The sequence below is a fragment of the Pelophylax lessonae genome (genome assembly GCF_965119305.1).
Source record: "Pelophylax lessonae genome assembly, chromosome: 10".
Classification (NCBI taxonomy): domain Eukaryota; kingdom Metazoa; phylum Chordata; class Amphibia; order Anura; family Ranidae; genus Pelophylax; species Pelophylax lessonae.
Window position 1 is genome coordinate 167,389,789 of NC_138777.1, and position 288,358 is coordinate 167,678,146.

Sequence of the window (288,358 nt, forward strand, 5' to 3'; positions counted from 1 at the left end):
AAATAGCAGAATGTGAAAAATGCTGTTTTTTTTTTTCAGAATCATCGCTCTTTTTTTGTTTATAGCGCAAAAAATAAAAGTTGCAGAGGGGATCAAATACCACCAAAAGAAAGCTCTATTTGTGGGAAAAAAGAACATCAGGTTTATTTGGGTACAGCGTCGCACGATGTAGCAATTGTCTGTTAAAGTAACGCAGTGCCGAATCACAAAAAATGGCCTGGTCATTAAGGGGGCAAATCCTTCCGGTCCAGAAGTGGTTAAATAGCCCTAAAGACAAATAGCCAGTCTGAGTAAATTTATAGTTTTTGTTACATTTTTGACACAGACAAAGTTTCACCGGTCAGAACACCTAGAAGATAAACATTAGCACACACGCTTGCAATTAGTAATGGAAGTATTACACAGTATAGCTGACATGGACAGGATATGGAGGTCTCTGTAATGTAATGCTGATACTATAGATCTGTCAGAGCCCCCTATGCTTGTCAGACAATCTGTTCCTCGTATTAACAGCGACAATAGCCTGTGACTACATGTCAGGCCCTCCCTCCCCCTCACTTTGTCACACTTTGCACTCTCTGCTCTGTGTCTGCCTGTCTCTTCAATGGGGAAGTGACTCGCGCTTCCTGAGGGAGGGACAGTCACTAACCTGACTGTCTCTTCTGTCTAGGAGGGAGGAACAGACAGTGCTGGAGAGACACACAGCAACTGCAGGAGGGGCACGAGAAAGAGAAAGAAGGAGGGAGTTGGAGGGAATGTTTGGGGGAGTTCTGTACAGCCAGTACTGAGAACTCTTCCTGTCCTCTTCTCCGAGTTATCCCAGGAGGCTGACACTTCACTGCAACCCCTGTCACAGCAGGTACAGCTGGAATGGAGGAGGACCATCCTGCAGGTGAGTGGAGAGATATGTCCATAGTCTGCAGAGGATAATGACTTTATACTGACCATATCTACAGAGGATGATGACTTTATACTGACCATAGTCTACAGAGGATGATGACTTTATACTGACCATATATACAGAGGATGATGACTTTATACTGACCATATATACAGAGGATGATGACTTTATACTGACCATATATACAGAGGATGATGACTTTATACTGACCATATATACAGAGGATGATGACTTTATACTGACCATATATACAGAGGATGATGACTTTATACTGACCATATATACAGAGGATGATGACTTTATACTGACCATATATACAGAGGATGATGACTTTATACTGACCATAGTCTACAGAGGATGATAACTTTATACTGACCATATATACAGAGGATGATGACTTTATACTGACCATAGTCTACAGAGGATGATAACTTTATACTGACCATATATACAGAGGATGATGACTTCATACTGACCATGTCTACAGAGGATGATGACTGACCATACTGACTATCTCTACAGAGGATAATAACTTTATACTGCCCATAGTCTACAGAGGATGATGACTTTATGTTGACCATAGGTTACAGAGGATGATGACTTTATACTGCTCATATCTACAGAGGATGACGACTTTATACTGACCATAGTCTACAGAGCATGATGACTTTATACTGACCACATCTACAGAGGATGATGACTTTATACTGACCATATATACAGAGGATGATGACTTTATACTGACCATAGTCTACAGAGGATGATGACTTTATACTGACCATATATACAGAGGATGATGACTTTATACTGACCATATCTACAGAGGATGATGACTTTATACTGACCATATATACAGAGGATGATGACTTTATACTGACCATATATACAGAGGATGATGACTTTATACTGACCATATATACAGAGGATGATGACTTTATACTGACCATATATACAGAGGATGATGACTTTATACTGACCATATCTACAGAGATTGATGACTTTATACTGACCATATATACAGAGGATGATGACTTTATACTGACCATAGTCTACAGAGGATGATAACTTTATACTGACCATATATACAGAGGATGATGACTTTATACTGACCATAGTCTACAGAGGATGATAACTTTATACTGACCATATATACAGAGGATGATGACTTTATACTGACCATAGGCTACAGAGGATGATGACTTCATACTGACCATGTCTACAGAGGATGATGACTGACCATACTGACTATCTCTACAGAGGATAATAACTTTATACTGCCCATAGTCTACAGAGGATGATGACTTTATGTTGACCATAGGTTACAGAGGATGATGACTTTATACTGCTCATATCTACAGAGGATGACGACTTTATACTGACCATAGTCTACAGAGCATGATGACTTTATACTGACCACATCTACAGAGGATGATGACTTTATACTGACCATGTCTACAGAGGATAATAACTTTATACTGCCCATAGTCTACAGAGGATGATGATTTTATGCTGACTATTGTTTACAGAGGAGGATGTCTTTATACTGCCCATAGTCTACATGGAATCATGACTTTCTACTGACCATAGTCTACAAAGGATGATGACTTTATACTGACCATAGTCTACAGAGGATGATGGCTTTATACTGACCATAGTCTACAGAGGATGATGACTTTATACTGACCATAGTCCACAGAGAATGATGACTGACCATACTGACCATGTCTACAGAGGATGATGACTTTATACTGACCATAGTCCACAGAGGATGATGACTTTATACTGACAATAGTCTACAGAGGATGATGACTGACCATACTGACCATGTCTACATAGGATGATGACTGACCATACTGACCATGTCTACAGAGGATGATGACTGACCATACTGACCATGTCTACAGAGGATGATGACTTTATACTGCCTATGTCTACATAGGAAAGCATGACACAGGACTGTTGGTAGCGCTCACCTTTTCTTTCTCGGACAAGGTTTTTCCCGGATGCCCCAAACAATCGCAAAGGGGATTCATCAGAAAAAATTACTTTACCCCAGTCCTTAGCAGTCAAATCCCTGTATCTTTTGCAGAATATCAGTCTTTCCCTGATGTTTTTCCTGGAGAGAAGCGGCTTCTTTGCTGCCCTTCTTGACACCAGGCCATCCTCCAAAAGTCTTCGCCTCACTCTGTGTGCTGCCATTCCTGAACAAGCTCTGCACTGGTGATGCCCCAATCCCGCAGCTGAATCAACTGTAGGAGACGGTCCTGGCACTTGCTGGACTTTCTTTGGCACCCTCATGCCTTCTTCACAAATACAGTGGAAATGTTTTTTATGGGATTAAGTTCATTTTCATGGCAAAGAGGGACTTTGCAATTAATTGAAATTCATCTGATCACTCTTCGTAACATTCTGGAGTATATGCAAATTGCCATCATAAAAATTGATGCAGCAGACTTTGTAAAAACGAATATTTGTGTCATTCTCAAAACTTTTGGCCATGGCTGAACAGAAGATGATGACTTTATGTATAGGCTACAGAGGATGATAATTGTATACTGCTCATAGTCTACACAGATTGATGACTTTATACTGCCCATAGGTTACAGAGGACGATGACTTTATACTGACCATAGTCTACTGAAGATGATGACTTTATACTGACCATAGTCTACTGAAGATGATGACTTTATGCTGACCATAGTCTACTGAAGATGATGACTTTATGCTGACTTTAGGCTACAGAGGATATGTAGACTTAAGCCTCGTACACACGCTACGAATTTACGCCGACCGGTCGTCCGTATTTTGTCCAGAGTGGTGTCCGTTGGTTGGAATGTGCTCTAGACTGCACACAAATTTTCCCGTACGACAGAATTCTACTTGAGAAGTGATGTCATGTGTTGGATTGCTTTGTATGTGTTCTTTCTCTCTGAGCATGCCTAGTCGTGCCCATAAGATTTTTCCCTGTCGAAATCTGTACTAATGAGACGAAAATCGGACGTGTGTTGACGGAGGACAAAAACTTTATAGCCTGCACATCAGGATTTTGGCAGCCGAAAAGTCTGAGTCGGCTGTCAAAAGCACCATACTAACAATCCGAAAATCGGCAGATCGGTCGTCGGACGAATTTTCCCTTCCGAATTTCTTATTGTGTGTACGGGGCTTTATACTGACCATAGTCTACAGAGGATGATGACTTTATGGTGTCCACATTCCACGGAAGATGATAACTTTATGCTGCCCATAAGCTTTAGAACATGATCACTTTTTACAGTCTATAAACTACAGAGGAAGATTACTTTTTTTACCGACCATTAAATACAGAGAATGATGAGTTTTTACTTTCTGTGTGATGACCTACTTATCACAGTGTACTATTTATTTTCTTTGAAGCTGGCACACACTGTTAGAAACTGCTTCAGATTTGATCTGTTGGAAGATTAAACATAAGTATGTAATGGTGGGCCCAGCTAAACCATTAATATCACATGATCCCTAATCATTGGAAAATTTACAGCTGGTAAGTTTGCAGATCTCAAAAATCAAATCTGAAACAAATTCTCCCTATGTATGAACAGCTAAGGACCCAGTCACACATCTCTATAACTGCACCTAAATGCACATGGAATTCTGTCTTTGCACATGTACAGTTTTTTTTCAGTGGTAAAGCAGTGAATAGAAATGGACATTCGCTGCATGAAAAAAATACTTTAAAAAGCATGCTTGCAAAATCTGTACATTTTTTATGTCAGAGTGTAACTTTGGAACTGGGGGTCTTAATTGCAAATTATATTATACATAATAGTAAAAACAGTGTACAGTGCCTTGCAAAAGTATTCGGCCCCCTTGAACTTTGCGACCTTTTGCCACATTTCAGGCTTCAAACATAAAGATGTAAAACTGTAATTTTTTGTGAAGAATCAACAACAAGTGGGACACAATCATGAAGTGGAACAAAATTGATTGGATATTTCAAACTTTGTAACAAATAAAAAACTGAAAAATTGGGCGTGCAAAATTATTCAGCCCCTTTACTCTCAGTGCAGCAAACTCTCTTCAGAAGTTCAGTGAGGATCTCTGAATGATCCAATGTTGACCTAAATGACTAATGATGATAAATAGAATCCACCTGTGTGTAATCAAGTCTCCGTATAAATGCACCTGCACTGTGATAGTCTCAGAGGTCCGTTTAAAGCGCAGAGAGCATCATGAAGAACAAGGAACACACCAGGCAGGTCCGAGATACTGTTGTGGAGAAGTTTAAAGCCGGATTTGGATACAAAAAGATTTCCCAAGCTTTAAATATCCCAATGAGCACTGTGCAAGCGATAATATTGAAATGGAAGGAGTATCAGACCACTGCAAATCTATGAAGACCTGAGGGAAGACAGCGCAGCGCCTTCTAATTGCTGCAAGACATTCATTGAAGTATGTGCAGCAGTATTACACTCACATTTAGTCGGTGAATAAGATGCAGTTAGTCAAGTAATGTTGATCATCAGGAGCATCACTGGAGCGGATCCTGGTGGTGGAGGCAGTGGATCCCGGTGAGAGCGGCAGGGGGGGTTCCTCCGTGTGTTCAGGGACATAGGATGATGACTTTATACTGACGTCTGCAGAGATTGATAACTTTATACTGACCATAGTCTACAGAGGATGATAACTTTATACTGACCATAGTCTACAGAGGATGATAACTTTATACTGACCACATCTACAGAGGATGATGACTTTATACTCACCATATCTACAGAGGATGATGACTGACCATACTGTTTATAGTCTACAGAGTTTGATAACTTTATACTGACCATATTCTACAAAGGATGATGACTTTGTAATGACCATAGTCTACAGAGCATGATAACTTTATACTGACCATACTCTGCAGAGGGCAATGGCTTCATACTGACCATATCTACAGAGGATGACGACTTTATACTGACCATATCTACAGAGGATGCTGACTGAACATACTGTTTTTAGTCTACAGAGTTTGATAACTTTATACCAACCATAGTCTACAGAGGATGATGACTTTGTTTTGACCATGTCTACAGTGATTGATATCTTTATACTGACCATATTCTGCAAAGGATGATGACTTTATACTGACCATAGTCTGCAGAGATTTATAACTTTATACTGACCATATCTACAGAGGATGATGACTTTATACTGACCATGTCTACAGAGGATGATGACTTTATACTGACTATGTTTGTACAAAAAATATATACGAATTGTATATATTAGCGCGCCAGGGAGATAATTAACAGGACCTGGTTTACTAATTGTATGATAATAAGTGGATTAAATAAAGTGATTAATGATTAAAATCAATAAATAAATAATTTAAATTAATTTAATTAATATGTTGCAGCTGCTATGTAAAGTGCGGGTGCTGGTGATGAAAAAAAGTGATCACAGTAGTGATAACTATAGCGCTTGCAGTGTCCCCTAATGGGAGAATTTTAAATATTTCACAATAGTGCTTAATATGGATAAATAGTGATATTATCAAATAAATAATTAATTAAATACACTGATAAATAAACAATTAATAAATAAGTGGATAAATAAATAAACCACTGGTGATTATAATCCTTCACAGTGTGCAGTGAAAAAAACTTTCAAATTGGTAAAAAAATAAATATATCATGTAGTTCTAAACACAATTCATATAATAATAAAGTGCTGGTGCTCCTTGCTGGATTCCTTAGTGCTTCCTTCACCGTGAGTAAATGAATGAAATGCCCACTCACCGAAAGCTGTGGGTTTTATATGTCATATGACACTAAAACCGTCTGTGCTTGTTAAGAGATCCTGCCCGGATCGAATGGATCTCCCTGGGTCTTTACAGCCACTACGGGTTTTTCTTCTACCTCGGGTAGTCTCCTTCAGCCACGATCCCAGCCTTGGAATGTGCCCTTCCTGCAAAGTCCCCTCCAATCACAACCGTGATGAGGAAATAAAAAAACGGATAGTGTGGTATTGTTTCCAATATATTTATTCACACACCCCATGCATAGCAAAGGTAAAATCTATAAAATTTCCAGCAGGTGATAAAGGTGCTCATCCAAAGTTCAAAAAATTGTAACAGCAAATGTGAGGTAACCGTGTTCAAAACCAAACAGACAGGCAAACAAATAGGACCGTCATATGTTCGGCACAAAGAGTGGAGAGCGGTAGTTCCGGTATGCGTTCCACTCGAGTGCGTATGACGTCACCACGTGCGTTCCACCTAACGCGTTTCGTCATTGGCTAGACGTCTTCAGAGGTGGAGTCACACGTCTAGCGTGGGTCTTATATACCAGAGATGCCGCTCAGCACTCCGCCCAACTCCGCTCTGAGAAAAACTCTATCCGGAAACCGGAAATGCCTCCATGTCCCCGTATGGTAAATAACATTTATGGCGTGCAATCCATATTTCGGAGCTCAATATTATATAACCATATTCCTTTATCATTTACCCAGTACCATTCTAATATCATGTGTAAACATATGATTAAGTTAGTTTGTGCTACATTATAGAAAACATTCCATACAAAAGGGCACACATATAAATAAATCATATTAATAAAAATATTACATTTTAATTCAAAAATTATTAAAAACACATTAAATCTATATTATTGTGATGGGGGTTAATATCATAAAAATACTGTATTTATGTAATTAATATTAAAATTATCAGAGGTCTAAAATGTATAAATATTATAGTTAAGTGGATTACAAAATTGCTAATATGATATTATATATATAATTTTATTTATAAAATTTTATTATCACGATCTAAAATTATTTATTAAATTAATTAATTAAAAATTAATTATTTATGGCTGAACAAAGATATTAATATTTTATAGGATTTGTAAATTATCATATTTTATCAAAACTCTATAAAAACTAAGGATTTGAAATAAAACAATTAATGTCCATGTCAATATTCATACCCTTGGGTTGTAGGGTAGAGAGCTCATAAATCCAACGGGACTCATTTTGGGAGACGGCAATTCGCATATTATTGCCCCTCCAATTCTGTTCAATCTTGTCAATGCCCAAGATGGTAAGAAAGGTGGGGTCCCTATTGTGCACCATTCTAAAATGTAGGGAAACACTATGATTCCTGAAACCTTTCTTGATATTAGCAATGTGCTCCCCTATACGTACCCTGAGCTCTCTTGTAGTACGACCCACATATTGTAACCCACAAGGGCAAGTGAGAAGGTATGTGACATGGGTACTCCTGCATGTAATTAGTTTCTTAATGTTATATTTCTTTTTTGTTACGTTTGATTGGAACTCAAGAACTTGTCTTTTCCTCGTTTTCACAGTTTTACATGGTTTGCACCTTCCGCATGAATAAAAACCTTTATAATCTAAAAAAGTTAAAAGTTTCTTGGGGGGATCTGGTACATTCTTTACCAATTTGTCTCTGAGGTTAGGACCTCTGCGGTAGACAAATTTCGGCCGGTTTGGAATAACCTCCTTCAATTTTTCATCCCTCAAAAGAAGGTGCCAGTGCTTTTTGATAATATCTTCCACTTCCCTGTATCTTGTGTTGTACTGTGTAATAAAATTCAAAGAGTAATCGTTATCTTCTTTTTCTTTATCTCTTAGAAGTAATCCTCTGTCCATATTTTTGACATCATCTCTGGTTTTTTCCAGTGTATTTCTTTTGTATCCTTTTTCTTGGAACCTGTCTAAAATCATATTTGATTGGTTCATAAAATCCTGTTCATTACTACAATTTCTCTTCAGGCGCATGAGTTGTCATGAACCTAAAGATATATAAAGGTTTTTATTCATGCGGAAGGTGCAAACCATGTAAAACTGTGAAAACGAGGAAAAGACAAGTTCTTGAGTTCCAATCAAACGTAACAAAAAAGAAATATAACATTAAGAAACTAATTACATGCAGGAGTACCCATGTCACATACCTTCTCACTTGCCCTTGTGGGTTACAATATGTGGGTCGTACTACAAGAGAGCTCAGGGTACGTATAGGGGAGCACATTGCTAATATCAAGAAAGGTTTCAGGAATCATAGTGTTTCCCTACATTTTAGAATGGTGCACAATAGGGACCCCACCTTTCTTACCATCTTGGGCATTGACAAGATTGAACAGAATTGGAGGGGCAATAATATGCGAATTGCCGTCTCCCAAAATGAGTCCCGTTGGATTTATGAGCTCTCTACCCTACAACCCAAGGGTATGAATATTGACATGGACATTAATTGTTTTATTTCAAATCCTTAGTTTTTATAGAGTTTTGATAAAATATGATAATTTACAAATCCTATAAAATATTAATATCTTTGTTCAGCCATAAATAATTAATTTTTAATTAATTAATTTAATAAATAATTTTAGATCGTGATAATAAAATTTTATAAATAAAATTATATATATAATATCATATTAGCAATTTTGTAATCCACTTAACTATAATATTTATACATTTTAGACCTCTGATAATTTTAATATTAATTACATAAATACAGTATTTTTATGATATTAACCCCCATCACAATAATATAGATTTAATATGTTTTTAATAATTTTTGAATTAAAATGTAATATTTTTATTAATATGATTTATTTATATGTGTGCCCTTTTGTATGGAATGTTTTCTATAATGTAGCACAAACTAACTTAATCATATGTTTACACATGATATTAGAATGGTACTGGGTAAATGATAAAGGAATATGGTTATATAATATTGAGCTCCGAAATATGGATTGCACGCCATAAATGTTATTTACCATACGGGGACATGGAGGCATTTCCGGTTTCCGGATAGAGTTTTTCTCAGAGCGGAGTTGGGCGGAGTGCTGAGCGGCATCTCTGGTATATAAGACCCACGCTAGACGTGTGACTCCACCTCTGAAGACGTCTAGCCAATGACGAAACGCGTTAGGTGGAACGCACGTGGTGACGTCATACGCACTCGAGTGGAACGCATACCGGAACTACCGCTCTCCACTCTTTGTGCCGAACATATGACGGTCCTATTTGTTTGCCTGTCTGTTTGGTTTTGAACACGGTTACCTCACATTTGCTGTTACAATTTTTTGAACTTTGGATGAGCACCTTTATCACCTGCTGGAAATTTTATAGATTTTACCTTTGCTATGCATGGGGTGTGTGAATAAATATATTGGAAACAATACCACACTATCCGTTTTTTTATTTCCTCATCACGGTTGTGATTGGAGGGGACTTTGCAGGAAGGGCACATTCCAAGGCTGGGATCGTGGCTGAAGGAGACTACCCGAGGTAGAAGAAAAACCCGTAGTGGCTGTAAAGACCCAGGGAGATCCATTCGATCCGGGCAGGATCTCTTAACAAGCACAGACGGTTTTAGTGTCATATGACATATAAAACCCACAGCTTTCGGTGAGTGGGCATTTCATTCATTTACTCACGGTGAAGGAAGCACTAAGGAATCCAGCAAGGAGCACCAGCACTTTATTATTATATGAATTGTGTTTAGAACTACATGATATATTTATTTTTTTACCAATTTGAAAGTTTTTTTCACTGCACACTGTGAAGGATTATAATCACCAGTGGTTTATTTATTTATCCACTTATTTATTAATTGTTTATTTATCAGTGTATTTAATTAATTATTTATTTGATAATATCACTATTTATCCATATTAAGCACTATTGTGAAATATTTAAAATTCTCCCATTAGGGGACACTGCAAGCGCTATAGTTATCACTACTGTGATCACTTTTTTTCATTTATACTGACTATGTCTACAGAGATTGATAACTTTATACTCACCATATTCTACAAAGGATGATGACCTTAAACTGACCATAGGCTACAGAGGATGATGACTGACCATACCGACCATGTCTTCAGAGGCTGATTGCTTTATACCAGCCGTCACTAAATGGCGGCCCGCGGTCCAGGAGCGGCCCGCACGATGCTTCCGCCCGGACCCGTCAGGCCGCCACTGTAAGTAGTTATTAGTTTGCTGGGACCGCGGGTGTCCCAGCAACCAGTGACATTACGGGTGTGCGCCCCGCCCCCTGCTTCTTTCTTCGGCTCCCTCCCAGCCAGCCGCGAGTTGGGGCGAGACGTCACGAGCGGGCCCCGCCCCCTGCTTCTTTCTTCGGCTCCCTCCCAGCCAGCCGCGAGTTGGGGCGAGACGTCACGAGCGGGCCCCGCCCCCTGCTTCTTTCTTCGGCTCCCTCCCAGCCAGCCGCGAGTTGGGGCGTGACGTCACGAGCGGGCCCCGCCCCCCTGCTCCTAACTGCGGCTCCTGACTCTCACACTCAGCCTAGCCGCGAGCACGCCCTGCCCCTCTGATGTTCGCTGCTCCTGGCTCCCGCATTTTCTGCTCCCAAAGGTATGTGGGGCACATTTTTATAAAATGCAGACTGATGGGCATATTTTGTTAAGGGGCACACATTTGTGTCCATTAGAGTGCCCCATAAAATATGCCTATTAGAGTCCCCCCTAGCATAAAATGTGCCCATCAGCGTGCGCCTTATTTTATGTTAAGGGTCACGCTGATGGGCAAATTTTATGTTAAGGGGCACTCTAATAGGCATATTTTATGTTAAGGGGAACTCTAATGGGCATATTTTATGTTAAGGGGAACTCTAATGGGCATATTTTATGTTAAGGGGAACTCTAATGGGCATATTTTATGTTAAGAGCAACGCTGATGGACACGTTTTGTTTTGCCCATCAGCGTGCCCCTTAACATAAAATGTTCCCATTAGAGTGCCCCTTAACATAAAATGTTCCCATTAGAGTGCCCCTTAACATATGGGGCACTCTAATGGGAACATTTTATGTTAAGGGGCACGCTGATGGGCAAAACAAAACGTGTCCATCAGCGTTGCTCTTAACATAAAATATGCCCATTAGAGTTCCCCTTAACATAAAATATGCCCATTAGAGTTCCCCTTAACATAAAATATGCCCATTAGAATTCCCCTTAACATAAAATATGCCCATCAGAATGCCGCCTAACATAAAATGTGCCCATCAAAGTGCCCCTAACATAAAATGTGCCCATCAGAATGCCCCCTAACATAAAATGTGCCCATCAAAGTGCCCCCTAACATAAAATGTGCCCATCAGCGTTCCCCTTATTTTATGTTAGGGTCACACTGATGGGCATATTTTATGTTAAGGGGCATGCTGATGGGCAAATTTTATGCTAAGGGTCACGCCGATGGGCACATTTTATGCTAGGAGGCACGCTGATGAGCAAATTTTATGCTAAGGGTCACGCCGATGGGCAAATTTTATGCTAGGGGGCACGCTGATGGGCAAATTTTATGCTAAGGGTCACGCTGATGGGCACATTTTATGTTAGGGGGCACTCTGATGGGCACATTTTATGTTAAGAGCAACACTGATGGACACGTTTTGTTTTGCCCATCAGTGTGCCCCCTAACAAAATGTGCCCATCAGAGTGCCCCCTAACATAAAATGTGCCCATCAGCGTGCCCCCTAACATAAAATGTGCCCATCAGAGTGCCCCCTAACATAAAATGTGCCCATCAGCGTGCTCCTTATTTTATGTTAAGGGGCACGCTGATGGACACATTTTATGTTAGGGGGCACTCAAATGGGCATATTTTATGTTAAGAGCAACGCTGATGGACACGTTTTTGTTTTGCCCATCTTTCTGAGTCATAGCTCAGACTTCAGATTCGGACCTCGGCCCAAAGAAAATTTTAGCAACCGGACCTCCTTGAATTTTAATTCATTACCCCTGCTTTATACTGACCATAGTCTACAAAGGATGATGACTGACCATACTGACCATAGTCTACAGAGAATGATGACTGACCATACTGACCATAGTCTACAAAGGATGATGACTGACCATACTGACCATGTCTTCAGAGAATGATGACTGACCACACTGACTATGTCTACAGAGGATGATGACTTTATACTGACCATATCTACAGAGAATAATAACTTTATACTGCCCATAGTCTACAGAGGATGATGTCTTTATACTGCCCATAGTCTACAGAGAATGACGACTTTATACTGACCATCGTCTACAGAGGATGATGAGTTTATACTTACCATAGTCTAAAGAGCATGATGACTGACCACGTCTTCAGAGGATGACTTTATACTGCCCATGTCTACAGAGGATAATAACTTTACACTGCCCATAGTCTACAGAGGATGATGATTTTATGCTGACTATTGTTTACAGAGGATGATATCTTTATTCTGCTCATAATCTATAGAGATTGATGTCTTTATACTGCCCATAGTCTACAGAGAATGATGACTTTATATTGACCATAGTCTACAAAGGCTGATGACTTTATACTGATCATAGTTCACAGAGAATGATGACTGACCATACTGACCATGTCTACTCTTCAGAGGATGATGAATTTATACTGACCATAGTCTACAAAGGATGATGACTTTATACTGACCATAGTCTACAGAGAATGATGACTGACCATACTGACCATGTCTACAGAGGATGATGACTGACCATACTGACCATGTCTACAGAGGATGATGACTGACCATACTGACCATGTCTACAGAGGATGATGACTTTATACTGCCTATGTCTACAGAGGAAAGCATGACACAGGACTGATGGTAGCGCTCACCTTTTTGTTCTCCGGACAAGGTTTTTCCCGGATGCCCCAAACAATCGCAAAGGGGATTCATCAGAAAAAATTACTTTACCCCAGTCCTTAGCAGTCAAATCCCTGTATCTTTTGCAGAATATCAGTCTTTCCCTGATGTTTTTCCTGGAGAGAAGCGGCTTCTTTGCTGCCCTTCTTGACACCAGGCCATCCTCCAAAAGTCTTCGCCTCACTCTGTGTGCAGATGCCCTCACACCTGCCTGCTGCCATTCCTGAAAAGAGGGACTTTGCAATTAATTGAAATTCATCTGATCACTCTTCATAACATTCTGGAATATATGCAAATTGCCATCATAAAAATTGAGGCAGCAGACTTTGTAAAAACGAATATTTGTGTCATTCTCAAAACTTTTGGCCACGGCTGAACAGAAGATGATGACTTTATGTTACCCATAGGCTACAGAGGATGATAACTTTATACTTCTCATAGTCTACACAGATTGATGACTTTATACAGCCCATAGGTTACAGAGGACGATGACTTTATAGTGACCATAGTCTACTGAAGATGATGACTTTATGCTGACTTTAGGCTACAGAGGATATGTAGACTTAAGCCTCGTACACACGCTACGAATTTACGCCGACCGGTCGTCCGTATTTTGTCCTGAGTAGTGTCCGTTGGTTGGAATGTGCTCTAGACTGCACACAAATTTTCCCGTACGACAGAATTCTACTTGAGAAGTGATGTCATGTGTTGGATTGATTTGTATGTGTTCTTTCATCTCTGAGCATGCTTAGTCTTGCTCATAAGATTTTTCCCCCGTCTAAATCTGTACTAATGAGACGAAAATCGGACGTATGTTGACGGAGGACAAAAATTTTGTAGCTTGCACACCAGTATTTTGTCAGCCGAAAAGTCTGAGTCGGCTGTCGAAAGCACCATACTAACAATCCGAAAATCGGCAGATCGGTCGTCGGACGAATTTTCCCTTCCGAATTTCTTATTGCGTGTACGGGGCTTTATACTGACCATAGTCTACAGAGGATGATGACTTTATGGTGTCCACATTCCACGGAAGATGATGACTTTATGCTGCCCATAAGCTTTAGAACAGGGGTAATGAATTAAAATTCAAGGAGGTCCGGTTGCTAAAATTTTCTTTGGGCCGAGGTCCGAATCTGAAGTCTGAGCTATGACTCAGAAAGATGGGCAAAACAAAAACGTGTCCATCAGCGTTGCTCTTAACATAAAATATGCCCATTTGAGTGCCCCCTAACATAAAATGTGTCCATCAGCGTGCCCCTTAACATAAAATAAGGAGCACGCTGATGGGCACATTTTATGTTAGGGGGCACTCTGATGGGCACATTTTATGTTAGGGGGCACGCTGATGGGCACATTTTATGTTAGGGGGCACTCTGATGGGCACATTTTGTTAGGGGGCACACTGATGGGCAAAACAAAACGTGTCCATCAGTGTTGCTCTTAACATAAAATGTGCCCATCAGAGTGCCCCCTAACATAAAATGTGCCCATCAGCGTGACCCTTAGCATAAAATTTGCCCATCAGCGTGCCCCCTAGCATAAAATTTGCCCATCGGCGTGACCCTTAGCATAAAATTTGCTCATCAGCGTGCCTCCTAGCATAAAATGTGCCCATCGGCGTGACCCTTAGCATAAAATTTGCCCATCAGCATGCCCCTTAACATAAAATATGCCCATCAGTGTGACCCTAACATAAAATAAGGGGAACGCTGATGGGCACATTTTATGTTAGGGGGCACTTTGATGGGCACATTTTATGTTAGGGGGCATTCTGATGGGCACATTTTATGTTAGGGGCACTTTGATGGGCACATTTTATGTTAGGCGGCATTCTGATGGGCATATTTTATGTTAAGGGGAATTCTAATGGGCATATTTTATGTTAAGGGGAACTCTAATGGGCATATTTTATGTTAAGGGGAACTCTAATGGGCATATTTTATGTTAAGAGCAACGCTGATGGACACGTTTTGTTTTGCCCATCAGCGTGCCCCTTAACATAAAATGTTCCCATTAGAGTGCCCCATATGTTAAGGGGCACTCTAATGGGAACATTTTATGTTAAGGGGCACTCTAATGGGAACATTTTATGTTAAGGGGCACGCTGATGGGCAAAACAAAACGTGTCCATCAGCGTTGCTCTTAACATAAAATATGCCCATTAGAGTTCCCCTTAACATAAAATATGCCCATTAGAGTTCCCCTTAACATAAAATATGCCCATTAGAGTTCCCCTTAACATAAAATATGCCTATTAGAGTGCCCCTTAACATAAAATTTGCCCATCAGCGTGACCCTTAACATAAAATAAGGCGCACGCTGATGGGCACATTTTATGCTAGGGGGGACTCTAATAGGCATATTTTATGGGGCACTCTAATGGACACAAATGTGTGCCCCTTAACAAAATATGCCCATCAGTCTGCATTTTATAAAAATGTGCCCCACATACCTTTGGGAGCAGAAAATGCGGGAGCCAGGAGCAGCGAACATCAGAGGGGCAGGGCGTGCTCGCGGCTAGGCTGAGTGTGAGAGTCAGGAGCCGCAGTTAGGAGCAGGGGGGCGGGGCCCGCTCGTGACGTCACGCCCCAACTCGCGGCTGGCTGGGAGGGAGCCGAAGAAAGAAGCAGGGGGCGGGGCCCGCTCGTGACGTCTCGCCCCAACTCGCGGCTGGCTGGGAGGGAGCCGAAGAAAGAAGCAGGGGGCGGGGCCCGCTCGTGACGTCTCGCCCCAACTCGCGGCTGGCTGGGAGGGAGCCGAAGAAAGAAGCAGGGGGCGGGGCGCACACCCGTAATGTCACTGGTTGCTGGGACACCCGCGGTCCCAGCAAACTAATAACTACTTACAGTGGCGGCCTGACGGGTCCGGGCGGAAGCATCGTGCGGGCCGCTCCTGGACCGCGGGCCGCCATTTAGTGACGGCTGCTTTAGAACATGATCACTTTTTACAGTCTATAAACTACAGAGGAAGATTACTTTTTTTACCGACCATTAAATACAGAGAATGATGAGTTTTTACTTACTGTGTGATGACCTACTTATCACAGTGTACTATTTATTTTCTTTGAAGCTGGCACACACTGTTAGAAACTGCTTCAGATTTGATCTGTTGGAAGATTAAACATAAGTATGTAATGGTGGGCCCAGCTAAACCATTAATATCACATGATCCCTAATCATTGGAAAATTTACAGCTGGTAAGTTTGCAGATCTCAAAAATCAAATCTGAAACAAATTCTCCCTATGTATGAACAGCTAAGGACCCAGTCACACATCTCTATAACTGCACCTAAATGCACATGGAATTCTGTCTTTGCACATGTACAGTTTTTTTTTTCAGTGGTAAAGCAGTGAATAGAAATGGACATTAACCAAAAATACTTTAACCACTTAAACCCCGGAAGATTTTACCCCCTTCCTGACCAGGGCCTATTTTGCGATTCGGCACTGCGTGACTTTAACGGACAATTGCGCGGTCGTGCGACACTATACCTAAACGAATTTGGCGTCCTTTTTTTCCCACAAACAGAGCTTTCTTTTGGTGGTATTTGATCACCTGTGCAATTTTTTGATCATGCGCTATAAACAAACAAACAGCTTTAATTTTGCAAAAATAACAATATTTTTCACATTTTTTTATATGAAATTCCCCCAAAAAAGTTTAAAAATCAAAAATGTTTAACATTTTAGGCCAATTTTTTTTTTTACCATATGTTTGGTAAAAAAAATTGCAAAAAGCGTATTTTGATTGGTTTGCGCAAAAGTTATTGCGTTTACTAACAAAGGGAAAGATTTTTGTCATTTTTGTTGTTTTTTTTTTTAACGCGTAATGGCGGCGATCTGCGTTTTTTTTTTTTTTGCGGGACTGCGACATTGGGGCGGACAGATTGGACCCTTGACTGACATTTTTTACACTTTTGGGGTTACCAGTGACATTACTACAGTAATCAGTGCTATACATATGCACTGTTACTGTAAAAATGACACTGGCAGTGAAGGAGTTAACTGTATTGGAGAGGGAGGGGTTAAGTGTGTCCTAGGGGCATGCTTCTTACTGTGATTGGCTGTGGCTTAATGTGTAAGAACAGTGATCAACGGTCCTACATAGTAGAACCGTTTGATCACCATTCTTACACAGGGAGAACTGACAGGCGGCTTTGTTTACACTAGCCGTCTGCCTTTCTCCCGCTGTCACGGACGATCCCGAGTGACCGGCGGACATCGGGTCCGCCGGGCACACGCGTGGGGGGGTCCGTGACCTAGCTGGAGCGGGAACGCACATCCGGCGGCGCGTGCTCGCTCCCAAAACTCTTACAGGCTAGCGACGTAGCCCTACGTCGCTCTGCCTGTGAGGGGCTGACTGCCGACGTAAATAGTCGTGCGGCTGTCGGCAAGTGGTTAAAAAGCATGCTTGCAAAATCTGTACATTTTTTTACGTCAGAGTGTAACTTTGGAACTGGGGGTCTTAATTGCAAATTATATTATACAGAATAGTAAAAACAGTGTATACTGTATATATACAGAATATATATATATATATATATATATATATATATATAGTATCTCACAAAAGTGAGTACACCCCTCACATTTTTGTAAATATTTTATTATCTTTTCATGTGACAACACTTAAGAAACGACACTTTGCTACAATGTAAAGTAGTGAGTGTACAGCTTGTATAACAGTGTAAATTTGCTGTCCCCTCAAAATAACTCAACACACAGCCGTTAATGTCTAAACCACTGGCAACAAAAGTGAGTACACCCCTAAGTGAAAATGTCCAAATTGGGCCCAAGTAGCCATTTTCCCTCCCCGGTGTCATGTGACTCTTTAGTGTTACAAGGTCTCAGGTGTGAAAAAAAAGATTTGGTGTTATCGCTCTCACTCTCTCATACTGGTCACTTGAAGTTACATATGGCACCTCATGGCAAAGAACTCTCTAAGGATCTGAAAAAAAGAATTGTTGCTCTTCATAAAGATGGCCAAGGCTAGAATAAGATTGCCAAGACCCTGAAAATGAGCTGCAGAACAATGGCCAAGACCATACAGCAGTTTAACGGGACAGGTTCCACTCAGAACAGACCTCGACATTGTCAACCAAAGAAATTGAGTGCACATGCTCAGCATCATATCCAGAGGTTGTCTTTAGGAAATAGACGCATGAGTGCTGCCAGCATTACTGCAGAGGTTGAAGGGGTGGGGGGTCAGCCTGTCAGTGCTCAGACCATACGCCGCACACTGCATCAAATTGGCCTGCATGGCTGTTGTCCCAGAAGAAAGCCTCTTCTAAAGATGATTCACAAGAAAGCCCGCAAACAGTTTGCTGAAGACAAACAGACTAAGGACATGGATTACAGGAACCATGTCCTGTGGACTAATGAGACCAAGATAAACGTATTTGGTTCAGATGGTGTCAAGCGTGTGGCAGCAACCAGGAGAGGAGTACAAAGACAAGTGTGTCTTGCCTACAGTCAAGCATGGTAGAGGGAGTGTCATGGTCTGGGGCTGCATGTGTGCTGCCGGCACTGGGGAGCTACAGTTCATTGAGGAAACCATGAATGCCAACATGTACTGTGACATACTGAAGCAGAGCATGATCCCCTCCCATCGGAGACTGGGCCGCAGAGAAGTATTCCAACATGATAACTATCCCAAACACACCTCCAAGACGACCACTGCCTTGCTAAAGAAGCTGAGAGTAAAGGTGATGGACTGGCCAAGCATGTCTCCAGACCTATTGAGCATCTGTGGGGCATCCTCAAACGGAAGGTGGAGGAGCACAAGGTCTCTAACATCCATCAGCTCTGTGATGTCATCATGGTGGAGTGGAAGAGGACTGTGAAGCTCTGGTGAACTCCATGCCCAAGAGGGTTAGGGCAATTCTGGAAAATAATGGTGGCTACACAAAATATTGACACTTTGGGCCCAGTTCGGACATTTCCACTTGTACTCACTTATATTGCCGGCGGTTAAAACATTATTAATGGCTATGTGTTGAGTTATTTTGAGGGGACAGCAAATTTACACTGTTATACAAGCTGTACCCTCACTACTTTACATTGTAGCAAAGTGTCATTTCTTCAGTGTTGTCACATGAAAAAATATAATAAAATATTTACAAAAATGTGAGGGTTGTACTCACTTTTGTGAGATACTGTATGTATACAGTGTCTTGAAAAAGTATTCATACCCCTTGAAATTTTCCACATTTTGTCATGGCACATAATTGTAAAGTGGAAGGAAAGTGATAAATGGTTTTCAAAATTTTTACAAATAAATATCTGAAAAGTGTGGTGTGCATTTGTATTCAGCCCCCCTGAGTCAATACTTTGTAGAACTACCTTTCCCAATTACAGCTGCAAGTTTTTTTGGGTATGTCTCCACCAGCTTTGCACATCAAGAGAGTGAAATGTTTACCCATTCTTCCCTGCAAATATAGCTCAAGCTCTGTCAGATTTGATGGAAAGTGTCTGTGAACAGCAATATTCAAATCTTGCTACAGATTCTCAATTCGATTTTGGTCTGGACTTTGACTGGACCATTCTAACATATGAATATGCTTTGATCTAAACCATTCCATTATAGCCCTGACTGTATGTTTAGGGTCAACGTTTTATCACTTATATACCTTAACTATAGTATATATTTTATATGCGGCCCAGGAACATTTCTCTACACTCAATATGGCCCAGAGAAGCCAAAAGGTTGGACACCCGTGATCTAAACCATTCCAATGTAGCTCTGGCATATGTTTAGGGTCATTGTCCTGCTGGAAGGTGAATCTCTGACCCAGTTTCAAGTCTTTTGCAGACTCTAACAGGTTTTCTTCTAAGATTGCCCTGTATTTGGCTCCATCCATCTTCCCATCAACTCTGACCAGCTTTGTTTTCCCTGCTGAAGAAAAGCATTCCCATAACATGATTGTGCCACCACCATGTTTCACAATGGGGATGGTGTGGTCAGGGTGATGTGTAGTGTTAGTTTTCCTCCACACATTGCTTCTTGCTAACTTCAAATGGGACTTCTTATGGCTTTCTTTCAACAATGGCTTTCTTCTTGCCGCTCTTCCATAAAGGCCAGATTTGTGGAGTGCATGACTAATAGTTGTCCTGTGGACAGATTCTCCCATCTAAGCTGTGGATCTCTGCAGCTCCTCCAGAGTTACCATGGGCCTCTTGACTGCTCCTCTGATTAATGCCTGGCCTGTCAGTTCAGGTGGACAGCCATGTCTTGGTAGGTTTGCAGTTTTCGAATGATGGATTGAGTAGTCCTCTCTGAGATGTTCAAAGCTTGGGAAATTTTTTTATACCCTAACCCTGCTTTAAACTTCTCCACAACGTTATCCCTGACCTGTTTCGTATATTCCTTTGCCTTCATTATGCTTTTTGTTCACTAAGGTTCTCTAACAAACCTCTGAAGGCATCACAGAACAGCTGTATTTATGCTGAGATTAAATGACATACAGGTGGACTCTACAGTGCCTTGAAAAACTATTCATACCCCTTGAAATTTTTGCACATGTTGTCATGTTACAAACAAAAACTTAAATGTATTTTATTGGGATTTTATGTGATAGACCAACACAAAGTGGCACATAATTGTGAAGTGGAAGGAAAATGATAAATGGTTTTCATATTTTTTTACAAATATATATGTGAAAAGTGTGGCGTACATTTGTATTCACACTATATTCCTGCCCCTAAGTTTCTTAGGGGTTCGGTTGGTGGCTGCAACCTTATATATATTTACTGCCTGTCAGTTCTTATCCATAGCGCTGGTTCTCACAACCCCCCTTTAATACATTTGTATTCAGCCCCCTTTACTCTGACAACTAAAATCTAGTGGAACCAATTGCCTTCAGAAGTCACCTCAGTAGTAAATAGAGTATACCTGTGTGTAATTTAATCTCAGTATAAATACAGCTGTTCTTTGAAGCCCTCAGAGATTTGTTAGAGATCCTTAAAGAACAAACAGCATCATGAAGGCCAAGGAACACACCAGACAGGTCAGGGATAAAGTTGTGGAGAAGTTTAAAGCAGGGTTGGGTTATAAAAAAATATCCCAAGCTTTGAATATCTCATGGATCACTGTTCAATCCATCATCTGAAAATGCTAAGAGTATGGCACAACTGCAAACCTACCAAGACATGGCCGTCCACCTAACCTGACAGGCTGACCAAGGAGAGCATTAATCAGAGAAGCAGCCAAGAGGCTTATGGTAACTCTGGAGGAGCTGCAGAGATCCACAGCTCAGGTGGGATAATCTGTCCACATGACAACTATTAGTCTTGCACTCCAAAAATCTGGTCCTTATGGAATAGTGGCAAGAAGAAAGCCATTGGACTTTTTGGCCTAAAAGCAAAATACTATGTGTGGAGGAAAACTAACACTGTACATCCCCCTGTACACACCATCCCCATCATGAAACATGGTGGTGGCAGCATCATGTTGTGGGGATGCTTTTCTTCAGCAGGGAAAAGGGAAGCTGGTCAGAGTTGATGGGAAGATGGATGAAGCCAAATACAGTTCAATCTTAGAAGAAAACCCGTTAGAGTTTCCAAAAGACTTGAGACTGGGACAAAGGTTCACCTTCCAGCAGGACAATGACCCTAAACATAGGCCAGAGCTACAATGGAATGGTTTAGGTCATGGGTGTCCAAAATTTTGGCTGCTCTGGGCCATATTGAGTGTAGAGAAATGTTCCGGGGCCGCATATAAAATATATACTATAGTTAAGGTATATAAGTAATAAAACGTTGCTGCACCCTTCCCGCGCCGCCGCACCCCCCACACTAATTTAACACAACTAGAGGATGATTAAATGAAATGGAATCAGTATACAGAGGTTTACTTCTTCTGAGAGATATTAAAGGAACACTCTAACCACCATGACCACCTCAGTGATTTGAAGTGGACATGGTGGTAGGAGTCAGAAACACTGCACATGCTGGGATATTTACAGGTATGTGCTGGGTTGTAGTTGCACCCCTAGCACATATGACTTAGGCAGCCAGAAAATGTCATGTCCTTATTCATACATGTATGAACAAGGACATGACATATTATGACAAAACACAACTATTTATTAAAAAACATATTGCAACAATTTACACATGCTAATGCACATACCTTTTCTACTTATTTTGCAGATTGCTGGCAGTTACTCCTGGCGGGTACTGCTGGTGCGGGTCCTTCTGGTGGTTACTGCTGGCGGCTACTGCTGGTGGGTAATGCTGGTGGGTGGGTAGTGCTGGGGGTTTCCGCTGGCAGGTAGTTCTGGTGGGTACTGCTCGTGGGTAATGCTGGCGATTACTGCTGGTTGGTAATGCTGGTGAGTAATGCTGGAGGGGAGTGTTGGTGGGTACTGCTGGCGGGTAGTATTGGTGGGTAAGGCTGGCAGTTACTGCTGACGGTTACTGCTAGCAGGTACTTCTGGCGGTTACTGCTGGTGGGTAATGCTGGTGGTTACTGCTGGCAGGTAATGCTGATGGGTAATGCTGGTGGTTACTGCTGGCAGGTATTGCTGTTGGTTACTGCTGGCTGGTAAAGCTGGTGGTTACTGCTAGCTGGTAATGCTGGTGGGTAATGCTGGTGGTTTCTGCTGGATTGCTGGCGGGTAATGCTGGTCATGTGGGTACTGCTGGTCATGACTTCGGGTACTGCTGGAGGAAGCAGCGACTGCAGTAGAGAGCAGAGCCGCTGCTTTCTGTATGGTTCCTATCACAGGCGGTGTGCATTTCATATCACTCCGCCTGTGACAGATCCAGAACTATACAGGAAGCAGCGGCTCTGTCACTGACTGCAGACATCCTAAGTCTCCCGCGGCAGCCGGGAGATCGCACGGCACTTGCGGGTGTCCGTGAGCCGCCGGCGGTGGGCCGTATTGTCTGTGGTTCCGGGCCGCATGCCTGGACATGCCTGGTTTAGATCAAAGCATATTCATGTGTTAGAATGGCCCAGTCAAAGTCCAGACCTAAATCCAATTGGGAATCTGTGGCAAGACTTGAAAATTGCTATTCACATACGCTCTCCATCCAATCGGACAGCGCTTGAGCTATTTTGCAAAGAAGAATGGGCAAAAATGTCACTTTCTAGATGTGCAAAGCTGATTGAGACATACTCAAAAAGACTTGCAGCTGTAATTGCAGCAAAAGATGATGAGTATTGACTCGGGGGCTGAATACAAATTCACGCCACACTTTTCACATATTTATTTGTAAAAAGTTTTGAAAACCATTCATTGTTTTCCTTCCATTGCACAATTCGGTGCCACTTTGTGTTGGTCTATCACATAAAATCTCAGTAAAATACATTTATGGTTGTAATAACATGACAAAATGTGGAAAAATTCAAGGGGTATGAATACTTTTTTCAAGGCACTGTATTTACTAATTAGGTGACTTCTGAAGGCAATTGGTTCCACCAGATTTTAGTTAGGGGTATCAGAGTAAAGGAGGCTGAATACAAATGCACGCCACACTTTTCACATATTTATTTGTAAAAAAAAATCCCAATAAAGTACATTTACGTTTTTGGTTGTAACATGACAAAATGTGGAAAATGTCAAGTACTATGAATACTTTTTCAAGGAATATATATATATATATATATATTCACACACTCAAAATATGTACAATGGTTAGGTTAACATTTCTAATTGGTTGCTGCGGGTTACCACTGCTTGTTGGGGAGTTATTTTGACCTTATTAAATGGAGGTTCTGTGTCCTTGATTTCATAACTTTAGATCTTTTTTTCTATTAGAGCTTCTTTTCTATGTTTAGTCAATTTATTATACATAAGCTACATCTTCACATTGCACAGTGTATAGGTTTATGCCAATTTCTAAAAAGACGCATAAGGTGTTCATATGCACAAAAAAATGTGTTTCTTATTTTATAGAAATAATACACTTGACATATTAGTCATGATTGTACTGAGATAAATAAATAAAAGGGCCTTGTTGGGACCTGTATTGGGTTGCATACCCACAAAATACCTGAACCACTTGTTCTTTACGAGTACCTGTGGTTTTAGTCAGGATGCAAGTAACTAGTTAGATATAAAAACTGTAATTTCAAGTTATAGCTGCACAGTTATTTCTTTTTCTATAAAAACCTTTGTGTGGGATGGCATTGTTTGAAGCCGTGTTTCCACATTAAGTCAATTACGCAGGTTCCCACAGTGAGTTTGCATCCAGCTTTGGATACTTAAATAAGATCCATACTGGACTCTGCCTTCACTCTCACTGGAATGATAAAAGGTAACCTAGGTGAGAAGGTTATGAATGCATACTATCTGGTCGTAGAAAAGGTGATCGGAATGCAGCATTTGAAGGAATGGTACTTGTAGGGTGTGTGTAAGTGTTCACACATAGCGGAGAAGGGTGTGTAAGTTTAGATTACAAAGTCAAAGTGAAGCATGCAAGTGTGAAACAATCCTACAATTAGAGGTGGGTGTAAGCTTTTACTGAAACAAAATGAAGCAATAAAATCTGATCAGCTGTTGTGCTTACACTTTCAATTTTCTTTACTCCTGTTTTTATATATCAGTCCAAAATGCAGAAATGTAGATCTTTTCAGATGGCGATTCTATGGGCTGGCTCTCCGGGAACCATGTCTGATATGCCTGAAAACCTTTGTTCCATGGGATTTTCTTGGTGAAATTTTTAAAATGTAGTTTTCCAGATCTTTCCTCAACCCTCAACATTTGCTTGGCTTGGGACTGGCATGCTAAATCTTATATCAAATATGCAAAGCCAAATTGTGAACACATACTAGGTAGGGCCAATTTAAATAGGAGTCAATTAACCCATCAGCATGCCTTTGGAGTGTTGGAGGAAACCCACTCAAACACAGGAGGACATGCGAACTCCAGTATTCTGGCCAAGATTCAGTAAAATGAACAACAAACCATTCACATCAGGTCCTGCCCAGATGCAGGAGCTGGCAAACTAATGCCACGTTTAAACACATATGCACACACATTAAGGCCAATGAGTCTGAAAGTCTATTGTAGTCTTTTTTTCTTTTCTATTTTTTTTTTTGGAAATAAATTGTATTGGTTTACCCTTTCTCCCCCCCCCACCCCCTTACCTTCCCCCCTTCCTTCCATGTACCTTCTTTCCCCCCTTCTCCCCACTATCACCCCACCTGTCCGTCTCCTCTCTCCCCTTCTGTGCTCTCTCTTCTTCGTGTTTCCTCTTTCAATTCTCTTTCGCCCTTGTCTTGTTTCTTCTTGTCCTTATAATAAGAAGGGCAACACGCTGGTGAGGGTTACTTCTTTATTGTTTTACTTACAAAGGGTATTGCCTTGCTTTGATATCTCTCCTTAGTAGAAAACCTTAGTGCCGGTTCTAAGTGCCGGTTCACACTAGGTCGCTCCGACTTAGGGGGCGACCTGTGAAGTCGCGTGCAGCGCGACTTAGGCGCGACTTGCACGGACTTCATAAAATGAATGTCAATGCAAGTCGCCTCCAGGTCGCCCCGAAGTAGTACAGGACCCTTTTTCTAAGTCGGAGCGACTTGTGTCGCTCCTATTAGAACCGGTCCTGTACTACTCAATGACCTGACCAAGTCGCCTGACAAGTCGTATTAGTGTGAACTGGCACTTATTGATGTCCTAACATAGTTGGCCGTTGATGCACTGATGTTTTTTGACTGCTGTTGTTATGTTTCATTATTCTTCATTGCACCCCTCATATGGGACTTTTTGGTGTACCTATATCCAGCTGTTCTCAATAAAAGTTATATTTGGAAAAAAAATTGTATTGGTTTATAACAAATTATATAGAGACAGTCCAAATGGCAAACATCATTGACCAATACATAAATAGGGTTATAAACCAGTTCAATATACAGGCTTCTGAAAGGCATCCAGATTTAGTATTTGAATACTTATGTATTTGGTCAGCAGTGGGGCTCTAAACCTCTTAGAAAAAAATGACCATTTAGGACCAGGTAAATACCTAGCTCCCCCTCCCCTTTGGGACATAATTTGCTGTTGCTCCTAGTAAGGCCTTGAGAGAGAAAAGGCCCGTACACACAAGTAGAAATTCGGCCGGGAAATTTCGTCCGACGACCGATCTGCCGATTTTCGGATTGTTAGTATGGTGCTTCCGACAACCGACTCCGACTTTTCGGCTGAAAAAATCCTGGTGTGCAGGCTATATAATTTTTGTCGACCGTCAAAACACGTCCGATTTTCGTCTCATTAGTACAGATTTCAATGGGGAAAAATCTTATGAGCAAGACTAGGCATGCTCAGAGAAGAAAGAACACAAAGAAAGCAATCCAACACATGACATCACTTCTGAAGTAGAATTCTGTCGTGCGGGAAAATTTGTGTGCAGTCTAGAGCACATTCCAACCAACAGACACCACTCTGGACAAAAGACGGACGACCGGTCGGTGGAAATTTGTTGCATGTGTACGAGGCTTTAGTCTGACAGCTCCAAGGGACAGTGCCAGAGTGCACATAGTGCATCAGCCCAATTGGAGGAGGTAAGGGTAGGGCATGGTGGATGCTGTGGTCTGGAAGGATGTGCCATGGTAACTTACCCCAGCCCCCAGCAGGATTTCACCACTGCTTCCCATGGTGGAAGTACAGAGTCTGCTGGGTGCTGCTGACATCAGGAAAAAGAGTCCCAAATGCAATAATCTTGGGATGATTTACCACCAAAATAAAAAACTTCAAACAAGGAACCACAATTATAGTGTTCAAAGGGAACCAAAAAGTGTGTAGCAGGGTCTCTTCAAGGTACCCATATGCATTGGATTGTAAAAAGAAACAACTATTGATTATAGTGAGAGCTGATCCCATGTCCCAAGACAAGAAGGCAAACCACTTTCCCACCATGCTGTCCAATTAGAATGTTTCTTCTTCTTCTAAGATACAGCATAACTGTGGTGTACAAAGAATAATGCCGATTTGGCATAACACAGTAAAATCGTGATGTTAGCTGGGTCTTAGTAGGATGGGCAATGGACTAACTGAATGTGTTCCTTTACAGATGTGTGCCCAACAACTGAGTGGGAGTTGCGTTTACAAGCGCAGGAGGAGGAAGTCATGCTGCTGAAATCAGTACTGCGTGATGTTCTACAACGACTTCAGAACTTGGAAATTAACTCGAATCCTGGACATTCATGTAAGTCAACTTCACATGGCCTTTTGGCTTTGATCTTTCATAACGGAGTGATTGATTCCAAACAGGTATTTGTAGGTTATATCTCAGTGTCATCTCACATAAAGTAATAATTTGGTGCACAAAATTCTGTCCGTGTAAAGGATAGATTTACAGTAGTGAGAATATCGAACCCATGGGAAATAAATTATTCCCAAAATGCGATCTGACTGTAATTATAAGAAAGAGTTCCAGGCGTATTAAAGATGTGTCTGTTGTCAGATAATATGTAATGTCAGCAGGATTTGGTTCACACAGTCTATAGAAACAGCATGAATATTGTTCTGTAGTCAGATGTTAGCCTAAGGCCTCATTGGTTTGTTTTAGGCGTGGTGCATTGTTCTATGTATTTTGGGTGTTTTTCATCATTAAACTCATATTATTTTGGAACCTGGAAAAAATATGGAGCAAGCAGGTCTTTTTAGAATGCACTACATTGGCAACATACAGTATATAAAAGATGTCAATTGGGTCTAAGTTTTAACAGTCTGGTTGAAGTGGATTAATAAAGAGTAATAGTGACTTTGTTTGGGAAAAAGTGTTGCTAAAAGTTTATTTGATCTTTCTGTTCTGATCATGTGGCCAAAGGACTAGGCAATTGACTAGATCTTCTTTAGGAAAAGTGAGAATTGTAGCCTTCTATCAGTCTATATTTATCTACCCCATACTTAAGACCAGTGTTAATGGGCTTTTGTTCACTTAGGCACTGCTTCTCTCCCCTTACAAGTCCATGGGGATGCAAAAAATTCTGAAGCAGATCAGAAGCAGGTAAACGGCAAGTCAACTGCACCTACAGTGGAATCTGAATGATCATGGAAGTATCTCAAATTGATGTAAAAAACAACCTGCATATACTTATCAATGACATTGATATAGGCACTATGTCATCATAACATTTGAGTTTACATCTGCTGTGTGTTTGTGGTTCTGTTTTTCCCTATGGGTTGTTCCCACCATAGTTGTAAGACCTAAAACAGAAGAATTTCTATATGCAGTAATTTGCCTTTAGCCCCATGCAGATAAATGAAAGTGATTCCTATGGCCTTTGTTGGGCTTGAGCCTACATTTGAGATCAGTTTGAGACACTCCTCAGATCATTCAGAGCTCATTGATAGGAGACTTTGACCTAGAGTTGGCTCTTTCTGACTTGCACCTTACCTCCTTCTAAGGTGCTTCAAGGTAATTTTGCAAACCCATTGACTTGTATATGGAGAGAAGCAGTTCAACTTCTGACACAAACAAAATCCCACCAACACAATCCACCTAGATTAATGCTCCTCTTTGCCTCAGGAAAGGTCACATTTGCCCTTCACTAGTGTGTAAAGAACTAAGAGTGACAGGCTTTGGCAGAACCTTAGTCTCTGTTCACACTATGTCGGATCCGACTTCGGGGCGACCTGTGAAGTCGCGTGCAGCGCGACTTCGGCGCGACTTGCACGGACTTCATAAAATTAATGTCTATGCAAGTCGCTCCAGGTAGCCCCGAAGTAGTACAGGACGCTCCTATTAGAACCGGTCCTGTACTACACTATGGGACGCAAGGGTGCGTGACTTGTGAATGGAGACTTAAAGTGGTTATAAAGCTTCATGTTTTTTCTTTATAAAAATAACAAACATGCCTATACTTACCTGCTCTGTAAAATGGTTTTGCACAGAGCAGACCCGATCCTCTTCTTCTGGGAACCCCCTGCTGCTCCTCTTCATTGGGTACCGACAGAGAAAGCTGCTTTCCCTGGGGGCACCTGTGCGTGCTTGCTCCCGAGTTCCCCTCCTGCGTCCATTGACACAGACAGCAGGACTCGGCCCCGCCCCCCACTCCCGTGTCACTGGATTTGATTGACAGCAGCAAGAGCCAATCAATCCCGCTGCTATTATTCTGTCCAATGAGGAGAGACAACAACGGGATCCGCTGCGCTCATGCACATTGCTGGATTGGATCAGGCTCAGGTTAAGAAAAGGGGGGTCTAGGGGGGAGCTGCAGCACAGAAGGTTTTTCACCTTAATGCATTAAGGTGAAAAAACTTAAGGCTTTAGCATCACTTTAAAGTATAACTAAAGGCAAAACTTTTTTTTTAGTTTTGGATAGGGTGCAGGAGGATTAAAACGCTTTTCAGTTTTTATTGCTATCTGTGTCCCCCATAGGAAGATGCGCCCTCTCTATTTGTCCTGTTTCCCATTACCATTGAAAGTGAAAGTACAGGAAAATCCCACATTTTGGGTTGTCCCCAGAAACGTAATAGAGGGAAAATCTTCCAATGGGGATACTAGTTCTGGTGACCTAGGGGTCCCCAGGGAATTCCTTTAATTTGCAGGGATTTATTCTCTCTTCCTGTTTGGCTATGGGAAAGGAAGTGAAGGGAAATCTCGGCAATGGGTCACAGATGGCAAAAAAAAAAATCTGACGGGGGTTATAACCCTCACTTACTCTATCCAAAACGTAAAAAAAAACAGATTATTGAATATTCATTGTATCAAATTATTGTTTGCATTGCCAGAACAACTAGATTAGGCTTTATTTAATCTCACAAGGGGCAAAGTTCAGGTATCAAAAGTCATAAGAAACTTAAATGACTACACTAATCTGTAGTTTTTAGGTCTATGTACCTTTTTACTTTTTGATATGAAGGGTTCGGAGTAGGGTAGGGATCATATGGTGCAATCTATTATAAACCGACAGTTATTCTTCAATGCTTTTAAAGTAGAACTATAGGCAAAACTTTTTTCATAATCTATCAGCAAAAGCACCAGTTTGAAATTAGCATTTTGGAATAGATTAAATTAGTTATCAATGTTCAGGCTGATTAGCAGACAAGCTGGCCTACTAAAGACTTGATTTAACTACCTCAATACTGGGCACTTAAACCCCCTTCCTTCTCAGACCAATTTTCAGCTTTTAGCGCTGTTGCAATTTGAATGACAATTGCGCGGTCATGCAACACTGTACCTAAACCAAATTTGTGTCATTTTTTCCCCACAAATAGAGCTTTCTTTTGGTGGTATTTGATCACTGTCAGGTTTTTTTCTTTTTTGGTGCACAAATAAAAAAAAGACTGAAAAGTTTGAAAAAAAAAAAAAGTTTTTTTGTTTAGGTTATAAAATTTTGTAAATAGATATGTTTTTTCCTGCACTGATGAGCACTGATGATGCCGCACTGACAGGCACTGATTAGGAGACACTGATGGGGTGGCACTGATGGGGTGGCACTGATGGGGTGGCACTGATATGCAGCACTGATGGGCACTGATAGGTAGCACTGATATGCAGCACTGATGGGCACTGATATGTGGCACTGATAGATAGCACTGATATGCAGCATTGGTGGGCACTGATAGGCAGCGCTGATGGGCACTGATAGGCAGCACTGATGGGCACTGATTGGCTGCACTGATGGGCACTGATAGGTGGCACTGTTGGGCGGCAATGATCGGCACTGATCGGCACTGATGGGGGGCACTGATCGGCACTGATGGGCACTGATAGGTGGCACTGGTGGGCAGTAATGGGCACTGGTGGGCGGCACTGATAGATGGCAATAACGGCACTGGTGGGCAGCACTGATAGATGGCATTGGTGGGCAACACTGATAGGGAGGGCACTGGGGGGCTCTCTGAGCCCTGCTTGCCATCCCTGGTGGCCATGGTGGGCATCCCTGGTGGTCATGGGTGGGCATCCCTGGTGGCTTAGTGGCACCCCTCCCCCCCCAAGGCTGTACTGGTAATCAATCATCTGATTACCAGCACAGACCCCCCCTGTGATCAGTGAGTAATTAGAAATACTCACTGATCACCCCAGCAGCAGCACCGATCCTCTTCTCTTCTCCTCACTGACAGGATCTGTCAGGAGGAGAAGAGATCGAAGCCGTTACAACGGCTCTATTTACATTACATGACGGCTGTGATTGGACACAGCCGTCATGTGATCAAGAGGGCCAATCACAGGGCCCTCCTGCCGAATGATGTTGCTCTGTGTCCGAGGGACACAGGCACATGGAGATCGCGTCGCTGCGCGTGCCCGCGGCGGCGCGATCTCTCTCCTTCTGAAGGACGTTCCGGAACGTCCATTCAGAAGGACGAGACTCCCACCCGGCCGTATATGTACAATGGCCCGGATGGGAGGTGGTTAAAGTATATGCAAATCCAAGTACTAAAATAACATTTTAACATATTTATGTAATTTCAAAAAATCATTTTCAATATTTTGAAATCTGCAGCTTGGTTAGATTTTGTCAGATTGGTATAATGCCTCGTACACACGTTCAGATAATCGTACGAAAAAAATCGCTTTCAACTTGATCTCACGATAATCTGATCGTTAGTACACAGCTTTCGTCGTTTCGACAGCCAAACACGACAGTTTGTCCAACAAAATCCGAAGGGACAAACACGAAAGACTTCTGTACTATACAGTATGCGTCCGTTAAAAATCGATAGATAAAGACCACACATGATCAGAAACACGAAAATAACCCGGAAAAAGCCTGGCTGCCAATGTTTATGTTTTGCACTATCTGATACAAAGCTATGCAACCAGGAAGCTTTTCCAGAATCATACGAAAAAATCATATGCTAAGTACGCTTTGTTGAATTTGATATTAGTATCATGCAACAAAATGCGAACGATAAAGGCCCGTACACACGTACCGATCGTCGGCATACAAACGTCGGTGGACGAAGGATCTGCCGATTGTACGCGTGTTAGTATGGTGCCTCCGACAGATGTCTGCGCACAATCCGCGGACAAAAGTCTTTCGTGCAAACATGAAAATATTTGTATGCCGACACCAGAACGGACGATTGTTCGCCTGTCAGTACACAATTCGGCCGACAGACCGCAGATTTGCAAGACTGGGCATGCTCAGAAAATAGAAAACACAGGGAAAGTTAACCATTACATGACATCACTTCTGCAGTCGGCGGACAAAATTCTTGTGCTGTCCTTGTGCTGTCTTTGCACTTTTCAGCAGACACCGACATCCCGGGGAGAAAAGAGGAACATTTGTAAGCCGACCATCGGTACGTGTGTACGGGGCTTTAGTCTTATGATTATCTGAACGTGTATACAAGGCATTACTATTTGTGTTCTTTCTGGGGAGATTCACCCTGTCTACTTGTCCTAATGACTGACCATTGTCTGTGAAAATGAAAAAGAAAGAAAATCCCAAATTATGAGTAGTCACCGGAACAACAATAGAGGGGAAATGAGGACATTTGTTCAGATGCGTGTATTTTTTACATTGCACTTCCTGTTGTGTCCACAGGTCATTAAGGAAAGAGAAATCTCTCCAATGGGACACAGATATGACAAAAAAAAAAAAAACTTGACAGGGGTTTTAACTTTTACCACTTTGTTGTAAACTTAAAAATATGTTTTAGCTTAACCACTTAAGCCCCGGAAGATTTTACCCCCTTCCTGACCAGGGCCTATTTTGCGATTCGGCACTGTGTGACTTTAACGGACAATTGCACGGTCGTGCGACGCTGTACCTAAACGATTTGACATCCTTTTCTTCCCACAAACAGAGCTTTCTTTTGGTGGTATTTGATCACCTGTGCGATTTTTTGATCATGCGTTATAAACAAAAAAATAGCATCAATTTTGCAAAAATAACAATATTTTTCACATTTTTTTATATGAAATTCCCCCCCAAAAAAAATTAAAAATCTAAATTTTTTTACATTTTTGGCCAGTTTAGTTTCTGCTACATATGTTTGGTAAAAAAAAAATCGCAAAAAGCGTATTTTGATTGGTTTGCACAAAAGTTATCGCGTTTACTAACAAAGGGAAAGATTTTTGTCATTTTTGTTGTTTTTTTTTTTTAACGAGTAATGGCGGCGATCTGCAATTTTTCTTTTTTGCGGTACTGCGACATTGCGGCGGACAGATCGGACCCTTGACTGACATTTATGACACTTTTGGGGTTACCAGTGACATTACTGCAGTAATCAGTGCTATACATATGCACTGTTACTGTAAAAATGACACTGGCAGTGAAGGAGTTAACTGTATTGGAGAGGGAGGGGTTAAGTGTGTCCTAGGGGCGTGCTTCTAACTGTGATTGGACATGGCTGCTGGTGTAAGAACAGAGATCAACGGTCCTACATAGTAGAACCGTCTGATCTCCATTCTTACACAGGGAAGAATGACAGGCGGCTTTGTTTACATCAGCCGCCTGCCTTTCTACCGGTGTAACGGATGATCGCGAGTGCCCGGCGGACATCGGGTCCGCCGGGCACACGCGCGGGGGGGTCCGTGACCGCGCGGGAGCGCGCCCCCGGCGGCGCGCACTCGCTCCCTAGAAGCCTCACAGGCTAGCGACGTAGTACTACGTCGCTTTGCCTGTGAGGGGCTGACCGCCGCAGTCAATAGTCGTGCGGCGGTCGGCAAGTGCGCTTTAAAATATTCCCTAGTGACCCTGCTCTGAACATTCTTGTGCAGGCACTGTTATAAAGTGACAATGCTCTGTCCCTGTGTCCCAATTGTTTTTCTGTGTTGTCACCTTGTCACATGGGCTTTTAATGGAGACTACAAGTGTGTGTAATGACACTTATTACAAAGGCATGGTTCACAGTTGTTACTGGTTCTGAGAAATGCCATACAGTCAGCGCAGAAGTGTATGTAGATTGAAAGTAGTTATAATGAAACTGCAGGAGATCCACAGTGCTGATATGTAACAAAGAATAAAAAATCAGAACATGTATTTTAGTTTTTTGCCAGCAGTTTATGATATATAATTTATCTACAGCAAATTACTTGTCTTTCAGTTAGGATTTAAAGACAAGCGTAGAAAGGCAGAGATCTCCCTGTGACGGTTGGGCGGGGAGTTATCTCCTTGTCCTTTCATGCATGCATTTACTGAGCATCAGAACCCACAACCTTCCTTACCCAAATCTGACAGCAGTGGATATGCAAATCTTTCAGCCTTCACTTTTCTCAATTGAAGAGCGAAGAACACCTCCCATTCACAGGGATGTTTTTGCTTGAAATCTTAGCCATACACAAGTGTAATGAAATCTTTGAAGATAAAGTTATCACGTCATGTACCTCAATGATAGGATCATTAGAGAACTAATGGTGGCCGTACACCTGCCGAGAAATCATTCGAAAATCTGTCATTTGGTCCGATCGTCCGTTTTTTGTCCAGTTAATGGGCACAAATAGAAAATCGTTTTCAACTTTTCAGAGCCGAAAAATCGAAGGAACAGTTTTGAAAATCTGCCGGCCGAACGATAAACTAATGATAAATTGAAAGGTTAATGTGTTTCTCGGCCGACCTGTATGCACTAGGTATATGTGACAAACTGAATTCATTTATGTCCATTGATTTATCGTTCGAAATTCGGTCATTACATGATGGCACGATCGTCTGCTCTCACGGCCGATTTTTCATTTTTCGAAAATGAGTTTGCCGATATTTCGGCTAGTGTATGGCCAGCGTTAGACCCAGGCCAGGTTGGGAGGCATAATCCTTTTTATATGGCAAGTATTTAGTGATATTGAATATATTTTACTGGCATTGGTAATATTGAATATTTCATCAGATGTATACACTGAGTGGGGAATGGGATCATATAGTGCAGTGATGGCGAACCTTGGCACTCCAGATGTTTTGGAACTACATTTCCCATAATGCTCATGCACTCTGCAGTGTAGTTGATGGGAAATGTAGTTCCAAAACATCTGGGGTGCCAAGGTTCGCCATCATTGATATAGTGTATAACCGTATATGGTTAAAAAATGTAAATGTTTTCATGATTTGCTATAACTGATTGTAAATTTAACTGTAAAACAGGTAATTCCAACTCCTCTGTGGTGCAGCCTGTGAAAGATACCATCACACCATCAAAAACCTGCAGGTAACAACATATGTATGCTTTTTATTTGCTATAACAATTAGAGCCGGTTCACACAGGCGCAACCTCGGAGCGGCCGGCACGGACTTCATATCATTGAAGTCAATGCAGGTCGCTCCCGGTCGCCCCATAGAAGCTCAGGATCCTTTTTCTAAGTCGGAGCGACTTATGTCGCTCCTATTAGAACGGGTCCTGTGCTACTCTATGGCAGGCGAACCACGGCGACTTGTCAGGCGACCAGGTCGCTTGACAAGTCACCCCAGTGTGAACGGGGTCTTAAGGATTGGAGAAGTTACAAATGTAAATAAGCCCAGGGCAACCACCCCTTGTCCCGGCCCTGATTGCATCACATAAGTTCTGTACATGGGGTTGTCATAGTGAAAAATTATCCTTAAATCCCATTGATCTCTGTTTAATGAATGTGTTACATGTATTTAACCCTCTCTTCAACTACTACCAAAAAGGTATATGTGCCAGATCTTGCAGGATTCATTTTTCTGTAGTACTAGTCAGAGTAATTTAGGCATCCGTGACCGTCACTTGCATGTATTGCTTCTCCTTCAATATAGCAAAAAACATAAATCTGAAATTGAATATATCATCTCTGTGAACCCTCTCAGACCCTTTTTATTTCAATAGCATTGACATTATCAGCTTTAGAACATCTGATGCTGCGGGCAGTGATGTATCTTGGCCTAGGCCGACAAGGCCCAGGCCTAGGGCGGCACTTTGCAGGGGGGCAGCAAAAAGCTGCATACCGCATGAAAAAAAAACAGCCTCCTCCTGGCTCCCACATGAAAAGGGTCCCCGGCGGCTTGTGCTACACTTTTAGTTTAGTGACAGTATTATGGGGCAAATTGGGCCAGAGGGCAGGGTCTAGGAGGCAAATCAGTCTGGCACCCCCATAAAGCAGTCACATTGCTACCTGCCAGTATGATAAGCTGCACTAATGGGCACTTATAGGCTACACTGGTGGCCACAGATGGCCACTGATGAGGCCACACTGATATGCTGCACTGATGAGGCTGCAATGATGGGCAGTAATGAGGCGGCACTGATGAGGCTGAACTTATGGGAACTGATAAGAAGGTAATGCTGATGGACACAGACTGTGGTTGTGGTCTGTGGTGTGTACAGATGACAGGATGGGTCATACACAGGAAAGGGTGTGGCCTTTGCAGGAAGGGGTGGGTCATATTTAAATTAGGGGGTGCACAAACTTAGTCAGGCCTAGGGCAGCACAAAACCTACATACACCACTGGCTGCGGGGCAGAAGAGGTGACAATAGGCAGATGTGGTCAGGGACAGATTCTAATGCCTGGTACAGAGTATGAGTTTTTTTTCCTTTAGGACAGCCTGCTGTACATATGGGCCAGATGTCGGCCATTTTCTATTAAACTAGCCAATACAGCCTGAGATTTGGCCTGTGTTTACCAGGCTTAAGCCAAGAGAACAATACAAATAGATGCTTGATGTATGAATTTGCCATGCATCTTCATTTGGCATCATTTTGTTAACTACTTAACTCCCAGGTGCCAATTTAAAAATAAGCTGGGGTAGCAACTTTTTTTTCCGATGTCAATTTTAAATGGCACCTGGGCTCAAAGATTCTCACTGCTTCCAGCAACAATCAAGTGTTTGATCTGCCATCTGTTAGACAAGGCCCAGCACTAAGCCTAGCAGTTGAATAAACTATCCCCTGTGCTTGCGATCCTGCTTCAGAGAGCTTTCTAATAATGGACCATAATAGTGCATTGAAAAAAGCAATGCTTCGACATTCCATGTTTACAAAGAAAGTTAAATGACAGCACACTTGACATCAAAGCACTTTTTATAATCTCCGTGGTGAAGTCAGAGCTCGTTAAACTATTGCCCTCCATCTGCTGATGGGGCAGAGCCACACCAAATTCAGGAAGGATCCTGACAAAACTGTCAGGATCCACCTGGCTGCATGATTGATGGCTTGCACGGCCTTTCAGGGTGCGGCTGAAAGCCAGGGCCAGCCGGAATTGCCCCCTTCCCAGTCTGGTGCTCCAGTGAACATCAGAGGAGTAGAGCGAGGTGCATTGACTGACTGACAGTCACTGTTGTCTTTTGCGAGCAGACTGAAAGCTGATTGATCAGCGGTCAGGTGATCGTTCAGCTCTTGGTCTTAGAGCTGGCACAGGACAGCTGCAGTGTCATATGGATGGTGAGCATGTATGTTTGTTTTTTCATTCACCCCAAACTTCTCCTTCAAATGTTAACCAAACAGTTTAATCTTTATCTAAAGTGACCCTGTCGACCAGACTCAAAACTAAAAAAACATACTGCCTAGAATAGAAATAATTTACTAACCCATGCGACTGCCTGTGCAGCTGTTCTTCTCTGTATTCACAAAATATAGCCAATGATAGACAAGCAAGCACCACCCAGCTTGACAAAAGTTGATCTAAAAATGGACCGATGTTGGTGGAAAATTATCAGCAGAACAATGTCTGCGCTCTATCTGATGCAGTTATATTTTTGGCCGAATTGTCTTCTTCAGGAGTGTCATATGCCTGTTCCCCCTCTGCACACTATGATTCCTCCCGCTGTCACCACAGGACGTGAGGCTGGTGAAAGAAGTCATAGAGTGCAGCAAGGGACCACGCATTCACCCCACTGGGAAGCAAGCTGGATAATTTTATATCTCGTGAATACAGAGATAGAAAAGAGACTTTAATACATGGAGCAGGTAGGTATTAAATGGCTTCTTTTCCAGGCATCATTTTTTTACATTTTTGTGTCCACAGGGCAGGGTCGCTTTAACCACTTAAGCCCCAGAAGATTTTACCCCCTTCCTGACCAGGGGGTATTTTGCGATTCGGCACTGCGTGACTTTAACGGACAATTGCGCGGTCGTGCGACGCTGTACCTAAACGAATTTGACGTCCTTTTTTTCTCACAAACAGAGCTTTCTTTTGGTGGTATTTGATCACCTGTGCGATTTTTTGATCATGCACTATTAACAAAAAAAGAGCGTCAATTTTGCAAAAATAACAATATTTTTCACATTTTTTTATATGAAATTCCCCCCCAAAAAAAAGTAAAAATCAAAATTTTTTAACATTTTCGGCCAATTTGTTTTATGCTACCTATGTTTGGTAAAAAAAATCGCAAAAAGCGTATTTTGATTGGTTTGCGCAAAAGTTATCGCGTTTACTAACAAAGGGAAAGATTTTTGTCATTTTTGTTGTTTTTTTTTAACGCGTAATGGCAGCGATCTGCGATTTTTTTGCGGTACTGCGACATTGCGGCAGACAGATCGGACCCTTGACTGACATTTTTGACACTTTTGGGGTTACCAGTGACATTTCTACAGTAATCAGTGCTATATATATGCACTGTTACTGTAAAAATACACTGGCAGTGAAGGGGTTAACTTTATTTGAGAGGGAGGGGCTGTGTGTGTCCCTAGGGGCGTGATTCTAACTGTGATTGGCTGTCTGTTGAGCTGTAGTTACACTGATCAACGGTCCTACATAGTAGAACCGTATGATCGGTGTTTCTACACAGGGGAGAATGACAGGCAGCTTGTTTACACAAGCTGCCTGCCTTTCTCCCTCTCCCCCGCCGATCGCAGAGTGACCGGCGGACATCGGGTCCGCCGGTCACATGCGCGGGGGGGGTCCGTGACCACGCGGGAGCGCGCCACCGGCGGCACGCGCTCGCTCCCCAGAGCCTCACAGGCTAGTGACGTATATTTACGTTACTTTGCCTGTGAGGGGCTGACCGCCGCAGTTAATCTACTTGCGGCGGTCGGCAAGTGGTTAAATGGCTTCTTTTCCAGGCATCATTTTTTTTTATTTTTGTGTCCACATGGCCGAGTCGCTTTAATCTCTCTGTGACTACAATACAACTTTTTAAGTCTAAATATATGTAGCACCGCCCCCTGGGGAGCTGCTGAGTGTGGATTCCCCTGGGTTACCCATAGCAAAAGTCTGTGAAATCTTAGCACTTTTACACTTGGCTCAGTCAATGAACAGTCCAAGGGATTTGTTTTTTTTTTGTATTTTATTTGAAATTGGGATGGGGGAAGGGATTAGTGGGATGCTCCAACTTAGTAACTATGCACAAATCTTGAGGACATCTAACTGCATTGTGTGCGGCAAGGCCGCTGCTTCACTTTGCCACTGAGGTGGAGATTAAAAGGTGAACTATACTTTAGGTTTCTCTTCTGGGTCTAACTTGGCACCCCCTTTCTTACTTGCTGTGTGTGCTGGCTCCTGTCCACTGACTCTCCCTGGAGTGGTCCCCTTCCTGGGCAGACCCCTGGCAAGCTCCCTGGTACTCACGGACACTGTTTTTCCTCAGGTCGCTCTGCCACTTCCTCCACAGTCAGTATCCTCTGGACCTTCTGGCTCAGCACCACACTTCTGGTCCACTAGGCCGACTGCCTGTGACCACTTTCCACTCTGACAGGAGGAGAGACAGCCGTCACCCTCCTCCTGGGATCTGGCTTCCCGCCCAAAGACCTCCTGTCACTTGTGCCCCTGGCTTTTATGACCAATCCCAGGATGCACCACTGTTGTGCCCTCCCACTGGGACAGCCACAAAAGCCTGTGTGTCCCTGGCTGGGTTTCCTCCACTGTCCAACAGGCTCCCCTATTGGATACAGTGGGAACACTCCCTCAGACCTAGTGAATCAAACATGGACACATGTAACAGGCTTAACTACTGATCGGGCTCCTGTAATAAGCAGATGGAGCAAACAATGATTTTACCTAGCACCTACCTAGGAGGGTGCTACATATATAATAATCCTGACCATGAGTACATTTAGGACCCTTTCACACTTGGAGTCTGTCAGGCAGACTCCATTTTTCTCAGCAGGGGATCGGTCCACCGATCCCCCGCTGAGCAGGCGGATGACAGCTGTGTCTCCGTGCTGTGTGCGGAGACACAGCTGTCAGGTCCCCATGCATTTCTATGGGGGAATCGGATTGGGAACGGACCTTCTGTCCGTTCTCATTTGATCCGATCCGCTGGACGGATGGAAAATAGAGTATCCATCCGTCCAGATTTGACAGATCGGATCGGATGTCAGCGGACATGTCTCTGCTGACATCCGATGCCCCATAGGGATGCATGGGGGGACCGTTCAGATCCGCCAATTAAACTGACAGGCGGATCTGAACGGTCCGCCTGTGTGAAAGGGGCCTAAGTTTGATTTTATAATTGCATTTCTTTGCCCATATTAACTGCAAATAGTTATTTCATACAGCATGTTTGCTTATTAACATCAACAACCTGTTGACATTGCCAGGTCATCCTATAGCACTGTGACCACGCCAAGCATGGAGGCAGCTGGCATGGTCAATTTGCATCTCTCAGGTCCTAACCAGAGCTACAGGATGCTGCATAGATGCACAGTGTGCCTGTTGTCTGTAGTCTGGTTGACGGTCCTGCTAGTTTTCATTGACAGGAACTCCGAAAACCGTGCTTTGCAAAGCAACTGAGCGAGGCAATCATGCTGCTTCTTTTAGCAGTGAATGTTGCAAACCCCCCCCCAGTTTGGATATAGTTTGAAAGAACAGCTTGTGCGGTCACATGACCACAGATTAAAGGTACAAATTACTGGAAAGGCAGACAGTATTTTTAGAACTTAAAATTTTTGTGACATAAAACAATATGTCTGAAATAGCTTGGTGTGGTTTGAAATGGTCTCGGTCTCTAAGCTTCAGAAAACTCTGGTATTGAAAGGTCTAATTAAGCCCAAACCATTATATAAAATTTTGCTAGTAAAAAAAAAGACAGGTGAGAAATAGGATGTCATTCATTTTGATAATCATGTAATTTGGCATTCTTCTAAACTATAATATGTAACCCCTTAACCAAACTCTGACCCCCTCCATAAAGAAATAGTGTCCTCTCTTTACCATTGTAAAAAAAAAAAAAAAAAAAAAGAAAAAGAGAGGAAAAAATCTATCTCATTTAAATTATTTTGGTTATCTTGCTTCAATTGTCTGTTGTCCCCCTCTGTATGTATCAGAAAAACATGTCCCCTTTTGCTCAAACAATATGAAAATCCTTGTGTTGAAGACCCTTTATGTCCCTGTCCCTCGCCCACCCCACCTTCCCCTCCGAAATACCCTGGGAATAATTTGAGATCACACCAAGACAAAGTTGGGCAATAAAAGAGAAAAACTTTGAATCTGATTTAAAAAAAAAAAAAAACAACAAGCTCGGATAATCTCATAGCCCTTTAGACCGCATTCACACTGCCGCGGCACGACTTCGGGGGCGACCGCACAAGTCCCGTGCACCGCGACTTCGGCGCGACTTGCACGGACGTCATAAAATTAATGTCTATGCAAGTCGCTCCGAGGTCGCCCCGAAGTAGTACAGGACCCTTTTTCTAAGTCGGAGCGACTTGTGTCGCTCCTATTAGAACGGGTCCTGTAGCACTGCATGGACCGCGAGGGACCGCGACTTGTCAGGCTGACAAGTGGCCTGACAAGTCGCGGTAGTGTGAATGGAGCCTTATTCCCTCAAAGTGAACAACCAAAGACAATAGTATCCAAGCAGACACATGGTAGCAACATCAGGCAAAACTTACATCCATTAACCACTTCTGGAGCGGAAGATTTTCCCTCTTAATGACCAGGTCATTTTTGCGATTTGTTACCAGCCCTGTATATATATATATATATATACAGGGCTTTTTTTCCAGCAGGAACGTGGGGGAACGCAGTTCCGGCACCTCCAGCACTGAATGTATGTAATAGCAAGGGGTGTGCTGGAGCTTCTATTGATGCTGGCTGCTGGGGGATCTATTGTCACTGATGAGGATTTGTATTTGTGTGAAGGTCTATTGTTGCTGGTGGGGGGTCTGTTGTTGCTGGGGAGTCTTATGTTGCTGGTAGGAATCTACTGTTGAGGGAGAGGTCTATTGCTGCTGGCTGCTGGAGGGTCTATTGATGGTGGCTGCTGTAGGGTCTATTGATGGTGGCTGCTAGGAGGGTCTATTGTTGTGTGGGGGAACTATTGTGCTGGCTGGGGTCTTTTGTTGCTGGGTGAGGTCTGTTGTTGCTGGGGGGGGGTGTCTATTGTTGCTGGGGTGAGGTCCATTGTTGCTGGGGTGAGGTCCATTGTTGCTGGGGGAGTCTATTGTTGCTGGCTCCAGGGGATCTATTTTACTGCTTTTCTTGTTATTAGACAAGAACACATCCCATACAAATTATTTAGCACCACAATATGATACTTGGGGAAGTACTGGGAGGTGGGACCAAGGGAGGGTGCTCAGAGGAGGGTGGGGGAGGGGTTCAAGACAAGGGGGGACGCAGAAGGGGGAGTTCCTTCACCTATTCTCTGAGAAAAAAAGCCCTGTATATATATATATATATATATATATATATATATATATATACAGGGGAGGACTGGGCCAGGGGGGCAATTGCCCCCCAGGCCGCTCTGATGCCCTGTAAAAAGGCTGCACCGCTTCTGCCACAGACATGCCTAAAGGATTCCTGGTGAAGAGAAGTAAAAAGTCCCCACCGCTGACCTACTGAGTGTGGGATGAAGACAAGGACAGAGCGCAGGCCTCCTCCCTAGCATGAAAGGAGGCCGGTTCTATGCCCCACTAAAAAACTCTCCTCCCCTGGCAACCCCCCCCCCCCCGACCAAGCTTTCCCAGCTCCCCCCAACCCCCCCTGGTAGCCAGGTTGGGAACCCATATTTGGCCAGTAAGTAGAAAGTACCTAGAGTAGAGCTTCAGCCTGGAATGGAGGTCAGGAGGAGGCCGGGAAGAGGGAGAGTGGGAGGGGGGCCAGGTCGCTACGCCATGGGCCTCTGGTTTTTACTTGCCCCCTGGGCCAAAAGTTGCCAGTCAACCCCTGTATATATATATATACACTGTGTGTGTGTATATATATATATATACATATACATATACAGTGGGGATCGAAAGTTTGGGCACCCCAGGTAAAAATTTGTTTTGTGCATAAAGAAGCCAAGGAAAGATGGAAAAATCTCCAAAAGGCATCAAATTACAGATTAGACATTATTTTAATATGTCAACAAAAGTTAGATTTTATTTCCATCATTGACACTTTCAAAATTACAGAAAACAAAAAAATGGTGTCTGCAAATGTTTGGGCACCCTGCAGAATTTATAGCATGCACTGCCCCCTTTGCAAGGCTGAGACCTGCCAGTGTCATGGATTGTTCTCAATCATCGTCTGGGAAGACCAGGTAATGTCAATCTCAAAGGTTTTAAATGCCAAGACTCATCTGACCTTGCCCCAACAATCAGCACCATGGGATCTTCTAAGCAGTTGCCTAGAAAACTGAAACTGAAAATAGTTGACACTCACAAAGCTGGAGAAGGCTATAAGAAGATAGCAAAGCATTTTCAGATGTCAATATCCTCTGTTCGGAATGTAATTAAGAAATGGCAGTCATCAGGAACAGTGGAAGTTAAAGGAAGATCTGGAAGACCAAGAAAAATATCAGACAGAAGAGCTCGCAGGATTGTGAGAAAAACCATTCAAAACCCATGTTTGACTGCACGATCCCTCCAGAAAGATCTGGCAGACACTGGAGTTGTGGTACACTATTCCACTATAAAGAGATACTTGTACAAATATGGTCTTCATGGATGAGTCATCAGAAGAAAACCTCTTCTACGTCCTCACCACAAAAATCAGCGTTTGAACTTTGCAAATGAACATATAGACAAGCCTGATGCATTTTGGAAACAAGTTCTGTGGACCGATGAGGTTAAAATGTAACTTTTTGGCCGGAATGAGCAAAGGTACGTTTGGAGAAGAAGGGGCACAGAATTTAATGAAAAGAACCTCTGTCCAACTGCTAAGCATGGGGTGGATCAATCATGCTTTGGGGTTGTATTGCAGCCAGTGGCAGAGGGAACATCTCACGAGTAGAAGGAAAAATGGATTCAATAAAACTTCAGCAAATTTTGGATGGTAACTTGATGCCATCTGTGAAAAAGCTGAAGTTAAAGAGAGGCTGGCTTCTACAAATGGATAATGATCCTAAACACACCTTGAAATCCACGGGGGATTACATCAAGAGGCGTAAACTGAAGGTTTTGCCATGGCCTTCACAATCTCCTGACCTCAACATAATAGAAAATCTATGGATAGACCTTAAAAGAGCAGTGCGTGACAGCACGCCCAGACATCTCAAAGAACTGGAAGACTTTTGTAAGGAAGAGGAAGGGCAAAGATACCTCAAACAAGAATTGAAAGACTCTTGGCTGGCTACAAAAAGCGTTTACAAGCTGTGATACTTGCCAAAGGGGGCAGTACAAGATATTAACTCTGCAGGGTGCCCAAACTTTTGCAGACGCCATTTTTTTGTTTTCTGTTATTTTGAAAGTGTAAATGATGGAAATAAAATCTAACTTTTGTTGACATATAAGAATGTCTAATCTGTAATTTGATGCCTTATGGAGATTTTTCCATCTTTCCTTGGCTTCTTTATGCACATTAATACAAATATTAACCTGGGGTGCCCAAACGTTCAATCCCCACTGTGTATATATATATATATATATACACATTTTTAATAAATCTTATATGTTGCTCAATGATGTCTGCATCCTCTTTTCTGTGGTGATTAACCGGGGGGTATATGAGAGGATTTTCTCAACAGAAAGCTGACTTAGAGAGTTCCAGCACAGTTGGCCGTTTTCCCCAGCAAGGTATATTTGAACACCTTATTTACTTAGAGTGTCCATATAGAGAGGTAGGTGGCCATTATAAAGAGAGTGACTTGATCAAGTGGAAGTCACAGAAGATTGGATCTGAATTCTTTCACTTGAAACTTTTTTGCACTTTGAATGTTTGGTGGACTGCATCCCAAATGGGAACTATTGCATCATTTTTTTAAGTTGCACCAATGTTTTCTCACATTGATTGGAACCATTGTACTTTATTTCAAGATAGTGTTATGTATTATGTTAAGTGTGGAGAATTTTTTTTTGCTTTTGCGCATTTGATATTGATACTTTGGTACTTATATCCATTTTATAAAGATTTTAGATAAGAGGGGGACATTGCATATATGATTAAAGGGGTTGTAAAGTCAGAAGGTTTTAAATCTTAATGCATTCTATGCATTAAGATAAAAAAAACCTTCTGTGTGCAGCAGGCTCCATAATACTTACCTGAGACCTCTCTTTATCCAGCGATGTCCATGAATGCCTCAGCCATCCAGGACTCTCACTCCTGTTAAGCTGAGACACAGTAGTGGCGCCATTGGCTCTTGCTGCTGTCAGTCAAACTCAGTTAGCCAATCAGGAGATTTTATATTACTAATGATATTTACCTATATGTGCTTTATAAGATTTAGCATAAGGGGGTAATTTTATACTGTATATGATTATATAATGTCACTGTATTTTATGCACTTACATATACACTGCCCAGCCAAAAAAAAAAAATCGCCACCAAATAAAAAGGTCACACACTCGAATATTTTGTTGGACCGCCTTTAGATTTGATTATGGAACACATTCGCTGTGGCATTGTTTCGATAAGCTTCTGCAATGTCCAAGATTTATTTCTGTCCAGTGTTGCATTCATTTTTCACCAAATGATGGGAGAGTCGGACCACTACCCTAAGCCTTCTCCATCACATCCCAAAGATTCTCAATGGGGTTAAGTTCTGGACTCTGTGGTGGCCAATCCATGTGTGAAAATGTTGTCCCATGCTCCCTGGGCCACTCTTTCACAATTTGAGCCAGACGAATCCTGGCATTGTCATCTTGGAATATGTCTGTGCCATCAGGGAAGAAAAACACCATTGATGGAATAACCTGGTCATTCAGCATATTCAGGTAGTCAGCTGACCTCATTCTTTGGGCACATGTAGTTACTATCCAATAGGATAGTTACTGTATGCTTAGTTTTGTTAGTTGCCTAGTTAATTCCAGATGGCAACTTTTTTTTTTAGCCGGGCAGTGTATATTTATGTATAGGTTTTATATATAAATTTTGCACAAGGGGGTTATTGCAAATATACTATTCAAGCCAAGCCCTACCACGACTTTTCCAAGTAGATTGGACCACATAATTGCGGACAAGTAACATAGGATGTCCTCCAACACTGTCCTCAAAGGACCCAGGAAGCTGATTTGAATAAATTTGCTTGAAAGTGGAGAAAAAGAGCATCAGCAACACCAGATAATACAGCAATGACAAGACAGGCAAGGAAAATGAATATATACTATTAATAGCATAAACAATGCTAATACTGTCTGTCCAGTAAAAAAAGACATTTGTTGTTCAAATTCCACCCCCAGAGTACAGTAGCCACAACAATGTGGAACAGTTCTTGGAGAGTTAAGTATTATTTAGTATTTTTTTTTTCACCCAATACCAGGCCAGGCTTCAGCACACAAAGAGAACATGAGAATGGCCTCAAAATATTTTGAGCCTGCAGCCTAAGGGCCCTTTCACACGGGCTTTCCGTATGTCCGCAAATCATCCTATTTTTTTGCGGATGATTTGCGGACATAATGTAAGTCTATGGCATTGCGGATGTCAGCGGAATACCATCCGCTGACATCCGATTTTCTTCCTGTCAGTTCTGTTCCGTTTTTTGGAACTGAACAAAACCCTATTTTTGTTCCGTCCAAAAAACGGAAAGGAAGGAAAATCGGATGTCAGCGGTGTCATCCGCTGACATCCGCAAACCCCCATAGACTTACATTATGTCCGCATATCATCCGCAAACGGATGGGATGATATGCGGGCATACGGAGCGGATGACAGAAATGTCATCCACTCCGTGGCTCCGTGGAAAAAAAAAAAAAAAGGACCGCAGCGGAGCTCTCACACGGAGCCCTATAACTATGTGAGCATCGGATCTGGAGAATTTGGAGGCCAACTCAACATCTCAAACTTGTTGTTGAAGCATGGCATGGCGCATTATCCTGCTGCCATCAGGGCAGCAGCAGGGCAATACTGTTTCTATGGAGGGGTGTACCTGGTCCCCAACAATGTTTAGGGTAGTGGTACGGGTCAAGGGACATTTATTTATTTATTACAGGTTGGTTCTTATAGTATCTCACAAAAGTGACTACACCCCTCACATTTTTGTAAATATTTTATTATATTTTTTCATGTGACAACACTGAAGAAATTACACTTTGCTACAATGCAAACTAGTGAGTGTACAGCTTGTATAACAGTGTAAATCTGCTGTCCCCTCAAAATAGCTCAACACACAGCCTAAACCACTGGCAACAAAAGTCAGTACACCCCTAAGTGACAATGTCCAAATTGGGCCAAATTAGTAATTTCCACTCGCTGGTGTTGTGTGACTCGTTAGTTTTACAAGGTCTCAGGTTTAAATGGGGAGCAGGTGTGTTAAATTTGGTATTATTGCTCTAACTCTCTATTATACTGGTCACTGGAAGGTCAACATGGCACCTCATGGCAAAGAACTCTCTGAGGATCTGAAAAAAGAATTGTTGCTCTACATAAAGATGGCCTAGGCTATAAGAAGATTGCCAAGACCCTGAAACTGAGCTGCAGCATGGTAGCCAAGACCACACAGTGGTTTAACAGGACAGGTTCCACTCAGAACAGGCCTCACTATGGTCAACCAAAGAAGTTGAGTGCATGTGCTCAGCGTCATATCTAGAGGTTGTCTTTGGGAAATAGACATATGAGTGCTGCCAGCATTGCTGCAGAGGTTGAAGGGGTGGGGGGTTAGCCTGTCAGTGCTCAGACCATACGCCGCACACTGCATCAAATTGGTCTGCATGGCTGTCGTCCCAAAAGGAAGCCTCTTCTAAAGATAATGCACAAGAAAGCCCGCAAACAGTTTGCTGAAGACAAGCAGACTAAGAACATGGATTACTGGAACCATGTCCTGTGGTCTGTTGCGACCAAGATAAACTTATTTGGTACAGATGTTGTCAAGCATGTTTGGCTGCAACCAGTTGAGAAGTACAAAGACAAGTGTGTCTTGCCTACAGTCAAGCATGTTGGTGGGAGTGTCATGGTCTTGGGCTGCATGAGTGCTGCCGGCACTGGGGAGCTACAGTTCATTGAGGGAACCATTAATGCCAACATGTACTGTGACATACTGAAGCAGAGCATGATCACCTCCCTTCAGAGACTGGGCCGCAGGGCAGTATTCCAACATGATAACGACCTCAAACACACTTCCAAGATGACCACTGCCTTGCTATAGAATTAACCTTCAAACGGAAGGTGGAGGAGCGCAAGGTCTCTAACATCCACCAGCTCCATGATGTCATCATGGAGGAGTGGAAGAGGACTCCAGTGGCAACCTGTGAAGCTCTGGTGAACTCCATGCTCAAGAGCAGTGATCCTCAAACTACGGTCCTCCAGCTGTTGTGGAACTACACGTCCCATGAGGCATTGAGAAACTCTGACATTCACAGTCATGACAAGGCATGATGGGAATTGTAGTTCCTGAACAACTGGAGGGCCATAGTTTGAGGACCCCTGCTCAAGAGGGTTAAGGCTTTGCTGGAAAAAAATGGTGGTCACACAAAATATTGACACTTTGGGCCCAATTTGGGCATTGTCATTTGGGGGTGTACTCACTTTTGTTGCCCACTGTTTAGACATTAATGGCTGTGTGTTGAGTTATTTTGAGCAACTAGTCCTTTCCTCAGTGTTGTCATATGAAAAGATAAAATAAAATATTTACAAAAATGTGAGGGGTGTACTTTATATAGCGCCATCAATTTACGCAGCACTTTACACATATTTTTTTTTTTTACACATATATTATACATTCACATCAGTCCCTGCCCTTTATCCACATGAATGACAGGACCAAAGGTTTCCCAGCAGAACATTGCCCAAAGAATCACACTACCTTTGCTGGCTTGCCTTCTTCCTATTGTGCATTCTGCATCCTATAGTGCATCTTGGTGCCATTTCTTCCCCAGGTAAGTGGTAGGCCTAATATATTTTCAGATGCCACCCATTTTCAGATGCCACTGAAACGAGATATTCAATGTTACTCACTTAACCTGTGGTCATCTTGGACCAGTGGTCATCTTGGAGGTGTGTTTGGGGTCGTTATCATGTTGGAATACTGCCCTGCGGCCCAGTATCCGAAGGGATTGGATCATGCTCTCGTTCAGTATGTCACAGTACATGTTGGCATTCGAGCTGAGCTCCTCCATGCCTCTCATCAGTTTGGTACATTTCTTAAGTGTAACTCCAGCCAACAAAAATATTTTTACATTTTGGATAGCATAGGGAAAGGCAAACTGGCCATGCAGTGATGTGGGATTGCTGACCTTTTGCTGGACAATAGGTGGTAGCATGCGGTGAGCAGCAAGATGGCTGCTCAGCGGTTTCCAGTACCAGCGTGACATCACACTGCCTTGGTTCTTAAGTACGAGTCGTATGTAAGTCGGATGTTTGCAATTCAGGGACTGCCTATAAGGATTTTGTAATGAATTAACCACTGATTTAAGAAAGCTTATTTCCAGACTAACCATTCCTGATTATTTATACACAGTATAAAAATGGAAGAAGAGGAAATGAATGCAGTTAGCATGGTTGCCAATGAATAACAAGTTTAAGAAAATGTATCGTCAAAAAATCTGAACAAGAATGAACATGCCTGCCAACAGTCTAGATTTCTGTAATGGAGGGAGTAGAGCCCAGCAATGCAATTGGTATATCGAAATCCAACATTTTAGTTTTGGATGGAGTAGGGTAGGGTTAAAACCCCTGTGGAGTTTGTAATTTTTGCCATATGTGTTCCACTAAGGGGATTTCCATTCAACTCCTGTCCTGTAAAGTAAAGAGAGAGATCTTTGTCACTGTAACAGGAGTCCTAATTGAAAAATGTATCCTTTAGGACCCATTAACACCAGAACGTGGTGCGGGAAAAGGTGGGTTCCACCAAACTGCATTGTACCAAACTACCATGTGGCTTGGTGCAGCACAATCAGAAAAAGTAGTACTTTTTCCACTTTCCAATACGTTTTGCAGCCCATTGAAATGAATGGGCTGTCAAAACCAGAACATACGGAACCGCACTGAAATGTACGTGTTCCAGTGTGATTCCTGTTCTGGTGAAAACTGTAAAATAACGGAATTTTTGTAAATCTTACCGTAAAATTCCTTTCTCGGAGTCCTCCGACAGTCGCCGCCACCTCTAAGTCATCACTATTGGTTATTGACTTCCGCTCCGCAGGAGTAGCTAGGCATAAGACTTAGTCAAAAGAAAAAAGCATTTAGCATAGACACACCCATGGGGGCTGTCCCACTGGTCAATACCCCCCTGCATTGATCCCTCCCAACTCAGTTTGTTTCTGCCTAGCGTCAGGAGTAGTTAGGCTTTCCCTGTGCTGGGGCTACAGTCTCAGCCTTTCTAAATCTTTTTTCTTCGATTTTCTTTAAAAATTTCAGTTTTTTTCTGTACACTTTCATTCCCGAAGACAATGGTCACCATAACAAATAGAAAGTGTAAATCTTCCCAGTGGGGACACAGATATTAATAACAATCTGAAGAATTTTAACAATTCCCTACTTTATCAAACACTATAAAAGAAACGTTTTTGCTTTAGATACACTGCAAATGTTTGTGGCTGATGTAGAAAATTCTCCTGGTGCTGCTAAAGGCTCTGAGTAATGGTTCACTTTGTCCTGGAGTTGAATTTGCATTGTGATTAAATACATAAACATATTTTTTTATCTTCTGAAATAAGGTGCATAGGTTAATTGTAAATGACCATCCCAAATGTTAAATCATAGATTGTCCACAAGCGTTAGGAATGTATCAATGGGAATGTTTGACCATTCTTCCAGAAGTGCATTTGTGAGGTCAGGCACTGATGTTAGACGAGAAGGCTTGGCTTGCAGTCTCTGCTCCAAAGGTGTTCTATCAGGTTGAGGTCAGGACAGTCAAGTTCCTCCACCCCAAACTTGCTCATCCATGTCTTTATGGACCTTGCTTTGTGCACTTTTGTGCAGTCATGTTGGAACAGGAAGGGGCCATCCCCAAACTGTTCCCACGAAGTTGGGAGTATGAATTGTCCAACATGTCTTGGTATGCTTACCCCTTAAGAGTTCCCCTCAGTAGAACTAAGGGGCCAAGCCCATTCCCTTAAAAACAACCCCACACCATATTTCCCCCTCCACCAAATGATTTGCACCAGTACACAAAGCAAGGACCAAAAAGACATAAAGTCCTGACCTCGACTGAATAGAACGCCTTTGGGTTGAATTAGAGCAGAGAGCCAGGCCTTCTCGTCCAAAATCAGTGCCTGACCTCACAAACGCGCTTCTGGAAGAATGGTCAAACTTTCACATACACACTCCTAAACCTTGTGGACAGCCTTCCCAGAAGAGTTGAAGCTGTTATAGCTGCAAAGGATGGGCAACTCAATATTGAACCCAACAGACTATCGATCCACTACCTTATCCACACTAAACAGCATGGAAAGAGGAATCCCTACTGCCCGGAGCGGACTGGGCCGGGGGCAGTTGCCCCCCCCCTCCCCAGGCACCTCAGATGCCCCGTGAAAAGGCTGCACCGCTTCCACCCAGGCCAGTAGGGGGCCCCGTGACTGTGTTGCTCTGCTGTCACCCAGCATATACTGGCCTAACCTGCAGGTTTCCTGGGCAGCTCCACACTACTGGCTCCCACTCTCCTTTGGGCATAACAACAGTTAGAAGAGCTGTGTGTAAATTTAGTTCTCACACCGATCCAGCCTGCCACTGTCTGTTCTAGCCATGCCACCTCAGCACAGATGCCTCTGCGACCCTTCCCACGCTCTTTCCCCTCCTCTGCCTGTGCTTGATGGAGTTGAAGTAATTTCCAGTCAGCTACTGTATCTCCTAGTCTTGCAGCCCCAGCAGGGTGCCTCTCCTCTCTCTCTCTCTCCTCCTGGTCCTTCTCTGATAACGGAGATTACACGCTGTCACTGCATCCGCTTCTTCTCAGCATTCCAGCCAGCATACCTCCTATCCATGCATTCTACATGCCTTGTGCTGTGAGTCTTCCTGAGCTCCCTCAAACACCACAATAGGAAAGTGGACACATAACATTTACAATCGCCTTGTAAAATAACCCATTCAGTTTAAAATAGAAATGAAAGGCAAAACATTTTGTATACATATAAAAAAACATTTTAAATACATTTTTTCCCTTTCATATAAGTGATGACATTCCCTCAGTTCTCAGCTGCATAAGGGATGGGGGAGGAAAAGCAACAGTACACTGAGCTTCCCAGTGAATGGCTGTGCAGCGGGGGGGGGGGGGGGTGTCAGGACAAGTCTAATCATTGGAGGAGAGTACACTGAGTTCCCAGCAAAGCTAGAAAACTGACCACACTGTGCTTTCCTGCTTAGTGTGTTATTTTCCAATAGGAAAGCAGAGGGAGTGGCAGGAACACCAGGGATTTCATATAAAGGAAGTAATACAAAGAGAACAGGATAGTACATCCCGCTCCCTTGGAAAAAAACTCCTTGTTACTTCCTGGCCTGGGCTGGCTGCCCATGATTCGTGAACAGGTGGAGGTAAAACACTTTAGAAAATCCTTATGAGTGACTCTGAACTGTGCAAGCTCAGTCTGGAGCCAGACGATTAAAGAACTGCGGGGCTCGGCCCCAGATTGGGCAGTAGGATAGGGCTTAAATCTACACGCCCCTCCGCACAAGTAGAGGCTGAGCTCAGCAGTTCACTAATCGGCTGGCTCCAGACTGCTTACACATGGTTCAGAGCCACTGACAAGGATTTTCTTTTTTAAATGTTTTACCGCCAGCTGCCCACGAGTTGCAGCCAGGCCAGAAGGTATTTGAAAGGGGGCACTCTAGATATGAGGGAGCCCTAAGTGGTAGGGAAAACGTAAGGGGGCACTCTAGAGTTACCTAGTACCTCCAGAGGGCCCCCTTAGTGCCCCTTTACATCCTCCAGAATGACCCCTTAATACAGTATTACTAAGGAGATACTTGAGGATTTGAGGGGGGGCCACTAATGGGGGCACTCTGGAGGATATAAGGAGGCACTTTGGTGGCACTCTGGAGGATATAAGGAGGCACTTTGGTGGCACTAAGGGGGAACTCTGGGGGTAATAACTTAGTACCTCCAGAGTGCCCCATTACATCCTCCAAGGTGCCCCCTTGTTTCTTTAGGAACATGATCCACTGAGCTGCTTTGCAGGCTTCTGTGGGTAAAAATAATAAATGCACATTTTATTTCCTACAAAAATCCTTAATGGTGAATTTACCCTTTACATATTTATTGACTTTGTTTATAATAGGAGTTTCTGCCATGTTTCAGCTTGTTAGTAAATGCTCCATCAGTAATTTTTTCAGATCCTGTCAGTAAAAAAAGTAATCGGGTGTTGGCAACATGCCCCGTGAGCAGGGCCATCGTTTAGCAGTTTCCCCTCCCCAATAGAAAGAATAGCATGTGGATAGAACAGGTGATCAGTGCAGCGTGTGGGGAAATAACTGAAACAGATCTTTTGTGGCTCTCCCTGCAGCAGCTAAAAAGCCGACATCTCCTGTTCCAGCTGCTGCAGTGAGAGCCACAAAAGATTGGTTCCAGGTGTTTCCCCCCACCTGCTGCACTGATCTGGATTCCTCTCTTATCTCGCTGCCTTGAACCCCCCCCCCCCCCACCATGTGCCCCCCCCCCCCCCCCACAGCGCTCTCGGCTTCCTTCCTTTCCTGCCAGCAGCAGCTGCAGGCAAACAGGGGATCTTCAGGATGGAGAGTGGGGAAGGGTCAATAAATATATAATTTACTGGCTCTTTACTTTTCTAAGTGAACACAGAGGCTTGTATCAGGCATGACATCCAAAGTTATTGCTTTGTAGCTGCTGTGTTGATCTTATCCCCCAGCATGGTGTCTGAGCTGACAGGTTGGATGATTTTCTCCTCGGAACACTGCAGGTGTAGAAATGCAGGACACCCAGAGAAATCTCCACAGCAGACGTTGGCTAAGCCAGCTTCAAGCCCGATGAATGGTGCAAATCCCATTAATTGGAATGGCTGCAGGGGACTAGCAAAGATCACCGGGTGTCTCAGGTGACCAACTGGGCAGAGGAGTCTTAGCACTAAATGCTGTCAGAACCCAATTCTGAGCCAAGTCTTATAGCATGGTACAAGCCTAAAACACCCCCCTCCTTAGTCTTTCTGACTCTGCAAATGATGTAACTTCCTTCACCTGAAGTGAAGGAAGTTACATCATTGTAAAGGAAGTTACATCATTGTAAAGGAAGTTACATCATTTGCAGAGTCTAAAAGCCTACAAAGGGGTGTGTTTTAGGCTGTAGCTGCTGCAGGAAGCAGCTGTGGAAGTGACTGAGTTTATCAGCAGGATATACAGAGTGTCACATGATACAAAGCCACAACTAAACCCAGAATATCAGGGGATCTGCAGACAACAAAGCAACATGGTACTGAGGAAAGATCTATGCTGGGATCGATCATTCCATTCAGTTCTAGTGAAAAGAAAGTTGGAGTTTAGCTTTAAAGCCACAAGTGCTTTTTTTCTTACCACTGCTATTTCTTTGTATACAAGTTTTTTCAATTTTCTGGTGCCCGTGTGTGTCATTCTACTGCCACCTCAAACATCGTGGCTTGTATCATTGCCATAGAACTTGGCTCACAATTGGTTCCTCACAGCGGTGAGTGTTAGGACTCCTCTGTCCTGCTGGACACCTGAGACACGCGGTGCTCTTTTCTAGTTCCCATCATTGGGGTTTGCCCCATCCATCGGGCTGGAGGTCAGCTTAGCCAGTGACTGCTGTGAAGACTTCCCTGGGTGTCCTGGCCTGCATTTCTACACCTGCAGTGTTCTGAGGAGAAATTCATCTGAGCCGTCAATTCAGACACCATGCTGGGGGATGAGACTAACATAGCAGCTACAAAGTAACCATTTTGAATGTCATTAAATTGTGTAAATGAGTGCGCTAACCTAAAAAAGAGATGGGGGAGGCAGCACCTAAACTCTAGAAACAAAAGAGTACAAACATGGAAGAAAATATAATATTATAATCCAGCTATACATTTGTCGTTAGTTTACACATGTATATACATTTTTTTAGGGAAGCGCACTTATATTTTCTTCCAATTTTGAATGTCATGCCTGATACAAGCCTACGTTTGTGGGTGCAACTTTTTACTTTGCTTTTGTTTGGTTAATAAAGGTAACTGAACTATGAGCCTGTGCGCTCTCACTCTTGCTTTTGTTTTATAAATGAAGCATAGTAACCTGTGTTTACCATGCTTCTTTTTTTGAATGGACAGGAGCCTCTGTCCCCTGTTCATTCATCTACAGTGCAGATGAGGCTACGGAGAAAGGGACTGGGGAATGTATCTCTCAAAAGTGAGACTTCTGGGGTCTGTTTGGACCCCTGATATTTCACCAAAGCCCTCCCCAACAGCATTGTAAAAAAAATGTAAAACATTATTAAATTAAAATTAATTGAAAATTAAAAATGGTAAAAAAAATGAAAAATGTGTAAAGAAGAAAAAATAAAAAAAGGAAAATCAGACAATTACTAATAAGACTAAAAAGCCACACCCAATATGTGGCATAATTTAGCCACACCCACTGTGTGCTTCTCCTCCCCCAGCCAGCCCTGATCGAGCCACCCCGTCTCCCCCCTGCAGCGCCCAGCCACCCCCTGCGGGCCAGTTTGTGCAGCAGGAGTTGTCCAGCCCGACCCACCTGGTTAGCAAAAAGTATGTGGAGCAGAGCTTCAGCCTGGGATGGGGTCAGGAGGAGGCAGAGCAAGAGGGGGGCCAAGTCGCTGCACCATGGGCTTCTGGGTAGTACTTGCCCCCTGGGCCAAAAGTTGCCAGCCAGCCCCTTTCTACTACTATTGCATTTAGCAGCCGCAGCACCCTAAGGTGCCTGAACATAACAGTGCTGCTGAAAAGTGACCATGTCTAATAATATGCAGTCACGGTTTGGCTGATAATTTTGTTGAGTCGGGGGGCTTACAGGGCCACCCACAGTTTGCATTTCAGCTGATTTAGCAGGAATCAGCCAAAATTCATGCTACCTATGGCCAGCCTTAACCATTGTTGTTGAAGTCAAATGCATATGTTTGATGTTTAAACATTCTACTTTTTTCTACAGCGAACCTAAGAAAGATGCACAAGAGATGACCCCTTTGCGTATCACTGTTGGGACACAGACAGAGTGGCCTCTGATAGAGCGGGGATCCAAGGAGAGCTTAGACACATTGGATGGAAATTTATTATGTGAAATTGACTCACTGAATGGTGAAACAGCAGATGTGATCACTGACTCTGAGGAGGCACAAGTGGTGGATAAGGTCTTCCAAAGCCCAGCACCAGAAGAGGTTGGAGCCTCGACAAGAAGCATTTCAGCTCTAAGACAAAACAAGAAGGAGTTGTAAGTAAAACTCTTTTTGTTACCCGTAAGCTATATTTTGAGATTTATGGTATCTCAGATATGATTTGGCTTAAACGAGAGTTTTTTGACCATGAGTGAAAGCTTTAACACATCAACAGAAATGCATTTTTAAATAGCAAGGAGGCCTAAATTAATAGACAGAAATCTATCTATAGTGCAACAAATCGGAAAATAATCATAGGTTAACTGAACAAATATAGAGTATGATACTCACTCAAAACATGAATATACAAACCGCCAGACAGACACATTTAGATATAAGTGCAAGAGGTAGATTCCATAGTTACCATGCTCACGAGAGCTTCCTTCTAGTCTGCTAATTCAGAGAGTTTTTTTCTCCTTCCAGCCTTACCTAATATATGCCTAAAGCCTCGTACACACGCGTCGAAAATCGGCAGGGAATTTTCGTCCGACGACCGATCTGCCGATTTTCGGCTTGTTAGTATGATGCTTACGACAACCGACTCCGACTTTTCAGCCGAAAAAAATCTGGCGTGCAGGCTATAAAATTTTTGTCTGCCGTCAAAACACGGCCGTTTTTCCTGCAGTCAGTACAGATTTCGACAGGGAAAAATCTAATGAGCAAGTCTGGGCATGCTCAGAGAAGAAAGAACACAAAGAAAGCAAACCAACACATGACATCACTTCTGAAGTAGAATTTTGTCGGGCGAGAAAATTTGTGTGCAGTCTAGAGAACATTCCAACCAACAAAACACAACTCTGGACAAAAGACGGACAATCGGTCGGCCGATAATCGTTGCGTGTGTACTACTAGGCTTAAGGCCCCTTTCACACAGGTGGACCGTTCAGATCCGCCTGATCGTTTTTTTGGCGGATCTGAACGGTCCCCCCATGCATTCCTATGGGGTATCGGATGTCAGCGGAGACATGTCCGCTGACATCCGACCCGATCCGATCCGTCAAATCTGGACGGATGGAAACCCTATTTTCCATCCGTCCAGCGGATGGGATGGGATCGGATGAGAATGGACCATATTTTATCCAAAACTGGCAGCAATGTGCCACTTCCAGAGCAAGGTTGGGGATATTACAAACAATGTTAAAAAAAATGTTTTAGTAGGTAAGATGTGTAGAGCAGTGTTCTCAACATTTTCTCAGTCAAGGCACCCTTAAAAAGTATGTACAATCTCGAAGCACCCCATTCTAAAATGTAACTAATAGTTTTAAGTACCACAGAAACATTCACACATGTAGGACACCCAACCTGACTTATTATTTTGAAGCATATACACCTTTGCACACTGGTACTGACTAGTAATCTCCCTCACTTGGCAAATATGACCCCGGTGCTGACAGAGAAGGACTGGGAAAGGGCAAGCAAGGATGCCATGCAGACACCCAACTTTCTTCTTATCAGCTGACAACTTCATTAGTTGTTAGGACACTGACGGCTGGAAGGTTGTAATGGTGCACTATGAAAACCTGTGACTTTGTGTAACTGAAAGGAAGGCTTGGTCCACCTGTTGGCTTGTGTAACATTTTTGGACAATTTTTAGTCATTTTGCCAAGGCACCCCTGAGGAAACCTGAAGGCACCTAAGGGTGCCTGGGCACCCTGATTAAAAAAGGCTGGTGTACAGAGTATGATAGATAAGTAGTATAGAGATTATAACATGCAGTATGTACAGAAGAGAAGTGTAGAGGCTATGACAGCAGGTATAATGTGTAGAAAAGAATTGTGGAGGGTATAACAGCAGGCAGTACATGCATATATGAAGTGTGGATGGTATGACCGTGGACAGCATGTAAAGGACAGGAGTGCAGGGGGTATGACAGCAGGCAGCATATGCAAAAGAGAAGTGTGAAGGGCCTAATAGCAGATAAGTATGTGCATAAGAGAGGTGTGGAGGGTATGACAGCAGGCAATATGTGCAGGAGAGGAGTTCAGAGGGTATTAGAGCAGGCACTATGTGTAGGAGAGGGGTGTGTAGGGTATGACAACAGGCACTATGTGTAGGAGAGGGGTGTGTATGGTATGACAGCAGGCACTATGTGTAGGAGAGGGGTGTGTATGGTATGACAGCAGGCACTATGTGTAGGAGAGGGGTGTGTAGGGTATGACAGCAGGCACTATGTGTAGGAGAGGGGTGTGTAGGGTATGACAGCAGGCACTGTGTGTAGGAGAGGGGTGTGTAGGATATGACAACAGGCACTATGTGTAGGAGAGGGGTGTGTAGGGTATGACAGCAGGAACTATGTGTAGGAGAGGGGTGTGTAGGGTATGACAGCAGGCACTATGTGTAGGAGAGGGGTGTGTAGGGTATGACAGCAGGCACTATGTGTAGGAGAGGGGTATGTATGGTATGACAGCAGATTCATAATTTATCCAAACTAAATAAAAATGTTTGAGGTTTGAGGTTTAGTTATACTTAAAGTATTATTTACTTGAGGAACAGTGTGCTGTTCAGCAACTGCAGAGATGCAACACTGATGTGCAACAACTTTGTTTTTCAAATACATAAAAGAGTGACAGTGACCCACTCTGTGATTATTAGCATGACTAATATTAATGGTAAGAACTGTCAGACACCAGAGCTGTCAGAACGGCGGGAGCCAACATAGTCGGAGGAGCGTTTTTTTTATCTTCAGTGGATCGGCAGCAGAGGAAGAAGACATCGGCGGAGGAAGCAGAGAGAAAAAATATAAGCGTAGGAAGCGGAGAAAGAAGATATCATGATTGACATTGGAGCAACAACAGGGGACATTCTTCATTTTTAATAAAATACTTCTCAAAAGCAGTCTCTTGTTTTTTTTGTAACACTACACTGCTTTTTATTTTGGTGAATCGGTAGGGGTACAATGTACCCCATACTCATTCACTTAGGGGGGCTGGGATCAGGGGGCTTCCAGATTCCGATAAGACCCCTGCTCGCAGACCCCCACAACCACTGGCCAGGGTTGTGGGGTAGAGGCCCTTGTCTCCATCAACATGAGGACATGGTGGCCCTCACCCCAAAACTACCCTCGATGTTGAGGGCATGCGCCTAGTATAGTTTACATGATCGGAGACCCAATCAAAGCCAAATCTGTCTTCGTTCAGGACTCCAGCCAGCCAGCGGATGTGCCAGCTGGTTGCTTGGGTCTCCTGGTGGGAAGGAAGACCTGGACAGAGCTGCGGGGGGGCATCCCCTCCTGCTCGCTGGGATAACGGCTGAGCGGCTGCTGAGCCACATGAGTTTTTATCTCCAGAAAGCCAACCGTCCGCTCTAAAAAACAGTACTGGGGCGATGCCTGCAGTTGCAGGCATCATCCTGGTACAACCATTTCTTCAAGCCGACGTACAGGTATGTCGGTTTGCAGGAAGTGGTTAGGAAACCACTAGTTAATTCCTTTACAGTCACAAATATCCAAAATAACCGTTCTTGAAATTTGTTTTTACATACATGATACAAGGACCTAATAGAACATTAGCCAGGCAGATTAAAATATATAACTTGCTGTCCTCGAATGACCACAGAAGCCCACCAACTCCATTATTTCTAGGAGACAGTCACAAGGATTTCTGACAAAGCCAAACAGCAAGACTCTATAGTAAAAGACCAAATAAGTATGTTAACTAATTCAATCTTATTAAAGTTAAAGAATATGTAAACCCAACATTTCATATTCCTTATATGTGCCTGCTGTACCATGTACTTGTATGAAAAAGTATCTTGTTCTCTTTGTATTGCTTCCTTTGTGTGAAATACCCGGTGTGCCTGACAGTCCCTCTGCTTTCCTAGTAAACATTGACCACACTAAGCAGAACACACCATGGTCAGTTCTCTATGCTGTGAACTCAGCCAGTCCTCCTCCGATGATCAGACTTGTCCTGACACCCCCCCCCCCCGCACAGCCTTTTCACTGTGAAGCTCAGTGTACTGCTGTTTTCAACCCCACCCGCAGTTCTTTTGCAGCCTGAACAGAGGTCATGGATCATTTATAAAAAAGGGGAAAACATTTAATTATAAAGTTTTTTTTTTAATTATTTCTAAACACAAATGTTTTGACTTTCATTTATTTTTTAAACTGAATGAGTTGTTTTACAGTGTAAGGGTTTACTGTCACTTTATAGAGAAACAGCAGTCTGCTAACATAATTAGCAATAAAAATATATTTGGCATTCTGAAGCTTCCCTCCAAATACTTTGCTTATTATTTTATATATACTGTGATTCTGTACTTGCCAAATATGCTGCAGAAATCTCCCTTCACTAAGTTTGGCTGAAGTAATTTTAACTCTGGGCAGCTGAAACTGCTGCCTGTTCACTTCCTGGATTTACACAGACAGGCAGAGGCACACAGACACACACATACACATATATATATACAGACAGACAGACAGACAGACACACTCACACCACTGCTTGACTGCACATTTCTCCTCTGTTGATGAATACTCATGGATCTCTGAAGTCTCCTATTTACTCCACCCTCATTCAACCCCCTCCAGCTCTGCAGCTCTCCTTGGCTCTCCTATGACCCACCCCCGAGAGTGAAAGAGAGATTGCTGTGCATGATGTCATTAGCCTAGGCTTGTTACCAGACAAGTAAGAGGAAGTGGGCTGTATAACGTATTTACTGTCAGAAAAAAAATGTTTTACTATCCAAAGTTAAAACAGCAAGGGCAGAAGATTTATTAGATCAAAAGATGAAAACAAATGACTAAAGGTCCACTTTAGGAGCAAGCTGTCTTACTAATAGCCTATTCCCAATTATAAATAAAAAAGGTACACTTGATAATAGTTGCCCAAGTGCTTATCAAAACCGTCAGTATCTCCAAAGCCAACCAGTTGGACTCTATAGTAAAGTAATATACTACCAAACCCGATATTTGTAAAGATTAGAAATTACTGTCTTAAAAGTCGGCCTATTTTCAACTGGGAACAAAGATTGCACATGCATGTAATTACCAGTATTTGTCCATCTGATCTCTGCACAGAGACCAGCCAAAAAGTACATTTCACTTTCTAGCTATTTTCTTCTTCCTAATAAGACCTACTGATACTCTATTCCCTTCAATGGTTAGAAATAGGACAGCATGAGTACAATCTGTCCTCCTGCTCTCTTTTACAAATATTCCGTTTATACTGTAGATTTACTTAAAATTTTTTTGATAGATGAAAGCTTTAACAGAAGCCCTAAAAAGGTTTAATAGTTTATAGTATGTTGTGTGTGTGGTCATAGAAGTTTTAAAATCAACCTCACCCATGGTTTTTCCAGCTGTTAATGTGTAAGCAATCCAGAGTGTGGAGGAGGGTAAATTGCAGAAGGAAACCACCTGCTGCACTTATATGTCAGCTTAAGGCCCCTTTCACACATGCCAACCGTTCCTTTCATTAGTTCAGTCACGTCAAAATGGATGAAGTATTCATCCGTGGTCATCAATTTTTCATCAGTGCTCATCGGTTTTTCATCAGTTATTCATCAGTTTTTTTTACATCCACTACCAATGCAAAAATGGATGAAAAACTGACCATTTACATACGTTTTTTGTCCGATCCATTTTTTTAATGGAAGAAAAAATAGAGCTTTGATCAGTTAAAAAAATCTGATATTGAGGGATGCGGGTGTAAACTGATGTAAATGGATGATTATCTTTCCATAGAGATGCATTGATGTCTGCTTTTCATTTTCAATGGTTTTTATTGAAAACTTTTAAAGCATCAACATAAGAAACAATAACAGAAAACATCATTCAGTGGTAAAGCCATCACCGCAGTAAGCTACAATAGCCCCCGGGGCTAGTAAAGGAAATACAGCAATTACCCATACAGCATTTGAACAGAAACAAGGAAAAAAAAAAACAATACATGCGTGGTCCCCTGAGTTACCAGTAAAATTACAACTCCGTAGCCATGATCTACAGTATGCTACAGCTCTAGAAGCGAGCATACGAGGCCAGCCCGAGTAAGCCTCCCCTCAGCCCGCTATGTTCAGGCCACGTTGGAGCCAAAACAAATGTGTGTGAAGCAATGTGCCACCACTAAGTAAACCTAATAAAAAGGCCTACACAAGATGGCAAGGAGGAAAGGTAGAGAGAAAAGGAAATGTGAAGAAAGAAAGGAAAAGGAGCGATAGAAAGAAAGAAAGAAAGAAAGAAAGAAAGAAAGAAAGAAAGAAAGAGTGGACCCAACTCCGTGCCCCGCACCCCGCCCCCGGCCCCATGCACAGCCCTCAAGCTGTCCCGGTTAGATAGTTGAGCCACGGTTCCCACAGTCTATCGAGTTTGTGCATTTTGTCGTCTAGTTGAGCCGACAGCCGTTCATTCACCATGATCCAGGACAATGCCTCAGCTGCTCAAACTGCAGGACAGGAGATCTCCAAGATCTAGCAATTGTAATTTTCGCTGCGGTAAAAATAAAGGTTATAAGCCGTCTCTGTGCCTTCGTGGCCGCATCCACCTTCCGGCCCAAAAGGGCCTGCTGTGGAGACTTGGTCAGGTTAACTTGCGTTAAGGTGTAAATGAAGTTATACACCTAATCCAAAAATGTCGCACCTTGGGGCATTGCCACCAAATGTGGAACATAGTACCCTCCTGACCGCAACCCCGAAAACACAGAGGAGATGCTCCTGGCACAAAAGATGCTATCCTAGCCGGCACCATATACCAGCGTAGCAGTACCTTATAATTAGCTTCTATAATTGAGGTGTTGATGCCTCCCCCAGTTCGGTGTGCGATGGTGATCTGGAGGCCTCCTGAGCCATAGCATGCCAATCTGCCAAAGCCAAAGTGTCCTGGATATCAGTTTCCCAACGGTCCATATAAGGAAGTTTCACAGGCGAGTCAGATAACACATTATAAATCATGGAAATATAACCTTGCAACTTATCATATTTGCGGCACAGATATTCCATAGAAGTCATGGTTGTCAGGTCCGAGAGACGAGACAGTGAGCGCAAATAGTGTTCAATTTCAGTGTACCTGAAATATTCAGACTTAGGCAAGGCATGTTTATTGATGTCTGCTTTTCATCTGTCAACAGATAGATGAAAAACAGACAAAAGGACAGCATGTGTGAAAGGGGCATAAGGCACAAGTCACACTTGTATGACTCCAAAGTTGTGCTGACTTTGGAGTGCAACTTTGGATGGGTGCAACTTGGATACAACTTTGTCTTTGACCAGTGATAATGGTCAACTGTCGTATTGTATTACATTCAGGTACGACTTTCATGCAACTTTTGAGGGTTACCACACGTACACCAACACAGGTTGAACTGGGTGGACTATTGTCTTTATTCCACCTTACCTTTTATGTAACTATGTAACCTTTCATATCTGTGAGACTTAAAGTAGAACTATGGGCAAAACCTTTTCTCGTTTTGGATAGAGTAAGGGAGGGTGCACAGACTGGGAAATGTCTTATTGCCTGTGATTAGCAGTGTGAAGTGTTTGCTTCATGGCGGGTTTGGGCAGGTGGGTTGGGACTAGGATCCTGAACACAACTGAGTCCATCTCTAGATAACATTGAAGTCTATGGCCCTCAAGTTGCATGAAAGTTGGACCAAAGTAGTGCATGAACTACTGTGAAGTTGCTGCAACTTTAAAATATAACTAAAGGCTAAACTTAATTTTTTAGTTTTGGATGGAGTGGAGAGGGATTAGAACCTCTGTCAGGTTTTCATTGCTGTCTGTGCACCCGTTAAGGAGATTCACCCTCTCTATTTGTCCTGTTTACCATTACTATTGAAAGCAAAAGTAAAAGAAAATCCAAAATTTTGGGTTGTCCCCAAAAAAATAAAAACGAGGAAATCTTTAAATGGGGACACTTGTTCTGGTGACCTGGAGGTCCCTAAGAAATTCCTTTAATTTTTGGGGATTTCCTCTCACATCCAGTTTGGCTATGGGACAGGAAGTGAATGTAAATCTTCGCAATGGGACACAGATGGCAAAACAAAATCTAACAGGGGTTATACCCCTCCCTTTCTCTTTCCAAAATGAAAAAAAAAAAATGTGCCCATAGTTCCACTTTAAGTCTCACATATATGAATGTTACAAAATTAGTAAGGTTAAATAAAGTCAATAGTCCATCCAGTTCAACCTGTGTTGGTGTATGTGTGTCAGTGTTGATAATTATTTCCAAAATCCCTGTATGTCCTTAAAGATGCATGTCCTAGAATCTTTTAAAAATATCAATATCAATATTCCTGTCGGTATGCTGTCCTCAAAGATTAGGAATAATGGTCTCTCTATACCTGACTGAGTTCTTTGAGGACTCTTGGGTGTAAGCCATCTGATCGAGGTGATTTTTTTGTGTTAAGCTTATCTAGTCTTTCCTTGACTCCGGCCTCTGTTAGCCACAAGGGTACATCCTAATGTGTTATTAACAATCCTGTCATGGTCAGTATACCCCTCTTTTTCCTGTGTAAAAACTGAAGAGAAGAAAGCATTTAGTAGAGTTGCCTTCTCTGTGTCATCTGTAACCATCCTCCCATATCACCTTTTATGTGGGCAGTGTGCTCTGATCTCACTTTTTTTACTGTTAATATATCTAAAAAATTCCTTGGGATTTTTTTTACTCTCCTCTGCTATGTGTCTCTCGTAGTCTTTTTTAGCCGTCCTGATTTTGTTCTTACACTTCTTATTGCATTGCTTGTAGTGTTGGAATGCTGATAATTCCCCCTCCGCTTTATATTTTTTAAAGCCCTTTTTTTCTCTTTAATAAGACTTTTTACATTACGGTTTAGTCACTCAGGTTTAACCTTTGCTCTTCTATATTTATTGCCCATTGGAATGCACTTTGTGATACCTTTGTTTAATGTGCTCCTAAAGCACTCATGTTCTTCTTCTGTGTTCAATGTTTCTAGGATTTGGTCCCAACTGATGTCTTGTAGTATTGAGCACAGTTCAGAAAAGTTTGCTCTTTTGAAATTTAGAGTTCTTGTGCTACCTTCATGCCTCCTTTTCCTATGATTTACGCTAAATGTGATCATCCTGTGATTGCTATGTCCCAAGTTGTTCAGTATTGCCACATCTGAGATCATACTTGGATCGTTCGTAATTAATAAATCTAGCAATGCATGCTTTCTAGTCAGGGAATCCACCAAATGAGACATGAAGTTTCCTGTAAGATATTCATGAAATGACTGGCCTTTAAAGAGTGAGCTGTCCCCTCTGCCCAGTCAATATCTGGATCATTGAAGTCCCCATTATGATGATATTTCTCTGCCTCACTGCCATTTCTAACTGATAGGGGGTCCAGCTCCTCCTGCTCCTTCAGGTTGAGGGGCCAGTAATTTACCCCCACTATTAATTTCCCACTTACTTCTCTATGGAGTTCTACCCACACTGATTCCACCTCCCTCTTTGTCCCATTCACAGTGCCTCTCTTCTCTACCACCCTTACATCATCGATATAATTGGAAAACATGAGGAACAACTTGTCATGTGACTTTAATGTCTGCAGTTGCATAAGTCGACAAGTCGCACAAGTGTGAATGAAGCCTTAGAGTTGAAGTTTAACCCCCTAGGTTACCAAGGTATTTTTCTAAATGTCCTGGTATTCAAGGGGTTAAAACAAGCCATGAGCTTGGTATTGTTATTTTCAGCCAATTTCATGTAAAAGTGAGCCACCCAATCACGTATACACAGTACTATGAATTGCCACCCAGCCACACGCCCATACCCTGGCTCCCAGGATCTCTTAGTTCTCTGGGTAGCCTGAAACTACTGTAAACTGAGTCAGGATGCTGATCTCCTCTGATATTAATGGACCCGGAAGTGCTCAGTGCTGAGCATTTCCAGGTTCTGAGCTGTCAAAATTCCAGCTTTAATGGTGGGTAAATCAGCGCTATGCTTAATCGACTGGAATGAATGGCACAGAATACATTAGGGGGTCTAAGCATCACTTATGGACATTTTTGGGACCATACTTTTTTTTCTCTTTTTCTCAAGTGTGTGCAATTTTAAAGTATATGTAAACCCGACCTTGTAAAATAACCTATTCAGTTTAAAATAGAAATGAAAGGCAAAACATTTGTGTATAGGTATAAAAAACTTTATAAATACCTTTTTTTATTATTATAAGTGATCACATTTCCATCACATGCCTAAAGAAGGGGTCCTGCTTGACTCTGAAACATTATACCATACTGTTCTGTGATGTGATCTTTCTTTAACCACTTCAGCTCCGGGGAGGTTTTACCCCCTTAATGACCAGGCCATTTTTTGCGATACGGCACTGCGTTGCTTTAACTGACAATTGTGCGGTTATGCGACACTGTACCCAAAATGTTTTACTTTCTGCTATAAAACATACCCAATAAAATTTTTTTAAAAAATCTAATTTTTTTATTAATTTAGGCCAATATGTATTCTGCTACATATTTTTGGTATATGTATTGGTTTTGGTTTGCGCAAAAGTTATAGTGTCTACAAACTATGGGATAGATTTATGGACTTTTTATTTTTTTACTTGTTTTTACAAGTAATGGCAGAGATCAGTGATTTTTAGCGGGACTGCGACATTGCGGTGGACAAATCCGACACGGGACACTTTTTGGGGACCAGTGACCAATACAATAATCAGTGCTAAACAAAATGCACTGTTACTGTATAAATGACACTGGCAGGGAAGGGGTTCACACCAGGGGTGATCAAGGGGTTAAGTGTGCTCCTAGGGAGTGCTTTCTAACTGTAGGGGGAGGGAATGCACTAGAGGAAAAGAGAGATCTGTGTTTCAGCTTAGCTAAAACTCAAGATCTCTCTCTTCCTCTGTGACAGAACGGCGATCTGCCTTGTTTACATAGGCAGACTGCCGTTCTGTAATTTCGCTGAACCCGCTGATTGGCTCCGAGCATCTCCTGCACAAAATTACATACATGTACATGGTTTTCATGAAGGGGGATGGTGGGACTTTAGATAATGCACATGAAAACATGCACCTCTGTCCCTAAATCTGAGAATAAGAAAGGGACTTTAAATGAGTCATATGACCCACAGCTTGGAAAATTATATCGACATAATTGTTGCTATGGAGATAAGGCATGACATATTGCAATTTGTACATACAAAGATGTTGTTTATTTCATATATATACATACAAAGATAACACAAAGTCAATACATGTACAGTATATACACCTAGATCATACTGAGTACATTGTTGTAGCCGTTAATGTAAGCCGATAATATTATATGGTCAAGTATAGCAAAACAGTCAGTAGAAAAAATTGTAGAAATAATAAACTATGTTAAAAGCAGGGCTGCATCCAATAAGCTTGACACGTTTCGTGGGTAAGTTCCAGTTCCTCGGAAGTGGACGCAGACCATATTTGTAAAGAACAACAATGAATACCTAATAATTGCCAAAATGGTAGAAAATAGTAAAGGCGGGAGGAAAAAAAAAACATCCACACTAAAGTACTTACATAGTGGATACAGATAAAAAGATGCGGTACTACAAACACAGGGCTGCTAGGAGCGTCTGTCCCGGGAGCTGAGGTGATGGAAACCCATGGAGAGGCCGGGTGCACACACCCCCAGGGGAAAGGAGGTTTCCAAATTGAAACCAATAACGTCTGCTCCTGAGAAAGTGGAACTCATCCACGAAACCCGTTGAGCTTATTGGATGCAAACATGCTTTTAACTAATAATAATCTATTATTTCTACTATTTTTTCTAATGACTGTTTTGTTGTACTTGATCATACAGTATTATCGGCTTACATTGACGGCTACAATAATGTACTCAGTATGATCTAGGTGTATATACACAAATTGCTTTATGTTATCTTTGTATGTATATATATGAAATAAACAACATCTTTGTATGTACAATGTCATGCCTTATATCCATATCAACAATTATGTCTATATAATTTCCAAGCTGTGGATCATATGTCTCATTTAAAGTCCTAAACTCCCCCCTTTCTTATGTACGTGGTTTTGCGCAGCCGGGCCGCCCTGCTGCAGTTTCCCCAGAGACAGAAGTGGTTAAATAAAAATCATTTGTAAGAAACTGAAGATCCTTGGTGTGCTGGCAAATATCTACATTTTGGTGCATGTTCCAGTATCCAGCTGGTGGTCACTACAGCATCTGGTACTTTTAGAGCTCATTCCAGGAACGTGTGTGATGGGAATATCAACTGCACAAGGACACCTAGAGCAGCGGCTACTCCCGCTCTCTCCTCGTTTTGTTTTTACTGGCTGTGATTGACAGCAGTGGGAGTCAATGGGCTCAGCCAATGAGAAGGGAGGGTCAGGACAGCCGAGGCTAACGTGAACGTCGCTGGATTGGAGGGAGTTCAGGTAAAGATGGGGGGGGGGGGCTGGAGGGGACCGCTGCACACAGAACGTTTTTTACCTTCATGCATAAAATGCATGAAGGGAAAAAACCTTCAGCGTTTAGAACCACTTTCAGATTATATAAGATTAGCATGCATAGAATCTGTGTTCTACGCAAACCAATCAGGTTTCTTTGTAGCACTACACGACACTTTTATACATCTTTTGGCCTTGAAACAATAAAAGTTACAGTATATTTTAAATATACACATAGGTAATGGTTCATGAGCAAGTCTTCAGTGTACTACTTGTCATAGCTGGATTAAAACTTTGAAGGCCAGGAGATCTTTATCATAGTTGGCCTTTGTCAGAAATTATGCCATCTGTTCTGCAAGTGCACTGTGTACAAAGTGTAAGGAGGTTCCCGTGCTCACCACTGACTGTGAAATGAATCCGCTACTGCAGAGAGTGATGTGCTATACAGAACCTATATAATGTTGCAGAGACAAAACCCCAACTGTTTACCCAAGGTGATCTGTTGCTCATTTTTGAAGGGTTTAATTCCAGTTCCTTCTCTGTAACGTTTCAATTATGCATATCAGTTCGCTGATTCCTTGTCAAATTTGTTTATTGTTTTGAATAAAATAAAGGCGAAAAATCTGAATTTTACATGGATTGTGGTACATATTCAAAGGGTAACAAACAAATTACTTCAATTGCAAAGAGACAAATAAAAATTCAAATGCAATATCGCACCATATAAGCATCAAATAGACCGTCAAAGTCAAATGTCACAAATGTCAATTATTCGAAAAGAAAGAGAAAGGTAGATTGTTGACTGTCGGTCTAGTTTAAAAACAAAGTGATTAATAAATCAGTAAAGCAAAATTACATTTCAAGGGGTCTGGAGAACAACCCTGCGAGTACCACATAAGAATTGATAAAAGTAAAAGGGTCTTAAAAAAGGAGTAAGAGAATAGAAGAAGTAAAGAAAAGGGAAAAAATGCAGTAGGAGTAAAGGGTAGTAGCTGATTCATTACACTGTCAGTGGTGAGCACAAGAATCCCTATATAAATCCTGTATTATAATAATAATTATAATCCCCATAAACTTTGTACACAGTGCCCAGATCCCCTCCATATTTCCTCTTCTGGTCAAATAGCAACACATAACTAACAAAAAAGGGGGCTTTAGAGGTGCACAAACACAAACCCAAGCATAACGTTAGTATAAAATTCCAAAAACTTTTTTAGTTCATAGATAAAAAACATATAAAATATAAAGATGTCCTGCCCATCCCTAAAGGAAAATGCTGGTTCCTACTGAACACTATTTAGGCAATGTCTTTCTGATTATATAATCATTACACAACAAAATGGTCTATGCAGGAACACTGTTGTTGGTATCTGACAGGTTTCGCAGATGCTTCTTCAGGAGTCCTAATGTAGCAGAGTAAGGAGCACAATTAAAATAATATTTCCATAAGTTCATAAGCAATCAGACAATAAAAATACATAAGGGTTGCATACTCGTATACAACAATGTGATTCGGTATGCGTGTGGCATCACATTCAGGGAGGAACAGATTTATTCAAACCGAAAATCTTTTAATTGCCCTAGAAAAATCTATTGGACATGGAGGATACTGGATAAATGGAACCTCTATTAGTGGGACCAAGACCAAATAGATAAAAATTAAAAATATATTTGAAAAAAAAATGCCACTTACTATGATTGACTTACATAAGCTTAAAGCGGAGCTCCACCCAAAAGGGGAAGCTCTGCTTGCTTACATTTGGCACTTTTGGGGGGGGGGGGGGCAGGTACCTGTTATTGACAGGTAGCAGCTCCCACTCCCTGGTAATCTCCATAATTTCCGGCCCCTCCTCTTCCCACAACTGCCTTCTGGGACCCGTGTGTGCCCCAGAAGACGAGGGGACCATTCAGAGGGCTTCACTGCCGGTTTCCCTTACTTGCAATTCCGGCACCTGCACCCAAAGCCGATGGATGACATGGCATGGGGTGCCAACATCGCAGGATCCCAGAACAGGTAAGTGTCCTTATATTAAAAGTCAGCAGCTACAGTATTTGTAGCTGCTGACTTTTTACATTTTTTTTTTTTTTTACAGGCTGAAACTTGGAATAAGCATTAAGTACTTGGAACAAACCACCAACTATAGGGAAAGGGACCTCCACTTGGGAAACAGCTAGAAAAGAGAAAATAATATGGCCCATTTTAACTATTAGGTATATAGTATACATAAATAAATCCCCATATATGTAAAAAAAAAAAAAGGGGGGGGGAGAAGAAAAATGGGGAGAGGAGAAAAAAAACCCTGTTTTTAGCCTATAGCGTTAGGTTCGTTTTTCTATTGTTCAAATGTTCTTTAACTTTTTCTCTTAACATCGATTGTTAGAGAATGTTTCATTCTCCTTGTGTAAGGAAACAATTAGAAACTGACATTTCACACATATTACAAATGTTACAGGTTGTATTTGTGACCTGTGTGCAAATGCTGGGACATTTGATTTTATTATATATGGATTTCTAAGTCTCTGCTCTGTAAGGTTATTAGAAGCCTGATCAAAATGAAGAGACCCCATCCCAGTTTGGAAATAGATGTAAGAAGATACTTTCACAGCTAAAATTTCATTTAGGGCTTTAGGTTGCCCTGGGGAATATTTATGTTGTACCATTGCACAGTTAGCATTGTTTCTAGTTTCATTTTGAGAACATTCCTTAATTATCTAATCATAATGAGGTAAAATTAATGCTTGTTTTCAACTGTGGTTATGAGAAAATTTGAAATTTGAAAGATAAAAAAAATTTGCTCAAACACATTTCTTACAGTAAATGTGATTTTTGTTTAGGAAAGTCCATTTACTCAAAAATCGATTGTTATAAGCAAGTTTTTATAAAGTACTTTTGACAATCTTCATGTCACTTTTCTTTTTGGTTTTTAAGGATCATACTGACCTAGGTGGATGCAGCATCGGTCTCATGCTGCATTTGTCCCCTGGCACCTCTACCACTGAGAACAGAGCAATCAAACACTGCAAATCGCTCGGTTCTCACACCTCCCCGATTGTCAGTCAGCAGATTTCTGCTCTGCGAGCTTTGGCTGTACTTCTCCTTTAATTTTAATCCTAATATTGATGTATACTTAATACATATGTGTAAAAACCAATATTGTCTCCTTTAGGACAGCTAGTACTTCTGAACCCTATGGTAATAGATTTTCAAAATGAAACAAGAGCGTCATACTAACCACATCTATTTAATCAGATATACACAGAATGAAGGATGAGAAATTACAGGTTCACAGTGTCTTAAAGAATATGTATAATCAGATGTGAAAAATCTTTTATTGAACCCCCCCCCGTGGGTCTGGTGCACATAGCAGTTGGTCCTGTTCAGATCTGTGTAGTAGTTTAGAAAAAATGTATATTTTTCTGTTTTAGCTGTGCTGTAAATTCACCCTGGGCTGAAGACCAAATTATGGGTGTTTCTTCGGAGGAGGCGCTAAAGTCACCTCCTCCTCTTTATTGTATTACACTATATTGTCAAAAGTGTTGGGATGCCTGCCTTTACATGCACATAAACTTTAACCACTGTCGGACCGCGGCAGGGCAGCCCAGCTGCACAAAATCACGTACATGTACGTGATTTTGTGCACAGATTTTCGGAATCCAATAAAATACCAATAAAAGCTCTATTTGTGGGGAAAAAAATACATAATTTTTTTTGGGTACAGCGTCGCACAAGCACACAATTGTCAGTTAAAGCAACGCAGTGCAGTATCGCAAAAAATGGCATGGTCTTTAGGGGGTAAAACCTTTCCGGAGCTGAAGTGGTTAATGACATCCCAGTCTTAGTCCGTAGGGTTCAATATTGAGTTGGCCCACCCTTTGCAGCTATAACAGCTGCAACCCTTCTAGGAAGGCTGTCCACAATGTTTAGGAGTATGTCTATGGGAATGTTTGACCATTCATCTAGAAGTGCATTTGTGAGGTCAGGCACTGATATGGACAAGAAGGCCTGGGTCGCACTCTCCACTCTGATTTATCCCAAAGGTGTGCTATCAGGTTGAGATCAGGACTTAGGCCAGTGAAGTCCCCCCCCCCCCCCAAACTTGCTCATCCATGTCTTTATGGACCTTGCTTTGTTCACTGATCCAAATTATTTGGTGGGGGGGGGGGGGTTATGGCGTGGGGTTGTTTTTCAGGGGCTGGACTTAGTTCCAGTAAATGGACCTCTTAAGGCATCAGCATACCAAGACATTTTGGACAATTTCATGCTTCCAACTTTGTGGGAACAGTTTGGGGATGGCCCCTTCCTGTTCCAACATGACTGCGCACCAGTGCACAATACAGGGTTTTAAAAAACACTTGTTTTTCTTTCTTCTTTTTATAACATTTTGAAAATAAATAATCTTTCTTCATATATTTAGGCAAAAGTGTATTCTGCTACATTTCTTTGGTAAAAATACCCCAATTTAGTGTATATTATTTAGTCTGTGTAAAAGATAGAGTCTACAAACTATGGTAAATGTATTTAAAAATGGATCGATCCTGATGTAATGACTGCCAATCTCATTTTTTAAGGCTCTAAAATGCCAGGACAGTGCAAATACCCCCCAAATAACCCCCTTTTTTTTAAATAGGCATCCTAAGGAATTTAGTAAGAGGCATGGCAAATATTTTGAAGTTATAATTTTTTGTTAAAATTATTTGGAAAATTAAGAAATTAACTAAAATAATTTTTTTTTTTTCCACACAATTAACCCTTTGAAGACTAAGCCTTGTTTACAAGTTAAAATCAATATGTTTTGCTAGAAAATTACTTAGAAGCCCCAAACATTATATATAAATATATATATATATATATTAGCAGAGACCCTAGAGAATAAAATGGTGGTGGTTTCACTATTTTATGTCACACTGTATTTGCACAGCGGTCTTTGAAACGCAATATTTTTGGAAAAAATACACTTTCATGAATTAAAAAAGACAAAACAGTAAAGTTAGCCCAATTTTTTGTATAATGTGAAAGGTGATGTTATGCCGAGTAAATAGAAACCTAACATGTCATGGTTTAAAATTGTGCACACTCATGGAATGGCGACAAACTACGGTATTTACAAATCTCAATTGGATGATGCTTTGAAAAATTGTAACGGTTACCAGTTTAGAGTTACAGAGGAGTTGGAATTATTGCTCTCACTCTAACGATTGTGGCAATACCTCACATCTGTGGTTTGAACACTGTTTACATTTGCTGGCGTGACTTACATATGTGTTCGCTTCTGCGCGCTAGCATGGAGTGATGGGGCGCTTTAAATGATTTATTTATTTTTTATTTTTCTTTATTTAATTTTATTTATTTTTACACTGTCCCTTCAATTTTTTTTTATCACTTTTATTGCTGTCACAAGGAATATAAACATCCCTTGTGACAGCAATAGTCACATGTCAGGTATTTGTTTGAAGGAATCTGGGGTCTATAAGACCCCAAATCCCTCCTTTGCACTTAAAATCATTCACAACACCAAGTTTGGCTGTTTTTCAATACTGACATTTTTTTAAAAATCTGGTGCCTTTAGGGCTCCAGTAAACTGGAAGTGATGTCATGTCATCGCTTCCGGGTTACTAAATCCTTGACACAACAAAGACAATTCCAGCCTTGTTCGGGTCTCCGGCCAGCTTGTGGTAGTGTCGGCTGATCAATCAAGGCTCCCGGTGGGACGGGCGAGCCTCAGAAGGCGGCTGGAGGGGGGACATTCCCTCCCGGTGCTAGTGATAACAGACAAGTGGCTGATTAACCGCATTGGTTTGTTATTACAAGAAAGCTGACCGTTGGCTCTAAAAAACTGTACCGTGGTGATGCCTGCAGCTGCAGGCATCACTCCGGTATAACCCCTTGAAGCAGAAGGACTCATATTTGCATTACATCAACGTGAACGAGTTAATAAGTCATTTCTCACACACAGCATAGGCATATATTTAATTACACCCAGAAAAACATTCTACTATGCCTCCCACGTATTGGGATGCCACATGTGTGAGACTTTTTCACAGCCTAGATCAGTGTTTCTCAACCTTTTTTCAGTCAAGGCACTCACACTTTAAAATTATGAACAATCTCAAGGCCATCCTCCAAAATTATGAACGGTCTTGAATGTAAAAACTATGTAAAAACTGTAAAAACTATTCTGATTTTACACAATGCAGCAACATCCATACACGTAGGACACCCAATGTTAAAGGTGATATATTCTTCCAAAGCAAATACACTTTTGCAAACTGGTACTGACTAGTATTCCAATGTTTCACTTCTCTCTCAGTCTTTCTTCATCACTAATGAGACCCCAAAGCTGATGTAGAGAGGCAAGGATGAGAGACAAGAATGATGTGCAGAAAACTGGCATCCTTATCAACTGGTGATGTCTTTGGTCATTAGGAGGTTGACATCTAAAAGGTTGTAATGGTGTAGAATGAAAACCTGTGGCTTTGTGTAACTAAAAGGCAGTTTTCATCCACTCACCAGCTTGTATACATTTTGGGGCAAATTTTAGGCATTTTGCCAAGGCACCCCTGAAGAAACCTCAAGTAACCCCAGTTGAAGAAGGCTGGCCTAGATGCATAGAGGGGCCTAAAATCCAAGGAGCACCTTTGGGTTTTTAAGGAACATAAATTATAAATAAAATACACATATCATTTTCTGACTGCATGTCAAGGTATTTTCAGGACCAGTATGTCCTCCCAGATTGACACTTGTCCTGCCCAGCCATTTATATACAGTGGCTGGACAGGAAGGAGGTCAAGCACCCCTGCCGGTATTTAATAGTTTATCTCATCCCTGTAACTGCAAGAGCTTGTTCTGTTGAAAAATAACAGTCTTACTGGCTGTATCAGCCGATGAAAATAGAAGAAAGAGTACCTAAAAAATGTAGCTAATACAGTCATCACATGTATAAAATGGTAAGCGGCTATATAATAAATGCTCGCTTTTGGGTTTGATACTGCTTTATTCTCACACTGCAGACATATAGTTATTAGGCAGTAAGCAGAGGAGTGCCCAGGTGCCCTCACATACCCGGTACTGCACTGCTGTTATTCAGAAGGAATTCCAGACAAAGGGAACACTTTTTAGGGTACTGTTTAGACATGATTAGCATTTCCAAATGTTTACTATAATAATACAGTATATCTGAGCTCACTTCCCCTTTATTGTGTAATGGATACTGCTGGTTTCGTGTAATGGATATTGCTGGGTTCTGTCTGATAACATTTAAAGCATATCTACTTTAACCACTTTACCACTAGAGCATTTTGCTGTCTTACGTCTGGGCCACTTTTTGCGATTCGGCGCTGTGCGACTTTAACTGACAATTGCGTGGTTGTGCGACGCCATACCCAAACGAAATGTACGTCCTTTTTTCCCCACAAACAGAGCTTTCTTTTGGTGGTGTTTGATCACCTGTGCGATTTTTACTTTTTGCGCTATAAACAAAAAAAGAGCGTTTATTTTGAAAAAATAACAATATTTTTAACATTTTTTTATATGAAATTCCCCCCAAAAAAGATGTAAAAACCAATTTTTTTAAAAATTTTTGGCCAATTTGTTTTCTGCTACCCATGTTTGGTAAAAAAAATCGCAATAAGCGTATTTTGATTGGTTTGCGCAAAAGTTATTGCGTTTACTAACTAAGGGAAAGATTTCTGTCATTTTTGGTGTTTTTTTTTTTAACGAGTAATGGCGGCGATCTGCGATTTTTTTTTGCGGGACTGCGACATTGCGGCGGACAGATCGGACCCTTGACTGACATTTTTGACACTTTTGGGGGTACCAGTGACATTACTGCAGTAATCAGTGCTATATATATGCACTGTTACTGTAAAAATGACATTGGCAGGGAAGGGGTTAATTTTATTGGAGAGGGAGGGGTTAATGTATGCCTGGTGCTTACTGACGTGTGGGGGGGGGGGGGGGTGACTGAGTGAGCCAGGGACAGATCGGATGTTCAGCTATGCTGAACACTCCGATCTGTCACTCCCTGTCACTTAGGAGATCCGCCCGCTCTGTTTACACAGGCGGGCGGATCTCCAAACTGGATTCCCCGACGATCGGGGCAGAGCAGCGGCGATCGCCGCCGCTCCTCCCCTGGCCCGACTCCCGCTGTGAATGAAAACAGCGGGAGCGCGCCTCCGGCGGCGCGCGTGCGCCGCCTACAGGGGAGGAGTCTAGCGACGTAGGTCTACGTCGCTAGACGATAACGAGCCACTGTGCCGCAGTAGCAGCACAGTGGCCAGAGGTAAAGAGGTTAAAAAGGTAAACATTTCATATATTACAGCTTTCCAATACTTGATGATGGTGGCTGCATTTGTTTTAATTTTTTTAGGTCTTTTTACTTTATTTTCACATGGCCATCTGGGCAAGTAAATCCATTGTTTATGTAAAACCTTTATGCCAAAAGGGGGGAAAAAAGCTACTTAAAAAGTGTTACATAGAGTTAGGCTTTAATCACTTCCGGACCGCCTGCCACATATATACTGCAGCAGGGCAGCTCGGCTGCGCAAAATCACTTACATGTATGTGATTTTGTGCAGGGGCGCATGCGCGCCGCCGGTGCATCGCTCCCGCTGTGATTGGACACAGTAGAAGTCAATCAATGGGTCCAGCGACCGCATTGGCCACTGGGACCCGTCGATTGTTCGGCGGATGACAGAACAGAGGTCTGCTTATGTAAACAAGGCAGACCGCCATTCTGTCACAGAGAAAGAGGGAGATCTTGTGTTTCAGCTAAGCTGAAACACAGATCTCTCTTTTCCTCTAGTGCATCCATAGAAACATAGAAACATGGAATGTGTCGGCAGATAAGAACTATTTGGCCCATCTAGTCTGCCCAATATATCTGAATCCTATGAATAGTCCCTGGCCCTATCTTATATGAAGGATAGCCTTATGCCTATCCCATGCATGCTTAAACTTCTTCACTGTATTTGCAGCTACCACTTCTGCAGGAAGGTTATTCCATGCATCCACTACTCTCTCAGTAAAGTAATACTTCCTCATATTACTTTTAAACCTTTGCCCCTCTAATTTAAAACTGTGTCCTCTTGTTTTTCTACAGTTTTGAAAGCACTCCCTAGGAGCACACTTAACCCCTTGATCACCCCTGGTGTTAACCTCTTCCCTGCCAGTGTCATTTATACAGTAACAGTGCATTTTTTTCAGCACTGATCACTGTATTAGTGTCACTGGTCCCCAAAATTTGTCACTTAGTGTCAGATTTGTCCATTACAATGTCGCTGTCGCGCTAAAAATCGCTGATCCCGCCATTACTAGTAAAAACAATAAAATAAAAAGTCCATAAATGTATCCCATAGTTTGTAGACGCTATAACTTTTGCGAAACCAATCAATATACACATATTTACCAAAAATATGTAGTAGAATACATATTGTTAAACAGAAAAAGGGGGAACAGCGCTCAAATATTAATAACCAATAATCAAAATTCTGTGAATATAAGGATATCAAATAAGTATCAAATTCAAATAAAGTGACAGTGCACAGTGCAAATTGCAATGCAAACAAAGTGACAATGCATAAATTCTATGTATATCACATTCAAATAAAGTGACAGTGCACAGTGCAAAAACGCAATGCAAACAAGTGACAATGCATAAATTCTGTATAAAATAAAGTAACTTGTAGACAAAAATAACAGTCCTTATGTGCAAAAAATGCAAGTGCAAATATGCAACAAAAACACTTTGGTGCCTTTAAAGTGCTCAGTGTCCTAAAAAGGAGTGCTTCCTTATGCCGAGATGGAAAAGGAGGAAAGGGAAATCCACCACCAAATGTTCTACACACTTACCAGATGGCCCCTTGGGGTCTAGCATTGGTAAGTGGTGCGCTGTGTACAGGATCCCAGTATGGATGGAATACCAGCCCCAGCTTGTGTATGGATCTATCCGCTTGAAAAGATCTGTAAAACTTCCTCCAATGCCTCCCATTAGACCACACTCAGACCAATCATATAAAGAAAAAGGACTTCATGGTGTAGTATGTAATTACAGTTTAATTTAAAAAAATGGAGCCACTTACATCAGTTTGTACAAGGAATAACATTCAAAGCATCGCACGCCGGTTTGCGTTCCGGCTGCGTTCCAAGGAACCGGTAGTGACGTGGGCGTAATGCGTGGACCCGACCGGTTTTCGCCAGCCAACGTGTGACGTCATCAGGGATCACTGATGACGTCACACATTGGCTGACGAAACCGTCAAATAAATAATTATTTGCACTTTGCACTCACCCTTTTTACCAGAATACATATTGGCCTAAATTGATGAAAAAATTTGATTTTTAAAATTTTTTATTGGGTATGTTTAATGGCAGAAAGTATAAAATATTGTTTGTTTGTTTTTTTTTTCAAAATTGTGGTTGTTTTTTTGTTTATAGCACAAAAAATAAAAACTGCAGAGGTTATCAAATACCACCAAAAAAAAAGCTCTATCTGTGGATAAAAAGGACATCAAGTTTATTTGGGTACATCGTTGCACAACCACGCAATTGTCAGTTAAAGCAACGTAGTATCACAAAAAATGGCCTGGTTATTAAGGGGGTAAAACCTTTCCGGAGCTGAAGTGGTTAATTTGTTAGTCACTTACATAAAGATTATCTAAATCTACTAACCCATCTACAACTACCCTCTCCAGACAAGGCAGCTGTCGAAGGGTATCTCTGTTGTTCTCCATGGATAGCAGCAGAACACAATAGCGCTGTGGGAAGGATTCCCCTATCAACATTGACTGTGTTGATGGGGGAATCAAGAAGTTTTCTTTCCTTCCACCTACTTAAAGGCTACTTAAGGGCTACTTAAACCAGGGCTCCAGCCCCTCCACCAAAAAATGAAGTCAGCAGCTACACATACTGCAGCTGCTGACTTTTAATATTAGGACACTTACTGTCCAGGGATCCCACAAAGTCGGCACCGGCAGCCGATTTTTCAATGCTTCTGCCACCATTTCTTGTAAGGGAAACTAGCAGTGAAGTTTTGCGGCTTTACATCCAGTTCCCTACTTTGCATGCACGAAGCACACTGTGCTTTGTGAATGGACCGGTGGCAGGAGAAGGAGGAGGGGAGATGAACTTCCGGGGACTTTGCCGTGGCAAGGTCACCTGGAGGTGGGGATGGTTACCTGTCAAAAACAGGTACCCGCTCCCCCCTGCCCCTCAAAAGGTGCCAAATGTGGCAGGGGAGGGGGGAAGTAAGCAAACATATGGAGCTTCCCCTTTTGAGTGGAGCTCCGCTTTAAGACAACAAGTGTATTACCGACAAGATAATCTGGTAAAAAAGAAGAAAAAAAAGCCTAAAACATAATACCAATGCAGCCACCATTGCACTGATAAGCTGCCATATATTACATTATTGTTTTTGGGTTTGGATACCCTTTAATAGTAAATCCTAGAATAAAATATCAGATTTCTCTTAAAGTGACACCAAACTCTGATTTAATCAAATATATTCAAATGTATTTAATAATATTTCTGCTGCTGTCATCTGACTTTCTGGTACAGGTGGCTAAGTTTGTTTTCCATAGTCCCACTGCTTGTAGGAACATAGCAAGCCCTCTCTTGATTTCTCCCAGGATGGACTAGGGACTATGGCAGGGGTGTAACTACAGAGGTTGCAAATGCAACCGGACCCCATGCTCCAGGGGGCCTGTGCGGCTCTCCTGTACACCTGGATACGAGGGGCGGTGGGGGCAGCATGTAGACAAATTACTGTCCTCATTTTTCCTCCTGTAGCTTCAGGAGGAAAATGGAGGAGATTGGTTCCTCTGTATGCTGCCCCCGCCACTCCTCCTATCCAGTTCACTTGTGTTCTGCTGTCTCTGGGCCCCTGTGTGCTCCCCGGTTATCACCCCCCCCCCACTCTGCCTCCTCCCCTCTCCTGTCGGCTGCTGCAGGGAATTTGTCACAATAGACAACCAGGAAGGGGTCGGTAAATATGTAATTTACCAGCTCCTTCATTTTCTGAATGGACAGAGTCATAGTCAGTGACATTGTAAAAAAAAAAAAGTAAAATTATATAAAATAATACAATTAAAAAAAAAAACAAAAATAAAAACTACTGACACCAGTGGGTAAACTTCCAGGATTGCAAAGGTCACACTTTCAACCGGGCCCTGGCATTCCACCACCGTGGGGAAACCCCAAGATGGCAGGAAGGGGGCCCACTGCAGAACTTGTGAAAGGGTCCCACTGCGGGACCATAATAAAGGGCCCCGCAGCGAGAGTAAAGGTCCCCAGGATCAGTGGGAAGAGCCCCAGGCTTGAAGGAAAGGGCCCCGGCCAGGGGTCCAGTATGGCCTTTATAGTTTCTTGCACCAGGGCCCTGAAGGTTCTAATTACGCCTCTGGACTATGGGATTTGTAGTGTGCATACAGCAGTGCACATGACCACATTTACGGCGTTGATTTACTAAAGGAATATAGACTGTACACTTAAGAAAAGTGCAATTGCACTCTGCAAGAGCACTTGCTTCGGAGCTTAGTAAATGAGCAGAGGCTTTGTTGATTTCCATCATCCAATCACATGCAAGCAAAAATGCATGTTATTGAGTATTCTTTGCAAAGTAACGCTTTACCTCATTTACTAAGCTCTGGAGCAAATGCACTTGCAGATTGCAACTGCACAGTCTATTTGCCTTCAGTAAATCAACCCCTCTGTGTATGAATTTTTTGGAAATAAAGGATATAATTGAGTGTCACTTTCATTCGAAACATCCTCAAGACAAAAGGTGGTCAGTCCATGGTCCTGATAAACTAGAGCTGGGGTCTTCAAACTATGGCCCTCCAGTTGTTCAGAAACTACAATTCCCATCATGCCTAGTCATGTCTGTGAATGTCAGAGTTTTAAAATGCCTCATGGGATGTGTAGTTCCACAACAGCTAGAGGGTCGTAGTTTGAGAATCCCTGAACTACAGCCACAAATCATAGGTGGCTCTATCTTGGTGACATTTGTAGATTCATCACATCTGAAATCTACATGAGATTTATTTTGTTGTAAGCGATACAAAGGCAGGATCGGTTTACATTTTGCTTCTGTGCACTGTTTTTGTAATTACACCTCTGCATGTGATATTCTTTATTAAATCCAGATATATAGTTGTTGGGTAAAACATTGTATGCATTTTTTATAATTTAATGTTTAATTTGTATATATATTGCTACTTCCTGTAACTGATGTTTGTGTATGGGATAATTTACTAAGGCAGAATAGCTCCCATCACGTGAATGTCCTGGTTTACTTTTTATAATTATGGGAGCCCTAGGCATCTATATATGCTAGACCAATGTAGACCAGCAACATAGTCTGAATGCCTTTTCCCTAGAATATAATAACACAACTGTCCTCTCTCTGACTGGACTATATTACTGGACATTCAAACAATGAACGCCTTTAGTATCAGAGAAATAGTCTGAATACTTCCTAATGTTCAGCTCTGTTCTGCTGAACCACACACAAATCACACAATCTATTTGTTCTTTGGTTTTAGTAGATGCTTGGACGGTGTCTTGTCCTATGTTCTGTGTTGTGAGTCAGATAAAAATGAGTTTCCACAGTTTACTGAGTATGGTGAGTTCATTAAACTTTCAGTAAACACTAGATATTCATGTTGATTGCAAAAATATCTTCATAATTTCCAAATACTTCCAAGAAAACAATCTGCTGTTTTTTCTAATTATCCTCCCAGACAGCACTGCCCTGCTCCTCCTTCTTCCTTGCAGACAGTATCACGCTACATCTTCTCTATTTTATTTTTTTATCTCCAACCAGTTAGTGATGTGTAGACATTTCCTGCTGATATACCCATGATAGGATCAATTATCAGTCATGAGCATGAGCTTACACGAGACTCTAGATCTTGCTGCTCTGTTTCTTCTCCTAATTTGACTAAGTTCTTGGTCCACTGTCTGGTCATAGTGGTGAGATGTGTGCCTTTTATGAGACATTATAAAGGTCTTTTTCTGCAATCCCAATGGTGGATGAAGTCCTTAAGATGTTCTAGGGCAAACGTGGATATTGGTAGCAGTGGTTGTTGCAGCTAAGTGCATATGATGCTCTTCTGGCTGATGCATGGTGTATCCTATAGTCCTGGTGCTGAGGATTCCAGATAATGTATATGCATAGTAGGCATGCATGCTAGATGGGCAAGGAGTCCTAAAGCAGCTGGGACCTAATGGGCACCAAAGGCTGCATTTAGGCAGGCTCAGAGTCAAAAATTATATTTTGTTAGTGCCATAGAACCTGATTTGTCTTGGTAATTGACATTTGAGCTACTAGTACATTGGCAGGGCCTTGCATCACTGCCTCTGCTGTAGGCTGTGTGACAGGAAGTCAGGTAAATATGTGAGTGTTGTCACTGACGGGAGATACATTTCTGCCTTGTTTAGACAATTCACCAATTACTATCAGGTGTCGGCTGCAGAGATAGCCAGAAAGGTTTAGGACGTTGGAAAGCTTCAGCTATTCAGAATGAGGCAATTAAGGCCTCTATAAGTTATCCAGTGGATGACTACTGATTGCTGCATCCTGAGGCTTTTTGCGTTAAGGAGAGCAGTGAGCTGAGAAAGACTTCTGAAGGTGAGGTGGTGTTGACTTTTTCTGTGTGAAAAGAAAAACAAATAGACTATTGGTTTTCTGCTGTATGACCAGCAGTGTCTGCCCAGCAGTAGGTTGGGACAGACACCATAGGTTGGTTCCTGTGTTGTGAAGGTAGACGCCCCAAATGGCCAGGGTTTATTTTATGTTTTGTTTGATTTATGCTGTTTGGATGCTTGCACTTGTTTCCAGCAAATTGGAAGAATAAACCATAGACCGTTGTTTTCAACCACTCCTCGGCTGTCTCTCTGTGTAGCGAACCCACCCAGGGGGTCACCCACACCCGCTACCGAGCCAACCCCTTACAGCTGTAATGACCTTTATTTATTATATCATTCCTTACTTTTCTTAGTTGTTACAATATGGGGGGGGGGTGTCTAGTGGCCACTGTTACTTTTATCCTGGTTTAGTTGTTTTTTTTGGTGTAGAGATCCTTGTGTACCCCATTCTACCTCAAAAATGTTTCCTTTTCTACCCTCTGTGATCAGTGGTGCTCTGAGTTAGTCTGTGCTTCTTTTATATTTTAGTTAGTTTTTTTGTTGGTATGTTCTCTAAAATTTTTACAGGCCAACCAGGAAGTGCCCTGAAAAGCATGCGGTTGCTATGTGGTGGTATGTGTTTTTAGGGGGGGGGGCAGCGGTAAGGAGATGACATAATGCCTCTTCACTGCCTGTCAAATGCCCAACTGAAAAACATTGTAAATCACCCTTCAGAGGATGAAGCTACTGTATAAAAAAAACCTTACTTTGTGGTCCTACTGGTAGGCACTGGTGCACTTTAATGAGTTGCAGCCCACTAAGGTCATCACTCTATTACTTTCCCTCTTGCTTGCTTTCTCTCATCTCTGGAAAAAATCCAGTGTTATATATGCAATGCACCAGGACTTGTTCGCCCCAGTCCATTTGTACATGGGAAAAGGTCCTGTATGATGAAATATGGATGGGTTTCCTTAAGCATTCCTGGTAAGGGAGCTTTTAAAAATGGAACACAGGGCAAGTGAAAACAAATGCAGTGTGTTGCTATTGAGGCCTACAACATAGTGAAGTTCAACTTGGGTATAAATAACCATAATGCAGAAATATATTGAAAGCATCTGATATTGTATGTATGGCTATGCTAAATACAGCCATTTTTTGAGCTTGATATATATTTTAAAGCATTGCAGAATTACTGAACCATTTTTGCTGCCTTCAGACTGTAATAATATGTCCTTTATTTTGTTCTCTCAGGTTACGAAGAAACAGTTCCTCTGATAAACTGGTCAGAGAAGCACGCGATAAAAACAAAAAGCTGGAACGAAAATCAGCCTCATCTGCAAATCTTTTAAGTGGTGAGAATTGTGGAAGGTGGGAATGAAGAAGAAAAAATGCTCAGATGAGTCCCTCTTCTTTTGCCACATGTTTGGCCACCAATTTATGATCTATTATTCACAAGTTATTTTGTCTAGCAGAGTATCACCATGCATAACTTAGAGACTCAACCACCAGTATGTACCCCGGGTGTGTTTCTGACACACTGGGGATATCTGTTAGGGTGACAGTTGTCTAAGAGGAGACTTCTCGTCACTTTGAAGAGATTTCCCCTGACATCCTGTTGTGCCCATTGCAAGAAAGGAAAGAAAAATCTCTAAAATAGGGCAGGCACAACCAGCAAAAAAAACTAATATTGGTTTATATGCATTCCTACTCTATTAAAGTGATACTAAACACACAGTGTTTAATTTACCTTGTCCCTTCTGTTTCTGTATGTGAATGATAGCACTGTAAATATTTTAATTAAAAACATCTAAGTACCTTAGATTTTCAGCTGTCACATAACCCAGCTCTTTCCCAGCCTGTCTGCAGGAAAACATAAGCAGGAGGAGCTTTTAGTCCTCTTCTGCTGGTCACATGTTCAAAATAAAAAAAAGCCGCCTTTGGTTACAGAGTAAAAGTAAATAAATAATACCAATAAACTTTTCTAAATTGGCATACAAATATATATTTGAAATCAAATCTTCATTATTTTCTGGAAATAACAAGTTGTGGTCAGATTTCTGCCAGTCCTAGGCTGTGTCACACTCCTCCAGCCTGTGCCTTAGAATAAGAGGGAGGTAAAGCCTCCATTAATCTACATGTAATATCCCGCACCTATTGTGTTTAGCTGGTTAGTGGGCATGGAGGAGGAGGGAGGGAGTGGGCTGTCATTTACCACTGTGTATACCCCACATGTGTGACTCTATAGCCACATTGGCTGCTCAGATGGGATAGTAAGGAAATGCTCAGCATAGAAACTCACTGAAAAGCAGAGTTGCCACTACAGCTGCAAAATCCCTAGCTGAATTTTAGACATGAACAGAAGGTGGAGATAGAGAGCAGCAGGGTCAGTCAGTTTTTTTTTTGCAGAATGCAGAAAATTAATCTCATAGTGACTGAGTGAGTATGAACAGCATACAATACACCATTTATCGATAGTTTTTTATGATGTGGGTTTAGTGACACTTTAATAACAAAAAACAAACTGATTTTATAAAGTTTCATAGTTATCTTGAAAAAAGACACAAGTCCATCTAGTTCAATCAGTTAAAAAAAAAACAATCCAGCCCCCCCCCCCCCCCCCCCCGGAATTATCGAGCACCAGCCACCACTGGCAAAACATGATCCATGTATCTATGGATACTGTTTAACAAAGTAGGGCATCACTGGTATAGAAGCTAAGGGTAGAAGCTAAACTTAATCTAAAACCTTTCTAGTTTTAAACAGAATGGGTAGATGTTGGATCCTCTATCAGGTTTTTTATTGTTGACTTGGTCCCACCTTACTCACAGTGGGGGAGATTTACTAGAACTGGTGCCCACTAAATCTGGGGCAGCTGTGCATAGAAACCTTCGGCTTCTGGGTTTTATTATCAAAGCTTAACTGAACATGCTAAAGTTAGAAGCTGATTGGTTACTATGCAAAGCTCCACACAGTGATCTCCCTCCACCAAGAAGCACACATATGCCCTCACCTCATAATCTGACCACTGTTTTACCAGAGGCCAGAAAGCGCAATGAAATCCACATCAGTCAGCCAGCTTCAGGTACACAGGCATGCACCTCTTAGTAATTAAGGACCAGGTAGAATTTATAAGCCAAATGCTCCAGGTGATGGCATAAACAGAAATTCCATGGAGTACATATAAAAGAGAAACAGAACCACTAAGTGCAGACTGTAATTCTCAAAACCTTTATTACGTAGAATTACACTTACATTTCAGAAGTAAAAAACAGGCACATCTATAAGACACATCAGCGTTGTGGGCTCTGCTTCCCAGCAGCCAGCCACACACGCTCGAGGAAGCAGCAGCGGGTGACGTCAGAAGGATGCGACTCCACCTCCCGTACGCGGCGTTACATCCTACGGGACTTCGTCAGCGGGCTTTCCCAGCAGCCAGCCACACACACTCGAGGAAGCAGCAGCGGGTGACGTCAGAAGGATGCGACTCCACCTCCCGTACGCGGCGTTACGTCCTACGGGACTTCGTCAGCGGGCTCCGTACACGGCGTTACGTCCTACGGGACTTCGTCAGCGGGCTCCGTACGCGGCATTACGTCCTACGGGACTTCGTCAGCGGGGCGCGGAGTCGCATCCTTCTGACGTCACCCGCTGCTGCTTCCTCTAGCATGTGTGGCTGGCTGCTGGGAAGCAGAGCCCACAACGCTGATGTGTCTTATCGATGTGCCTGTTTTTTACTTCTGAAATGTAAGTGTAATTCTACGTATTAAAGGTTTTTGGAATTACAGTCTGCACTTAGTGGTCCCATTTCTCTTTTATATGTACTCCATGGAATTTCTGTTTATGGTCCTTGTTGCTGCAAGTTTGTTCAGCACTGTGAATGTGACAGTAGGTAGATGTCTGATTTGACATTCTTGAAGAGAATTTCGCAATCCATAATTGGCTTTGGTGAATTGCTACTCCCCAAATTAGTCATCTCCTCCCCCTCACTGTGCCTACAATTACAACTAAGATAATGATGATTTTTTTTCTAGCCTTTCACCACATGGGAGAGGAATTTTAAACTCCTGACCACATTTGGCAATGGGGTGCTGTGGTGTGTTCAGACTCCTGCATGTAGCAATTTGAGTGCATTTCACGCATTTGCCTTACTGCAGTAAATATTATGTGAGAGATGGCACACAAACCACATTTTCAGCAACAGATAAAAACTCTCATCAGCATTTTTGTCTGGAGGAAATTAGCTTCTGGTGACTTCAGCTAATTAGAAACCATGTATATCCCCATCACCACACAGCTTTAAATGCTGCATTAATGCTTAGGACCCATAAGTTCAGCATTAAAAAAATTCTGAACTGCAAATGTGCTGTTCAGCCTCTCTGCTACCTGCATAATGTAAACAGCATGTACAACGAAGAGTGAATTGAGTTTGACAAGTGGTGTCTTGGCTTGACAGCAGATCTCCAGTTGTCCTATTGACAGTAGAATCTCTCCTGTCTGGAATCAGTGCTGAATCACAGCCAGAAGCCAGGTGATTGTCCTATAACTAAAGCTCACATGCTAGCATGGTTCCTCTCTTTTATGCCCATCCACATCACCTGTGCTCCACTCTCAAGAGCCTCTCATGGATAGTCCCTGCTTGGGACATCCTCACTAATGTATGCAAGCTTTCCCAGACCTGTTTGTCATGTAGGCACATAAATAACATCTGCTACCCCTTTAAATAATTGTCCCTCTAAACCGGTCTAAGGCAAAACCAGACAACTATAATCACAATGCCAAAGCAATTCAATTAATGGAACCAACTAGTATAAATAGCAGCGTATAACCAAGTCCACAATGCTTTTACACAATTGTCATAAGGCGAAGATCATCTTGGGGGGTCCACTATACAAAGTTGTCTTAGAAGCTGGGAAAATAAATTACATAGTTGGGTAGACACTGGTTGTAATTTTAAGGGACCATTGACTACTTTTTTTTAGTTGTTATGCTCATAGGCAAAAAATTCTCATTGTTGTAATGTTCTTTAATATTCAGTGAATTTCATGATTTTCTTGTAGCTACTTCTGGGTCTAGAAGAGGAAATTATAATTTGGGTAAGTATTCATTACTTCGGTATTCGTTAAATCAGGGTCTTTAATAATGTATTATCCAAGAATTTAACTGTTAGCTGCTCAAAATGCAAAATGTTTTCCTCAACTATTTTTGAATTTTTGCTACTGTGATAACTGAATGAAGAATGTAATTCAAATTAATAGTTGGCTAGTTTTATTATTCGCTCCAGTGCCAGCAGCTTGGAAGCATTGTAGCACTATAAGTTGGTGAACTCGGGGTATTAATCTCTCTTTCCTGACGCCAGCAAGGCAGCATACATATGATATAGCTCCGTCCCAATATCCACCCAAAGTACCTGTTTAAATCTATAAAAGTCTGACTGAGAGCAACCTCCCCCATTTTTTCATCTTTAAATTCGGGCAGTTGCCTGTGGAGACGTCTGCCAAGCAGCAGGCTGGTTGGCGCAGTGCACCTGCCTCAGGCGCTATAGTGAAGATCCAGGGGCTTGTACATCAATGGACTTCAATGGAATGACGGTCCAGGCTTCCATGTCCATTGTAATAAGGTTTAAAATAAACATGAATCAGGCGCATCAGCTGCACAATCTATAAAAGTTCATAATGTTCTATAAAATGGTATGGAGAGTCCAACATGTAGGGCTGCCATCAAGTGAAACATAAGCCAAAGGTTCCAACAAAGCTAGGGATAAACAGAGAAGAGGCGCCTCTAAGTGTAGACTTTGTAGCATTTAATGAGATATAATATAACACTCACATCAGTTCAAGATTACAAGTAGTGGGTAAAAAACAATCCTGGGTGCTCCAAGAAAGGTGTGTTCATCATCCTATGCTAACGCTGCCATCGGAGTCAGTCTCCGCTCTTCACCGTTATGCCAGCAGTAACGGTGGATGGAACTGGAACGAGAACGAGGCTAGGAGAGCAAACAAGTGAAATGGCATGCCATGAAGAAGGAGCGCGGCTGCCTATCCATCGGCAGCAGGCACGCTCAGAAACTTGCTTTCTGACGTCATCCAATAATGACGCCAGAGCTTCACGCTTCCCAAACCTCAATTTCGCTTGTTTGCTCTCCTAGCCTTGTTCCCGTTCCAATTCCATCCACTGTTACTGCTGGCATAACGGTGAAGAGGGGAGACTGACTCCGATGACTGCGTCCACATAGGATGACAAACACACCTTTCTTGGAGCACCCAGGATTGTTTTCTACCCACTACTTGTAATCTTGAACTGATGTGAGTGTTTTATTATATCTCATTAAATGCTACAAAGTCTACACTTAGAGGTGCCTCTTCTCTGTTTATTGTAATAAGGTTTGATTATACATTTTAGCCCTCCCTGTTTAGCTTGTTATTTATCATATATATGCTGCCTTGTTGGCATCAGGAAAAGGGAAAATTGTATCAAATCTTTACCGTAATTTTCTTTTCCTGACGCCAATCTATGGCAGCATACAAGCCCTCACTTTTTTGATCTTGCTATTTTTACAGGGAATGAGGGAACTTGCTCTCAGTCAGACTTTTATAGATTTAAACAGGTCCTGTGGGTAGATATAAGGGCGGAGCTATATCACATGTATGCTGCTATGGATTGGCGTCAGGAAAGGAAATTTACGGTAAGTGTTTGATACATTTTTCCGTTTTGTCTCTTGGCCCTTTCTCTGATAACAACCCAATATCTTATAGACCTATAGATCTTAAAAGAAGGTTCACTTTACCACCTAAACTTTAACCTGTATAGAAACTTCATTTTTTGGCTTATATTTAGAAGAGTTTAAAACAATCCTTGACTGTGCTCCTGATAAATGTATTAAATACGCAGTCTTCTCTTTCTATAAGTAATCTTTCTGCTGTATTTTCCAATAGAGCATTGGTCATTCATTTAAACATATATTGTGCTTTTTCTCAGAGGGGGTCAGTGTTAAAGTTTTTCTCCGTGGTCGACCAATCACAATGTACATCCCATCCAATATACAGAACCATGATGACCAGAAACCGGAACTTCCAAGTGAAAAGTTACAGTTGGAATGGGTGTATCCTAATTTGTTGTGTGGTTTCTACATCTGCCTAACTAGTTGCAGATTTTGCCTAATTAATTTTTACCATACTAGGCCAATACTATATTTTGACTGCCTCGATTTTCCTTGACGTCATTATCTTTAGCTATGGCTGTCGTGGCCGAGACTCCCGATGCACGCTCCGAATGCTGCAGTCTGGAGAGGTGATCTTCTTTACTGCCTGCGTCATTGTCATGTGTGATGTGAACCGTGGAACCCAGCGGCATTTTTTGAGGCATACAGACTGTGTACGCTGGTAGGTCAGAAAACACCTAACACTAAAAATGTTACATAACATAATAATTTTATGACATGTTTAAGAAACCAGGTTATATGTATGTAGTTTGGCAAATATAACAAAGCATAGAATTTTATCAGATAGCAGCTTCTGAACACTTTTAGAAGTAATGCAATGCAAAGGTTCAAGCATCTGGCCGGATCCCGCCAATTTTGTCAGGATCCTTCCTGAGCCTGAACCGACTCTGTGATGTTTGGGTCACAGGAGTAGTGAACTAAGTCATTAAAATGGCATCTGAAAGTGGGCAAGATATATTAGGCAGAAAGAGAACATGTTGCCCTTGAAGGTGATTTGGGCAAGCATAAGGATTTGAGCGACTTTGACAAGGGCTAAATTGTAATGGCTAGATGACTGGATCAGAGCAACCGCAATGAACTGGTGACAGGGTCATGGGAAGCCAATAGATAGAAAGGTGTCAGAACAGACAGTGCATCACACTTTATTGCGTATGGGGCTGTGTAGCTTCAGACCAGTCATGGTGCCCATGGTGACCCATGTCCACAGCCAAAAGCTCCTACAATGGGTATGAGTGCACCAGAACTGGACTACGGAGCGATGGAATAAAGTGGCCTGGTTTGATGAATTCAAGAATAGTTTGAGGAACAGAACTAGTTTGAGGTGGCGACTTCGCCTCCAAATTCTCCAATGCTCAATCCAATTGAGCATCTCTGGAATGTGCTGGAAAAACAAGTCCAATCAATGGAGACTCCACCTCGCAACCTACATTAAAGGATCCACCAGTGATAGCTTAGCGCCAGATACCACAGGATACCTTCAGTGGTCTAGTGGAGTCCATACACTGAATATGGTGGTTGGTTATAATGTTATAGCTGATCGGTGTATGTCCCCATGTTTTGTCTCTGAAATTCAGAAATTCAGAAATCTGTTGAACTCCTTCGTCTAACTTGAACTGAAAACCTAATCAGTGTTTTCAGCCCTGCCCAGTTCTCCAATATTTTTTGTACTTGCAGCCTAAAAGGATAAAGCACTGTGAGATGTGCTTGTATATCAGAGATGTCCTAGATATATTTTTTAAATTTTTTTTATTTGCCTAGACATATACTTTTAAATGAAAATATACATTTTTAGACTTCATCTCTGCCTATTCCTCACACAGTTTAGCTGTTCATCCTGATGGGGTCAAAGTGGCCTCTGGACAAACAGCCGGTGTAGACAAGGATGGTAAGGTGAGTAAGGAGAAGGATACATTATCTGATACCGTAATCTGTATCTGTGTCTACTCATTTACATAGAAAAATCAGTCTTGAATTAAGTAAATAAGGATTAAAATATCTATCAGGTTTTAATAGCTGTTGGTATTTCCACTGGGAAGATTTATTCCTACTCTTTCTCTCTTTGTCATTGGAACAGGAAGTGAGTGAAAATCTCTCTACAGTCTCATGCAGTGCTTATGGGCATACAACGTAGTTTGTGGGCTTATTTCTGTGCCTAGGATACACAGCTTTGGGGTACAACTGCCCATAGTTTACCCTGCTACCTGTGTAAATGCGCACATGCATATGGGCAAAGTGTTACAACCACTCATTACTATGGGAGGCTGTACGCAGCAGCTGTGTATTCCAGGCGTGGGATTACACTCACAATTTACATTGTGTACCAAAAAGTGTGCGTGACACAAGCCGCAAAAAAAATTATCTGTTAAGCTGAGACGAGAAAGGTTAGAATCTTTTTTAAGGTTTTTGCTGTGTGTGTTCTCATTAGGGAGATTGACTCTCTTTTCCTGTCTTAGTACCAATGTACCAATGTGTGTCTCAAAAAAGGAAATAAAGTGAAATCTTCTTGACTTTGACACTGACAGCAATAACTATGTCCAAAACTGGAAAAAAGTATTGACCAAAGTTGGGCTTTACAGGCAGAATCACATGTACGCATTGTGGTAATTCAATGCATTATTGAAACACGCAGCAATAAGCATTACACGTCTTGGTGCAATGCAATGCCATTCATTTTGACTAGCACCTAGTTGTACCTTGCAAATCCCATGTCAATATTAGCCATAACCCTGGTATTTTCTTTTTCTCAGCCGACGATTGGTTTTATCATGAAAGTGGTCCAAGTGACTAATTAGCCGCTGGATCGCTTTCAGAAGAAGCAAGAAGGGTCGCCCCCCTCTCGCTGGCATTTCTCAGGCTTACTTTTTTACCGACGCACCCGAGAAAAGGCCTGATGGTTCCCACGGCTGGCCATAGAGGTTACCAGAGACAAGATCATCTCTGATTGCCTTTTTGATCTTGGAGGAGCGGAGCGATGTCACTTCTGATCTAGGCTGAACGTATTTTTTTAAAGAAAAACTTTTTTTTTGATCTTTCCTCGTAAAGGTAAAGGAGAGATGTGGGGTCTTATTGACCCCTAATCCCACCATAAAGAGAACATGTCATCCCTTATTTCTATTACAAGGGATGTTTACATTCCTTGTATTAGAAATAAAAGTAATAAAAAAGAAGGAACAGTGTAAAAATATAAATAATAATTAAAAAAAGAGCCCCACCCATCCGTGCTTGCGCACAGAAGCAAATGCATACGTAAGTCGCACTGGCATATGTAAACCATGTTTGCACCACACATGTGAGGTATCACCATGAAAGTTAGAGCGAGAGCAATAATTCTAGTGCTATAACTCCACTGCAATTCCAAAAATGTTTAAAACATTGTCTATGAAGATTTTTAAGTTTCGTAGTTTGTCGCCATTCCACCAGCGTGCACAATTTTAAAGCGTGACATGTTAGCTATCCATTTATTCATGGAACATCATCTTTTATAACTTACCAAAATTTGGGTTATATATTGTGTTTTTTTCGCATTAAAATTTAATAAAGTGTAATTTTCCCCCAAAAAATTGCGTTTGAAAAATCGCTGCGCAAATACAGTGTGACCTAAAAAATTGCATGATCGGCATTTTATTCTCTAGGGTCTCTGCTAAAAAAAAAAAAAAATATATATATATATATATATATATATATATATATATATATATATATATATAATGTTTAGGAGTTCTAACTAAATTTCTAGCAAAAAATACTGGTTTAAACTTGTAAACAAAAAGTGTCAGAAAAGGCTTGGTTGACGAGTGGTTAATTGGCCAGAATAATAATTTATTCCGGGCCATTGAAATGAATTAACACTTAAGTGCTGAATGCAACTAGTGTTAACACACATTTACGTGCGTCAAGTGTTTTTCTGCCAAAACACTGCTGCTCCTGGACATGCTGGCAGTGTTTTTTTTTTTTTTTCTGCCTCTCAACTCCTCTAAATCGCTACAGTGCCTTGATTAGGTATTCATACCCCATGAAATTTTCCACATTTTGTCACGTTACAGCCAAAAATGTAAATGCATTTTAGTCCCCGTTCACACTAAGGCGACCTGTGAGGCGACCTGGTCGCCTCACAGGTCGCCGTAGGTCGCCTTCCATACTGAAGCCGCGGACCCGTTCTAATAGGAGCGACACAAGTCGCTCCGACTTAGAAAAAGGGTCCGGAGCTTCTTTGGGGCGACCCGGAGGCGACCGCCATAGACTTCAATGTTATGAAGTCCGTGGCGGCCGCTCCGAGGTCGTGGCGCGCTGCTCGCACCACGACCTCGGAGGTCGCCCCCCCGAGTTGGATCGCCCCTATGTGAACGGGGCCTCATTGGGATTTTATGTGATATTTATTTGTAAATAATTTTGAAAAACATTTATTCTTTTCCTTCTACTTCACCCCATTGGATTATTACAGTAGAGCTCGGGGAGGGTGGGGGGCGGCGAGAAATCAGATGGCTCCACACTCTCAGAATGTGCTGGCTGGTGCAGCAGCAGCACCCACAGCGGAAGTGAAGCTATGCAGCAGGAGGCAGAGGACAGATTACTCTGACTGCTCCTTCGGCGGCTGTCCCCCGGTGACCCTGATAGTCAGCTGCTCCTTTTGCCCTGTGTTAAAGATGGCCCTGGTTCCACTTTGTGTTGATCTATCACATAAAATCCCAATAAAGTCAATGTACATTTTTGATTGTAACATGACAAAATGTGGAAATTTCAAAGGGTATGAATACTTTTTTATTGCACTGTATCTGTGCATGAACACATTGGCTAACACGCAGGTGCTTTTAGAGGCAGAAAAAAACACCAGACGTCCCTAGGAGCAGTGTTAACCACTTTAAGACCGACCACAGTATATATAGGTCATTACTGAGCATAAAATACTGATTTAAACTTGAAAGCAGAAAGTTCCAGAAAAGGCCTGGTCTTAGTGGTTAAAAGATCCAGTGTGCAGAAGATCTAAAGCATAACCGCACAAAGGGCAAATTGAGGGAGGATAAATGCACTCTATTCATATTCCATGGGCCGGGGGGCGGCAGACGAACCACACCATACCCCCCCCCCAACCACACCAGCTCAGCTCCAGCCCACGCTGCCCCCCCTCCCCCCGGTTGCCGGTCCCCCACCAGCTCCAGCCTGCACTGCACCCCCCCCCGCTCACTTACCCTGGCCAGGCAGCGGCAGCTTCCCCCTCAATCTCCTCCCTCCTCCTCCACTCCTTGGGCCAATAGCATGGCTTTTCCTTTCGGCCAATCAGGAAACGGGTCTCAGGACCTGCTTCCTGATTGGCCAGGAGGAGAATAAGTGTGGCAATGGCGAATATTCATTCCCTATTGTCATACATCTGGGTGGGCTCAGGGCACAGTGCTCTGCTCCCCGAGCCCACCCTTTTTTGAAGCCTATTAGAGCCTCTGGCTCTAATCACGTGCTTAAAAAAAAAAAAAAAACCTCATTGGAATCCATGCGTCCAGCACCCTGCATGTAGATTAGGGGCCGGACACATGGACAAGGGGGCGGCGCCCCTGTGCCCCCAATGCACCAGCTGCTACTGCTCACCTTCATGCCCTTTCTGAGTCATTGCTAATTCTCCATTGTGGATAAATACCTGAAAACTAGAGATCTAAAAGTAGGATGCAACTGGTGGAGGCTGGGACAAGAAACAGAGTGCAGAATAGACACAGAGCTGTTAACTGGGTAAAGATGACAGGTCTACTGTAACTAAAAAAGGTCCTTGATCTCCTCATCTCTTCAGACTTCGCCTAGTTGACCTATAATTGCACTACAATATATAATATATGCTGTTTTTAATTACATGTAACAGGATTTTATTTTATAGACGGTCATAGTTTTGTGTTCAAGTCACAGATTGGATTGGGCTAGGGTGCAAGTGGCTTCTGTAATATTATTCTGGTTTCTAACTTGGAACTGTATGTACAGAGTCCACAGTGCTGGAGATATTTTTGGAATTCTTTTAAACTGTGAGTAGGAGACGGTAAATACAACATCACTCCACTGAAGCTCATGTTCCTTGTAAAAGATCCAACTTTGCAGACTGTAAGAGTTTGTTAAATGTCTGTGTATTGCAATGCATCCACTCAAAGGCTACAGCTTAATTACATGGCTGGCAGGAAGCCCTAGGCCAAAAAGCTTAAGGATTTCATGCTGCTCTTGCTGCAGAGCAGATTGCTTGATGGGGGTCTGTGAATCCTGATAGAGTATAAATTTGACACAGTGAACGTTATGCAGAATTTTAGCTAATGCTAATTTAGCAATACTGTGGAACATTTTTCTTTCATTTGCAGTTACAATTGTACCTAGCAATATAGAAGTTAAGAAAATGTATTCGAATGTCATGAATATCATATTCTTCATAGGCTGCATAGCTATACTATGGTGAGATGCACATTTTGGAAGATGCAACATGTAATAGTTTTAATTATAGTTTGGTCACATTAAATAATCAAACAGTATGGGAACTATTAGGAAATAGGAAGGGATTCTGCAGCTATCATGTTTTTCCTATAGCAATGTACTTTTTAATAGATCCAACCCCTTGTTTTAAATGAATTTTGTAGAAATCTAGCATTGCAGTCACTATAGCAGTAATAACTTTGGGTCATATATAAAATCTTTTTGCAGCCTATGGTGTTTATATGGGATTCTTCAACACTCCAGATACTGCATCAGATTGGTCTTGGATTCTTTGAAAGGGGTGTTGGCTGTCTTGCCTTTTCCATCCAGGTAGGTTTCAGTAATCACAAAACATCCTGTTCCTGACAGTTAACTGGTTGTCATTTAAACAAATAAAAAAAAATAAAAGTGGTAGTGCTGCCCCTAAAGCGGTATTAAACCCAAAACCAAAAATTTAATATTGCAGCTTACCAATCATTAGATGTGGTGGCTGCATTCGTTTTCTTTTTTAGGCTTTTTTCCCTCGGGTTTCACCTGTTGATCTGGCCTGTAACACAACTCCTGTATTAGAGTGCCCACACTCTGGATAAAGGAGTACAGGGGCATATTTAGACAGCAGCATTGTCAGTCTGGGGGAAGGGGGGGGGGAGGGTAGTGTTTAATGTGCTAGCAGATTTAAATACACTAAAAAATGAAAGCTAAGCTCTATCTCATTGGTGATCATTGTAGGCACCCCTGTCAGTGGCAAATGGGTTGTCTCATTCTTTTTAAACTGGTACATCTGTAAGAGAGCTTGTACTTTTGAAAAACAGACTTCCTGGCTGGATCATCAGATGAAAATAAAGAAAAGAAAGCCTAAAAAGAAAACCAATGCCGCAATCACATCTAAGAATTAGTAAGCTGCAATATAAAAAATGTTTGCTTTTGTGTTTAATACTGCTTTAACTAACAGATTCCAGATTTGATTTTTTTGATGTAAAGAGAGCCAATAATTTTGGAAGTATCTGAGTTTTTTTTTGTCAAGTATCGATTCATAAAAATGACCCAGTGTTTTTGGTTGCGTTTCACAGATAACAAAAACGAATGCAAGGGTACACAGCTTGTATTCTCATGTACAGCATTTTGATTTAAAGAAGGAAGGCCAGCACTAGGAGCTATTCAGAAAGCCAGGGGCCACCATGCTCTACAGTACTATAATTAATAGCTAAAATATCATTTTGATTAGACAGGCCCTGTAAGTAGAATGATTCCATAACTATATATGGACCTGTAAAGATTTCAGTTGGCAGGCCTCGCTCTGCATTGTAGCAGACATCTTCAGGCTCTTTCCTTTCCTATTACCAGAACATACATTTTTGGCAAAGCGATTGCTTGAAGTAGGCTCGGTCCACACTGCCGCAACCTCTAAGTCACCTCATAAGGGGCGACTTCTAGCGCGACTTTGCACGACTTCAGCACGACTTGTGATTTTTTTTACGCGACTTATATGATAGACGACTTTGTATGACTTTGTATTTGGCCAATCAGAATATGATGTGTTGTGACCTAATTTCCCTTTCCTGTTTTTTTTTTTGCTGGCATTTATCGGGCATTTTTTGGGCGTCTTTGAAGGCAGGCATGTCTTTAGTGTCTGGAGGGTCTAAAAAGTGTACCTGTGAAGTTTCATCTCTGTAGCATGCCCAGAACCAGAAAAAAATATATAATTTTTCTTATAATTATTAATACAGCAGTGTGGCGGCTTCTCTACACCTTGCATTTTTTTTGCTGGCATTTATCGGGCATTTTTTTGGGCGTCTTTGGAGGCAGGCATGTCTTTTTTGGATTTAGTGTCTGGGAGGTCTAAAAAGTGTACCTTTGCATGTCCAGAACCAGAAAAAATAGAGCATTTTTCTTATAATTTTTATGAGTACATGAATATGGCTTCTCTCCACCTGGCCGTTTTTCTTGCAGGCATTTATCGGGCATTTTTGGAGGCAGGCATGACTTTTTTTGGATTTAGTGTCCGGGGGGTCTAAAAAGTGTACCTGTGAAGTTTCAGCTCTGTAGCATGTCCAGAACCCGGAAAAAAAATATAATTTTTCTTATAATTATTAATACAGCAGTGTGGCGGCTTCTCTACACCTTGCATTTTTTTTTTGCTGGCATTTTTTGGGCGTCTTTGGAGTCATGCCTGCCTCCAAAGACGCCCAAAAAATGCCCAGAAGACGAAAACACCAAATGCATTATCTGCAGAATATGAATTATTTTGTTCACAAAATGCATTATTAGCAGATCATACATTTTTTTTCTTGTTCAAATGTTTTCTTAAATGAACATTGAAAATAACAAAAAAGGTAGTTCCTCGAGCAAACCTATACATAGATGTCAGTTCAGTGTAACCGAGTAGTGTTATGCATTAAAACAAATAAAGAGAGCCAACCATCTAGGTCACATTCAAGGACAACTTAAAAGCATCAACATCAGGGCCCCGTTGGCCTATTCTTCACATCAGTTGTGAGTATACTTAAAGGAAACACAGCTTTTAACCAAAATTGGAATGGAGATCTCAATACAGTAAACATTGTAAACTGCTGTATCAATCAAAACAGGGAAAGGCTAGCATATTAATCAAATGTCTTAGGCGACGATGGGTGAAAGGAAGCTCAGCCATGGAGGGACTGCCTGTCAATGGCAGGAGCAGTCATTAAATGAGATGGGAAGGTCAGCGCTGAGCAAGAGGTAGAGAGGCATAAGACAATAGAGTAGAAGTGAAAAGAGGAGGGAGAAAAGGGGAAAGATTCCCTGAGGGTGACCTGACCCCTAGCAAGACATTGGATGGGATATAAATGTATCTTGCAACTACCATGGCATAAGGCTTGTCGAAGTTTGGTGGTAGACAATGTTTGATTCACGGTTGTCAGATTTTGTCAATTTAGCAATCTGGTCTTTTTCAATGGCTTCCATTTTTGTGTGTATCAATGTGCAATTCACTCTGTTTCGTCTCAGCCACAACTAAAGATGGGTATTTGCATGCCTTAGCTATTGTTTGCTTTGCGGCTGTGGGAAGCTGAATCACGAGTTTGAATTGCTTATGCGTCAAGGTATTTGGCCTCAGGTTGAGGAGAGCAGTTAACCGTTCTGAACTTCTGAGATTCAAAAATCTCAGAGGCAAGTGCAAAAAAAGAGTTCCAAAAAGCTTGGACCACTGGGCAGGTCCACCATATATGCATATATGAGCCTGGTTCTGAACAGCCGTGAAAGCGAAGAGTTAAATAGCTGGGGACAAATTTGGCTAGTTTAGTTGGGACTAGGTACCAGCGGATCAGTATGGTGTAAATGGCCTCCAGAGCAAGTACATTGGGCGAAGAAGCCTTAGTCGCTGACCAAATCTCAGACCATTTAGCTATGTCGAAAGCGCGCCCTAGGTTTTCCTCCCATTTATGAACATAATAGGGTCTGTCCTCGTCCAGTTTTACTAACAATTAGTGGTAGAGAGTCATAATTAGCCCTCTAACATGCGGGTCTCGTTTGCAAGTACACAATATTGTCAAAATTATTGGGACGCCTGCCTTTACACGCACATGAACTTTAATGGCATCCCAGTCTTAGTCCGTAGGGTTCAATATTGAGTTTGCCCACCCTTTGCAGCTATAACAGCTTCAACTCTTCTGGGAAGGCTGTCCACAAGGTTTAGGAGTGTGTCTATGGGAATGTTTGACCATTCTTCCAGAAGCGCATTTGTGGGGTCAGGCACTGATGTTGGAAAAGAAGGCTTGGCTTGCAGTCCCTGCTCTATTTCATCCCAAAGGTGTTCTGTCAGGTTGAGGTCAGGACTCTGTGCAGACCAGTCAAGTTCCTCCACCCCAAACTTGCTCATTCATGTCTTTATGGACCTTGCTTTGTGCACTGGTTTGCAGTCATGTTGGAATAGGAAGGGGCCATCCACAAACTTTTCCCACAAAGTTGGGAACATGAAATTGTCCAAATTGTCTTGGTATGCTGATGCCTTAAGAGTTTCCTTCATTGGAACTAAGGGGCCAAGCCCAACCCCTAAAACACGACCCCACACCAAAATCCCCCATCCACCAAATGATTTGGACCAGTGCACAAAGCAGGGTCCATAAAGACATGGGGGGAGGAACTTGACTGGCCTGCACAGAGTCCTGACCCCAACCCGATAGAACACTTTTGGGATGAATTAGAGCAGAAACTGCGAGCCAGGCCTTCTCGTCCACATCAGTGCCTGACCTCACAAATGCGCTTCAGGAAGAATGGTCAAAGATAAAGTTACATAGTTACATAGTTAGTGAGGTTGAAAAAAGACATTCGTCCATCCAGTTCAACCTATGATGTGTGTGTGTTTGCTGTTAACCATACATTGTATACCCCTGTATGTTGTGGTCTTTAAGGTGCCCATCTAATAGTTTTTTGAAACTATCAATGCTCCCTGCTGATACGACTGCTTGTGGAAGAGAATTCCACATCCTTACTGCTCTTACAGTGAAGAAACCCCCTACGTACTTTAAGGTTAAACCGCTTTTCCTCTAGTTTTAGTGAGTGGCCACGTGTCTTATTGTATTCCCTTACTCTGAATAGTTTGTTCCTTATGCTAGGGTTGCCAGTACAGTATTTGTACATTGATATCAATGAAGTTTGAAGTTCATGTGCATGTAAAGGCAGGAGTCCCAATACTTTTGACAATAGAGTATACTGTATATTGGTTCAATAGAGTACCTGTGTTTATTTTAGGTGTGTAAAAATTTTTTAATTTGTAGATATCGAAACACCTCTGACTGGGGTAGTCCAAAAGTCTCACATAGGGCTGTGAAAGAGAGAAATGTTGTTGTGACCAATTTATGTCCAGGCCCGGAATGCGTTAGAAGAATCCCAGGCTGGGGAAAAGGCTGGGTTCTTCAGAAACGAAAGGAGGGGGTTATGAGAAGATTATAAACCATTTGTTGTTTTAAGCTCAGAATGTTTTTTCATACCATTACATCTCTGACCTTTCCACATTCAGTATCACACCCCTCACACCAATCATAGGACTTTATATCAGCGAAATCCTGCTCCATATTTTTTATTGTATTCCACGCCATCCTGTTAGCTATTTTAATTTTCTTCTTTTTTTCTGTTTCCAGGATTCAGGCTCATACCTCTGTGTTGTAGATGACTGTAATGAACATGTTTTGTCTGTCTGGGACACAGCCAAAGGGAATAAGATTGCAGAAACAAAGGTGTGTATGCGTAATAGGGGAACTCCAATGAGGATAATATCTGAATACTAGGATATCCTAGAACACAGGGCTGGATCTGCCAGGGAAAACGTTAGTCAGGCCAAAATTCAGCATTTAAACATACCTTATACTGGGCTGTGTGCACTGCTTATTGTGATCATGGGCTGTAGCACCACTTGTGATGAATGTTGGTAACTCCCGAGGAGCAGCTGAATGCAACTTCCTTTATTCAAAAACTGTATGATAATTAAATTTGGGGCCCGTTCACACATAATGCAGTGACTGGTATTTTCTACTTGCCCTGGTTGCACTGCCATGCAGCCCAGACGGAGGTGTGGTGCAGTGAACTGCGGTAAAATACTGACATGTAGCTAGTGGCGGCCCGTCCATTAGGGGCGCAGAGGCGGCGCCCCCTATCCATGCTTCCACCCCCCCCCCAGTCTACATGCAGAGAGTTCAGAGGAGAGGGATGTTGGGTGCTTGTGCCAGAAGAGTGGACACCAATATAAACAGCCAGATGGTCAGAGGCTGTAGTGCAGTGTTCCCCAACCCTTGGGCCGCGGGCCGGTACCTGTCTGTGGATCAACCAGTACCGGGCCGCCTGAAGAACTTTAAACTATTTTACTGTGGCGGCCGGGGCGCAGAGCACTCTGCGCCCGAGCCTCCCCATTGTGTGACAATAGCGAATGAAAATTCGCTATTGTCACACCGATCCTCCTCCTGGCCAATCAGGGAGCGGGTCCTCCCACTTCCTGATTGGCCGAAAGGCAAAACTCATGCCATTGGCCGAGGAGGAGGCGGGAGGACTGAGGACTCGAGGACACCCGGGGACTGAAAAGAAGCTGCCGTGAGGTAAGTGCACTGGTCTCGCGGGGGGAACACTGGCATCTCTGCATTGATTGGGGGCATGCTGTGGGCACTGTGCATTGATAGGGGGCATGCTGTGGGCACTGTGCATTGATTGGGGGCATTCTGTGGGCACTGTGCATTGATTGGGGGGCACGCTGTGGGCACTCTGCATTGACGTCGCCCCCCCCTCAGTGGGCCACAGAAAAATGATCAAACGTTGACCAGTCCGCGGCGATAAAAAAGGTTGAGGAGCACTGCTGTAGCGGACCAGACTTCACTGATGATGCTGTAGTTCAGGGCAGCTCTGGCAGGCAAAAGAACGGAGAAATCCCGCTGGCAAAAAAAGAAGAAAAGCAGGCGCCGCTGAGTGTAGCAACAAATTTATTACTGACAATAAAAATAGTAACTCACATCATAGTATTCTTATATCCATGTTCCATTGTGTATGCGCTTCCTGTGTTTGATCTTCCGTGTCCCGACCGGCCCGCAGCCGGGAGATGAAATAAAATAGAAATAAACTAATAAAATAGAAATGAACATAAAAAATTTTTATGTTCATTTCTATTTTATTTTTATTTTTATCTTTATTTTTATTTTTCCTTTTTTGCTATTTTCATAATCTATGAATTCGGTATTAGGGACACCCTGTACAAAGTCATTTTTAGGTATGTGTTGTTTTTAAATATTTTGCTTTTAAGAAATCATTCACAATTCAAGGTATATTTTAATATTATATGTGTAATCTTTATTTTAATTAAGGCCACTAGAGTTTATAGCATTATGACAGTGTTTGCCTTTGTCTTATTGCCTATTGACATTCACCATAGCTATTTCCGGTGCATGTCCCTATATAATTGCCTCTGTAGAGAGCTTCTGTTTACGTCTAAGGAAGGAGCCTAGAGGAAGGAGCCTAGTACGCATGCTCCAAAACGCGTTACGTCATTTCCGGTTAGCTTGCGGTCCACCGCGGCTTCCGCTTTAACCAGCTCCTCTGTGAAGCTTCCTGAAACATCATCTCCCGGCTGCGGGCTGGTTGGGACACGGAAGATCAAACACAGGAAGTGCATACACAATGGAACATGGATATAAGAATACTATGATGTGAGTTACTATTTTTATTGTCAGTAATAAATTTGTTGCTACACTCAGCGGCGCCTGCTTTTCTTCTTTAGTCTACATGCAGGGCGCCAGATGCACAGATTCCAATGAGGGATTTTCTTTTTTTTTTAAGCACGTGATTAGAATCAGAGGCTCTAATAGGCTTCAAAAAAGGGTGGGCTCGGGGCACAGAGCAAAATATGCATTTATTCAGCAATAACTTCATTTATTACTTTATCATTACTTGTGATACCATGGTTATAACTATAACAAGGTTTTATTTTGGTAGTATTGCCTTCCAAGAAATATATCTGTTTCTATATATGTATTTTAAAGTCAAAGTAAAAAAAAAATTGAAAAAAATAAACCTGTCCTATTTGACCAGTAATAGTTAAATCGTAGTCTGCAGTCCCTCCCATTGGTTTTGACACTAAAATCGTCCCTTTATCAACTTGCAATAGCTTTAAAGTGATATTAAAGGTTACATTTTTTTTTTTTTAAATAAACATCTTATTTTTACCTGCTCTGTGCAGAGGTTTTCCACAGAGCAGACTGATCCTCTTCTTCTCAGGATCCCCGCCGGCGCTCCTGGTTCCTCTTCTTCTCTGAGTGCCCCCATAGCAAGTCGCTTGTGCTCGCTCCCGAACCTCTGTTCCATAAAACATACTCACCCTCACTCCCCGCTCTTGGCTGACTGGCCGCTCCTGTGTCTCAGCTAATGAGAAGGCAGAGACCCAGGAGAACAGCTGCTCTCGTGCACATCACTGAATCGGGATCAGGAGCAGGTAAGTATTAGGGCGCTGCGGGGGAAGCTGCATACTGAAGGTTTTTTTCCTTTCCTGCATAGAATTCATGAAGGTAAAAAACCTTCAACCTTCATCACCCCTTGCAGGCACCTTAAAGTGCACTTAAGGCATGTTAAGGATAACTAAACCCAAGAACAAAAATGTAATATATTGCAGCTTACAGTGCTTAGATTTGGTGGCTGTATTAGTTTCCTTTTTTTCCTCCTCGTTGGGCGCCAAGCAAGTTTCAAATAAGAGGCCTAACCCAGGGTGGGTTCTTCTGGGCTATGATGCATGGCCCTTTGGCTAGGTTCACTGTACTACCCACAGGGTACCTTCACTTGAACCGACTACACTCTCTCTCGATGTAATATACATCACCACGGTTACTTGTGCATTTAGGAGGAACACGTTAAACCCTTGCCTTCTCCACCTGTCCAGTGTATCACCGCTACCTTACCCCAGTAACGATAAGGGGTCCTGTGGTGCACCTAGTGCAGACTTCACCAGTTAACTGGCTTCTCAGACTCCAGCAGTACAGCAGCACAAAAAACCCCCAGGCATTTCCCAGGTTTTTCTCCCCCCTTGGGCTCGAACCCCCCTCCTTTTATAACACACAGAATCAGTGGGTTGGACCCAGTGAAGTCTGTTAAAAGAAAATGGTGAACACCCCAATAACTCTCATCTTTCTGCCTGGGGCAACGTTAACTATTACCTTTCAAATCTGTAAAGAAAAGCGCACGCAACCTCGGGCAATAACGCTTTAATAAAGGACAACAACACAGTACATTGGAATTGCACTCACACTTTTCCTTTAAGACAATCGCTTTACAGCATTCCAACAGGAGCTACTCGCTCCTCCCGTCCCTCCAGATGGTGACTCTGCGGTCTCCTCATTCGCGGCTGCCGCTGCTATATCCCCGCTCTCCTTCACTTCCTGTGTTGGGGACCTGAGGAAGGAGGCTCCGCCTCCGAAACGCGTTGTCCGTAGTAACAGCAGAGGCAGTGCACCCGTGTCTTGAATCTCCCACCTCGCAGCTCCGTACAACTTGTGGCTCTGGCTTTGGCTGAGGCTCTCCTGAGGCGCCGTAGATTACGTTGGTATAGTGCGCAGGCGCACTAGAACCGGCATCCGGTGACCAGGCAACACAGGAAGTGAAGGAGAGCGGGGATATAGCGGCGGCAGCCGCGAATGAGGAGACCGCAGAGTCACCATCTGGAGGGACGGGAGGAGCGAGTAGCTCCTGTTGGAATGCTGTAAAGCGATTGTCTTAAAGGAAAAGTGTGAGTGCAGTTCCAATGTACTGTGTTGTTGTCCTTTATTAAAGCGTTATTGCCCGAGGTTGCGTGCGCTTTTCTTTACAGATTTGAATTGTTTTGATCCGCCCCCCCCCCCAGTGGAGTGAGAGAGGAGCAGCAGCAACCAGGACATTTCAGCTAAAATACATACAAACAAAGGAGGTGAACACATGGACAGCGCCATGGGCTGGTGAAGTACTCCTCTTTGTACTTGTTGTATATCAGCATGTGCAGGATCTGTCCTTTTTGATTGTTAACTATTACCTGCCTACGCATGGGTTTTCAAACGAGAAAACACAGTGTTAGGTCCTTTCAAACTGTCCCTCTCCAGCAGAAAATCTGTGCAGAATTATACAGAGTAAGACCAGAGAGTGGAGGCCGGGAGTGAGTCACCTCTTAATCTGTAATCTGAACTTCAGCCATTGAGGTCTGTAAACAATATGCCTGTTGAAGCAAAGTTAACATAATATACATGGAAATAGTTGCATTTGCTGGATGGAAATTAAAAATATGGAATACTACAGTGTACTATTTCATATTTACTTAGTTACACAATAAAAAAAAAAGTAGTTGTAGACATTTATATTTTTTAACCCTAAAAATTAAAATATATAAAAACACAATAGAGGGTCCACAAGGGATTCAATTACAAAACATTTGGAAGGTAAAAGAGTACCTATATTCATGTTTTATTCATGTACTAGAGCTGCCCTATAAATAAATGCCTTTTATATCTGTAGTGTACAAATGAACCAGTTCTATGTGTGGCCTTCAATCCAGTGGACAGCAATTATATTGTCACCGTGGGCAAGTCTCATATACACTTCTGGACCTGGAGTGGGACATCGCTTACAAAGAAACAGGGGATTTTTGGGGTATGTGTTCTGGTTTGTTCCATTTCCAATGTGTCCTATTAATAGGGCATTTTGCTTTCTTTCTTACTTTTATTTAATTATATCTACTTATGATTGTCTTGCTGTCGATGTTGATTCTTTGCCCCATTTAGAAGTATAAGAAGCCTCGTTTTGTACAATGTTTACTGTTTGATCGAACTGGGGATGTCCTCACCGGAGATTCAGAGGGACAGATACTGACCTGGGGAAGAAGTGCAGCAGATACAAGGACTTTAGGAAAAGGTGCAAAAGGTGAGATCTGATCCAGATACAGTATATACTATATACTGCTTTACTTTGGAACAGATATTAATACCCATCTTTGGGGATTCCCATCATTGCGTTTAAACCTTTTACTACCAGGAGGTTAAAATATAGCTTACAGGAACCTTTTTTGCAATGAATTGAGGTTTAGGAAATCATAAATACTGATTATTGTAGGTTATCTCTTTTTAGAATGCAAACGGCGTTTAGTGAATTTTGAAATCTGTACTGTGAGTTTTTTTGATGTGTTTAAGGTTATGGCAATGAAAGGGTTATTACATGTGGCATAATATGGTCAATATTGGATTTCCCAGGATGTAAAATATACTTACTTGCGATAATACAAAACAGAGTCTCTCCATTCCACATGGCCCCTATATTGTACAGGATCTGCAGAGTAAAATCTAGTGCTGGAGCTCCTCCAGCTGGAAATAGCAATGAGTGTATTGTTGTCTGCAAGAGAAGGCATTTTTATAATTACTAATCGTCGGTGGGAGTCAGAAGCAGTGAATGTATTTTACTAAACATTAATAATCTACCTGGAACAAGTATGTGGCAAATGAAGTCAGAAAGTCAGGACTGCAGATCTGGTATAACTGTCCTGGATCTGTGAGTCATAAGTTATTATAGATAAGGGAAAAGCATGATCGCCAAACAAACAGCATTTTCCAAGTAGGCCAGCGATGGACATATCATTGTTTATTTGCATTGTAAGCATAGTTTTAGTACTAGTATGGTTAGTGTCCAGTTTTAAGTATTAACCACTTTACCACCGGAGGAATTTGCTGTCTTATGTCCAGGCCACTTTTTGCGATTCGGCACTGTGCGACTTTAACTGACAATTGCGCAGTCGTGCGACGACGTACCCAAACGAAATGTATGACCTTTTTTTCCCCACAATCAGAGCTTTCTTTTGGTGGCATTTGATCACCTGTGCAATTTTTACTTTTTGCGCTATAAACAAAAAAAAGCGTACATTCTGAAAACAATAACAATATTTTTCAAATTTTTTTATATGAAATTCCCCCCCCAAAAAATGTAAAAATCAAATTTTTTTTAAATTTTTGGCCAATTTGTTTTCTGCTACCTATGTTTGGTAAAAAAAAAAATCACAATAAGCGTATTTTAATTGGTTTGCGCAAAAGTTATTGCGTTTACTAACTAAGGGAAAGATGTCTGTCATTTTTGGAGTTTTTTTTTTTAACAAGTAATGGCGGCGATCTGCGATTTTTTTTTTTTGCGGGACTGCGACATTGCGGCGGACAGATCAGACCCTTGACTGACATTTTTGACACTTTTGGGGGTACCAGTGACATTACTAGAGTAATCAGTGCTATAAATATGCACTGTCACTGTAAAAATTACACTGGCAGGGAAGGGGTTAATTTTATTGGAGAGGGAGGGGTTAATGTATGCCTGGTGCTTACTAACGTGTGTGGGGGGAGGTGACTGAGTGACACAGGGACAGATCGCAGGTTCAGCTATGCTGAACCCTGCAATCTGTCACTGTCTGTCACTTAAGAGCTCCGCCCGCTTTGTTTACACAAGCGACGTATCTCCAAACTCGATTCCCCGATGATCGGGGAAGAGCAGCGGCGATCGCCGCTGCTACTCCCCTGGCCCGACTCCCGCTGTGACTGAATACAGCGGGAGTGAGCCTCCAGTGGCGCGCGCGCGCCGCCCACAAGAGGAGGAGTCCAGCGACGTAGGTCTACGTCGCTGGACGGGAACTAACCACTTTGCCGCAGTAGAGCTCGAGTGAGCGGTCGGCCATTGGTTAAGTTAATATAATCTTAAGGATATGGAGAGAATTTGGCTAAAGTATAACTAAAGGCAAAAAATTTTTGTTGGTAGTTTTGAATAGAGTGAAGAGGGATTAGAACATGTGTCAGGTTTTTATTACTATCTGTGCCCCCGTTAGGGAGATTTATGCTCTCTATTTGTAATGTTTACCATTATAATTGAAAGTGAAGATAAAATCCCAAATGTTGGGTTGTCCCCAGAAAAGTAATATAGGAGAAATCTTCTAATGGGGAAACTAGTTCTGGTGACATGGGGGTCCCCAACAAATTCTCTTAATTTACAGGGATTTCCTCTCGCATTCTGTTTGGCTGTGGGACTGGAAGTGAGAGTAAATCTCCCCAATGGGACACAGAAGGCAAAAAATATGCTGGCAGAGGTTATAACCCTCCCTTACTCTATCCAAAATGAAAAGAAAAAGTTTTGCCTATAATTTCACTTTAAAGTACAACTAAAGGCAAAATCTTTTTTTTTTTTTTTAAGATGGAGATTTTTAAGATTTTTTTTTTGGATGGAGTGGAGAGGAATTAGAACACCTGTCAGGTTTTACTGCTGTCTGTGTACCTGGTAGGGGTATTAATCTCCTCTGTTTGTCTGGTTTACCATTATTATTGAAAAAAGAAAGTAAAAGAAAATGCCAAATTATGTGTTGTCCCCAAAACCGTATTAGAGGTAAAATCTTCCAGTGGGAACTGGTGACCTGTGTGATCCTAAGACATTCCCTTATTTGCAGGGATTCCCTCTCACTTCCTTCTTTGACTATGGGACGAGAAGTGAAGGAAAATCTCTTCAATGGGACACAGTTGGCAAGAAAAAACTGACAGGGGCTTTAACCCTATAAAGCTTTACCCAAAGTTCTACTTTAAGCATTGGTTAAACTTTAAAGATAAAAGGATACTTAACCCCCAAAAAATGTAACTTGACGGTCCTTAGATGAGGTTGCAACATTAGTTTTCATCTTCCAGGCTAAAGATATTTTCTGCAGGTACAGAAAATACCTCTTGATCTTGGTGCTGGAAGATGCCAGAAATACAATGTCCTTGTCATTTCCTGTGAGCTGAACTGAAAGCAATGTTACCTTTCTTATGTAAACTACAAATCTCCAACCCCCCTATGTAATGGAGATGAAAAGACGGAGGCGTGCTTGAAGTCCAGCCTGGATGACAATCATGACTTCCTTCTTAGATAGAGTGTGAGTGAGCGTAGCCAACCACGTACTGGAAGTGTGTTATTTGCAGGATTACCAGATGACAATAAAGTTAAAAAAAGCTAGAAAAAGGAAAAGCAATGTAGGTTTTAGGGTTGGGTCAAAGATACTGCTAGAGGTTAGAATAAAAGATTGATTTAGGTACAAGGGTCTGGTTAAAATTTCAGTCTTGCCAAAAACATTTTTTCTAGTTTTACAGTGTTCTCCTTCTTGACTGTCTGATAGAATGTGGTCACAGGACAGGAGGTGAGGATAGATCTTTGTAACTGGGTAGCACTAAAACCCTACAGTGTTGACCAAATGTACACTTTAAGTCTCAATTTTAGGGTTAGTTTAGGGCACATGTGTCAAACACAAGGCCCGCGGGCTGAATCTGGCCCGCCAGGCCATTTCTTATCGCTCTCGCACTGAAGGCTTTCTTTTTCAGCCAGAACCCCGCACACTGCGCATAGCTGACTGCTATGCACCTGAATGCAGTGCACTCCTAAACTCTGCACTCTGTATGTAGCGCACCCCTAAACCCTGCACTCTGTACATAGTGCACCCTTGTACCCTGCACTCTGTACATGGTGCACTCCTGTACCCTGCACTTTGTACATAGTGCATCCCTGAACCCTGCACACTGTACATAGTGCACCCCAGAATCCTGCACTCTGTCCTGGTATTTAATGCCCCTTTGAGATCCTTTAAGATCCACTGGTAGTGCAATTTGGCCACACCCACCAGTTTGAAGGGGGCTGGGGTTGAATTCCTGCACCTACTGTATTCTAAGAAACAAAAAAAAGCCTGGGATAAATTTATATAGTCTTATAAATACAACCGGCCCTTTGAGGGCAACCATAAGTAAGTTTGACACCCCTGGCTTAGGAGTTCCAGTGCATTTAGGGACCAAAGTCGTTTTTTCATTTTGATTAGGGTAGAGGATCCATAAACCAGGCCAGCACCCTCGTAGGCAGCTGGACAGTTGTAAGTGTAACAGGGATCCGGATCCCAATAGGAAGTTTTTCCTTCACATGTAAATCTGTTGAGAACTGAAACATTTTGGATTTCCCATCACTATCTATCTGTTACGATGGCAACTAAGAATGGGAACCAGGCAGCAATAAAGACCTGACAGAAGCTAAATTTCTCATTCTCTCTGAAATGCAAAAAAGTTTGGCTTCAACTTTAATTGTTAACTTAAAAAGTTTAATCTTGAGGTCCGGCTAAGTGGTATGGTGAAGGTCAGTGTAACGTTGTTAAAGTGAATCTAAACCCAAGAAGAGAAATGTAATATGTTACAGCTTACCAGCCCCTAAATGTTGTGCCTCTATCAGTTTTCTTTTTTATAATCTATTTTCTTTACTTTATTCTGGGATCCTGGCAGTAACCCAATTCCTGTTCTAAGGTGACAACAATTACTGTGCTGTATCTTTGGAGTTGCGTTGTCACTGTAGGACAGTAAATATGTTAGGACTGTAGGACAGCTACTTCTCTCTTCTCTGTAACAAAGCATTCAGAGAATGCTTTGCATTTTTTGATTGAATGCAAAGTGTTCTTTGATTGGAGGAGGAAGTGAGGTCACTTTACATTCATTTAGAAAATGCAAAGCATTCTTTGAAAGGTGCCCGTGATAAGCGTCTAACCTCCTGTATTCAGAATGCATCAGGCCGGCTTCTCAGTATGGGATCCAGAAGCAAGTGGAGATCATTGGAGTAGTGGTGTCTACTTCAGTGATTTTCAGCTTCCAGCAGCATCGGCCAGGTATGTTAAAGCAAAACTCCACCCAAAATGGAAAATGCCGCTGGTTTGCCTCCTCCCCCCTTCCGCTGCCAAATTTGGCACCTTTTGGGGGGAGTAGGGAGCGGGTATCTGGTTTTGACAGGTTCCCACTCTCACTTCCAGCTCATTTCCCCTGGCGAACTGAGCTGGAAGTTTGCCCCCCCCCCCCCAGGCTTTTCCTGTTTTTCCCACTGGAAACAGATAGAATTTTTATTTTATTCTGTTGGATTTTATGAAAAAAAGGAGGATAATCCAAAATCCCAAAATAATTAAGCTAATATTGCAACCCATGAGTATAGAAAACATAGTTTATGCACAGCTTAAAATATAATATATAAATATATAATATTATAATTAAAGGAAGCATTTAATCACAGTAGTATTCTTTGGAAATATAGCTTTACAGCCAAATTGTGACGCACACTTCCTTCCCCTCTCTGTGCTTCAGGCTGCTCACTGCCAATCCCACAAATATTAGTGTATTAGCCCTCGTTCACACAGAACACGGCTTTAAAATCATGCAACTTCGCCTGAACTCGAATGATTTCAAAGCTGCATTTCAATATGACTTCAGGGGCGACTTGAAAGACATCTGTGGGACTCCCATTGCTGGCAATAGGCTGCAATTTGACATGTGATTTAACCTGCCAAATAGCGCCAATGTGAATGGAGGCTTAGAATAATAAAATAGCTACAAAACAAAAATAAATACTTTCATGCAGCTCTACAACCTTGGAATTAAGAAATAGACAGAGGGTGCACTGGTCTAGTGCATTGTCCTTCATAAAAACGGCTTTATTTAGTAAAAATTCTAATTCATACTTACAAACATAAGTTTGACAAAGGCACATCAACTCCAATGTTATAGCTCAAGAATATCACATAGCATGTATAACGTCCTCAATACCACTGACGTGTTTCGAGGCCTTGCCTCATCCTCAGAGCCAACTAAACTGTATCTCAACCTTTATATTTATAGAACCAGACATGATAAAAAGGAGGTTAATTCAAGGACTAGCCCCTCCTAAATGGGTGTACAATCCTATGGTGTCAACCCACGCAGTGTTGCTATGCAATCTCCAAGGCATATTAAGTAAATAAGAACATAGTTAAAACATCTTACGGACATTTTAAAAAGCACAATAACACATTGGTTTGTGCTTATGTTTGTGAGTATGAATTTGAATTTTTACTAAATAAAGCCGTTTTTATTGAGGATAATGGACTAGGCCAGTGCACCCTATATCTATTTCTTAATTCGGGTGTATCCAGACATCCCCAGTCTTGAGAGGGCAGAAAGGTGCCAGTTATCCTGGTTAGACAAGATTAAGAGTTTAACAGCCTAGAGCAGGCATGTCCAACCTGCGGCCCAGGGGCCACATGCGGCCCAGAACCCCAGGAATGCGGCCCACTGCCCCCTGCCAATTTTTTTTTGCTGGGGAGGAAGGAAGTCAGGTCGGGGGCATGGCCACAGCGGCTTCCAACTAACGGTAGGCAGAGGCTGCCTTGAAGGGGAGGGGGGGGGGCGGTTTCTGACTCTTACCACCATGACCACTTCAAATCACTGAAGTGGTCATGATGGTTAGAGGGTTTCTTTAATATCTCTCAGAAGAAGTAAACCTCTGTATACTGATTCCATTTCATTTGATCATCCTCTAGTTGTGTTAAATTAGTGCGGGGGGTGCGGCAGCGTGGGAAGGGCACGGTGGCATTTTATTACTTATATACCTTAACTATAATATATATTTTATATGCGGCCCGAGAAAATTTCTCTACACTCAATGTGGCTCAGAGAAGCCAAAAGGTTGGACACCCATGGCCTAGAGCAATACCTTCATGAGGCCCACATCTAAACACAGGAGAGTGGTGTGTTGTACTTGTTGGAGAGTTCCACAGCCTTGATGTACAGTATAAATCAAATTTTCATTGGAAAATTCTTTAAAAGATAATTGCAAAGGCTGGATTCACATCTGTGCCTTGTGGTAACTCACAGTAAAATACATGTTTATTGATCACTACTGCTACACACAAATAAATTGGTTGTAAACCTCTGAAATTTAAAATAAACAAAGCACATCCTTCTATAGTGTCTACTTGTCTTAATCCAAAGTACCTAGTGTGGTTCCTCCCTGAATTCTCCTCTCTCTGCTATCTACATGAATCACTTCTGACAGTCTAAGGCCCCTTTCACACAGGCGGACCGGTCAAATCCGCCTGTCCGTTGTTTTGGCGGATCTGAACAGATGCCTCATGTATCTCTATGGGGCATCGGATGTCAGCCGAGACATGTCCACTGACATCTGATCTGATCCGATCCGTCAAATCACTATTGGGTATTGACTTCCGCTCCGCAGGATTAGCTAGGCATAAGACTTAGTCAAAAGAACAAAGACATCTGCATATACACACCCATGGGGGCTGTCCCACTGGTCAATACCCCCCTGCAGTGAACACTCCCAACTCAGTTTGTTTCTGCCTAGCGTCAGGAGTAGTTAGGCTTTCCCTGTGCTGGGGCTCCGGTCTCAGACTTCTGATCCTATTTATTTGATTTTCTTTCAAAAATGTCAGTTTTTTCTTTTGTATACTAGCTGTTTCTTTTGTCAGCTTTAGTTTTTAGTCGACTCTTCGAATGAAGATGGATTCATGCGGAGCTGGGAATCAGACTGGCCGCCCTGGTTCCCCAGGGCAGAGGGTCAGAGGGACCCTCAGCCCGCCATCGAGCGTTCAGCCATGGTTCATCCTGGCATAATGAACGACCCATCCCTGCTCGCAGCAGGGATGCAGCTGTAAGGTGGCTACCTCACTGGACGCATCTGCGATATGCAGTGTAATGTCCTTGGCAAAACGGCATTCCCTGTCAGATGAGGACAGAGGCTTTCCGTTCTGAGAGGCACCCCACGCCATCTGGTACAGGTAAGTACTTCTGTGTGGGGCCTCTGTCTGGTGTGGCAGTCCTGTGTTGCTGTGTGTCCCCCATGTCTGTGCCGGTGTGGGGCTCCCTATTGCGATCCCTGTGGGGGTCTTTTCTATACATGCGCTGCGGTGCGGTGTATATATTTGGGGGCCCCTTCCCCTGTGTCACTTCGGTGTGTGTTTGGGGGTGCAGACATTGTGTGTGTGGCGGTCGCAGCGGGGAAAAAACGCGTATATGCAGATGTCTTTGTTCTTTTGACTAAGTCTTATGCCTAGCTACTCCTGCGGAGCGGAAGTCAATACCCAATAGTGATGACTTAGAGGTGGCGGCGACTGTCGGAGGACTCAGAGAAAGGAATTTTACAGGTAAGATGTTACAAAAATTCAGTTTTTTCGTCTGTCCAGTGGATCGGGTGGGATGGGATCGGATGAGAACGGACAGACGGTCCATTCCCATCCAATTCCCCCATAGAGAACAGCGGGACCTGACAGCTCTGTCTCTGCACACAGCGTGGAGACACAGCTGCCATTCGCCTGCTCAGCGGGGGATCGGCGGATCGATCCCCCGCTGAGAAAAACGGAGTCCACAGTGTAAAAGGGGCCTAACTCAACCCCTGGTGATGGCCGTGCCCCCCTAATCCCCCCCCCCCGCTACCATCACCACCACCACCATCAGCACACAGAAGGTGACTGAGAGCCTCAGACGTGCATGTTTTCCTATGAGAGTGTGTAGAGGGGGTGTCAATTCCCTCCACTCAAGTATCAGTTTACACAGAGCTCTCCACACTGTTCTATTCAGTGTGTGACATCAGATCCCCCCCCCCCCCCCCGACTCCTAGAGCAAACAAAAAAAGCCTTTGAGCTGTGTGTTTTATGAAGATGTAGCGGAGAGATGGCTGCAGGTAAAAAAGTACAACCACATTAAGGATGGATTCAGCCTGGTCCATGTGTATTGTAACATACGTGGTATTAAGAATAGGCCCATTTAGTTGCCTTTTCACACAAAGTTGCAGTGCAAAGATGTGAACCAGCTCTATAAAATGTGATTTTTACTTATAATGTGTCTTAATGCAGAAAAATGCAGTTTTTCTACATGAAACATGACGTAGATAAGTGTGCATAGGCCTAACTGCATTTAGAATGTCACTCTATAACTTGTCAGTGTACCACAACACACAAATATGAATCATCTGTGCATTATGGTACACTACATTGAAAAAAATGCTGCAGATCTGAAAATCTGCATTGCTTTAAATTGGCAGCTTCGCAAAATGAATGGGCTGTCTTACTACAACGCACTTAAAGAGCACCATAAGAATCTGAACCAATCAAAAGGCCCCTTTCACACTATCCGTCCGTCGGACGGATTCCATTTTTCTCAGCAGGGGGATCGAGCCGCCGATCCCCCACTGAGCAGGAGGATGACAGCTGTGTCTCCACGCTGTGTGAGGAGACACAGCTGTCAGGTCCCCATGCATCTCTATGGGGGAAATCGGATGGGAACGGACCGTCAGTCCGTTCTCATCCGAACCGATCTGCTGGACGGATGGAAAATAGGGTTTCCATCCGTCCAGATTTGACGGATCAGATCGGATCGGATGTCAGCGGACATGTCTCCGCTGATATCCGATCCCCCATAGAGATGCATGGGGGGACCGTTCAGATCTGCCAAAAAAAACGGACAGGCGGATCTGAACGGTCCGCCTGTGTGAAAGGGGCCTAGCTGGAATTCACTTTCTTTTCCTGGTTGTCAGAACCTGATATAAAAATAGTCAGTTGTTATTTTAAGCAAAACCATATGTAGAACCCTCCTAGGTAGGTGCTAGGTAAAAGCATCTAATGTTCCTTCTGCTTATCAGGGGAGCCTGATCTATTAGGTTGCCTGTTACATGTTTCCAGGTGTGATTCACTGGGTCTGAGGAAGTTTCCCCATTGCACCAAATAAGGGAGCTTGTTGGACAGTGGAGGAAAACCAGCCAGTGACACATTGGCTTTTGTGGGAGTCCCAGTGGGAGGGCATTCTTGCAGTGCATCCTGGGATTGCTCATAAAAGCTGTGGGGACATGTGACAGGGCATCTTTGGTGGGAAGCAGAGTCCCAGGAGGAGGCTGATGGCTGTCTCTCCTCCTGTTGCAAGAGGAAGGTGGTCATAGGCAGTCGGCCTAGTGAGCCAGGTGTGGAGCTGAGCGGCAGAGGATCCAGTGAAGCTGACAGTGGAGCTACTGGCAGAGTCTTCCAGGAAAAACAGTTTCCGTTAGTACCAGGCGACTTGCCAAAGGGTCTGCCCAGGAAGGGGACCACTCCAGTGAAGTCAGAGGATCAAGGGGTCAGCTCACACAGAGTGTTACAGAAAAGGGGGTGCCATGTAGAACCCTGAAGTATAGGGACAAAGGGGGTGCCAAGTAAGAGTGATTTACAGTACAGTACAGTCCGTCTAGTTCTTCTTCACTGCAGTGTCAAGGTGAAGCAGTGGCCTTGCCGCATTCAACTATATTCAGCAGTCCCAGCAATTGTGCATAGTTTATTCAGTTGGAGTTTCCCACTCATCCCTTCTCCTATCCAAGTTCTCAGATCTATCCGTTACTGTAGCTAAAACTGGCACAGAAATGTTTTTGGCCTGCAGGGAATAGGATAATAAAATCTGTTTGGAGTACAACCATATCTAACTAATTGTGCAGTTGTCTTGTAAATCCTATTTATTTCTCTTTGTTGGAGCCAATACTGAGAGTTTTCTTACCAATTTTTCCGTATTATCTTTCTCCGCAGACACGTACCAAATATTACGCCACACACGTGCCCATGATGGTAGTGTGTCTTCACTTACTGCTCTCAGAGGGGGATCTGTGCTCAGTTCAGGAGGGAAGGACAAACGATTGGTGCTATGGAGTGACACGCTGACCCAACTTAAAGAATGTGAGGTGAGAAGAAAGAAAAAGGCATGGATAATATTACCCTATGGAGCACTCACCAGTCCAGGAGTCCAGTGCTGTCCTAACCTGGACAAGTTCTTTGTCGGTCTTTGGGCCACTAGAGCCGCCATCTTGGCTGTTTTAAGCCTGCTGTGACTTCCTGATGTTTCACACCTGACTCCCCACTGTGCATGTGCGAAATGCGCTGCGCTTGCAGCCTACAGAGATATGTGAAGTGACCCAGGAGTTTTGGGGTGGGGGGGTATGAACTTCTGTTGTTCTTGCCTAGGCGAGAAAAGCGGACTTAAAAGCAGGTACCTGTCAAAAATAGGTACCCACCCCCAAAAAAAAAAAAACTTTCAATGATGGCAGAGGAGGGGGCAAGGAGGAGGATGTGAGAAATTTCCTATTTTATGTGAAGTTTCGCCTTAAAGGGTAACTCTACCTTAATGGGGAAAAAAAAATCAGCAAATAAAGAAAAAACAATATAGCGTATACAATTGAGACACAAATCATATTGTAATTAAATGTTATTAAAAATTATCTTTCCTTTTTACCTACTTGCCGACCGCCCGCTGCATATATACTACAGCAGGCTGGCTTGGCTGCACCGTACAGGTATGGCGATCCGCGGTAACGCTCCTTGGGGCAAGCGCGTGCCGCCATCGGCACGCTCTCACCCCCACTAGGCAGCGGGGATGCCAATCCACGGGAGTTGGGGGCCGGTGCAGTGCATCGTGGGACCAAAGAAGACGGAAGAGGACACAGAAGAGGATCGCGCTGGCTTCAAGCTGCCCACACCTGAGATGGCAGCGCTGGACAATACATTTTCAAGGTAAGTATTTCTTCTAAAAGGTAAGTGCAACCCGGGACAGATCAGAGGCTATCCATTGTGGAATGCACTAGCCCTGACTGTCCCGGGGGTATTTTTATTTAAAAAAACTTTCCCAGGGTGGAACTCCGCTTTAAGTAAAATTTGTCACAGCAAATGTTTGTTGTTTCAGAACATAAAACTCAGTCTATCAAGAGCATGAAATGTAAGCAAGCATAAGACCATGCTAAACCACCATATAAAAGTTTCTGTTTCTTTACTTACTTAAGAACAACCTCGGAACCTCAAGACAGTGCCAGCCATCACATAACTTTATTGTTTACACAGATTTCTGAGCAGTTTGGAGCCGTTCGTTCCATTGCTGAAGGCGCAAATGGTGAATTATTGGTCGGTACAACAAAGAATGCTCTTCTTAAAGGGTCATTGGAGCATGGATTTACTCCTGTTATACAGGTTTGTACACTTTGTTTCCACGTATTTCTTAGTGTCTGTTGAAAAATATTTTTCTATGCAGGTCAAAGAGAACTGAGACACTTTACTTTTATTAGAAAAATAACATGATCAACAAATAATTTATTATAAAAATAATTCCATTTACAGGCTCACTTTTTCGGGCAGAATTTCACTTTTCATAATAAATAAAAACCCCTTCCCTGCTATTGTTATTAGTACAGCGACAGTGCATATTTTTAGCACTGATCACTGTAATAATGTAATAATGTCACTGGTCAACAAAAAAGTGTCAGTTAGGTGCCCGATTTGTCTGCCGCGATATCGCAGTCCCGCTATAAATCGCTGATCGCTGCCATTACAAGTAAAAAAATAAATAAAAATATCCCATAGTCTGTAGATGCTATAACTTTATAACCAATCAATACATGCTTATTGGGATTTTTTTTTACCAAAAACATATAGCAGAATATATATTGGCCTAAATTGATGAAGAAATTAGATCTTTGTCTCTAGCGCAAAAAATAAAAAATGCAAAAATGATCAAATACCACCAAAAGAAAGCTCTATTAATGGGAAAAAAATTGACATTAATTCTAATTGGGTACAGTGTCGCATGACTGCGCAATTGTCAGTTAAAGTATTGGAGTGCCGAATCGCAAAAAATGGCCTGGTCAGGAAGGGGGGAAATCTTGCAGAGGTGAAGTGATTTATGATATATTGGCACATAGGGGAGCTGGAATTTAGGAAAAAAAAAGTTGAACTTATCCTCTAATCAGACTGTGTTAAGAGCATTGATGGCTAAAGTGCAGTAAAATTGACCCAAAACCATTACAGTTTTCCTTCATAAGAATTTTACATAAACTTCTGTACTTTCATAGATATATCATTTTCATCTCTCATTTTAAAGCAGAGTTCCACTGGCTCTTTTGTTTATTAAAAGTCAGCAGCTACAAAAAGTGTAGCTGCTGACTTTTAATAAATGCATACTCACCTGTCCCACGGTCCAGCAATGCGGATGGGGGGAGCCTCGGATCTCTCCTTCTTCTCCCCGTGGCGCCGGCATCTCTAGTGTGGGCACCCGGCTGTGACGGCTTGCGGCTGTGACAGCTTGCGGCTGCGAGTCCCGAATGGACTGGCAATCTTCTGGGACCTGTGACTTGTTGAAGAAGATTGCAGGAAGGGAGGGGGGAGAACTTCTGCCCGAGCCACCTAGGCGGCCCGAGCGGAAGTGGGAGTGGGTACCTGTCAAAAAGTAGGTACCCGCTCCCCCCCCAAAAAAAAATGACATGCCAAATGTCAGGGGGTGGCATGTCAGGGGGTCAGGACCACTTAAAGCGGAAGTTCCACTTTTGAGTGGAACTCCGATATAACACTGGAACTTGGGACTTGAGTTGGTCATTAAGTATGATAGGAGTTCATGTGGCATCATTACTGTCCTGATCACCTTGAGGTCCCATTTAGCTTAATCCTGCAAAAATACAAACTGATTCAGAAAATAGGGGTAGTGGCAGATTAGAGTGGAATCCACACCTTTTTATTTTAGGGTTCATCCAAATTGGCAACTGCTGGTAAAAATCTGTGGTTCTTGCTGGTGGAGATACTATCCCCCATGCACACTTGTGCAAACAGCCATGACCTGCAGCAGTGCAGCCAGATTTGTACTTATTATAAACCAATGGCCGCCTCTGTTCACATGATTAGGACCTCTGACTGGCCCTGTACACGGGCAGGTTTCATTTAGGGCTGACGCTTCTGGCTGCACACAAACCTGACACATCTATTCGTCTGGTTTGTATGCAGCTATAGCACAGAGTACTGCTGCATCCGTGCAAGTGAGACCAAATTTTGGTTCAGTTAGGCAAAAAAAAATACGCCTGACACTTGTTAAAGTGTGTACCATGTTAAGTCGCATCAAGCATTTGGACATCAATTCATTTCATTGGCCAGAATTCTGGCCATTGAAATAAGCTGACGCTTAATCGCTTAACTCGCCTAGCATGAAAGTGCGTTTACATATGTTTACAAGTTTTAAGTGTTGCACTAGCAGTTTGTTTTTTATTTCTTGCTTCTGAACTCTCCTGCTGCTAAACGCTGCTAAAAGCTTATGTGTGCATGGACACATAGGCTAACATGGAAGGGCGTTTAGAGGCAGGAAAAAAAAAATGCCAGACGCCCCTAGGAGCAGCTAAAAAACATCCAGTATGCATAAGACCTTAATGTCCAAGAAATAATAAGTACTTGGCTTTGTGTATGAAATTGTTTCCTGATGATGACAACAGTGCAGCTTACCAGTGCAAAGTGTGTCAGCACAGCTCCTTGTAGTATCTATTAGGAGTGTGTGACAGGTTTACAATGCAGGAGCACAATGGGGAGACACAGCATTGTCAAACTAAGACAGGAAGTAGATGAAAAAGGACCTTCTCGGCAGGATCACCAGTAGCTTTCAATAAAACGGCAGATTTAAAAACATAGAATATTATTGTAACTTGTTAAAGTACTGTACATAATTAAAACCAAGTGATTAAAAACAAAACAAAACTGAGCAGGCTGGTTGTAACAGCACTGCCTATGATACATGCCTTTTTTATCCTGAAGTTTAAAACCCAATTCAAACTTGGACAAAAAATATAGAAAGAGTTAAAAATGACAGTACCCAGCATCTTTTAGAAAATAAAAAAGCATCCCTGGCTGCTATATCTACCTTATCTCTCCAGCTCTGTCCCCATACACTCACTATTCAGCAATCCAACACTGCTCATCATTTTACCACTGTGTCAGGGTTATCTGATCCGAGGCCGAGATGCTGAGAGGGCTCCCCTTGCGGCTCAGTGCGGCACACCCCTGGAGGTGGTACAGAGGGTGTGGCGCCCAAATTGGCACGGGTTACCAGTTGCAGGCAGGTAGGTAGATCCTGGGGAAATCCAAGAGCCTACTGGAACAGACTGGAACCACAGCAGAGTAGAAGTCTTCAAGGGCTCTGGAGTAGCCGGGCTACCTGATGCCGAGGAATAGTCTCTAGTAGAGGAGACAGGAACTGGCTGAGATCTGGGACTGGAGCAGGCAGCGGGAACCGTGGAAGAAGCCGAGGTAATGCACAGGAGACAGCAGGAATAGCCAAAGCCTTGGAGCAAGCCGGGGTCATACATGGTAGGTAACAGAAGCAAGGTCAATATAGGATCCCAAGGGTGAAACCAGGAAGAGGAGATCAAACGGAGTCAGGAAAAAGCCGAGGTCACAACAGGAGATCAAAGCAGAACATAGGAAGCACAGGAACGCAAGGAAACTGAGAGATAATCCAGCAATGAGTCTGATCCTATGGCCACCTTTTATAGGCCAGCAGAGGGCTACATCTGTCGCAAATTGCGTTCGCACCAATTTGTCTTCGCGCATGCGCGTTCGCCATTCTCACGCCAAGGCGGCCAGGGATGCGCCAGGAACATCCATTGATATTACTGGCAATGTTGCCAGTTCTCCTACGGAGACACACTGATCCTCTTCCAAGTTAGAAGATGCTCAGGGTCCTTTAACACAGTTCATGTGAGCCCAGAGTGTCAAGTGCTTACCCTCCGCTCTGGACTCACAGAAGAAAGCTATAGGTAGGGGTGCCATATCACTATGAGGCACAGCTCTCTGCAGCATTTAGGATTCACCCTATGCCAAAGAAGGAAGACGATGAAGGCAACTTATGCTGTTGTGCGATCTGACCAATGACACCTGAAAGAAAAGGTAAATATACTGTGCATTTATTCTTATGGGTCAGTTGAGAAGCTACAATGAGAGAAGGGGCAAACGAGGGGGGGGGGGGGTCCCAAGTCTGGAGTAAGCATTAAAAGCTCCATACACATAATTATTAGGTGCCAGTTCACTTTAAGGCTGTTGCTGAAAATGTAAACCCCTATGCTAAGGACTGCGTACATATATAGGATTATTTTACCTGATCCTACCAGTTGCTGCCAATTTGGTGAAACAATCATAAATCTTTACCCACTTCACACCTTCCCATGGCTAAAAAAGAGACTGAACAGGATACATTTTCCCAGCTGATATAACCCAGCTCCAAGGGTAGTTTTCTGCTTTCCCCTCTCCTTTTTTTCTATACTGTAGGCAAAAAACATGCATTCTGAGCCAGTCTGAGTTTGTACATTTATGGGAAAGTTCCTTCCTAAAAAATACCTTTTGCTTGTTGGATTGTGCCAGCATGCACATTGTCAGGTGATGTTTGCGGGAATCAAAGTCTGTGGGAAGCTATCGCTTTATGAGAAAGCACAGACATGCATCAGACCATTTTTCTGCATTCTAGCCAGTTACATTATATTACGAATATGTATTTATGTTGCATTTTATTTATTTTTTTGCAGGGGCACACAGATGAGCTGTGGGGACTGGCCACACACCCTACCCAAAATATTTTTATGACTTGTGGACATGACAAACAGTTGTGCATCTGGAATGGTAGTGGTCACACACTAAGTTGGGCATGCATTCTGGAGGTGAGTTATGGATTGACAAAGTGACTTATCCTTAATATGCACATGGACATTAGATAGTGGTTGACCATGCAGGCATTATCTAACCATCCCTAAAGGCAAACGATCATCAGAATGCTGCAATCTATTCTTTTGTAAGATTTTGTTCAGCCACCCATGCAAATGGTGTGGATGGATGAATCCCCCCCTGCCAGTCTATTGTATTCTAACAGCTCTTAGCACCTGTTGTCAGGATATACCTGAACAGTGCCTGCAGCTGATTGGCTGCAGGTGCTGTTTGGCTGACAATTTTCAGCTGTAAGAAACAAAACAAAAGTAAAGTGCTACAACCCTGTGAATTGAAGAAATACCTTGAGCAGACGGGATGCACGATCCACAGCTGCACAGCTGTAACATTATAACACCAATAGAAGCTCCTCAACACAGTAAACACAGCCATGATACAGAGAAGTTGACGCGTTTCAGCTTTAATCAACCTTAGTCATTTAGGCTGATTAGCTGAAATGCTGATGAAAGGAAAGTCAGAATGGCTGCAAACCAAACTGAGATTCAAATACCTTTATTTGCATAAAACCACGAAGAACATGAAGAGCACTACATGTACAAGCAAGGGAGGACCGGCTGAAATGCAATAACTTTGCTGTATTAAAGTTATGTTTACTGTCGAGTAGTCAATAAAGGAAGATTTTAAATGCATCACATGAAGTTGCAGAACTTCTGTTTGATTTTTGCAGCTGTATGCTCAGCTTTTGCATCTATGGAGAGGGGAGGGAGATAGAGAGGGGGAAAGAAGGACAAAAATGTCTTATAAGCAGAGAACAATATAGCAATCAAGTCAGGTTTTCTAACCTGCCCAATCAACTCCCCAGCCCAAAAATGTCTTATAAGCAGAGAACAATATAGCAATCAAGTCAGGTTTTCTAACCTGCCCAATCAACTCCCCAGCCCTGAAAGTGGCTGACTTTGGCTAACCCGCAGACATGAGACTGCTATGCAATGCACCTAAAACAGCTGGATTGGGAGACCATCATCTAAATTAATATGGCAACCCTAATGGCCACTAATTTTACAGAAAACATTCCAATGCCTGGTCTAATATGGTTGGGACCAGAGCTTGGACAAATCAGCAGACCCGAGAGTTCTTTTCTCAGCTTTGGGTAATCAGAGCAGCTACTTGCGGCTATGATGGAAGAAGGGGATTAAGACAACGAACTTTCATAAATAAGGCTTGGTGCTGAAATTTTCAGTCATACTTTTACAGCAAAGCAAAGCATGATCACAAGAAGCAAATCGTTAATTATCACAATGAAGAGGCAATATTTTAATGATCATTCCTGTATTATTACAATTATTGTATAGAAACATCTGATAGAGCATCCTAGTATAAGTAAAGGACAATAATAAGCAATGGAGAGGTGACTGCTTGTGTACCAGCTGACAGCCGCGTGTCCCATGAAGTAATATCATGGTCACATGATACCGTTTCATACTGTTGCTGTAGCTCTAAAACACATGATTATGGGTAGAAATGCAGAAATAATTCGATTAATTATCCTTAAGAATAACAGTGCCTGTTCTGAAGTCTGTGAAATGATTATTATATGCCACTGATATCAAATAAACAACTTTAGAAGACTAACTAACCATTTTTTCCAGGTCAAGGACATTTTGTGTTGGGATGTATTGTAAGGGAAATGAGCTACCCTTAATAATTGATGCTTCCCTTTTTTATATTTTATGACTGTTGATGTTTTACCATACTAAACTGGCGTAACTGTGAGTTTATGACAATATAGCTGTGTACATTATATCTGTCTGAGCTTCCTCAACCAGCATCTTTTGCTTCACAACCATTCTGGGTACCCCCTTCATGTTTTTAAGGTGCAGGTTGAGTAGTTCTTAAATATACTAAAACATGAGGTGCAGTGTCTTTTTTTAAGAACAAAGGATGTACATAAAAGTATATTAACAAATGAACTTATACAGACATCATTTACTTTATTTATTGTAGGATCCTGGTTTGTGTGCAGATTTCCACCCTAATGGAAGAGAAGCCTGTGTGGGTCTGAGCACAGGAAAGTAAGACTGTCATTACATTTCCAATTTCTCTTACAAATCTACTGTGTATCTTTCTTAGATGTCCTGTTCATATTATCTACTCCTCTTGGAGGTATCAAAACACAGCTATAGAAATTCCAGCAATTTGATAGTCACCACATCAAAGTATATCACCCTTACATCTGGCCCATGGCTGTACAGTAGGTGGCAGGGGCAACTCTGAGCTCAATTCAATGGTGTTTTTCTCTTTGCTTTCATAACATCAAAAGCAACATAATGGTATTTTTTTTCACAGTTTACAAGTGTATAATTTATTTGATAGATCTTGTTAACCAGACAAATTGGATATAAGATAAAATACCCAAACTATGCAAAACAGTTAAATAATGTAGGTCTGCTCCCATCTTGTTGTTTCTGGGCTCTTCTGGCTCTTCTGTGAGCACGAGACCTCTAAAGTAGAAATCAGAGTGGCGAGATAGAGAAAACTGATGATCTACAGTTCACTGATCTCCTCTAGGCTGAAAATACCCAGAAGCACTTCTAGGTTCAGAGCTAAACTTGACAGAGGTCTCTTTTTTCAGCACCTTTTTCAAAATGAAAAACAAAAAAGGTTTGTCTAGTGTTTCACTTCATCCCATAATCTGTAGGCCTATAAGACTTTTTTTTAAATGTTTAAACATTTTGAGAAAAATGAAGAAAAAATAAATCGAAGCCTGTCCTAATAGGCTTTCCACACTTATTACTCATAACTGTAGGTTACCAGTCTTGATAAATTGATCTTTATAAATGTGCTTTCTTGGTAAATTATATATTATACCATTTTAGGTTTATAATACATACAACTAAAGTTTATTGTACTGACTTCTTACTCTCTGCTGTTAAAAGTACATTGATTATCTTACACTTTAAGCAGGGCCAGATTTAAAGTGCCCCAGGTAAACTTTCTTGTGCTGCCCCTTCCTATGGTATCATTAGTATGACACCAGCAAGATTGAACATCCTAGCCACAAAGGGCACACATTTCAAGGGGGGGGGGGTTTAGAAAGGTAGATTGCTCAGTCTACATCACCGAGTACCGAAGATTAGGGTAGTTAAGTTGTTTAGGGTGGGTGAGGGTTTGATGTAATGTCTCTAACCTGTTGCACACAGTCTCACTATATTTCCGTTGTACTTTTTGTCATACAATTGGTTCTATGATTGTTCACATAACATTGTATGCTGTATGTCTCTCTGGATTGTTCTGAAATACTAAGGTGTATAACTGCCTGTAATTTCTTTTTGCAACATAAAATTAAGAATTATAAAAAACAAAATATATAATTAGGGAAAACTGTTAAGGCATTCCGCTAACAGTTTTATTTAGGTTGTAGAAACTAAGAGTGGGTGAACTGCAACTGCACATTACACTATTGCAACAATAAAAGCAAACCAACTGTGCCAGGACAGCAGAACGAGGACCCACCAGAAGCAGGCAGTGTATACGTCTAGAATCTTTTATGATACAAGGGAATTCATTCATTGGCAACTTGTGTGCTCTCCCTAGAACAGTGATGGCAAACCCTGGCACCCCAGATGTTTTGGAACTACATTTCCCATGATGCTCATGCACTCTGCAGTGTAGATGAGCATCATGGGAAAAGTAGTTCCAAAACATCTGGGGTGCCAAGGTTCACCATCACTGCCCTAGAAGCATTGCTATCCTAGGCATGGTCATGTTGGCTATTAAAGTAGAACTAAATATATAATTTTTTTTATCTTTGGATAGCGTAAGGGAAGGTTATGACCCCTGTCAACCCAAAATTAAGGATTTTCTTATACTTTTACTTTCAATGATAATGGTAAACATGACAAAAAGAGAGGGTGAATCTCCCGCACAGACAGCAATAACCTGACAGGTGTTTTAATCCCTGTTCCATCTATTCAAAACTAAAAAAAAGTTTATACTTTTGGCCCTTCTTCATAGTGATATCATTGTTGTACATGTCTTTACAGGTGGTTGGTGGTGGACATGCATTCTCACAGTATTCTGTCTGCGCACTCTGATGGAAATGAACAGCTCTCTGTGGTCAGGTACTCACCAGGTAAGAAGAACTAAGATAACAGTATTCATAGGCAAGCTTAGGCAGCCCATACACGATCATACAAGCTCAGCAGGTTGAACGGAAAAAAAAATGACCCAATTCCCCCATCCACATTGAGTCCTTCCCACTGTCAGAAGACATTGATCAGAGCTGCAGGCTATAGCAGGTGCACTGATCGTTCAGGAAAAACCCAACAGGCTTGTTGTACAGGACTTGATTGATAGACAGCATGCTCATACATGGAGTAACATTCAACCAGTTCACCAGGGAATTTTGATCCATGTATGTGTAGCTTTAGATTTTTCTAAAAAATGTCATATCTACTCCTGATTTTGGTTATCTCCTTGTTCACATTGTCAGTCTGATTTTTCTCTTTTTCTTCTGCTTTTTTTACTCCAAAGATGGGAATTACCTGGCTATTGGATCCCATGACAACGTCATCTACATATACAGCACAGGAAACAAAGATCGCAAGGGTGACTATTCAAGAGACAGCTCATTAGAAGAGAAAGATTCTCAAGAGGAGGGAGAAAGTCCTAAAAGCGAAGGGGATAATAATGTGTCTGACAGAGTACAGCGGTACATACGACATGGAAAATGCATGGTGAGGGATAACTCGCTTTTAACTCAATAGTGTATACATCTTACCAAATGCTTTAGGCTGCATTTACCCTTATGCATTTTGGCATGCTTTGTTACTGAAAAAGTTTGCACCACCTTTGGTTTCCACCACTACACAGCTTCTATAGGGATGAATATTACCATATGTAAAATGCACTTAAAATGCATTGCACCTAGCAGAGGCACTAATGTAGTCTTAGTAGCACCTGTGTCATAGTTCCACCTGCATGAATATTTTTTTTATCTCAAAAAAAGCTTTATTGAGAATATAAACAAAACAAAATAAATTCCAATGTCATGGATTTACTAAAGGTCAAAGCCTCCATGGCTACACTGTTCGCTCCCGTCACATGAAGGAGAATGCGCGTGGATGGGTTAGTTGGAGCATCTCCCCGAACCATAGCTCTAGCTATATGTTGTAACTGGGCAGCGAGGTAATATAACCAGGGGTTCGGTAAAGCCAGGCCTCCCCCCTCCTTTGGTCTCTACATTTGTTCCAGCGTTATTCTAGGAGGTCTAGAATGCCAAAAAAAATAAATTCTAAACATAGAGTTGATAATTCAAAACATTTTTAGGGGGGGGTAACCACCGGAGTATTGTGTAAAACATGAAGAAGTTGTGGCATAAAAATAATTTTGATTAGATACATTTTCCCTACCACCGAGAGTTTAAGTCTGGACCAAAGTTTTGCCTTCTTTTTAATGCGGTTAAGTAAGAGGGATAATTTCAGTTGTACATAGTCAAACTGGCTGGGGGTAACAACTATTCCCAAGTACTTGAAACTAGAGGTTATGGGAATGTCATGAAGAACAGTCCCTGTACTATTGTAGGTGTCATCTAACAGCATAATGGAGGACTTGGACCAATTTATGGTGATTCCCGAGTACTCACCAAACTAGGTGATGACTGCCATGGCCTCCCGAAGCGAGGCGTCCGTATCACGTAGGAGGAGCATGGTGTCATCCGCATAGAGCATCACCTTATCTTGAATGTCCCCATATTGAAACCCCCTGATAGATAAATTAGCACGGATAAGAGCCACCAATGGCTCAATGGCTATGGCGAAGAGTAAGGGGGATAATGGGCACCCTTGACGAGTGCCCCTACCTAGAGAAAAAGTGGGTGAGATACATCCTGCCTCTCTAATGGCCATTTGGGGAGAACTACACAATAGTTTTACCCAGAGAGGAAGATCTTCCTAAAGCCAAATTTTTCTATAGTGGCCCATAGGTTTTGCCATACTACGCTGTAGAAGGCCTTATGGGAATCCAACGACAGTAGAGCCCTATCTCCCCTATTATCAGCCTGGGACTGAAGAATGACATATGGCCTACGTAAATTGATGGAGGTGGATTTTTGAGGTATAAATCCAGATTGATCTGAGTGTATGATAGTAGCAATAACCTTATTTAAACGCAAAGCCAATACTTTAGCCAGGATTTTCACATCACTCTGTAAAAGAGAAATAGGTCTGTATGAGCCAGAATCTAGCAGATCTTTCCCCGGTTTTAGCAACAAAATAATATTAGCTATGGACACTGAGTCAGGTAGATTCTAATGTCTTCTAGCTTCCTTAAAAACCTTAGGAAGGTGAGGAAGAATAAACCCCCAATACTGTTTGTACACCTCTATTGGGAGGCCATCGTCTCTCGGGGCCTTGGAGTTTGGGAATTTTTTGTGAGGGTCCGACAGGCGAGGTAATTCCACGATCCGCAGATACTCATGTAAAGAATCTAGGGAGTGTTTGTTTGGAGCAGTATAGGTCCGAATAGAATCCCAGTAGTTCAGACATAATCGCATCTGGTGCATTTACAACTATCCCACTTTGGGTACGCAGAGCACCAATGGACAGTGATTTCTGGTGAGACAACTATCCTAGCCAAGAGGCAACCGGTCTGCTCCCCCTCCTCATAGAAAGCCCCTCTGTTAAAAAAGTGTTTCTTATCTGCAGCTGAGGTATCCACCCTATTCAGAGCCTCTTGTGCAGAGATCCACGCTTCTCTATTACCATCTGAAGGGTTGGCTATAAACTCTGCTTCCAGAAGGTCTACCAGCTGTGCAGTTTGATCTCTGAGGGATGTAGAGGCTTTCTTAAGGGCAGTCATTTCTGATATTAATATACCCCGCAGATACTGTATGCTTTAAAGGCCTCCCAGGTTGTACAGCTATTGGGACTACCAGAGTAATGTTGCCAAAATGTTGATATTTGAGTAACTATGAAGGTGTGAGAAGAGAAAAGATGTAACCAGAATGCATTAAGCTTCCAGGGTGCCCTTGGCAGGTTCGAAAGGGCTTTAGCATCTAGATAGACTAGCACTGGGGAGTAGTCAGAGATACCCCTTTGGACATATTGTATATATTATGTATTAAGTGGAGAGCCGGCGAAGTACACAAGCAGTAATCGATCCTAGACAGGGAATTGTATGTTTTTGAGAAGCATGAGCATTGTTTCTGTTTTGGGTGCCGGAAACCGCCAAGGGTCTATCCATCCCACTTCTTCCATGAATTTTAAAAGCGCTGTACGGTGATTGCTATTCCCGTCTAGGATCAGAGGGTGCCTGTCCAAATCCCAGTCTAGAATACAGTTCAAATCACCCTTTATAAATAAGGGGACCCCCGGATGGTACAGCTGGTATATCAGTAACCTTCTAAGTACTTTGTACCTCAGAGTTGAATGGAGGTAGGACATAGATAAATGCTAATATACATTTAAGCAGATAAATACGGCATAGCAAAAATACATATCTCCCTTCAGGATCTATGAGCTTATCAAAGACTTGGAAGTCTATAGTTCGGTGTACCAATACATTCATCCACCCTGAATAAGAGGTATGAGTGGAGTGGAACGCCCATCCCACCCATAAAAAGTTTACGCAAGACACTGTGTCCAGAGTAAGGTAGGTTTCTTGAATGACACAAATAGCTGGAAAGTGCTTTACAAGAATGGTGGATAGCATGGTACGTCTAAGAGGGTTCTGGAGCCCCCTAATGTTCCTGGGAAAAATCAGGATCGCAGTCATCTTGAGGTGTTGGATAGATGAGCAATCTGAGGAGGCTGCCATACATGGGACAAGTAGCAGGTAGTTCAGCATTAATAGTAGGAAGCTCCCCCCAGGCTGCAAGGGCCCCATAGTGAGGACATTATACTGTATAACTTCAATGGGAAGGGGTTGGGATTCAAAGAGCAACCACACTGGATCATGGGAAGAATAGTAACGGTCTCTGGCTTTGCATAAAAAGAAAAGTAGAACAAAACCGTGCAACTACACAGTCAAAACATGATTTTGCATCAACTTTGGTGTTGACATATCCCATCAGGGCATATGGATGTGCCCAATCTAGGCACTCATAGGTTAGCGTGATGTGGAAGGAAAACAAAAAAAGATAAGAGCAAAAAGCTAAGGTATTGGGCAGTCATGAAGAACAACAGGTCACTCCTTTCATGCGTCCTGTGAGCAACAGCCACCCGGACTTGAAATTTGCAAGGGGGAAAAGCTTTTCAAAGTGTAGCTAAACTTGATGCTCACCACTTGATGCAAAAAGTGTAATATTTCTCCCAGCTAGAGGTGTAGAACCATGTAGAGTGCTCTCACTTATGCAGAGAGGGAAGATCATCAGTCGTCCTCTGCAGCTTCTCTCCGCTCCTGTTGCAGGGGTTGCTCGTTAGCCAGTCTGAGGCGTCAACTGGTGACTCAAAAAGTGCGGATGCCCTTTCACAGTGATCCTTAATTTAGCAGGGAATAACATGGCATAGGTAACTTGAAGGCGCTGAAGCCTTTTCTTTACATCTGCATAACGGGCTCGGCTATGCTGTACTTCAGCTGAAAAATATGGGTAGAATGAAATCCTGGTCCCATTAAACTGTATATTTCTCTTTTCCCTGATCCGCCGAAGGAAAATCTCCTTATCCTTGTAATTCAGAAAATCTGGCTAGGAGGGTATGTGGCAGGCGGCCAGGAGGAAGCGGCCTAGGAGGCACATGGTGCGCCCGCTCCACCGAGTACAAAGGGGTGAAGGCTTCTTTGACGAATAGCTCCAGGAGCCAACGATCCACAAATTCTGTGGGGTCCCTTCCCTCCACCTCTTCAGGGAGTCCCTCAATGTGAATGTTATCGCGTCTGAGGCGGTTCTCAATATCCTCAGCCCGCATCTCTGTAGCCTTTGCCATCCTTGCAGTGAATTGCACTTCTCTGATGACTGGGGTGAGCCTATTTTCCACCTCACTGACTCTTCTTTCAACTGCAGTCGTGTGCTCTGTGATCTTCTGCAGGTCCTTTCTCATGAAGCCCATCTCCTCCCTTAGGCCTCCAAAATCTACTTTAAGCGTGTTCACAGAGACTGTGCATTTATTCACCGCTCTAAGCAGATCTGCTAGTGTTGGCTGTTCACCCTCCTCTTCTCCCTCCTCAGTGTCTGAAGGAGTTTATTCAGATCCGGCAGAGGGGCCTTGTGTGGGCTGCTTATCCCTAGTCTCAGTTTGGAAGATAGCAGCTGGCATGGCCTCTAAGTCCTCCTCAGGTGCCTGCCCTGGTGTGGTAGACAGTTTCTGGGCATAGTATAGAATGTCTTTGGGAGGATCTTCCCTGACACCTTTGGGGTCTTGGGCAGAGTACTCACTGTATCCCTTATCTGTGCCTCATGGGCCTCGCTGATGCAGGGCCGCAGGAGCGCAATTTTTGGAGTTTGAGTGTGCCCCGTTCTCCTTGCTCTTGCGGGTCACCATACCAGCCGATCGAAGGTTTTGGATGCTCTGTCGGGACAGCATAAGGCGCTGGTAGGTCTGTGCCAGTGTTAATTTCGTCGACTAAAACCGACTAAAACGTTTTCGTCGACTAACATAATTCAGATGACTAAAATACGACTAAAACTAAAATGGCATTTTAGTCTTAAGACTAAAATACGACTAAAACTAAAATGGCATTTTAGTCAAAAGACTATAACTAAAACTAAATGAAAATTTAGATTTTGAATATTAGATTTTTCACTCCAGGACCAGCAGTACTATATAATAATTTTGGAAATTGTAGAGAAATGCTTAAATAATGCATTACAAATTACAATTGAACTACACCCATTCGATTATAGATGACTAAAATGAGCTTTAGTCGACTAAAATGTAAGACATTTAGTCGACTAAAATATATTGGAGTTTTAGTCGACTAAATACGACTAAAACTAAAACACTTGCAGAAGACTAATATGGGACTAAAACTAAAATGCCATTTTAGTCCTAAGACTAAGACTAAAACTAAATTGAAATTTGCTGCCAAAATTAACACTGGTCTGTGCACAAAAAGCAGGGTGTCTTGCTAGCTGGGAGCAAAATCAATGCAGGATCAGTACCGGGAGCTCTGTGAGATGCGACCGCTCACATGCCGCTTTTGGTCACACCCACACCTACATGAATATTTTAAGTGTAAAATACTTTTTTTAATTCAGGTGTTACAATTCCGGTTACTTACAGACACTTTCAAATATGGATGCTAAAAGAAAGCTAAATGGTTAAAATCACTGACCTTATTTTTTTTTTACACTGAAAAACATTTGACCAAGCACTGATAGTGTATTACCTCTTTCAAAAAATAGCTTTAGTTTCATAGCTTTTGTTGAAATGACAGGCCTGTTTCTCTTTTGCATGGGTAATCTACATACTAGAAAACCATATTTACAAGAAAAAGTCTAAGCTGAATGTACTCAATTAAGGAGAGGCAATTAACAGGCTGTATCTGAGCAATCTATCTGCCAAACAATCTTTTGTTGTTTTCTTTTTATTCTTGCTTTATGTCAGGATTCAGAACACTGTTTTTTACCATAATAGTCTGCTTTTAATACTTCTTTATTCTATGTAATATTGTGATCTGCGTTATTCATCCAGTTTACTGTTCTTTATTCCCATAGTGCACCCCTAATACTCTTCCTTTCTTAATTAAAGGGTCATTCTAGCTTCATAACACATTTGGACTGGTCAAAGGATGGGAAATATATCATGTCAAACTCTGGTGACTATGAGATTCTCTACTGTAAGTATTATTCATGGTGTGTTTCATACTATGTATCATCATATATCACATATTAACTGAAGAATTTGTGGATGAAAGTGCAACTGGAAACTACCCAAAATTCGATACAAAGACTGTCATGACACCATAGTGGCAGCTACACTGGAGCCAAAAGCTTGGTTTCAGGTTTCTTGCCAGCCTTTGTTTTTTGCAACTCATCCCTATTGTTTGTGGCCAGACATTTGAACTGTTTGGTGCACATTCAACTTTCTCTTTGGCTGGCCATACAATTATTTATTTATTTCAGGTACTTATATAGCGCTGTCAATTTACGCAACGCTTTACATTGCACATTCACATCAGTCCATATCCTCAAGGAGCTTACAATCTAAGTTCCCTAACTCACATTCATAGCAGGGCCAATTTTCTTTTTTTTTTATACAGAATCCAATTAACCTACCAGCATGTCTTTGGAGTGTGGGAGGAAACCGGAGCACCCGGAGGAAACCCACGCAGGCACAGGGAGAACATGCAAACTCCAAGCAGGTAGTGTCGTGGTTGGGATTCGAACCAGCGACCCTCTTGCTGCTAGGTGAAAGTGCTAACCACTACACCACTGTGCTGCAATAGTAGATTTTTCGACTGCATACTAAAATTCATATGAACATTTGTATGAAAATTCTCAGTACATTTGATGACTTGACAATGTCATTCAAAAGCACTTCAAAATCGGAAAGGACTTTTTCAAATGAAAACCATGTACACTGTCAGAATATGTTTGTAGCACCCTCCTAGTCAGGTGCTAGATAAAAGCATTTGTTTTGCTCCATCTGCTTATCAGGGGAGCCTGATCGTTAGTTAGGGTTGCTCATTGTGCTCAGTGTGTATTCATCTGGTCTGAGGGAATGTACCCACTGTATCCAATAGGGAGGCCTGTTGGAAGGTGAATGAAACCTGGCCAATGATACACAGGATTTTTGTAACCATCCCAGTGGGTTGGCACCTGGAGAGGTGCATCATGTGATTGGAAATAAAACCCAAGAGCACATGAGGTAGGAGGTCTTTGGGCGGGAAGCCAGGTCCCGGGAGGAGGGCGACGTCTGTCTCTCCTCCTGTCAGGTTGGAAAGTGGTCACAGGCAGTCGGCCTTGTGGTCCAGAAGTGTGGGCATGAGCTGTGTGGTCCGGTGGAACTGACAGTGGAGCAGTGGCAGAGATTCCTGTGAAAAACAGTGTCTGTGAGTACCAGGGAGCTTGCCAAGGGTCTGCCCAGGAAGGGGACCGCTCCAGGGAAAGTCAGTGGACAAGAGCCAGCGCACACAGTGAGTAAGGAAAGGGGTGCCAAGTTAGACCCTGAAGAGAACCTCAACATACAGTTCACCTTTGAAATCTTCACCTCAGTGGCAAAGTGAAGCAGTGGCCTTGCCACACACACCTCAGATAGTGTCCTCAAGTTTGTGCATAGTTGCTAGTTGGACTATCCCACTCATCCCTTCTCCCATACCAGTTCCAAAATAAAATACAAAAAAAAAAAATCCCCTGGACTGTTTATTGACTGAGCCGAGGACTTAAAGCTAAAAGTTCAATTGTCCATTGCTATGGGTAACCCAGGGGAATCCGATTTAAGCAGGTCCTATGGGGGCAGTGCTACATGTTAGTTTGAGAAAAAATTTCCATCCTGCTCCTTCTAATTTTCTTGTCACTGTGGTCAAAAATGAATGTTGATTTGACCCCACTAAAAATAAGAAAATCAAAGAAAAATTCTTAAAACAAAAAACTACTAACAAAATTCTACTAGTGTATGGCTTTGCCGAGGAAGCAAACTTATGCACCCACACCTAACTAGCTGCACCTACTTACCAATGCAATGTCCGAAGGTATGGACACTGGGAACCAATCTAGGAATAGAAATGTTGTATCCCTGTATTTCCTTTTGGTGTTACTACCAGCAGGAGGCAGCTGGGGACACATTCATACCTTTACTTGTCATAGTAATGATCCTAGACAAAACCAAACCTGTCAGTATTAACGGTTGCTTTCTACACAAATACATAACAATGGCATCATTTACAGGCTGGCCTATAGGTCTGGGAAGAAGGTGATAGTTGCATGTTAGTAGGTGCAGTTAGCTAATTCACCACTAGGTGGCTCTGTTCCAAAATAGTGTGGTAATAGCAAATTATGTAAGTGGGTGTTAGATCCCCTTTTTGTCAAAGTTAAAAAATTGGGGGGATTCCCCTAGTTGGGACTTTTTAGGCAAAAGAATTGTAACAATATTGAATGTTCAAGTTGAATTTATTTAGTACAAAAAATAGGTGATTAAATGGGGATTAAAAATCAGCAAGCAGCAGTTAATAACAAGATATACAACCATGCATGTTTTTTTAGAACCTGAAGCCCAACATGTTTCGAAGATACAATTTTCTTCTTCTTCAGGGGCGGTTCTTAACAATGCTAGGGTTAAATCTTGTATAGAATTTTTGATGCTTGCAATGCTTGTTAAAAACAACAGGTTGACCGCGATGGAACTGGCAGTATTATTTCCCTTGTGAGAATCAACTGAGATATCTCCCTTCATATGCTAGATAACAGATCAGACCAGCACTTTGCTGGTTGGAAGCCGTGGAAAAGTCAGTTACGTGCAATATGCTACAAATATAAGTACCTGTGAGTCTCAGCGCTAGTCCTGGCGTCCTTGCTTTTTGGACTTCAGTTGCCTGCTTTGAGGGACACCCATGAGGCTTGATCTGTTATCTAGCATATGAAGGGAGATATCTCAGTTGATTCTCACAAGGGAAATAATACTGCCAGTTCCATCGCGGTCAACCTGTTGTTTTTAACAAGCATTGCAAGCATCAAAAATTCTATACAAGATTTAACCCTAGCAATGTTAAGAACCGCCCCTGAAGAAGAAGAAAATTGTATCTTCGAAACATGTTGGGCTTCAGGTTCTAAAAAACATGCATGGTTGTATATCTTGTTATTAACTGCTGCTTGCTGATTTTAAATCACTATTTAATCACCTATTTTTTGTACTAAATAAATTCAACTTGAACATTCAATATTGTTACAATTCTTGTGCCTAAAAAGTCCCAACTAGGGGAATCCCCCCAATTTTTTGCATGTCAAAGGGATGTGGCACTCTAGAACACTGGTCTGAAGCAAATCCCCAATTTTTGTCAAAGTTTTCCTATTGTGATGTCATGGGTGGAGTTAGTGACCATATAAATGCCAGAATGAGAGGAGCCTTGTGAGGCAGGGTGTTGGAATCAAACGCCCCACAGCCACGTGGATGTAGTCGGTTACTGCAAGGGCCCTTCACATGGCTGAAGCTCCAGATGAGGACATTTAACAGCTAGAAGAAACTTAAAGTCGCCCTGACTCTAGTTATGGTATGATATGGACTGTGGGTGGGTTGCAAAGGGCCCTTTAGGCCAGGCTAAGTGTTCTCTGACATGAGTATTAGTACACTTTGAGTGAAGTAACATTTGGGAGGGTGCAGGGCTAAGCAGAGCTATGGAGCGAGAGAGAGAGAGAGAGAGACTTAAATACTACAGAAAAGCACCTGGTTAATCTCAGTTTGTCAAAAGCAAAATGCAGTGGTTCTACCATTCTAGTATACAGTGAGGTGGGTCCCAACCCTGTGGAGTAAATGGAAGATCACTTAATAATTACGTGCTAACATTCTGTGTCTGAGTGACTGCTACAGAAGGTTTGCTCTTGTGTATGGGAATGTGTGATGAAGAGTTCTTGTGTGGACATTCCTTGCTTCTTGGAAATAAAGGCCTATGGTTGGGGATGTTGTGGGCGGGTCTATGGCCAAGAGTTGGGCACAATATGGCAAAAGCTTCTATCTACTAGCAGTGAGTCACTGTCCTATCTCAGAAGAAGTGGGGCAGGGGTTCTAGCGAATTGGGGCCACCATATAGATAATCATAGCCCCTCTTACATGCAGTTGGCGTTTGCTGTTATAGGATAGGAAGAGATAGCAGGGAACTGTGAGAGGGAACATGAGCCAAACTAGAGGCTTGTTGTGCAGAAATAAACAAGGCTTTTTATTGCACATTTTTTAGTCCTATTTTCACTTTAAGAGGAATAAAAAAAGTGTATATCAGAATTTATAGCCTCTTTATACTGCAGTTGTTATTAATTTCCCTTTTTTTGGTCTTATTCATATGATAGGGGATATTGCTGGTGGCTGTAAGCTTCTCCGGAACAGATTTGAGAGCAGAGACCGTGAGTGGGCAACTTACACTTGTGTGCTGGGTTACCATGTCTTTGGTAAGTGATTTCTACTTTGACAATGTATATCTGGTTTCTTATTGGTGCTGTTCTTGCACATCAGCACATACAATGAGACTGCACTGTATAATCGATGTGTGTGGGGTGTGTTTTCCTGGCTACTAAAATGTGAACAGATGACTGTTGGAGACTGCCAATTTATTGCTTGTAATAAAAAAATGAGAAGATTGTTGTAGATTCACATACAGTTTGTAAAAGAGGATTTGAGTGCTTTTTGGAGGTAGAGCTTATTTTCTGATTCACTCAGTTAAATTTACATTTAGGATAGTGCTGGTGATAATTAGACTAATATGGGGAAAATGGGAGTGTGGGAAGTGTATCATGCACTGTCCTCTTGTCCATTATAACTAGTCTTCAGGGAAACTCAGAATTCGTGTTCAAACCTGGCCTGTGAAAAATATGCTAACCCTGCTTCAGCTGCAACTTGCAGTAATTTGATGAGTTCAGTTGGAACAAGGGACATTACTTATAGTCAGTAGGATGTGTCCCTTGTGCTGTTGTCTACTCTATTGGCTTAAAGCGGAACTAAACCCTCCTATCCTTTTCAGCCAAGGAAGCTGCCATCTTAGCCTTTGTTTGATCTGCAGTTGCCACGATGCTATCACTTGTGACCAGTTATGACACCAGCCCTTTGGTGGTTTGACAGTTTGGTTGAAAGAACAAGCAAATCAGACAGTTAGCATTCCAGGAATGTAACTGTTTTCTGAAACCGATAAATTGTTGGATTTAGTTCCACTTTAAAATCCTCCTCCATCAACCCTCTATCCCTTCCCCCTCCATCCTTCTGTGCAGTGGTGGTTAATAGAGCTTACAGAGGTGTGACAGTCACTCATCAATAATATCTGACTATGCTCTCCCTTTTCGTACAGCTCCTCCATTTGTACTACAGCTTCTATGAATGAAACACGATCTATGAATGGAGGATGGGTGAATGATTGAAAGTTTATGTCCTCCATTTGTGGATGGGGTGCAATTTGTGCGGTGGCAATAATTCACACAAAGGGGTACAACGTAAAACTTGTGTTGAAGTAATTTAGCAACAGTTCACAATCAACTCGTGGGAAGGCTACCCAGTTTTCAACAACTTGAAGATGCAGATTCCAGCCAGACTGACAGCATCTGTTGAGAGGGGACAGAATGCAGCCTGGCTGTCCCAACCCTACGCTTTCTCTACTTGCCAGGAACTTCCCTAGAGCTAGTACTGTCCCTCACAGGCAGGGTACCTGTCCCTACTCTACCAACTTGACAAATTCATGTCAAGCCTGGGAGCCAGGGCCTTAAAAAGGCTCTAAAAGAAATTTATGTTGCTACTGCTTGGCACCATACTCCTGCTCCCAGAAATAGGGCTCCCAGACTACTCCTGTCACGGGACTCATACTTGGCATCCCCAATGTCAAAACCTTGCTGCCCTCTACGACCGCGGTGGTCAACATAGCACTGCAAACAAAAACACAAAGAAAGGGCGCACCAGCCTAGCGCATTATCCTCAATAAGGCTTTTATTAATAACAAAATAAAAGATGTCTACTCAAAAACAGGTCATGTAAACAAGCATATCAGATTCAAACAGCGAAGTCCATGATTACAGAGTCCACAGTTTCAGTTTTTGATGTTGGCTTAAAAAGGCTCTGCCTGGCCCAAGATGGTCTCCAAAGTCATATGGGGCAGCAGCATCCAATTGGATCACTTCTCCAATGACTGAGGAAACCATAGAGGAACCATGTTCCTCCTGATTTCCTCTTCAACTGCAGTGCCGTTGCAGATGGAGAAAGTAGACTGCACCTGCCTACGCATTCATAGATCCTGTTTTATATATATGTTTTATATATATATATATATATATATATATATATATATATATATATATATAAAAGTTATAGTACAGATTGTATGAATGGAGGAGGAGCGGAAAGGTTGGACATAGTTGGGCACTATTAATGAGTGCCTGTCACAGCTCTGTTGGCTCTATTGACCTCCGCCGCACTTGAAGATTAAAATGGTGGGGGAAAGGGGAATGGATGGAGAAGGATTCCAGCTGACAGAGCATACAGCAGCACACGGGATACATCATGCTGACTGTAAGTAATGTCTTTTGTGCTGATTTTTATTATTATTATTGTTTTTTTTTATTTCTGAGTAAACTTAGACTTTTACCTGAAAACCAAAACTGTCTTCTGAGAGCTCCAACGGACAGTATCAACCACTGATTTATTAAATTAATACATTTCCTATATTACAACATATTGTATTTCATGCAAATTTCAACACAATAAATATTTTAAACATACCTAAACCATGTATTAGATCCTATAGCAAATAGAAAACAACAGTCCCTATTTATAAATGCATACTTTCTGAAGTATCAGACACAAGTCTGTGCAAAGTTTGTAAAAAACAAAAAAAACAAAAATAGAACATAGAGTGGTAGCATACACCTAAATATCCTAATGTGCTGATAGAAAAGCGGATGCCATGTGCGCAAATATATGATGTAAGATGTAATTTTTAATAATACAGGTTTTGCTCTGACACTTTAAAGGTGGCAGTGCTGATACACATCCGACATAACACTTTGTGTAACATCTGCTAATTTGTGTATATCTGAATAGAACATAATGTACAAATCAAATAATTTGTATATAAAAAGACCAACATTTTCTTCTTTCTAGGTGTATGGCCAGAGGGGTCCGATGGGACAGATATCAATGCACTTGCTCGCTCTCGTGATATGACCATGATCTCTGTTGCTGATGATTTCTGTAAAGTTCACCTTTTCCGATACCCCTGCAATAAACCAAAGGTAAAGTTCTAGAGACATCAAGCTATAGAAATGATAGCGCTAATAGTCCTACATGTGACAACATCTTGGATTGACATCATATGAGTAAATTGCACAAACAACAACAAAAATCAGTACATACCCTACCAGTTAGCAAAGAGGTCTTAGTAGTATAGATCTGTGTATGTGGAAGTTGCACGTTGTCATGCCTGTCACACCTGTCCTTTACTGGAATCCTCTCTTAAGCTACCTGTTTAGGAAACTCAGGCATCCTCTCATTGCCAAAACTATTTATCAGCCTGTTGTGTATTGCATTTTCACACTGCTTTGTCACAATACTGTGTGTGGGTGTGTATCTATACACTTTATTACCAAAAGTATTGGGATGTCTGCCTTTACACGCACATGAACTTTAATGGCATCCCATTCTTAGCCCATAGGGTTCAATATTGAGTTGGCCCACCCTTTGCAGCTATAACAGCTTCAACTTTTCTGGGAAGGCTGTCCACAAGGTTTAGGAGTGTGTCTATGGGAATGTTTGACCATTCTTCCAGAAGCGCATTCGTAAGGTCAGGCACTAATGTTGGACAAGAAGGCCTGGCTCGCAGTCTCCGCTCTGATTCATACCAAAGGTGTTCTATCGGGTTGAGGTCAGGACTCTGTGCAGGCCAGTCAAGTTCGTCCACCCTAAACTTGCTCATCTGTGTCTCTATGGGCCTTGCTTTGGGCACTGGTGCGCAGTTATGTTAGAACAGGAAGGAGCCATCCCCAAACTGTTCCCAAAAAGTTGATGGAATTGTTCAAAATGTCTTGGTATGCTGACACCTTAAAAGTTCCCTTCACTGGAACTAAGGGGCCAAGTCCAACCCCTGAAAAACAACCCCACCATAATCCCCCCTCCACCAAATTTTTTGGACCAGTGCACAAAGCAAGGTCCATAAAGACAGGGATGAGTTAATTTGGGGAGGAGGAACTTGAGTGCCCTGCACAGAGTCCTGACCTCAACCTGATAGAACACCTTTAGGATAAATAAGAGCTGAGACTGCGAGCAAGGCCTTCTCGTCCAACATCAGTACCTGATCTCACAAATGTGCTTCCAGAAGAACGGTTACTCAACAGTAACTGTTCTATCGGATTGAGGTCAGAACTCTGTGCAGGCCACTCAAGTTCCTCCATTCCAAACTTGTCTTTATGGACTCTGCTTAAAGCAAGGTCCATAAGCCATGGATGAATGAGTTTGGGTTGGAGGAACTTGACTGACCTCAACCAGATAGAACACCTTTGGGATGAATAAAAGCGGAGACTTCGAGCCAGGCCTTCTCTCCAACATCAGTGCCTGACCTCACAAATGCGTTTCTGGAAGAATGGTCAAACATTCCCATAGACACACTCCTAAACCTTGTGGACAGCCTTCCCAGAAGAGTTGAAGCTGTTATAGCTGCAAAGGGTGGGACAACTCAATATTGAGCACATGTGCAACAAAATCTCATATCAAGTCTATATTTGAAAACTGTTAAATTATATTATTTGTGCAAAATTGTCCATGTGGCTCTACACATCAAAAAAATCTAATATGATCCAAAATATAAAAATAATCAATATTTTAGATTGTAAGCTCCTTGAGGGCAGGGACTGATGTGAATGTGCAATGTATATGTAAAGCGCTGCGTAAATTGACAGCGCTATATAAGTACATGAAATAATAATAATAATAATATTTAACAGCCCATAAATAATACTCTTCTACCTCCTTGCTTGACACAGTGATTGAAATAAAACAAATGTACATAAAGTGCCCGTGCAATCCTTCACCAGTGCTCACTGGCACACTATGACCCCAAGATGGATTCTCTCTATATATTTACTTATTTTATATATATATATACATTTTCAGACCCCTTTTTGGCCCCAGCATGCCTCCACTATAACTCCCTGGAGTACAACCCTTGGAGTTTTTAAAGTTGTATTCCATTGTCCTCTCCTCTCTGCTGCCCCGGTGTGCTGGGTGTGCTGGATGTTATCCATGCCTCGGCCCCGGGTCAGGCGTTCCCTGGTTCGGCTTCGGTCTCCCTCTCCAATACTGGATTGCTCTTGGATTTATGACACTGCTTAAGGTAGTGTTCTGTCCATCATACCCCTTATTATATATTTTTTTAAGTTACAAAAGTATATCATTACAACCATATCTTTATTTTTAGACATATTACTTAAATTTAAGCTCCTGATGAATGGACGGAGGTCCATGAAACTCGTCGAGCCTACAAATTAACTCAGATGTATTATTAAACTGTGACATATTCAAGGACTGTGAGCACACAGATATTATGATGTCTTAGGCCCCATTCACATTGCAGCGACCCGACTTTGCTGGGCGACCTCATAGGTCGCGGCGCGCTGCTCGCCCCGCGACCTCGGAACGGCCGGCACGGACTTCATAACATTGAAGTCTATGCAGGTCGCTCCGGGTCGCCCCAAAGAAGCTCCGGACCCTTTTTCTAAGTCGGAGCGACTTGTGTCGCTCCTATTAGAACGGGTCCGCAGCTTCTCTATGGAAGGCGACCTGTCAGGCGACCAGGTCCCCTGACAGGTCGCCTCAGTGTGAACGGGGGCTTATTGTATTTATTTTATTCTTGAGACTAGAAATATTATAATTATTATTTTTGGATTCAATATGTACTATTTAGTCTACTGAATGCTATATCTCTGTATGTGTCCATGTAACAATATTTTATATGTTTATGTATTTATTCAATAAACTTCCATGTCTAGTTAACCTCATTTAAAGTCCCACATTTCTGTCCTTGTTTTTATATATATATATATATACTTAAGGATGGAGGTAACTAAACATTCCATGTGGCAAATCGTAGATAATCTCTTTCTTTGGTATACACTATGACCCCTGTTTTACAAGTGAATCATAGCAAGCTGTTCCCTATACGGGATGTAATCAGATCTGTATTCCATTGTCTTTCCTAACCCCACCCTTCACAGGTGTAGGTATGGGATAACGATCTATGCAAATAGAATATAAAACATCTATTATTCTATTTGCATACATCGTTATTCCGTACCTGCACCTATGAAGGGTGGGGTTAAGCAAAAGACAATGGAATACAGATCTGATTACATCCCGTATAGGGAACAGCTTGCTATGATTCCCTTGTAAAACAGGGGTCTCAGAGATTACATGGGCACTTTATGTACATTTGTTTTATTTCAATCATTAGGTCAAGCACAGCGGTGGAAGAGTATTATTTATGGGCTGTTAAATGTTGATTTTTTTATTTTTTGGATCACATTTGATCTTTTTGATGTGTTGAACCACATGGACAATTTTGCACGAATAACGGAAAATTTATATCAAATACTTACCGTAATTTTCCTTTCCTGATGGACTCCATGGCAGCATACGTTTGGGTAGCCCCGCCTCCACTCCTACCCTATAGGACCCCACTCCCATAAATCCTTGCTCCCTTTCAGCATCCGTGTTCTGTAACTAGCCTACTCAGGAACTGGGAGGGGACTCCTGCTGCCATGGAGTCCATCAGGAAAGGAAAATTACGGTAAGTATTTGATATAAATTTTCCGTTTTCCTGACAGACTCCATGGCAGCATACGTTTGGGAAATAACTCGCCAAAACACAATTGGGTGGGCAGATGCTGATAAATTTTAATTAACACCTGCAACAGATAATACTTGAGCACCAAAACCAACAGAAGAAAGAGCCGCCGGCTCAACACAATAATGTGACATAAATGTATGAATGGACGACCAAGACGCTGCTCTGCAGACCACATCCGGAGCGACATGTCTTGAAGCTGCCCATGAAGTAGCGACCCCACGCGTAGAATGTGCAGTCACCGCTTTAGGAGGAACCAGACCCTTCTCTCTATAAGCCCACTGAATTGCCTCTACTATCCAGGAGGCAATTGATCTTGAAGAGGCACGCATACCTTTGTTCTTCCCAGACAATAGGACGAAGAGATAATCTGTCTTCCGGAAAGAGGCTGTAGCTTCCAAGTACTGTCTGAGCGTGTTGCCCACATCCAGAGGATGGACTACCGGAGGTTCGGCCGATGAATTGAAAGTAGGGAGAACAATTTCTTGGTTCTCATGAAAGACCGACGTGACTTTAGGCCTTGCTCCCAGCATTGGAATAAGGACAACCCTATCCGGGAAAAAGGTCAGAAAAGGTTCCTTACTTCCCAGACTTTGGATCTCTGACACCCTCTTTGCAGATGTGATAGCCACCAGAAAGACTGTCTTGAGGGTGAGATGCTTCACAGATATAGGATCTTCAAGACTTGAGCCAACCGATGATAAGAAATCAAGGACCAAAGGCATGTCCCACTTGGGGAATCTCAGCTTCTTTTGTGGCCTTAGCCTTACCGCCCCTTTGAAGAATTGCCTGATCAAAGGATGTGCAGCCCAGGAAATGCCTGTGAAAGCGGATATGGCTGAGACTTGGACTCGCAAGGCGCTCACTGAAAGAGGCAACTCCAATCCCGATTGAAGAAAAGAAAGAATATCTTGCACGGAAGGAGATGACCAGGACTTTCCTTTGGACTCTAGGAAAGAAGTAAACCTAGCCCAAATCCTTTCATAGGTTTTATTCGTGCTTTGTCTTCTAGCACTCAAAAGAGTTGGTATGGCTACTTCCGGACATCCTAACGCTTCCAGCCTTCCCCTTTCAAAAACCAGACCCGAAGGTGCAGACGGGCTGGGCATGGGTGAAGGATGGAGCCCTGGGACAGCAGATCCGCCCTGAGAGGAAGAGGGACTGGGTCGCGGTAGCTCAGCTGGAATAGTAGGGGAAACCACGGTCTGTTGGGCCAGAACGGGATTACTGCAACCACTTTGACTGACTCCATCTTGACTCTCCGCAGGAATTGAAAGATGACTGGTACTGGGGGAAAGGCATAAGCCTTGTGAAACCTCCAGCAATCTGTCAGGGCATCCACCCCGAATGCTCTGGGATCTCTGTTCCTTGAGTAAAACTTCTGCAACTTCCTGTTGTTGAAGGAGGCAAATAGATCCACCTCTGGGATGAATTCCAAGGACAGGATCCAGTTGAACACATCCTCGTGGAGAGACCACTCGTTGTTGTTGAGTTGTGTTCTCGAGAGGAAATCTGCTTGTGTGTTCTGCGCCCCTGGTATGTAAACCGCCGACAGATTGACCAGGTTTCTCTGAGCCCAGGTCATTATTGGCTCTACTTCCCGAAGCAGGGATGCACTGCGAGTTCCGCCTTGTCTCCTCACATAGGTTACTGCAGTCGTGTTGTCTAACCTCAGCATGACTGAGGTGCCCCGAATGAGGTGGCCGAAGGCTAGTAACACTTGAAAGGCCGCTCGTAGTTCCAAGATGTTGGACACAGTCTGGCGAGAACAAAAGTCCCATTTCCCTTGTGCCATCTCTGTTCCGCAATGGCCGCCCCAGCCGGTGTTGCTGGCGTCTGATGTCACTGTCACCCAAGATATGGGAGCTATGGAGTGACAATTGCGCAAATTCTTCAGCTGTAGCCACCAAGGAAGCCAGCTCTTCATGGTTGCGGTTATCACTATTCGCTGAGAATTGCTGACTCCGTTCCATTGCTGAAGAAAACCCCTCTGAAAAGGCCTCATCTTCCAGAGAGCCCACCTCACCATAGGGGCTGTTGACACCATGGTGCCAATTACTCTTAGGCATTGTTTTGCTGTGAGACGGGATGCCGACAAAGCCAGAGACACTCTGTCCCTGATTACCGGAATCTTTTCTTCTGGCAGAGAGATGGTACTGTTCTTGGTGTTGAACAGCGCGCCCAAAAAGACCAGGGACTGAGTGGGAATCAGATGGCTCTTTTCTCTGTTCAGGATCCAGCCGAACCTCTCCAGAGACGAGATGACCAGAGCTAGATGTTCCAGGATGACGGATTTGTCTTGGGCCAGAAGAAGGAGGTCGTCCAGATAATGATAAAGACGAACCTCTCTCAGTCTTATCAAGGCTACCACCGCTAACAAGACCTTCGAAAAGGTACGAGGCGACGTGGAAAGCCCGAAGGGGAGACATACAAATTGAAGATGACGTTGGCCGACCGAGAATCTTAGATATTGCTGAAACTCTGTTGCCACTGGTACGTGGAAGTATGCATCCTTCAGGTCTACTGAGACCATCCAATCTCCCGGTTGAACGGCTTGCTGAATGGAGAATAGAGTCTCCATCTTGAATTTCTCTCCTTTGATGAAGCGATTCAAGAGCGTCAGATCTATCACTGGTCTCCAGGCGCCGCTCTTCTTGCGCACCATAAAAAGAGGGGAGTACACTCCGAGTCTTCTTTCTGACTCTGGCACTGGAACCACTGCTCCTTGAGTGACTAGCGAGTCTACGTAGGATAAGAGAATCTCTCTCTTGTCTCCTGACCGCGGAAGGGATGTAGGAACAAATCTGTCTCCGGGAATACTGATGAAGGTCCAAGAATGACCTGCAGAGACCGTGTTGACGACCCAAGCATCCCGGATTGAGGCCGCCCAGACCTGCCGAAAGTGAAAGAGACGACCTCCCACCTGACTGGCCTGAGCGGGCCCAATCTCAAAAGGACTTCGTCGTATCTCTATCCCCAGACGGATTGCTCTTGGGGCCTTTCCGAAAGGAAGACTGCCTGGACTTCCAATTCCTTCCAAATTCTCTTCCTGGCCTATAACTACGTGCCTCCCTGGCACGGTCAGTACTTTGTTTTCTGGGAGGAAGTCTTTTCTGACCAAGAAGACGCCTATCCTGGGGAAGGAAGCCCGACTTACCACCAGTAGCCTTAGAGATGGCGCTATCCAACTTATTCCCAAAGAGGGAAGAACCCTCAAAGGGAATGCGGCACCACACCTGCTTAGAAGCAGGATCAGCCAACCAAGGGCGTAACCAAAGTGCACGCTTTGCTGTAACAGATGATAGCATCCCTCGTGCTAACAGGCGTATAATATCAATAGACGCCTCCCCCAGGAAGGCTGAGGCCAGCTTTAGCTCCTGGATAGGAGAATTCTTGGCTGCATCTTCAGAGAAACTTCTGAGAGAGTCATCAACATTGTCCACCCATACTTCCATGGCTTTGGACAGGGATGCCAAGGCTAGGGCCGGTTTACAGGCAGCTCCCACTGAAAGATAGACACGCTTCAGATCCGTGTCGATTCTTCTGTCGAGAGGATCCTTAAAGGAAACCGTATCCTCAAGAGGCAAAGTGACATGTTTTACTAGCCTCATCACCGCCGCATCCACGAGCGGAGGAGATTCCAGGTGTTTGACTTCCTCTTCCTTGAATGGATAGAGTTTAGCCAATTTTGAGACCATGGAGTTCTTCCTCTCCACCTTGCTCCATTCTTCCGTAATGATATCTCCCAGTTCAGGAATGAATGGAAAATTTAGTCGCTCTTTGCTCAGCTGCTTAAAATATTTTCTCTGCTTGGGAGCGGAGACCGCTGGATCCTCCCAGTTCAAGGTTTCTCTGATTGCTTTCACCAACGGTGGAACCAGGCTGAAAGAAAATCCTAAGCTGGATTCATCTTGGTCAGAATCACTCTCAGATTCAAATACAGAGGGATGGCTAGGTTCAGAAGATTCAAGGACCCGTCCGCCAGACGATTCTCTAACAGGAGAGACAGATGGCTCTGGTACTGGAGACTGCCGCCTATTAAAATCAGCCAGGGAGTCCTTGACTATGCGCTTGACCATGGACTCAAGCCGTCGGTCAGAGCTTCCCCTTTCACCCGCTGCTCGGGAATAACAGGAGTCGCATAGCGATTTTCCGTCCAGTAAACGAATACCGCAGCCCCAGCATTTTCTCTCGCTGGATTGGTGTGAAGACCTAACGGGTGACCGGTCTTTACTGCGGTATCTGGACTTGGAAGAGGAGCCACGTTTGGAGGAAGAGCGGTGCTGCTGCGTTTTCGCATGGCGATCTTCCTGTGTGCCTTGAGGCTGTTCAGACCTAGAGGAGCTGCAAAGGGAACATACAAAGGAATAATGTACCAGACCGCCCATATATCCTGCTCCCCCCCCCAAATCCAGCCCTACACTTACCTAAGAGAGGGCTGGTCACAGGGGAGCGGTGATGTATCCATTAGGAAGGCAGACAGAAACACTAGAAAAGATCAAATGCAAAATACACTAGCACCGTGCATAGTAATAATACTGGCAAAAAGGGGCCCCCCATGGAGCAGATAAACATACCTTGAACGGGGAGCGAACGGTCGTGGGAACGCCGCAATCCACAGTCAGTCCCACAGTCTGTGGAACTGACAGATCTTTAAATTTGGCGCCGGCCGTGACGTCACGGCCGCGACCTATTGCGCATGCGCGAGTAGCGGCAATTGCCGCTACTGCGCATGCGCGAACCAAGCCTCGCTCTCGGTCCGCCGGCGCGCATGCGCAGAGTGACCGAGAACGCCGAGGATGGAACGCAGAGCGTTCCACGGCGTCCATTGAACCTCCCGGACCACCAGGAAGTATACGGAGAGGCAAGGAGCCGCACACTAGATCACCAGGGATGCACTAGACCCCAGGCAAGTAAGTACATAGAAAGAATAAGAAAAAGGCACTTACCCATCCACATCGCTTACCGCTAGACACCAGGGATATATCAAGTCAGCCATTGGGAGATAAATTCCAGCGATGGGGCAATGCACATGAGGCCACCCGCAGCAGCCGGGCTCACTGGCCATCCAATTTGGCCTGCTTCGTCAGGCATCTTTAGGCTCCTATTCAGCATGCCCACCCCATACCCCGCAGCAGCAAGGGCTTATTGGGGAACCAACTCCAGCCGACCGTCATTACCCTGCGTCCGTAAAAGCGATCATCACAGAAAGTAGGAATTCAGCACCAAACAGGTGCAGGAGGAGGACAAAAAAAGAACACGGATGCTGAAAGGGAGCAAGGATTTATGGGAGTGGGGTCCTATAGGGTAGGAGTGGAGGCGGGGCTACCCAAACGTATGCTGCCATGGAGTCTGTCAGGAAAATATAATTTGATAAATTTCATATGAGATTTTGTTGCACATGCACTTTATATAGAATCATTGTATGTTATGCTGCACTAAATTTAGTATATTGAGCTGTTGAAGGTGAAGTGAAAACACTTTTGAGTGTTGGCAGCAACTGATATTCAGTCACAATTAACAACATTTATGTTTAAGTATATTTAATCATAGTTATTTTTGGTGAACACTATTATTTTTGGAGGTTGCGCAGCATAGCATGAGTTGTTTTGTATCAACTCAATATTGAACCCTACAGGCTAAGACTGGGATGCCATTAAAGTTCATGCGTGTGTGTAAAAGCAGGCGTCCCAATACTTTTGGTAATATAGTGTAATTGTTTTTACTCTACATATGTCATTTTTGTTTTAGAAAATTAAGTACATTACAAATTATGCACAGAGCACTGTGGGTTAGCTAAAGAGACAACATAGCTGTTAGCTTTGTGGCATGCAACATCAAATTGAAACTTTGAACTGAGCCATTAACCACTTAAATACAGGGCACTTTCACCCCCTTCCTGCCCAGGCCAATTTTCAGATTTTAGCGCTCTCACATTTTGAATGGCAACTGCGCGATCATGCTACACTGTACCCATATGAAATTTTTATCATTTTCTTCAAACAAATAGAGCTTTCTTTCGGTGGTATTCAATCACTGCTGGGTTTTTTATTTCTTTCAAAAAAAATAGAAAAGACAGAAATTTTTGAAAAAAAAAAAGTTTTTCTTATTTTCTGTGAGTAAATTTTGAAAATAAATAATTTTTCTCCTTCGCTGATGAGCACTGATAGGCTGCACTGATGAGCACTGATGAGGTGGCATTTATGGGCACTGATGAGGAGGTACTAATATGCTGCATTGATGGGCACTGATAGGCAGCACTGATTAGCACTGATAAGCGGCACTGATGGGCACTGAAATGTGGCACTGATGGGCACTGAGAGGCGGCACTGATGGACACTGATGGGCAGCAAAATCAGTGCCCACAATCAGTGCCCATACTGCTGCCAGTCAGTGCCCATCAGTGCCTGCTAAACTATGAGCACTTACTGGCAGCACTATAGGCACTGATGGTGGGCATTGATTGGCACTTTGTTTCACTTTTGTGTAATCAGGGCACTGATGATTACCTGTCCTGGTCTCCCCTATGAGGAGTAGCCACTGATCGGCTCTCCTCGCCTCACACTCTGACAGTGTGAGGCGAGGAGAGCAGAATAACAGCACTTCCTCATTTACATGTGACCGGCTGTGATCGGACATGTCATGTCATTGACTTTATCCCAGTCACTCAACCTTTGTTTAACCAGTTCCCACCGCCCGCTGTCAAATGACGGCGGAGCGGTACATCATTGTTCTGGGAGGCCGTCATATGATGGCGCACCAGAACTGCCTCTCTCGCACCCGCAAGCCCCCGCGGATGCGCGAGAGAGTCAATTTTGGTGCGCCATCATATGACGGCGTCCCAGAACAATGATGCACTGCTCCGCCGTCATTTGATATGTGCTTGATAAATAACTGTGCAAATATTGTGCAACATTAAACATTGCAACTACCATCATTTTATTCTCCAGGGTTTCTGCTTTTAGAAAATATATACTTTTGAACGGTTTACAGTAATTTCTTGCAAAAAATAAAAATTTAGATTTTAACTTGTGTGCAAAAAAATGAGAAAATTGCCCCAGTAAAAAAAGTATCTTTATATAAAGAAATATAAAAAAAAAATAGAATTGTCTTTTACTGAAGCTGTAGAAGCTAACCCATAAAAGCTCTGATACCATCCTATTATAATAATTATGAAGCTGTTTGTAGGGGTGCAATTGGCCATACAATATGAGTTATGAAGTCATTTAGTATTGGAATACATAATACATTAGATTTCTAATAATGCTGACTGATCATATGTTGTAGAGAACAGTTCATATTGTCAATGAGACTCTGTTGAATATATAATGCTGGTGTTATTATTAGTGATATACTGTATGAAGCACATATAAAATGTGTACACATTTTTTTAACTTTTCACGTATATTTCTCTGCCAGGCTCCGAGTCACATGTATTCTGGCCATGGGAGTCATGTGACCAACGTTCGCTTCACTCATAATGACAGTTACCTCATCTCGCTGGGCGGAAAGGATGCAAGCATTTTTCAATGGAGAGTTGTGAGAGGAGCCAACCTGCCTCGCAGCCAGTCATTGTCCTCAGCCTCTTCACTGGAAATTGCCTCTTGAGTCACATTTTCAATCAGAGGACTTTCGGCCAGAGATACCCCAGATAACAAAGAGCCAGATCCCATTATACTCAACCAATATTTTGCAATTATGTTTTTTTTTCTACTGCTCCAACTGTAAATGAAATGCAGCCAAAGACAATCTGAGCCAGTCTTAACTGAAGACACACCTTTTGTCCGCCTGTACTACTATAGCTGACCTTTCCAGGAGAATGTCCCCGAAAATAACACGGTACAGAGAAATGTGAAGTTTGTCATAGTCAACTCAGCACTGCATGTGCCATGGACCGATCCATTACCTTGAGTACAGCATGTTCTGTAACAGCGAAATCCTTGAAGGGTGCCAGAGTATCCTTCCTGGATATCAGTCCAGAATGCTGAACTCCATGCCAGGAATTCGAACACTTCCAGACAAAACTACTGAGAAAAGACCTTTTAGCCATAATGTAGACCAAAAAGTTCTGATGTAGTAGAAGCTAAGCTACCTGATGGAAATACAGGTTAATAAATGCAGTGAAATAGATTAGAATCTCTAATGGCTGTGAAACGCAACATAACTTGCTAATTTAAACATTCAAAGCACAATTATACAAGTACTAAAACATGCACTATGCCTGATTGAATGTTATAGAAATCTATACTACTTTTATGTGCACTGTATAGACATTAGCAACAAGCTCTAAAACTTCTGTTCATAAGCCATGTCTTTAGGGGTGAAATTTCACTTCTAGAAATTACAGTGAATCTGTTATTGCTCCCTTTGCTGCTGATGCATACCTTCTTCATCCCGTACACCTGTTGTATCCTTCTGACATATCTAGTCGGCCCTGGCAAGGAGATGCATGTCGCTCCCTACTTATCCTTTCTGGATGAGCGCTGGCTGTTTAAGTGGTGGTTGACAAGGCCCAAGTGCTGTCACATCACGATGGGCGGTAAAGAGGGTTTTAGCCCCTTAAAGCTCTGACTCACAACTTGCACAGGACTTCTTCTTGGGTCTAAGAAATTAAAAGGGATGGCGGGGAAGTTCACAATCGGTAAGGGAAGGGGTGTGCCATCAAGCTAATCTATGAGCAAAGGTTGGCTTCAGAGCCAAAGCAGATTTCCAATAAAATCCATTTAGACTTATGTGAGAATGGTTCCTGCTGATTAAATGATCCCTTATCTTCGAACCTGCCCATTATATTGTCATCCTGCCTTGTCTTGTACCCTATTGTCGATGTTCTTAAACTGCCTTTCTAAGCACTTTCTTTCATTGCCTAATGTATATAAAGATATATGTTTAAAAGTGAATTTACATGAATTTTTATTAAATATATATTTGAAATAAAAGGCTGACATATTTTTACCTTCTGAATGTGTGATTACTTAATTTAAACGTTAGTAAACAAGCCAAATGAAACATTCTGTTGATACCCTCTGTGTAATCAGATGGTGGAGGGGATCACTGAAGGAGTTAATTAATGACTTTTTTTTAAAGGGGGTATGTATAATTTAGTATACATTCAAGCCCATCTAGATGGAAATCAGGTATCCCCCACTAAAAGCAATATGCTTGCTATTATAATGACAATCAATTATCAATTATGGCGAAAATGATTTATTGGGGGGTCATAGACATCCTCCACATGCATAGACAAGCAAAGGTCTAGGACCTCCTCAACTTAATCTTTCTTTGTGCATGCATGGGAAAACCCACATGTGCACAGATGTGCTGAAAGTCTCTGCTGGGTTCCAAAAGCCAAGCATAGCCCTTCAGAAGATCTGCGCACATGTGGAGTTGAGAATGGTTTATCGGGGGGTTATAAACATCTTCTACTTTACTAAAAAAATCTATTTTTGTTTTTGACTGTGCTGCTGTTAAAAGAAACTATTGATAACATAATAAGTGGAAATCTCTCTAGAAATTTAAAGTCATAAATATTTGGGTTAGATCTAATGGAGGCTGCAAGAGGTTCTATGAAAAGGTTGAATATGGTAGACGACAATGTGCATCCCTGTCTCGTACCATTGGTGATGGGGAGGGACTTTGAAAGAGTGTTTGAGCTATATACTTATGCTGAAGGAAAGGAGTATAAAGCTAGTATGGCTGAGAGGACAGGGCCAAAAAAAAAAACTTTTTTAGGGTATGTATCATGTATCCTCAGTGGACTCTATCAAACACCTTCTCCACGTCCAACGAGAGGAGCAGAGATGGCGTGTGACTAACCTTTGAGTGGTGAATTATATTTATGATTTTTCGTGTAGCGTCCGACGCCTGTCTTCCTGATGTAAAGCCAGTTTGGTCAGGGTGTATTAAAGATGAAAGAATGGAAAGCAATCTAAGAGCAAGGATCTTCGCATACATTTTAATATCAGAATTTAACAGGGAAATAGGCCTGAACTTAGATGGGGTCGTGGGGTCTTTTCCAGATTTTGGGTTGGGGACAATGTGTGCATGTAGCATCTCTGATGGAAAGGATGCTGTAGACATCGCTGAAGAATACACAGAGGCCAGAACTGAGCAGAGATGGGTTTGGAAAGTCTTATAATAGTCATTCGTTAGACCATCTGGGTCTGGTGATTTGCCATTGGGTAATGTTCTAATGACTTTGGTAATCTCAAGCTCTGTAATAAGAGCTTTCAGAGATTCTAGCTGGGCTGGGGATAGCGTGGGTAGGTCAAGTTCAGCTAAAATTTGTTGAATTGTACTGTCAGTAGACTGGATGGTTCCTGCGTCCCTAGAGAGATTGTATAGAGAATGGTAATAATCGGCAAATGAGTTGGCGATGTCAGTAGGGTTCAGGATTTTGCTTTTGTTTCCTGGATGGAGTAGATAATTAATTTGAGTTCTAAATTTTGGAGGTTTGGAATCTGCGTGCTAGAAATTTGCCTGCTCTATTGCTGGAGGAGTAATGTGCCAGTTTCAAGAAAGTTAAATGTTTGTTGTACTGTTCTAGAAGTAGGAGCCTATGTTTCATTCTTAAGTTAGAGAGTTTATGCCTTAATGTTGTGTCCAGAGTTCTTTTGTTGAATGTCTCTAGTTGCTTAATTTCAAAAAGTAGATAATCCAATCTCTGTGTCCTCTGTTTCTTAGCTTGAGAGCCAAGTTGTATTAATATGCCTGTCACAAAGGCCTTGTGGGCACACCAAAGGGTAGAAGGACTGGAGACAATGAGAGTAGTAGTAGCAAAAAAGTCAGTAAGCTGTTGTGAAATGGAGTTTGCATGTTTGGGGTTGTGTATGATCTGGGGGTTTACTCGCCAAGAAAAAGTCGGGGAAGCAGCATCTTCCTCCCGCACCACCACCGACACTGGGGCATGATGAGACCATGAAATTGTGTGGATAGAGGAGGAAGACACCTGCTGTAATAACATTCTATCAGCAACAAATGCATCAATACGAGAATACGTATTATGTCTGAAAGGAGTGAAACGAGTAGTCACGTTCCTTAGCGTGTTGACACCTCCAGACATCATACAGATCATTTTTATGCAAAACGAATTGCAAAACAGGCGGGGTTCGCTTGGCTTTAGAAGTCGTGTCCAAACTTGGGTAAGCTATGGTGTTGATGCCCCCGCATATGAGGAGAGCACCTTTCCGAAGGGAATTAATCTTGTGTAGTAGTTTTCTGATGAAGGCCATCTGTTTAACATTAGGGGAGTATAAATTAGCTATCGTGAATAGTTTGTTATTGAGTTCACAAATAAGAATGAGGTATCTGCCCTCTGGATCCTCATGGAGTTCTAGAAGTGTGAAAGCCACTGAGTTTTTATTCACTATTCCTACTCCTCTTTCTTTTGTAGGTGCCAAGGCCAAAAACACATGAGGAAAAAGTCTATGAGTGAAAGGTGGTCTGTTAGAGGCCTGAAAGTCAGATTCCTGGAAGCATAGGATATCACTATCTAGTCCTTTCAAAATGCTGATCGTTTGGCTGGATGATTTAGTCTGTTCACATTGTATGAGACAAACTTAATCACCATAGTCAGAGAGGGGTGAAAACATTAAATAGTACCTTGTTAAGCTTAAATCCTGATGTGGCAAGTTGCAGAGGAACTGACAGCAAAGTCCACGCAGTTTGATGGGCCCGAGGTGAAATGGTATCTGATTTAACGGTGTAGACAACTTCCAAATTAGACCTTGAATCAGTGAAACTAGGGAAGAAAAACCAGTCAACATGGGAAAACAAAGTAATGCAAAGAAGGCATAAAAAGGGGGATCCTAATTGGAATCCTTAAGTAGCGAGTCTGCACATTATAACTGGGGGAAGTTTTGTGGGCTGAGAGTTCCTGGGCGCCTCAGGGAAACTTGGTATGTTTGTTGTTAGGTGAGCCAAAGTCAGTTATATATGGTTCTTCTTCTTCTTATGAGTCACCATCTGCCATTCCCCCTGGGTGTGCAGTTTAGTGGAGGAGGGCTGGCTCGGGGGTTCCTGTGCCAGGATAATATCCCAGGTGCGTAGCAGATGAAGTCCCTCCTCTAGGGATGAAATCACTGTAGACGTGCCATTGCGCGTAATAGTTAGCCTGGTGGGGTAACCCCAGCGATAGACTATATTATGGTTATGCAGAGCTTTAGTAATGGGCAAGAGGTTCTTATGTTTCAGCATGGTTTACTGCGACAGATCCGCAAAGATTTGGATTGCAGCATATCTGGTAGAGTGTTGAGAGAATTTGCGAAATGCCATCATGAATTGGTCTTTCACATGGTAAAAGTGTACTCTCATCAAGAAGTCTCTGGTAATATTATCTGCTAGGAAGGTGGGCTTGGGGAGACGGTGGATTCTGTCGATTATAACTTCAGAGGGAGTAGCAGATGGTAAAAATTCTTTCATAAGATCTATCGCATATTGACAGATTTGGTCTGGCACAAAGGTCTCAGGGACCCCACGAATTTTAACGTTGTTTTCCGACGTGAGCGATCTTCTAAATCAGCAAGTCTACTTCATCAGTTTGCTCATTGTGGGAGTCTACAAGAGAATTATACGATGTGGCAAATTCCCCCATCTTCTGTTCCACATGATCCACCCTGTTGCCCATTTCTCCCAGTTCCTTTTTGAAACCCCAAATGCAGGTCAGCATATCAGTGTGCAGGGAGCCGCGGAGAGAGACCAGCATGTCCTTCATTGTGGTATCAAGAATAGGTTGATTTGTGTTAGGGGAAGAGTTAATAGATTTAGTCAGCTCTCTAGTGTCATCCAATGTAATATGTCGCCTGGTCATCTCTGTGGCAGGTGAATAAGCCTCTACCCTTGGCTTAGATCAGGGGTGGGGAACCTTTTTTCTGCCAAGGGCCATTTGGATTTTTGTAACATCATTCGTGGGGCCATACAAAATGCATGCATAAATGTAATAGGCATTGCTTTGCGGCAAAAAACGCTGTAAAAAATTGTGTGACTTTGAGGTCACAAAAGTGTGAAAGGGGCCTTCAGTAATCAAGGTATAGTGTGCCCCCTTTCAATGCAGACTGACCACAGCGTGCCCCCTTTCAATGCAGACTGACCACAGCATGCCCCCTTTCAATGCAGAGAGACCACAGCGTGTCCCCTTTCAATGCAGACTGACCACAGCGTGCCCCCTTTCAATGCAGAGAGACCACAGCGTGCCCCCTTTCAATGCAGAGAGACCACAGCGTGCCCCCTTTCAATGCAGAGAGACCACAGCGTGCCCCCTTTCAATGCAGACTGACCACAGCGTGCCCCCTTTCAATGCAGACTGACCACAGCGTGCCCCCTTTTAATGCAGACTGACCACAGCGTGCCCCCTTTTAATGCAGACTGACCACTGCGTGCCCCCTTTTAATGCAGACTGACCACTGCGTGCCACCTTTTAATGCAGACTGACCACAGCGTGCCCCCTTTTAATGTAGACTGACCACAGCGTGCCCCCTTTCAATGCAGAAAGCCAGTGCACTTACCTGCAATGGCGGCTTCTCCTCGAGTACTCCTGCCTCCTCCTCGACCAATGACATGTGTTCGCGTTTCGGCCAATCTGGAAGTGGGTTTCAAACCCGCTTCCTGATTGGCCAGGGGGAGGATCCATGTGACAATAGCGAATTTTCATTCGCTACTGTCACACAAATGGGTGGGCTCGGGGCACACTGCTCTGCGCCCCGGGTCCACCCTTTTCTGAGACTTGCACTGTCAGGACGGAGCCATCGACTCCTTCTGACAGCGGCACGGGGGGGCCGGACACACCGATTGTGCGGGCCGCAGGTTCCCCACCCCTGGCTTAGATTTTGCTGGGCTGCTGGAGAGGGGAGTGGAGGCATTCAGGGAGTGCTTTTGAGAGCCCTGTGAGGTGCCAGGGCTGTGTGAGGGATGAGAGGAGCCCATGGACGGGACCGGTGAGCGGCCGCAGGCGACATCTTGGGCCTTCTCCTGCTCCACTGGCGAGAATAAATGTTGCAGTTTCTTGGGCTGGTTAGTCTCTTTTTTTATGGGGCATGTCTTGGGAATGTGGGTAACCCCTGGAGTGATTATAAAGGCAATCTGGCATGGTGGCTCACCTTCGTCGTCGTTTTTTCCTCGGCACCGCTGTGGAGCGAGCTATCCAGCTATGCTGCCTTTCTGTTGCACGGTAGCCTCGCCCCCCAACAAGGGGAAATCTCTCAAAGAGCCCTGTGAAGCAGTAAAAACCCAACATGGGTCCAATCCTTTCCAACTCTATCCAAAACTAAAAACAAGCTGTAGCCTAACTTTATATTTTAAGCTCAAAACTACAGAAAAAGAAATAGACACTTCTTATATCAACCAGCCTTGTACTTCTTTCACTTTCCATAGGTAATCCTACACATACTGTGATACAACAAAATAGACAATTACCTACACAAGTGAGGCTGTTCAGTTTGCAAGGGAATTTTCCCTTAGTTTTGTGAATGAAGTGAAGCTCTGCTGACTTCCATCATTAAATGCTGTACAAGCAAAAATACAGCTTTTTTTTTTTCCTTACTGGGTAGTCTTTGCAAAGTGAATTTTTTACAACTTTCACTAAGCTAAGTAGAATTTCCCTTGCAAAGTGTACAGCCTATTTGTCTTTAGTAAATCAACCCCAACGTATTTGTGGTGTAAACCTGGAGGCAGTTAATGCACAAACACTGACATTCCTTATAGCCACGGATGACCTAACTTCTGACAAACAAGTTCTTTTTAAGAATTTATTCCAAATGGTATTTCATTTAGGGTTAATTTCATGACTTCTTTGTTTTGGCAACAGAGGCAGAAATGATTTAATGCATTTAAAACCCAACTCCAGGTAGGGCACTTTCCCACCTGCTGTCCTAATTTTTTTTTTTTAACATTTTTGCATGTATACCTGTTCCATGGGTCCTTGTAATACCTGTTTTATTGGTCCTCCTTCTATAGAAAAAAAACAGCACTGACATAATGATGTGAGCAGTTCCTATGCAGCATTCTCCTGTGATCCCAGGGCTGATTAAAGAGCACCCCCAGGGTGCGGCCCTTAACACCTGGACTTGCAGAAGTGGGTGAATAATCCTGGGTGGAAGAGAAGTGTTGAGAAGGGGACCAGAGCTGGACCTTGGAGCAAAGAGTCTGTGGGGGACAGCAAGAGAGAAGAGCATTGCAGAGAGAGATGTTTTTTCCTTAGCTTTAATAACTGCTGGAAATTTATTTATTTTAATTTTTAACTGGATTTAAGTTTTAAGTAAATAACACAAATACAATATTGTTTTTTTTTTAATTTGCATTCATTACACATTGCAAGATTTTGTTTCATGGTAACAAAGTGGAGTTGAAGCATTCTTTTCTGTCACATGTCTACAACTATACAATAAATATACTGCTAATATAGAGGTGTGGTAATGCTTACATACTGATTTGATAATTTTATATTTTTTATTATTAGTATATATCACCCCTAGCTGTAACATGTTATAATTTGTTGTAAATTCTCCCCCTAGTGGCTATCTGCATATCATGCAGCGTCAGCCATCCCACAGACAAGAAGTAGAGCAGTGAAAGTAGCTTAGTAATAGCGGACATCTCAAGAAATGGAGACGTGTTCAACTAAAGGCCCAAGGGGATATGATGTAACTATTTGATATAATTGTATACATCATTTGATAATCATTTGTCATCTCCTAAAGAACAGTACTGAGGACAATGCAAATCAAATGGTAATATTTTTCTACAAAATAAGTGCATAATTAGATGCAGTTTTGCTCTTATGTTTACATACCCCTGACAGAATTTAAAAGGTGTGAAACATTTTTTTAAGAAAATAGGACTGAGCAGACCACAATTGTTTTTCATTTTAACCACTTTACCACCGGAGGATTTTGCTGTCTTACGTCCAGGCCACTTTTTGCGATTCGGCACTGTGCGAATTTAACTGACAATTGCGCGGACGTGCGACGCCGTACCCAAACAAAATTTACGTCCTTTTTTTCCCACAAACAGAGCTTTCTTTTGGTGGTATTTGATCACCTGTGCGATTTTCGTTTTTTGCGATATTATTTAAAAATGCAACAATTTTGAAAAAATAACAATATTTTTCTACGTTGACAGTTAAAAAATATCCAATATATTCAATTTTTGTCATATATTTAGGCCAAAATGTATTTAGCTACATGTCTTTGACAAAAAAAATTCTCAATGAGCGTATTTTTAAACGTTTTATGACCGGAAGGTTTTACCTCATTCCTGACCAGGCCATATTTTGCGATTCGGCACTGCGTTACTTTAACGGACAATTGCGCAGTCGTGCAACACTGTACCCACATTTTTTCCCCACAAATAGAGCTTTCTTTTGGTGGTATTTGATCACCTGTGCGATTTTTACTTTTTGCGCTATAAACAAAAAAAGAGCGACAATTGTGAAAAAATAACAATATTTTTCACATTTTTTTATATGAAATTCCCACCCAAAAAATGTAAAAATCACAATTTTTTATCATTTTAGGCCAATTTGATTTCTGCTAAATATTTTTGGTAGAAAAAATCGCAATAAGCGTATTTTGATTGGTTTGCGCAAAAGTTATTGCGTTTACTAACTAAGGGAAAGATTTCTGTCATTTTTGGTGTTTTTTTTTTTAACGAGTAATGGCGGCGATCTGCGATTTTTTTTGCGGGACTGTGACATTGCGGCGGACAGATCGGACCCTTAACTGACATTTTTGACACTTTTGGGGGTACCAGTGACATTACTACTGTAATCAGTGCTATACATATGCACTGTTACTGTAAAAATGACACTGGCAGGGAAGGGGTTAATTTTATTGGAGAGGGAGGGGTTAATGTATGCCTGGTGCTTACTGACGTGTGTGGGGGGAGGTGACTGAGTGACACAGGGACAGATCGCAGGTTCAGATATGCTGAACCCTGCAATCTGACCCTGCCTGTCACTTAGGAGATCCGCCCACTTTGTTTACACAAGCGGGCGGATTTCCACACTAGATCCCCGACGATCGGGGAAGAGCGGCGGTGATCACCGCCGCTCCTCCCCTGGCCTGACTCCCGCTGTAACTGAATACAGCGGGAGCGAGCCTCTGGTGGCGCGCGCGCCGCAGAGAGAGGGGACTGTCTGGTGACGTAGATCTACGTCGCCAGACGATAACGAGCCACTTTGCCGCAGTACAGTCAACATGACTGGTCGGCAAGTGGTTAATGTGATTCAAATTAACTGTCAGGCATCACAACATATCACAATCATCAAACCATAGCAATAAAGGCAAATAATAAAATGGTACTGTAAGGATCCCTTAAAGTGATTGTAAACCTTTGTTTTTAATTCAAATAAAAGAGTTATACTTACCTGCTCTGTGCAAGAGTATTGCACAGAACTGCCCATTACTGCCTCTTCTGTACCCCCCAGCGGCCCATCTGCACATGCACTGTGGTTCACAGAAATGCGCGGACAAAGATCTGGGACTTCCTAAACGGCTCTTTCTTTGCGCATGCATGGGAAAACCTGCATGTGCACAGATGTGCTGAAAGTCTCTGCTGGGTTCCAAAGGCCAAGCACAGCCCTTCAGAACATCTGCGCACATGTGGAATTAGGTGCCATGCCATTCTGGCCTAGGACATGAAGGCTTGCAGGATTCTGTGATAGTTGTATATGAGACCCTTCATTAACTCATGTAGTAAAACTGCCCATTTTTCTTTGCAAAAAAGCCTCTGGATCTTGTAAAACCTTTGATTGTCTACCATGAACTGATTGTTTGAGGTCTTCCTAAAGTAGCTCACTGATGTTAAGGTCAAGATTTTTATGGGCACTCCAGAGCCTTCACTTTTTCATTGCTGCAGCCAATGAGGGGTTATTTTAGATCCTTACCATGCGCAAATGAACAGATTACTAGCATTCTCTTCGATACACATAAAAAATTCCTAAAAATCTGGCCCCCATGGATACAATACGCTCATCCCTTCATGTCCCCAGAAAGTTACTATAGATGTTCAAAGTCCTGGACATCTGACCTGGGTGTCCCCAGCATTTTCCTCCTGTTCTCTTCCTTTCCTTTTCTATTCTGTTCTACTCCCCCCCCCCCCCTCTTTCTCTCTTGACCTCTTTGGCCTAGGAGGCCTCAACTAATATGTTTCTTGGTCCTTCTCTGCACAGCGGACCCCATCCATCTATTTAATCCAAGAGCGTCTCCCCCCTCCCGCCGCCCTCTGGTGCTTCTACCGGGCGGAAGCACACCGTAGAGAGTACCAAGGACCAGATGGTCCCCGGCAGTCTCTATGACTCTCGGAGGCCTAGGCACGACGGTATGAAGTCACACCCTGCCTGGCAATTACAAATTTTTTTTTTATCTTAGGCTTTCCAACCTGTAGGAGAGATCTGAGGTCTTATTGACCCCAGATCTCTCCATAAAGAAGACCTGTCATGCACTATTCCTATTACAAAGGATGTTTACGTTCCTTGTAATAGGAATAAAAGTGATCAAAAAAAAAATTAAAGGGAAAGTGTAAAAAAAAGTGAACGCATATGTACGTCATGCCCACATATGTAAACGGCATTCAATCCCCATGTGTGAGGTATTGCCACTAACTGTAGAGTGAGAGCAATAACTCTAGCCTCCTAGATAACTCTAAACAGGTAACATGTAAAAAATGTTAAAGCGTTGCCTATGGAGATTCTTAAGTACCGAAGTTTGGTGCCATTCCACGAGTATGGAAGTGGTTAAATTCCCTGTGTTGCTGTAACCCATATGGCTTTTATTCCTGAACACCACTCCATTTTTGTTCCAGAAGTTTCAGTCTTCAACAGGTGTAGTTTGGCTCAATAAAGGTGGACTGTTTTGTGACAGTGGTGCAGTATAAATGGCTAACATTTTACAAGTTCTGACATGGGTACTTACATTTATAAGCACAACTGTATCTAAATAAGGACATTTCGGACAATTGCAGGAAGTGGGTGATTTGGGCAGGGTTCCAGCTAGCATACTGTTGCAGAAAACACAAACGACTTATGCATGTGGTGCCCAAGATTTCACTTGACAACTACTTACTTTAATTGCCAGAGAGAAACTATAAAAGTCGCATTGAAAATAAACACAGCCAATGGGATTAGGATATTGTAAATAGGTGCCAAGAAGATCCAAAAAGTTGCTTTAGGTCTAAAACATTGTAAAATAATTCCAAAATGTCTATTTGATGATCACACAATTCTAGTATTATTTTCTAAAATTAACATTGAATAAGCTGAAAATCTGAATGAGATGATGTTTGATAAAGTACCTCTGTCTGTATCATCAATAAAGAGTATGTTTTTTAATATGATACTGTTATCATGTTTTTCCTCATACTTTGTCACAGAACAGCACTGCTGATCTTCTGCACTCTCTTTGCAGACACTTTTTGTGTAAATGAATGTACAGCATCTGCTGCAGGGCACTTCTCAGGGCGGGTTTCCTGATAGTAACGTCTGCGATTATTGCCAGCTATTGAAATTACTTTTTAGGATTTTAGTGATTGGTAAAAACGCATATGTATTTTTGCAGTGTTTCCAGTACATTTTTCACCTGTGAAAAAAGGACATGTGACACAAAAAACACACCAAAAAGGCAAACGCAAGATTTTTAGAAATGCAACTGACTATAAGATTTAACGGTCATGAATTTTTCTTCTGCTTTTAGCAAGACAAAACCTGAAGAAAAACTAATCAGTGTGAAAGGGCCCTTTATATAAATGTAGCAGGATTTCCAAGCATTGGGCCTTATATGTGTCTGCCATTGTTACTGGTAAAATTTTCAACACATTTAAGCTGAAAACCCAAGTGTGAGAGCTGAGACAATGACCATTCCGGCATCTTTGGTTTGTTTTGTTTATTTTGTAATGGGGATGGGAGAAGGGAATGAGTGGGATACTCCTCTGGCTCAACTAGGTTTCACTGGGACACTGTGTAGAAAAATGCCTGTTAGCGCTGTCTTGACGCCAGCTGAATGCCGGCCAACGCTTCCTGGCGCTTGAAAATACTGTTTTGCTGAACTGTGCTGAAACTTCGACTTTAACTCCTTGGTTAACTCAGAAGATCCAGGACTGTAGTAACACTTGACTCTTGGCACTCTGTCTAGCTCACAGGTGTCAAACACAAGGCCCGCGGGCCGAATCCGGCCCTCCAGGCCATTTTATGTGGCCCTCGCACCTCTCCTGTAGCTGCAGGAGAGCTCCAGTCCTTCAGACCTTACACTTTCTGCTTTCCAGCAATGCCTCCAGCTTCTTCCCAGCAGCACCACAAGGTAAGGGAGGTGCACTGTGATTTAAGGGAGGGTGGGGGACTCAACTTTTGATGGTGGAGAGGCTCTTGACATCTTATGTAAGGGTAGGGGATGCTCTTGACATCTAGTCTTACAGATACAACCGGCCCTTTTGAGGGCAATCATAATGCTGACGCGGCCCGCGATTAAATTGAGTTTGACACCCCTGGTCTAGCTCATAAAGTCCAGCGAATGGCTCCCTCCAGCCCTTCACTGACTGAGGTAGCTCCTTGTAACTGCTTGTTCTGCTGCAACTCTTAACACTGTACACTTAACTCTTCAGGGCCCAACTGCTGGCGCCCCCTCTGACACTTCAGGGTCCTCTGACTAGGCAACCCCTTTACACTAGCTGGCTCCTGGATCTCTGGGACCTTTACCGGAGTGGCCCCTTCTACACTAGGCACACCGTAGGGGCAATTCACAGTTCTCACGAACTTGGAATGCTTTCTTCGAACTGAACCCCTCTATCTCCGCTGGTCCTCGGCACACCGGATCCTCTAGGCAGCTCAGCTCTCTCTGTACTCTCAGGCAGCCACCCGATCCTTCTGACAGGAGGAGAGACAGCCATACTCTCCCTCCTTGGACTCTGCTTCCTGCCAAAGACGCTGCGCCATGCATTCTCTTTAAACTTATACCCACTCCCAGAATCCTCTGTGGCAAAATCTGCCTTCTTGGGTAGATACAGGCCTGAATGAGACACTTATTGGGTTTCCTCCACTGCCCAATGAGAATCCTCTCATGGAGCCAGTGGGGAGACTCCCCTCCCAGCAGCCACACCTGGGAGACATGACAGCCCAGCTGAAAATCATGGCCCTGCTGTTAGGCAGCCAAGGCCCACTATACTTTTGCCTAGCACCTACCTTGTAAGGCGCTACATCTACTTTATTGAAGGGTACCTATTGTTATTGTGAAGTTAGTAACCTGCCCCTTACATGCAATAAAAAAGAACATCCAAGTACCTAAATGCAGTGGCTGCCAAAGTAAAAAAACAGCCTTGTGCAAGAGCAATTTTTTGGCCCCTTCGTTCCACTACTGCTTAGGTAAAAACAGATGGTTACCGCCCCCCCCCCCCCCCCCTCTGCTTCCCTACAAGTTGACGCAGTGGCAATTCAGGTCTGTGCACATTTGGGTTGATTTATTAAAGTGCAAAATTTGGTGCAGCTGAGCATGGTAGCCATTATGGCCTGGTTCACACTGGTGCGACATGAGATCTAATTTCACTGATTCCCTATGAGAGCTGTCTTAAATGGTCCGACTCATGTTGGTACGATTTAAAAATGGTGTGGGCCCCCCCCCCCCAAGACCATACCAAACCCTTCAGACTTTTATGGATTTTTAGGGGAACCCCACGGCTAAAAAATTGGCATGGGGTCCCTCCCAGAATCCATACCAGTCCCTTATCCGAGCATGCAGCCCAACAGGTGAGCGAAGGGGGGAGGATGAGAAGGCACCCAATGCATCCACCCCCTCCCCTCTCCTGGCAGTCAAGCAGTGCTCCCAGAATGTGGCACAGCTATATTTACTCCTACCAGTCCCCTACACCCCAGTGAGGTTATTCCGCATGGGAAGAAGGGAATCCCCTACATGCTCCAGATGTAATGGAGACCAGGGAGACTTGATTCACCTTATCTGGTGCTGCCCAAAGCTGCATAGATATTGGAAAGAGGTCACTGCCACCATTGCCAATGTTTTACAGGTACATATACCTAAGGATCCAAAAATCTGTGTGCTAGGAATTCTTAGTGACATACAGATAGAGGATGCACCTAGGCAGGCCATAGCGAGGGCATTATTTCAAGCCCGGAAGGTAATACTTTGCTATTGGATCTCTGCAGACTCCCCTACCTCGAAGGAATGGTTAGTTCAAATGCTGGATACCTTCCGATTAGAAAAATATATTTTTAGCACAGAGGCAGCTATGATAAACTCAATAAACAATGGGCTCCTTGGTTAGACACACCTGGTCGAGCCCAATGGGACTTGACTATGGATGGCTGGTCATTGGTAGAGGGTAATTACGAATTGGTTACAGAGGTTACCCTTGGGTAATGGGGTATGGGGTTATGGGCATATTCATGCAAGTCGTGTATCTGTTAGTGGTTATGATTTACTATGTTTCTATGGATGTAATACCTTTATGCTTTCAAATCCGTATGTTGTATTGTATTTTGACTGAGCTGGAGATTGTACTGCTGGCACAATTTTTCAATTGTTCATTCAATAAAATTTTATTTGAGAAAAAAAATGCCTGTGCACTCATTTGTCAAGTTTCCTCACTATATGCCTCTCTATTGGACCAGAGTGAAACACTTCAGACAAACTGAGCTGCACCTGAGCACAATGAGCTGACCTCACTAGCAGATCCTGCTCTCCAGCAGGCAGAGAACAATATAGATTTAGACCCCTTTCACACAGGCGGACCGTTCAGATCCGCCTGTCCGTTTTTTTAGCGGATCTGAACGGTCCCCCCATGCATCTCTATGGGGCATCGGATGTCAGCGGAGACATGTCCGCTGACACCCGATCCGATCCGTCAAATCTGGACGGATGGAAACCCTATTTTCCATCCGTCCAGCGGATGGGATCGGATGGGATCGGATGAGAACGGACCGACGGTCCGTTCCCATCCGATTCCCCCATATAGATCTATGGGGCTGTGACAGCTGTGTCTCCGCACACAGCGCGGAGAACAGCTGTCATTCTCCTGCTCAACGGGGGATCGGCAGATCGATCCCCTGCTGAGAAAAGCGGAGTCCGTTTGACGGACTTACTGTGTGAAAGGAGCCTTACATGCAATCCTTCTGGTAAGCAGAAAGGATCCAAAACTATACTTTCCCTCTCTCTCTCTAGCACCTACCTAGGAGGGTGCTACACACAGCTGCACCAAATTTTGCACTCTTCAATTTTAGTAAATCAACCCCATTGTGCAGTGTGGCAAATTTTCTACAGCTTGTTGCATTTGGCAAGTGGTGCTACTTATCAAGTGTGCTCATTGAAGTCAATGGGACAACGCTACAACTGCGTGCCAAATGTGTATGTTTAGACCACTGCACACGTGAATGAGGTCAAACCCACTGTGTAAGATCGGTAAATAGATGCAGAGGAAGAATGACATGCTGAAATCTCCTAGGGCTAATAAGATACACTATTGGGTCAAAGAGCAAACACCCCCACTTTCAGTCTAGATTTTTCAAAGAGGAAATGGTAGAATTCTGAATCTCTCATTTCATTTAGGCAAGAAAGTGCTTATTGGCCTACACCACTTAGGTAATACAAACCAGGAGCATGGCTACAGCATAATGAAGAATGCCTCCATCTATCCACCTGCCCTGAATGTGACTAATGTCTCGGTGTATCCGACCCGCCTGGACTCTGCCTGAATTTAATTTAGCTCTCTTTTACGACTTTTCTAGAGGCCCAAACTTCATGTCGTACTGACTTTAGCTAGAAAGATGACACTGCCTTGTCTGTCCTACATCCTGTGCCTTAATATTGGTTTAGGCTGCCCATCACTGTGAGGGTACAGATGCTGGTGGGCTTAAAGTGTACTGAACTAAAAAAAGTTAACATTTGATATTTTATAGCAAGAATCTATAAATGTTAATTGTGTCTTTGCAGTATGTAAAAAAAAAATTACCATTTTGGAGTAAGATTTAGTGATGTCACTACTGTGCAAGATCAAAGGTTGGGACCTCCTGCCAGAAAAAAAGAAAATTGCATAAATTGGGTGTAATTTTCATTGTGCTGAATATTGGCCATGGCTTATAGAGATGCAGAAGGGGTTCAGTAGTGACGCAAAGGTTCAGTAGGAGTAATTAGCACAAAGTTCAGGATCAAAAGTAAGTAATACAGAATTCAGAGGTCAGTAGAAAGTGACACAGGGTTCAGGGGTCAGTATTAAGTGATCTATAGTTCCGGGGTCAGTAGTAAGTGATACAGAGCCCAGAGGTCAGAAGTGACACTGAGTTCAGAGGTCAGCAGTGAGTGATGTATAGTCTAGAGGTCAGGAGTAGGTGATGCAGAGTCCAGGGGTCAGTAGTAAGTAATGCAGTGTCCAGATGTCTGGAGTAAGTGACGCTGAGTTCAGAAGTCAGGAGTTAGTGAGGCAGAGGTCAGCAATAAGTGTTGCAGAATTTAGGGGTCAGAAGTAAGTGACACAAAGTTAAGGGGTCAGGAGTGAGTGATGCAGAGTTCAGAGGTCAGGAGTAAGTGATGCAGAAGTCAGAGGTCAGGAGTAAGTGATGCAGAGTTCAGAGGTCAGGAGTAAGTGATGCAGAGTTCAGAGGTCATTAGTGATGCAGAGTTCAAAGGTTAGCAGTAAGTGTCATAGAGTTCAAGGGTCAGTAGTAAGTGATACAGAGTTCAGGGACCAGTAGTAAGTGATACAGAATTAAAGGGCAAGTAGTAAGTGTTGCAGATTTCAGGGGTCAGGAGTAAGTGATGTTGAGCTCATATGTCAGTAGTCAGTGATGCAGGGTCCAGAGGTCAGGTTTGTTGCAGAGTTAAGAAGCCAGGAGTAAGTGTTGCAAAATTCAGAGGTCAAGAGAATATTGAATAGTACAGCCGCACAGCACTCCTCTTCACAGCTTACTATCTGAACTTAGCGTGGGCTCTCTTCCTAATTTCCCCAGGTCCGGTAGACAGGGATAGCGGGGCCGTGATTGGCCTCAGCAAGGGCCATTCACAGTTCTCCTACCCCCTCTTAGTAATAGGATCCGCCCCCAGAATTAACTCAGCAGCACCCAATCTTCTGATCTGAGTCGATCTTTGCTGCATCAGCGAGTGACATTCACAAATGCAGCAAAGACAGAAACAGAACGGCGTTTCTCCATGCTGTGCAATGTGTAAGGGTACAGTGGGCCTTCCTACTCTCAGGGCCTGTGTGCACCACACACATTGCACCCATGGAGAAATGCTGTTCTGTTTTGTGTCTTTCAGAGTGCCACACTCAGTTAAGACTTGCCTAGCCTGAGACATTGCCAAAGGTGTATCAGTGCTGCCCTCTTCATGTCCTAATTCTGTGTTAAGAAACTGCTGTCAAGGGGATAGTGTCCTTGCATTCTTGTTGGTGTTCTGGAGTATCCAACAGCTTTCTAATCTCCATCTAAGTAGACCTGCAATAAAACTTCTAAAAAGGACACCCCTTAGACCAGGGGTACTGAATTAAAATTCAGGTTTAATCAGTAAAATTTTCCTCCAACCAAGGTCCAAATCACATGTTTGTGATGACTCCCATTCTTACATCAGATCCTCTGTCCTCACTGCATATCACAGTTTCCCTTTCAGGGCAGTGACCTCAGCCCCACTTCACGTCAACCCCCCCTCCCTTTCCCCATAGTGGTGTCCTCTGCCCCCCCCCCCCCACAATGGTGCCTTGTCTTCACCTCACAGCACCCACAGTGGTGACCTCTTCCTCCCCTTCACATCACAGCCACCACAGCAGTGTCCTCTGCCCTCCCTTCACATCACCCCCCAGGGTGTCCTTTGCCCCCCTCAATGCCCCCCACAGTGATGTCCTCTGCCCCCCTTCACATCAAAGCTCCCACATCAGTGTCCTCTGCCTCCCCTTCAATTAACCCCTCCACAGCGGTGTCCTCTGCTTCCCTTCACATCACCCCCCCAGGGTGTCCTTTGCCCCCCTCACTGCCACCCACAGTGATGCCCTCTGCCCCCCTTCACATCAAAGCTCCCACATCAGTGTCCTCTGCCTCCCCTTCAATTAACCCCTCCACAGCGGTGTCCTCTGCTTCCCTTCACATCACCCCCCCAGGGTGTCCTTTGCCCCCCTCACTGCCACCCACAGTGATGCCCTCTGCCCCCCTTCACATCAAAGCTCCCACATCAGTGTCCTCTGCCTCCCCTTCAATTAACCCCTCCACAGCGGTGTCCTCTGCTTCCCTTCACATCACCCCCCCAGGGTGTCCTTTGCCCCCCTCACTGCCACCCACAGTGATGCCCTCTGCCCCCCTTCACATCAAAGCTCCCACATCAGTGTCCTCTGGCTCCCCTTCACCTAGCCCCTCCACAGCGGTGTCCTCTGCCCCCTCTTCACATCACCCACCCCCTCCAGTGTGTCCTCTCCCTCCCCCTCCCTCACATCCCTGCTCCCACAGTGTCGTTTTTTGCCTCCCCCTCTTCACATCACTGCCTCCACAGTGGTGTCCTCCCTCACATCTCAGCCCCCACAGCAGTCCACTGCCCCCTTCACATCACTGCCATCACAGCAGTGTCCCCTGGTCCAATGCCCCCCCTTCACTGCTATCACAGCCATATCCTTTCCTTTGGTTCACTGCCCCCCCCCCCTTCACATCACTGCCATCACAACAGAGATGTCTTCTGATCCACTACCTCCCCTCCTTCACATCACTGCTATCACAGCGGCAGTGCCCTCTGGTCCACGGCCCCCCCTTTCACTGGCATCCCAGCGGTGTCCTATGGTCCTCTGCCCCCCTCCCCCACATCACTGCTATCACAGCCGTCTCCTCTGCCCCTTTACACTTCTACTCACAAGGGCACACAAAGGAGAGCAAGAGGCAGTACTGTTCTGAAGGGCAAGCAGGAGTCAATTTTTCCCCCAAGCCTTGTCAGCAGAGCAAGGAGCAGGAGGCTGTGAAGTTTTGAGAGGCGGATGGGAGTGGCCGGAGTTAACTTTCCTTATTAACAAGCTGATGATTGGTTACTAGGACCGCCCTGTGTCCTAGCAACCAATTACCTGCTGGTTAACTTGAAAAGTTAACTCCTGCAGCTCCCGCCCCCTGTTTGACACTCAGAACTGTACAGCCTCCGGCTACTTGCTCTGCTTACAATGACATTGGCCAAGGCTTGGGGGGAAAAGCCAGCTCCTCAATGGTGGGGCCACAGTGCTCTGAATAGGACAGTAACTCACCCAGGATCCGAACCGCGGTGCCCCATTTAGTGATGCCTGCCCTAGACTGTTTCTTGTGCCAGGAGACTGAAAGTTGCTGTTTGCCTGGCTGCACTGCACTCGTAGGAAGAGAACCTGGGACACAAAACCAGTGGCCCTTGCAGGAGTAGCGCTACACATGGAAGATGGTGGGCAACAGCTGTCCTTGGACATTGTGAGTAGGGCCCTTGCTTAAGAATCCAGGTGTTCATGTACTTTGGGGGTTAGTGCCAGAAGTTGCTGCAAGGTGTGGGACTGCTCATAAAGAGTTTCAGATTAACTGGTTATCCCCTTGGTGCTTCTAGAGGACTTCTCCTATTTCTGTTTGTCATTTTGGAGTATCCTACATCCTGCATTATGCCATTCCTCTCTCCTGTTGATTACTGCAATAAATCCTAAAAATGACAACCCCTAGACTGAGCCTACAGTATCTTGCAAAAGTTAGTACACCCCTCACATTTTTGTAAATATTTTATTATATCTTTCCATGTGACAACACTGAAGAAATTACACTTTGCTACAATGTAAAGTAGTGTAAACCGCTGGCAGCTAGGAAGGTGGTTTTCACGCGGATGGATGGGTGAGTTTGCTTTGTGTATTTAAAAAATGAATTAAATAGCGTTTTTGATTTGGGGCGCTCAGATGCACTTTAATGGCTCTAGCATTCTCTTGGCAAAAGTGTGAGGAGAGACTGAAGAGTGCCGCGTGCCTGTACCAGGTTCTAGTCCGGCTCGTGGTGGAGTTGGCTCTTACCGCCCTGGAGGATGGTGCCCACCATGCGTTGATGGCGCTGCCAGAAGATGAGCGAGCTACCTTAGAAGAGATTGTATCACACTTGGAGGGCCTGTTTGGGAAGAAGATACCACTTCCGGAGCTGAGATGAAGCTTCTTTCTTAGGAAAAAGCCTGACGATGAGAATATCACCTATTACCAGGTAGCCATGCAGAACCTGTGGTGACGCCTCGAGAAGAGAGATGTGCACGGCTGTGCTGACACCACTGACACAGACCGCATATTAAGGAAAAGAAAAGGGGGTGGAGGAATATCCCTCCACCAATAGAGGTGGATTTTTAGAGATGTGAGGTTGTCACATTGGGATGAGCAAATGAACAACTGATCATTTGTAGAAAAAGGTAAATTTTATTATAAAGACAATAATAAAATCTAAATAAAAAATATACATATACAAAATGGACATAACATGTTGGCTCGCTATTGAGCAAAAGTGTAATTGCACAACTAGTTATAGAGGAATTCTGAAGGTTCAACGCGTTTCGCAGAACATGTATTGTTCACATATCGCTTCATCAGGGACTATTAACTAGATTGTCTTATAAGCAACTCCACCATGTGGAAATCCCTCAACCGTTGGAGCATGCATGGCACTCATTGGGAACACATGACGATGACCGTGTATCCACCTGGCAGTACCGACAATACTGACAGGGGCGGGTCTAATGAATACTGGGCCATGCTTATGACACTGTAGTAAATTGGGGTACACATCAAATGAGGCAGACACGTGACAGGAACTGTATCACTGGAGGTATGCATCTATGTCACCGGGACCCCAAATCTCATTCCGTCTCATCATAGACGTACCGTAGCAGCTGCCCCCTCTAGGAGACATATTAAGGAATCAGTTCATAGCATGCCTGAAGCCTTGCCCAGTCTGGAGGGCCTTGCAAGAGAAGGTCAAGTGTTACTAAACCCAAAACAGTAAGAATCAGTCTGTATATGCAGTAAAGCATGCTTGTTTTACTCATTGTGGAACCTGAGGGGTTAATCTTCTGCATTGTATAAAAAGGCTGTTTGATCCTGTCTTCTTTGATCCTCCCCTTCTTTCACAGTCCTCTAACCATCTCCAGATAAGGCAGAGCCTTTGGAGTCACTCTGCACATGCTCAGGTTGGTGTGTATTGCTACAGAATTTTTATTTTTTCTCAGAAGGGTGCATGTTATCAGCACAGGACCAATCAGCACTGTACAGAAAGAGGGTTGGGGGTCTTGCAGCCTCAAAGGATAGTCAGAGAACAATGAAAACTCTTCCTACAAGCTTTAACCAGATACTGATAGAAGTCACAAGACTGCTTCAATATATACTGCTGATGAGAAAAGGTATTCAGGACTTTATATTTACTAAAATAATTGCATTTTTATGTTCTGTGTACTGTGGAAGACCAGATATACAGTGCCTTGAAAAAGTATTCATGCCCCTTGAAATGTTCCATATTTTCTCATGTTATAACCCAAAATGTAAATGTATTTTAATGGGATTTTATGTGATAGACCAACACAAAGTGGCACATAATTGTGAAATAGAAGGAAAATGATAAATAGTTTTCAAATTTTTTTTACAAATACAGTAAATGTCTGAAAAGTGTGGCGTGCATTTGTATTCATCCCCCCTGAGTCAATACCTTGTATAACCACCTTTCACTGCAAATACAACTGCAAGTTTTTTGGGTATGTCTCTACCAGGTTTGCACATCTAAAGAGTGAAGTTCTTGCCCATTTTCCTTTTGCAGACTTTAACAGGTTTTCTTCTAAGATTGCCCTGCATTTGGCTCCATCCATCTTCCTATCAACTCTAAACAGCTTCCCAGTCCCTGCTGAAGAAAAGCATCCCCACAACATGATGCTGCCACCACCATGTCTCACAGTGGGTATGGTATGTTTATGGTGATGTGCAGTGCTAGTTGTTTGCCACACATAGCATTTTGCTTTCAGGCCAAAAAGTTCAGAGCACCTTCTTCCACATGTTTGCTGTGTCCCCAACATGGCTTCTCGCAAACTGCAAATGGGACTTCTTATGGTTTTGGTTTCAACAATGGCTTTCTTCTTGCCACTCTTCCATAAAGGCCAGATTTGTGGAGTGCACGACTAATAGTTGTCCTGTGGACAGATTCTCCCACCTGAGCTGTGGATCTCAGCAGCTCCTCCAGAGTTACCATGGGCCTCTTGACTGCTTCTCTGATTAACGTTCTCCTTGCCTGGCCTGTTAGTTTAAGTGGACAGCCATGTCTTAATAGGTTTGCAGTTGTGCCATACTCCTTCCATTTTCGGATGGTCGATTGAACAGTGCTTGGGATATTTCTTTATAACCTAACCCTGCTTTAAACTTCTCCACAACGTTATCCCTGACCTGTCTGGTGTGTTCCTTGGCCTTCATGATGCTGTTTGTTCACTAAGTTTCTCTAACAAATCCCGGAGGGCTTCACAGAACAGCTGTATTTAAACTGAGATTAAATTACACACAGGTGGACTCTATTTACTAATTAGGTAACATCTGAACTGGTACCACTAGATTTTAGTTAGGGGGCTGAATACAAATGCACACCACACTTTTCAGATAATTATTTGTAAAAAAAATGTGAAAACCATTTATCATTTTCCTTTCACTTAAGAATTATTTGCCACTTTGTGTTGGTCTTTCACATAAAATCCCAATAAAATACATTTACGTTTTTGGTTGTAACATGACAAAATGTGGAAAATTTCAAGAGGTATGAATTCAGGGTGCAGGGTGCTGGGTTTAGTAACACTTTTCGGCGAAACCCACCTCCTTCCACAATGCGGTGGTGGATGCGGTTGCGCGTGAACAGGAAGAAACGGATGCCATGTTAGCAGTGACCAAGAAATTATAACCTGCATACTTCAGAGGAGGCCCTGGAACCTTAACCCTTGTCAGCTATGCAAACTGCACTAAAGAAACTAGCTCAGGATGTGGCCACATTGAAACAGGAGGTAGCCTCCTCTAAAAAGGACTAACTCCAACCCCATAAGGGTGAGAACCCACTGCACAAAAACCAAGAAGAGGTCCGAAAATGCTGGCGGTGAGGTTGTTATGAGCATATTCAAGAACTGTGGCTACAGTATTTGCAGCTGCTGACTTTTAATTCCCCCCCCCCCCCCCCAGGATGGAACTCCACTTTAAAAATCAAGTTTAAGGCTCCATTCACACAAATGTATCGTTTTCAAGCATTTATTGCAAGGTGTTTGGAGGCAGGCATGGCCATCTAAAAAAAACGCTTGTAATCTGCCAAAAAAGAAGCTCATGTACTTTTTTGAGCTTCAGGTGACAAAATGCTGATATGTGAACAGGGACCATTGAAATTAAAGCGGAGTTCCACCCAAAAGTGGAACTTCCGCTTTAGGGAGTCCTGACCCCCCGACATGCCACATTTGGCATGTCATTTTTTGGGGGGGGGAGCGGGTACCTAGTTTTGACAGGTACCCGCTCCCACTTCTGCTCGGAGCGCCGCGGCGCCCTGAGCGGAAGTTCTCCTCTCCCCCTCCCTCCCTGCAATCTTCTGGGATACGTCAGAAGTCCCAGAAGATTGCCGGCCAATCGCGGCGCGCAGCGCGACTCGCGCATGCGCAGTGAGTACCCGGCTGTGAAGCCGCAAACTGTAACAGCCGGGTGCCCACAGCAGTGATGCCAGCGCCGAGGGAGAGGATCGAGGCTTCCGGCGGCCGCATCGCTGGACCGTTGGACAGGTGAGTAAATGGCTGGAACTCCGCTTTAATGGGATTTTGCTTGTTGGGAATTTTGAGACTTCAGAGATGAGTGTTTTACAAGCTGAAAAATGCTCAGGTGTGAACAGGATGGAGAAGTCCTTTCACACAGGCTTTCCGCCCGGCGGACTCCATTTTGCTCACCGGGGATCGATCCGCCGATCCCCGCTGAGCAGGTGGATGACAGCTCCGTCTCCACTCTGTGTGCAGAGAGGGAGGTGTCAGAGCCCCACTGCTCTCTATGGGGGAATTGGATGAGAGCGGACCGCCTGTGCAATTTCTTTCCATCTTCCAGGCGGATGGAAAATAGGGTTGCCCTCCATCTGGATTTCACAGACAGGATAGCAGCGGGTGTCAGCGGACATGTCATCGCTGACATCGCCTGCTCCTGCTCAAGCATCTGATCAGGTCCGCCTGAAAAACTGACAGATGGACCGGATCGGAAAGCCGTGTGAAAGGGGCCGAACTTGTTTACTGGATAAGCTGTACTTTTATTTCAATCATCATACTTCTATATATATATATATATATATATATACACTGCATTTCACCTTCCCACTGTGACAAAATGACTTCGTAAATCTACTCCACACTGAATTTTTATTCAATTTGTCTGAAAACTTCAACTTTTTCCAGAAAAAAACATTTTTTTTTTACTCGTGGCTTCAAAATTTTCAGGAAATGTACAACTCTAGGCACAACACGCACGAGTGACAAACGTGCACATAAAACCATAGAGAGGACACGCGCGTCTCCTTCACCCTCAGGCTTAATAGGGGCCTAACGAAGATGGCAGCCAGGCATAGGAGTGTGACTTCTAGTCTGTCTTTTCTGCAATGAGGAGCCCTTCTGCTCACACGTTTTCAATGCTTCACTTTCATTCCCACTTAAAGGAGTCAGTCGGTGCGGTATTTGCTATGGCAGCTTCCAGCACACACCGCTAATACTCCCTCCATACCGGCCTCCCCCACCTCCCTGATAACATCCGGCCATTTCCGGCCTCCCGCGTCCTTCCCGCCGGAAGTAGTTCTTTAACCCCTCTGTTCTTCCGGAAATTCCCCCCCTTCTTTTTTTATTTTTTTTTTCTTTGCCGGAAGTCTCCCCTTTTCTTCTCACCCTGACGGGCACCGGAAACACACTCGGCGCCCCGAGTTATTGTGCGCGGGAGAGGGCAAGATGGCGGCCAATATGTACCGGGTGGGCGGTAAGTATTGGCGGCAGAGTGTGGGGAGAGGAGGGAGTCCGGTGAATGGTGTGTGTACAATGAGCCGTGTGTGGCGGGCAGGCGGGGAGCCTCCATTGTGCAGGCCGGAGGGAGACCAGGCCGCCGCCGGCCGGAGGAACTACAAGTCCCAGCATGTCTGGCCGCTCTGGACACATGCCGGCTGAGCTGGTTTTTCTCTATAGAGGCCTGTGACCGGAGTAATGTGACCAGGGCAGCCAGGGAGAGGCTAATAGGTGGACTGCCCCTGATAGAGGTGTGTGGAGTCTGTACCTGGGAATAGAGGGAGAGCTGGGGGTGAGGACACCATGATGGCTGCCTGGGCTCTATACACTCACAATGGAGCAGAGATGTCATCACCTATTTATTATTTCCTGGGATCAGACTGATCACTGCACACAGGAACTCCCTGTTCTTATTTCCAAAATGTATTTCCATAACTGACCGTCAATGAAAACGTCCAACAAAGTTCTGTTAACGCAGTGTGAGCGTCCAATAGGGTTTGGTTATGTGACCGTCCAATAAAGTTCTGTTACATGAACGCGGTGCCAACGTCCAATAGGGTTCAGTTATGTGACCGTCCAACAAAGTTCTAATATATGAACGTGGTGTGACCGTCCAGTAAAGTTCTATTATATTAACGTGGTGTGAACCACCCATAGGGTTCAGTTATGTGACCATCCAATAACGTTCTATGATATGAACGCGGTGTGAACGTCCAATATGGTTCAGTTATGTGAACGTCCTATAAAGTTCTAATATATGAACGCGGTGTGAACATCAAACAGGGTTCGGTTATGTGACCATCCTATAAAGTTCTAATATATGAACACGGTGTGACCGTCCTATAAAGTTCTATTATATGAACGCCCAATAGGGTTTGGTTATGTGACTGTCCAATAAAGTTCTAATATATGAACGCGGTGTGAACGTCCAATAGGGTTCAGTTATGTGACCGTCCTATAAAGTTCTATTATATGAACGCGGTGTGAACGTCCAATAGGGTTCAGTTATGTGAACGTCCTATAAAGTTCTAATATATGAACGCGGTGTGAACGTCAAACAGGGTTCGGTTATGTGACCATCCTATAAAGTTCTAATATATGAACACGGTGTGACCATCCAATAGGGTTCGGTTATGTGACCATCCTATAAAGTTCTAATATATGAACACGGTGTGACCATCCAATAGGGTTTGGTTATGTGACCGTCCTATAAAGTTCTTTTATATGAACGCCCAATAGGGTTTGGTTATGTCACTGTCCAATAAAGTTCTAATATATGAACGCGGTGTGAACGTCCAGTAAGGTTCGGTTATCTGACCGTCCTATAAAGTTCTAATTTATGAACGCGGTGTGAACGTCCAATAGGGTTTGGTTATATGACCATTCTAATATATGAATGCGGTGTGACCAACCAATAGGGTTCGGTTATGTGACCGTCCTATAAAGTTCTAATTTATGAAGGCGGCGTGAACGTCTATTAGGGTTCGGTTATATGACCGTTTTAATATATGAACGCGGTGTGAACGTCCAATAAGGTTCAGTTTTGTGACCGTCCAATAAAGTTCTGTTATATGAACGCGGTGTGAAAGGCGATTGACAATCCATACCCACCTGTCTGTGATCAGCTGCCATTATTTCAGCTTACGGCTCATTTAGATCTAAGCCTGTGTGTTTCTGTAGCGTTAGGCCGGAGCGCTGTCCTGCGTCAGTGTAAAGGGGGAGGTTTATTATTAATTGATGGGATTACGCTATGGAGTGTATTTCTTTCCTTGTGAGAAAAGCTCAGATGAGATCCTTACCCATAGTGCGGCTGACTGTGGACGGAGAGGCTGTTGTTTTACTATAGATCCGGAGGAGTGTACTACCGATAGGGAGTGGAACCCACAAGGTGTGGTGAAGATGTATTTGGACGTTGTCATTCACAGCACTATTCCGGGGACTGGACGGTTGTAGACGCCTTTCTCCAGATTCACTCACGATGGTGGAACAAGATTGAACTGTCTTTAACCACTTAAGCCCCGGAGGATTTTCCTGCTTAATGACCAGGGGGTATTTTGCGATTCGGCACTGCATGATTTTAACGGACAATTGCGCGGTCGTGCGACGCTGTACCTAAACGAATTTGACGTCCTTTTTTTCCCCACAAACAGAGCTTTCTTTTGGTGGTATTTGATCACCCGTGCGATTTTTACTTTTTGCGCTATAAACAAAAAAAGAGCGTACATTTTGCAAAAATAACAATATTTTTCAAATTTTTTTATATGAAATTCCCCCCCAAAAAAAATGTAAAAATCAAAATTTTTTAACATTTTCGGCCAATTTGTTTTATGCTACCTATGTTTGGTAAAAAAAAATCGCAAAAAGCGTATTTTGATTGGTTTGCGCAAAAGTTATCGCGTTTACTAACAAAGGGAAAGATTTTTGTCATTTTTTTTTTTTTTTTTTTTTTTTTAACGTGTAATGGCGGCGATCTGCGATTTTTTTTTTTTTGCGGTACTGCGACATTGGGGTGGACAGATCGGACCCTTGACTGACATTTTTGACACTTTTGGGGTTACCAGTGACATTTCTACAGTAATCAGTGCTATACATATACACTGTTACTGTAAAAATACACTGGTAGTGAAGGGGTTAACTTTATTTGGGAGGGAGGGGCTGTGTGTGTCCCTAAGGGCGTGCTTTCTACTGTGATTGGCTGTGGCTTGAGCTGTAAGGACACTGATCAACGGATCTACATACTAGATCCGTGTGATCAGTGTCTTTACAGCGAGGAGAATGACAGGTGGCTTGTTTACACAAGCTGCCTGACATTCCCCCCTCTCCCCCGCTGATCGCCGAGTGACCGGCGGACATCGGGTCCGCTGGTCACACGCGCGGGGGGGTCCGTGACCGCGCGGGAGCGCGCTCGCTCCCCAGAGCCTCACAGGCGAGCGACGTAGACCTACGTCACTCTGCCTGTGAGGGGCTGACTGCCGCAGTAAATATACTGTGAGCAGTCGGCAAGCGGTTAAACGCACAGTGTGGTTTTCACTGGATGAGCGCTGCTAATGCTTTATTAATTTAATATTTAAGCACTAGATGTATTATACGTCGGTGTGCGTTGGCATGCGTTCTATTCTTTATTCAATGCTTTTTTTTTCTCTCCTTCCTGCCTGACCATTTTGCTATTGGCCGGGCGGGATGGAGTTAAAAGGCGCATTATATAAAGCATAGAATCATGCATGTGGTCGCACGCACACTGACGTATAATACATCTGGGTGGATCAGTTATTCTGATAAGGCGGCTTATGACATCCTTCAGGATTCACCGCTAGTGCGAGCCCCCGGGGGCACACAGTGTGCTGATCTGTGGTGTGGTGTGTCACTCGGACACACCACATCTCCGCTCACGGTAAAGAGCCTATGACATGGCTCTTTACCATGTGATCAGCTGTGTCCAGTCACAGCGTAAGCAGGAAGTGCCAGTTATCAGCATTCCTCAATTCACTGCTGGCACAGCGTGAATAAAGGAGAACCATCACATCTGAGAATTGGGAAGCGGTAATCTGTTTGCTTTTGGGTTTAGTATTGTTAATAGGGATCGACCGATTATTGGCAACTCCGATATATCGGGGGGCCGATATGCACTTTCCCCGATATATCGGAATCTGACTTGAGGTTGCAGATATTTCGGGAAAAGTGCTTGTACCGGAGTGATACCTACAGCTAGAGGCATCACCCCGGTACCGGCGTCCATAGCCGATGGTCGGCTGTCTTGTAATGACAACTGATGCGGCTGAGAAGCCGCTCGGCTGTCATTACAAGGAGCAGAAGGGGCTCGCTCGCCTTAGTCTCCCGTCCCACCGAGAGACCCTGCCATCCTACCTGCACGGCCGCCGAAGAGAAGACCCGATCAAAGCCGCATTCGGCTCTGATCGGGTCTTCATGCAAAAACCCGGAAGTTATGTCATGACATCACTTCCGGGTACTCGGCGCCAAATTCAAAAAAATTACAGCATTCAAAACAGCCAAACTTGGCAGAGGAGGGGTTTGGGGTCTTTGGGACCCCCAGATCCCTCCACAAAATTGCCTGTAAAAAAGTTTTTATTGGGAGGGACTGACAGAACCGCCCACATTGCTAATTTTACCCAGTTCACAAGGAACCATCTGAAATTTTTGTGTATGGCCAGCTTTAGGACTTGTAGTAATTTGTGGGATCCAAGTAATATAATTTACAATTTTCCAGCAATATAATTTATCCTTTAAAACAATTTGTGAGGTCCGTAATGTTGACGATCCACATCCCTTGGAGGCAAGAAAAAAGTGTTATGGAAACTCTTCAGAATTCTGCTGTCCATCCACATGACAAATGTTGATGCCTGTCAGAAATGGGTACATGGATTCATTGCATAGTAGATTAGTGAGGGATGCACTGGGGCATGAGTGTCCAAACTAGACAGTCCATCCTCCATGCATGTTTAGCACCCGGGCCACATAGCGCCCTTGGTTGCTATAAAGCTAGTGACTTCATGGTGTCTTTGGTCGCTAAGCTGTGCAGTCAACTGCATCCTAGCATTCATTTTCCCATCCCCATTTAGCTGCCGGCCATTGCCATATTTGGGAAATGTCAGCATCCCCGGCCTCTTTATTTACATTCAGCTGTCTGCCAGGGAATCCGTTTGTTTGTCCTAGCAACCCATGTGCCCTGAGCAGGAAAATGTCACATTAATGGAAGCTTTTCAAGCACAAATATGCCCCACTGTGAGCACTGGTATATCTCTGTACCCCAACTCAGATTTGGCCTAAATTACCAGTTTCATAATTTTTGAAATATTGGTAATTCATTTTGAATTTGTTGTAGCCATAGTGACAAGTTCTTCAAGTGGCGCAAGACAAACTTATCAAGTGTTCTGATGTCAAGAGGTATATGCAGGTTCCAGGTCAGAGCCCTGGAAGATTCTGGGGCAGCCTGGCACCTAGCACAGGTTTCACTCATTGCAAGTTGCCTTTACATAGGTCTTGTCACCACCTTATGTGGTGGTGCAAATCGGGCTGCCCAGATGGAGAGTAAGCCTTGAACCCCTGAAACACGCTAGCTTTGTCTTGTGACTTTTTTAATCAGGATTTATTACCTTTTACCACACTTGCCCTAAACTGTGGCACTCTCATCCTTTCACACTTTGCCAACTTCCTGGTAGTAGTGGCTGAGGAAGTTAAGGCTGGGTTCACCGATTCAGGTGCCAATCGGGTTCGAATTTCTGCCTGAATTTGCACCCGATTCTGAGCCAAAGACACACAGGACCCTTTCCAAATGCCGGCTGCGGCCACCCCGGAAGTGTGTGAACTGGCTCCATTGAGAGCCGATCACACTTCCCTGTCATGCGAAATGGATGCAGGGAAAACCCTCATCCAGTTTGCATAAGTGTGAACCCAGCATTAGTCTTTGCGATCTGCAAAGACTAATGAGGGCCTTTTACACAGCAGAAGAGCAAAGCAAGGTGTATGTCTGGGCAAAAAAAAAATCATTGTCTTACTATATTCATTCACCACACTACAACCTCTTCCTTCATGAGATTCCATGCCAACTCAGAGCTAAGGGCCCAATAACAAAAGGCTCCAAATGCTAGGTGCCAAGTACAGCTACACTTAAAGTGCAGTTGCAGCTGTTTTTATGTTTATTAAAAGTCAGCAGCTACAAAAAGTGTAGCTACTGACTTTTAATAAATACACTCACCTGTCCCACGATCCAGCGATTCGGTTGCCCGAAGCCTCACTTCTCTCCCTCTCCTTGGCCCTGGCATCCCTAGTGTGGGAACCCAGCTGTGACAGCTTGCGGCTTCACAGCCGGGTGTGCCCTGCGCATGTGCAAGTCGCCTTGCGCATCGTTATTGGCCGGGCAATCTTCTGGGACCTGTGACTTGTTCCAGAAGATTGCAAGGAGGGGGAGAGGAGAACTTCCGCTTGAGCCACCTAGGCAGCCTGAGCGGAAGTGGGAGCGGGCACCTGTCAAATGTAGGTACCCGCTCCCCCCAAAAAAAGAAATGTGGCATGTCAGGGGGTCAGGAGCACTTAAAGTGGAAGTTCCACTTTTCGATGGAACTCTGCTTTAAGGCTGCGTTCATTCCAACGATTTAGGTGCAGAAAGCTGCGAACAGTTGCGACCACCGGAAACCTGTCATTATAGCGAGCAGAGGCGGCGGTCGCACCTAGCCACAGAAGGAATCTGAAGATTTCTGCTGCTACAATTCACATTAGCCTCAATCACCGATGTGAATGTAGCCTTAGAATGAATGACTCCAATAAAAAGTATCCTCTTGAAAGGATATGGGGGCTGGCTTTTGCAACACATTTCTGGCAGTATTATTGTGTTAGGAAGTCTAGCACCAAATTCAGTACAACCCTTACAAGGCTCTTGGAGAACAGTTAGGCAATGTTTAACAGATTCAAATAGTTATTATTTGCTAATATTGTAATATATTGCTACAGCTGGAACAGATTCATTAAAAAATACCACCAATGTCATCCTGAAATAATTTGTTCTCATGCTGGTGTTTTCAAGCGGCACCTCTTGAAAATGTCAGGTTGATGAAACGCGTCAGGGTGGAGCAGGACAGGATGTCACCCTGCACTGTACACCTAGAAGTCCGGTTTAATAGGAAGCCACTCGCACAGATTGATTGTGGTGTCGGCATCTCATAGAAAACAATGTTTTAACCTTTGTGCAGGGCAAAGCACTTTACAATGTGAGTGGGCATTACTTATGTTTTTATGGGCAAGTTTTAAAATAAAAGGTAAAGTTTTTCTGCTTTCTGTATGGAAACCTAAAGGAGTGGAGATGATTTGAGCGTGGTCGTGGAAGGAGATTCCCCCGGGGCAACAAATGCCTAATGACTTGCCTGATTTGGGTGGTCATGGTGATTTAATGAGTTCTTTGATCTGAAGGTGAGGGATCACAGATGGATTAAAGCAGAACTACCTCCACCTCCAATTTTATTTTTTTTTTTTATGAGTTATGGTAACTTTTTGATACGCACCCTCCCAGCTGATCCAGCACTGTCAGCTGAGATCCTCTTCTGGCTGCGCTCGGTCCAGCGCTGCCATACTTCCCTGTGACGCCATCGCTAGGCTAGTGGCTGTTTCCCTGGGTTCAGCCGGCATACCTCCTGATAATATGGGGACATGCCCGCCGCCTCCTTTCCTCAGTAAAATGTGGAGAGGTGGGATTGTCCTCGAGAGGCTGAAGGTCTGCTCTATTGCTTTTGGAGAGACTTTGCACAGCACTTCGCACTTGTATTTGGACTAGAGGTGCACCGGATGGAAAATTTTGGTACTGTAAATGCAGGAAGCAATGTATATTTTTATAAGTAATTGTATTCGACTTTTTATTGAATATCATGAATATGAATTGTCAGCCGTTATTGGAACCTCTAGTGCAGTGGTCCTCAACCCTGGCCTACAGGGCCCACTAACAGGCCAGGTTTGCAAGATAACTGAAATACATCCCAGGTGATATCATTTGCTGCTCGGTGATTGCAGTACTCTAGTCTGCATCTCCCCAAGGTAATACTTAAAATCTGGCCTGTTAGTGTGCCCTGAGGACCGGAGTTGAGGAACACTGCTCTAGTGCATAGGTCTTCAAACTATGGCCCTCCAGTTGTTAAGAAACTACAATTCCCATCATGCCTAGTCATGTCTGTGAATGTCAGAGTTTTACAATGCCTCATGGGATATGTAGTTACTCAACAGCTAGAGGGCCGTAGTTTGAGGACCCCTGCTCTAGTACAAGTAAGACCCGGTCTACACTAGCGCGACTTGTCAGGCGACTTGTCAGCCTGACAAGTCGCGCTCCCTCGCAGTCCATTGACCGCTACAGGACCCGTTCTAATAGGAGCGACACAAGTCGCTCCGACTTGGAATTAGGGTCCTGTACTACTTTGGGGCGACCTCGGAGCGACTTGCATAGACTTCCATTATGTGAAGTCCATGCAAGTCGCTCCGAAGTCGTGGTGCATGGGAATGCACAAGTCGCCCCCGAAGTAGTACAGAGTCGTGTCGCCCCAGTGTGAACCGACTCTTAAGCTCAAGAAAAATGTATCCCTTTAAATTCTATGCATGTCTTCACGCTGGTCCCTTGTGCTTCCGTTGTGGTGTTAAAAAGCCTGCTTGCTGCATTTTTGGTCAGTTAAAAAAATCACACCAAAAATGCACCCCCCCCCCCTTAAAAACGCATCAATAGCGCACCGGTGTTAAATTTTTTATGCTATTTTTGAGTCACATGACCTATGCAAAACACACCCTGAGCACCGTGAAATAGCGCAAGATTGCGTACCTTTTCGGCCAAAATTTCAGTGCATCTCTAATTTGGATACTTGACACTTAATGAAATTTTGGACTTTTTTTTTAATGCACAGGCAATTTAGGATATTTTGTTTGATAACGCGTTTGCTAGCACTATATATGTGGTGATGTAGATAGATTGTCACTAAGTTTTTATAGTGTTAAGCCCCGTACACACGTACCGAATGTCGTCTGAACGATCGGCCGTCTTTTGTCCGGTGCTGTCGTGTCGGCTGAAAAGTGCTAAAGACTGCACACAAATTTTGTCGGCCAACAACAGCCGACGGCAGAAGTGATGTCATGTGATGGTTAACTTTCCGTGTGTTTTTTCTTCTCTGAGCATGCCCAGTCTTGCTAATCTGCTGTTTGTCGGCCGAATTCTGTACTGACTGGCGAACAATTGGCCGTTCTAGTGACGGCCAACAAATATTTTAAAGTCTGCACGATAGATTCTGTTCGGCCGAAAATGCGCTGTCGGAAGCATCATACTAACAAGCCTACAATCGGCCAATCGGTCGGCGGCCGAATATTTCCGGCCGACAATCTGTACGTGTGTATGGGGCTTAAGGATACAGCAGCTGAGCTATAAGCTGTAAATCCTAGTGCTGGTGTATTGTGGTAAAACATCTTGTACTTTTAATTCTTCTTGACTGGTCAGCCCTGCCCCACCTTCTCATCTGCTAAGACAAACAACAAGCTGTCGTCATTTGTAACCAGCAGTGCTTTTATTTATCTACTACTAGGTGAAAAGCACTGAGGTGGTGTTTGTCATAGGCTGGCCAGGGTTGCAGGTGCTTTACAGATTTCTGTCAGATTGAGGAGCTGTTTAATGTGTGTCTCATATAAATGGTGTCCACTAGAGCTGCACGATTAATCATTACAAAATTGCGATCTCGATTCACCATCTTCACGATCTTAAAACAGTATGTCCTTGATTCTTACAGAGCCGTTCTCTGATACTTCTTTTGACAGCTCACTCACAGCTATCAAAAAAAAAAAAAAAAACATTGTTAGGCCCCTTTCACACAGGGCCCGTCCGTCAGACGGACTCCGTTTATTTCAGCAGGGGATCGATCTGCCGATCCACCGCTGAGCAAGCGGATGACAGCTGTTCTCCGCACTGTGTTTGAAAGAGCCCCTAAGGTTGCTAGATGACTATAAAAACAATGCTTTACAATGTATCATTTCGTTCTTTTAGATCAAAGGAATGAACTTCCATCTGTAAGTGAGGGCAGTTTAACCTCTTAGTGCCAGTTCACATATATGCGATGCGGGAACCCTGCAAATGCACTGTGGGTTCTCGCATCGCATTTAACTCACAGGCAGTTCACACTGCCATATGCGAATCACTGGGGGTGTTAAAATGAAGTTAACGACACCCCCAGATCAGTTCACATAACACAGTGCGAACTGTCAGTTCGGCCATGAATCGGATCGCAATCCAATTCTGGTGGGGAGTCGGATCCAAAAATGGGTCCTGTGTGACTTTGGTCAGAATCCAATGCAAATTCAGCCATACAATCCGTATGGCTGAATTGGCACCGCACAGACATCTCATGTAATTTTCAGAGCAGTGCGCTTCCGAATCACAGGCGATGTCTGTCATCGCACGTATGTGAACAGGGATTCGAAGACTAAGCCTTTTCCTGACACTTGTTGCTTACAAGTTAAAATCAGTTTCTCTTACGTCCTCCGACAGTCACCGCCTCTTCATATTCGTCACATATGGGGGTATTAGACTTTGCTCCGAAGGAGTAGCTAGGCAACAGAATATGTTAACATTAAAGCTTTTAACATATCCCACCCTCAAGGGGTGGTCCCCTCAGTCAATACCCTCCTACTTCCTGCAACCATATCTCAGTTTTTATGTCTAGCTTGTCAGGAGTGGCTGGCTCTCTCTGTGCTGGGGCTTTGTGCCCCAGACTCTTTCTTCTTTTTTGATTTTTTGTTTGAGTTTTCTCTCTACCTTTACTTAGCTGTTCTTTTTGTCAGCATTAGTTAGTTCTTCGGATGAAGAGGATCATGCGGGTTGGGTCTCGGGCTGATCCCCCTGGTCGCAGGTCGTGGGTCAGTGGCTTCCTAGCCTGCCATCGAGCGTTCAGCCAGGTAACGCTCCTGGCACAGTGAACGACCCATCCCTGTTCGGTGCAGGGATGATTGGTGAGGTGGCTACCTCACTGGACGCTGTGCGGTTTCTTAACCCCCATTCTGTGCGTCTTGTATGCGACTCTCCCTGCCTCATGTGCAGCGGCTTGTTCGCCTGTGCGGGTCCCCCACGCCACTGTGAGGTAAGTGTATTTATGTGGGGACCTGTCTGTCTGGGGGGGGTGTCAGTCTGGGACTGTGTAACCTGCCTCTATTCACACTGTTTGTCTCCCTATCTCTCGGCTGCATGCTGTGGGCTGCAAGGGGGGGGGGGGAGCTGTGTGACACTGTGTGTGTCAGCTTTGTCAGTGTGAGAAGCTGTGTGCTGTGGGGCATGTTTTGTGGCATGTTTGGGCATTATACAGCGATCGCTGCGGCGATCTGACATGTTTTTTTATATACAGACGTGTGCATTACTGTACTGTGGAGCGGCGGTTTCGGCGCCATTTTGCCTACACTCGCTCCGGCCGCATGTTCTACATGCATGGCGGCCATTTTCTTGTAGCCTCCCAACCACCAAGGGGGCACCAGGAGTGCCCGAGCGGCTCGAGAAGTGGCCGACATTCTGTTTTGGGCTGAGACTCATGTCCCGGCGATAACGGCGGTTCACATTCCGGGGGTGGAGAACTGGCAGGCGGACTATCTGAGTCGCCAGACCCTGGATCAGGGGGAATGGTCTCTCCACCCGGCTGTCTTCCAGATGTTGTGCGCGAAGTGGGGTCTTCCAGATGTGGACCTGTTCGCGTCTCGTCTCAACAACAAGGTGAGAAGGTTCGTGGCAAGGACGCGCGACCCTCGGGCAGACGCGTCGGACGCGTTAGTGGCCCCGTGGCATCAGTACAGGCTGATGTACGCCTTTCCACCGATTCAGTTGCTGTCCAGGTTCCTTCGCAGGTTACACTCGGAACGCAGCACGGTGATTCTTGTGGCACCGGACTGGCCTCGCCGGTCCTGGTACGCAGACCTCGTGAATCTGGCGGTCGATGCCCCGTGGCGTCTGCCTCTTCGAGACGATCTCCTGTCTCAAGGACCGATATACCATCCTGCTTTACAGTCTCTGGCTTTGACGGCCTGGCTGTTGAGACCGAGGTCCTGAAGGAGAAGGGTCTCTCCCCAGAGGTCGTTCATACTTTGATCAACGCGAGGAAGTCTTCCTCGGGGAAGGTTTATTACCGTACTTGGAAGGCCTATTTTGCCTGGTGTGAGTCCAGGGGGTTTTCGCCCCGCACGTACTCGGTTTCCCGAGTGCTGTCCTTCCTTCAAACGAGTGTCGATCAGCGTTTGGCGCTGGCTACGATAAACGGTCAGGTGTCTGCGCTGGCCGTTCTGTTTCAACGTCCCGTGGCTTCCAACTCCTTGGTTGGCACTTTTGTTCAGGGTGTGCGGCATCTGGTTCCTCCTAGGAGGGATCCTTTGCCCCCTTGGGACTTGAATCTCGTTCTGTCTGTGTTGCAACGTGCTCCTTTTGAACAGATCAGGGAGATCTCGTTGTCTATGTTGTCCAAAAAGGTCGCCTTTTTGGTGGCGATCACTTCGGCTCGCAGAGTGTCGGAGCTGGCAGCTTTGTCCTGCAAGTCTCCGTATCTGGTTGTTCATTTGGATAAGGTGGTCTTGCGACCTAATCCTTCTTTTCTTCCGAAACGAGTTTCGGAATTCCATCTTAATGAGGATATTGTCTTGCCTTCGCTGTGTGCGAAGCTTAAACATCCAAAGGAGGTGAGATTACATTCTCTGGATGTTGTTCGGGCGATAAGGGTTTACCTTAAATCGACTGAGTCTTTTCGAAAGACGGACTCCTTGTTTGTTCTTCCAGAGGGTCCTCGGAAGGGCATGGCGGCGTCGGCCTCTACCATCGCCAAATGGATCAGGCAGACCATTGAACAGGCCTATGCCTTGCAGGGGAAGGTTCCCCCTGTGCCTGTGAAGGCGCACTCTACTAGATCTCTGAGTACGTCTTGGGCCTGTCGTCATGGGGCTTCTGTAGCCCAGGTGTGTAAGGCGGCGACTTGGTCGACCGTGCACACTTTCACAAAATTCTACAAAGTAGATGTTCAGGCATCGGCGGATGCTTCCTTTGGCCGCAAGGTTCTTAGTGCGGCAATTCCCTAGGGCCCCTTGTTGGGGACCTCTGGCTGTTGGGATAAGTTTTTTATCCCCTGGTTATTTGTCTTTTCCTGGGTTGTTGCTCCTGTTGAGCACTTGTTTTTTCCTGTTGCCCAGCTGGTTTCCTTCCTTTGGTAAGGTTCCTTTCTTTGATGCGGAGACTGCGTTGCCTTTTCGGCGCGGATGCGTTTCCCACCCCTCATGTTTGCACTGCTTTGGGACGTCCCCATATGTGACGAATATGAAGAGGCGGCGACTGTCGGAGGACGTAAGAGAAAACGGAATTTTTGTAAAATCTTACCTGTAAAATTCCTTTCTCTGAGTCCTCCGACAGTCGCCGCCCCCGCCCCTCTTTTGGGGTTTGGTTGTATACTCTACTGCTATTCCACTAAAACTGAGATATGGTTGCAGGAAGTAGGAGGGTATTGACTGAGGGGACCACCCCTTGAGGGTGGGATATGTTAAAAGCTTTAATGTTAACATATTCTGTTGCCTAGCTACTCCTTCGGAGCAAAGTCTAATACCCCCATATGTGATGAATATGAAGAGGCGGCGACTGTCGGAGGACTCAGAGAAAGGAATTTTACAGGTAAGATTTTACAAAAATTCCGTTATTTCTTGCTAGAAAATTAGTTAGAACCCCCAAACATTTTGTGTATGTATGTGTGTGTATATATATATATATATATATATATATTTAGCCGAGACACTAAAGAATAAAATGGCAATCTTTTATGTCACACTGTATTTGCGCAGAAGTCTTTCAAACGTAGTTTTTTGGTGAAAAATACACTTTAATGAATTAAAAAAAAAAAGACAAAACCGTAAAAGTTAGCCCAATTTTTTTGTATAATGTAAAGGATGATGTTACGCCGGGAATCGTGATCTTTATTCTAAGCAAAAAAAATGTGATTCTCATTTTATCCAGAATCGTGCAGCTCTAGTGTCCACATAGGTCTATAGCTAATACTGAAGAAATATTTATAGAGTTGTGTTTTAGACTTTGGGAAGGTTTGTCTGCTCACACAAGCAATACTGTATTTGATTCCTTGTTATGAATTCCTGGATTGTTCAGGAATTTGTTTTATGTAGCCAGCGATCGTGATGTCTTCCCAAGTGCTGGCAGGTCAAAACGAGAGCTTTTCCTTCCTTTGTTCTGCATCTTTTTTTTTTTTTTATAAATGAATGTAGTTTTATTTAAAGTAAGCATTAACCCAATTTTGCATAGAGCCTGTAATGGAACCCCGACCCCACAATGTGCTTCCGTCAGAATACCACTTCCTTCAGTCTTGAACATAGATATTCGATATCCTAGCCACCTTCATACAAAACTAGCCGAGAATAGCTTATATAGGATCTGGAACATTTATTGAACAAACTCACCTGAAAATATACCCTACCAGGTCTGGTGCCTGATTGCATATGAAATTGTGTACAGAAATATAATTTCACCAACAGTATTCTACTTTCCCACTAGCAACTAATGGCTGTTAGGGATTTAATTATCTTGAGCTAATTAACTAGCAGACTTGCTCATGAAGTATAATACACATTATTACAAGTGTAAACACATCCCCACAGTAGACAATAGGTGAGTTAATTATATCAATGAACAATGTGTGGAAGACAGGTGGTTGAGCTGATGATATTCGCATCTGCCATGAGTCTGTGTGGAGCAGTCCCCTATTGGCAATAGGCATCTAGGCCATTAACATGGATCCTAGGCCTAGAGTCCCAGAGTGTCTGTGTCTTTGGGAGATGTGGACTTGAATTCAAAGTAACATTACTCCAAGGGTCCCCCCCCCCCCCACAGCATACACCCCCACAAAGAGCAGTGTTCCCTCACAAGCCAGGGCCCATAGTCAGTAGGCAAGAGGCTAGCCTGCAGTCCCCGCCAAAAGCCCCTCCTGAGTGAGTTTGTCACAGAGCCTTTTTATGTTTTCAAGATCTCTCTACTTTAAAGAGAAACTTATTACGGGACATATCCGGGAATCTAAATGTTCAGTCATCTTTGGGGTACAAGTTTATTTAAAAATAAAACTTAACACTAAGCCCTTTAATGCTTCATAGCCTGAAGCTGTGGGATTCTGTTTGATATCTCTTTTCTTACCTCTTTTACCAATCACTAATGTAATATTCCCCTTTTTCCACTGGGGTGACACAACCTTGTGCCTTCTACTGTTAGGCCTTCCATGGCTTTCCTGGGGTGCATCACTTTTTAACTGCATGCTCATTTCTGTCGCGGGAGACCCTTCAGGAGACGCAAAAGATCCCCAGCCAGGAGCATTTTCATTATTTGCAATTACGCAATTGGATTTTGCCTCTTGGTCGTACTTCTACCTTTTCTTTTCGCAAGACGTTTTACGAACATACTTGTCTACACTCCCCGGGGTTTGCTTGTCCAATTATCTTCTCGCTTTTCGCCTCTCAATGGTAGATCGTCTTTTATCAACCCTTTACTACGTGACAGAATTTTTTGAGCATACTTGTCACATTCCCCGGGGTCTCCTTGTCTGATCTCTTCACTTTTCGCCTCTCTTAATGGTAGATCGTCTTTATCAACTCTTTCCTATGTGATACAAAAAAGGGAGTGTGCAACACCTAGGATAGTAAACTACACTGCAGAGTGCATGAGCATCATGGGAAATGTAGTTCCAAAACATCTGGGGTGCCAAGGTTTGCCATCACTGACCTAGGTAGTATGGTGTTGGTGTACACAAGAAAAAGTGGGTTGATAGATGGATACACGGAGCGTTATTGATTGAATAATCCCATCACCAGCACTGACATGACCTCGGGTTATGACCGGCAAACATACACCCTGTAGCTGAGAGCAGGTGTGTGAGTAGGACCCGGAGGTGGTTATTGGATGGAAGAGAGATGGCGGCAGCATCAGCACAGCGCGGCTTCTGGAGACAAGCACAAGTGTGGCTTTTAGCAGAGGTCTATAGGGGTGAGTGTTCACCTACATGCCTGCATTACCTTGATATACTGGGTTCTACACTTGCTCTGAACACGTTATCTACTAGGGATTATCGATTAATTGTAAAGTGACTCCCCCTGACCCCAAGTCTCTCCTACTGACCACGGGTGATCTCCATATATATGCTGAGTGTAGCCCACATGCTGTCCAACCTATGACTAGCCACTGGCTTGGTGATTATCACTTAACTGAGAACTGTTATCCATGAGCGGTTGGATGGATGATTTATGGATACATAATCCACTCTAAAGCCTTACTTTGTGGCTGAAGTGTTTTCTCTGTTACTATCTATGAACTGCCTGCCATCCGTAATTTTGGGATCCCTAGCCATGAGCGGATGCATGGATGATCTATGGACACTTATTCTGATCATTACAAGTTGTAACTGGAGTGCCTCCCCTGCCACAATTTTTGGACTATTTGTCATCCGCTACCATGGATAGTTGCCATTATCAGCAATTTCAGCTAAAAATTGCTTGGATACTGTTCCAGAGGGGGGTCCCCCCACCTCCCAGTGACTGCACAGCTACCTTGTTATACCTATATCCACATAATCTAAGACTGTTTTTATATGGTTCACCCAGATTTAGATAATATCGGCTGATATTTTGGTGATTGGTGCATCTATTGACTTGGGGAAAGTATGAGCAGCTGCTGGTCTTTCCCTTATCCCTATTAGACAATGTTGTCTTTTTTAATTTACCTGGTTCACGTTGACATGCAGTGGTTGTGTCTTTTATTATTCAATCAAGGTTTCAATAAAGGTCTGTTTTAACGCTCTGTGTGCCCATCTATCAACCCACTTTTTCTTGTGTACACCATATTACCTAGGTGTTACACACTCCCTTTTTTTTTTTGTATATAGGGATGCACCGATCCGAAGATATCGAAGCTGATATGGCCATTTTAGATGGATCGGGGGATCGGTAACATTGACCGATCCACTGGCCGATCCGGTTTTTGCTTGGTAATGGCTCAGCCATCCCTTACGAGGTGCAGTAGTAGTATGGGATGAGAGCCGCTACTTCCTGTATAGGGCCGGCTCACAGGCGGAGTGATATCAGATGCACTCCGCCTGTGAATGGAGGAGCCGTACACATGAAGCAGCGGCTTTGCTCTGTACTGCAGCCGCTTTTAGATTCAATGCACACAACTGAAGTAGTGCAAGCCTTTTATTGTTTTAATATTGATGATTTTGGCATACAGCTCATGAAAACCCAAAATTCCTATCTCAAAAAATTAGCATATCATGAAAAGGTTCTCTAAACGAGCTATTAACCTAATCATCTGACTCCACTAATTAACTCTAAACACCTGCAAAAGATTCCTGGGGCTTTTAAAAACTCCCAGCCTGGGTCATTACTCAAAACTGCAATCATGGGAAAGACTGCCGACATGACTGCTGTCCAGAAGGCCATCATTGACACCCTCAAGCAAGAGGGTAAGACACAGAAATTTCTGAACGAATAGGCTGTTCCCAGAGTGCTGTATCAAGGCACCTCAGTGGGAAGTCTGTGGGAAGGAAAAAGTGTGTCAGAAAACGCTGCACAACGAGAAGAGGTAACTGGACCCTGAGGAAGACTGGGGAGAGGGAAATGCCTGAAGTCCAGTGTCAAGTACCCACAGTCAGTGATGGTCTGCGGTGCCATGTCAGCTGCTGGTGTTGGTCCACTGTGTTTTATCAAGGGCAGGGTCAATGCAGCTAGCTATCAGGAGATTTTGGAGCACTTCATGCTTCCATCTGCTGAAAAGCTTTATGGAGATGGTTTCATTTTTCAGCACGACCTGGCACCTGCTCACAGTGCCAAAACCACTGGTAAATGGTTTACTGACCATGGTATTACTGTGCTCAATTGGCCTGCCAACTCTCCTGACCTGAACCCAATCGAGAATCTGTGGGATGTTGTGAAGAGAAAGTTGAGAGACGCAAGACCCAACACTCTGGATGAGCTCAAGGCCGCTATCGAAGCATCCTGGGTCTCCATAACACCTCAGCAGTGCCACAGGCAAGATTGTCTCCATGCCACGCCGCATTGAAGCAGTCATTTCTGCAAAAGGATTCCCAACCAAGTATTGAGTGCATAACTGAACATAATTTTTTGAAGGTTGACTTTTTTTGTATTAAAAACACTTTTCTTTTATTGGTCGGATGAAATATGCTAATTTTTTGAGATAGGAATTTTGGGTTTCCATGAGCTGTATGCCAAAATCATCAATATTAAAACAATAAAAGGCTTGCACTACTTCAGTTGTGTGTAATGAATCTAAAATATATGGAAGTCTAATGTTTATCAGTACATTACAGAAAATAATGAACTTTATCACAATATGCTAATTTTTTGAGAGGGACCTGTATGGCTAGAATTACAGTGAGATAGGCAGAGTCCAAGCTGGGGAGACCGCTCCAGGTTAGACTGGGATCAGGTGCCGGTCGGATCCGCAATCCAGAGTCACATCAAGTAAGAAGGAATGACCGCACTTCCGATGAAATTCAAAAAAGGAGTATATTTATTCCACATCAACCGAATGGCAAATATAAAACATACACACTGTGAGTGCAGGACAAAGTGGTAGACGCGTTTCACGACTAGATGTGTCGCTTACTCATTACAATGAGTAAGCGACACATCTAGTCGTGAAACGCGTCTACCACTTTGTCCTGCACTCACAGTGTGTATGTTTTATATTTGCCATTTGGTTGATGTGGAATAAATATACTCCTTTTTTTGAATTTCATCGGAAGTGCGGTCATTCCTTCTTACTTGATAGAATTACAGTGAGGCTGCATAATACAAGCACATGAGAGAGGGAAAACATGGCCACGTGATATATGGAGTACACCCTGAAAGCGTGTCATGAAAATTTGAATGTCAGTGCAAATAAATTAAAAATAAAATTTTATATATATATATATATATATATATATATATATATATATATATATATATATATATATATATATATATATATGAAAAAAAAATTATATATATCTCACAGAGAGTGCTCAGATGTTTTGTTGCAAGTGCAGTAATAAAGTTACAAAAACCTCAATACTTAATGTATAACAACTTGTAAACTTGAAGAAAAAATTTACCTCCAAACCATTGCAGTGTACCCTTAACGTTGAGCTCCAATATGAATTTTAGATACTACAAAAGAAAGACACTTTTAGAAAGTTTACCCAGACTTGTCATAGTCACCTTGTAACTGATTTTAACTACTGCACTATTTGTAAAATGTTTTCACTTTCAGATGGAAAGTGAAAAACCATTTCACATACCTCATCTAATGCTGATTGTTTTTGCTCCCTGTTCCTTAAAATACAATCATGCAGCTTTTTTGATTTTAAATGGTAAGTTAACCCTTAAAAAAAAAAAAAAGAAATGGCACATTTCTCTTTCGTTCTTTGATGGACACAGCTCCTGATATTCTTAACCATTGGGTTATACTGCCCCCTACAGGAGTGGGTCACTAGGCAGAAAAAGTCAGGCTACATCTATGGGCAGTCCCAGGGGGTATACTCCCACTCTCTGCTACAGGTACTTAGTTTTTTTTTCTGCCTTGTCAGGAGTTCCTTGCTAGGTCCTGGCAATTTTTTTTTTTTCTTTTACATAAATGTTTTTCTTGTTTTTCCTGTGAGATCTACAGTCAACTCCCGGGCTGGATAATCTAGAACCAGTAGGAACCCAGTCTGGCCAGCGAGCGTGCGCAGATCTCTGCGCTAGGTCGGCCGTGACATAGCCCCACCAAACGAGGACTGGCCTACAAACGCCTTGCAGTCGCAGTGTTCCTCCCCATTTAGATGGCAATGGGTTCTCTCTGGAGCGGTGCCTGCCTGGTTCCTGGAATATTGAGTAGCTGCCCCTCCCCCTGGAGGGTTTTGGGGTGGACGTAGGCCCCTCCATGGGGCGAATCCCCGGGGTTTCCCTCCTTCCCCTTACGCACCCCCCTCACCCCCCCTCCACTAATGCTGGGGCTGTGTGGGTGGTCTGGTACACCTCCCGGGCTGTGGCCAGGGTGCTATGCTGGCAATGGGGGTGCGCTACAGGCGACCGAACGATCAGCTGTGCGGGGGGAGGGGTTGTATCTGGTGGGGGCTCCTGTCAGGTCCCCCCCCGTCTTGCCTGTGCCTGTCCTGAGGCCTGGGTCCCTGAGAGCCTTGTGGTTTCATGCGGGGCCATTTCTTTGTAGCCTTTGTGCTGCAATGCATGGCAGCCATTTTGCGGTGGTTTGCCATAGAAAACAGCGGCAGCCATGACAGTGGACAATGATTTCGGTGGAAGCAGTGGAAGCCTCTCCCCATCCCCTGGTGCTGACTTCTGGATCCATTACTTTCCTGATTTGCAGGGAAAAAACAGGCGCCACACTGAGTGCAGTATATCAGGATCATACGTTTAATAGACACAGTGAACAGGTACTCACAAGCGGTGTAATAAAAACAACATGGCAGTATTGCAAAGTGGAATGATGATCCCAATGTCCGGATTCAGGATGGCACAAGCGGTCTCGAAGCCCTGGGCAGTAGCGAATGGAAGATCGATACTTCCCATACACTAGGGACACAGCACTGGCCGTTCTGACGTCACTTCCGGGATGCGTACTGGCGCCGGCGACGCGTTGTCGGAGCATGCGCTCCTTCCTCAGGCCGATAAAGCGCCATTTTGGACAAGGGCTTAAATGGGCAGAGCGGCAGAGCCAGCTGGGTCCTAAAGGTGCCATAATTCTTGCTCAAAAGAAACCCTCTATAACACTGGACTGGGGCTAGGTGCATTAGGAACATACAACCAAAGCAGTAGTCTACAAAAATGCAATGATCAACATTGGTCAAATTACACTTACATAAGAATATATTTAAATTAATTCAGAAAAAAATTCAGAAAAAAATTAAAAAAAAAATTCAGAAAAAAATTAAAAAAATTAATTCAGAAAAAAAAAAAAAAAAAACATATATATAAAATTATAACGCTATTCATTTTATAAAAACCACCATATTTAAAACCACCATAAATATCTGAAAATTATCTAAAAAATTGTTAAAAAGCCATCAGCCAATATGACCATCCACTGATATATCCCATTAAACTATTCTATACCTGCTACTTTGTCGTCAGCAGAACGTTTTAAGAGACTATGTCAAAGAGAGGCCTACTGGATTTATACCCTGGATACTTTAGTGCCGGGGGGTTTGAATGAGGAAGTTGAGACCAATTCTCTCATTTGACCCTATCCAATTGGATATATAAAAATATATTTTTTTGGATTAGACATCTGAAAGATATGCCCCTTCATCTTATCCATAATACTCTTGTACATTTATAACACTCCTTTTTGATAGTCCCTTTCCTAATAGTCACATATTGAGTCAGAATAATTTAATGGGATATATCAGTGGATGGTCATATTGGCTGATGGCTTTTTAACAATTTTTTAAACAATTTTTTAGATAATTTTCAGATATTTATGGTGGTTTTAAATATGGTGGTTTTTATAAAATGAATAGCGTTATAAAATGAATAGCGATATAATTTTATATATATGTTTTTTTTTTTTTTTTTTTTCTGAATTAATAATTTTTTTAATTTTTTTCTGAATTAATTTTTTTCTGAATTTTTTTCTGAATTTAAATATATTCTTATGTAAGTGTAATTTGACCAATGTTGATCATTGCATTTTTGTAGACTACTGCTTTGGTTGTATGTTCCTAATGCACCTAGCCCCAGTCCAGTGTTATAGAGGGTTTCTTTTGAGCAAGAATTATGGCACCTTTAGGACCCAGCTGGCTCTGCCGCTCTGCCCATTTAAGCCCTTGTCCAAAATGGCGCTTTATCGGCCTGAGGAAGGAGCGCATGCTCCGACAACGCGTCGCCGGCGCCAGTACGCATCCCGGAAGTGACGTCAGAACGGCCGGTGCTGTGTCCCTAGTGTATGGGAAGTATCGATCTTCCATTCGCTACTGCCCAGGGCTTCGAGACCGCTTGTGCCATCCTGAATCCGGACATTGTGATCATCATTCCACTTTGCAATACTGCCATGTTGTTTTTATTACACCGCTTGTGAGTACCTGTTCACTGTGTCTATTAAACGTATGATCCTGATATACTGCACTCAGTGTGGCGCCTGTTTTTTCCCTGCAGCTCATCACAAGTGCCTTCTTCTTGCTTGCAGAGCAGCCTGCGGAGTGTGGTACACGGAGACGTATGTAGATGGACTTTTCTTATGGACTTTTTCTATTTATATCATAAAGCTATTGTGCTCAGTGGACTAGTACATGTTTGTCATTGGAGCTTGTAGAAGTTTTTTTGGACACACACCTCCCTAGTTGTGCGCCAGGTCCACCCCCCTTTTATTACTTTCCTGATTGCCATAGGTGCAGTGCAGATTCTCCTGGTTTCTGTGGGGTGGTGAGTCTGGTGGGGTCCTCTCCCTCTCTGCTGAGGATTGATTGGGGCTCTGTGACTGGCAAACCGGGTTCCCATCCATCCATCCATCCATCCACTGATGGCGGTTCTGTGTTCTGAGTGGAGGTGGTTTTTGGGTGACGGGCTGCCAAAAAAGCACCCTCCGCCTTCCCCTGCCTCATCTGTCTCCTCCGATCCTGAATCGGACTTGGCCGGCACGGATGTCGCCTGCATGGGTTTGCGACCGTGCGCCTTGAATCCTCACTTCTGCAACTGCGCACGTAAAGGCGCTGAGGGACGCACTGATTGTATTTGTGCGTGAGACCTTAAAGATGGAGGCGCAGGTCCCCTTTGGCATTCACAAGCCATCCAGAGCGGCAAAAATGTTCCCTTTCCCCTCCTATTTTGACAGAATTGTCACTACAGAGTGGGGACGACCAAAGCATCCGCTTGGGGTCCTTAACCACTTGCCGACTCGCCGCACGACTATCTACGTCGGCGGTCAGCCCCTCACAGGCAAAGTGACGTAGGGCTACGTCACTAGCTTGTGAGGGCCTAGGGAGCGCGCGCCGCCGGAGGCGCGCTCCCGCGTGGTCACGGCACGCCCCCCCCCCCCCCCCCCGCGCGTGTGACCGGCGGACCTGATCCTGATGTCCGCCGGTCACTCGGCGATCGGCGGGGGAGAGGGAGAAAGTCAGGCAGCTTGTGTAAACAAGCTGCCTGTCATTCTCCCCTGTGTATGAAGGATGATCATACGGTTCTACTATGTAGAACCGTTGATCACTCTTCATACATCTGAAGCCACAGCCAATCACAGTAGAAAGCACATCCCTAGGGACACACATAGCCCCTCCCTTTCAAATAAAGTTAACTCCTTCACTGCCAGTGTATTCTTACAGTAACAGTGCATATATATAGCACTGATTACTGTAGAAATGTCACTGGTAACCCCAAAAGTGTCAAAAATGTCAGTCAAGGGTCCGATCTGTCCGCCGCAATGTTGCAGTACCGCAAAAAAAATCGCAGATCGCCGCCATTACGCGTTAAAAAAAAAAAAAACACCAAAAATGACAAAAATCTTTCCCTTTGTTAGTAAACGCGATAACTTTTGCGCAAACCAATCAAAATACGCTTTTTGCGATTTTTTTTCTTTTACCAAACATAGGTCGCATAAAACAAATTGGCCGAAAATGTTAAAAAATTTAGATTTTTACATTTTTTTGGGGGGGAATTTCATATAAAAAAAATGTGGAAAATATTGCTATTTTTGCAAAATTTACGCTCTTTTTTTGTTTATAGCGCGTGATCAAAAAATCGCACAGGTGATCAAATACCACCAAAAGAAAGCTCTGTGGGAAAAAAAGGACGCCAAATTCGTTTAGGTACAGCGTCGCACGACCGCGCAATTGTCCGTTAAAGTCACGCAGTGCCGAATCGCAAAATACCCCCTGGTCGGGAAGGGGGTAAAATCTTCCCGGGGCTTAAGTGGTTAAGTGCTTTGATAGGCGATAACCCTATAAGGAGTCCTTTCTTAAGAAGTGGACTGTTCCACCAGTGGTGGACCCTCCAGTTTCCATATTAAGCAAGGCAACCGTGATTCTGGTTGAAGAGTCTCTGGTCTTTAAGGAACCACATGACAGGAAGGTGGAGGCTGTGGCCCACAATATGTACACCCTGGCTGGTTCAGCATTGAGGCTGATATTCAACATTGCCCAAGTGTCGCAGACTCTGACCGAGTGGGCTAAGCTTTTAGGCCATGACCTGGAGGGAGAACAGCTCCCCCCTGCCTTTGCTGAGCTGGCAGACCAGCTGGTCCAGGGGCTGCAGTTTTTCTGTGATGCCTCTTTGCATCCGGCTCCTAGTGGCTCGTCTCTGTTTCGACAGTGGTCTTTCGGCGTGTCTTTTGGCTCAAATGCTGGTCTGCAGGCCAGACTTCTAGAAAGGCCTTGACTGATATTCACGTTTAAGAAGATCACCTGTTTGGTGCTACCCTGGATGACATCATTAAAGGTCTCACAGGGGGGAAGAGGACCCTTTTTCCACAGTCTATTAAGGGCAAGGACCCTCGTTGTAGACGTGGGCCCTCCTCAGCTCATAAGAAGTTTTTTTTATCATTCGGGGTCAACTGACAAGGGATCAAAGCCCTTTAGGGACTCCTCTGGAGGATCCAAGCGAACTTGGTCTGGCAAGTCAAGAGTGGGCTTCTCCAGACCCAAAGACAAGGCTCCTTGAGCTTGAAGGTGCGCACTCACCCGTATCAGGGGTGGGGGGACGTCTTCGCTGGTTCTTGGACCCGTAGACTTCCCCTGGTACAAGATGAGGGTCCATAAAATCATACGGTCCGGCTACAAGATCGAGTTTCATTCTTACCCCCTGGAAAGGTTCTTTCCTTCCAATGTGCAACTGTCCCTGGTCCGTTTACAGACTCTTTGGGGCGGTGCAAGACCTTTTTGCTTCATGGGGGTGATTGTCCCGCTTCCGACTTCAGAACGTTTTCAGGGGTTTTACTCAAACCTGTTTACAGTCCCCAAAAAGGAAGGCAAGGTGCTGAACTGCCTGTGAAGAATGGAGTCTGTTTGCATGGTGGTGGCTTCCCTGCATCAGGGGGATTTTCTTGCCTCTGTGGACAAAAAGGACGCTTACCTTCACATTCAAATATGTTGGTCACCAGCGCTTCCTCCGCTTTGCCATGGGAGAAGAGCATTATCAGTTTGTGGCATTACTCTTTGGTCTCTTCTCCACTCCTTGGGTCTTCACGAAAAGTGTTGACCCCGGTGCTAGCGTTGTTACGTCAGCAGGGGATCGCGGTCCTGGGCTACTTGGATGACCTTCTTCTGCGAGCAGAGTCTCCTACTGCACTGGCGGAAAACCTGGAGATTTCCATACTGACCCTGAAGAAGTTTGGCTGGATTCTGAATCTTTAGAAGTCTGCCTTGGTTCCTTCCACAAAACTAGACTTTCTGGGTCTGACTCTGGGCTCAGCCTTAGCCAGAGTACTCCTTCCTCTGGACAAACTCCAAAAACTGCAGGCAGCAGATGGTCATTCCTCCGGACTTGCATGCGAGTGCTGGGCCTGATGGTGTCTACCTTTTGAGGCTGTCCCTTTTGCATTGTTCCATACGAGGTTCCTGCAAGGGAAATTCTGATCAAATGGGACAAGACTCCAGTCTCTGGACAACCAAATCCAGCTGAGCCGGGGTGCAAAAGGGTCCCTAATTCACCTGCGCTCCAGCAGGGTAAAGCCTTCCTCCCCTTGTATTGGACAGTGGTCACCACGGATGTCAGCCTGTTGAGGTGGGGAGGGGAGGCATTCTCGACAGAAATTCTGCTCAGGGAGACTGAACCCTGGAAGAGCCCAGACTACCGAACTATCAGACAGTGCATGGAACATTGGACGGTTCATCACCAAGGAGGTCCGGTGCGCATAAAATCAGACAATGCCGCAGCCGTGGCTTATCTCAATCACCAAGGGGGGACAAGAAGTATCCTGGCGGCTCTGGAGGTAGCCGGCATTCTCAGATGGGCAGAGCATTTTTGTTCTAGCCCTTTCTGCCCTACACATTCCCGGAGTGGAAAACTGGCATGCGGATTACCTCAGTCGGCAGGTGTTGGACCACAGGGAATTTCTCTTCATCCGGAGGTGTTTCATCAGTTGTGCCTCCGGTGGGGCATCCCCAAGATTGATCTGTTGGTGTCTCGGCTCAACAGAAAGGTGCGGAGGTTCGTGGCACGGTCACGGGATTCTCTGGCAGACGCCACAGACTCGCTGGTGGCCCTATTGGGTCAGTATCATCTAATTTATGCCTTCCCTCCTTTCAAGCTTCTGCCAAGACTTCTATGCCGGATCGAGGCAAAAGGGATTCCGGTCATCTTAGTGGCCCCGAACTGGCCTCGCCGGGCTTGGTATGCCGTTCTGGTGCGGCTGGTCTCCGTCGTTCCTTAGAAGCTTAATCTCAGGGAGGATCTGCTGTCCCAAGGGCCAATCTTCCACCCTGCTTTACAGTCACTGGCTTTGCCGGCTTGGCTGTTGAAAGGCAGGTACTGAAGGATAGGGGTTAGTCTGAATCAGTGATTCCATCAGCAGAGGAAAATGTGAACATTTTTTTATTTTTTTTTTTATTAAGAAAACCTCATTGAGCTATACGTTGCATGCATGGGCCATTGGTACACTAAACTTCATGGACAGTTGATTTATTCAAGTAAATCATGTTACTGCTGCCATTTGTAACAGATAATGAGATCCCAAATACAAGGCTATCGGCATAGATACAATTACAAACCTGTCAACTGTTTGGCCACTTTCATATTGGCATTCTGTCAGCTGGTTTTTGACTGGTGATTAGACCAATCAAAAGCAGAAAGCAATGTATCCATATGGACTGGATGGAGGCAGATGTTCTCCTGTTTACATCTGGGCTCATTCAGATTTATTTAAAGAGGTTGTAAACCCATACAACTTTTTTTTTTTTTTTTGCAACCTGTAAGAGAAACACATAATGAGCTCATTATGAAAATACTTACCTTAGAACGAGCCCCCGCCGTGCCGCCCGCTCACCTGTATGACGGGCGACATGTCCAGTCGCCCGTCTTCCAGGATCACGGCATCCGGCCATCTGATTGGCCAGAGCCGCGGTGACGCCACGCACGCGTGCGGGAACCGACAGTCACGGCACGGGGCTCTGAAGAAACGGCACCAGTGGCCGTTCCTTCAGAGCGCATGCGCCAGTGACGTCACTGGCTGCATGAAAGGTAACTATCTCCTAAACGGTACATGTTTAGGAGATATTTACAGTACCTACAGGTAAGCCTTATCATAGGCTTGCCTATAGGTAAAAGTGTCAGAGGAGGGTTTACTTCCTCTTTAAACCAAATCTCAGGAAGACTTCGTCCTGGACCTGACCAAATGTGGCCAGATATAGGCAGATGCATGTCTGCCCTTGGGGATTATAGGTCTGTTTTTCCACACCTGTGGCATCTATTTTCTTTTTGCTTTAACTCCGCATATCAGTCTAAGGCCCCTTTTACACGAGAGGTCTGATTGGGTCCGCCTGGCTGTTTTTCAGACGGACCCAATTGGACCCCTCCATCTATGGTACGGCGGATGTATACTGACTTGCATCCGGTTACACTGGCCTACCTCCAGTCCTATTTGACAAGAACAAATGGAAGGGAATTGGTTCCTCTCCGTCTGGCCGGATTGGATGGCAGTTGGCTGTAAACGGACAGCCAGAGCGGGCTGTGTCCGTGTCCTCATCCGCTTGCTGAGTGCACCAGAGTTAGGCGGAGTCCAGCCCTTGTGAAAGGGGCCTTAGATTCTCTGCTGAGACAGAATGAGGGGTGCCGGTGTTAAAGAGGCATTAAAGTTTTATTAGTAGTGATTAAAAGGAACAGTTCACTTTTTATTTATTTTTTTTAAGTTGTGTTTTTTTATTTTTGCAGAAGCCTAAAGCACTGCACCAGCAATCAGCAGATCGCTGGTGCCATGCAGGTTTCCTGCAGATCTGTCAGTGTATTGGCTTGCTGGTACCTCGTATGAGGAAGCCGATGCATTCTGACAGGAAGCTACACTATCGGGAATGTAATGCTACATACTGCTGTAAAATACTTTGTGCTATTTGCATACTTCTATTTCTGGGTTGGGTATTGCTCTGGTACTCGTTACCTCCTACTAGTTATGTATAGAGGCCCCTGTAACTGGTTTTGAATGAACAAAGGTTTTTAATTTTGGAGAAATAAAGTATATTTATTTTACTAAGCTGCCTCATTTTGTGCCAACAAAGTCTGCTTTTTCAAACCTATAGGATCTCCCTGGTTTTCATGTGTAGGTAATTGGATTTGGCACGGGGGAGGTCTACCTAATTCCATTTATACAAAGACCGTTTGAATACAGTCACCCAGATAATACATAATCAAAACCATATATTTGTTTCTCTGATTTTAGATGATAGAACATTTATCCATTTGGTTTTTAACTATATGAACCTTTAGGTAATTTTCATACTTTTCTTTTTAATCAGATTATGTGTATTTTGAAAATTCTTCAAGTAACCCGTACCTTATTCGTCGAATAGAAGAACTTAACAAGGTAACTTGCTTTTGTGAACTTTGTAAGTTGCATGATCTAAATAATTTTATTATCTATTTATGATTTTGAACTTGGTTGAAATGTATCCCTTTTTTTTTAATATAGACCGCAAATGGTAACGTAGAAGCCAAGGTTGTGTGTCTTTTCCGTCGCAGAGACATCTCCAGCAGTCTGAACAGTTTAGCAGACAGCAATGCACGTGAGTATCTGTGTCATTATTTCATTTGTGTCAAACATTTCAATGTCAGAAAAGATCCATACATGAGCTGCTTGGACATCAAGGATTGCCCCTTCACAGATCAGCAGTTTGAGTGCTTTTTCCAGCTACTAAAATACTTTGTGATCTGTGTCAGAGAATTTCTCATATATGTAGCCCATGAAAATTATGGGGAAGATCAAGGGGCAGAGCACAGAGGCCTGATGAGTACTTTTTAGCTGGACATACCTTTACCACAATTTGTGGCAATAAAGATTGTACACCAGCTTTAATGTGTGTGTGTGTGTGTATATGTATGTAATATATATACACACGCGCACATACTTCCATAAAGTTACTTGGTAAAGTTAAAGTAATGGCAAAACCTAACCAACTCTAAACCTACTCTCAGCCACATTCTAAGCCTAATCTAGCTAACCCTGTAAGGCCCCGTTTCCACTAGTGCATATTGTGTGTCTTGACACATGTCAAGTAGCATGACAAGTCAAAACCTATTCATTTCAAGGGCACACTTTCCCATCTATGCGACTTAACCGCTTGCCGACTGCTCACAGTATATTTACTGCGGCAGTCAGCCCCTCACAGGCAGAGTGACGTAGGTCTACGTCGCTCGCCTGTGAGGCTCTGGGGAGCGAGCGCGCGCCCCCGCGCGGTCACGGACCACCCCCCCCCCCCTCCCCCCCGCGCGTGTGACCAGCGGACCCAATGTCCGCCGGTCACTCGGCGATCGGCGGGGGAGAGGGAGAATGTCAGGCAGCTTGTGTAAACAAGCCACCTGTCATTCTCCTCGCTGTAAAAACACTGATCACATGGATCTACTATGTAGATCCATTGATCAGTGTCCTTACAGCTCAAGCCACAGCCAATCACAGTAGAAAGCACGCCCCTAGGGACACACACAGCCCCTCCCAAATAAAGTTAACCCCTTCACTACCAGTGTATTTTTACAGTAACAGTGCATATATATAGCACTGATTACTGTAGAAATGTCACTGGTAACCCCAAAAGTGTCAAAAATGTCAGTCAAGGGTCCGATCTGTCCGCCCCAATGTCGCAGTACCGCAAAAGAAATCGCAGATCGCCGCCATTACACGTTAAAAAAAAAAACACCAAAAATGACAGAAATCTTTCCCTTTGTTAGTAAACGCGATAACTTTTGCGCAAACCAATCAAAATACGCTTTTTGCGATTTTTTTTTTTTTTTTTTTTTTTTTTTTTTTTTTTTTTTTTAACCAAACATAGGTAGCATAAAACAAATTGGCCGAAAATTTTAAAAAATTTTGATTTTTACATTTTTTTTGGGGAATTTCATAAAAATGTGAAAAATATTGTTATTTTTGCAAAATGTACGCTTTTTTTTTGTTTATAGCGCAAAAAGTAAAAATTGCACGGGTGATCAAATACCACCAAAAGAAAGCTCTGTTTGTGGGAAAAAAAGGACGCCAAATTCGTTTAGATACAGCGTCGCACGACCGCGCAATTGTCTGTTAAAGTCACGCAGTGCAGAATCGCAAAATACCCCCTGGTCGTTTAGCAGGAAAATCCTCCGGGGCTTAAGTGGTTAAAGGTGCCTGCACTACTTTGATGCGACTTTGAGTCAGAGTGTGTCAAGTCAGATCAAAAAGTTGCAGCAAAGTCGCATTGCAAAGTTGCATTGTAAATCGCACGACTTTGGAGTCGCACTAGTGGAAACGTAGCCTAAAGAAAAGTTTGCTATAATTACCTGTTCTGCAGCTGCTCCACTCCAGTCTCTACCAAACGTGCAGAAACCAAGATGGCCTCTTACCAGAACGATATTTAAATGGCGCTCTGTGAAATCATGGGGATTATCAAGCTGCTTCTCTCCATACAAATAGGTGTAGCAGGTTCCCAAGGTTCATCAGGGCTTATATCATCCTCTCCAACACGTACATGCAAAGCAATAATGGCCAATAGTGCATTACCCTTTTCAAAGCATTTATTAAAGAAAAAAAATGCACTTACATGTAGATGGTATATTTTCGCTTGAAACAATAATACAGAGCAATGAGGAAATTCTATGATACCCGTGTCCGACTGCAGCGCGGACTCCGAGTGACGCTGTGACGGCACGCCTCCTTTCTGACGCGTTTCCTCCGATTGGATGTCTTCAGAGATAGGACCTCCTCATTGCTCTGTTACACCTGCTACACCTATTTGTATGGAAAGAAGCAGCTTGGTAATCCCCATGATTTCACAGAGCGCCATCTTAAATATCGTTAAGAGGCCATCTTGGTTTCTGCACGTTTGGTGAAGAGCACATTTCTTTTGTGTGGTCACAAGGAGTGGTTGTTTGGAACATTATATATTTTGCACTTACCTAATATCCGCCCGGTAAGGAGGAATTTCACCAGGTGGAAGGATTTATTATTATTATTTGAAGCATCACCTTTATTTACACCTGTTTATGTGTCACCATATTGATAATCGAAGGAGTTTCATCACTTTGGACTTTATGATTATATTTGCTTTGGTCACATTTATTTGTTCATGTTTTATTGGATTTAGCGCACCATCCACATTCACACATATAGCGATTGTTTTGTTTGTTCCCCACCTTTCTTTACAGGGTTAGATAGATTAGGCATAGAATGTGGCTGAGATTAGGTTTCGAGTTGGTTAGGTTTTGCCTTTACCTCCATTTTAAAGGCTCATGCCTACAACATTGATGAACCTCTGAAATGCATATATTAGGTAATATTTACTATATCATTCGATCCTTGCTTTATTTTTATTTTATTTTTTTTGCAGGCAAATGTCTGTTTTTGTCTTTTTATGACGTTGCTAAATGTGTGCGAACTCTTAAATACTTTCTAGTCTTTTTTTAGGGTACAATAACAAAGGCAGTTTTACAAATGCACATCTTTCCTGAACAAATGGGTTTAAATGGTCAGGATCCTAAATGGCAAAGGTATTTGGACCTGAACAAGTCATGTTTAGGAGGTTGCCATTGCAGATCCATCTTTAGGATGCTAGCTGCCTTGATGATCGAGTGGCTTCCAAACTTTGGGAAGCTGACTTAGAAAGTGTATATAAGATTTCTTACTTTACTACCTGCACTGACTGTGATGTGGGCAAAGTCAGAGGAATTTACTAAAACTGAAGCAGACAGAATCTGGAGCAGCTTTGCATTGAAACCATCAGTCTTTAATTTATTCAGTTAAGCTTTGGAAATGAAAGCTAGAAGCTGATTGGTTGCCATTTACAACTGCCCAAGATTATGCCTGCCCCAGTCTTCGTTAATTCCCATCAGCATTTGTAAACCTTTGGATCATGCCTGACAGCAAGCATTTTCAGCAGACTACACATTTGTTGAATCAGGTTTCCTATGGAGGGTACTTGAACTTGGGTGTTCTAGTCAGTGGGATGAGATTAAAGGTGTGGTTGGAAGGTGCCCTGCCCTTTAAATAAGGAACACATAGTGTGGTTACTAAGACTGCTTTACTAAAGAGTGGTATGAACGTGTAAATACTTGCCCCAGTCAAAAGCAATTTCAGAGGACCTTAAAAGAATAGTTGTAGAAAAGTAGAGAGCTGGAAAAGGCTGAAAAGATTTACCAATCAACAGCAAGGGCTCTTTCACACTATGATGCTTCGTTATCACATGCAGGCTGTGTCATGTGCCGATGTTAGTGGCATTAATGTGAACCTGTATCCAGATCATGCAAGCTAAAGTGTTCACAGATTGTGAACAAGAAGCAAAAGCACTTTAAAACAAGCCCACATTCATATCTATAAGCATTCCGGGGAAATGTAATTTTATAAAGTTTACAGCACAGACATTGTGTTTTTCTATGAGGTGTTGTGCGTTTTACACGTTCGAGAATATTATTCTGAACGAGTATAACGAGTTCTTTTTGATCAATTAATTTCTTTTTAAAAGCATATACCAATCTTAGTGAAACAGTCTACAGCAGGGAATATATAAGAATATTTATTCACAAGACATGTCTTCACAATAAATGATCAGGCTTGAGTGACACAAAGAGATAACCTTGCATAAAATACAAACTTAAAACGATAAATGCAATGTGATATTTAGCTAGACGATGAAAGTAAAATAAAGCAAGATTACGTTTTTCCCAGATGTAGTAGCATAAACCATAGATAAGTGTGCTATATAATCAGACCACAATTGTCTGTGCAATGCGCAGCCGATAGTCACTTCACTGCAGATGAAGCGAGAATAGGCCATGCAAAACGAGAGACTAATACGCCAATATGCGCTAAATCTGATATTAATAAAAATGTATAAAAATCAAAAATCAGCTCTTAGAGAAAAATCTACATATGGTTAATACGGCTGGGACTGTAATCTCGTTACCTTTAATATGAAATAAAAAACATATAAGGAAGAAGATAAACGATATTGAATATTACTCAAATAAACAGCAAGTCATATTTACCATATTTAAAATGGCTGCTAGCTTAGAATGGTCGTTACCAGAGTCCTTAAGATGGCTGCCATCCCAAGATGGTGGTCAGTTAGGGAGGAGTTTCGTTTGGCGTCCTTCAAAGTTTCAGATACATGATGGAGCAAGATGGAGTCTGTATAGATGAGTCTATGCATGGCTGTAGTAGTGTGTGTGTTGTGTGTGTAATGTTGGGCAATGTCCTGTCTCTCATCTGGGCTTCCCTTTTTATACTGTATTGAACAAAGGACTATTAAAATTACCATAAGTTAAACCCAGAGGCAGTAACTTCATCCCCATTGGTTGGGCTATCGTATTCATTAACTGGTGAGGTCATTGGGTGACACCTCTTGGTTGACCAATATATGGATATTAAAACTACATGATTTCTCCATTTAAGACTATCCTAAAAACAGCATAATAATTTATCCATACTCTCATCCTCTATACATGTCCATCTAATATCCACCATGTATCTAAGTAAGGATTGGACCTTGTTAACACCATTGAATTAAGAATATTACTAATACAATAAATATATATATATATATATTTGATTGGAAAGGTCTGATTTACCCATATACTTTACATTTAGTAGCAGTAAGAATTATATAGATACATATACAGTTTTATATATATATATATATATTGCTACACAACACCTTATTTATGTAAACTTTTCTACACATGGGTTATTTCCAATCATAATATTATCCATTAAGGGGTTATTATGTTAACAACAATACAGTCATGATTTGGGACTGGATTATAAAATATGGGAGAAATTCTGACCATTTGACACTACTATATAATAGATATCATGTAATTCTCAATAGAAGATTATCATAAAATTACAAGTTCCACACCCCCCTTTGGTATATGATGGGACAAGGCTGTTGTATAAGCTTATGATATAAATGATTATATTAAATTCATTTGAAGATGCAGTTCTCATCAGTCTAAGTGACCATGTTTATTTGACACCATGTAGTCTGTATGACACAATCTCTACCCCCTTCTTGGTGTGTAGGTAAATGAATTACAGGTTCTAGTCTTTGTCCAGGCTGTTTTCCGTTTTGTTTGACTTCTCAGGGTGGAAACAATAGTTTATTTACTAGTGAATGGGTGAACACAGGTGTGATCCTGAATTCGAGTTTTGGCCATTGTGTGATAAAACATCTCATGGCCAGAACATAATGTTTTATGATCCCTCTGGTTTCTCTCTTTTCATGACCAGGGGAAAAATGGCTTTTTATCCTTTGAGGTCCGTTGTATGTAAACCTTCCCCCCCCCCTCCCCCCAAGGCTGTTCCACCTGGGATAAGCAATTTAGTTGCCTGCCTTTCCAGAGCATTATATTCAAAGTTTACCAAACACAATTTCCTTTTGGGGCAAATGACATAGCTTCTCATCTCAAAGTTCATGTAAATAAAACAATTTCAACAATGGACGCAATGTGTGTTTCAAACTGAAGGGCTTTTGAATGAATTTGTAACAAGGTCATTTGAGGCCTCAAAGTTCACAATTCTTGACCTGTAATAGGAAAAATGTATTTCTATTTCGTACTGGAAGTCTAACAGAGGGCAGATCATGGCAGCCTGACAGCCTGCAATGTAAACAGTAGATGTGTCTAGACCTTGGAAAAGAACTGAAACATGACTTTAGAATCTTTGTTGCGATCCTTGGGAATAGATTAACTGATCAAACTTAACTTTGTCAGTTAAAGTAACGCAGTGCCGTATCGCAAAAAATGGCCTGGTTATGAAGTCAGGTAAATCTTCCGAAGGTCAGTCAAGTGGTTAATAAAAAAACAAAAAATAATAATCTAAGAACCTTTTTCCTGAACGATATACAGCTATAACATGATCCAGATCTTTTTCAGCTTGTCTGCAGGGAAACATAAGCAGGAGCTTCCAGTACTCTGCTGCTGGTCACATGTTCAAAATACCATCCTTTAGAATACAGAGTGAAAATAAATATCAATAAAAATAAACTGTTGTAAATTGTCATACAAATATATATTTAAAATCAATTATTATTATTTTTAAAAAACATTGTGTGGGTTGATTTCTGCCAGCCACAGGCTGTGTCTTGCCTCTCCAGCCTATGTCTTAGATTAAGAGGGAGATGAAGCCCTCATTAATCTATATGTAATATCCTGCACCCATTGTGTTTAGCTGATTAGTGGACATAGAGGTGGACATATGGAGTGGGCTATCCTTTACCACACTGTACGCCCACATGTGTGGCTCTATAGTCACATGGGCTGCTCAAATGTGATAGGGAGGAAATGCTCAGCATGGAAACTCAAAAGTGAGCATGTGCAGAGCTGCCGCCACTGCTGCAAAATCTCTTTTGCTGAATTGGGGACATGAACAGCAGGATCAACTAGGTTTTTTTTTTTTTTTTAATGATGTGGGCACTTTAAGGCCCTCCAGTTATGAAGATCCCATTAATTTCATACAAATAATTTTACAAAGTGAATAACTGTCAAGCATTTTTCTGTTTATCACACTTATTTGTCTTTATACAGGAGAATTTGAGGAAGAGTCCAAGCAGCCATCTATTGTTGAACAACAAAGGCACCAACTGAAACATCGAGAACTTTTTCTTTCCCGACAGTTTGAATCTCTGCCAGCAACACATATCAGGTAAAGCCAAATTAACTGATCTTTTTTTTTTTTTTTTTCTCTGCATACTTGTAGCAGATGTATTCACTGATTGCAAAGTGCTTTTGTTACATCTGTATGCTACAATAAAATGGAATGAAATCCACTAATTTTATTGGTTTCCCAAGGCATGCCTCTCAAGATAATTGTCACAGTTGCCAGTGTTATGTCGCCACCAAAGTTTCAAACCTTTAAATGGCTGGTGTCATAGTTGATCTTGTGTGCAGCACCATAACTGCAGATTTAAATGGAGACCATCCATGGCTGTAAGACATAAAGTGCATCCGGAAAGTATTCACAGCGCTTCACTTTTACCCCATTTTGTTATGTTACAGTCTTATTCCAAAATGGATTAAATTCATTATTTTCCCCAAAATTCTGCAAACACTACCCCATAATGACAACATGAAAGAAGTTTGTTTGAACTCTTTTTGAAAATTTATTAAAAATAAAAATAGAAATCCAATGTACATAAGTATTTGCAGTCTTTGCTCAATACTTTGTTGAAGCACCTTGGCACCAATTACAGCCTCAAGTATTTTTGAGTGTGATGCTACAAGCTTGGCACACCTATTTTTGGACAGTTTCTTCCATTCTTCTTTGCAGGATTTCTCAATCTTTCTTTGCAGGATTTCTCAATCTTTATCAGTTTGGAAAGGGAGCGTCGGTGCACAGCCATTTTCAGATCTCTCCTGAGATGTTTAATCGGGTTCAAGTCTGGGCCACTCAAGGACATTCATAGAGTTGTCCCGTAGCCACTTTGTTATCTTGGCTGTGTGCTTTGGGTTGTTGTCCTGTTGGTAGATTAACCTTTTCTTCAGTCTGACGTCCAGAGCACTCTGGAGCAAGATTTCCTCAAGGATGTCTCTATACATTGCTGCATTCATCTTCCCCTCTATCTGGACTAGTCTCCCAGTTCCTGCTGCTGAAAAACATCCCCACAGCATGATACTGCCACCATCATGCTTCACTGTAGGGATGGTATTGGCCAGGTGATGAGCGCCTGGTTTCCTCCAGTCATGACGCTTGCTATTCAGGCCAAAGAGTTCAATCTTTTTGTTTCATCAGACAAGACAATTTTATTTCTCATGGTCTGAGAGTCCTTCAGGTGCCCTTTGGCAAACTCCAGGCAGGCTGTCATGTGCCTTTTACTGAGGAGTGGCTTTGGTCTGGCCACTCTACCTTACAGGCCTTATTAATTGAGTACTGCAGAGATGGTGGTTCTCATTCCACAGAGAAATGCTGGAGCGCTGTCAAAGTGATGATCAGGTTCTTTGTCACCTCTGACTAAGGCCCTTCTCCCCCGATTGCTCAGTTTGGCCGGGGGGCGCCCGCTCTAGGAAGAGTACTGGTGGTTCAAAACGTCTTCCATTTACGGATGATTAAGGCCACAGTGCTCACTGGGACATTCAATGCTGCAGAAATTCTTCTGCACCCTTCCCCAGATTTATGCCTCAATACAATCCTGTCTCGGAGGTCTACAGACAATTCCTTGGACATCATGGCTTGGTTTGTGCTCTGACATGCACTGTTAACTGTAGGACCTTATATAGACAGGTGTGTGCCTTTTTCAAATCATGTCCAATCAACTGAATTTACCACAAGTGGACTCCAAGTTGTAGAAACATCTTAAGGATGATCAGTGGGAACAGGATGCACCTCAGTTTTGAGTGTCATGGCAAAGTCTGTGAATGCTTTGCTTATGTACGTGTGATTTATTAAAAAAAAAAAAAAATTTGCAAAGATTTCAAACTTTTTACGTTGACATTATGGGGTATTGTTTGTAGAATTTTGAGGGAAAAAATTAATTGGATCCATTTTCGAACAAGGCTGTAACATAACGATGTGGAAAAAACAAATCGCTGTGAATACTTTCCGGATGCACCGTAGGAGAGTTTAGTTCCGCTTTAAGATTTAACTGTAAAATTGGAGATGTCTGCTGGAAAAGGGGCTGAGGGATAAGGTAATTGTTGCATATGGAAGGTTTAGGTTGTTCCATAATCCCTAGATCTTTTAATAATCAACTACCCTTGGAAGACTTTTTGTTATATGCCTGCTATCTTCTGTACAGGGGCAAATGCAGTGTAACTCTTCTGAATGAGACAGATATTCTAAGCCAGTATTTGGAGAAAGAGGTAAGCTTTTTCTGTTCAGTTCTTTTTGCAGCATTCTCGTATTCTGTTAGTCACCTTAACCATTGTCCTCATTCACTGTTTTCTTTAGGATTGTTTTTTTTACTCGCTGGTGTTTGACCCAGTGCAGAAAACTCTGTTGGCTGATCAAGGAGAGATCAGAGTTGGTTCCAAATATCAGGCAGAAATTCCTGACCAGCTAGCTGAAGGTGAGTGAATGCAATGAGACTGCTGTTGCAACCCGTACATTTATCTTGGGATGTTTTTATGTTTGTTTATATACAACCTAGCCCCCCTTTTTCTAATTCCATTTTTCCTTTGGCAAAAGTAACATTCCTATTTTCTCTTTCGTTCATTGACAGATACAGCTGCTCATCTTCATGACTATATGCGTTATACTGCCCCCTACAGGAGTAGGACTAGAGGTAGACAAAAACTTGACTGCCTATGGGGCAGTCCAAGGGGATCTACTCTCAACCTCCTGCTATAGGTTTTTAGTCTTTTTCTGCCTAGTCAGGAGTAAGGACCTAGTTCCTTGCTGGGATCTCTGGTCCTGGCAATTTTTTCCTTTTAAATGGAATATTTTTTTTTTTTTTCCAAGTCCTTTTTACTATTTGATTCCAGTAAGATCTACATACCTTTTTTAGGTTGGTTTGGGGTGTTGCACTGGTGATGTGGGAGCACGCCGTCGTCGACCGAATGATTGTTCTTCGGGGGTGGGACTGGTGGGTGCCCCTGCAGGGCCCCCCTTCCCGTTGGGATCATTTTTGGTGCTGCTGGGGGCCCCCAGGAGCTGCTATTTTCTTGTAGCCTTTTAAACTACACATCGGTGCTCATTTTCCTATGGTTTCCCATTGAAAATAGCAGCAGCTATGTTTTTGGAGTCGGATGGGCAGTGATTCGGCAGTGGGAGCCCTTCCTCTGCCTCTAGTGCTGATCCATGGATATTCCTCTTCCTGATTGCCACATGCTGTGCATTTAGTTCAGGCTGTGTAAGTACCTGGCCGTTGGTGGCGAGTCCTTTTGTGGGGTCTTCTCTCCCTCTCTCAGGCAAGCAAGAAGCGTCCCCCCGCCTTCACCTGTTTCCTCTGTCTCATCTGATCCAGAATCTGATCAGGCCGCCACAGATTCGAGTTACCCTTCAGGGTCTGCATCCCTGCACCCTGCGTGCTCAGATAGTGAAGATGATTCCTCTGCTAGTGTTCCTCTTCCTAGTCACACATGAAAAGGCGCTAGTGGATGCACTGATTGTATTAAAGGTGGAGAATGTGTCTAATGCAACATCGTAGGCGCGGGTCACCTTTGGCACCCACAGGTCCTTCAAAAGTGGCAAAGGTGTTCCCCTTTCCTGCCTCCTTTTGACAGTATTGTCACAAAATAGCGATCTCTAAGCGTTTTGCAATGTGGTACCCCTATGAGGATTCCCTCATTAAAAATCTGGATGGTTCCTCCTATAGAGGACTCCCTGGTTTCCAGGTTGAATAAAGCCACTGTCAACCTGGCTGAAGAGTCCCCAGTCTTCACAGACCCAAATGATAGGAGGTCGGAGGCCTTGACCTGCCATGTGTCCACTGTGGCTGGTTCGGCCCTTAGACTGGTATTTACTATTGCCCTGGTGTCGAAAGCTGTGACGGAGTGGGCACAACTTCTATGCCGGGACCTGGAGGGCGTACAGTTCCCCCCTGCCTTTGTGGAGCTGGCGGATCAGTTGGTCCAAGGGCTACTTTTGGTCTGTGACGCCTCTTTGGTTGCTGCTCCCTTGATTTCTAGATGGTCTCTCTCAGCGGTGTATTATCTGGCTGAAATGCTGGACTGTGGACCAGACGTCTAAGAAGGCCTTATCCGATCTTCCATTAATGGGGGAATCGCCTGTTTGGAGCTTCCTTGGATGACATCATCAAAGGCCTCACAGGGGGAAAGAGTACTCTTCTTCCTCAGGCTCCCAAGGGTAAGGAGTTCCGTCACAGACAGGGGCCTTTCTTTTTGGCTCACAAGCGGCCTTTTCCTCCCTCAGGGTCTCAAGACAAGGGATCTAAGCCCTTCAGGTCCTCAGCGTGGTGTTCTAAGAGGTCTTGATCTGGCAAGCCACAAGCGGGTTCTGCCAGACCTGCAGACAAGTCTTCCTCCGCATAAAGGGGCGCCCTCACCCGTATCTGGGGTGGAGGGACGTCTTTGCTGGTTACTGGATCCATGGACCTCCCTGATCCAGGACAAGTGGGTCCACAAAGTAATTCGCTCCGGCTACAAGATCGAGTTTCGATCATATGCTCCGGAAAGGGTCTTCCCTTCCAACCTGCACTTATCCCCAGATCGCTTAGGGGATCTCTATGGAGCAGTGCAAGACTTGTTACTTCAAGGGGTGTTAGTTCCGGTTCCTACATCAAAACCTTTATTAGGTTTTTACTCAAACCTTTTTACAGTTCTCAGGAAGGAAGGCAAGGTGCAGTCAATTCTGGACCTCAAGGCGCTAAACTGCTTTGTACAGGTACAGAAGTTCCTGAATGGAATCCATTTGCACGGTTGTGGCGTCCCTTCATCAGGGCGATTTCCTTGCCTCCATCGACATCAAGGTCACCTACCTTCCCTTTCCGATATGTGCCGCCCACCAGCGTTTCCTCCGCTTTGCCGTGGGTGAGGAGCATTATCAGTTTGTGGTGTTATTCTTTGGTCTCGCCTCCGCTCCTCGGGTTTTCACAAAGATATTGGCCCCGGTGCTAGCATTACTGTGTCGGCGGGGGATAGCAGTACTGAGGTATCTGGATGATCTGCTTTTGCGAGCAGTCTTCGACTGCTCTGTTGGCTAACTTGAAGATAACTCTGCGAACTGAGGGAATTCTGTTGGATTCTGAATCTTCAGAAATCTGCTCTGGTTCCGTCCACAAGCCTGGACTATCTGGGTCAAACGCTGGACTTGGCCTCAGCCAGAGTGGTTCTTCCTCTGGAAAAGCTTCAGAACGTGCAGAAAGCAATTCAGCTTCTGCTGCCCAGCAGACAGTCATCTCTTCGGACTTGCATGCGGGTGCTGGGCCTGATGGTTTCTACCTTCGAGGCGGTTCCGTTTGCACAGTTCCACATGAGAACTCTGTAAAAGTAGATTCTGGTGAAATGGAATAAGGATCCTCCATCTCTAGACAATCTGATCCTATTGAGCTGGAGTAGGAGGGGGTCCTTGGTTTGGTGGCTTAATTCTCTGGCACTTCGTCAGGGAAAATTATTTCTTCCCCTGTACTGGATGGTCATTACCACGGACACCAGCCTGTCCGGGTGAGGAGTCGTCTACGGCACAAAGTGTGCTCGGGGAGAGTCCAAGCTACTTATCAATGTACTGGAGCTCCGAGCGATCAGACTTTGGCTCATAGACAAGTCCGTCTCCAGGGGAGTCCGGTACGGATTCAATCAGACAATGCCACGACTTTGTCAATTACTAAGGGGGGAACGAGAAGTCTCCTGGCGGCTTGGGAAGTAGCAGGCATCCTCAGGTGAGCAGAACAAATCGTTTCAGCCCTCTCTGCTATACACATTCTAGGGATGGAAAATTTGCAGGTGGATTACCTCAGTTGGCAGGCGTTGGACCAGGGGGAGTAGTAACTTCGTCCGGAGGTGTTTCATCAGTTGTGTCTCCGGTAGGGTACTCCCGAGGTGGATCTGTGGGCCTCTCGCCTCAACAGAAAAGTGCAGAGGTTGGTGGCATGGTCTCGAAATCCTCTGGCCGACGCCACAGACACATTAGTGGCTCCTTGGAGTCGGTATCGTCTGATTTACGTCTTTCTTCCTCAAGCTTCTGCCGAGACTCCTGTGCAGGATCGAGGCAGAGGGGATTCCGGTCATCCTAATGGCTCCAGACTGGCCTCGCCGGTCTTGGTACCCTGATCTGGTATGGCTGGTCGCCGATGCCCCTTGGAAACTTCCTGTCAGGGAAGATCTGCTGTCCCAAGCGCCAATCTTCCATCCTGCTTTACAGTCGCTGCATTTGACGGCTTGGCTGTTGAAAGCCAGGTGCTGATGGATAGAAAGTTTTTTTAAGGTGGATGTGTTGGCACCTGCCGATGCTTCCTTCGGTCGCAACGTTTTGCAGGCTGCTGTTTAGATGATTTTTGACAACTGAGCTCCAGTTGTTGAGCTCCGCGTTTCCTGGTACCCGCGTACCTGCCCATTTATAGAGTTGGGTTTTTTCTCTTCTGACACTGCTTGTTACAAAACTGAACTAGCAGAGAGTTGGAGTATACTCTCCGGGACTGCCCTATAGGCGTACTCAAGTTTTTGTCTGCCTAGTGTCCTACTCCTGTAGGGGACAATATAACCCATATTATCATGAAGATGAGGAGCTGTGTCTGTCAAACATCCGAGAAATGGATTTTATGGTAAGTCAAAAATCCCATTTTTTTCCAGCACTTTAAGATTTCCTTATTATGTTTGTTTTCCTGTATAGGTGAATCTGATAACCGAAACCAACAGAAAATGGAGATGAAAGTTTGGGATCCTGAGAATCCTCTAACAGATAGACAAATAGACCAGTTTCTTGTGGTTGCCAGGTAACATTTTATCTCATCCAGAAACTGAGACAGGGCAGCTATATTGCTTGTTTTCCCTGTCATGGCTTTATGGACCACTTCAAACTGTCAATGAAGTTAAAGTGGAAGAAGTCTAACTATTCTTAAAACTGTTCCATTCCCCCCCCCCCCCCCCCGCCTTCTACCTATCCTTCCTAACCAGTATGAAAAAATGTTTATTTGCCTATTTTTAATCTGCTGTGTTCCAGTAATGTGATCCAGCAGCTCTGGCACGGGGAGTGCTTGACAATGGCTGGAAATTCTGGAAGATGTTACATCACCCATAGGCTCCCATGGCCCAGCCATTGTCAGCACTGTCTCCTATGTCCTGCAGTCACCGCTTGCTGACACAGGGTAGCCAGGACTGCGGGATCAGGTGACTGCACCGGAGAAGTTTTAAAAATGGGTAAGTACACAGATCTTTTTGTTAAAAAATTTTTAACAAAAGATAGTGTTAGGCATTTCTTCCACTTTAAGGGTTTATAGAAGATTTTTTTTTTTTTTTTTTCTGCCCCTCATTGTCATTCTTTTTATCTGTAGGGCTGTTGGCACATTTGCGAGAGCGTTGGACTGTAGCAGCTCAATCAGACAACCAAGCTTACACATGAGCGCAGCAGCTGCTTCTCGTGACATTACATTGGTATGAATCATTTCTCCTTAGTCTTTCTATGACAGAATATTTGTGGGTTGTTTAAAGCTACAAAGTGATCACATTCAATATTTTGTAGTGTATTATCTATTTAAAAAAAGAAGAAAAAAGCTCAGACATGTATTTTTTTTTTTTTTTTCCTATAGTTCCATGCAATGGATACCCTACAGAGGAATGGTTATGATCTTGCTCGTGCCATGTCGACACTTGTCCCTCAGGGTGGTCCAGTTTTGTGCAGGGATGAAATGGAAGAGTGGTCTGCATCAGAGGCCATGTTGTTTGAAGAGGCATTGGAGAAATATGGAAAGGATTTTAATGACATCCGACAAGACTTTGTAAGTCAGATTTTATTCTGTTTTATTTCTCTAAGTTGTGTTCTGTAGTAGCCCTCTGCTTTTTGTAATATTTTGGTTTTCATTATTAACCTCTTGCTGACCGCCGCAAGTACATATTCTGCGGCGGTCAGCCCCGTGCAGGCAAAGTGACATATGGGTACGTCACTCGCCCTCGAGCCAATATGGGGCGAGCTCCCACCCCTGCTCGTTCATGGGCATCCCCGCGCGAGTGACCGACGGGGTCCGATGTCCGCCGGTCACTCGCGATCTCCCGCTGGAGAGGGAGAAAGGCAGGCGGCTAATGTAAACAAAGCTGCCTTTCATTCTCCCTGATGTAACAGCAGAGATCATACGATCCTGCCATGTAGGATTGTATGTCTCTGTGGTTACATCAAAAACCTCGCCCCTTTACAGTTAGAAGCATGCCCCTAGGGACACACTTAACCACTTGCTCTCTAATAAAGTTAACCCCTTCCCTGCCAGTGTCATAGTAACAGTGCATATGTATAGCACTGATTACTGTAGTAATGTCACTGGTACCCCCAAAAGTGTCAAAAATGTCAGTCAAGGGTCTGATCTGTTCCCTGCAAGGTCGCAGTCCCGCAAAAAAAAAATCGCACATTGCCGCCATTACTCGTTAAAAAATAAATAAAAATGACAACAATCTTTCCCTTAGTAAACGCAATAACTTTTGCGCAAACCAATCAAAATACGCTTATTGCAATTTTTTTTTTTTTTTTTTTTTTTTTTTTTTTTTTTTTTTTATAACCAAACATATGTAGCAGAAAACAAATTGGCCTAAAATGTTAGTTTGATTTTTACATTTTTTTTGGGGAATTTCCTATAAAAAAAAAATGTGAAAAATATTGTTAATTTTTTCAAAATTGTCGCTCTTTTTTTTGTTTATAGCGCAAAAAGTAAAAATTGCACAGGTGATCAAATACTACCAAAAGAAAGCTCTGTTTGTGGGAAAATAAGGACGTCAATTTCATTTGGGTACAGCGTCGCACGACCGGGCAATTGTCCTTTAAAATCACGCAGTGCCAAATCCTCCGGGGCTTAAGTGGTTAAAGGATGCTTACTTTAAAAGAAATCAAGCACCAAGCCTAAACAAAAACCCTTCATTTTAGTCTTTTTTTCTTTCTCCACCATCCATGAATACGCCAAGGGGTGACACAATCACAAAGTTAAAGTATGGGGTTGATTTAAATGATTAAGTACCTCAATGTTTATGTAGAAGTCAGCAGGTATCCAAATGCACTAGTAATATCTTTAGAGAAATAATTGTAGTTTTCAGCAACATGAGTCTTATTCGATGTTAAATCCGCTACATAGCTTTGTAAACAGTGACAAATCGAGGGACAAGGTACATAGAAAATAGATAAACATTGTCACTCTTTGGGGCGATTTGTAAAGTAGCAATATAGTCTTAGTCATACGCTGCTTTTGGAAAAAAAAAAAAATCTTTAGACACGTTTATGAAGAATTGGGCTTTACAAATGTGCTTTCTGCTTTACTTGGTTTGGGACTCTAAACCTGGGTATACACCTATCAAAATTCAGCAGGAACCAGATAAATATCGATCTGTGTGTTAGCCCCCTTTGTTCAACAGAAGCTGGTCTAACGAAACGCTTTTGTTGAACAGTCCTGCTGGAAAAACAGGACACGATCAGTGCTTGCAGCCAATGGCTGCAGCGATGATCTGTGTATTTTGATGGGGAGGTCCCTGCAGCCACATCGCTTGCGGGGGATCTTTGTTTTTTTTTTTTTTTTTTTTTTTTTTTTTAATGAAAAAAAATCTGTGTGTATACCCTGCATAAAGCAAGCAACGCTCTATTAACTAAACTACTTGGAGAGGAAAAAAATCTGACTTTTCTATCGAGTGATTTCTGCAGTGGTGAAGGGAACACACGCCGCACGCAGTGCCCAATTTTTATTGAAACTTAAAAAGCAGAGTAGTGTGCATAAATAACGTTGCTTTGTCCTGTAAATGGTGGTATCCTCTTTGATCACTGATTTAAAAAAACATTAGGGAACTATGTAAAAACTGGAGCAGCTGTGCATATCAACCAATCAGCTTTTATTCTTGGCTTGTTCAGTTAAGCTTTGCAAATGAAAGGCAGAAGCTGATGTTGCTAAAACTAAAAACTTTTTTTGCCCTAATGCATTGCTTGCATTAAGGTAAAAAACGTTTTAAATTTCCCTGTGCCCCCCTCCTCCGCTGTGTAAAGAGTAAGAGAGGGGAGAAGAGAGTAGCATTGTGCACAGCTACATCTATTCTCCTCTTCCTCTTCACACAGCATTCAAGAAGCAGCAGGAGCCATTGGCTCTTGCTGTCAATCAAATGCAGTGAAGAGGAAGTAGGGGTGGGCCTAAGTCCCGCTGTGTAAATCTATGGAGCGTGGCTCCATAGACACACAGGTCAGGAGTGCGCAGACCACGTTTCTCCCTATATCAATCGGCAGGCTATGGTGAACAAAATAAAGGAGCCAAGATCGCCGGCGGGACCCCAGAAGAGGAGGATCAGGGCCCCTCTGTGCAATACCACTACACAGAGCAGGTAAGTGTAACATGTTTGTTGTTTTAATTAAGAAAAAAAATCTGACTTTAGTAACACTTTAAGATTCTGACCGCTCCAGTTTTGATAAATTCTCCTAATTTTTATTAAAGTTGCACCAACAATCAATATAAATAATTTAAATGAAAAGCCCTATATATTCAAAGCAGTGTAAAGGGAATGTATAGTTCAGTTATTTTAGATATAAATGTTAAAGATTAGCTTGATATACAGTAGATAAGGTTATCTTTGTTTTAATGGTATAAAAACCTTTGTCTATGTATAACTTGCAATTATATAGGACATAACGCAGCTATATTTGCAAATTTACATATGCAGCCTCACTTCTGCAATGCCACATAACTGGTTCTAATGCCCCGTACACACACGTGCAGATTATCTGAAGACTTTTGTCTGCAGACTTGCCAAAACCATATAATATGAGGTCAAACCTAAACACTTTCAATTTGTATGCAATCCGGCAGGCCCTTGCACTACATAGAAAAGGTAAGTCTGCAGACAAAAGTCTTCAGATAATCTGCACGTGTGTATGGGGCATTAGTCTTAAACTGGCCATAGATGAACAAACAAAAAAACAGATTCCTCTATCCACATGAGTGAAGTGGATAAAGAAATACCCCTTGCTGGGACACTGGGATCTGACAGTGAGCCCTCTGCTGTCAGAATACACTTATCAGTATCTGCAGCCAGTTTTCCAACATAACCAATCAACTTCTGTGGAACAGGGACAGCCACACATGGATTGAAATTTGCCCAGTTTCTACTGAACCGGACACCTTTTGTACCATCTATAGCCAGCTTTAGTCAGCTGTCTCATTAAATGAGTGCAGTCCTTGTGGGGCTTAAAACTTAATTAAGTAGAGTCAAAGAACTCCTTCTAGTGGTTAGACTTTCACATCTTTATATGTGATAAAAAAACAGTTATTATAGAGCAAGTAATTCAAAGGTCACAGCACAGTTTACTTTTAGCTAAACAATTTGAGCCCCTGTTCACACTGGAGTGAAATGTCAAGCGAATTGACAAGTTGCAACCTATTGGCGGCAATGGCACTGCTCAAATCGGTGCAATGCTGACTTTGCGGTGCTGCATCAATTTGAAGAAGTGTCTCCTGCACTACTTTTGACTATTTCAGGTGTGACTTGGATAGACATCGGTGAAGCCGCACAGGTGTCTTCTAAGTTGCGCCTGAAGTCGCACTGACATGCGGCTTTGAAATTGAACAATTTCAGATGAAGTTGCACAATTTCAAAGCTGCATTTACCGAGAACGAGGGCTAATTGTGTTCACCAGAAAAATAGTTTACTTTCCTTTTAACATGCCCTGCATGTCCTTCATGCTTGGGCTATTCACGTTCCTGATTTGATGGCCATAAAGCATACCACCTCTCCTTGGAAGTAACACTTGTTACATGTTGGAGATACTTGTATTCTATAGCAATTCTGCTAACTTCCATTGTTAAAAATTTTGATTTAGAAATTATTATTTTTATTTATAATGCTGAAATTATTTTCTCCTCCCCCCCCCCCCTTTTTTTTTTTTTAGCTACCCTGGAAGTCTTTGGCTAGTATTGTTCAGTTCTACTATATGTGGAAAACTACAGACCGATACATCCAACAGGTAAAATTTGGCTGATTACAGAATAGACTGGGGCTAAAAAGTTAATGTAAAATTGGAGAACTTGTCCATTGTGTCTAGTTGGCTTTCATCTTTAATATCTCTGGGGAAATGAGACACAGCAACTGATTTATTATAGTTAATTCCAAGTCTTAATAGATTTTCCAACAAACTAAATTAACTGTAGTGGTATAGAGCTGCGTCTTTTACTCGCAGAGTGCAGTTCCTTTACATGTCAAAGCAGAGGCCTAGTGGTGCACACTTTGTTTTCCTAGCTAGTTCTAAGATTGATCCTTACAGGACGGGTGACACGTTTCATGTGTGTCTGTGCCATTGGACTTTCCTAGTAACCACTTCTCAGTGCAGCTGGTTAGTCTGCTGTGTTCATGCCACAGGAAGCCAAAGTTCATGATAAAGTGGGCATACCCCCACATGCTCCCCTCTAGTAATTACATTGAGAGGTAATGCAGAGTACATCTTGACCTTGTTATCTTTCTTTAGAAACGTCTGAAGGCAGCTGAAGCAGACAGCAAACTGAAGCAAGTGTACATCCCAACTTAGTAAGTATTAAACATCCTTCTATATTTGCTGTGCGTACTCTAGTGTCATGTATGATCTGTAAATCCCATGTCTTTTGGTTTTAGCACCAAACCGAATCCCAATCAGATTATATCTGTTGGATCTAAACCTGGACTTAATGGAGCTGGATTCCAAAAGGGTTTGACTTGTGAAAGCTGCCACAGTAAGTCAATATTTAAAAACACTAAATACACATATGAAATGCATATATGGAAGCTGTTCTACCTGCAAAAGATTTGTCCCTAGCCTGTGGCTGCAAAGTGAAAGGAGTAGCAGCAGACTGATTAGCTCATATGTCTGCTCTCTCCTCAGTTTGGCATACTTCTTGTTAGCACATAAGCATTACAGCACAACTGATTGGCTTCTTGTGCCACTTCTTCCTCATCGAGTCTGTAAGAGGTTGACACTAATTATATACACTGTATGTATCAGTAAATTACTGATGTATTAAACCGAACAGCATTCATGTGTGTATTTATATCTGCCCTAATTTATTTTTACTTTAAATTCTTGGCAGATTTCATGTTTTCTTTCCTTCTCTGCCTTTGTACCCTTCTATATATATATATATATATATATATATATTCTTGCTCTTTTTCGTTTACAGCAACAGTCTCTGCACAGTGGTATGCATGGGGTCCTCCTAACATGCAGTGCCGCCTTTGTGCATCTTGCTGGATCTACTGGAAAAAGTATGGTGGGCTAAAAACACCAACACAGCTTGAAGGTGCAGCTAGGAATATTGGGGTATGTGTATATTTTGATCACTCTGAGCGGTTTTAAAAAATATCAAGTGTAATCTGTAGGAATTTATTTATTACTTTTTGACATGTTTTCTGTCGGGTAAAGGAAACCTGTCCTGAGAGAAATCTGGAGGTTGCTTTTGCTGGCTTCTCTTTAAGATGTCATTTGCCTGGCTGCCATCTAACGGCATTAATATTTTCTGAGTCAGAAAAAGTATTTTGGTTTTTACTACATTGGCTGCAGTGACTCAGTGTCAGTGGAGTGGTATAAACAATTACAGCTGTACGCAATGATCAGTTCTTTTCAAACACACTTCAACTAATCATATGAAAAAGGCAGCCCATTACGTCAAGTGGAAGTAGTTAGATCACTGGTACTTGGAGTAAGTCTTTTTGTAAAATGCATCCCACATCAAATTAGCAGTTTTTAAAAAGCAGAGAACTTTCTTACATCTGCAGTTTTCTTTTCTGGGGACGGACCAGTCACTGCTGGAGTCTGTGTGTAGGGTGATTGAATTCCCACTTAGCCCTATGTAGAAGAGGAAGTAAACTCTTTCGTTTTTTTTTTTTTTCTCGTTTTATTTCTTCCCTGCAAGTAAATGCATAATGTGCTAGTATGCATCGCATCGCACATTATGTGACACTTACCTGCAAACAAAGCCCACGTTGTCCCCGCTGGCGGCCGCATCCATCTTTGCCCGTCTTCTTTCCGGGTCTGCAGACTTCGGCTGTATTACTGTCCGGAGCCGCATGACGTTACTCCCACGCATGCACGTGGGAGCTGCCGGTCAAGGCACAGGGCTCTGAAGGAACGGCACTGGCGGCCGTTCCTTCAGAGCGCATGCGCTGATTACGTCATTGGCTGCATGTAATGTGAATATCTCCTAAACGGTGCAAGTTTAGGAGATATTTACAGTACCTATAGGGAAGTCTTTTTAAGGCTTGCCTATAGGTAAAAGTTATAAAGGTTGGTTTACAACCACTTTAAGTAATAATGTTGGCCTCTGCCCATCCATCTGCACCCACCATATATTGAAAGATTTTGTGGATTGTTTACACAGGGAGTGCTGAATGCAAAGCTGATAATCAGTCATCGCCCTCTGCCCTTAGTAATGCCAAGCACAGGTTTCTTGAGAATCAGTTTGTGGACATGTGCCTGTGTAACTAGAATGTGTGTGTTATGTATCTTGTCTGACTGATCCCTCCCACTGACTAGACTGATGCAAGGAACTCTGCTGGTGATGTCATTGGGATGTTAATTAAAGATTAAAAATTGCTTTTCTGCTACAAATTTTAAGAAGGTACACAGCTGCTTCTGAAGGATAATTTTGGACGGGTACCTCATTTTAATAATTTAAAAAAATGACAGAGCCCCACACAGGGGGTTGACATTTTGGATATATATTTTAAAATTATTTTTACTTGGTTCAGTGCCTTGAAAGCATATACATACCCCACATTGGTAATGTTACAACCAAAAATGTAAATGTATTTTATTGGGATTTTTTGTGATAGACCAACGCAAAGTTGGACATCATTGGGAAGTGGAAGGAAAATGATAAATGGCTTTCAACATTTTTTATAAATCTCTGAAAAAAGTGTGGCGTGCATTTGTATTCAGCCCCCTTTTACAACCCCTAACTAAAATCTAGTGGAACCAATTGCCTTCAGAAGTCACCTAATTGGTAAATAAAGGCCACCTGTGTGTAATTCAATCTCACTATAAATGCTGCTGTTCTGTAAAGCCCTCAGAGGTTTTGTTTGAGAACCTTTGTGAACAAACAGTATCCTGAAGGCCAAGGAACACACCAGACAGGTCAGAGGTAAAGTTGTGGAGAAGTTAAAAGCAGGGTTAGGTTATAAAAGATATCCCAAGCTTTGAACATCTCATGGAGTACTGTTCAATCCATCATCAAAAAATGGAAAGAGTGTGGCACAACTGCAAACCTACCAAGACATGGCCGCCCACCTTATCTAAATGGCTGGGCAATGAGAGCAATAATCAGAGAAGCAGCCAAGAGGCCCATGGTAACTCTGGAGGAGCTGCAGAGATCCACAGCTCAGGTGGGAGAATCTGTCCACAGGACAACTATTAGTCATGCACTCCACAAATCTGGCCTTTATCGAAGAGTTGCAAGAAGAAAGCCATTGTTTAAAGAAAGCCATAAGAAGGTCCAGTTTTGTAGTTTGTGAGAAGCCATGTGGGGGACACAGCAAACGTGGAAGAAGGTGCTTTGGTCAGATGATGCCAAAACATAACATTGTTGGCCTTAATGCAAAACGCTATGTGTGGCGGAAAGCGTACACTGCACATCACCCTGAACACACCATACACACCGTGAGAAATGGTGGTGGCAGCATTATGCTGTGGGAATGCTTTTCTTCAGACGGGACAGGGAAGCTGGTCAGAAATTATGGAAAGATGGATGGTCCCATCTTAGAAGAAAACCTGTTAGAATCTGCAAAAGACTTAAGACTGTGGCAGAGGTTCACCGTCCAGTAGGATGACTCTAAACATACAGCCAGAGCTACAATGGAATGGTTTAGATCAAAGCATATTCATGTGTTAGAATGGCCCAGTCAGTCCACACCTAAATCCAATTCAGAATCTGTCGCAAGACTTGAAGCTGGTAGAGACCCAAAAAGACTTGCAGCTGTAATTGCAGCGAAAGGTAGTTCTCCATGACTCGGGGGCTGAATACTAATGCACCCCACACTTTTCAGATAATTATTTTTAAAAAATGTTAAACTATTTATAATTTTCCTTCCACTTCACAATTATGTGCCACTTTGTGTTGGTCTATCCCAATAAAATACATTTATGTTTTTGGTTGTAACCAGACAAAATGTGGAAAATTTCAAGGGGTCTGAATACTTTTTCAAGGCTCTGTAAATTTTACCCCACATGGTGTGTTACAAAGGTGGTAAATATGGTAGTAGGTATTACACAGAATACAAACTTGAGCACCGTTTTCAAAGACTATTAGATGGGTTGTACAGAAAAAACATAGATCAAGGATCTAAAATCTTTAACATTGAATAGGTAGCATGAGTAGACCTGCTTGTATCACCTGCAGAAAAATGTCATTTCTGGTTTCAGGAGCCGCATTCTCGTGGCCACCTTTCTCGGCCCGAAGCTCAGAGCATGTCGCCGTATACTACGAGTGCTAACCGGGCTAAACTGTTGGCAAAGAATCGGCAAACCTTCCTGTTGCAGACGACCAAATTAACTCGTATTGCACGACGCATGTGCAGAGATATCTTGCAACCTAGAAGAGCTGCACGTCGACCATATGCTCCTATCAATTCCAACTCCATAAAGGCAGAATGTAAGTTATAGTCTTCTGCTTGGTTGTAATTTTTTGGTTGTACTTTAAAACTGTTCAATGCAGTAGCTAAATTGTATTTATTTCTTTCACTAGGCTCTATTCGACTACCAAAAGCATCTAAAACTCCACTTAAGATCCTGCCCTTGGTGCGCCCTCCCTTAGCTGCCATTGTGAAAGAGCTAGGTAAGTACAAGAACCTTACACCTAGTAGCAATAAATAAGAACTCCAGTTTCAGTACATACATATCCTAGGTCATGTTAAAGTGTTGGGCTCAATAGTACTTTCAATTTTACAACATGACCAATCCATTTTCTCCTTCCAACTTGCTCTAATCAAGCTGGGGGCTGTAAATGGCAGCGTGCACCTCTCTGACTTCACTGAAGTGTGCTGGGTCCCAGGAAATGCATGTCTCCTTACACCTTGGAGTCAGAATGTTGCCCCTGTGTTCCTGAAACTAGCAGGGGTCATGTTTGACAGCTGGTCTGAAGAGGAAGCCTGCAATAAGCCATCCACAAGAAAAGGTCTTGAGATTGCAGAGTTCATAAAAATGGAGAACTGGAGACAGGATGCCCCCATTACATAAGGTAAGTATAAAAAGTACAAAAACAATATACTGAAGTTCTTCATTGAGTACATTACTTTTTTATTCCTCCATAACGGGGTTGTTTGCTGAGCTTGTGGGTCATGCAGTACTATACATGAAAGGATTTATTCTCATATGCTTTTAAAGAGACTGTGATACTGTGCAGATACAGCTTTTCTCGATTCGTCTCTCTGCTGGGTTGATGAAAGAGCTGTTTGGAATAGGCTGTTGCTGCCTGTCCAGGTCACTAGCTGTACTGTATAGATTGTAAATAGCACAGAGGTTACTTTGTCTTAAAGTATTTTTGTCTAACGCTCCTATCCTCCTTTTTTTTTTTTTTTTTTTTTCCAGCTGCACAAGCACCACTCAAGCCTAAAACCCCACGTGGAACAAAAACGCCAATAAATCGCAACCAACTCACTCAGAGTCGTAGTTTGAGTGTGTTACCCACAAAAAGAGCATTTGAAGCTGTAAGTATTTGTTGGTACAGAAGGACAACAAAATAAAGCTGCTTGATTTTTTTTTTTTTTTTTGTCATATACATTCGTCCAGCTTGGTTAGTACTAATCCTGATTTTCTTGCATCTGGATTGCCAGAAATTCACTTTAGTAGCCGTTGCTACATACAGTCAGCATTGGTCCCTTAAGTCAGTGGTCCTCAACTCCGGTCCTCGGGGCCCACTAACAGGCCAGATTTTAAGTATTACCTTGGGGAGATGCAGACTAGAATACTGCAATCACTGAGCAGCAAATGAGATCACCTGTGATGTAATTTAGTTATCTTGCAAACTTGGCCTGTTAGCGGGCCCCGAGGACCGGAGTTGAGGACCACTGCCTTAAAGCACTGCTCAACCCACTTGCTTTTTGTATAGTAAACACAGAGTCACTTACTTGGTACCTCTGCCACCCAGAGAACATATTTATTTTTTTTCAATAGATAGGAGGCTTTCTCTAGTTGGACGTGGAAATTTTGCAATCTTTCGCCCCTCCTCTTCGTCTCATCCAGTGAGAGAAGGCATTAGGTTAATTGAAAAGTAATACAGGATTTTCTATGAATGGAGGAGGTGCTAAGTGAAACCGTTCCTGGAGTTCAACTTCAGCTCAGAAGTTTTATGTGGATAAACTAATGGATGAAACCAAAACTTGCTGTTTATTGTGGATCTATACTCAGATGTTAAAAATTGTTAAAGGGTAACTCCACTTTCGTGGGGGGAAAAAGTAGCAAATAACAAAAAAAAAAACAATATAGCATATACAATTGCGACATAAATCATATTATAATTGAATGTTATTAAAAAAAACGTTTCCTTTTCAATCTGCAGCTGTTGTAATTTTCTGCAAATGCAATGCAATATGGTCACCTGGAGCTGTTCTGTACACAGAATGTATACTGACCACACCCCAGAAACATACTTTCCTGCTTGTGTGATTGGCTCACCAATTTTCCCAAAAATCTGCCTAAGACTCAGATTTTTGGCATCCCTTGCAACAAAAATGTAATTTTTGGTAACCTACTCCCGATAGGAACACGTCGAAAGGGATGCAGACCCAGCAGATTCCCTCATTAGAGCCTTGCAGCTGCCACAGCTGATAGATAATTATGAAACCACTGCCATTAGACCCACTCAGAGGAACAAACAGTAAATTCTTCAGAATAACAAAAGGTAGGAATCTGCAACAAAGTGGTAAAATCCTTGTAATGTACATGGATCGCACAGAGGGGAATGTTTTTTTCTCGAAAAAAGTGGAGTTATGCTTTTAAGTCTTGCTGGGATAGGAAGTAAAAGGGTTTAAACACTTTCCTTTCAGGGACAAAATGCTTCTCATATTTTATATAAAAGTCTAGGTTACCCCAAGGGTTTTGTACATGTGCCTAGCACTAAGGAGCCTAGAGCAGTGTTTTCTCCAGGAAAGGTGTAGTACTTCTGACATTTTTTTAGTCTTTGTTTATTCATCCTAACAATGCTGTTAACAGGGTACATTTACTGAGGAGTGTACCCTGTTAGCAGCAGCATTATTAAAAAACAAGCATGAAATTTTATATAGTACCATCCAATAATCCAGTTACAGGAGTACATAAACTACTCTCATTCATTTTCTACAACAGGGTTGGTGGTCCACAATAGGTGGTTTCCCCATTTTTTTAGATAAAAATAGGTTTAGCAGCCAGTGGTAAAAACTAGGTAAAGACGGATTATCGGTGGCCGATATGCACTTTCCCCGATTTTATCGGCATTGGCCCAGGAACTGGCTGATATTGCCAATTATTTTTGTGACGTCATTCTGCCTTCTTAGGCCACCTCCCTCGCCTTGGGCAGCCTCTTCTGGAGTCGGGACTAGACTCGCAAGAGTGTATCACAGCCATACACCCACCCACAGCAGCCCGGTGCCAGCCAGCCACCCACCCATTCACATCCACAGGCACTGTACCAGCCAGCCAACCACAGGCACTCACTGTACCAACAAGCCAGCCACCCACCCACAGGCCCTGTACCAACAAGCCACCCACCCACAGGCCCTGTACCAGCCAGCCACCCACCCACAGGCCCTGTACCAGCCAGCCACCCACCCACAGGCCCTGTACCAGCCAGCCACCCACCCACAGGCCCTGTACCAGCCAGCCACCCACCCACAGGCCCTGTACCAGCCAGCCACCCACCCACAGGCCCTGTGCCAGCCACCCACCCACAGGCCCTGTACCAGCCAACCAAAGACAGGGTGCCAGGCAGCCAGCCACCCACACACAGGGTGCCAGACAGCAAGCTCCCACAGGCCCTGTGCCAGCCACCCACCACAGGGTGCCAGCAAGCTGGCCATTAAACAAAAATTAACATGTTCAGTACCAGATATGTGTCAAAAATTCTTTATTTTTCAAAACTTTAAATGTACAAAATAAAAACTGTCATAGATGTACAAACCTGATCAGTTAAGCCAAAGGATCCAAAAACAACAATTATGAGTACGAAGGTTACTTCTGCAATGTTTTTAGGTGGCATATTTAAAAAAAATAAAATAAAAACGATTGTCCTGTTTTCTCAGGTTTGTTTCTTGATTAGATTTTCATCACTGTAATTTTATTTTGAATAGCATAAACTGTATACACCATTTATATACATAGTTTTGTCTTTAGGTATCTGGGGTTGGAGTGGTACCTCCTTTTTCTGCCAATGGCCGCTCCTTCTCCTCTGGTGTCCGTTCCAGCACTCAACCCAATGTTAAGAGGCAGAAACTCAATCTTGCTGATGCCCCTAATCCTGTAGTGTTTGTGGCTACAAAGGATACAAGGTAACTGTCTTGCTTCTTAAATATGTTTTCCATATGAAAGTCCATTTCCAGCCAGACTCATTTTGATTTGGACAAAGTAGGGAAGGGATAGAACCACTGTTTGGTTTTTGTCTTTGTCCCTGTTGGAGAAATTTCCCCTCACTTCTTATCAGGAATGGAAGCGATGGGAAATCTCTTAAACAGTAACACAGACATGAATGCAATTTAATTGAGTGGGGAAGTGTTAAAACTTCAGACAAGGGGTTTTATTGCTGCCTTTTTATTCTTATCCTGGTAACTACACCTGAAATTTCTTGTATGGGTATTACAGGGAAAGACAGGCAAAATCTCTGTAGTTAAAAAATAAAGAATTAAGTTGGTCATAGACTGTTCGAATTTCGGCCAGTTCAGCAGGGTCCAGCCGAGATTCAAACCATCTATGGGAGGGCTGAATTTACCCAAGTTGTTCGATAAACTTGGGTACAACCAGCCTGTCAGATTTTTCATGTGATTTTTGCCAGCAGGTATAGCTGCCAGCATTAATCACTGTGTGTGTTCCTGACAGGGATGGCTCCCCCTTGCCAGGAAAACACAATAACTCCACGGGAGAGATTCCCCCATCAAAACTGACTGTGTTGATGGGAGAATTAGGCAATTTTTCTTTCCTGCAACCCGTGGTTGCATGAAAGAAAATTGCACTGTCTATGCAGGCTTTAACCACTTAAGCCCCGGAAGATTTTACCCCCTTCCTGACCAGGGGGTATTTTGCGATTCGGCACTGCTTGACTTTAACGGACAATTGCGCATTTGTGCGATGCCATACCTAAACGAATTTGACGTCCTTTTTTTTTCCCACAAACAGCTTTCTTTTGGTGGTATTTGATCACCTGTGCGATTTTTTTTTTTTTTTTTTTTTGATCATGTACTATAAACAAAAAAAGAGCGTCAATTTTGCAAAAATAACAATATTTTTCACATTTTTTAATATGAAATTCCCTCCCAAAAAAATGTAAAAATCAAAATTTAACATTTTCGGCCAATTTGTTTTATGCTACATATGTTTGGTAAAAAAAATCGCAAAAAGCGTATTTTGATTGGTTTGCGCAAAAGTTATCGCGTTTACTAACAAAGGGAAAGATTTTTGTCATTTTTGTTGTTTTTTTTTTTTAACGCGTAATGGCGGCGATCTGCGTTTTTTTGCGGTACTGCGACATTGCGGCGGACAGATCGGACCCTTGACTGACATTTTTGACACTTTTGGGGTTACCAGTGACATTACTGCAGTAATCAGTGCTATACATATGCACTGTTACTGTAAAAATACACTGGTAGTGAAGGGGTTAACTTTATTTGAGAGGGAGGGGCTGTGTGTGTCCCTAGGGGTGTGATTCTAACTGTGATTGGCTGTGGCTTGAGCTGTAGGAACAATGATTAACGGTCCTATGATCAGTGTTTCTACACAGGGGAGAATGACAGGCGGCTTGTTTACACTAGCCGCCTGACTTTCTCTCTCTGCAGCGACGATCGCAGAGTGACCGGCGGACATCGGGTCCGCCGGTCCCACGCGCGCGGGGGGGGGGGGTCCGTGACCGCGGGAGCGCGCCTCCGGCGGCGCGTGCGCGCTCGCTCTCCAGAGCCTCACAGGCTAGTGACGTTTATATACGTCACTTTGCCTGTGAGGGGCTGACTGCCGCAGTATATCTACTTGCGGCGGTCGGCAAGTGGTTAAATACTACTCTTGGTTATTATGTATTGACAGCACATTCTTGTTTTATTGTGGTGTTAGGGGTCAGAGGAAGAACTGTAGCCCTACAAACATGTATTATGATTTATCAATTGCTGTCTGTTATTTTATCCTTTTGTAGATGCTTAAGAAAATCCCTTTCACACATGGAGATGCGCCGAGCTGCTCGTCGCCCCAATCAGCCCCTGAAGATAAAGCTACCACTGCCTCCAAGAACAGCTGTACTTATGCCCTCACTTGCTGCAGCCCACCCTGCCAGCACAAGCGAACCTATCGTTTTGGAAGACTGAGGGACTTAAAACACCAGTTTCTATGTAGAAAGAAATTCCTGTCCACTTCTGACCTTTTATCAAGCCAGTACTCTTCACCATTACTTAACAGACAGTATATGTGCTTGATGATGGAAGACTTCCTTTGCTCACTTCCCCTAAAGAAAAAGATGTCAACGGTCCAAATCCAGAAAGCCCAACTATCCCAACCTAGCAGCGACAGGGGCACGTTTTTGCTCTATCGCATCTCCCATTTACACTTTTCCCTTGGTCCTTTATTTTAATATATATATTTTTCTTCATCTAACTTCCTTGATTGTTGGGAGGTGCTATTGCTCCCTGCTCATATCCCCCACCCTTTATTTTCTTGTTTAGTTTTGCCTTTTTTTTTTTTTTTAATTTTATTTTTTTTTTTTTTGTACAATGAAAAAAAAATTAAGGTCCATCAGTAAAAAGAAACAAAAGAAAAAGTGTCCTGAAATTTTTGTGGAAGGTATGGGTGGGTATGACGGGATGGTTTGAAATAATACAAGTTACAGGGGGATTGTAATTCAGTACTGTCTGAATATAATGAAATGAATAAACATTTTGGCTAATCTGATCTGAAAATCGCTATACATAGAAAAGAAAAACCGTTATTTATTGACCTGTAGCATAGGTCATTTATACGTGATTTTATGTTTGGGAAGGATTAATTTTGATTTGATTTCTCTGCTTCACTGGGTATAAGATGCTCAGTCTTTATGAATGGAATGTTAAAATGTTCTTTTCAAAGCCTGTTTCCTGCTAGGTGTTTCATAATGGCTGAGGTGGAAACATTTCACATGGAGTTGTACTGTTGGTTAGTGTGTAAATTTGACCTTCAAACCTGCAAAAAGAATGTACATTAAATACCAAAATATTCTGCAGGGAAGCTTTCGGAGGTTTAGCTTGAAAGCATTTACTTGTGCAAGGGAGATTTGAATAGCATGTATTACTTTTTCAGGAGCCTTATGTAACAAACGTATTTTGTAATGATTACTTTGCTTTAAATTTTATATTAAACTTGAAGCTGAACTCCAGCCTTACCTTCAGGCTTGTACAGTCATACAGGCTCCTCTTCTGTACTGAAATTGGTTTACTCTGATTTCTCTGTATATTGTATGCTACTCATAGCGTGCAATTGGAGCTGCAGTAAGTCAGAGCCCATCTCATTTTCTGGCTGAAGGAATTTCAACATCATGTAGCCCTTTCCTCCCCAATCTAATGCCCCGTACACACGTGCAGATTATCTGAAGACTTTTGTCTGCAGACTTACCAAAACCATATAATATGAGGTCAAACCTAAACACTTTCAATTTGTATGCAATCCGGCAGGCCCTTGCACTACATAGAAAAGGTAAGTCTGCAGACAAAAGTCTTCAGATAATCTGCACGTGTGTATGGGGCATTACAATCGCTGGTCTGCCTCCTTCCCTAATGGATTTCAATTCTGAAGGCTCAGCATCACATGTTGGCATTACCTAGAGTGATCTGCATGCAAATGCAGCCTACCTAGGAACATCCTCTCTTCCACTGTGTTGATGGTTGCATAACTCCCCAGGAGAGCCAGCCTACTGCTTCCATCAGGGTGCTGTGATCCATTCAGGAAGAAAGGTTACAATGCCTAGCATTGGAGGTACACGTAGAGCACCTTGCTGGCTCCTCTGATTAACCAGGAAATGCTTGCTTTGGATAGAGAAGCAGAGACCCAGTGATATCACAAAGTCTAAAAAAAGGTATGTGAAGAAGGCTAGGTTGAATAACATTTCATTATGTTGATGGAGGGGAAAAATGAAGAACCAGGGAAGACCAAATCTAAGCAAATAAAACTTTAGCTTTAAAATGGCTAAAGCCAACCTCTTGCCTCTAGTTAGTGTCTGCACTACCGGTTTCCTTGGCTGCTCAGATTCTTTGTTGCCTTCCTCTCCAGCCTCTCTTTCACTTCTTCTCTTCCCTCTACTGATATATCTGTGCTAAAACCTAATGCCATATTGTGCAGGACACAACAGGCTATAAAGATCTGGCTAACTTTCACAGGACTGTATTGAAGTGATCCGCCATGTCGGGCTAGGCATCGAAACCTTGATTTGAGATTGCAGAAAGCTTTTGATACCACACCGAGTGCTGCTGCATGTAAAGAGTTGTATCGTAACTCTGCTGGAGTCTGAGGATCGTCTATTGGGGTCATCAGCCAGGGCTTTTGGATGTAATGGCGTCCTCCTGGGAGGAAAAAACATGAGCAGGCAAAGTTAGTAAATCAGATTTCTGAAACAGGAGTTAAATGCCTGTTTCTGTTAAATAATTATCACTACCTAAGCAGTGAATGTTTGTTTTTTTTTCCCTGGTTTTGGAGTGCAGCACATTAGCAGTCAGTGATTTAATGTTGCAAAGTCACAACAGTATTATATGTAACTCCCTTTCCCTAATTTGATAGTAGACAGAATGTAATGAATTCTTTTCTATCTATTATCTACATTGGATTTCACAATATGCTCACCTACAAGCCAAAATGTTTCATCTTTGCTTTGGTTTTGAAACGTGCAACCTATGTTGGATTGTCCCAAAATGTCCTCCTCTGACACAGAGCCTGGATACTCTGCTACTATATGTGTCATTGCTCCTCTCGCGTCGCACACAGCCTGCATATGCATGGAATGGTAATGCCAGCGATTGCGATATTGACTTCCATGATCAGAAGGGGGCTTTAAAGCCACATGAGTACAACCTACTGTTCCTGGGAACCCATGAATTGTTTTAAAGTCACATGACGCTGCCTTACATTGAACAATGCCTTTTGGGAACCGGGTAAATTTGTGTGCACGACGTATTATGGCTTCAGTGACCTGTGTTACACAGCGAGACATACTGGCTTGACTGATCCCTGCAGCATCACCTGCTGATGTTTGGAATGTACCAGATGTGTAGAAATCCAAGGCAGCTGTCACCTTGACATAAACAGGAAGGGCATGCGAGCGTCCAGTAGAGGGCTGTAGGTCACATTTTAGCAAGTGGCACAAATCCTGGATCAGGGCTGGATGAAGGCGATATCGCTGCAAAACCACTTCCTCTGGGAAGTTCAAGAACTGTGTTCGTGCCCTAAAAACGCGTTCCTGAGGAGGGCGACGTCTTGCATGAGCACGTTGGGCTAGTAGTAGAAGCGCCATATGTCTGGGAGCAACAGATGAACTCCAGTGTGGGAGAAGCTGACCTGGGGAGAGAAAGTTATGTGAAACTAAGCCCCCGTTCACACTAAGGCAACCTGTGAGGCGACCTGGTCGCCTCACAGGTCGCCTCCCATAGGGAAGCTGCGGACCCGTTCTAATAGGAGCGACACAAGTCGCTCCGACTTAGAAAAAGGGTCCGGAGCTTCTTTGGGGCGACCAGGAGGCGACCGCCATAGACTTCAATGTTATGAAGTCCGTGGCGGCCGCTCCGAGGTCGCGGCGCGCTGCTCGCACCGCGATCTTGGAGATCGCCCCGGGAAGTAGCGTCGCGTGTATGTGAACCGGCGCTTAGTCATTTGTAAAGGTTCTTTTTTTTTTTTTTTAACAACAAACATGTTATATTTACCTGCTCTGTGCAAGAATTTTACACAGCAGCCCTGATTCCTTTTCTGGAGTGCCCTGGCGGCGCTCCTGGCCTCTTCCTCTTCATTGGGTGACCCCACGGAGAGCTGCCTTCCATGGGGGCACCCGTGTGGGTGCACTCACAAGTCTCGCTACTGCGTCCTTTGACACAGACAGCGGGACATGGTTCCACTCCAGTGTCACTGGATTTGATTGACAGCAGCGGGAGCTCCTGCTGCTATTAATCTATTCAATGAGGACCCGAGACAGCGGCTGGAGCTGCTGGGCTTGTGCTCATCGCTGGAATGTTTGGGTTCAGGTAAGATCAACGGGGCGGTCTGGGGGAAAGATGCAACCAACGTTTTTCCCCTTAATGCATAGAATGCAATAAGGTTAAAAAACCTTGAGACTTTACAACTCCTTTTAACAGGAGGATCTGCTTCTAGCATAGCCAAAAAGATGAATGACGTTAATGAGGAAAGATATTTTTACTTTGAATGTAGCTTTATTTAAACTGAATGTATTAAATTGCAGAAGGTGCACTTGCATGTATGTTTTAGTTATCCTAATGCACCTGGGACACCCATAATTTTTATTATATCAACTCTGAAGTCCTGGAATTACCTGTCAAAAGACAATTGTGCACAACTTTATACAGTATATGAAGCCATTGTGTGCACAAATATCTGCCAGGGAACAAGGTGTATATAGAAGTCCAGTTAAAAACAAAGTTTATTAAAATGGTTTTAAAGCCTAAATATTGTTTACCTAAATGCATTCTATACATTTATCGCTTCCTTCCGATGTGGTACATATATGCTGCGCTATGTAAACCGTATTCTGTGCTTAGCACGCTCCCAGCACAGACACCGGGGAAAACTGGAAAGCTCCCGATGCATACTAGTGATTGGGAGCTTTCTGATCATGTGACAGCCAATCACAGCACTCACATTACCGAATGTCCACCTCTTGGCATTTAGAAGCTCTTAAAGGACCAGGAGGAAGCGGTGGGAAGGTGTTGTTTGAGTACCTGTATCATCCCCCCCTCAAATTTTCGTATGCAAACTCAGAATCAGATGTCGAAAATTGTGTAAGCACTATACGAAAATCGGGCCTTGTATGGAGTTTTTATTCTGATTTTCTCTTAGTGTGTAGCCCACTTTAGCAGTCTTTCTGCCTGTCTCCCAGTGTCACCTGTGGGGCATGACATCTGATAACCTCACATGCATGGTTAATCTGGATCAACAGTAGAATCCACAAATATAAATGGTTTTAGACAAGTTTAAGAAACTTAACAGCAAACCTGTGTTTGCATCAACCACCTAGTTACAGTTTAAGTGCTGGGAACAATCACTGGTTTTCTTCATTGACATGAATGGAGGTTTAGGGCCTATTTACACTTTTGCATTGTGGCAACACATGTTGCCCCAACACAGCTGCTCTATATGTGCAATCCAAGGTAGGTAATAGGCATTACAGAGGATTCAAGCTCCCGAAGGGCAGAAAAAGGTAATCCTTTCAGGGGTATCCAGTAGGGAGTACAAATAGGGAGCAAGGGAATGAGGCAGCAACAGCGGGTTATTGGAGAAAGAGGGTATCAGCAGCTTCAACCACTGGACTCCAGATGTTCCAGCCAGGCGATGACCGATTCCGGATTGTCAAAAAAGTGAACCCGATCTTCGCCTTCCAACTGAAGGCGGGCCGGGAACAGCATGGCGTATTTTACATGCTTAACCCGTGATCTGCGCTTGGCCTCTAGAAAACTTTTGCGGCGCCTCTGGACCTCCGCAGAAAAGTCTGGGAAAACTGCAATTCTGTCATTTGAGTGGAATATTCCCTTTCTCTCTTGCCAACCGCAGGATAGCATCTCTATCTTTATAATTAAGGAATTTCACTATAAAAGTGCATGGAGGAGCACCATGGGGCGGTGGATGGCCCAACAGGCGATGCACCCGCTCCACCACAAAGGTGGGTGAGAAGGCCTTCCTCCCATAGGTTTGTATAAGCAGATGTTCCAAATATGAGGGGGGGTCTGAGCCCTCTGTCCCCTCAGGTAGTCCTATGAAACGCAGATTGCAGCGGCGCAATCTGTTCTCCATATCCTGTTTTTGTAGGATTTGATGCACCTGCTGCTGTAGTCTTGTCTGTGGAGCTCTGCAGGGGGGGGGGGGGGGGGGAGAGTTTTCAACCTCACTGATCCTGTGCTCAGTCTCAGTAACACGCTCTCTAATCTTTTGCATGTCTTGTCTAATCAAAGAGATATCTACCTTCAAAGAGATATATACCTTCACCTCCTTGATTTTGGTAGTGAGCGTTGCCTGACAGGCGGATATTGCTTCCAGGACTCTGGCCGTATCTGATCCCGCAGCCGTCCCCACCTCCTGGCCTTGGGCAGCGCCATCTTGAGAGGAGGCCTCCTTCTCTTGCCAGCGGTATTTGTCCAGCTTCGCCGCAATGTCTGCAGCTTTCTTCGGCGGGGACATGGTACCGCAGGTGTCTGGTACCGGCAGCCGGTATATTGAAGTATGTGTCGGCCGTGGGGCAGCAGGATTAAGAAGAAAAGGATCACTGTCCAGCGGAGCTCCGTTCACTCACGTCTCACAGCATGCCGCACCAGGCCACGTCCCTAGCTGCTCTATATGTAGTGGCATTCATTGTGAACACAGTGCAGCACAACCCAGCGCAACGCACATATTATACAATGTGGTTAGCTGCATTTTGAAAAAGAGATAATGTGTGTTTTTTGTCCATTGTATGTTGACAGGCCATTTGTAATGAATGGAATGCCTTAAGGCATTATTAAACCCAAAGCCAAAAATGTAATATATTGCAGCGTACCAGTCCTTAGATGTGTTGGCTGCATTTGTTTTTTTTGCTCTGTTGTCACTTGGTGATCTGGCCAGTAACACACCACCTGTATTAGGGTGCCTCCACTCTGGATGAAGGAGCACAGGGGCACCTTTTGGACAGCAACATTGTCAGTCTGAGAGGAGGGGATTGTTAGATGTACTAGCAGATTTAGATTCACTAAAATTGAAGCCAAACTCCAGCTCATACTTTATAAGCAGTTACAACAACTGTTTTTTTTTTTTTTTTTCCCTCGTTTTGGGACAAAAGTTTTTGCATATATAAATAAAAGCTGATCATTGGAAGTACTCTTGTCGGTGCTAAGTGGTTTGTTTCAACCCTCTAACTGTTAAATCCGCAGGAGAGCGTGTTCTGATGAATTACAACAGATTTACTTGCCAGATTAAAATAAAAGCCTAAAAAAAAAAAACAATGCAGCCACAACATCTAAGAATTGGTAAGCTGCAATATAATAGGTGTTTGCTTTTGGGTTTAATACTACTTTTATGAAATGCATTTTAACATGTGTAATGGATGGCTCTAGTGGAAACTGGCCCTCTAAGCAATGTAACCTTGTTAGTAAATCAGCCCTAATGCATTTTTAGCAGGGATATATTACACTGCTCCTTATATCCAAGCATTACCAGCCCCAAGAGCAATGGAAAGGTGTTTTGTATAACCCTGCATGATCCAGAAAGGTTGGAATCGTATTGTACAGTTTCCTTTTTTGTTTTTTAAACCACTTGCCTACTGGGCACTTTTACCCCCTTCCTGCCTAGGCCAATTTTCAGCTTTCAGCGATGTCACACTTTGAATGACAATTGTGCTGTCATGCAATGCTGTACCCAAATAACATTTTAAAAATAGAGCTTTCTTTTGGTGGTATTAAACCACCGCTGGGTTTTTTTTTTTTTTTTACTAAAAAAGAAACATTTTGAAAAAAAAAAAACATTTTCTTAGTTTCTGTCAGTAAATGTTGTAAATAAGTAAATTCTCTATCGTTCATCGACAGACACAGCTCCATATCCTTAGACCATTGGGTTATGTTCCTCCAATCAGGAATAGGCACTAGGCAGGAAAAAACTTTACCACGCCTATGGGGGGCTGGCCCTGCAGGCCTAACCCCACGCACTCTGCTTCAGACTGCAGTTTGTTTCTGCCTAATTTAGGAATAGGACCTAGCTCCCTGCTGGGACTTCGGTCATAGCTGTTAATAGAAATTTTTTTTTTTTCCCACTAATTCGTTCCTGGAGAACTGCAAGCAACAGCCGGCTGTGGTTTCGGACTGGATAATCTAGATCCTTAACATCTTCCAGCCTGGCCAGCGACGTGAATAGTCCAGAATTAGACCTCACCACGACCGTGCCCCGACAGATGGAGACAAGCCTGCGAGTGGACCGTCTCGTGATCGACCTGGAACGCCCTGAGTAGCAGGGTACCCTCTGGCTGACAGCACCCCCCTATCCCAGGTGGGAGGTGATCTGTTTTGGAGTGGTGCCCATCTGGTATGGTGAGTAATTGCCCCCCAAAACCTCTAGTGGTCTTGGGGCGGACGTGGGCCCTACCCTTTGCAGGTTCCTACCTTGGGGGGGTAGAAATATTGCAGCCGCTGTGGTGCTTTTTCGATGGGGATGGCTGGTCCTGGTGGGGTCCCTTCCTATGGACCATCCAATGCCTGCTGTTCTGGGACCCCTTTATGAGGGTCCTGGAGAGCTCATGGCGCGCTGGGGGGGGGTGCCATTTGGCTGTGGATCCACGCATTTTTTTTTCCCATTGTATTACATGGGCAGCTATTTTCTGTTCCCCATAAGAATGCATTGGGTGGCCATTTTCCTGTGGTCCACGATCACTGGACAAGCGAGTGGCATGGCACTTTAATTCTGGCAAAGTCAGAGGCTGTTATTTCCTTTTCCTGTGCAGATCACTTTCACTTTAATTTTCGCAGGTCCTGCTGGTAGTCTCCTGAGCGGTTCAATAACATTTTTCTGGGATTCCCTGTAGGTTTTCCTTATACACGCTATTAGATTGCACTAGCCTGGGTTTTGGTAGCCTGCAGTAATAGCAGTGAGATTGCGATTTGGCGACTCTTAAAGCGACACTGAACCCTTTTTCATACTAGTGTAAAATTAAGTCCCAGGATAAACTTTCACCTACAGACCCCTTAAATGCGACTGAGAACCCTTCTAACTCACAGTCCCAGCCTGATCTCCGCATTTTTACGAAGCTTGATGTCAAAGATTGATTTTGTAATTACAAGTGTTGCCAGCCGCAAATACCCTCTGTCTTCGCCTCCATCGGTAGTGTCTTCAGACTCTGAGACAGATATGGCCGCTGCAGATGTACCCCACCCTGAAGGGTCGGTGTCTTCACATTCTGACAGTGAAGAGGACCTGTCTTCATTAGCCGCTGAGCGGGAACGCACTTTGGCAGAAGCCTTGATAGTTTCAGTGCGGAAAACTTTAAAACTGGCTGATGGATCTACAGCGTCGGGTACACAGGCTCCACTCACTCGGGCAAGGTGTTCCCTTGTCCTGAAATGTTTCATAACATTGTGGATGAACAATGGCGGCGCATCAAGCACATGTTGGTGGTGCCTAAGCGTTTTAAACATTGTTACCCTTTTGCGGATGCAGTATCCACTAGGTGGACTGTACCACCAACGGTGGATCACCCAGTTTCCAGGCTAAATAAGTCTATTGTGGTTATGGTGGAGGAATCGCCAACTTTTGTGGACCCCATGGATAGACGGGTGGAGTCTCTGTCCCGCCATCTACACGTGATTGCGTGTTTCATTTTGAAAACTACTTTTGTGAACATTCTGGTGTCACAGGCGGTTACTGAATGGGTGAAGTTACTTAAAACTAACTTGGAAGCTGAACGGCTCTCCCCTGCGGTGCTGGAACTAATGGACCAATTGGCTCAGGCCCTGGTGTTCATGTATGATACGTCCCTGGATGCGGCTCTGCTAGTGGCCAGGGTGTCTGCAGTGGGGATTGCTATTAGGCGCATGGTGTGGCTAAAAAGCTGGTCTGCTGACCAGGCTTCCATAAAGGCCTTGACTGATCTTCCCTTTACAGTAGAGAGGTTGTTTGGATCCTCTTTGGATGAGTTGATCAAAGGTCTCACCGGGGGTAAGAGTACTCTTCTTCCTAAATCCTCTAAGGGCAAGGCGACACGTCCTAGATGGGGGGCCTTCCTTTACTGCTCATGAGCGTCTTTTTTTGTACCTCCAGGTCGCAAAAAAAAAAAGGTAAACCGTTCAGGTCTTCTGGGGATTCCAAGAAGCCATGGTCGGGAAATTCTAAGTCTGGCCAGTCTGGCTCGGCTGATAAATCTAAAGGGGCGCCCTCACCCGCTTCTAGGGGGAATTCTTTGCTTCTTTCCGGAACCATGGACCATCAATTTCAACAAATCTGCCCTAAAACTTTCCTTGAAACTGGATTATCTGGGCCTGACTCTAGATTCCGCTTTGGCGAGGGTCTTTCTTCCTGGCTCGGATAGCTCTCCTGATCATGCTCAACTCCCTAGATCAGGAGGTACACCGTACAATACCCCTTTTTCAAAAAACGGTCAGAGAAGGGAGAAAAAGCCCCAGAAAAAGAAAAAAACGCAAAGAAAACAAGGAGGGGAGGAAAGAAGCACCGGAGGCCAACGGGATCACCACTATTCATTGCGAGCTCAGAGGAAATAAAACATGAGGATGAGACAAGCAACAATGTGATTAATCTATCACAAAAGATCCTAACCGTGGGGGAATTGAGCCTTTTATCGAAAGGATTGAACTTTTGCCCTCATACACATTTCGATCCGTTTTCCACGATCTTGGATATTAATAAATTTGTCCGGAACTTGACCTTACGCAAGCATTTTCTGAAGGATGATATAGCTTTACAGGTTTCTCAGGATGTGGACAATGGTTTGGGTGTGGATCAACCTGTGACAATATTGGGGGATAATGGCCCAGAATCACCGAGATCTTTTAGAGAACATTGTGCGACCATCGATCTGGAGGACTTAATGATGGAAAATCGAGATGCTGTACAGGAGAAAGAGGATAATGTCAACAAAGTTTCATTCAAAGTACCCTCATATTTTTATCCTGTTCAGTCACGGGTACCCCAGATGGACACCTTTCAAAAACGAATCGAAGAGGACACATTTTTGAACTGAAACAAACGGTTCCCAATAAGGTACAGGTGAGAAATGACAATCTGAATGTACAGGAAAGGAATGCTTTAATATCTTTGATGGAGGATAACTCTATTGTTATTAGGAATGCGGATAAAGGGGGATCGGTAGTCATATTAGACAAAGGTGAATACAAAATGGAAGCTCTCAGGCAATTGTCTGATACGGATACATATATAAGACTAAGTGGTGACCCCTTGAATAGGTTCAGAGCCATTTTGCGAGAGCTTATTGATAGAGGTGCCTCTATGGGTATCCTTACCCCTAAGGAGTCTGATAAACTGATACCGGAATATCCCATCACCCCAATTTTTCATCACCTCCCTAAGGTGCACAAGGGGGCACGCCCGGTTCGGGGGAGGCCCATTGTCGCTGGCATCGGGTCTCTCAATGAACGACTGGGAGAGTGGCTTGATGGCCAGCTTCAACCCATTGTGCACACTCTACCCAGTTACCTAAGAGATACTATGCACCTCTTAAATATCACCAGTGAGATTTGTTGGCAGCCAGATTACCAGTGGATGACTTGTGATGTAGTGAGTCTCTACTCTTCAATTCCCCACAATCTAGCTCTAGTAGCTGTACGTTTTTCACTTACCCACTATACTGATCTGGCTGAGGTGGCCAAGACATACATTTTGGAGGTCTTGGAATACCTCCTTGGGCACAATTATTTCATGTTTGATGGGGTTTACTATCTCCAGAAGTGTGGGGCAGCCATGGGGGCTATTTTTTCACCCTCCCTGGCCAACCTTTACATGGGGTGGTGGGAGAGGGTCCACATTTTTGGAGATAGTAACCCCTACAGGAATCAAATTGTCATATTCTTTCGTTATATAGATGATTTGATCTTTATCACTAGACAAGGCCTTCCTTTTGACCTATTTTTGGAATATCTTAATCGCAATGATTACAATCTGGCATTTACTGGCCAATTCAATGTTGATAGGATTGATTTCCTAGATGTTACCCTTGAGCATCGACAAAATCAGGTGGTCACTAGCCTATATAGGAAACCCTCAGCTGGTAACAATTTGTTACATGCTGACTCCAGTCACCCATTTCATACTCGAAAGGGTATACCGGTAGGTCAATTCCTTCGTATCAGAAGGATATGCAGTGACTTGGACGTTTTCAATAAAGAGTCAGCACTTTTGTATAGACGCTTTTTGGCTAGGGGTTATCCAAAATGGACCCTTGACAGGGCATACTCTATTGCCCTTAATAGGGACAGGAAAAGCCTCCTTACACCAAAGAGACATTTCAATGAATCTAAGACTTCTGGCAATAATGGCTCCATTAATCTCACCATCCCATACAGTTTGGAATTTAACAGGATCAAACAAATTATCAATAAACATATTCCCATTCTGTATGGTGATAAGGACTGTGCCAGGATCTTAGAGGGAGGAGTGAATATTGTCGCCAAGAGGGCCAAAACACTGGGAAACCAGTTATCCCCAAGTCTGTTTAGCACTACAATTAAAAATACATCAGAAACATGGTTGCATCTGAAAGGTAATTTCCGATGTGGGGCTAAGGACTGCATTACATGTCCCCATATTCTAGGGGGTGTTAACTTTCAATCCTCTATTGAGAACAAAACATACAAAATCAACAGGTTTTTTAATTGTAACACTACATACCTTATTTATCTCATTACTTGCAGAGAATGTTTTGTACAATATGTGGGTCGCACCACACGAAAACTTAAAGACAGATTTAGGGAACACCTTAGTGATGTCAGATTGAGGAAATCCACGAATGTGGCCCGACATTTTAATTTAGAACATGACGGTGATCTGTCTTTGATATCGGTCCAAGTGATCGAACGTGTGGTTGCTCCTGTAAGAGGGGGCGATGTGTTCCGCCTTCTGTGTAAGCGGGAGGTTTTCTGGATTCATAAACTCCAGACCCGCTTACCTGGCGGTTTAAACTTTGAATGGGATGTTACTCACTTTTATTCCCAGTAATGATTCATGTATCTATTCGTGGGTACATACATTTAACTATACATACAGAGAGGGCTACCTGTATCCCATACACATACATGGTACATGTTTCTTTGATTGGCCATTCTATGTCTTAGTGTTTCTTTGTTTGTTCTTTTCTTTTTTTTTTTTTTTCTCATTTCTCCTTCCCTTTTGTCCCATTTCGGTCTCTGCATCTTTTTTTTTTTTTTTTTGGAATGCATGTGTTCATCGATATATATGCATGTTGTTCCGTTCGGCTTGCCTCCATGGCTATATATTTATGCAATGTGTGGCTGATTCCTTTATGGATATTGATTGCGCTATATGCACGGTGGTTCACACATGTGCATGCTATACTCTGTGTTCAGTATGATCTAAGTCGACATGTACACGTAAGCATATATATATATATATAATTTTTTTTTTTGTTAGATCGATGTGGGATATGCCTGAGATGTTACCAATGTCTTGGGTATATATCCATTTAAATGTCCCTATTTTTATATCTTTATAGGGGATAATAATACCATTATGCTGATAAAGACACACAGGATTTCTATGTTTATGCATTTATGTATTTATTATTATTTTTATGGTAATGTTTAGTGTTCTTACATATCTCATTGGTTATTTTTATATTCTTTCGATTGGGTGGATTGCCCTATGTATGTGAACACAGTTGCAGATATACCACTCAATGGATGGGGTTATACGTTTTTGGGGGTTGTGCTCATACCTATTACATATGTGTACAATTTCCCCCCCCATTTATCTATTTGTTTCATATGCTATATGGACGTGATGTATGTGTTTGTGGTTACACATTTATTATTTTTATGTGTACCACTTATATATTTACACATATATGCTCTTCATGACTATATTATACACCATTTCTTTTTATACCATAGTTCCATCTGGGTATGAACACATCTATATGCTTCCGTTTTACTGTTTACTTTTTCTTTGTCTTTTTTCTTTTTCTTGTTTTTTTTTTTTTTTTTTTCCCCCCTTTTTTTTTTTTTTTCCCTTCGTTTTTTTCTCTTCGTTTTTCTCTTTTTTTTTTTCTCCCTTTACTTTGTTTTTGTTAGTTTTTTGGCTTCTACCAGCTGTCTTTTTATATTATCACTACTGTTTTTTCCTTAGTTTTATTGAAAGCTTTTTCGCATATGCATTTATAGAACTTTTTTGCTATGCGTTTTTGGACAAAAGGTGAAGCAAAAGCAAACATACAATTCCTGCTGGGCTGTTTGTGTGCCCTTAATTGGGATTTAGTATCTGCAGCTGTGTGGGCTCAATCAAGCACATTCTGGGAGGTACATGTTATTTGAAATGCCTTTTCCTCTATATATAGCAGTGTCTTGTATTGTACAGTATGGTTACGACTAAGCGGAAGACTCCGTGAAACGCGTCAACCGCCGTGCTCCCCTTTTCCCCCCCATGTCTCCGACTGTTTTGGTTTCATCTTGGATGATTTTATCTTTTTGCCTGCAAAATAAATTTGGATTTTAACTTTTTGCATCTTCAACCAGTTGTGCGGCTTTTTGTGCTCTTCCATTTGCTGCTATCAGGACTGCGGATCCGTGCCTGCACCTGGGTTGGATGTGTTTGGAACTATCCCCTCACTTGAGCGGTTCTTTTCCCTCTTGACCGTTTGTTGCTGTTTCCGCTTTTGGATACCGGCTCGGTGAGTTCCCTTTTACATATGTGAGCTACTATAGACTTGACATTTTTGTATCATTATACCACTCAGCCGGAGACATGGATGAGACTGTGAATGGCCGATCACTTAGGAAACATGACGCTAACCCCCTCAGAACAGGAGCAACATCTCTCTTGAGAGAAGACTCAGATAATTCCTCGGCCCCTATGGACGCTTCTTTCAGAAAACTGGAAAAACTAATAATTAAAGAGATTAAAGCCTATTGGGAGAAAACTACGCTTGCGGAGTATGTAGAGGTTCAGCGTATCCCTCGTGGCTTGAGAATTAAGAAATTTCCAACGTTTGATCTTTTCAACCAGGATCTTAAAAAATTGTGGACAGATACTCTTTCTACTTGTTCTATTGAACTAATGAAAATAATCATAACATCTAGAACCCTGGAATTAAAAAAGCTACAAGAGGATATAACAATGTTACAACAGGAGCTATCCACTTTTAAAGATTTGCCTTCATTTTCGGAGTTTGATCAGAATCTCAGTGCTAGAACTGACAAATTTGAAAAGGAGATCATGAATGGCAAAAAAGAAAAGTTTCAGCGTGATAAAGTGGATTATGAAATGGACAATGTATATGTGTGGAAAAAATCGCAGCGATGGAATCGCCACCAATTTAAGAAAAGAGTGAGCTTTTCCGATCCAGAAACAAGCGTCATAGAGAGTCCCTATGGTACACCTGGCTCGGATAGCTCTCCTGATCATGCTCAACTCCCTAGATCAGGAGGTACACCGTACAATACCCCTTTTTCAAAAAACGGTCAGAGAAGGGAGAAAAAGCCCCAGAAAAAGAAAAAAACGCAAAGAAAACAAGGAGGGGAGGAAAGAAGCACCGGAGGCCAACGGGATCACCACTATTCATTGCGAGCTCAGAGGAAATAAAACATGAGGATGAGACAAGCAACAATGTGATTAATCTATCACAAAAGATCCTAACCGTGGGGGAATTGAGCCTTTTATCGAAAGGATTGAACTTTTGCCCTCATACACATTTCGATCCGTTTTCCACGATCTTGGATATTAATAAATTTGTCCGGAACTTGACCTTACGCAAGCATTTTCTGAAGGATGATATAGCTTTACAGGTTTCTCAGGATGTGGACAATGGTTTGGGTGTGGATCAACCTGTGACAATATTGGGGGATAATGGCCCAGAATCACCGAGATCTTTTAGAGAACATTGTGCGACCATCGATCTGGAGGACTTAATGATGGAAAATCGAGATGCTGTACAGGAGAAAGAGGATAATGTCAACAAAGTTTCATTCAAAGTACCCTCATATTTTTATCCTGTTCAGTCACGGGTACCCCAGATGGACACCTTTCAAAAACGAATCGAAGAGGACACATTTTTGAACTGAAACAAACGGTTCCCAATAAGGTACAGGTGAGAAATGACAATCTGAATGTACAGGAAAGGAATGCTTTAATATCTTTGATGGAGGATAACTCTATTGTTATTAGGAATGCGGATAAAGGGGGATCGGTAGTCATATTAGACAAAGGTGAATACAAAATGGAAGCTCTCAGGCAATTGTCTGATACGGATACATATATAAGACTAAGTGGTGACCCCTTGAATAGGTTCAGAGCCATTTTGCGAGAGCTTATTGATAGAGGTGCCTCTATGGGTATCCTTACCCCTAAGGAGTCTGATAAACTGATACCGGAATATCCCATCACCCCAATTTTTCATCACCTCCCTAAGGTGCACAAGGGGGCACGCCCGGTTCGGGGGAGGCCCATTGTCGCTGGCATCGGGTCTCTCAATGAACGACTGGGAGAGTGGCTTGATGGCCAGCTTCAACCCATTGTGCACACTCTACCCAGTTACCTAAGAGATACTATGCACCTCTTAAATATCACCAGTGAGATTTGTTGGCAGCCAGATTACCAGTGGATGACTTGTGATGTAGTGAGTCTCTACTCTTCAATTCCCCACAATCTAGCTCTAGTAGCTGTACGTTTTTCACTTACCCACTATACTGATCTGGCTGAGGTGGCCAAGACATACATTTTGGAGGTCTTGGAATACCTCCTTGGGCACAATTATTTCATGTTTGATGGGGTTTACTATCTCCAGAAGTGTGGGGCAGCCATGGGGGCTATTTTTTCACCCTCCCTGGCCAACCTTTACATGGGGTGGTGGGAGAGGGTCCACATTTTTGGAGATAGTAACCCCTACAGGAATCAAATTGTCATATTCTTTCGTTATATAGATGATTTGATCTTTATCACTAGACAAGGCCTTCCTTTTGACCTATTTTTGGAATATCTTAATCGCAATGATTACAATCTGGCATTTACTGGCCAATTCAATGTTGATAGGATTGATTTCCTAGATGTTACCCTTGAGCATCGACAAAATCAGGTGGTCACTAGCCTATATAGGAAACCCTCAGCTGGTAACAATTTGTTACATGCTGACTCCAGTCACCCATTTCATACTCGAAAGGGTATACCGGTAGGTCAATTCCTTCGTATCAGAAGGATATGCAGTGACTTGGACGTTTTCAATAAAGAGTCAGCACTTTTGTATAGACGCTTTTTGGCTAGGGGTTATCCAAAATGGACCCTTGACAGGGCATACTCTATTGCCCTTAATAGGGACAGGAAAAGCCTCCTTACACCAAAGAGACATTTCAATGAATCTAAGACTTCTGGCAATAATGGCTCCATTAATCTCACCATCCCATACAGTTTGGAATTTAACAGGATCAAACAAATTATCAATAAACATATTCCCATTCTGTATGGTGATAAGGACTGTGCCAGGATCTTAGAGGGAGGAGTGAATATTGTCGCCAAGAGGGCCAAAACACTGGGAAACCAGTTATCCCCAAGTCTGTTTAGCACTACAATTAAAAATACATCAGAAACATGGTTGCATCTGAAAGGTAATTTCCGATGTGGGGCTAAGGACTGCATTACATGTCCCCATATTCTAGGGGGTGTTAACTTTCAATCCTCTATTGAGAACAAAACATACAAAATCAACAGGTTTTTTAATTGTAACACTACATACCTTATTTATCTCATTACTTGCAGAGAATGTTTTGTACAATATGTGGGTCGCACCACACGAAAACTTAAAGACAGATTTAGGGAACACCTTAGTGATGTCAGATTGAGGAAATCCACGAATGTGGCCCGACATTTTAATTTAGAACATGACGGTGATCTGTCTTTGATATCGGTCCAAGTGATCGAACGTGTGGTTGCTCCTGTAAGAGGGGGCGATGTGTTCCGCCTTCTGTGTAAGCGGGAGGTTTTCTGGATTCATAAACTCCAGACCCGCTTACCTGGCGGTTTAAACTTTGAATGGGATGTTACTCACTTTTATTCCCAGTAATGATTCATGTATCTATTCGTGGGTACATACATTTAACTATACATACAGAGAGGGCTACCTGTATCCCATACACATACATGGTACATGTTTCTTTGATTGGCCATTCTATGTCTTAGTGTTTCTTTGTTTGTTCTTTTCTTTTTTTTTTTTTTTTCTCATTTCTCCTTCCCTTTTGTCCCATTTCGGTCTCTGCATCTTTTTTTTTTTTTTTTTTTCTTTTTTTTTTTTTTTTTTTTTTTGGAATGCATGTGTTCATCGATATATATGCATGTTGTTCCGTTCGGCTTGCCTCCATGGCTATATATTTATGCAATGTGTGGCTGATTCCTTTATGGATATTGATTGCGCTATATGCACGGTGGTTCACACATGTGCATGCTATACTCTGTGTTCAGTATGATCTAAGTCGACATGTACACGTAAGCATATATATATATATATATAATTTTTTTTTTTGTTAGATCGATGTGGGATATGCCTGAGATGTTACCAATGTCTTGGGTATATATCCATTTAAATGTCCCTATTTTTATATCTTTATAGGGGATAATAATACCATTATGCTGATAAAGACACACAGGATTTCTATGTTTATGCATTTATGTATTTATTATTATTTTTATGGTAATGTTTAGTGTTCTTACATATCTCATTGGTTATTTTTATATTCTTTCGATTGGGTGGATTGCCCTATGTATGTGAACACAGTTGCAGATATACCACTCAATGGATGGGGTTATACGTTTTTGGGGGTTGTGCTCATACCTATTACATATGTGTACAATTTCCCCCCCCATTTATCTATTTGTTTCATATGCTATATGGACGTGATGTATGTGTTTGTGGTTACACATTTATTATTTTTATGTGTACCACTTATATATTTACACATATATGCTCTTCATGACTATATTATACACCATTTCTTTTTATACCATAGTTCCATCTGGGTATGAACACATCTATATGCTTCCGTTTTACTGTTTACTTTTTCTTTGTCTTTTTTCTTTTTCTTGTTTTTTTTTTTTTTTTTTTCCCCCCTTTTTTTTTTTTTTCCCTTCGTTTTTTTCTCTTCGTTTTTCTCTTTTTTTTTTTCTCCCTTTACTTTGTTTTTGTTAGTTTTTTGGCTTCTACCAGCTGTCTTTTTATATTATCACTACTGTTTTTTCCTTAGTTTTATTGAAAGCTTTTTCGCATATGCATTTATAGAACTTTTTTGCTATGCGTTTTTGGACAAAAGGTGAAGCAAAAGCAAACATACAATTCCTGCTGGGCTGTTTGTGTGCCCTTAATTGGGATTTAGTATCTGCAGCTGTGTGGGCTCAATCAAGCACATTCTGGGAGGTACATGTTATTTGAAATGCCTTTTCCTCTATATATAGCAGTGTCTTGTATTGTACAGTATGGTTACGACTAAGCGGAAGACTCCGTGAAACGCGTCAACCGCCGTGCTCCCCTTTTCCCCCCCATGTCTCCGACTGTTTTGGTTTCATCTTGGATGATTTTATCTTTTTGCCTGCAAAATAAATTTGGATTTTAACTTTTTGCATCTTCAACCAGTTGTGCGGCTTTTTGTGCTCTTCCATTTTCTTTCTTCCCCTAGACAAGCTGCAAAAATTGCAGGGGGCGATTTGGTTGTTGTTGGCAAACAGTCTATCTTTGTTGCGAACTTGCATGCCGGTCTTGGTCTGATGGTATCCACCTTTAAGGTGGTTCCGTTTGCTCAGTTCCAAGACCTTCGCAAAGGGAGATTCTTGTCAAATGGAACAAGGATCCAAAGTCCTTGGACTCTGATTCAGCTGAGCCACAACACAAAATCTGCTCTATTGTGGTGGATTCAGTCTCCAGCACTATGCCAGGCCAAGTCCTTCCTCCTGTTGTTTTTTTTTTAAAGAAATATTTATTGAGTTTTCAGCATTAACAAAATATGCAAACAATCCACTCAAAAAAGTACATTAGAAACATGTTCGGTATACAGTGGGTGGAGTAAGGGCCCTTATAACTGAATTCAAAGCAGAGGAACCGGTGTGGCTAGGGGCCAATACTAATGTCAGCAGAGAAAGGGAGGGGGGGGGGAGAAAAGGGAGGGGGTGGAGGGAATGGTGAGAGCAGGACGAATGTCCTGAGGGGAGAGAAGAGGCAGGTGGGATAGAGTAATAGAAACGGGAGCTTGAAAAGAAGGATGAGAAATGGGGGGGGGGAGGGGTGACCAGGTTAGCAATCATAACAGTATCAATGAACCATCCAGGTATATCACATATGGTTAATAATCAATTACAGCCAGAGGGGAGAGAGGGGGGGGGTAGGGATAACCAAATGATCTTGTAGTAGGTAGTGGTAGTAGAGGGCAATTGAGAACCATATACAGAATCCGGGAGACGGGGGGAACAGAGAGGTGGTAGTCAAGGGGGTGAGCTATCGATCTGTATCAGCCTTCAGGTGTCCATAGGGGGCAAAGAAATGTTCGGGTGATAACGCACCAGATACGCCTGCCATTTCCTCCAAAACTTAAGTGGGTTGGACTTGAATACAGTTAGGTCCAGACGATCCTTGATGAGCAAACTATCCAAGTCCGACTGAAGTTCTCTCACAGTGGGGGGGGAGGGGGATAGCCAATGTCTGAGAATGGTCCTACGGGCAAGCGTTAGGCACGTGGAGATCCAGGCTTTATGGGCGACCAATATAGACGCCTGGGTTTTGTCATGCGTGATGTATGCAAGCGGAGGTTTATTGTCCAGGAGACCGAACAACAGTGAAAGGGGGTTTTTCGTGGGCAAAAGTTCCACGCTGTCCCAGAAGGATGACACAATTGGGCAGCTCCACAGCCGGTGATGCAACATAGGGCGGTGCGCTGAGCACCCTTGGAAGGGAACATGCAGGGGAGAGGAGGAAAATGGAGAATAGGCATGATGGAGTATTTTCAATTGCTGCTCCCTCCAGAATTCGTTGGTGTTGAAGGCACATGTGGTGATATACCCCGCTATCAGGAGCTGTTTTGAACCAGTAATATTCAGGGTCTTGTCCCAGGAAGATTTGGTGAAGTCCATTCGTGTGTCCAGTATTGTGGCCTGAAGAGGGCGGTAGATGTGAGCAAGTTTAGGGTGTTCCACAGATAGGATGGTGTCCAAGATGGAAGGCATGAATCTTTTAGATCTGTCCCTACACAGTTCCATGGCATGGGAGGTGACCTGATGAACATACAGGAAATGGTGAACAGGGAGTTTATACTGACATTGGAGGTCCTGGAAGGGGAGAGGTGTTCCCGTTGAGGAGTCAAACAATTGAGCAAAAGTCTGTAGTCCTTCCTGAGCCCAGATTGAGTAGACCCTTTCTAGGTCCATTGTGCGCAAGGATGGGTTGCCTGCGATAGGGAGATGTTGGGATATGTGTTGCGGTAGACCCAACTTTTTCCTAATTTCCCTCCAAGCCACAAGAGTATCTCGGAACAAGATGTTCTGCTTGAGATTTGGGGGGAGATCCTTTAGCTTGCTATGCAGGAACCCCGCTAGCGAAAAAGGGACTAGGATTTGAGATTCCAAAGAAAAATTTGAAAACCTAGAGGACCCCTTTAGCCAATCCATACCCACTCTCAACAGGCAAGACAATGTGTATAGTCTAATATCGGGTAGATTTGCGCCCCCAAGGGACTTTGGGGGGTATAGTTTGGGGAGGGAGATCCTTGACCTTTTAGTTTTCCACAGGAACCTGGAAAGGGATTTGTGTAAAGCGTTAATATCAGGGTGTTTGATAAGCAGGGGAAGTGTTTGCATAAGATACAACAATTTGGGGAACGTGACCATTTTAAAGAGATGGCACCTGCCTAGGAGAGACAGCAGAAGGGAGACCCAATTGTCTAATTCTACGCCTAATTTGGTTATCAGCGGGGTATAGTTTAATTGGTATAGTGAGGCAGGGGATTTACCAATATGAATACCTAAGTATTTAATACTGGCTTTGGCAATGGCAAAGGGGGAGTGCGCCGTCCACTCTAAAGAGCGCGGTTGGCCGAGAGGAAGAATTTCACTTTTCGTATAGTTGATGCGCAGACCTGAGCACAATTTAAATCTGTCAAAGATGTCCTTGACATGATGCATGTCCCGCTCTGGGTCGGACGTAAACAGCAGAATATCATCTGCGAACAAGGTGGATTTAATTTCCTCCCGACCAATCCGAATGCCCGTCAAGGGGGACGTGAAGGATAAATGTCTGGAAAGGGGCTCTAGAGCTAGATTAAATAAGAGTGGGGAGAGGGGGCATCCCTGCCTGGTGCCCTTGTGCAGGGGGATGGGATCCGATATGATATTAGAAGTGACAACATTAGCCGTGGGGGAAGCATACATCGCCGATATGAGGTGGAGGAAGGGGCCTGAGAAGCCGAATTTTTGGAGGGCCAGGCGCAGCCACTGGAAGCTAACATTATCGAATGCCTTTTCGGCGTCTAACGTGATAATGGCATAATTGTTGGTAGGGTCGGCTTGTGCTTGTGCCAATACTGCTAAGACCTTGCGGATATTAGAAGTCGCAGAGCGCCCCTTGGTGAAGCCCGCCTGAGATGGATGGAGGAGAGATGGCATGATCACGGCCAGTCTGGAGGCTATAATTTTCGATAGAAGATTAGCGTCTAGATTGATCAGCGAGATCGGACGGTAGGAGCCTGGCTCCGTAGCATCCTTACCAGGTTTCGGGATGAGCTTTATGAAGGCCTGCGATCCCGTGGGCATGTACCTCCCTCCATCCAGCATGTGTTGGAAGACATTAGTTAGCATGGGGGTAAGTAAGGATTTGGATAGTTTGTAGAACTCGGACGTATACCTGCCCGGGCCGGGAGCCTTACCAGGGGATAGAGAGGCAATGGAAGATGTTACCTCCTCGGGGGTGAGGGGAGCATTCAGGGCAGATGGTTGATCTGCCGTGACCTGGGGGAGGTGGACCTCCTCCAGAAATGTATTGGCCTCAGCGACATTTATCGGATCAGGGCCATATAGTTTAGCATAGAACTGTTGCATGATTGAGTTAACCCCTTTCGGGGTGTCATTCAAGACCCCCGACTGGTCTTTGAGGGAGGTGATATGGGTTGGAGTGAAGGGGCCCCTGCACAATCGGGCTAGGAGTTTGCCGGACTTATTGCCATATTTATGGTATTGTAGGTCTTGTACAGAGCGAAGAAATTGTTTGTGTGCCAATGCCCACTCGTCAAAACATCGCTTTGCTTCCTTCCATTGGGCTCTGCGGGTAGGAGTATCTTGCTGCAGGAGGTCGGAGTGGGCCGAGCGCAAAAGGGCGCTAGCGGTCTGGTATTTTGTCTCCGCATTCCGCTTGTATGCCGATGCAAAAGCGATGATTCTGCCCCGAAGGACAGCCTTTCCGGTCTCCCACAGCAAGATAGGGTCAGAGGAGTGAGATTCATTGTCACGCAAGAATTCTTCCCAAGTGCGGGTCAGGATCGATAGGAGTTCAGCATTATTGGCAAGGTAGGATGGGAACCTCCAAGGTTTACGGGCAGAAGGCGAGTCTGCCATGGACAGGTCTACCATAAGGGGAGAATGGTCGGAAATTACCAGATCAGAGATTGAAGGGTCGTGCAGTGTAGGAAGGAGTGGTACAGTACAAAGGAAATAATCTATGCGGGAAAACGTACCATGGGGGAATGAGTAGAAGGTATATTCTCTATCTGTGGGGTGGGCTAGGCGCCACACATCAGTCAAATGTAGGCTATCAGCAAACGCTGACAGCGTGTGACCTGCAGAATGGGTGTGGGGAGCGCCTGCAGGCGGTTTCAGTGACCTGTCTTCTGTAGGATTCATGACCACATTAAAGTCGCCTCCGACCAACAGAGGGAGGTGGACATATGGGGACAGAATGCCCGTGAGGGTGTGAAAAAATGCGTGCGTCGGAGGTGTGGGAGCATATACATTGGACAGGATGATGTCCTTAGGGCCATGGGTCAGTTTAAGGATCTGTATCCTGCCCTGGTCATCTGTGTAAAGGGGGGTGCAATCATGTGTAAGGCGTTTGTGTATCAGTATGGGAACCCCTGCTTTGCCTTTGGGCACAGCTGAGCCAAAGACTCGGCCCACCCAAAGCTTACCCATACGATCAATGTCGGCTGAGGAAAGGTGGGTTTCCTGCAACATGGCGATGTCAGCGTTAAGACGTTTTAACTGTCTAAGGATGGCCATGCGCTTATTAGGCAAACGGAGACCCTTGACATTCCAGGAGACTATCCGGAGATTAAGGGGGATCATAAGGAAGAGATCTTACAGAATGGAGTGTTGTGGTGACGGAGGGGAAGAGGGTAAGCCACTGGCTGCATGTGGCAGTAGGGGTCACGTAGAGACACGTAGGGGTGACATACCAGGACCCTGGTGAGGTAAATATGGATACGGCACTAACCCGGCCTACAAGATCTGAGTCGGGAGTAGACCAGAAATAATACAGTGCATAGTAATACATCATAACATACAGTAGTAGAAGCATGGACTTCTCTTTTTTCCACATGAAACTCACGTGACCTGCAGCGTTACCGGCGTTGAGGCTGATTCCGCTCGCCATTGGAGAAATGGTGGAGTCGCTCCCAAGGAGAAATATACTCGGAGGACATGAAGAAACGTTAACCTTTCACCTATAGCGAGAGGACCAGTGCTCCGATAAGGCTGGGGAAAAAACACAGGTTAATACATCATAACAAGTCGAGAGCAAACCAGTGATCAAAGTGACAGGAACATGTCAGGCGTCAGTGGCTTACATATGACAACGTAAAACAAAAGCAGGAGCAGAGAGTACATTCTAAAATACCAAACCTGTTAGGACTGCTCAGGGCCCCTGATAGCAAACCCATCTGTTATGTGGGGAAATTATATAAACCGTTAGCGCATTTCAGCGTGGTCTGCCCTGGCGTGAATTGTAGGACACACGGGGCCTTTTAGGCGAGTCTCTTCTGGGGCTCAGGAGGTCTCTTGTAGAGGGGGATAGGGAGGGAGCAGCAGGAGTGTCCAAGTTGAGGTGCAGATGGGATTTGATGTAATCAGCTGCCTCATCAGGATGGGAGAACGATAGCGCTTCTCCAAATTGGTCAGTGAACCGCAGGATTGCGGGGTAAGCCAGTGTAAATTTTATGCCTTTGTGGAACAATGCAATGCAGGAAGGCTGGAAAGCTTTGCGCCGACGGGCGACTTCTTGGGAATAGTCGGCAAATAAGAGTAACTTATGACCATCCAGTACAAGCGACTTAGCATTTTTGAAAGATTTGAGGATAGCCAGTCTGTCCGAGTAGTTGAGGTATCTTACGATAACCAGGCGGGGGGTCTTGCGGTCATTAGAGGGGGCACCCAAACGATGTGCCCATTCTATCGTGCAATTGGCGGTAATGCCCAGAGCGCGCGGTATCTGAGTGGCACATACCTCTGTGAGCATGCCGGTGTTGACGGATTAAGGTAGCCCGATAATTCGTAGGTTATTCCTTCTCGACCTGTTCTCAAGGTCATCCAGCTTGTCAAGGATATAGTGTTGTGTCTGAGCAAGTTTGGCTTCCTTGGTAAAGGACGATTGGAGCTCATCCTCAATGTCAGAGACTCTGTGTTCTACCTCTGTGAGGCGTTTGGCCTGGTCAGCAATGTCCTTGCGGAGCTGTGCAATTCCCGCCGCCACCGCCTTCTCCACAGCCTCCGCTATAGTGGGGGACAGGAGTGCGGCTACTGCCTGGGCCATCTTGTGGCATTGGGCATCCTCCGGAGTGTCAGGACGTGGAGCCGGCATGGAGGGGGAGACCGCGCCATCCATGGGCTCAGCAGCGGCCATGATGCCTGAAGGGGAGGGCGCTCTCTGCTGCAGAGTGTCCTGGCGCGGCTGAGTGGCGGCTCCGGTCCCGGTGTGGACCACAAAGCGGTCCATTCGTGCGGGCAGTGGAAGCGGATTCCCTAGGGGTGGATGGGGCCGGTCGCCGAGTCTTCTCGAGTGGTATAATCACGGTTTTATAAGCCGATTAAGCCGGAGCCGCTGCCCTTCACTCCTTCCTCATGTGGCGCCGGAACCGGAAGTCCTCCTGTTGTTTTTGACAGTGGTAACCACAGACGCAGCCTGTCAGGCTGGGGCAGGGTGCTGGGGAAGCTCTGTGCCCAGGGTACCTTGACAGCAGAAGAGTCCAAACTACCAATTAAACGTTTTGGAGCTCAGAGCGATCAAGCTTTGTCTGAACCACTGGACGACTCGTCTGCAAGATTGTCCTGCTCGGTTTCAATCAGACAATGCCACGGCTGTGGCTTTCATCAATCACCAGGGGGGCACAAAAAGTGTCTTGGCGCCCAAGGAGGTGGCCGAGATTCTGGCATGGGCAGAAAAGTTTGTTCCAGCCCTCTCTGCTGTGCACATTCCAGGTGTGCAGAACTGGCAAGCGGATTACCTGAGTCGTCAGGTGTTGGATCAAGGGGAGTTGTCCTTACACCCAGGGGTTTTTCATCTCCTGTGTGCTCTGTGGGGGACACACAAGGTCGATCTGTTTGCTTCTTGTCTGAACACGAAGTTGCAGAGGTTCGTAGCCAGGTCTCGAGATCCTCTGTCCGATGCCACAGCCGCACTGGTGGCCCCTTGGGGTCAGTATTGGCTGATTTATGCCTTTCCTCCGCTAAAAATCCTGAGGAATTACGTCTTATTGCATTGTCTTCCCACTCCTCAAGTAAAGTAAAATTTAAAACAGCGCTAGAATAAAAACATACATAAAGTGAAATATAATAATGTGAAACATTAATGAAATATCATATCAATCCATAAATAACAAGTCCTTTTTAAAAGTGATTGAATTCCAAACAAAAGTGCTCCAGTGCAGATAAAACTATAAAGGTGCTCCAGGTGACGGTGACCTCTCTCGGTTCTCCACTCACCGCAATAGCAGAATGATATCGCTTGAAATTTCAAATGAGAATATTGCACCAAGCCTTCTTCTATGGAATGCCACTAGATAACTTTGTGTATCCTCAGATAAAGTAGGCACGATCCTCCTTTTGTGTTTCAGCAGCAGCTGCAGAGTCCCAAACAAGTCGGGGACCGACTGGGCTCCAGCTATCAGAGCTGTCCTCCTGGCTTGTAGCGCTGTCTGTAGCCGTCGTGTAGGGAAAACTACAAGCAGAGCCAGTAGAGATGTCCGCATGGAGCATGCATGGGATGCCTTAGAATAAAGTCCTTGTGACAGATGGGACAGTCCTGCATCGGTCATCCAGATCATACATTGTATGGAGGAGGATCACTCCTCATGATTATACTGCTTTGGGACATCCCAGTGGTCTAAGGATAGGGAGCTGCGTCTGTTGATGTATGATAGAGAAAACTGTATTTTTGTGAGAACTTACTGTAAAATCTATTTCTCTGAAGTTCATCGACAGATCCAGCACCTGCCCTTCTACTTTTGAGTTTATGGGAGGTTTTTTTGTCTTCTTAACACTGTTTGCAACGAAACTGCAATCTGAAGCAGTGTGTGTGGGGTTATGCCTGCAGGGACAGCCCCATAGGCGTGGTAACGTTTTTATTACTGCCTAGTGCGAATTCCTGATAGGAGGAACATAACTCAATGGTCTAAGGATAGGGAGCTGCGTCTGTCGATGAACTTCAGAGAAAAGGATTTTATGGTAAATTCTTACAAAAATCCATTTTTTTTCCTCCTTCACGAATATGCACTGATGGGGAGCACGGATGAGCAGGCACTGACCGGTAGCACTAATGGGCACTGGTTGGGGTCACTGATGGGTACTGCTGAGGTTTTACAGTAATCGGGGCACTGAAGACCTGTCCTGGACACCCCTTTGAGGAGGAGCTGCTGATCGGCCACAAACTGACAGTTTAAGGTGAGGAGCAATGAGAAGCGGCGCTACCTCAGTTACATGTGACCGGCTGTGATTGGACACAGCCAATCACATGGGTAAAGAGCTGCGTCATTGGCTCTTTACAAAGATCACGGTTACACTGTGTCCTACATCATATAACGTTGTCCCACACCGCTCCGCTATCATTTGACGGTAGGTGGGCAGCAAGTGGGTAAATTCGACTGTAAAAGTTTATCTAATAAAAAAAAAATGGAAAACTTCAAGGAATATGAGTTTAAAAATAGGTCTGAGCCACCTTTCTCTCTCTCTCTCTCTCTCTCTCTATATATATATATATATATATATGAAGATATTAAAGTGAAACTTCACCCAAAAGAGGATGTTCTCCTTTTCGGGCTCCTCCATCTCCTTTGGATACTTTTTTTTTGGGGGGTGGGTGGGAAGGTGGTTTTAACAGGTACCAGCTCCAACTTGGATTGCCTAGGCCCCCCCCCCCTCTCCCCCTTTGCCCACAGCCTCCTGGAACGCATCACAGGTCCCAGAGGACTATGGGACCATTCACAAAGTGCATGCAGCTCGTGCAGCGGGGAGTCACAGCTGGCTTCCCTTAATAGCTACGCTGGGAACGGTGAAGAACTGGCATGGGTAAGGATGGTGCTGGACACCTTGGACAGGTAAGTGTCCTTTTATTAAAAGTCAGCAGCTACAGTATTTGTAGCTGCTAACTTTTACATTTGTTTTTTTTTTCTCCATAAATCCTGAAGATCCTCTATAAATACACTAAACAATGGTAAAATTCCATTAGTTCATCCTCCTGTGTGCACATGCTGGAAGTGCAGCCTTGTGTGTGCAGTGTGTTTCCTGTGTCAGCTCCTGAACACTGGCTGTCCATAGACACACATTACACTGAACACTCACCTCCCAGCTCCTTTGTCTTTTCATCTCATTAATATGCATGGCGTCAGCAGAGCTCATGAATATTCAGTAGCCACTCACACCGACGCCGGAAGCTTCTCCTCCTGGTGACGTGTGATCTGTGCGCCGGAAGTGGTGGCATCATGGCTTCAGAGGAGGATGGAGGTGGCTCTCCGGTCTCCTCGGATGTACAGCCTGGAGACCGGGGCAGCTTTCGGTGTCTCTTGTGTAACATCACTGTCTCGAACCGTGAGTGTTGTCATGAAGCTGCATTCCAGCCATTAGCACCTAGCCATGTATTACTACATCTGCTATGGTTATAGTTGTATTATTGGGGTCACTAGGCATGTGAAACATTTACTGATGCGCTCTCAGAAGCTCAGCTGACATACACTGATTAGACATAACATTATGACCACCCAACCGCAACCCATTGAGGCAAGGATTCTGCTAGATCTCTAAAGGTAGGCTGTGTTATCTGGCACCAAGTCACCACTAGTAGCTCTTTTAAAATGTTTGTAATCTTAAAGCGGAGTTCCGGGCACAAAAACGATTTTTTTTTTTTTTTTGTGCCCCTCCGCTAGGTAGAGCTCACCTGAAAAGGAATTGGATAATTATTTTTATTTTTTTTGTTTACTCACCTTTTTATTGAAGATCGTAAATACTCACCTCTGACTGCTTCCTCCCTCGGAGCCGCGGCTCACCCCGTCACTTCCTGCCTCGCGATGATTCCTGGGAGCTAAACGTCATCGCTCCCAGGAATCAATGCGACGGCACCGGCCCCACTCGTCATTTCCGGGCGACGCCGCATTCCCCTGCTAAACAGCTTCTGGGCATGCCCAGAAGCTGTTTAGGAATGCGGCGCCGCACCGGAAGTGATGAGAGGGGCCGGTGCAGTGCATTCTGGGACAAGAAGACGCGGAAGAAGACACAGAAGAGGACCGCGCCGGCTTCAGCTGCCCACAACAGAGATGGAAACGCTGTGGAAGAAATTTTCTAAGTAAGTATTTCTTCTAAAAGGTAAGTGCGAACCGGGACAGATCAGAGGCTAGCCATTGTGGAATGTACTAGCCCTGACTGTCCCGGGGGTATGTTCAGCAAAAAATCATTTCTGTGCCCGGAACTCCGCTTTAATGAAATTCACTGCCAGTCCCTCTTATGCAGCCATAACACACAGTGTAAGTGTTTTATTAAAACAAAGCCCCTATATACTGGGGATTGACCGATATGCACTTTCCCCCGATATATCGGAATCGCCCCCTGTGGTTACCGATATTTAGGGAAAGTGCTTGTACCGGAGTGATGCCTGCAGCTAGAGACATCACCCCGGTACCGGCATCCATAGCCGACGGTCGGCTGTCTTGTTATGACAACCGACGCGGCTGAGAAACCGCTCGGCTATCATTACATTATGGCTGATCAGTGTACATCGAACAATGGCTCAGCATGCATTCTGGTGTAGCTAAGTGCACACACATTCTTCTCCTTTTCAGACTTGTTTCTCTTTTATGTCTGGTGTAGAGACTTGCATAAAGTAATGTTTACCTGTTAGAAGTGTTTGAGTGTCACTTTAGTAATTCTCTTGCTTCTGCCATTTCACTCAATTGCCAAACCAGCAAAGTGTCACCTCATCCCTGCTTCCTTACTGGCCAGGCCAGTGTGCTTTTAGTTTATCCCTCACTGGTGAAAACCAGTAAGATGTCACCCCACCTCTGCTCCATCATTGGCCAAGCCAGGAAGGTGTCATCCCATCATTGATTGAGGTGTCACTCTATTGTTGAATCCTTTCTGGCCAAAAGGTGTCACTTAAGCTGGCTGTACATGGATCAGCAGGGACTGGCTGAATTTTTATCCATGTATGGGCAGGCTGATTGCATCCAAGTCAATCAATCATCTTGGGTACAACTGGCCTGTTGGATTTTTCTACATACGATTACTGCCAAAAGCTATAGCTACTAGCAGTAACCATTGTATTTTGCTGGCCAGGAAGGTGCAATACAATAGCTAGTGGGGGGGCACTGACTGTGTTGATGGGGGAATTGAGCAATTTTCTTTTCTTACATGTGGAAGTATGCGATGCATACTAGCTCATTATGTGTTTCTCTTTCAGGTTAAAAAAAAAATGTTTGGGTTTACAACCTCTTTAAGGGGGGGGGGGTTGATTACATTGTACATATGTATTAAATGTGACTTGGGTAACTGAAACAGGGGCTTAACTACAGGGGTTGCAATTGCAATCGGGCCTCATGCTCCAGGGGGCCTGTGCGGCTCCCCTGTACACCTGGATAGGAGGGGCAGCGGGGGGCAGCATGTAGAGAAATCACTGTCTCCCGTTTTTTTTTCCTGCAGCTTCAGGAGGAAAATCTAGGAGATTGGTTCTTCTGTATGCTGCCCCCGCAACTCCTCCTATCCAGTTAACTTGTGTTCTGCTGTCTCTGGGCCCCTGTGTGCTCCCTTGGTCCCCCACCCCACTGTGCTCCCTCCCCTCTCCTGCTGGCTGCTGAAGGGGATGTGTCACAATAGAGAACCAGGAAGGGGTCGGTAAATATGTAATTTACCAGCTCCTTCCTTTTCTTAATGGACAGACTCATAGTCAGTGACACTGTAAAAAAATAATACAATTAAAGTACCAAAAAATAAAAACTACTAACACCAGTGGGTGAACTTCCAGGATCACAAAGGTCACACTTGCGACCTGCTCCTGGCATTCCACCACCATGGGGAGGCCCCAAGATGGCAGGAAGGGGGCCCACTGCAGAACTTGTTAAAGGGTCCCGTTGCGGGACCATAATAAAGGGCCCCGCAACGAGAGTAAAGGGCCCCCAGGATCAATGGGAAGAGCCCCAGGCTTGAAGGGAAGAGCCCCGGCCAGGTGTCCGGGGGGCCCTTCATGGTTTCTTGCACCAGGGCCCTGAAGGTTCTAATTATGCCTCAGTCTAAACTGTTTACTCCAAGGTCCCTGAAGAGAACATGCGGTCATGATTTGAGGCTGGAAGAAAGGAGGTTTTCCTTGGATTGCTGAAGGATTCTTTACTTTTAGAGCAGTTAAATTGTAGAAGTGCCTCCCCCAGGAAGTGTTACTAGTTGGGAATGTTGACAACTTCAAAAAAACATTGTCTTCCTCCGTAAACAGAATACACAGGGCTTTGGGAATTGTTAGAGAATAAAAAGCACACACAAACTTAACTGGATGGACCCTTGGCAGCTTAATAGTTCCAGTATTTTTCTTCATTTTGCATAGAGTGGAGAGGGAATAGAAGACCTGTCAGGTTTTGTAATGCTGACTGTCCTCTCATTAAGGAGAATCCTCCTTTGTCATGTTAACCATTATCTTGGAAGATGTGAAAGAAAATCCCACATTTTTGGTTGTCCCAAGAACCGTAAGAGAGGGGAAATCTTCCAATGAACAAACTAGCTCTAGAGACCCTGTTAACAATCCGCTACTTTTTCACTTTGAAGGGATTTCCTCTCACTTCCTGTTTTGGCTATGGAACAGGAAGTGAAGGTAAATCTCCCCAATGGGACACAGCTGACAAAAAAAGGTTATACCTACCTTACTCTACCCATCTGATCTACTTTAAGCTTAAAAAAAAAAACATAAGCACCATACCCACTATGTAGATATTAATTTCACATCACATTTGTACATCAGAACTAAACGAGGAACAGTTGTGTAGGAGAAAGAGACTAATTTAGGTCAGGAGGAGGACCATTCCTTCCAGAAGAGATGGATAGTTTGCCGCTATGTAGGAATGTATTGTTTGACTGTCAGATGCATTATCTCAAATCCATAGAGTCCCTTAAAATAATTTTGGCAATTCTAGCATATGACCAGATTTGAACAGCAGTGACGAGGTGTTTTTGCCATTCATGTATACAGTAGGACCTGTGCATCTTGTTTCAACAGTCTGATAATGCCACAGCGTTTTAGTGGGACTGAGGACAAAATTCTACTTCTGTCTTGAGTTCATTTTGTGTTTGGATCATTTGTCAACTTGAATGCCTAGCTTCTTCATCTTTTCATTTGTAACCGGACTAAAGCCTGCAATACTTTTTTCCTTCAACAGTCCAACACACGCCAAGGAATCCAGTCATCCCAACACACAAGATCTGTTTGCAATGTAAACTGGGCTCCATGTACATTCTAAAGAAGACTGAGCAGACAAGAGGGATTATTTTATTGCAGAAGAGACATTGCAAGTTTTCTTCTGAAATAAAAAGTCTATTTGCTCGCAGTCTTTAGTTCTGCTTTAAAGCATTATTAACCACTTGCTGACCTCGCTATAGCCGAAAGATGGCTACAGCGTGGCCATCCAGTTCTGGGAGGGCTTCCATGGATTTCCTCTTAAATCCCCGCCTCCTGGGGTGAGCCCTTTACCAAGTGATCATCTGTGTCCAATCACAGCTGATCACGTGTAAACAGACTTGCCGCTTATCGCCAGTCCTTTTCTCACACAGATACAGTGCGTGACTGAGAGCTGATAACCAGCAAGGCTGACAGTACATTAACACTGATACAGTAAACCCCCGCTCCATCGCTGTTCAGTTTTTGCGGTCCCGGTATATTGCGTTTTTTTTTGTAATGTTATTTTACTATATAAATCATTAAGAATTAAATATTTGTGTGTTTTCCATAGCTCTTGCTATGTCTCTCAGTATCTTTTATGTGTTTAAATGAGTTTCTATTGTTTTAAAAGTGTGTTTAAAGACCTTAAAAGGCTTTTACACCTACAGTGACAGTAAAAAAAAAAAAAACATGCCTACAATGCATTTTAATAGGGTTTTTCTATTTCGCGGATTTTCACTTTTCGCGGCTGGGTCTGGAGCATAACCCCTGCAATGGAGGGGGGTTTAGTGTAATCAGAGCACTGATTTTTTTTTTTTTTTTTTCAAAATTTTGTCTTTTGTTTAGCAAAATATTAAAAAAAACTTAGAGGTAATTAAATACCACGAAAAGAAAGCTCTATTTGTCTCAAACATTTAATAAAAATTTAATATGGGTACATTGTTGCATGACCGCGACAGCACTTAAGGCTAAAAATTGGCCTGAGCATGAAGTGCCCGTTATTGAAGTGATTAAATCCCCCAAAACAGTGTTACGCTGCAGCTTACCAATTCTTAGATGTGGTGGCTGCAATATATATATATATATATATATATATATATATATATATATATATATATATATATATATATATATATATATTTTTTTTTTTTTTCAGTCCCTTTACCTTTGTCGCCTGTTTGATCTGGCCAGTAAGGCTCCTTTCACACACTCCGTCCGTCGGACGGATTCCATTTTTCTCAGTGGGGGACCAATCCGCCGATCCCCCGCTGGGCAGGAGGATGACAGCTGTGTCTCTGCGCTGTGTGCGGAGACACAGCTGTCAGTTCCCCATGCATCTCTATGGGGGAAATCGTCGGTCCGTTCTCATCCGATCTGCTGAACAGATGGAAAATAGGGTTTCCATCCGTCCAGATTTGACGGATCGGATGTCAGCGGACATGTCTCTTGACTGATTTTATGGATACACTTTTCTCTGACTGTGTATTATGGATACACTTTGAATTGATTTTATCTTTTGGATACGAATAAAACAGATTTTATATTTTTCACCTTCAAGTTGGAGTGCGGCTATTTCTCTCTATACAATGCATGGGGGGGACCAATCAGATTCGTCAAAAAAACTGACAGGCGGATCTGAACAGTCCGGCCTGTTAAAGGGGCCTTAGTCTTTTATCTTTTAGCTTCCTTTAACAAACCAAGTTGGCCAGCAAAAGTGGCAGAGGGTTAAGACAAACCATTTAAAACTGGCAGATTGTTTTCAGCTTGTATTCATTTATGTAAAACCTTAATCCCAAACGAGAAAAAAAGAAAAAGACAGTTGTTCAGCAATGTGTTAGTCATGTCCATCTAATTTCTCATTGACAGTGAATCAGACCCATTCTCCGTTCTGAGCTGCTGCTTGAGCTGCATGCAGGCCGCCCATAGAACTGGATGCATGCAGCGACACAATTGCAGGTCACAATTTGACCTACAAGCAGGAGCGGATGCACAGATCCAATGCACACTGTCTCCCATTTTGTTGTACAACTTCCAGAAGCAGTTTAATATGAAATACTCTTCAGTTATAGCAGGCATACCAAGTTATGAGGCAGTAAAGCAGCTCCACACCTCTCTCAACAATGTGAATGGTGTCATGCTTGTCAAATAAAGCTGCTAATAATGTTGATTGGTTATTAGTCTCTGTTTTACATCTCCTTTATAGGTCCCAGCCTTGATGATCACCTACGTGGGCGACGTCATAAGCAAATGTGTGAGGAGCGTGACAAGCGCCAACAGCAGCAAGAGCGTAGTGTGTTTGTCAGTGGTTTCCCAAAAGGCACCGCAGAAGAGCAGCTTAGAGATGTCTTTCAGTCAATATCATCTGTCAAGAATATTGTCATTGACAAGGACAGGGTAAAAAGCATTCCCAGTTTTCATTCTATTCCACAATATTCATAGAAAACGAAAGTATGGCAGCATAAATATCACTTGTGGTTTTCCACAAAGGCTTGCTTTTGCTCCAAATTGTGTGTATGATTGCAGTAGTCTGTGACCATATACAAAAATGGCTTGTGCTGGTTTCCTTGCTAGGCATAGTACTGAATCTTTTTGAACTTTTATTAATCACAAGATGTGGAAAATGGAGAACATGGCCGAATTTATGGATTTGGCTTTTCATATTGTACTTATGTTAAATAAAAATATGCAAAGTAAAATATTTTTAATAACAGCATTTCTCAACTGAGGACGTATGTATCATGGTGTTTACCACCACCACATTAAGAGATAAATATGAATGCACGTATGCAGAGCTTTTTTTTTTTTTTATCAGAAAATAGGTGCAGGGACTCAACCACACACCCTCCAAACCTCATCAATTAGTGGGTGTGGTCACATTTCGCTAACAGTGGGTGGGCCATAAAGGGCTATTAAATACCAGGAGTGCATTACGTACAGCATGCAGAGTTCAGGGGGGGGGGGGTTCCTCAGAGTGCATAGTTCAGGGGTGCACTATGTACATAGTGCATAGTTCAGGGGTGCACTATGTACATAGTGCATAGTTCAGGGGTGCGCTGCGTACATAGTGCATAGTTCAGGGGTGCGCTGCGTACATAGTGCAGAGTTCAGGGGTGCGCTGCGTACATAGTGCAGAGTTCAGGGGTGCGCTGCGTACATAGTGCAGAGTTCAGGGGTGCGCTGCGTACATAGTGCAGAGTTCAGGGGTGCGCTGCGTACATAGTGCAGAGTTCAGGGGTGCGCTGCGTACATAGTGCAGAGTTCAGGGGTGCGCTGCGTACATAGTGCAGAGTTTAGATTTCATCCACAGCCACTTACCTCTGCAATCCCCATCCACATGTCACTTTCACCTTTCTTCAACATTGACCTCTGCATGCTGCCCCCATCTTCTCCCCTCCTCCTTAAAATCTCCACCATCTTCCACATGTCCTACTTTTTGTTGCTGTGTTAAGCTGAAGCACCAAGCCGACTTCCCCGTGCACTGTAGGTGGCTCCTTCTCTCTCACTTTCAGGAAGATCATCCAGTGGGACATATTTCTAGCCTTTGAGGACATGGGCAATGCTCAAAGATGCTATGGATAGGAGAATGGATTGCCTGCTTAAAAGATCCTGGAAATCTGCTATATTGAGTCTCAGGCCAGTGCTGGCGACCACTTGTGTAGCTGGAAGAGTGAAGGAACTGAGTGATGACATAATTCACTGGGTGGAGTGCTATACACGCACTTCCTTCTGCCATTTAGCTTATAGGAGGCACCTTCTAGTTGCTGCTCCTACTTATAAATCACTTTGTAGTCGCTGGTCTCTTTCCACTCCCCACCTACAGTGGCCTGGTCACCTCTGGTCACTTGCAACCCTCTGGAAAAGAGAAATGGACAGGGGCCGCACCAGCCTAGCACATTATCTTTAAAACATTTTATTGTAATAGACATGTATACACATTGTACTCACAAAACAGTTATGGAACATGGGCAATAAGCAATGAGGAACCATCAGGGGTCTCTACTGGGCATCCTCAGCTACCGCAGGCCGTGGAAGGATGTAGACCTCCAAAAAACCGCTTATGCGTTTCGGGTTGTTCCCCGTTCATCAGAGCTCAACTTGCAACCCTCATCAGTATCAGCTGTGAGGGTTTGCCTCACTGACCCTTATACCCACCCTAGTGCCTTTACTGGCATCCCTATTGTCTTCTCAGAAGAGAGTCAGTGTTCTAGGTGTTTGCATTTTGTATTGGGTTGTTTCCCATCGTAAGTATTCCCTGTGGTCTTTTGACCCTTTGAGTTTAGCAGATTTTTCCCATTCACCTCTTTAAACGTTTGTAGGATTCTTAGGAGATAACATTTAACGTCATCCCCTGCATGTGCTGTCCTCAGTCCTTTTTAGTTTCTTCGTAGAGAGTGACATTTGAGCAAGGCACCAAGCTGGTCCTTTCGTACCAAGAATTCTCACAAACTATCCCCTTGCCTACTGCTTGAGTCTGGTTCTATGGAACAGACAGTTTTCCAAGTTGTTCGGGGATCCCTCTGTTGGTTAGTCTTTTAATATGACCTCTGCTGGACTTCCTCTGGAGACTACAAAAAGTTGTTCTACTTGTGTATTTCAGAGACCTGCTTTGATCATAAACCAAAAAATGCATGTCTCTGCACATAGTGACTGAGCCTTAAGTCTGGGAGCCTTTGTTGACCTTGATTACTGTAAGATCTAATCTCCTCTGACTAAGCTGCTGAAGTCTTCTTAGAATTTCTTCCTCTGTCTAGCTGCTCGGGAATCAAATTTACCTTTTAACTCTTCCATTTTGTTCTGTGAACTTGATGGGACTTGAACCAATAATCCTCAACCTTGCAATGTAAGTGTTTCTGTAAAGTGTTAGGTGTAGGGTTAAGTGTTAAGGAATAATTCTGATGGTTAGGTTTTAGGGTTTGGGAAGGGCTGTAGAGACCATTCATTTTAAAAATCTTCCTATAAGATTGTATGTACATTGAGCATATATTTAATGTCATTTACCTGTTAACAGCCTCTTTTCAAAAGCCCTGAGACTGCTGCTGGGCTCTTCTATCTTGGATGTGATGTCAGCAGCCACAGCAGATTTTGGGGTTTCACTGTGGTGATGCTGTATAGTTTTACTCATTGCTTCTCCCCCAGCTGCTACATAAAGGGGTATGAAGGGAGGGGAAGAGATGCTGGCTCGGCACAAAAAGTAATTAAAAACTCCAAGAAGAGGAGAGTGGGAAGGGGCTGTTTTCGGGAATCCACTCTTCCTGGAAAAGTCTAATCTTCATTTGCAAGTTGGTGACGGTCTCAAAAAGTATGAGGGTCAGAATAGGGTTTAGCTTAAAGTGTTGCTAAACCCAGGACCCTGCGTTGACTATACCCATTTCCCAAAGTACACAGAACATGGAAAGGCAATTATTTTAGTAGAGATAAACAGCTAAATACCTTTTCTCATCAGCAGTATATAGCAGCCTTTTGACTGCAATAAGTTACTGGTGAAGCTAGTAGGAGGAGTTTTCATACTGCATTGAGCTGTCCTATCAGGTTTTCAGACCCCTGATCCTCTGTCTGGACAGTGCTGATTGGCCCTGTGCTGATCACATGCATCCTCCCAAGAAAAAAAAAAAAAACTGAGCATGCCTGACTCCAAAGGCTCTGTCTTATCCAGACATGTTCTGGAGTCAGTGGAAGAAGAGGAGGATCTGTGCATACAGGATCATGCAGCCTTTTTACACAATGCAGAGGATTAACTCCACAATTTAGTTTTTAGAATTTAGTTTCCACAGTGAGTATAACAAGTGTGCTTTACTGCACATACGGATTGATTTTACTGTTGTGGGTATAGTAACACTTTAAGCTTGGGTATCTTGTATATTTTTGGGAAACAGTCTATTCACTTAGTTTTGGCACCTAACCACCAGTATACTGCAAAACATCAATTTTCTCTAAATATGGAGGAAGTGGAATAGTGAAAATGCTGCAGACATTTATTCATAATGAATGTCAAATATTTTATTTTCTGAGATAGAATTTTCTAGCTATTTACAGCAGTTTCACTGATAAAGGACTGACTCTTTCTATGTGTGATTCTGTTCATATAAGTGAATCTGCTTTCTTTTGTAGGGTCTTTATGCCCTTGTGGAGTTTGAGAATTCAGATGGGGTGACTGCCGCCCTTGAACAACGTGATATAAAATTAGAGGGACAGCGTCTAAAGGTAAAACCTCGAGAGAAAAAAGAGTTTAAGAAAAAGAAAACGGGATTGAAAAACTTGCAGCCTCCTGATCCAGAGAAGCTAAGCAAGGAACTTATCCACTGCAAGGATGTGAGTGTAAACCCCAGTGTCCCCCCCCCCCCTTAAAGTATTTTACCTGTAATATATGTATTTCTTGTTCATGTTCTCAGATATGTTTAGTTAGCTTTCTTCTCCCTTCAAAATTACTCAGTGTGTGTGATCTGTACACACTTCAATATGTACAGAACAGAAATCACAGCTGAAATTATGATAACCTCATTGTAATTACCAGTGACATACAGTGCAGCTTACACTAGCCTCTTGGGTGAATGCTGGGAGAAGTAACACTGGTGAATCTTTACCCACCTGTGTAATATAGGAGGAAAATGTAGGTAAATAATCTAAGAATAAATACATTTTTATGTAAATGTACAGAAGTTTTGCAAAACATTTTTCTTATCACCAGAAAAAAAATAAAATACAGCCAACACAGAGCCCTGCCCCTTCAGTGCTGCGTCTCCTCATTTCTCCTTTTTAGTGGACTGGATGGTGCTGCCTTCTGTTGAGGACACAGAGAAAGTGGACAATGTTAGCTTTTGTTAATGGTTTGCAGCTGGAGAAGACCACTCCACTTGCAAAAACACAAGCTGACATTGGCACAGGACAGATACTACACTAAGTTGCCTTGGACAAATGTAGTAGCTGGTGTATGCTAAATTAAAGAATATTTTGAGGCAAGTGGACTTTCTTGGTACCATCAAGGCCATGACAACACATTAAAAGTTAAAAGCAAAATTTTTTTACAAATTTTATAATTAAAACTTCCTAAAAACGCTAACAAATGTTGTTCCAATAGCTCCCTCGAAGCTATACTTATTCTCCCATAATAATGCATTCCAGCAAAATATTGGTGTTCATACTTCTTCAGGAGTATTCAAGGGAGTAAACTTTCTACAAAATTTCTGCAAAAAAAGTTCCATCTATCCCAGTAGTTTTGTATTAAAATTGCAACTGTAGTGATTTTTTTATGTATATATTATTACTATTATTCTTTGCCTTTCTTTAACTTTTGATTTTTGCAGAAATGTCATTCCATCTAATACTCCTAAAGAAGCGGGCAATCCACAAAACATGTTGTGATTGACTATGTGTTTGTTCCTATCATATATTAACACCAATATGTTGCTGGAATACATTATTATGAGAACATTCGTTTAGCTTTGAGGGAGCTATTGAAGCAATTTCTTGTTAGCCTTTTAGGACGTTTCAATAATAAAATTTGTAATAAAGAAATTTGCTTTCAGCGTTTAATGTGTTGTAATGCCCTTGATGTTACCAAGAAAGTCCACTTGCCTTGAAATATTCTTTAATTTAGATCGTCTTAGGATGCAGGTATCAGTGTCATTTAATTATTTTTTAGCACCTTTTTCTATATAGCTGATGCATGCTGTTGTCAGCTTGTGTTTTTGAAAATGAAATTGCTCTTGTCCAGCCGCAATCATTCACAACAACAGGCTGACAGTTTCCACTCTCTCACTACCCTGAATACTGGGTGACGGGTCTGGAACCAGTGTATAAACTAAATAGGAGAGATGAGGAGACAGCACAGCAGAGTAATGTTCTGTCTGGCAGCTCAGAGTTGGGGTGAGTTGGAAGGCTGTGCGAGCTCTGTGTGCATATCCTGTCACGCCTTCCTCCTCCCAAGCTTGTCAGTCAGAAATCTGTCTCCTTTGATCAGTGTTGTTGTGATACCTAGGTGTGCAGGTGGGACTAGCTATCCAAAATCTCAGATCAGAAGCCCCTGCACAGATAGAAACAGGGACAAGTGCTATGTACACAAGTTCCTCTGGGGGTTTAAAAAGCTTTTTCTTCTGGTGATAGTTCTTCTTTAAAGCTAACTGATTGGAATTGAGTGTGAAGCTTACAGCACAACAAGTGGCGGCTGGGGCTCGTTAATTCGGGGGGGAGGGGGGGGGGTTGGCAAAAAAATTCGGGGTAATTGGGGGGAAGACCCCCCATACAGCCAGCCGGCTGGCCTGCCTCCTTACCTCCTGTCCGAGCCGGGGAGTGCTGGATGGCTCAGCCGCCTCCTGTGTGTCTCCTCCCTCTTCCCGGCCAGTGGCCAGTAAGATCGCTTCTCCTTTTGGCCAATCGGGAAGGAGGTCTCACAACCCTCTTCCTGATTGGCTGGGAGGATAATCGGTGTGACAATAGCGAATATTTATTCGCTATTGCCATACAACTGGGTGGGCTCAGGGCACAGTGCTCTGCGCCCGAGCCCACACTTTTTTGAAGCCTATTAGAGCCTCTGGCTCTAATCACGTGATTCAAAAAAAATAAAAAAATCCCCTATTGGAATCCATGCGTCTGGCGCCCTGCATGTAGATTGCCGGACGCATGGATGGGGGGGGGGGGGGCACCCCTAATGGACGGGCCGCCACTGAGCACAACCATGCTGCAGTAGATGGCAGGGTTAAGCATGCGAACCTAGACTTCTAGAGAGATGAAGAAACTAATGGAACCTGCAAACTATAATGCAGCCAAAAGCAGGTTGTCAGTCAAACTGGAAGATTTTGACTAACCTAGAGTAATAGCTTTCATACAACATAACAATTGTGCTGTTGTAAAAGTGATTATAGTAAAAAAGAAAACTGACTTCTAATCAAAGCAAACTAGAAAATAAAACTGTAAAATGATGGTCTCTTAAAGGTAGAAGAACAGATGAAGAGCGTAGTCACGCAGTGTTCTCCATCTCGTCATGAAAGTCATTTGCGGGGGCTCATTCTGTCTCTGCTGCAAGAAACTTTTACCGAGTTCTTTCCAGGTGACTAAATACCATGAGCCAAATGTCTGTTAATGTTTGCGCTGCTTCTTGAATCTGTATGTTTTCTGTGACAGGTTGCCAACTTCACCCTTTTGGTTCTTCAGTAAATGGCTTTGAAATCAGTGGCTGTGACCTAGATTTATATCTGGAACTTGGGGAACAGTTGAATGCAGAGATAGATAATGTTGAAGATGTAAACTCAAAAGAAGAAGATATGGATAAAGGTATGAAGAATGAGGGAGATGGAGAAATGGTAGAATGTTTAGAAGTGGAAAAAGCCCAGAAAGATGAGATAATGGAAACTGAAGAGAATAAGCTGGATGATGATGATGATGATGATGATGAGGTAAGGTCATGATCTGTTTAGGTAGGACTTAAGTAGTAACCTACCACACTCTTCTGTGTACACCTAAATAATCACTTTTGGTGGGACTGACTATAAATGAAAAGGTGACCCTGTTGGCTATATCAGTGGACGTAGTTAGTATATAAACATCAGGAGAATAAGCATCTTGGTGTTGGTAGAGTCTAAAGGCATGGCCCAGTTTTCCTGTACAAATCTTAGTAAACTGTTACAGTGTCAGATATTTAAATTTCTATTTTAAAAAGGTTTTGTTTTTAGCCTGGTAAATATCAAATCTTTATCAGGCAGAATGTGAATGCATGTTTCCATCCAGCCAGCAGGTAAAACTTTGAGGCTTATTTTCATGCTTTTTTTTCCTCCTTTGATGAACAAAGCCTGCTGTTTATATCACGTTAATATATTAAAAAATAAAAAATTATATATTTATTTATTGTTTGTGTACACAAAACGTGTAAAATAGGTATTGAACACACCACCATTTTCTAGGTAAATATACTTCTAAAGGCGTTCTTGACATGAAATGTTCACCACATGTCTGTAACCACTTATGCAATCCATACATACAAAAAAAAACAAATAAGTTCAGAAATGAGGTTATGTGTAATAAAATGGAATGACACAGGGAAAAGGTATTGAGCTTCAAGATGTCTCCTGTATGGAGAAACTAGCCGCATACATTGCTCAGATTGTGGCCCATTCTTCCACACAAACAGTCTTCAAATCTTGAAGGTTCAGTGAGCCTCTTCTATGAACTCGGGAAGTGGGGGGTGTCATGGCGCTCTTCTAATATCCCAAGGTGGTACAAGGAATGTGGGTGAATGGGAGGGGGGGGGTTATGGGGCTGCGTGGGGGGTAACAAAGTTTGGTACTGTAGGGAAGCTATAGTCCGCGGCAGCCGGCTGAAGCGTGGAGAAGCCCTGGGAGATGCAAGAAAGGAGAGAGCGGCGCCAGCTTAGTATAGTACAAGTTTATTTAACACTGTTAAAATTGGTGACTCACTGTCCGAGGTTGGGTGAGACCAGTACACAAAGACTGTTAGGGTCATCCATCTTCCTCTTCCAGGATAGTGGTCATAGGAGAAGGTGGTGAGGTTCCAGAGGTATAGCCGAGCCGCTGTGGGGCTGCTAGTTGTCACTGGCCACGGCAGAGCATGCACAACAGGGCTCCGGCTGCCGACTTCTGATCCCTGATGACATCACTTCCTGGCAGGAGAAAAATAGGGGTTGCACGCGTTCAGAGCATCCGTGCTCCTTCGTCAGGCGATCGCCTGACGAAGGAGCACGGATGCTCTGAACGCGTGCAACCCCTATTTTTCTCCTGCCAGGAAGTGATGTCATCAGGGATCAGAAGTCGGCAGCCGGAGCCCTGTTGTGCATGCTCTGCCGTGGCCAGTGACAACTAGCAGCCCCACAGCGGCTCGGCTATACCTCTGGAACCTCACCACCTTCTCCTATGACCACTATCCTGGAAGAGGAAGATGGATGACCCTAACAGTCTTTGTGTACTGTTCTCACCCAACCTCGGACAGTGAGTCACCAATTTTAACAGTGTTAAATAAACTTGTACTATACTAAGCTGGCGCCGCTCTCTCCTTTCTTGCATCTTCTATGAATTCTAATCTTTAGTTCTTTCCAAAGATGTTCTATTGGATTCAAGTCAAGTGATTGGCTGGGCCATTCTAGCAGCTTTATTTTCTTTCTTTGAAACCAATTGAGCGTTTCCTTGGCTTTGTGTTTGGGATCATTGTCTTGCTGAAATGTCCACACTTGTTTCATCTTCATCATCCTGGTAGATGGCAGCAGATTTTTGGTAAAGACTGTCTTGGTACATTTTTCTATTCATCCTTCCTTCAATTATATGAAGTTTGTCAGTACCTTTTTCTGAAAAACAGCCCCACACCATGATGTTCCCATCTCCAATACTGTTGGTATTGGGTGGTTTTTGGGGTGGTGTGCAGTGCCATTGAACCTCCAAAAATGTTATGTATTATGGCATCAAGAGTTCAATTTTGGTCTCATCTGGCCAGACTATATTCTCCCAGTATTTCACAGGCTTGTCTAAATGTTGTGCAGCAAACTTTAAACAAGCTTGAACATGCTTTTTCTTCAGCAATGGAGTCTTGTATGGTGAGCATGCATACAGATGATACAGATTAGATGGAAGAAAAATAAGTACCAGAGGATTAGACTGCTGGGTGGATATGGATACCCGCAGTGTAGTGGGAAATGACTCACTGGGACAGGTGGCGCCTATCCCTTCAACTGGCGAACACAGGGAAACTGTAAAAATCATTTTTGGAAAGCGCCAGAAGGAGTTCAAAGGGGGAGGAGGGGAATCGGCAAACTGCAGTTTATCCCAAAAAAAAGTAAATTTTATAACATGAATGGAAAATCACTTAACAAAAGCATGGCACATACACATAAGAGTTTAAAATATTATGACAACGTTGCCACTAAAAACACACATACCTGGGATTACCCACACACCACATGTACACAATATGCAATTGATTGTATCACTTAGTAATGCTAAATCTGAGATTCAGGTAGTGGTGGGTAGCAGGAAACCTCAGTGGTGTCAGCTGGCCACCAGTTCTACAGAAAGCACTTTGGACGTCTGCTCTCACCATTCACACCTATGAGCATGCATACAGACCATAGCAGTTGACTGCATTACTTATTGTCTTTGAAACAATTGTACCTGCTAATTCCAGGTCTTTCTGAAGATCTCCAAAAGTGGACCTTGGCTCTTGGACAACTCTTCTGGTAAACTATTTACACTCATCAGAAATCTTGTGAGGAGCACCTGGTCGTGGCCGGTTTAAGGGTGAAATGATGTTTTATTTCCAGAGTATGGCCCCAACAGTGCTCAATGGAACATTCAGAAGTTTAGAAAAGCGCTCTTTGCTTTTACCCATCATGAGATGTTTCTTGTGTGACACCTTGGTAATGAGACACCTTTTTAGAGGCTGTTGACAAGGGGCAGGATTGCTTTCTAATTACCGATAGATTTCAGCTGGCGCCTTGGCTTTCCATGCACCTCCCTTTCTTCATGTATTTAATACTTTTTCCATGTGTCATTCCATTTTATTAGACATAACTTAATTTCTGACCTTTATTTGTTTTTGTTTCTTTGTATGTACAGTGGATATAGAAAGTCTATACACCCCTGTTAAAATGTCAGGTTTCTGTGATGTAAAAAAAATGAGACCAAGATGAATAATTTCAGAACTTTTTTCACCTTTTTAATGTGACCTATGAGCTACTAGCCAGGCCTTAAGGGTTACTCGCCACCAGTTGCCCCACCCAACTCCTACACTGCCCCGCCCCTAATCCTGCCCCTAAACATGCCGTCATAAATTATCTCATAAAATTACACTGTTAAATGTTTTTGCATTAATGCAGAATTTACAAAAATAAATATCAATAACAACGTTTTCAGTGCCCATCAGTGCAGTCTCATCAGTGCCCATCAAGAGTCTGGAGGGCGGGGGGGGGCTGAAGAGCACTGGGGAGGGGCTGGAGGGGGGGCTGAAGAGCACTGGGGGGGCTGGAGGGGGGGCCATACAGAATTGGGGGGGCCAGCAAAAGAAAAAAAAAAAGTTGGATAGGAGGAGCAGTGGGGTGGCCGCATATAGAGGAATTGATCTTTCCATATTCCTCCTGCAACCGCTGAATGCCTGCAGAGAGGAGAATCAGGCATTCAGCAGCTGCAGGAGGAATATGGAAAGATCAATTCCTCTATATGCAGCCGCCCCACCGCTCCTCCTATCCAGTCACACAGGGAGGCTGCTCAATCCTCGGGCACTCACCTTCTTCCAGCCCCCGCGAGCAGAGCAGCACAGACTAAGGAAGCAGCTGCCTTAACATGAGGAGATGATAGGCGCGAGTACCGGCTTGACACCCCCATTGGTATGCCACTGCTGGCCGGATAATGTGAGAGTGCGGATTATCCAACTGTAACAGCTTTAATTGTAATTGCCGGGCACTCGCTGACACACAGTCCCGCCTCCTAGCCCGGCTTCTTTGATAGACGTCACACGTTCTGGTTGGCCAGGTGTTCTGTCTATCAAAGAAGCCGGGCTAGGAGGCGGGACTGTGTGTGCCGGCGAGCGCCCTGCAATTATAATTAAAGCTGTTACAGTGGGATGATCCGCGCTCTCACATTATCCAGTCCGTCGGCTGGCCGGCTTTCCTCTCCTCTCGCTCCCGGAGCTCGCCCTACATAATTTTCCACTCACAAAATGCGAGCAGGCGAGTGAAAAATTTGAGGGCTGCTATAAACTTTACAACTCAGTTGAACAACAAACTGAAATCTTTTAGGTGGAGGAAAGTAAAAATAAACTAAAATAATATGGTTGCATAAGTGTGCACATCCTTAAACTAAAACTTTGTTGAAGCACCTTTTGATTTTATTACAGCACTCAGTCTTTTTGGGTATGAGTCTAGCACATTTTGACTTAGCCATTCTTGTTTGCAAAAACAATCCAAATCTGTCAGATTGCGAGGGCATCTCCTGATTCAGATCACCCCACAGATCACCCCACAGATTTTCAATCGGATTTAGGTCTGGGCTCTGGCTGGGTCATTCCAAAGCATTATTCTTCTTCTGGTGAAGCCATTCCTTTGTTGATTTGAATGTATGTTTTGGGTTGTTCTGCTGAAAAGTTCCTTTTTATGTTCAGCTTTCCAGCAGAAGCCTAAAGGTTTTGTGCCAATATTAACTGGTATTTGAAACTGTTCATAATTCCCTCTACCATGACTAAGGCCCCTGTTCTAGCTGAAGAAAAACAGCTTCACTGTGCGTATGGCGTTCTTTTGGTGATGCGCAGTGTTGTTTTTGCGCCAGACACATCTGGAATTATGGCCAAAAAGTTCAGCCTTGTTTTCATCAGACCATAACACATTTTCCCACATGCTTTTGGGAGACTTCAGATGTGTTTTTGCAAACTTTATCCGGGCTTGGATGTTTTACTTCGTAAGAAAAGGCTTCCGCCTTGTCACTTTACACCAGACATATGACGAATAAGGGAAATTGTTGTCACATGTACCACACAGCTGGTACTTGCCAGATATTCCTGCGGCTCCTTTAATGTTGCTGTAGGCCTCTTTGCAGCCTCCCTGACCAGTTTTCTTCTCGTCTTTTCATCAATTTTGGAGGGACGTCCAGTTCTTGGTAATGTCACTGTTGTGCCATATTTTCTCCACTTTGACGACTGTCTTCACTGTGTTCCATGGTATATCTAATGCCTTGGAAATTCTTTTGTACCCTTCTCCTGACTGATACCTTTTAACCTTTTTGATTTTTTGGAAGCTCTCTGCGGACCATGGCTTTTGCTGTAGGATGCGACTAAGAAAATGTCAGGAAAGACCTATTAGAACAGCTGAACTTTGTTTGGGGTTAAGCAGAGGCACCTTAAATGATGGCAGGTGTGTACTGACTCCTACTTAACAGGAGTTTAAATGTGATTGCTTAAATCTGAACACAGTTATATCCCCATTTATAAGAGGGTGTGCACACTTATGCAACCACATTTTATTTTTTTACTTTTACTTCACCCCCCCTAAAAGATTTCAGTTTGTTTTTCAATTGAGTTGTACGGTTTATAGGTCACATTAAAGGTGGAAAAAGTTCTGAAATGATTTCTTTGTCTCATTTTTTCACATCACAGAAACCTGACATTTTAACAGGTGTGTAGACTTCTTATATCCACTGAATCCATACAATGGGTTGTTACCCACGGGGTGAAAATATCATGTCAATAGCACCTTTAGAAATATATTTACCTAGAAAACGATGACCTGTATAATGCTTATTTTACCCATTGTATGTATGTTTATAGGTATGTATGTTTGTGATAGATAGATATAGATAGATAGAGATATATATATATATATATATATATATATATATATATATATATATATATATATATATATATATATATATATATATATATATATATATATATACTATATTGTCAAAAGTATTGGGACGTCTGTCTCTACAGGCACATGAACTTTCATGGCATCCCAGTCTTAAGAGCCATACACACTATAAGATTTTCTGAAGACTTTTTCCTTCAGATTTACCTTTTCTATGTAGTGCAAGGGCCTGCCAGATTGCATACAAATTGAAAGTGTTTAGGTTTGACCTCATATTATATGGTTTTGGTAAATCTAAAGGAAAAAGTCTTCAGAAAATCTTATAGTGTGTATGGCCCATTAGTCTGTAGGGTTCAATATTGAGCTGGCCTACCCTTTGCAGCTATAACTCTTCTGGGAAGGCTGTCCACATGGCTGTCTATGGGAATGCTTGACCATTCCTCCAGAAGAGCATTTTTAAGGTCAGGCACTGATGGATGAGAAGGCCTGGCTCGCAGTCTCCGCTCCTAATTCATCCCAAAGGTGTTCTATCTGGTTAAGGCCAGGACTCTCTGCAGGACAGTCAAGTTCCTCCACCCCAAACTCGCTCATCCATGTCTTTTATGAACCTTGCTGTGTGCACTGGTCCAAATCATTTGGTGGAGGGGGGATTATGGTGTAGGGTTGTTTTTCAGGGGTTGGCATAGACATTTTGAACTATTTCATGCTCCCAACTCTGTGCAGTTTGGGAATGGCCCCTTCCTGTTTCAACATGACTGTCAGTAATCGTATAATAAAGGGCAATTAGTGAAAAAATTCAAACATTACACATAATAAATCAAAAAATGATTATACCAATTCATATCCTCAGTGTCATCATGCATGAAAAAAAAGTGTAAAAAAGACAAACAGTCCCCGTATAAAAAAGGTTAAATTCATAGCGTGCACTACAGACTCTTTAATGCTGCAAGTGATCACCACCAAGTGCTCCCCTCCGAGATAAGCATAATCAGCTTCTTACCAGATAGCCAGACCTTATTCAGGCCTGTAATCACTTTAGTGAGCTCACCCCTCACTCTGGGTGTATAGTAACTATCGTTCCCAGCTGACCATCAGATGATATTGCTTGGAGGGAATTATTCACACTCTTCACTATGGATGCTCAGACAGGATGGTATGGAGCATAGCAACAGAAAGAAGAAAAGCTCATTGCGCAAAATCCTTTCAATGGTAAAAGCTTATTTATTTAAAAAAAAAATCACAAATACAAGGAAATATACAGGGATTCATTATATACTCGTCCTGCGCCCCAGTGGACGTGCGGACGTCACCACTTTTTCCCCTGCCTGACGCACGTTTCATCATAACCGACCATCTGAATGGGGCAGTGGGGATAGCGGTGCTCACAGATTCCACAACTACATACATAAGCGCTAGAAGGCAGCACCACTTTCTCGGGACATTCAGCTTAACATAGACTACTCGGCCATAATACCAAAGTCCCATTGTTTATATGTCGACAGCCACATTACTGCCATCCGACTAGTAGTTTTTCATAGACCCTGATATGACCGGATATATTTTTAATTAAGTTAATGAAATCAGCTTTAATTCAGATACCGGGACCTGGTAGTAAACCCTTGTGGTCCCAAATAATCCAAATAGATGGTTATGCCAATTGATATAAGCATTATTTATGTTCAAATCCTCAGATGTGGCTGCATACCCTATAACTCACAGAAATATCACATAAGATAAATGTTTGGAGAATCTGTCCATGGCAGTGTCCACGGGACACGGCCAATGGGCCAATCAGAGTATTGGTTCGCTGCGGGTACCATATGACCGCCGTGACCAATTTCAGCAGACACATTACAGTTGTATACAATGAATGGGTTCCTTTCATGCCATCCATTGGATACAACAAAGTTGCTAGCTGTGATCGGTCAGTGTGATCACATCGTACAGACAGGGCCAATCACAGCTAATCAAAGCAGACTGAATCAGTCATATTCAGTAATTTGCTTCCTTAGAGTTGTAGTGCACTGCTATAAGCCAACAATGTGTAAAAAAAAAAAAAGAGAATCCTGATCACTTCCCCAGAGTAGTACAATGTTACTATGGTAACATTATATTGCTCTGGTCAGTGTGTTTAAAAAAAATAAATAATAAAAAAAAAAATAAAACAGGCTTCTTTCACACGATCGGCCTCCGTGGTCGGATCCGTGCTGCTCAGCGGGGGATCGACACACCGATCCCCCGCTGAGCAGGCAGGTGACAGCTCCCTCTCCGATCTGTGTGCGGAGAGGGAGATGTCAGAGCCCCATGCATCTCTATGGGGGAATCGGATGAGAGCGGACCTCCTGCAGCTGCTGAATGCCTGATTCTGTCTGCTCTCATCCGATTCGATCCCCTGGACGGATGGAAAATAAGGTTTCCATCCGTCCGGATTTCACGGACAGGATCGGATGCGGGTGTCAGCGGACATGTCTCTGCTGACATCCGCTGCCCCATAGGGATGCATGAGGGATCCGATCAGATCCGCCTAACAAACTGACAGGCGGATCTGATCGGATCGCTTGTGTGAAAGGACCCTTATGAAATATTAGTTTTTTGTACCGTCACCAGTCAGTGTCTCTGATTACTGCCACACCCGTTATGTTAGCGCTGTACTGCACTGGTGACAGTATGTAAAAAAAAATTCTTAATTTTCCAAAAAACTTCTGACAAATTACAACTTCAAAAAACTCGCCATGCCTCTTACTATATACCTTGGACTCTCTACTTTCCAAAAAGCGGTCATATGGGGGTATTTGTACTGTCCTTGCGTTTTGAGATAGGCCTTCAAGACATTAGGATTGATCAATTTTCGGATATATCCCGTAGTTTGTGTACCCTATAACTTTCACACAGACTAAATATTATACACGGATTTTCACCAAAGAAATGTAGCAAAGTTCACTTTGACCTAAATTTATGAAGAGCAGTTATTAATTTGCAATATTTTATAACCTAAAGGAAGAAAAACGTATTTTGTTTTTCAAAATTTTCAGTCTTTTTTCCTTTATTTAGCAAAAAGTAAAAAACCAGTGGTGAATAAAGATTATCAAAAGAAAGCTCTATTTGTGTGAACAAAAAATCTAGTTTGAGTACAGTGTTGCATGACTGCGCAATTTTCATTTTAATTGCGACAGGACTGAAAGCTGAAAATTGCCCTGAGCTGGAAGGGGGTAAAAATGCCTGGTATTGAATTGGTTAAAGGTTTACTTGTGAAAAGATGATTGTATACATAAAGTTGATTTAAAACGGTTTTACAAACTTTCCAAAAAAATAAACATGGAACCTTTTAAAAAAAAAAAAAAAATAAATAAAGTTGACACCCAAAAAAAAAAAAACTCTCTGCTAACCCTAAAGTTAAGGTGATTTTCAAGGATAGGTAAGATCATTCATGCCTTATTTTTGTTTTGTGCGTCTAAAGAGATTTTTTGGTGATTGTTATTTGCGTGTAAAGAGATTTTCTGGTGATTGTTGTTTTTCAAGTCTTAGAATTGTTAATGTATTTTGATTATCTCAATACAAACTCGGGGATACAGGAATAGTAAAGATGGCAGTGATCCGTTAACGGTTTTTCTCCCTTACAGAATATAACTCCTGGCCTGTCTTTGAAGGGTCTTTCCAATGAGGAAATTCTTAATGTAGTTGAGAGAGTTCTACGTCAGTGTGTTCCTGGAGTACACGGGGTTCAAAGTGTTCCTTCTGCACGGCGCCCAGTAATACGCTTCCAACACAAGACGTCAGGGCTCAGGGGAGATATCACTCTCAATAACAGGTAGCCTCAATATTTCAGTATGTTGTGTCAAAATTTGTTGTGTTTTTGTCGAATTTCAAATATATTTTACTATTTTGTTTCTATTTTTTAACCCTAGGCTTGCCTTGCGTAACTCCTCCTACTTGCGCCTCTGTTCTGACATAGACCCTCGCGTCCCACAGCTTGTGTACACTATAAGATACTGGGCTAGAGTAAACCAGCTAGCAGGTGAGAATCTAGAATAAGTGGAAGACTCAAAGTGCACTTAATATGAATTTCTTTATATACAGCCGTTAAAAACTGGAATTTAAAAAGTACATTTTCAAGAGCGAAGTGTGTTTTTTAAAGGATAGGATTTCTGAGTTTTTTTTTTCTTTACCCAGCTGATTTTCTCTCCATTGATTAACAATTGCCTTTGATATGCCTGCTAATGCATTACATGGACCTTATTAAAAGAGAAGTATGGAAAAAGCTTTTTTGGCCAAAGTTTCCTCTCGGGTCACAGGCGTGCACTTTTTTCTGCACTCATGTGGCCCAGATTCAGCTAACAGCAGGTTGTCAGCTGACATCGTAGAGCCAATCCAGGCTCTGCAAGGATCTTGACCCACCTAAATTTTTTTTTTTTTTCTAAAGCCCGTAGCATGTGCAACACTCAAAAGACTCCACCCGGTGCATAAAAAAGTGCACACACACAAGGTGAGAACACAAAAAAGCACAGGGTGTGCGAAATCGTATGGTCTTCCCTCCGAAGAGGTAGGACCCGAAACCTCGATCCCCCGGGGCGCAAGACTCCTGACAGGGATTTAAGGTACTTGTGGTCAGTCGGCCGAAACCAAACTGACCCCGTTCTTCAGGGGGACTGCCGAAACAGCCCACCCCAAGTACTAAGTGGAGCTCCCACAAAGGGAGACCCCATGAG

The 288,358-nt window shown here is 43.2% G+C and overlaps 4 protein-coding genes across 4 annotated transcripts in view; 3 read left to right on the forward strand and 1 right to left on the reverse strand.

The window, feature by feature from the left end:
• Nucleotides 1-822: 822 nt before the first annotated feature.
• On the forward strand, nt 823-153,913 carry EML3 (EMAP like 3). Its single transcript, XM_082270182.1, has 23 exons — nt 823-892; nt 27,579-27,713; nt 35,539-35,602; nt 56,690-56,968; nt 85,121-85,221; nt 88,927-88,962; nt 90,845-90,968; nt 91,099-91,248; nt 92,408-92,477; nt 97,248-97,349; nt 102,137-102,232; nt 107,004-107,138; nt 107,270-107,408; nt 117,868-118,019; nt 119,170-119,295; nt 123,654-123,785; nt 125,794-125,861; nt 127,833-127,921; nt 128,323-128,525; nt 134,475-134,562; nt 138,722-138,820; nt 141,510-141,640; nt 152,662-153,913. The coding sequence occupies exons 1-23, from the start codon at nt 871-873 to the stop codon at nt 152,848-152,850; spliced, it is 2,730 nt and encodes a 909-aa protein (XP_082126308.1). The 5' UTR covers nt 823-870; the 3' UTR covers nt 152,851-153,913.
• A 24,098-nt stretch (nt 153,914-178,011) lies between these two features.
• On the forward strand, nt 178,012-236,317 carry MTA2 (metastasis associated 1 family member 2). The gene is made up of 18 exons (XM_082270325.1): nt 178,012-178,167; nt 206,153-206,220; nt 206,326-206,419; nt 213,399-213,516; nt 215,606-215,669; nt 215,758-215,875; nt 220,096-220,198; nt 220,757-220,856; nt 221,012-221,200; nt 225,322-225,396; nt 225,895-225,953; nt 226,038-226,135; nt 226,580-226,719; nt 229,816-230,044; nt 230,138-230,227; nt 230,980-231,098; nt 233,758-233,912; nt 235,757-236,317. The coding sequence occupies exons 1-18, from the start codon at nt 178,140-178,142 to the stop codon at nt 235,923-235,925; spliced, it is 2,016 nt and encodes a 671-aa protein (XP_082126451.1). The 5' UTR covers nt 178,012-178,139; the 3' UTR covers nt 235,926-236,317.
• A 1,490-nt stretch (nt 236,318-237,807) lies between these two features.
• LOC309565404 (putative nuclease HARBI1) lies at nt 237,808-264,407 on the reverse strand (the record flags this gene model as incomplete). Its single annotated transcript, XM_082270348.1, has 3 exons — nt 264,298-264,407; nt 238,423-239,133; nt 237,808-238,145 (listed from the first exon to the last, which is right to left on the reverse strand). Exons 2-3 carry the CDS (start codon nt 239,087-239,089, stop codon nt 237,808-237,810), a joined length of 1,005 nt encoding a protein of 334 aa, XP_082126474.1. The 5' UTR covers nt 239,090-239,133; nt 264,298-264,407.
• A 14-nt stretch (nt 264,408-264,421) lies between these two features.
• TUT1 (terminal uridylyl transferase 1, U6 snRNA-specific) overlaps nt 264,422-288,358 on the forward strand; it is a 32,887-nt gene continuing 8,950 nt past the window's right edge. Inside the window, exons 1-7 of the mRNA XM_082270350.1 lie at nt 264,422-264,543; nt 270,564-270,754; nt 274,469-274,669; nt 277,289-277,403; nt 277,478-277,749; nt 287,273-287,460; nt 287,558-287,667. Coding sequence (XP_082126476.1) covers nt 264,438-264,543; nt 270,564-270,754; nt 274,469-274,669; nt 277,289-277,403; nt 277,478-277,749; nt 287,273-287,460; nt 287,558-287,667 — 1,183 coding nt within the window. The 5' untranslated portion in view covers nt 264,422-264,437. The remainder of the gene's footprint in view (nt 264,544-270,563; nt 270,755-274,468; nt 274,670-277,288; nt 277,404-277,477; nt 277,750-287,272; nt 287,461-287,557; nt 287,668-288,358) is intronic.

Excerpts from the sequence above, each read along its gene's own strand:
- EML3 (XM_082270182.1), top strand. The coding sequence starts at position 871 with ATGGAGGAGGACCATCCTGCAG. Across the intron at positions 90,969-91,098 it reads AAGTTACAGTTGGAATGGGT|CTATGGCTGTCGTGGCCGAG; the intron begins GTATCCTAATTT and ends CATTATCTTTAG. Across the intron at positions 107,139-107,269 it reads AGAAACAGGGGATTTTTGGG|AAGTATAAGAAGCCTCGTTT; the intron begins GTATGTGTTCTG and ends TGCCCCATTTAG.
- MTA2 (XM_082270325.1), top strand. The coding sequence starts at position 178,140 with ATGGCGGCCAATATGTACCGGGTGGGCG. Across the intron at positions 213,517-215,605 it reads CTGCCAGCAACACATATCAG|GGGCAAATGCAGTGTAACTC; the intron begins GTAAAGCCAAAT and ends TCTTCTGTACAG. Across the intron at positions 215,876-220,095 it reads TCCTGACCAGCTAGCTGAAG|GTGAATCTGATAACCGAAAC; the intron begins GTGAGTGAATGC and ends TTTCCTGTATAG.